This window comes from Diprion similis, chromosome 1 (assembly GCF_021155765.1).
Source record: "Diprion similis isolate iyDipSimi1 chromosome 1, iyDipSimi1.1, whole genome shotgun sequence".
NCBI classification, from domain to species: Eukaryota; Metazoa; Arthropoda; class Insecta; order Hymenoptera; family Diprionidae; genus Diprion; species Diprion similis.
Genome location: NC_060105.1, coordinates 6,161,285 through 6,399,739, shown reverse-complemented (window position 1 = coordinate 6,399,739; position 238,455 = coordinate 6,161,285). Strand labels below are relative to the sequence as shown.

At 38.2% G+C, this 238,455-nt stretch overlaps 16 protein-coding genes and 1 long non-coding RNA gene across 31 annotated transcripts; 9 read left to right on the top strand and 8 right to left on the bottom strand.

The window, feature by feature from the left end:
* The first annotated feature begins 10,630 nt into the window (after window positions 1–10,630).
* Window positions 10,631–110,464, top strand: LOC124404698 (RING finger protein 17). The gene is made up of 28 exons (XM_046879031.1): window positions 10,631–10,824; window positions 11,441–11,716; window positions 12,304–12,386; window positions 12,539–12,742; window positions 13,080–13,160; window positions 100,245–100,478; window positions 100,623–100,750; window positions 100,859–101,013; window positions 101,227–101,343; window positions 101,449–101,598; window positions 101,736–102,015; window positions 102,221–102,380; window positions 102,491–102,604; window positions 102,712–102,814; window positions 102,916–103,088; window positions 103,193–103,422; window positions 106,177–106,774; window positions 106,866–107,008; window positions 107,215–107,561; window positions 107,703–107,878; window positions 108,037–108,156; window positions 108,292–108,402; window positions 108,504–108,800; window positions 108,879–109,091; window positions 109,456–109,549; window positions 109,669–109,804; window positions 109,950–110,112; window positions 110,232–110,464. The coding sequence occupies exons 1-28, from the start codon at window positions 10,752–10,754 to the stop codon at window positions 110,340–110,342; spliced, it is 5,070 nt and encodes a 1,689-aa protein (XP_046734987.1). The 5' UTR covers window positions 10,631–10,751; the 3' UTR covers window positions 110,343–110,464.
* Window positions 13,903–42,735, bottom strand: LOC124404724. Its single transcript, XM_046879062.1, has 3 exons — window positions 42,405–42,735; window positions 14,430–16,075; window positions 13,903–14,332 (listed from the first exon to the last, which is right to left on the bottom strand). Exons 1-3 carry the CDS (start codon window positions 42,700–42,702, stop codon window positions 13,994–13,996), a joined length of 2,283 nt encoding a protein of 760 aa, XP_046735018.1. The 5' UTR covers window positions 42,703–42,735; the 3' UTR covers window positions 13,903–13,993.
* On the bottom strand, window positions 76,871–99,117 carry LOC124404824. The gene is made up of 3 exons (XM_046879251.1): window positions 98,770–99,117; window positions 80,696–80,890; window positions 76,871–77,231 (listed from the first exon to the last, which is right to left on the bottom strand). The coding sequence occupies exons 1-3, from the start codon at window positions 98,828–98,830 to the stop codon at window positions 76,885–76,887; spliced, it is 603 nt and encodes a 200-aa protein (XP_046735207.1). The 5' UTR covers window positions 98,831–99,117; the 3' UTR covers window positions 76,871–76,884.
* An 8,864-nt stretch (window positions 110,465–119,328) lies between the features above and the next one.
* LOC124407304 lies at window positions 119,329–119,522 on the top strand. The gene is made up of 3 exons (XR_006929306.1): window positions 119,329–119,391; window positions 119,454–119,455; window positions 119,512–119,522. It is a non-coding gene; the product is annotated as an uncharacterized LOC124407304 (long non-coding RNA).
* Window positions 119,523–120,219: 697 nt separating this feature from the next.
* Window positions 120,220–123,000, bottom strand: LOC124406453 (cleavage stimulation factor subunit 2). Of its 2 annotated transcripts, XM_046881867.1 has the most exons (8): window positions 122,829–123,000; window positions 122,656–122,734; window positions 121,866–122,437; window positions 121,509–121,680; window positions 121,409–121,435; window positions 121,228–121,334; window positions 120,673–120,863; window positions 120,220–120,460 (listed from the first exon to the last, which is right to left on the bottom strand). In XM_046881867.1, exons 1-8 carry the CDS (start codon window positions 122,887–122,889, stop codon window positions 120,341–120,343), a joined length of 1,329 nt encoding a protein of 442 aa, XP_046737823.1. In that variant the 5' UTR covers window positions 122,890–123,000; the 3' UTR covers window positions 120,220–120,340. The 2 variants fall into 2 exon arrangements, with proteins under 2 accessions (XP_046737823.1, XP_046737833.1); XM_046881877.1 differs by lacking the exon at window positions 121,409–121,435.
* Window positions 123,001–123,162: 162 nt separating this feature from the next.
* On the top strand, window positions 123,163–125,686 carry LOC124406049 (WD40 repeat-containing protein SMU1). The gene is made up of 8 exons (XM_046881387.1): window positions 123,163–123,315; window positions 123,383–123,449; window positions 123,539–123,682; window positions 123,787–123,901; window positions 124,012–124,654; window positions 124,747–124,848; window positions 124,941–125,277; window positions 125,411–125,686. The coding sequence occupies exons 1-8, from the start codon at window positions 123,290–123,292 to the stop codon at window positions 125,507–125,509; spliced, it is 1,533 nt and encodes a 510-aa protein (XP_046737343.1). The 5' UTR covers window positions 123,163–123,289; the 3' UTR covers window positions 125,510–125,686.
* A 33,928-nt stretch (window positions 125,687–159,614) lies between these two features.
* Window positions 159,615–160,325, top strand: LOC124404507 (protein atonal-like). The gene has a single exon (XM_046878684.1). The coding sequence runs from the start codon at window positions 159,615–159,617 to the stop codon at window positions 160,323–160,325; it is 711 nt and encodes a 236-aa protein (XP_046734640.1).
* A 12,723-nt stretch (window positions 160,326–173,048) lies between these two features.
* On the top strand, window positions 173,049–174,917 carry LOC124409458 (guanosine-3',5'-bis(diphosphate) 3'-pyrophosphohydrolase MESH1). The gene is made up of 3 exons (XM_046887108.1): window positions 173,049–173,450; window positions 173,597–173,928; window positions 174,551–174,917. The coding sequence occupies exons 1-3, from the start codon at window positions 173,159–173,161 to the stop codon at window positions 174,707–174,709; spliced, it is 783 nt and encodes a 260-aa protein (XP_046743064.1). The 5' UTR covers window positions 173,049–173,158; the 3' UTR covers window positions 174,710–174,917.
* A 99-nt stretch (window positions 174,918–175,016) lies between these two features.
* LOC124405645 (short neuropeptide F) lies at window positions 175,017–189,312 on the bottom strand. Of its 3 annotated transcripts, none has more exons than XM_046880721.1 (7): window positions 189,189–189,312; window positions 180,235–180,333; window positions 176,691–176,872; window positions 176,464–176,562; window positions 176,273–176,353; window positions 175,649–175,756; window positions 175,017–175,474 (listed from the first exon to the last, which is right to left on the bottom strand). In XM_046880721.1, the coding sequence occupies exons 2-7, from the start codon at window positions 180,323–180,325 to the stop codon at window positions 175,412–175,414; spliced, it is 624 nt and encodes a 207-aa protein (XP_046736677.1). In that variant the 5' UTR covers window positions 180,326–180,333; window positions 189,189–189,312; the 3' UTR covers window positions 175,017–175,411. The 3 variants fall into 3 exon arrangements, with proteins under 3 accessions (XP_046736677.1, XP_046736685.1, XP_046736694.1); XM_046880729.1 differs by lacking the exon at window positions 189,189–189,312 and adding an exon at window positions 186,958–186,968; XM_046880738.1 differs by lacking the exon at window positions 175,649–175,756.
* Window positions 189,313–195,600: 6,288 nt separating this feature from the next.
* On the top strand, window positions 195,601–196,723 carry LOC124405641 (frataxin homolog, mitochondrial). The gene is made up of 3 exons (XM_046880707.1): window positions 195,601–195,909; window positions 196,129–196,249; window positions 196,332–196,723. The coding sequence occupies exons 1-3, from the start codon at window positions 195,668–195,670 to the stop codon at window positions 196,614–196,616; spliced, it is 648 nt and encodes a 215-aa protein (XP_046736663.1). The 5' UTR covers window positions 195,601–195,667; the 3' UTR covers window positions 196,617–196,723.
* Window positions 196,574–200,698, top strand: LOC124405560. 7 transcript variants are annotated; one of them, XM_046880602.1, is made up of 14 exons: window positions 196,574–196,709; window positions 196,945–197,019; window positions 197,099–197,360; window positions 197,426–197,570; window positions 197,661–197,857; window positions 197,924–198,030; window positions 198,108–198,329; window positions 198,401–198,607; window positions 198,691–198,999; window positions 199,071–199,169; window positions 199,246–199,628; window positions 199,784–199,901; window positions 199,971–200,147; window positions 200,234–200,698. In XM_046880602.1, the coding sequence occupies exons 2-14, from the start codon at window positions 196,945–196,947 to the stop codon at window positions 200,429–200,431; spliced, it is 2,499 nt and encodes an 832-aa protein (XP_046736558.1). In that variant the 5' UTR covers window positions 196,574–196,709; the 3' UTR covers window positions 200,432–200,698. The 7 variants fall into 7 exon arrangements, 5 of the variants coding, with proteins under 5 accessions (XP_046736558.1, XP_046736552.1, XP_046736543.1 ...); XM_046880596.1 differs by having other exon boundaries at window positions 197,658–197,857; XM_046880587.1 differs by having other exon boundaries at window positions 197,661–198,030.
* On the bottom strand, window positions 199,726–205,104 carry LOC124405629 (phosphoserine aminotransferase). Of its 3 annotated transcripts, none has more exons than XM_046880695.1 (9): window positions 205,016–205,104; window positions 203,989–204,119; window positions 202,057–202,172; window positions 201,802–201,963; window positions 201,615–201,709; window positions 201,334–201,503; window positions 200,900–201,160; window positions 200,667–200,794; window positions 199,726–199,889 (listed from the first exon to the last, which is right to left on the bottom strand). In XM_046880695.1, the coding sequence occupies exons 1-8, from the start codon at window positions 205,088–205,090 to the stop codon at window positions 200,680–200,682; spliced, it is 1,125 nt and encodes a 374-aa protein (XP_046736651.1). In that variant the 5' UTR covers window positions 205,091–205,104; the 3' UTR covers window positions 199,726–199,889; window positions 200,667–200,679. The 3 variants fall into 3 exon arrangements, with proteins under 3 accessions (XP_046736651.1, XP_046736640.1, XP_046736633.1); XM_046880684.1 differs by lacking the exon at window positions 199,726–199,889 and adding an exon at window positions 200,227–200,363; XM_046880677.1 differs by lacking the exon at window positions 199,726–199,889 and having other exon boundaries at window positions 200,552–200,794.
* A 1,588-nt stretch (window positions 205,105–206,692) lies between these two features.
* Window positions 206,693–211,210, bottom strand: LOC124405593. Its single transcript, XM_046880624.1, has 13 exons — window positions 210,976–211,210; window positions 210,738–210,901; window positions 210,537–210,576; window positions 210,083–210,218; window positions 209,787–209,984; window positions 209,411–209,581; window positions 209,144–209,320; window positions 208,906–209,057; window positions 208,528–208,814; window positions 207,940–208,266; window positions 207,670–207,837; window positions 207,301–207,523; window positions 206,693–207,190 (listed from the first exon to the last, which is right to left on the bottom strand). The coding sequence occupies exons 1-13, from the start codon at window positions 211,168–211,170 to the stop codon at window positions 207,077–207,079; spliced, it is 2,352 nt and encodes a 783-aa protein (XP_046736580.1). The 5' UTR covers window positions 211,171–211,210; the 3' UTR covers window positions 206,693–207,076.
* A 2,344-nt stretch (window positions 211,211–213,554) lies between these two features.
* On the top strand, window positions 213,555–222,016 carry LOC124405615 (pyruvate kinase-like). Of its 3 annotated transcripts, XM_046880655.1 has the most exons (8): window positions 213,575–213,691; window positions 217,706–217,741; window positions 219,026–219,370; window positions 219,467–219,653; window positions 219,741–220,262; window positions 220,393–220,731; window positions 220,887–221,043; window positions 221,667–222,016. In XM_046880655.1, the coding sequence occupies exons 2-8, from the start codon at window positions 217,715–217,717 to the stop codon at window positions 221,677–221,679; spliced, it is 1,590 nt and encodes a 529-aa protein (XP_046736611.1). In that variant the 5' UTR covers window positions 213,575–213,691; window positions 217,706–217,714; the 3' UTR covers window positions 221,680–222,016. The 3 variants fall into 3 exon arrangements, with proteins under 3 accessions (XP_046736620.1, XP_046736611.1, XP_046736605.1); XM_046880664.1 differs by lacking the exon at window positions 217,706–217,741 and having other exon boundaries at window positions 213,555–213,691; XM_046880649.1 differs by lacking the exon at window positions 213,575–213,691 and having other exon boundaries at window positions 217,493–217,741.
* A 254-nt stretch (window positions 222,017–222,270) lies between these two features.
* Window positions 222,271–224,726, bottom strand: LOC124409129 (pyruvate kinase PKM-like). Its single transcript, XM_046886551.1, has 9 exons — window positions 224,664–224,726; window positions 224,448–224,589; window positions 224,126–224,364; window positions 223,832–224,009; window positions 223,527–223,745; window positions 223,266–223,441; window positions 222,936–223,166; window positions 222,577–222,799; window positions 222,271–222,485 (listed from the first exon to the last, which is right to left on the bottom strand). The coding sequence occupies exons 1-9, from the start codon at window positions 224,724–224,726 to the stop codon at window positions 222,271–222,273; spliced, it is 1,686 nt and encodes a 561-aa protein (XP_046742507.1).
* Window positions 224,727–225,086: 360 nt separating this feature from the next.
* On the bottom strand, window positions 225,087–228,519 carry LOC124405602 (double-strand break repair protein MRE11). Of its 2 annotated transcripts, XM_046880633.1 has the most exons (12): window positions 228,356–228,519; window positions 228,006–228,168; window positions 227,745–227,884; window positions 227,466–227,656; window positions 227,161–227,365; window positions 226,802–227,062; window positions 226,633–226,714; window positions 226,379–226,532; window positions 226,138–226,301; window positions 225,828–225,954; window positions 225,389–225,667; window positions 225,087–225,279 (listed from the first exon to the last, which is right to left on the bottom strand). In XM_046880633.1, the coding sequence occupies exons 1-12, from the start codon at window positions 228,459–228,461 to the stop codon at window positions 225,175–225,177; spliced, it is 1,977 nt and encodes a 658-aa protein (XP_046736589.1). In that variant the 5' UTR covers window positions 228,462–228,519; the 3' UTR covers window positions 225,087–225,174. The 2 variants fall into 2 exon arrangements, with proteins under 2 accessions (XP_046736589.1, XP_046736595.1); XM_046880639.1 differs by lacking the exon at window positions 228,006–228,168 and having other exon boundaries at window positions 228,356–228,482.
* Window positions 228,520–231,473: 2,954 nt separating this feature from the next.
* On the top strand, window positions 231,474–237,205 carry LOC124409118 (zinc finger SWIM domain-containing protein 8 homolog; the record flags this gene model as incomplete). The annotated part of the gene is made up of 2 exons (XM_046886541.1): window positions 231,474–231,606; window positions 237,073–237,205. Coding segments are annotated over 2 exons (252 nt in total), but the record flags the coding sequence as incomplete, so codon positions are not given.
* Between the last annotated feature and the right edge of the window lie 1,250 nt (window positions 237,206–238,455).

Below are 238,455 nucleotides of genomic sequence, written 5' to 3'. Positions count from 1 at the left end.
TTTGGCGGCCGATTAAAGCCGCGACCCTTTTATGATGAACGCCGGTCTTGAAATTGGCGGCAACCTGGTCGTCGTAGTGGAAAGCCTCTTCAGCGTTGAATCTTCGGTGATGATTTAATTTTTTTTAATTCTAAAAGAAATCGTTCTCATAGAGAATATTTATTTATAAAAAATTTCGCACTTTGATATCTTCGAGTTCTTTTCACAATTTTACATCATCTAAATATTAATATAACTTATTATCGCGTTATTGTTGTTCCTGTTATGATATCGCTACCATAACTTATATTTGTGTTTTGAAACAACGACGTCATTGGCATTACTGCAACAATTACTAGTTATTATGATTATTAATTGATTATATCACTCGAATAAACCCCGACCCGTACCGCATTTAAATAAACAATATAATCATGAAATTCGGAAACTAGGGGCTGCTCATGCAGCGGCGATCATGAGCCTCGACTCTATGCAATAACGATCGTGAATAAAATTTGAAATTCGGTGCACGTAGACATGGTGATGCACTTGCGGATAAACTTAGTAAAATGAGTGACTGCAAGCTCTGGAAGGCGGCAGGGTGCGTCGGGCAGAGTATATCCGGATATCGGTTGATACGCGACGGACGGGGTTGCGCACGAAGTGCACGCCGCGGAATGATGCAGGGATGTGTTGGCTGCAGTCGCACATCCCCTCTAATGAATGCACCAGGCATGTGCGAAGGATTTTATGTCCACCACCTCCACCGCGGCCGCTACCCTCCGGCCCACCCGGACGATCCAACCCCTACCAGCACCGCGCGTTATATATTTCAAGAATGTCTCATTTGATAAGTCGATCGCACTGTGTATTAGTCGATGGAACGGAAGTATTTCTGCAACATATCAGAAATATAGAAATTATATCAACGTGCTCGAAATATGTTATGAATATGAAATATTTTTTACACTATAAATTTTTTTTTACATTTCAAAAGTGGGAAACAATCTTTTCCCAATATTCCAAAATCCTACGGATATTTTATAAAAATTAACACATGCATTTTTGTTTGCAACTTTTTTCGAATGCTTCAAAAGTTAGCCGCAATTCAAATATTCCATAAATAATATATCTCGAAATTTGTGAAAATTTTACGATATATACAAAATATTTTTCCAATTATTCCAGATCGTTTGAAATACATTTATACAGATGTAGCTACATAGATATATAGTTAAAAAAAACTTGAAAAACTTTTTCCTAAAGCCCTCATGTTCCTGGAATATTTTTAAAAAATATTACGTGCCATGGGAATGATCTGCCGCGCCAAGGCGCTAACAACAATCGGACCCTGGACGGATTGCGCTAGATGTATCCCTACACTTTACGCCCTGCGATCTGAACTCGGGCAGAAAATCTAGCGCCGCCTGTAAACCATCATATAGCACGGTAGACACCCCTCGCAACGCCCTGGGTGCCGCCGTTGCCTTGGTAGTTGCCTTGGAGCTACCCGTGACGTTGCGAGGTGTCCGGCTAAGTGAAGCTTGAATCTCCCGCAAAAGCTCGCGGCGCTCGCGCTGCGCGCAGCTGATCAACACGCCGGCCGCCCTAACCTAAAATCATGAAATTTTGGGCCTCGCGCATCACTTCGCGCATCCGATGGTGTCATTTTTTTTTTTTTTTTTTTTTTTTTCTGTTTGCCGCGTCGTGTTCACGCGGAAGGGGGGGAGAGGTTGTCTAGCAAAAGGGTGAGCGTGCCCATCATTACGCGATATGCAACCCTTCAAACGCACTTTCCTGTTTGAGATCAGGTTTATTATTGATTCATATTGTTCAATATTGAGGCTGGGATAGTTGAAATAAATATTTAACACATCTTTTAAGTTTATTTGTTTTAATAACAAATTATATTCAATCATTCTCATTACAGGACTGCATTTTAGTCTTTAGATAGAATATAGCGCGTGTGTGAGCTCTCTTTCTTACTGTAACTATATATTATATCTCTCACCTGTCACGCTGCGCGCACACCCTCCTCTACTCATACGCACACAACATCACACTGGCATCTGTTTGTATGTATCACATAAAATTACTCGTTTACAATATATATACTGATTACATATTATATTCAACGATAACTTTTAAACGGAGCATCATAGAACGGAATTTCCTTTTTTCAATGAACAATTTTGATGTTTCATAAACGTGTAGATTCTACGTCCTACGATATATTGTTATTATATATTCTGCAAACAACTGTCGATTTTACCATTTTACCCAGAGAGCAGTCATGTTTTTTCACAAAATTTTCATCGATTTTCATAGCAAGCGCCATTTCTTTGCAGGTTGTCAATTATTATCGAACATGAAAAGGAAAATTCATTTTATAACTCTGGTCAGGCGTAATCCGAAAATTCGTTTCAAGGCATTCATCCGGTTGAATACCGCTAAGCATTAAAGGGACGGATTCGAACCCCGCGATCACCTGTATATATCATTTATGTGCATATCCTTCGTCGTACACATCCACATCGGTAGACTTCTACCGAAGCTGATCCTGCAACAGTTGCTCTCCAGCCACGCTTCGAGAGAGTTATATACCTATGTATTGCACAGGAGGTACATACTGTCATGTTCACGTTTACAATGCGTTTCTCGGTACCAATAATTGCGGTACTCCGCCCGACGTGTGCAGGTATATTTGGATCCACTTTCCAATTTAATGGTGGATGTTGCTTTTTTCTTTTATTTTATTTTCTTTTTTTATTTTCACATCCATTTTATAAAAATTTTATCCCTATCATTTGCCTAATAGAACTACGTCGCTGATTGCCCTTTGCGAGCAGATACGAGTAGTATGAAAGAGAATTATGAGGGAGGAAAAAAAGGGTTTTAATTTGTTGCTTGATTGAGTGAAATCTACATCACACGTATGTCGTACAGCCTAGCTTGCTAAAGCTGGTACACATAATAATGCAGGTATACCTGTTTCATCACTTTGACGAGCCGTACGTACATAGGTGTATATACGCTCACGATCAACATCGATTAGGTACCTTTAGAGCTCGCTTTAGAGTTCTAGGGCTGCGAATTGCCGCGGGCGGTACTGCCTGGGCAGAGCTACTGGGTTGACGACAAAAATATTTATTTTGTTTTAGTTCTTACTCCGAAACCTTGAATAATTTCTCAGTAATTTTACAAACGTACATATTAATGGAAAATTTTATAGTTCGGGTGAATTTCGTCAATATACGTACATCGATACCCAATAATATAAACCTAAGCCTCGGATGCTGCTAAGTTTACTGGAAATTTCTGATATTCCTGAAATCTCGATCTCCCCAAATACTCGGAAAAATTATTGCGACCAGCTTTTATCAGGTTTCGTTTCTTATTTTTCCGAGTACGTATTCGATTAACACGTGTAACGTTCTGTCTCAACGCAGGTATAAGTAACTTGGCGCGACGAAAAATCTTACGAGGCAATTTTTGAGAATTTTTGTCCACTGAGCTTCGTAATAAGAGAATTTTAATGAAGATGCTCATCTCGAGGAGAAAATTTCAAGCGGAGCAATGTAAAGAAAACGCGACGTTTGATCTTCTGTTTGAATCGAGGAACAATAATTCAATTCAAGCGCGTTTCCTGGAAAGTTTTTACTGAACAGATTTAAAGAAATTTGATAATAATCTCAGACATACTGGGTACACCATAAATTTTCATAAATAAACAAATAAGATGGGAAAAGTGTACAGGAATTATTTTTTTTAAACAGTCTATTCATTAACCCTTTCAGTCACGAGTTCAGTTATCTGGAAATGCAAAAAAAAAAAAAAAAAAAAAAATTAAGAAATTTTTGCATGCCCGAATGTTTGGCGCCACAGCTTTGATTTAGCATAGAAAATTATGTTTTTTAGTACTATTTGACTATGCATTTTCCATAGAATCGGAAAAACCACGTTCAATGTATAAGTTGATGTTATCATATTATTACCTCCATTTCCGGAAACGTATGCATATAGTGATTGATATGGTAATCAAGTAAAATGTGTTTACTTGTCAAAGTCTAGACGGCTAGAAATGTAATGGTATCTGATTTAAACATGCATGCACATAAACGTGGACGACCCAGCATCCCTTGCTTCCAATTATTAGCGATGATTTGGGATATCTCTAAGCTTACTTCCTATCTCTATAATGTATGTCCATCGGTGATACGGAAAACAGTATTTAACTAGTATTGAATTGATCTCATCCGATTACAGTAGTACTTTTTTGACATAATTTGCGGAAAGAAATATTTTTCCACCATCGCCATCACGATGCACAACGGTTGAAAATATTTTTCATAGTATTTCGAATGGGCACTTTGCCTGGATACAGGAATGTATAATACCTATTTAATTCCCGGTTAAAATTACCGCAGCTCGAATTCCTCTGGTATTCATTACCTTTGACATTTTCCTACTCTGCAAATACGTGCAGGTATATATGTATATAATATATATGCATGTACACGTACATCTGTGTATACCTGCAGCACTCCTGGCTGAGTACAGCCCATCGACTCGATAATTTCTACCGATTGTACGTATGGACGGACGTACAAGGCAACCTGCACCATGTCATTGAAACGATCAGTCCGTAATTAGAGTAATTTTTCATGCCTTGTAACAAAGTGTATAACTTTAAAATCACGGGACTTCAAAGATAAAGTAAAAGACTGAAGTGCTGAAAATGATGTGGTGCTGAAATGAGCCGATTCGCGCAAGGTTTGAACGGTGGACTGACCTCGAGTTACGTCACACGAGTTAGACCAATCAGGGAGCTCGATACTGTCGCCATTGTTATGTCACAGCCAATTGCGTTCTGTGTGAAATTGTCGCTGTGGAAACATGTGACGTCATATTACCGCCTCGAACCGATCAACGCTGTTTTCGAAAACCTGGATGAAAGGGCGTGAATTTGAATTTCAATCCGGGAATGAATGTGTTAAATCAGATTACCTTTCGGAGAGATTCGATGCACGGCTGAAAGTCTTATCCGCTTTTAGAAAAACTAATAATAACGACATGCTTGATTATTGCGTTCTATTTGCGTAATTTCGTAGGTATATACCGAACTCGTTCTAAGATTTTTCTCTCGCAAACACAACCGCAATTCGGATTCAATCTAATGCAATCCGAAAATTGCCACGTGTGTTCTGCATTCGGCCATGATTGTATTGATCGCTGATTGCAAGTGCGAGTGTCAAAACTCTCGCTAAATCGAAATTTGAGAATGTACCTCGTATGTACTTTCTGTTGTATTTATAATTCACATTATATATACTCTTCATATTTATTTTATACATATTCTAATAGAAATGTATTGAACTAAAGGTTTAACTAAATTTCTAACGTATGAATTCATGTTCACATAATATCGGATTTAAAGTTATTACTCAACACTTTCTACATCTAAATAATTCAACCCTGATAAAAAACGAGTCGAAAATCCTATCGATGTGCTAATAAACGAAAAATTTTGCCATTTTTATAGTCGCATTTTTTCTATTTTTAGCTCGTTGTGGTTACGTAAATGATTCCGATTTCGAATTAGCTATTACAAATCAATTCTACCGTTCCCAACCAATTGACCTTTCCACGGCAGCTTTTACACTACGATAAATTCCAAATCATAGTCCCAGTTGTCAGACTTGTAAAATTCAATCTCTAATACATAGAATGGAAAAAACCAATGAGATAATACCGAAGTGATAAGAAGTCGCGGTTGTTTCCCAGTAGAATTTCGTCGCGAAATCTAAGCGAATCAATTCCCGTTCATTCTCTATTTCTTTGTAACATCGGAGACAGAATAAATTCTAGCAATTTATTACCCCAAGTAACCCAGGTTTATTTTGCAATCCGGTTTCCACCGATTTCCATTGTTTCCTCTTACTGTTAGCGACTGTAGTCAGGGCTTGAAACCAAGAGTCGAGGTAGCTCCGAGCGACAGGTAGCTCACGGGAGCTATTAGCAACATGTAGTTCGTTATATCTATGTACTTGTGGATGTTCGGCGGAGGTGGGAACGTGGCAAGGACTTCCGATAGGTGCCAAGGAGAAGGGAGGTGGATACACGTATCGTGAGAAAAGGAGCGTCTCCCTCTTTCCTCCTCCTCCTCCTCTCTCTCTCTCTCTCTCCCTCTCGCTCTTTCTCTCTCTTTCGCTGTTCCTCGTGCAAGAAGCGCGGATCCTCTTTCCATTTCCCTCTTCCTTCCACCGTTCCCAGAATCACCAGGATCAAATGCTGCGGGTGGGGAAATAATTGACCACTTGGTTCGAGGCTCGTGTACAAGGACGAAGATTTTCAAGACCTAATTTCGTATTCTATCTTACTGGAAGATTATCACGGGATTTGTACCTCAAGATTGTCTTCTCAGAAAAATGAACGCTCCTTAAATTTGGTGTGCAAATTTTGTTAGCGGCTGATATAAGTAACTCTTGACTCTTTTCGACCCTTGCAAAAAGGAAAAATCGCTGCAGCTGATGCGTCTCTGATTTTTTCCCCCTTAATACTAAACGTCCATTTGCAACAGGAAGTCATTGCAGCTACATAAAGTACACCTGATACAGCACAGCTAATTCACTTATTTCTACTGTTTCTACTTTCTACTGTGGATGTTGTAGTTCGTTTTAGTTTCTGGATTCACGGGGTGTGCAGTGAGTTTATTTGAACTCCGCAGAATCCCGGTGTCGGGTACATACCTATCTACATAAATAGAATACGTGACTATCTACCTATAGTTACAGACACGTGGGTATGTAAACAAGCATGTACCCACTGTTACAGATCGCACACTTTTCCTTCATTCCATTTCTTCTCCACTGAACCGCTCTCCTACTCCCTCGCGTCCTACATTTGCCACTCTACATCTACATTCAGCAACGTGCAATTTCAGACCCTCTTACGTCACGGCGCATTGTTCGTTGGGCTGCGAAGGTACGCTCACATCACGTTGTTCCTATGGGTACATTATGTATCATACCTACGTATGGAGCATTCCACGCCAACTCAGTAAATGGTTGACCATAGGATTTTTTCAAAATTTTCAAATTTTTTTAACCACTCCTCTTTACCCTATGATTCTTTAAACCCATCTTAAAAGCACCCAACTTGATTTCTTTTAAATATTATAAAGAAGAGAAAACACACGGTTTTCGAAATGAAACATTTTCACGTAAGATTCAGAGTGGGACCTCGTTTTTTTCCACTTTTTTTTCAATCTTTCTTTTTCTATTCACGTACCCGTTAAAAGGGTACTATGATAATAAATACCGCATCTCCGATTTAATTACTGATTTTTTTTGTTGTTTCCCTGCTTCTAAAATACGCTCACGAGATTTTTTTTCAAAAATTTACGATCAATTTTTAACAGGTATAGATAGAAAAAACGATTAAAAAATAGACAAAACCGAGGTCCCACTCTGAATGTTATGTGAAAATGTTTCAATTCAGAAAAAAAATGTTTTTTTTTCTTCTTGTTTCATAAAATTCAATTTGGGTGTTTTTGAGACGGATTTAAAAAATCATAGGGTAAAGACGAGTGGTTGAAGAAAATTCGATAGTTAAAAAAAAATATTTTCAAGGGTCGTACTAACGCAGGAAAAATCCTTGGTGAAATTAAAAAATGTCATTGTCAACCATTTACAGAGTTGGCGTGGAATGGCCCGTACACACTCAGTGTGCAGTGGAAAACTCTGTTTTATACCTAAACGTCGCGCCGAGTCGGGTCACTCCTGCAGCACGAATTGTTCAAACAGCGCAATGTGTCCTTCTCGTACGTCGATCTATGCTTCCTGTCGAGTCCCGTTCGTGTAGTACATAAGTACCTGCAAGAAACTCCTAGGCATATGTTCATACCCTTTTTATTATTATCATTTGCACCGTTTCTATCTGGATCGATGGAAAAAATAAGTGAGGGGGAGAAAAAAGCATTCATTCCATTCGAGAGTTCAGTTCGCAATGAACCTGCAGCACTGCAGCCTTAGTGAAATGAAAAATTGACGAGGTTTATTTTTAAAGTCAAACCACATCTGGCGCGGCTCTAACTTCGCCGTGTTTCCTCAAATTACACAAGCAAGCCCTTCCTTTTATATTCATCCGATGCCGATTCATCGGTAAATATTAAGCTAGAATCCTTAGACCCGTCGAGAGGCGATCGTACAATTTTGGTATAGAAATTTGTCGAACCTGCAGGAAATTAGATAATATCACGCGGTATTTATTGCCACTGATTATACAGTATTCTATATAAAAAAAAGGGTGGAAATGGCGTGCTCCCAGTTATCAACTATCATAATCTGCATGCAGTCGCGGGTATGGGAAATAGGTAATTGTTGAGTAGGTTCAGTTGCATCGACGTAGAGCTCGGATGGAGGAAGGCGGGAGTCGGAGTGATAGGGAAATAATAGATTGAAGCGCACGGTATTTTTATGGATAAATCGATGCTGCAGAGTGCACTGTGCAGAGCGAAATGCAGTAAGGGCCGATAGTCAAGTCGTGCATGGCTGGCGGGGGCGGGGGTCGGAGGCAGGAAGGGAGGGCCGCGCGGATCCGGGCTTTGCGCTCGGCACACACGACCTTGAACGGTGAAAACAGTGTGCAGGACGTACACGGACGTCACCGTCTAGGTGCGCGAATTCGAGCGAACATAGGTATACACCGACGTGCATCCACACCTTTGTACGCACGCGTATACGACGCGGAAATAAAATGCATGCAAGTGCTATAGATTGTGCTTGCATGTAGACGTGGACCTGCACGTTATGCATCGATGCGCATGTAACGATGGCAACCTAGACCTTGTGCCGCAATTGCAATCGGCGATAATATAGCATAATGCGTGCCATATATTCCTGAGATCCGTGGTGAAGTGGAATTATAACGGCTCCAAGCTCCTGCTGCCACGCTTGTTGTTAGACCTACAGGGTAGCGTCGCTGAGGATCGCTGAGGATCGCTGAAAGCCCGATTTGCGCAGCTCGAGTGCCAATGTAATGGTTGCCGGGAAATAGTTGTTCCAGCTAAAGCTGAACTCTGAAGTCGCGCGAGTCTTATCGTCGAGGCGATCGGGCACACTGGATTTTACCGTGTGCAGATCCCGCGATATCGCAACACCTCTTTCAGGCTCGGGTATTTATAGGATATTTATATTATTTAGGCGGACGGATACGTGGACGGCGTAGTTGGCCGGAGCAACGCGTCGAATTTCAACGAGTCTTGCATACAAAGCTCTCGTTCCTGACTTCAGGGCACTTTAGACTCATCTGTATAATCGGCGAACCGCGTACACACGTGCGGGACGGTCGCAGGATGATAGGGAGCGTATAACAGTATTTAAATATGTATATACGGGTACATATACGTTGTATATGAAACGTGGAACGATGGAAGGCGAGGTAAGCGTTCATGGGACGACCAGTTTTGATTCCGCGGAAAAAAAAAGAAAACAAAAACAAAAATGTTATATATCGTCCGGTTCTCGGACTAGTGAATGTAAAGGTCCTCGCAATCTCATCGGCTACGCAGATTCTAGTCTTATTTCATTTATACAAAATGTTTATATCGTAGTAATTGCCATTGTATAAGACCCTCGAGATTCAAATCGACGCGTGTGGTTCTAATTCCATAATGATCACTTATACACGAGGCTGGGCGTGGATAGTGCAGAAACGATTAGTACCAGCTGTGTACTACTAAATAAAAAAATATCGAGAACTGCCGTCCCGTTAGATCTACCGTTTGTCCCTACCTACACTATAATACACGTAAGCTTTTATTTTCCAAACGAAGTCAGTTGCCAACATATGTATGCTGCAGTTACTACGTGGCTATATTATGCCGGGGTATATTTACTTGAAAGCCATATGTCGACCCTTTTGACTGTTCATATCCGTGTATTTTACACCTCTAGAGGTTTTTACCCATCATGAATCAGCCCGTCGAGTTATGATAAAGATTCAGCGTCTCTTCGGGAAAAAGTAATAAATCAGTAGCCTTAGGTAAAAATATTTTTGGTGCGAGCAGCGCGGCAAATCTTTCACTTGGTTTTATAACGAGTTCTAGCAGACTGTCACCTTGAAAATACCATTTAAATTCTTGATACGCGAGATTCTGATAGCAGGAAAAATCTACTTTACCGACACTTGCGACGTCGAAGTCGTGTTTGAACGAGGCACCGCGCTTGGTAAATACCATACCTGTAAAATACGTACTTTCGATTCTTCTCTCGAAGAAACATGTGTGGAAAGCGGAGAACGAATAGATGGTTCAGAAATACCGTTGAGATTCTCTCACCATCAGATAATTGATTTTACTTGCGGTCGGAACGGTCGGTAAAGACGATCAGACTTTCAATTTATTGATTTTACTTCAGCCATGTTTGTCCGGTCTGTTTGGAATTCGAACATCAGCCAATGCCTTCCATGAATTCATCAATTGTTAGCGGTGTGAAGTGTGCGCTTTAAGGCGAAAAGTGCCGCGTATCCGTATAGTTAGGAACATTCCAATCGTGCGTCGGCTTCCGTGAACTGGACAAGTATTTGAAAAGTTTAAGTTCCGGATTCAGAAGGCAGTGCTTCGGCACATACGTCCGTAAGCTGTTGAGTGCGGTAACCCCTAACATTAGATGTTGCGCGAGGCGATGTAGAACCACGAGTGTAAGTGTTTGAATGGGTTATTATACCTCGTGTAAACGCATTTTTTCCAAAGTGTCAATTCGCGAATAAAAATGCATTCGATTCTTCAGACAAAGCTGAAATATTCGACATGTACCAATTGCAAGCACACCTTCTCATTTCGAGGTAAGTCATACAGTCACTTTTCATTTCATTGTTTTCGTTTGAGGATGGTTCCTGCATGCCGGCTTGATTTCGATCCTTTACACAGAAGATTTCAGATTTGGCATAGATTTTCGGATACAGAGAAAGAAGGATGATTAACTGCTGGGCAACGGAAAAGCATGACCTGCTAACAGATTATCTTTATCCATCGTTTTGATCTCACCCGCAGTTTTTGACGTACCCTGCACGAGGATCACGTGTTGACGCATTGTCGTCGTCCACGCTTGTTGCATCTCGTTGCAAATTTCGCTATTCTTTGTTTCCTTCTTCCACAGGCTGCAAGACAATTTATCCTAAACAATTCTCATCAACCAATCTTTAAGGCTTACCTAGTTTGTACAATATCAGTCTTTTCCTCTTCACCTTGTATCAGCCTTTCAGCCGAGACGACAAAGATGAAAAGCACAATTTCTCGCTTTGCGTCTGGTGCTTCGTGAGGCATGGGTCGTGCGCATTGATTTCTTAAATATACCTGATTAGCGCTTGTGCGATAGTACACAGTGCATTGATTGCCTGATTTTTACCTTTTTTAATTTATCTTGTATCAGTTCTTTTATTATTTAATTTTCTATTACAGGATCGCATCAGTTTCGCGGAAAGACTCCGCTGCTGCTACAATGTGGACACGTTATATGCGAGATATGTGTCAAGACCTGTAAGACAAAGATGTGTGGAGTTTGTGGCACAATTTTTCAATCGAATCTCAACGAGCAAGCCAATCTTTCACCTAACTTGTATACCTTAGGATTAATCACTGCGAGTCAATCCACAGGCTTGACTTGCGCGGAGCCGAATGTTACTTTTCAGCAATCGGCAGCGGCTCGACACAAAAAATGTTTGAATGAAAATATAGGTGCGTGGCATGCTCAAGAAACAATGAATTATTAGAATATGAAATTTTGCCGTGCAGTCAGCTTGACTTGTGGCTCATCTAGGCTTTGAATTGATTGTGGAAATTAGCAATATTGAAGAAAACTCAGAGAAACCGTAAATACAGTATTTGATGTAACAAACAATAATCTATTCTGGTTGTGATATAGTCTCAGATGACGTTGGTTAATTCTGAGGTTTGGAATACCCTCACACTGAGTTATCAAGTCACTGTGAATATCATGTGATTTTTAAATTCGACCCTCAGTCTGAATATCACAATGCAAACTGGTTCTTGTAAACTTTGTTGAGGATGTGGAGTTGATATTTTTGCACTAGCATATGTACACACATTTTTAACTTTACTCTTTACTCACATTTAATTTTATTTAAGACAAACTTGAGTGAGTTTGATAAATAATTTCTCAGAGTCGAGTCCATTTTCCTTTACGTTCCACATAGAGAAATCCAGTCACATTTATATTGAAGATTAAGAAAAAATTATTTTTGTATTTCATTGACTAGCTTTTTGACGAGTGTGCTTGATGTAATTTATTTTTGTTTTTAAAGAGCACTGTTCAGAATGCGGTCTCAAGGCAGATTTTCGATGTCGGCAGTGCAACGTTTTTTTCTGCAACTCGTGCTACACAAAGGTTTGTTTCGAAAAATCTTATGGATCAATTTCTTGTTCTCTCTTTCAATCGCTTTCCTTATATAGAATTCAATCTACTATTGATTATATGACCTCGCTTAAGATGGTTGGCATTACGTTTTGAAATCGGATATGCTTGCTTAACTGAAACAGATTCATGGCAGAGCTCTGCAGAGTCATCAGAAAGTATCCTTGATGGAAGACAGTCACGACTTCTGGAAATTACTATCAAATCAATGTGACGTCCATCCCAACGAAACCGTCCAATTCCATTGTGAAAAATGTGACGTATCAGCCTGCACACACTGCCTGCTCCACTCACATCGAGATCACAATATAGTTACTCAGTTGGAGAAGGTTTGTTATTTTTTATTCATATATTATCTCCAATTTGACTGCATTTTGTTTTATGTTACCTGTTGTAAGTTCGAGTGTATCGAATTGTGAATATTAAAGAAAAAAATCTTTCCAAATTTCTAAAAAACATTTACAAATAATTTTTCATATTATATTATAAAAATATATTCAACACTTGAAAAGGTATATGTTTAGAGAAGTAACGCCAATTGATTTCATTCGTTCATTAGTTTTAACCAAATTAGATAGTCTTGACAAAACAATTTGGGTAAACTTTTTTGGTAAAACTCTCAATGCGTATAAATTTAAGTTTATAAAATACGTTTATTTTTTATAGAACCAGGAGTTGAAACCGCAGCTTGAAGATGCAGTCGAGAAATTGAATGAGATGTTGCTGCGGGTGAGACAGACTGAAAAGGTAAGAAAAATGAATCATATTTTCAACATATACTTGTCCTTTTCTGTATTTGCAACTAATTACCAAACAACATACGAGGGATGAGTGTGTGCAAATAATCAGCGCACGGTGTATAGAAAAATGAATAAATATTTTTATTCAATAATTATAATATAACAAAACTAAAAAAAAAACAACATTTAGATACTCTCGTAGAATAAGTTTAATACTATAATCTCATTTTACTTCATATCTCCGATTGACTGTAAAATTTGACGATAGTTTCTTTCGTCTTTCGTAAGAACAAAATATGTTCAGCGTACTTGTGCGTTTACCACAAGAGTTTTTCCTTGAGTTGAACACTATCTAAAGTGAACATTGTTCCGAGCGTTGAATTTGATTAGTACAAAGGTATATATAATATTTAAGTAACCATCACCATAAATACCGTTTCTATGGAAAAAATGACAGCAAGGGAAAAAGACAAATTTACTTCCTGCTTACCCATCGATGATAAAAATCGATCTATAGTCTTGAGAATTCTCTTCTACACGATATGTATAGCACCGAATATATGTAATAATGGGTTTGTCACACAGTCTCGTATAAATATTTATTGCACATACTTATAAAAATTATTATGACTAGAGGAATTGAAGAAAATTCTTACAAAACACCGTACATCACCTCCATACAATGAAGTGGCGAAAATATTTCACTGAAATCCAGGAATGAATCATTTCCTAGTACAAATAAAAATGTTTCGTTGAAGTGTCAGTTGTTACCGGTTATTAGGAAAGGAAAATTAATATTGAAAAATGGAATATCAAATCACTTTCTATCGAATCGTCAATTTACTGCCTAACATTGTCTTCAACCTGCGTGCTGTTCTTTGTCTTATTTTTGTCCATCTGTTGTTTTCTAAGCTTCTTCTCTTTCATTTTTGCCTCCATTTCTTTAAACTTCAATTCCAAGTACCGATCAACCTCCGGCCCGCTAAAATCTTCGGGAAACTTGGGCATCACAGGAAGTATGTACTTGTACAATCGTTCGTTGAGTACGTAAAGCTGTGCCGTTGACTCACACTTGACGTTGAACCACCAGTCGCAAGTCAAAGCTACCTGACTGAAGATCGTACCGTTTGGACACAAGAACGAGGACATTCCACCGTTCAAGTCGCAGTAATGCCAGACCTAACAAACAAACAAACAATGGAGGCCGATGAGTTCCCAATCACTGTAGGGTGAATCTGATCACGGTGAAAATGAATCGTATAAAAAATCAACTTACTTGACACCCCGTGTCAGGGTCTCCGAAGAAGCCTTTATACCGTTGGGTGGCGCAGCTGAATTCCGTTTTTGGTATCGTAGCGTATGCTGGGTAATCGACGTTAGGTTTACCTCTGGTTGCTCCGTATTTCAGTGGCGTCGGTGGAAAGTTTTGGACATGCGACGAGGCTCCGTCAGGTGGTGGATAATTTTGTGCCGCAGGTTCTTCGGTGGTCAGAGGAAAGATCGTCACTGCGACATTGTCGTCCATCGGAGGATCCTCCGGAGTTTCTTCATCTATTTTATACCCTTGCGACGTTGTGGTTTCAACTATTACAGGTCGCTCCGAGAGCCCAGTAGCCTCTTTCTGATCCTCCGCCAACACTGTCGGTAAGTATTTTCTCCCTATGACGTCAATCACATTGACGTGATAAGGTCCGTTGGATGGCCTCGTGTTATCCTGAACTACAATTGGCCTGATTCGAGTCGGTTCGAACGGCCTCTTCGCAGAGGGTTTGGGCCTGGCCTGAGCGCCTTGATAGGCGTCTTGATACTCGTCTTGATACTCCTGAACGTACTTCGAAGATGAGTCGACAACCGGCAAGACGGAGCCTGAGTTTTGCTGAGAGTGCGGCAGCTCGTACTTCCTTCCGTTGTTCAACAGGCTGAGTATTTCTACAAGGGTTTTAATACTCTCGTCGATATTATCCGCGTTCAGCATCTCTGGAAGCTGATTAGTCAGCTGTAGACTTTGTATTATGTGGTTCAGGTTCGCCTGTGTCGACGGATTTCGATGTCTCTGACCAAGCTGATGAGAAGACGAAGAAAAAGATGGAAAAGAAGAAGAAGACTGCAAAGGTGCCGAAACCTGTTCCGGGTGTCTGAATGGCTGCGGTCTGGCGTATCGCTGAGGTTCGAATTCAGCCCCAGAATAATTTATCGTCTCCCCTTGGTCGTACTTGACGTAAGGCTTGGACAGCGGTCTCTGAGTGGGTCGTTTCGGCAGCGATTCCTTCCTCACCAAGATCTCGGCGTACGATCCAGCAGGTGTGAATTTCGTCGTGGTTGGTCTGTGCGTTGTGAAGTACAACTGAAGCGGTCGCTGTTGATGCTGATGTTCGTTGACGCGCAGAGTCGACGAGGATGTCGTTGGCCGTGGCGTCTGGTAGCTGAGCCTCTGGTAGTAGGACGATTGGTAGTCGTCGATATTGGGACTCTGGGTGTATCGCACAGGCGTAAAGTACTCCTCGTTGTCCATGTCTTTCGGGTCATATTGGACAGACGGTATGAATTTTTCATGATGAACTGCCGGCGGACTCACGTAGTATTGTTGGGTCTTTTTTGCGCCGCTTCCGACTCCCGTTGGGTGGTTGTTTCTTGTTCCATAATTGTTGTATTGCAGGTGAGAAGCTGGAGGCACTGGAGGCGCCGGTCTTCTTTGCACATTTGGTGAAATTCTCATCGTTCCCTTGTAAGGAGTCGACGACTGCGACTGCGATTGCTGGTTCACGTTGTTGTTCGACACGTAAAACGTCATGTACGGTATCAGTCTTCGGTACCGATCTTTGAATTCCATATCCTCACCGTCGTCGTCAACCGAAAACATTGTTTCCGTCAGGTTCAAGCTCGTTGTGGAGTTAGCCGTCACATTCTTCATCGGCAATGCCACTGAGGAAGAGAAAACAGAGAATATGAAAATTATTACTGTTCTTTGTTTTATCTATAAATTTAAATATCATACGTAATTCTTGAGACAATGAATAATATTTCGGCAAACTTTTATCTCAAAGATTTATCTCAAGTTTTATAACTCGTTGTTCGAATTGCTATGAATCTCATACAGCAGCCAATACCAGGTTCTAAAAAAAGTTTAGCCACATCAAACAGAATTCCAATGTATGTATATATATATATATATATACCGATATACAGCCGTGAATCTGCAGATTACTGTGGAGGATCTCCTCTCATGCACGTGCGTATGATACCATGAATAATATTGTAAAAACCGCGAGTGCAATAATTTTCTCTTATTGTAAAAATTTATTTCCCGGTTGGGACAAATAAAATCGGTGCTAATTTTTTACTATTGAATATTCTGTATCCGAGAGGCTTAAATCCAGCTGTAAAAAAAAAAAGAAAACTGAAACAAAACAAAACCAATTTTATAAATTTTTGCTGCGAATTTTTAAAGTGCGGATGGAAAAAATGAAAAAAATCCGTTGCTTCTACCTGAATTTTAACGAAATGCTCGCTGCACTGCACCGGTGAAAATTTTCACCACGTGTACTGGTACACACGTTATAGACCTCTCGGTACATTAGACACGTATGTATAGGTCTCTGTACCAGCTGATTAAATTGCTCCGACCCGTCCGGGGGACTAAATTACTACGTTTTACTCCGCAGGGAACAATTCGCGAAGATTCAGTTCGCGCTTTGGTCGGTCTTTACCTGTCGGATCAAATTACTCCGATATATTTAACGTTCGTGCATGTTCGAAATCACGAAACGAGTCACAGAGGAAACGCTTCTTTGCAAAAAAATTCTTCTTCCGTCTTTTTTTCATTTTCATTTGTCATCTTTATCGATTGTGTATTTCCCATTTCCACAAAATGCTTTTCCGCATCGCTGGTTCGATCGACTTTTTCACACCGAGTAGAGACCCTTCCTAAAACGATTCCATCTTTCATATGTATTATATATATATATAATGAGACACAGATTCAAGATTGTGGATTAATTTCACGTCTCTGGCTCTCGTGAAAGGAAATGAGTCGTTTTTAACTTTTGCAGACGAATAGAAAAAACAAGAGTCAAGTTACCTCCAAACTCCCACAAGTATCTTTCATTCCAATTAGCGGATAAATTTATATATACTTGTCCAGTTTGAGAGGAGAAATTCTGGTCGTTTTTCGATTTCAGTCAATTTCTGATCGCATTTTGCGATAATCTATAAACTCGGAAATATTTTGTAATGGCAATTCGACGAGCGGGTGGGGAAAAAATTTGATATCGCTCCTGTAGTAGGTTGCATTTGAATTGTTCGTAGAAATAAACATAGAAACTCGCTTTCTATCTCTCTTTCTTTCTCCCTCGAATTTAGGCCGGATCGAATTTTTTCACTAATGGATTTTTTTAAATAAAGAAAAAACAAATTTCATTTTTAATGAAAAAATTCTGCAGTTTAATTTTATTTTTTTATTTTCTGGGCATATTCGCATCATGTGATAAATTGCGTTGAACCCCGTTTTCTCTCAATCAAATTGAGGGACAAATAGAGCATGACAAATTGAATATAACGTAGAGTTAGATAAATCATAGACTCACTTGAGGTCGCGCTGTGTCTGAGATAATGTATAATATTACCGTATTTGCAAATTGTTTCGTAAGTTTTTAATGGAAAATATTTAAATAATAATTTGTATCGTTACTACAGTATAGCGAAGAGGAGAAAAACGCGCGATGATCGTTTCCGGTACAACCTTTCTTACAATCGGTTCACTTTCACGCAAACGGGTGCAACAAGTAATGTAATAATTTCTGATCGCGATAAAGCGAGAAGTTTAGATTCTGAGTTGATAGATAAAATAAGGCAGAAAATCGCACTCGGAGAAAACTCGTTTGACGCTTGTGCCGAAGAAAAAAATACAAATCAAGCCACGATAATTCGATTATACGTATAATATATAACGCTGCACGCGGAAACGGTTTCCCTAATAATTATACAAATTTCATCTCGAGACAAAAATTCCTTTATAATTTCCTTAATTTTCCTGCTGAAATTCGCGATTCGCGAATGCAGAAACGGCAGCAACCGCAGCAACGGCATGAATTATTCAGGTTGTTATTTTCACATTGGAAAGCTCTCTCGTTCAAGGCATATTACCACGGTCCAATTTTGCGAACCTGCAAATTTCCCCGGTCCTGCAACACCCAGTTCTTGTTTCCGGTTCTTGCCACGGATTTGTTTCCTCGCCTCGCCTCGTCTCGCCGGATTTAATCAATTTCGGACCCAGTTCGTCAGAACGTGTTTTTATAATTTCCCCATGCAGCGAAACTCGCGATTCTTCTTTGTACAACAAGTTTACAATGCGCGAAAACAGGTCGTGTCTTTTGTACGTTACATTATACTTTCAAAGCTGTTTTCTACCGTTCATTAAGCCTTGACTTGACCTTAACCGAGAAAATAGTCGATCCTTAAGTGTTACAACCGACATCTTTTCAGTCCCACTATTTCCGTCACGGTTTTACCAGTCGCCTGATTTTTTTTTTTTTTTCTTGTTTCATCTTTTTACCTCCTCTCTCGAATATTCATGAATATTTGAAGGCGGAAATAATTGAGGGAAAATATATATATATTTTTTTTCTCTACAAAATGTTGTGTTTCAGTATAAATCAAGATAGAAATAGTCTTTATTTTATTTTATTATATTAAAATACGTGAATAAGTACAGATTCAAGATCTTTGGATTAATCGATGTCTTCACCGGAATTTTACATTTTCGCGTATTTTTTAACTTCTTATCTAGGCAAATTGACGATGAATAAGTACTACGGATATTATAATACATACGTGTTATAGACATTTGTATATATAAGTACATGCATATATTTGAGTGAAATTAAACCCGTATTGGGTTAGTTGGTTAGTCGACTTTCTATTTTCTCGCTGTATACCGTTATCCACCTTCTTCAAATATTCGACCATTCAATTTATTCCATTTCTTCCATATACGGTATACGGTTATGTACACTTGCGATTCGATGAGATTTTTTACAATCGTATACGTTTAAACATTTTTATCACCTCTGAAATTTGCACAATAATTCAAGACCCGAAGGTGCGATAGACGCAGAAACCGAATATTTCTGACGATTTCGAACCTACAATTTTCGTTTAGTCGACAACTCTTGAAGTTTGATTATAATAAAAAATATGTACATATTTCAAGAGCCGAAAGTTGATCCTTGATTGCCGGTTGAAAAAAAGTTTCTTTGAAAATGATTTTTGTAAAACAGAATAAATAAATGAATGAAAGAAAAAATTATATCAGTTCGAAAAAATAATTATTCATCATTTAATGATTATCGTATATTTTATTTACACGGTTTAATGATAAAACCGAAATCAGGGTATAAATAAATAAAAATTGAAAGTACCGAATATGCACAAATTATGGCCTTAACAATTATCACAGAATCGCCAGATCGGTGTAATTCAAATATACTGAAAATGATCCAGAAAATAGAATAAAAGAAAAATCAACCTAAAGACCCTCTGATATGCATGCGTTATAAATTCCCACGAAAATATACAGAACCAAGTAAAGTGGCGTTAGAAGTTTTTAGCATCAGCTTACAATCCGCTCTTTCATTTCCACACGCAAGGCAAAACGTGTTTTCTGTTAATACTTATGTACCAAGCAAGCAGTGGTTGGTCTCGATTAACTTGCCGGACTTGCACAGATTAAATGCAGGCATTTACGTGCATGCATACATACATACATATAATATATCTGTAACGCAATGCGTGTCGTGTCTTCGTCGTCGTCGCCGTCGTCGACGTCATCGTCATATAAGCGCAAGAGCTGCAAACTCCCGAGGCAAAGTCTGATTGCAATTCTCACAGCTGCTGGTGCAAGGCTTTTTATTTTTATTCTCAATCGCCTTGTGCGTGACGTTCTATTCCACTATTTCAGTACATAGATGTAAACGCACATCGTGTAACGTGTAAACGCGTGCGTTACATGTGCATATATGCATTGCATAGGTACAAATAATTACACGTGACGTGTATTTACTCGAAAGTGGGAAACTTCAATTCCACGTTACACTGATTGCACCGAACACTTTATTCTCTCTCTCCCTCCCTCTACCTCTCTTTTTCTGTTTTTTTTTCTTTTTCATTTTTAACTTCTTGTTCCGTAAAATCAACGATTGAAGAAAAAAATGAAAACGAATAAATAGAGAAAGAGAAAGAAACGTAGTTACGTTTTAGTTAGTTACATTTCACGTTGTACCTACACGTGAATTATTTTTAGTTCTCTTTTTGGATTCTATTTTGTTAATCTTCTTTTTCACATCGCTGCGGCGATGTTTTTGAATAACAGAATTTAGCTGCGCGTTCCCGTTTTCCCATCGTTATTTTACGAGCATTGGTCGCACAGTTTACGATGTAGGTTATAGGGTACGGTTTTTTCCTCCGCTTTCTACACTATCCGAGTGTAAAAAATTCAATCAATCCAGCATGCGTAATTTTTCCATTTCTTCGTGACGTAGATTTAGTATGAAAAGTATCAATCCTGTATATCCTGTATGTGTTTTTATCAATTTTTATTATGCCAGTAACCAGTAAAGTCAACCGAAACGAAAAATTGGAATTAAATGGAAAAAAATAACCGCGTTGAAATGATTTTTTACGTTTCACAACTGTGGAACTTTCTCTAAAAATTCTTTATATATCTTATCACGTGGAAGAACTTGCGGAAAAGAATTTAAAGAAAAAATCAAAAATCATACGAAGCTCAGTCGTTGCTTAGGTTCGCATATCCGTTTAAAAATAAAAAAATAAACAAAATTCACCATCAACGTACGTATATCGCGCAAATATACGTTGTGTTCAAAATTCAGCGACACGAGGGAGCAGAATAAGGCGGTACGGTAATTTGAAACGAGTAATTTCATCATTCCCATGCAGTTTGCTCTGATATGCGGAAATCCCATATATGTACGTACATAGGAACGAACAAACCATGGGACCCGGGGTGATGTGGGATTTCAAACTGCAGGGAGGGGCGAGGGGGGGGGGGGGAGGAGGAGGATAGATACTAGATACTAGAAATTGAGATACACCTGCGGTAAGGAGTTCTATGAGTACATAGAGACAGACATGCGGAGAAATTCGGTTTGACAGAGCAGGTGTGCGTTTGAGGCTTGTACGTACATACATGCAGACGACACACAGAGTCGTTGGAAATTAGTGGCTGCAGCGGGGTTAGGTGCGTGTGTGGGCAAGGTGCATTCGCTACTTGGGAAAATCGCAAACAGCATGGCAGGTGTGTGCATGTGCGGTAGATCAACGAGGCGAGCGATGTGCTCGCTGCTTCCTTGCAGGAGTTTGAATCGTACAATATTGGCACACAAGGGCTTTGGTCGGTTCTTCCACAGTTAGCCTCGTGGCTCGAACTTGTTATCTTCCACAGTCTATTGTAAATTGTTGCTACAGAGTTTCGCCACCTTCCCATCACCACCACCACCCTATTGGGAATAACTCGCCGCAGCTTCCTTATTGCACTGCAACAATTCTCCGAGGCAGACCTACTTTACGAATTATACGAAACTACAACCGGTTAACAATTTATGGGAAATTTTTTTTTTCTTTTCACGGCTTGCAGGAGGAAATAATTTAGAAAAATACTCTTTTCTGTGATACTTCAATACCCTAGGATTTTAGGTCAGATGGAGGACTTGACCTCTGAAAATTTAAATTATAGGCTCATCTTTGGACAGGATGTTCGTTTGGAGATCTTCTGTGATATTCTGAGCGGAGAGTGATGAAAAAAAATATCGATATTTTTTGACACAACCTAATGTGTATATTATTTATTTTGTATTGTATTATTTATCTATCTATCTATCTATCTATCTATCTATCTATCAACACCTATTACTTTGTTAACTATCTTGATTTTTTTGAGAATTGCATCTTGTTTTTCTTTTTGTGTTTTTTTCTCTTTACTCCTGTTTGACAAACATTTATTTTGTATTTCTGAAGAGTATAATATAATGGATTGCGTCCTTTTTCGTACGACGTAATATTATAACGAGGTTCGTAGAGCTGGTCTCTGTGAATTTCCAGGCATTATTATATCCTGCAGCACCCATACGCACAGCTTACTATAATCTAAACTCGATATGACAATTCAGACGCGGAGATCCCATATCTAATTAGCAATGCCGACAGGTAGTTTGCGGTTAGTTCTATTTGTGCTTAGCGACGTTATATTCCACGGTATAATAATATACGCTATTATATATATATATATATATATATATATATATATATATATATATATATATACATATACATATATATATACAATATATGTATGTACAATATAACGATGTACAAGTTATAACATTATTGTGGAGGAATATTTCACCTCGGTCAGTTTATTTTTCTTCTAGAGGGAAGATTATAAGTCAGTTGAGGTTTTCATTTATTATTTAAGAAAAAAAATTTTTCTTCTCGTTTCGACGAAGTTGAAACCGTTGAAAAGTTATACGGTTAAACGAATATAAAAAACAACGAGATTGTATTTCTGTTTTAAGGAAAAACAGTGTTTAAAATTCGTCGAAAATTCCTACTCTTTTTTTTCTTCGGAATGTCCCAATTACATAATTATTAAAATTACCAGTTCGAATGATGCAATATCATCGTTTTATCATATCTTGTTTCACTGTAATCTACGAATCTGAAAGAGAAAATTCAGAGTCACAAAATATTTCCATTATCGCTTACAATTAGTTAACTAAATTCCTAACGTTACAACGGAGGGTTAAATAAAAACAAGAACGAAAAAAATTTAATATAAATATTTTTTTTAAACTCGAACATATATATATATAAATACGGAAAATAAGTTTCAAAATGTGACAGCAAGCGCGGAAAGACAAGCGTGACGCGAATTGCCGGGCGAGAAATTGCGTTGTATACTATAATGTATGTGTGTGTGTGTGCGTATATATATATGTATAGTATACATGCATAGAGGGTATACGGCAGCAGATCCAATTAGTGGACGTAGTGCAAACATTCAGAATAATATGATGCAGATCCGTGCTTTGGGTCAGGCTGGGTTTACTCGACTCTACCTACTAATTTAGACTAGGTGCGAGAACTCTGCAGGAGTCACGCAGCGTTAGGCAAATAATGCCCGACTTGCAAGTGTAATATACCATATATGGAAGGTGCATGGGTGCATCACTATTGATAACGATCAGAGCTGTGGAATTCTCGCTGTAAGGTTACAACGTCGTATCTTCGATTTATCGAGACTGATCAATAAATTAGTCGATACAATCGCTAGTAGGAATTGTAACAATTAAAGAATAATAATAAAATAAATAAAAAAACGATACAATCAAATTACGAGATGAAACGAAAGCAGTGTTTTATGGAAAAATTCACTATACATATATATCATACTCTTAAACTGCAAGGAATAAAATATTCCAAGACTTTAATCCAGCTGCTGGTGTTTTATTGAACTTGTTAAATTTCTTATAAACTTCTCCTCGAAGCAAGTATAACACAATTTTTTTTTTTTTTTCTTGCACAGTTATTCGTTACAAGTAGTTGCCTGTACAAGGATTGAAAAAAATAAAAAAAAATGAGAACTCGACGAACCGATCTGTTACCTATATCACGCCGAATCGAACAACAATTGCAGCCGTTCGCACCTGCTGCGCGTTATTGCAGACAAACTACATTTGCCGAACGCATAACTTTCTTGGATCACCTTGTTGCACTCTGTTTGCTATCCTGTTATAAACTGGCAACTACCCCGCTACACTTGAATGATTTCTAAACACGGTAGACTGCTCTCCTCATCTCCCTCCCTCCCTCTCTCTCTTTCGTTCGTTTTATATTATCATTTCGTATTTCTGAGATGCTTATTGAGAATATTTTATGGTACGAATATCGTATTGAATACGAATATTGAGTCAGTCGAGTTTATGGGTATTGAGGATTGGAAGCTCTTGAACTGTTCCTGTGGTTCTGCTCTTATTGCGATTACTTCATTATTTTATCGCTTATCTACTTTTATACCTATTATCTATCCTATTTTTGCTTTATATTTTTCATGTACCATTTGTATCTTTCTCTGTACACCGGTCTAGCCATCTTGCTCATTTCAACCTTGACTTATTAAATATTCAGTCAGTCTATCTATCTATCTATCTCTCTCTTCGTAAATGGGACGTCGAATTTACATGATTTTAGCGGTAAATTTCACGTTAATATTAGAAAAGACTTTGAAAAGACTAAGTCTGTTGCATGTATGGTGGTATCTTATTTGTCTATCTATCCATTCAAGTATAATATTTCTAGTATAATTATATAGCTTTTAATTGAAGAAATTTTGTTCAGTGAGTTGTGAAAATTTATGTACATGTATATATATATATATATATATATTATCCGTTATACACAACGTGGACGATTATAAAGTTGATCCACGGAAAAACGTCGAGTGTGAAAATCCACCGTCTAAGGTAAACTTTCCGTATTTCTACTTCGGAGACGCTTGGATAGAATGGATGGATGGATGGATGGATGGATGGATTGGGATGGATTGGGATGGATTGGGATGGTCATAGTTAGTTGCAGTAGCTGGTACTGAAAGGACGTTGAACGTAGCCGAGTGTAAGATGATGTCTCTTCTGCCATGCCTTTGGCCTCCTCCACCTCCTCCTTCTCCTCTTTCTCGTCCTTCTCATCCTTCTCATCCTTCTCATCCTCCTCGTCTTTTCTCGCTCGCTGTATATTAAAAGTTAAGTTCTTCTACTGGAAAATTTTAATTATTCTTATCGCAAGTCTTCTTCTTCTTCTTCCTCTTCTTCTACTTTATTTCTCGAGTCAGCATCTTCATTCACTTCGTCGTCCTTTTGCCACGCAGTTTTAACTCGCAGGCTGCATTTTATCCGGATATAATACCTACACGTAGTAGGTGGTATACCTACACGATACACTGTATTCACCATTTGCGTGCGTGCGTGGCGGTAATTACTGCAGGATACACTTCTCAACTATTTTCATTCTCCATTCGTAACCGAATAACATTGTTATTAATACTATAGCTAGTTCTGGGCAGGACGAAATGAAAATCACAGTTTTCTTAACTGTAACCAGAAAATCTATCGCGTTTTGCCACTATTTGTTTTTTATTTCTTTATTTTATTTATTTATTTATTTTTTTTCAACATCATCGTCAATCTTACTACAATCAACGATAATATAATACATATAATATATTATATTCGAGAAATAAAATAAAAGTTAAACGTGTTATTATTATTATTATTTCTATTTTTCTTTTTCTTTTTCTCTTGCTTTCTTTCATTCTTATATTTCCTTCATTTCGACAGAAACTGTGCCGCTGCCGCATGTTTAATGCGGTGACAGCATCTCCGAGAATGTATAATAATATATATATATATATATATATATATGATGCTACCCGACATATGCACGTACGCATGCATGCATACATACATACATACATACATACACACACACGTACACGTGTTTATGGTGTTTATGACACTGTAGCTGTAGATGTGAACGTAATATAACGCGTCAAGGGTAGTTGGAAAAATAATTTCGCACGATGTTGAAAAAGCGGAGCAATTAACATAACGACTTCGTGTCAAAGTCGGTGGTAGTTTTTCCTACCCTCGAGTTTGAGAAAAAAAAGGAGGGAAAAAAAAACATTTAAATAAACAAAAAAAAGGACGAGAAAAATCTTCCGTCTCTCTATTTCTGTTTCTTTTCCTTCTCTCCTACTTCCAGAACTTGGATAGGTGTACACACGAGAAGTGAAAACGATGAAAACCGGCGTAATCCGCTCGCAAACACCTCAAGTTATATCTGCGGACGCCGTTGGCGATTTTAATTTCTTTAATTATGTACATACATATAACGGGTGTGTTTATTTATATATATATATGTATATATCTGCAATTTTATACACTCTCAGACTTTCGTTTATACATTTATGTAGCTTGTATAAACTCCTCTGCGTATGATGCACGCGTATTACGCGAGCGAACTACAAGTGTATACACGTATTATATCTATACGTATGGATGTACCTATGTATACATATGTGTGTGTGTGTGTGTGTGTGTGTGTATATATGTTTATGTATATTCGGAAACGCAACAGGTTAAGAAGCGTGTAAGTCGTATCTTAACCTACGGAATTGATGCCGCTTCTGCAATACGCCGTGATTAATTCTCTAACAAGCTCTGCAGCTGTTGCAGGCACTTCTTATTGTTATAGTTTAATTTTATATTACATAGTGGAAAATGAAATACCATCCATGCCGGTGGTAATAGCGTCTAATGCTGCAGCAACACGGGAGGCGAATTTCTTCATTATAAAATCGTAAATCTGATCTTTGATATCTCACTTCGCAGAGGCGCGCGTTCCGATTCACATCTACAATATAATACTCTGTGTCTGTGCATACACACACATATATATATATATATATATAGATATATACAGTTGTAGGTTAAAGCTCGTCTTTCTTCTTAGCAGCGAGTTTACGGCGATACTTAATTGTCGAAAGACATCCTGAGTCTGCCGTAAAAGTTAACTGCTTACCGTTTTACCTCTTCCGTGTTCGTTCGTCTTCCTCTTTTTCTTCTTCTTCTTCTTCATCTTCCTCTTGTTCTTCTCCTTCGAGTAGGTAAGTCTGCTGCACCATGACGTATAGACATAAAGGAGGAGAGGAAAGTCCGCTTGGCATCCCTCCGCATTCCAAGAGGGAAATCCTGCATGCACCTTCGCCGTATCTCTTTTACTCTTGATTTACCCCTTTACTATGCCTTGCTGCTTGATGGGTATAAAAGGTGGCGGGAGATGGGAATCGCAGGCTCCACACTCTTCGAACCGTCTTAACGATCCAATCCTAGCTGCTGCTGCTGCTGCCGCCTGCCATGCACGTCTTGCTACTCCGCAAATCGCAAAATGCAATTAGGGTGAACTGACGCAATATCGTGGAATGAAACGTATGACGCAAAAAATACCAAAAGCTTGTCGAGCCAGAGGAAATTGGTTTTAACTCCTTCTCTTTGTTGTCGCGGTATTATTACAGTCAGGTCGTCTCGCTACAGTGTCAGGAAAATATGGAAAACCGCGAATCGTCAGGGGATTCGGGCATATGTCCTAGAATTTTTAGATTTTCTTAGTCAATAGATTGCGATTCTTTGGAATGTAGAAAATTAGTCCCCGTGAGACGGTTGAGGGCTTCGGCGTGAAAGGGTATCAATGACGAAAAATATGGTTTTTGGAGGAATTTTTAAAATTAATAAAATCTCGTTGACCACTGTGTACAATTTATGAAAAATATAAACAAGTACTAGAAACAGTCGATACTCTGAGATCGATATTTCTATCATTCGTGTTTCGCATGAATGGCTAATCCTGGTCTTCCTTTGGTTTTTTTCAAATTAGAATATTCATTAATATATTTGGTAATTGAGTTTAAGCGAAATTGAACTAAAAGAGAAGTCTTACTATTTTAACTTACGATGTAGACACCAGATGACTAATATTTTTAATTAGCTTGCGTGAAAAATGTGAGTCCTTTAGTGACGTTAGCTTGAAACGAGTCCTGGAAAATATCTATTTTCCTTTGCAAAAACCAGGAAATTACAGGGAATTTCATATTTCATTGACGCTATACAGCATGAGTCAGTATTTTTTTCTACAAAAAAAAAAAAAAAAAAAAGAAAAGAAAAACAAGCGAAAGAGTGGAACGTATTTTTCATTGAAACAAAGCTCGCAGTGTAACGTACGAGAGTGTCCAAGGCTGCATGCACCGCAGTCGCAACTTGGAGAATTCGAATTACAGGATTGAAAGGGCACCGGGGGTTTTGTGTTAATTGAGGCTGGTAATGGAGTTGGCAGTTATTTTGGATTTGCTCGCGCTAAGTAAAGCAAGGGACAATTGGATCGTCCTGCAACAGACGGTGCAGCTGCCTAGCAGCAGCTCTACATCCTGCACAGAGTTTCCAATCCGTTCCCGATTTCTCACCCTCTCCAATTCACCCCGCCTCATCCCCACCAACGTCTATACAAATATACATGATACTATGTTGTTATACGAATGGAACGTCGTCGGTGACAATTTACAATACCAGTTGCTGTAAACTTTAGCTCTGACCCCGATTCGTACGGAGTTTCATAAATCCTCTCTTGTCGATCACTTTGGATTCTACCGATAAAACAAGTAATAAATTAAACAGTACAGTTTTGTAATGTCGTTTGAAATTTTATTGTTTTTACACAACTAGCGCTGATGTGGGAGGGAAGTTTTTTTTATTTTTTTTTATTCATTCTTGTTATTTCTAGTTTTTCATCACACGATCTAAGATTTTCTACTGATAATTTTTTTTTTTTTTTTTTTTTAACAAAATTGGCGTTAGGTTTTTCCTCCTGTTGTTTAATTTTAATCTCATGAACATGATTTTTTTTTTCGAACACAAAATTCACAGACATTCGTCGATGTGAAAAGATGATTTTAAGCCCAGAACGGGAGTTTGGATCCGTTTTTTTTTTTGTATTTTTTTTTTTATTTGTATTTTTCCAGATAGATCCAAACATTTTATTTCAACAATTTCAACGCAAGTTCTATCGTTTCTTTTTTGTTTCGGCCCTCCTTCTCGGTATTTCCGAAAGATAATCAACAAATCGACGACAAAGTACCTTCAAGAAAAAATAATTATAAAAAAAAAACAAATAAAAAAAAAGTACAACTTGCGGTGAAATTGTTGAAATAAAATGTTTGGATCCCTTTGGAAGAATAGAAAAAAAAAAAAAAAAAAAACCAGAATCATACTCCCGTTCTGGATTTGAAGTAATCGTTTTCACATCAAGAAATGTCTGTGAATTTTTATCAAAATTGCGATTTTGAGACAGCTTTAATAACGAATGAAGAAAAAAAAAAAATACAAAACACAATCTTACGAAAAAAATTTATTTTGTGGTTTCTGGGGGAAGGTTGATCATATATATAAAAGAAGCAAAAAAAAAAAATCTAAACTGGAGGGGATGACAGGCTCGGTAAGTTCGAATGGAATGCTCCATATATACCTGTATTATTTAATATACCTATACGGCTGTATAATATTGCATTGCGAACGTATATTTTTGTTTCATCCGTTCGTATATTTCCTTTCCATTGCGGTTTTTATATTGCTTATATATATATATATATATATATATATATATATATATATATATATATATATATATATATATGCGAGTTATGACAATAAATATGTATTATATATAAACTTGTATCCGTTGCAGGACATTAATAATCGTTAAAAATGGTCCAGTTGTATAAGAGTATTTAAACAGAGAGAAAAACCGGGCCCGGGGGTGGAGGGGGGAGGGGGGGAGGAGGATATTACACAACACGAACAGCAAGAAAAGATCGATTCTCGAAATGTGAAATATTTCGCGCTACAATTCGCCGGTCGATTTTTGACATATATATCTAGAGATGCGTGAACTTGTAAGAATTTTCGAATTTTCGAAATTCGATTCTTCGTGTGTATAGAGAGAAATTTTCATTTAAATTCAAGCTCGATCCAACTTACGTATAATTATAATCTCATTTCTTTTTCTCGCTGTTTTATATCTCGAAAAAAGAAGAAAATTTTAAACAAATTGTTAGTTAATCGAAAGTGTGACTCTACAACGTATCCGTGTATGTATACTTCTGTATAAATAATCTATAAGTAATACGATTAATTTTAGAAATTCGTTAACAGGACCAACTGTTAATAACATTGTATTTATTCCTTGTTTAATGGTATTCAAAGCGAAAGAAAAACTACCAGTAATGTAGTATCTACATCTATATACATACATATATATATATATATATATATATATAACAGTGTGTATATATATATATATATATCATGTGTACATTATAAAGCCGCAAAAGCGTGAGGGGTTGGGGGTTTGTACGTGCCGTGTTCGCGATACTCGAGCTTTCTATGCCGATCCTAGAACATATAATAGTGCTGCAGGCGTTGCTCGTCGCCTCCCTTGTTGTCCGGCTGCAGGATGCAGAGGTAATTTGCACCCTCCGTAAGGCTGCACCTCTTACGCGAAGGTATTCGCACCTTAGGTAGGTACTCTTGGAAATTACGCGTACAGTCCTAAGTATCGTTAATAAACTGCTTTTCAAACTTGTCTCTTATTATATCGGACGTTGTGTATACAACTATACGTACTATAATTATAAGTTGTGTTATACTCTATACGTAACACGGTGATTGCAGGAAGTGAAATTGTTTCGATGAAAATTAGTCTTTTTAAAATATAGTTTTAATTTGTTTTTGTGTTTTTTAATTAGGTGCGAGATATTTTTATTATAGTTGATATTAGATTTTTTTTGTAATTCGTTTTTTAAAGATGCACTGATGTTCATGATTTTTTTTTTTTTTTTTTCAATCACACTCATCGAACGAATTTGTTGAGAAAAAATTCTATCAGCTTTGTCGCTTGCGTCGTATATCGGAGTCGAATAGCGATGATTAGTAAGTTATAAATAATCGATGCATCGATTAATCGAACCGAAATAAAAAATAATCGAACACGACTCGATTGAAGCGGTAAAAATTAAGCGTTTAATCGATTGTTTCGTATTTTTTTGAAATGGTGCATTTGAAATCAAAATTTCGTCAATTTCAGTACGTAGTCTTAATATCTAGAAAGTTTTTTGATGATTTATAGTTTCATCCGAAATATTTTTCATTTCTAGGTAAAAAATAGTAGTTTATTTTTCATTAATTATATCAAATATGTACTCAGTAAGTAAGACAATGATAATAATTGATTCTTTATTCATATAAATTGATATTACATCGCGTCGTTCGTGGGAGTAAAAAAAAAAAGAATCGAGTTTTAAAAATAATCGATTTAATCGAAAATCAATTATTTTTTATCATTCTTAGGTCGCTTCATAAACGGAATCCGTTAACGAATAATATAATATTCGCGACGCGACGCTTATAAACTATGTATTCAACACGTATATATACATAGGTATAGTGTGTACATAGCTAGCTGCCTGCAGGAGGAGATGAGGTTGTATTTGCGAATTGTTTCCTGTCGCGATCTATACGCGAAACAGGGTTTACACATGCACTTACTTACTTAATCCTACTAATAGCGAGGTATTGAATTCTGCGGGCCGTAACCGCCGCATTTCTCTCTCTGCACGCACGTAGAGCATTTCACACGAATAGAGGTTTCAGATATGCATACTCGGTGTCGAACAATAACCGAAGGTTTTACTCGGAACGATGCATCTGAACTCCAGTCGTCTGTCTCTATGCATCTGCGTTTCCGTTCTTCCGCATTATATATAGCGTATAACATATAACATACATATATGTATATATACACGCACACAAACACCTACCTTATCGAAAATCCGTGATTATATTGTGTACGGAGTGTATGTTAAGGTAGAACCATCACAAACACACGTAGTACATGCAAGAGTGTCTGAATTGGCGAAACCGTAACAGGAATTCAGCTTCGACTGAACGTCGCTGATTCGTAACTGAAATTATTTCTGTCTATGGAATTATGTGTACATGAATGAGAGGCTTTAACAAATTTAATTTTGGACTGATTTTTACACTTTATATATATGTACTTGCATGAAAATTCTTACAATTTGTTCATGTATAAATGTTGTTGTACCTAACGTGAGAAATGCGTAGGTCAAAATCTTCGTGTTTCGGATATTGAGATAGATCCTTAGGATCTGGGGAAAAAAGAAAAAGAAGAACCAAAGTTTAAACTGTGTTTTTACTTCTTTTGCTTTTATCCTTCTACGAGGCAAAGTGAAGGGAATCTAATTTTTGGTGATTCTTTAATAAAAATGTAGAAATATAGTTTTTTTGTTTGTTTTTTTTTTTCTTCTAATTTTTGGAAGTCATTTCTGAAGTTCTAACTCAGAATGGATTTTATATATCGGAACTATCCTCAGAATTTTTGATTAGGTTGAAGTTATAACAGTAACGTTAATGTAAGGAAAACGTTAAGCAATTTTCGAATGACTTTCAAGGAGTTGGATTTTCAAAATAATTGTACATCACATGCTCGTACTGATTTCACTAAATTTTGGACATTCCTGTGAAGGTATGAAGTAGCAATTTTTCCTAAACATTCATCGTTAAATTAACGTTACTAACTTCATCCTCGGAATTTTTTTTTTCCCCCCGACTACGGGACGTCGTGCGTTAAAAATTGGAAAACGTGATAAAAAAAAAAAAAAAAAAAAAAAGTGACTAACTAACTAACTAACTAACTAATTAACTAACGTGTATCCTCGTTAACTGCGAGACTCGAAGGATTTTCGTATACCCACTTGAAATTAGACCGAGTATAAATTTGCGTATATATATATCGCGTGTGCGTGTGTGTGTGCAGTGTAATATAATCTTTTACTACACGGCATGGAGGTATGCATAATAAACCGCATCCTCGTAGCGTACCGAGTTTGCATCGTTGGTTAAACAGGCGAAGTGTGCCCTAATCTCATTACAACCTGTGCAGCGTACTCCTGCAAGAGCGTCAAAAACTTTATAGAAGCGTCGAACCATGCCGGGAGTTGGATGTCTGGATCCCTTTTGCGTCCCTTTTGCACCTTCTCGATCCAAAGTCGACAGCTTTGTGGCGGAAAACAGGCTTTACAGGTCTACGAGGTGTGAGAAGGAGGTGGAGGAGGAGGAGGAGGTTCGGCACATGAGATGGCGCGTGATCATGTAACGACGACACGCAAAGGGTCCAGTGTCCGGAAAAATTACTCTAGTAGGTGTGTACTAGAGTGTTTAAAAAAATTTCGATTATTTTCTTCTTTTTTTCTCCTTAAAAACGTTTCAAAATCGTGTCCCTAAACAAAGATACTGTTCAAAGATGAGCCCTTAATATTATTGTTTCTATTTCCGGTTTATATAACATGAGAAGAATTTTCTTTTGAACTTTAGGATTATATTATTTGTAAACGAATCATTGTATAATAATGAGCAAGATAGATTTTTTTAGGAAATTGAACGCTCCGTAAAACAGGTTTTAATGAAGATTTTTCATGAATTTTTTTCCAAGTCATTTGGATGGAAATCGAAAATTGAGAATCGATACCTTTGAATAATAATATTAAGGGCTCTTATTTTCGCAGAGCCTTTTTTTAGGGATGCTCTGACGATTTTCGAATGTGTTTTTTTGACGAAAAAAAAATGGTAGATTTTTTTTAAACACCCTAGTGTATACCTGTAATAATTTAACGAACACGCACGTTAAACTCGCGAACATCCAAAGTTATAATGAAAACAGAGTTTCCGCAAGGCGACTGACATCGTCTGCTGCTCCTGAAAGTTTACACGAAATCTGCTAATGTCGGGCTAATTTTACGCCGTGGAAAAATAATTTCATGTTGTCACTGTGTGTTAAACGTATTTTACTCGACGTTGTTCATTTTATTTTATTTTTTATTTTTTTTTATATACTTTCTGGTCAGACATTGTTGAGGCGAAGTTGAATACTGCAGGATAAAAGGAAGAAAGGAAAAAAATACATTCGTGATTGAACATGCGGTGTAACAATCTGCCATGCGAGATTAGGGATTTTTTATTTCAGATAAATTGGAATATTTTTAGCAACTTTATGATTTTTTACGAAATTCAGTCGAGCCGGGGCGTCTAGCTGTCAGAAAAGCTGATTCCGAAAACGTCATTTTTAAAAATCTGACATAATTCACACAGATTCTATGATCTGAAATGTGTTTTAAGCACCGCACATGATAATGGAATCTCGATATCTATTCTTTTTTTCGCAAGTTTTTAGTTTTATTTTACATGTCGAAATTTAAGTTTTTTTTTGGGGGGGGGGGGGGGGGGGGGGTTCTTCTATTCCCCGATTTAAACAGATCAGAAAATCATGAAAACAATGTAATTTTGCAATCTTTCTTTTGCAAAAATTCCGCGACCTTTTTTGGTCGGTATAAACATTGTACTAAAAAACGATTAAAATTGAAGAGGGCGAGGGTGGGCTGCTAATTTGACTTGGAATACTCCATATATGTATATATATATGGAGAAGAGCTCGTTTGATACCCGCTCAAGTTTTACCTTATATAGTTTCAAGTTTATCGTAAATTCTGCGTGTTACCCGGGTTACCGAGACGTGATTCTAAACGACTTGCTTTCCACACCCGAAGTCGAAGGGGAGCCGAGCTTGCAGTTCCTGCATCCGTTACGATGGTTGACGTGAGATATGTAACAATGGAATTCATTCGTGCCCGAGGAGAAAGTTAGCCAACGATAAGACAAACGTGGTAAAATTTTTACGTCACGCAGGATTCTATTACAAATTATAAGTTTAATATTATATCGAGATATCTTTTCATTTCGATTCGTTAAATTAAATTTTACATAGATAGAAATTGCAAATTTTCGAATATTTACATTTTTCTTGTCCTCGCCGCAACGATCAAGATAGTCATTCAAGAATTGATAATTTATTTACAATTTTTTTTACATTCAAATTTATGCATAACTAAAAGGTTTGTTTTACGAATCGATCGAGCCACCTAGGAAAAAGAAAAAAACGTGTCGATTGCATACACTTCAGAGTATTGTTTAGAATTTTTTCAGACAAATCTAAACTGACGTACCGATCGAAAAAAATTATTATCGTACATGTTTTTATAAAAATGGTCATTTTTTTTTCCAACTCGAAAAATCACAAAACAGAATTTTTCACAAAGTTTATGTAAAACTGAAACTTTTTTTTGTTTAATAAAATATTTTTTTTTTGTTTAATCCTATGCTTTCAATGTATAACGGTATTTGAAAAAATTTGAAAATTTTGAAAATGTCAAAAAAAAAAAAAAATTGGATCCAATAATTTCGAAAAAATTTATAGATAATACTCTTTTTCATATAATTGAACGATTCGACAAAATTTTAATTTTTTTTGAGAGTGGACAATTTTTTGACCCTTCGAAACCGTATAGAATGCCTCATATGTATACTATATATACATACCTATCCTTGTATATTATGTATATTTGCTGACAAACATATCACCGCCGCATGCAGAAGCTATATTGAAATGTGAAAAATATGTCCACTTTTATACACAAGCGGTTACGTATGTGTAATATATAATATACTCGCTGCATGTATCATATATCTTTATACGAATTCCACCAATGCAATATTTACCGACTGAACGGGTTTATAGTCGAAATTTGATACCAGATGTATACATATACACACACACACAAACACAAACACTTATATATGTATATAATACGAAAGAAACGATCGGTTTATATTACCCCGCAAATATTTCTGCACAGTAGATAGATGACGCGGGTATTTCCATTTAATTTTGTAGCCCGGATGAAACGTCAAACGAATTCGTCGTAGCAATGTTTGATTTTTATATAGTGAGGTATTCGAATTTAAAAAAGATGAACAAGATTTAAAAAAAAAAAAAAAAAAAAAAAAAAGAGCTGAATAAAAAAAAATCCTATTCGTTATATTAATATCACTGAAAGTCACATTTTCCGAATAATATTCAGGGATAAAAGTCTTTCATGTCTATATAAATTAATGATAAACAATTCTACGTATAAATATATATATAAAGTTTTAAGCTGATGTTATTTCGAAAATTTTTAATTTATATGTGTATATTATATGGTAGAATATGAATCGAATTCAATTTGCAATTGAGAAATAATTTATATCGCGATTAATACTCATTGCTTGCAGATTTCTTTATAGTTTTCATTTTATTTCAACTGCGCTCCTCGACGATCTTGGATCTATTATCGCGATCATGATGATCGGGAGAGGTGTAATTTACAATATTATTAATCGTCATCGCCTCGCGTGTCGTTTCCTAATTGCCTTGTATATAGTTTGAAACGATGTGTAAAAAAAGTCGTATAATTTTCGCCACCTGTTCAGCGAGTTAGAACCTGGTGTCCAGTAGGTATTCATGGAAATTACCGATTAAGGGAATTTCATATCCCATAGGAAAAAACCTGGAAATTTTCTGGGAATTTCATGGAGTATCTGGAATATACTAATCATCATCCTAGATTTATAAAAATTTAGCCATTTTGGTGAGGAAAGAAAATTTTTCTTTCAGCTTTCAGGCAATGGTCACGAACGAAGCACTGTTTTCTTAAAAATTGTACATGCGAAAAAATTCTTACAAATTCGTCTCGCAATGAGCTGTGCTTTAATCAAATATAGAATATATTATTATTCGTATGAATAATATATTTGTCATTTATTGTATACATGAGAACAAACTGGATAAATAATGATTCTTGTCTGAAAAACCTGGAATTCTCAGGGAATTACGTTTTCACAAATAACTGGACACCCTGTAGAAACTAATGAAGCGAATGTAATTATTTCTAGTAGGTGCACGTTTTGTTCGTCATGTCGTTCGAAAAAATCGGAAAGGAAAAGGAGAAAAAAAGAAATTTCGCAATTCTCAACATTCGATTTCCGCTAAAAGTTCCGAGTTATCAAATCGACCGATTGATTCTTGCACTATAAAAAAATAAAAATAAAGAGCTTAGATAAACCGCGATGGTACGCCGAGCCTTTTTTCGAGTCAGCATATTTTTCCCCTTTTATTCTTTTCTCCTTATACTTATATCTTCCGCGAAGAAAGCATTTTCCCGACAAACTCGAGGGTGTTGAAAAAAAGCAAAATAATAATTCTCACGCGAGATTCGTTTTGCGGGGTGAATTTTTATTGTCATTTATTTATTTATTCTTTTTTTTTTCACCGTTATTATATTTTTATTTTTATTCGATACTGCAGGTTTTCGATGTCTGTCTCATATATTGATACCTATTTATCATGTTTCGCGAGGAATACATATAAATATATAAATGTATATATATATATATATATATATAATATTGTTGTAATGGCCGCCGACGAATGTTGTGCCGCAGGACGATGAGACGATCAAAATTGATCCAATCTTTTCCCCCGAGGGTTTTCAATATAATCCCCCAACGATTTTCAAACGCGTTATTGTCACGCGTTATATAGATAACGAGATAAAAAAGATACGTATTGGAGTGCCGTTCATTGCGTGATGTGAATTAGTATTTGCCAATTTACACGGTGTAAAATTTCCATGCACGCGGCTGTTACACACATTATCGGTCTCTATTATATATGTAATTGCTGCTTCGAGTATCAAAAGTAAAATTTAATATTACCTACATATTAATTTATTATTTTCAAATTTTTAGCGCATAAATTTATCGACTAATGTTCTTGTTTTTTTTTCTTTCTTTAATTTTGAATTTTCTTCAATAATACATATGTCGATTTTTTAACCTTTGATGTACAATAATTTAACTTTTGTCAACGTAAAGAATTTTCTAGCAAACATTTGAAAATAATAAATGAAGGTAACATTTTATTTTTTATTGTATTATAATACACTTGACATATTTACTTTTGTATCATTTGAATTTTGTATTTCTCTGCACATATGTATACAGTAGATTTTTAATTGAGACAAATATGCACGTACATACATACATATCTACTAAACTTTCGCAAGCCTACAACTTATATGTATGTATGTATGTACATTGTATATACGAGTTTGTCAAATTATCACCAATTAAAAATATATACCTCATGTCTAACGCGACGAGATTACAGCCGTAATGATGCTGCTCCGGAAGCTTTGCTAGTCATTTGAATTTTTTTTTTTTTTTCTTTCCTCTCTCTATGATATTTTCTTCTTTCTCTCTTTATCACTTAGCCGGCTCAAATTCGTGTATATAGTATATATCATATATATATATATATATATATATATATATATATATATATATATATATATACATACATGTGCGGTAGTGCAAAGCGAAATTAACGAAAATAGATGAAGAAAAAAAGGTATAAACGAAAGGAAGAAAGAAGCGAAAAAAACTGAAACGATTGAAGAACGAAGTGGCGAAACGAAAGAATGGAAATAAATGAAAAATAAGATAAATAAATGATGAGAAAAAAAAGGAAGAAAAAAAAAGAAACAACCGGAATCCCACAATTTATTTTCACATTTAAATTTGCATAATATGCAGCTGGCGAAACGAGCGCACGATGCACGTCTCTACTTGGTACTGCATCTGATCTTTTCGGTTCGTTAACCAAAATGCTGTGTAATTAACGACTCTGCAGAACATTTTTTTTTTTTTCTCCCCTCTTTTGTCTCGTTTTTTTCTCACACACTCTGCATGTCAGGTTCAGTACGTTTTATTATATCTTATGCTTCGCTTCGCTTTTAAGAATGTATCGAATAGAACTTTTGAGAAACCCTGCTGTTCTGCATTTTTTTAATTAACAAAAGAAAGAAAGAAAAAAAGAAGAAAAAACAACAACACAGCAATAACGATAAAGCAAAAAATTACGTGCATACAATTCGTGAAAAATCGCAAATTGTTTTTTTTTTCTCAAACACCCTTAACGTATCCATACAATAAATGTATTATATAATGAAAAAAAAAAAAAAAAAAAAAATGATCCACGCAACGAATGAAACACACTTTCATACACATATTTTCATCCGCCGTTATTACGCTGCTTCCAAACGTTCATCTCTATCATCCGACAGACTTTATGGACTTTCTTTATAGGTATTCAATATTTTAGTAACGGACTAGAAAAGCTACAACTGCATACGGTATGGAGATAAACAATGAAACGCACACCGATAGACGTATATATTAATACATACGTGTGTGTGTGTGTGTGTGTGTGTGTGGTTGCACACTCTGGAGCAGAGGATATACGATGATGGAATTTGTTCGCTTACCAAGCGATGGAAATATTTTTATGGTGATCAAGTATATATATATATCGGGGACGTATTGTAGGTACACGTTCACACATGCCGCAGATATATTCGTTCTAAGGTGTGCGTGTGTGTATGTATGTATGCATACATGCATGCATATCCACTCTTTTCGCAACTCTACGTTTTTACCTACGTGGCTGGAATCCCTCAGCTCGGTGGTAAAATCGGCGAGAGGAAAGAGGGAAATAAAGAGAGGAGATGCTCGAAAGCCACGGAAACTCTGAAATGCTGCATCGAGGAAAGCGTTGCGCTAGAATAACGGAAAACCGGGTGAAACACGATTACCGTGCCCGGAAGGGTGCGAGGATTATCGCCAACCTCCGTCTCCGGATACCTCATTGACACCACCGAACAAACGTTTCCGGCTTTATTATCCTGCACGCGCCTAGCTCTTCGCTCTATGACGCGTCTACGTATATTTTTCTCTCTTCAACTATACAAAGTATGCAATATTTTTATGCACTTTATTTGCAGCGCATCGTCAAATTTTGCGCTGATAATCGAATTGTGATTGTATTTTATTTTATTTTTTTTTTATTTTTTTTTTTTATTATCATCTTTATTTTCAACTTCCGCGTGATTTCTTCCACGAGTTTAATAATAAAATTTATTCCGGTCGTTGAGATGCGTCGACGTATTGGTAATCCAATAAACCTGTGCATAGAAAAGGATGCACTATGCATTTATTGAATGCATACTCAATTGGGTTCCGACGGAAAATATATGTGTATACATCATTCGTTTCCTACGATCTTTTGGCGTGGAAAATAGAATCGAAAAATCTATCCAGTGAATCGAATAATAAGGGATAAGGGAAGAGGAAGATTCTGTGCAAAGATGAGCTCGTTTGGTTTTTCACTTTGTTTCACAATTTTTCTTCTTTTTTTTTTCTTTGAATTTGTGTAGAAACACTTTGTAGCACTTCAATTATTATTGTTTCTTTCCTGTCGTTTCTATTCAATTCAAAGATCAGGATCCATAACACAACCGGAATCTTATTCTCCTGATTTAAAAGTTCATATTGAATTATAAATATTTTATGAGATTGAATTAATAATGAAAAATTTGTCAGATTCGCTTCTAAAAACATCAACCGGACAATTGATATTTCAAGTGTGGATCTTCTTAGTGACATAAATTGATTTTCTGATTGATGTAATCGATAAAAGAAAAATTTTTATTTTCGATACTTCATAAATAAAATAAAAATAAATAAATAAAAATAACGCAGAACGCTCGTCTTTTGACAGAACCTTTCTTTTAACCTGAAAAAAACTTTTTATCGTGGAAACCATGGTGGAAAATTGCAAATTAATTTTTTTTCTCAAACACTCTAATCTAACATATTCAAAAATTCATTGCTTCAACCGCTTTTCGATTTCTATTTGGAACTTATCAGCTTTATATATTCTCGTTGTAAATAATAAGGCACAAAACAGCTAAATTTTATAAATTTTCTATCCATCGAAAGCTTACTATTATCCCCAGTATTATTATTATTATTATTATTATTGTTATTATTTCAAATCGTGGCAAAGCTCGACTTATCTCATGCCCAAGCGAATAATCTATACGTATACCTGCCCGTGTGATGATTATATTCGCATAGTCAGACGTCATAGTTTATATGCAGAACATCTGTCGGTCAAACGTGATATATAGCCGCAAGTTCCATCACTTTATGCAAATAAAATCAACGCGGATGCTTGATTTCCCCTGGTGTTGTCTTCTCAGTCCACGATCCTCATCTCGAAATACGCCAGTATTATAATTCCATATACCTTTTTATCTAAAAATTGTCATTTTTATCGCGGAAAGCTTACGCGGAAATATTTGTTTTTTTTTTCGTCATCTTTTTTACTCTTTCTTTGTTTCATATCATGTATTCGTCAGTGACTCGACAGAATTTTTCGTCCGAGAGATTCGCTTTTTAATTTTTTCTTTTTTCTTTACTTCAAATGAATTATTTTTTATATGTATATATATATGGATTTATGTATAAGTATATATGTATAGGTACGGTATTATTATAGTATAATATATACGAACGATCGGACTCCTCGAGAAATGTCATTGATGTCGATTTTACGAGATTGGTGCCGGGTGAGTAAGGATTTCCTTGTTCTCAATTTCGTTCAATTTCCTCGAACCCGGCGTAAAAACGAGATCGCGGAATTTCGATCGCAATCTTCTTTACGCTTCTTTGAATTCAATTTTCATCAAATTCTTACTCGAATATTTATTGTTATTCGCTATGCTAGATCTAACTAGTAAGGATAAGGATATATAGTATAAAGTATTTTATATTTTTCGTTTTACTAGATCAGTGCGGAATTTGCAGTAATTTAGAAAAATTTTTTCGCACACGTTATAAAATAACAAAAGATTTGTCGTAATTTAGCAACAGATAAAATTGTACAAGATTTTGCATGAATAGGATTATAGGTATTCAAGATCGAAGAAGTTATATAACAATGAGACTATAGAACAGTGTTTTGAAACGACGCCAATCTGAATACCAAATTCACAGAATCCAACATCTTCCATAATTATTCAATGAAATATTTTCGAATAACAAGTCCAGTATAGTGATGTAGAAAATTTCATTTCAACATCGTTGATTAAATAATAAAACTGCTGAAATCTTGCACAATAATGCCGAATGGTAGGTATATAAATATATGAAGCTGGATTAGAAATCCATTTTCACATAAAACTAAGTCGTCTTCCTTTCCTTGCTACTTATTCTAAATCACACTCTTTTCTATAGATACTTAAACGCGGTCATAATAATTCTCTTGGAATAACTAATGCGCTGACAGTGACCGTTGATTTCTTATCTATCACTGATTTATCATCTCTAGAACGTCATAAAGTTGCATAAAGAAATTTATTCGCTACTATCGTTATACATATGATAATGATACGATGCGATACGCTGAAGTCTCGTAAAACAATATATTTATCATTAATTATTATAACCAAATTATATAATCAATTATTTTATTTATCTATTTGCCAAGAATACGTTGGTATACTTGTATTTATAAACAATTAGTTTAATATCAAAATGTTTAATTGACGTGAATTTTAGCGTGTGAAAAGACAAAAAATTGGTGATTTGTATTTTTTTTTTTCACGAGATTCGGAGTAAGAAGAGAAAAGAAAAAAATTGAAAAATACGTCTGAACCGAATATATGCGAGTTTGCTTTTTTTATTTCTTAAATAATAGAATTTTCGAGTTTTCGACTCACCTGCAACGACGAAAAGAGCGGCTATTACGATCCTGCGGTTAGATAAACGTGGCATCTTGATTATCAGAGGTGGTAAACGCACTCCTTGGATCATCGATTTTCGCGTAGTCCTCGAATCGCGAACGAACTTACAACTTTCGGCTCGAGTAAACTGTTCAAAGAAGGTCTCGACGAAGAAAGGCGATACGAAGGGAGACGCCGTCTCACTACTACTACCTCCGGCGAAACTTGTCTTTTGCTTTTGCCTTCTCGCAGACGGAGGTAATGTGGGGGAATCAATGTGTAGCCGCTTCTGCATGCTGCTGGTTACTACACTCGTACACCTTTTTACCTTTTTCACCTTTTCGATGCGGCCGGTAGCTAAACGGGGATGCAGGATCTCGGCCGAAGCCTCCGTTCTCTTCTCGATCCCGCGGCAAACGCGATTACTTCGTCAGTTGAAAAAATTATTCCTGAAATTTATCACCAACTTATCTCTGAATTAGGTATCTTCAGGATTCTTAGTGTCACACGTCGAATAAAGACCTTTCGACTCTGAGGGAGATCCTCTTCAGAAAAAATTAATTTATTTATACACAAAAATTTATACATGGAGAAAAAAAAATAAATACGGCAAAAACTTACGATACGATTACTTTAACCTTATCTATATTGAAAACTTATTTTTCGCTTGTCAAAGGTTGGGTGAAAAAAAGAGATCCTACAAAAACGATTGCTTCTACTTCTATTAAAAATTGTTATTATCGGTAGTTTAACATGTGATCAAAACTGCGGTTCAAACGTTTAAAATCTTGAGGAATATATTTTCATCTTAAAGCTTCGTACAGTCTCTGACACGAGAGAGGGAATAAATTATCAATTTCAATCACGTTATTTTATCGCAAAGGCGACCGAGTCTGCATCGGACGTTGAGCTTATACACCGCACCGTCATCGTCAGTTTCTGTTATATACATATTTGTGTTGTATATATATATATGTATTAAACGATATTACCTGATGTTAGATATAAAATTTTCGATAGACTTCACCTCTCCGTGCTTTATGGGGCCGTGATTGCATCCTCCAATCTTCCGGTTACTTCGAACTAATAGCGTACAATATGCAGAATTTAATTTAAGGCATACAAATTTCTGTATCCAGCTTCTTGACGGGAGCAAAAAATTTTCGATCCGTACTTGGAGCAGAAAAGAAATAATATTCCGTATGACACACGCGAGATGAAATATTACGTGAAGTTTTAGAATAAGATTCTGATCTTTGGCGTTGCACAGATTTGTATAATCGAGTCTGTTTGATATAATTTGTCGGGATATAGAGGAATTACCAAGGAAACGTTGTATTATTCTTCCTTTGATTTATGGTTTTTGGATATTTCAATATCTATGTTGGTAAAATGTCAAGTTTTCATTCTAAATCTCTGATATAAGTTGCTACCTGTTGCGTGTCACGCGAACACATTGTTTTCAATTCTTACGAGATCGAAGATCGTAGCGTTAACGTATCGATTAAATTTTAGGAAAAATCGTTATTTCGCGACTATAGAATTATTTTCTGATATTAAGAGTGACGCATATTTTTAAGAGGTAAAACGTACGTTCAGATTTCTTTCGAAACCGAACTCCTTCGAAGTCGTTGCAAATTTTCGAAACACCGATCATCTTCTTCTCGATATTTCGCTCCGATCTGATGAATTTCTAAGGTATCGGTAAGCTGACGTGGACATTTATTTGCAACAAAAGCTTAGATTGAATTATTTATCCGTGTTTCGGATAGGACGTGAAACTAGCGGCGACGACCTTCGCCTCGATGTAAAATAAGGTAAAACGAGACGTGTGAGAAGTAGCATAGAACTGAGCTGGATTGTAACACACTCTTTGTACATTACTGCCGCGTAAAAGAGAATCCAACGTGCGATTTGAAGCGTAAAGCGTTGAGACATGTGATACTTGGTGTAGGCGTCTGTATAATTTTCAAACCGTTGCACAAGCAATTACAGGAGGTTATAATATACGTATTGTACGCAGATAGCACAAGGCATGTGCTTTTCCTTTCTTTTCCTTTCCTTTCCTTTTCTTTTTCTTCTTCGTTCTTATTCTTATTATTTTCTTCAGTTATATACGTATATATTGTATATGTATATATATATATGTATAATTAGGGTGCTTTAAAAAAACGTTTTTTTATTTAGATTTCCCCTTATAAGAGATTCTCGCAGTTTTTCCCCCCAAAAAAAAGAGCTCACGCGAAAGGACTGGGCTGAAATGTTTTTTTTTTTTTTTGCTACTGCCTCAACGACGTTGAAATTTCGAAAAAAAAACGGCTACTTTCGGTGATTTAAAAATTGAGATATCCGTCAATATTTCGGTGACCGTATGTATTGTATGACGAAAGAAAAGTTTTTGTAAAATCTGAGATGCTTGCGATAGTTTTGTATTACGGAAATATCTGTGTTTTTAACTTTTTTAACATTCAAATATTTGGGAGTTTCAGCATAGATTTTTCAGTATTAGGGTGAAAAAAAAAAAAAATTGAAAAAATAAAAAATGGCACGCATTTCAGGTTTTATAAAAACTTTTCTTTCGTCATACAAAACATACAGCCATCGAAGGATTTAAGGATATCTCAATTTTTAAATCCCCGAAAACAGCTTCGAAATTTCAACGTCGTTGAGGCAGTGATAGAAAATTTTTTCGCTCCAACCCTTTGGCGTTAGTTATTTTTTTAGCAAAAAAGTGAACGGCCATCATTATCGTTTTTTTTTTTTTATTTTTCAATTCTACAACCAAAGATAATTTGACGTTGTTGGAACAATAAGGATTATTATTGTTATTATACGGTATTATCTTAGTTGGATAAATATATGGTAAACCGAAGAAACAAATTCAGTCTTACAGTAATCAGAAAATTTATTATCGACAACTGTAATTAGACTAAACACTAAACAATCGTGCTTGTACCACATTAGTTTCTCATAATTTTATCAATTTTAAGCACCGCTATTCTTTACCATATGTATATACATCCAATTGAACAGAATTTTCTACCGACCGTAACGATAATGAAATTTTTCTCTGCATTTAGGGGAAAATAAGAGAGAGAGAGTCCGTTGTGACAAGGAAGAGAGTTTAATTAGTGGCTTCGCGGAATATCACAAACCACCTCCACCTCCACCTCCTCCTCATCCTCAACCACCACCACCACTTTGTTTGACAAATTCTGACGGTCTCGGTATTAGGCCGTGGATGTGGATGTGGATGTGGATGTGGATGTGGATGCTATGGCACCTGGTTAAAAGGAGGAGAGGAGAGGAGAGTAGAGTAGAGTTGAGTTTCGCTCTCTGCACCTCTTATGCACCTTCAGGTCTTGTAGTTCTTGCCGTTTCAACGACCAGCCAACGGAGTCGCCTCTCTCAGCTTGTCGTAAACTGTCTCCTCTCTGTACACTCACACGTTGCAGGATAATTACCGGCTGCAGGGTAGAACCACCGTGGCTCTATTAGCATGGCTCTAGCCGCAGTTGTGTCTCAGTTCGTGGTATCATCCACCTCATTCACGGTTCAAACCCCCCTTTTCCACCGGTGATATCCCTCAATTTGTTGGATGCGATCGCACTTATGGAATGCGATGCCTTCAGTTATAAAACATTTTCAATTCGCTTCTTGTCGTTCATTTAAAATTAATGTTATAAGACACGCTTTTGACATTTTACAATTCGTTTTTGTCGAATGGAACTGATTGTCTTTAGAATACATGACAGTTTTTTTTACACGCGATTGAATAAGAAGACAATATTTATTTGATAATATTGATTTTTTTTTTTTTTTCTTTCTTGCGCACCGATGCTAAAAATTTCTTTTTCTTTTCTTCTTCAGACTAGATAAATTGCAACTTTTCTAGGATATGGTCACACTTTACTTTTTGAAAAAACTAGAATTATGGCCGATTGATAGAAGTACGAAAATATGAAATTTTCAGAAACGCAAAAATTTAATTTAACGTCGAATTGTCAAAATGTAAAAAGTCGAAGTACAGAAAACAAAATATCGAAAGATCAAAACATAGAATGGTAAAATTTTGAATCTGTGTATAATTCTATATTATCGAGACAAATTCTGACCATTTTCTGACTGACTTTCTCCAGTTTTTAATTCTACAAATCAAATTATCGTTTCTTTAAAAATTCTATATTACGGCTCTTCTATTTCTTGATCTTTCTATATTTTTATCTCCACCCCTGAAGCTCAATTCCCTGGCATTACTTTCGGCACTTGTTAATAATAAAAAAACGACTCTACCGCACTCGATGTTCTCAATTTCTCGCCACATCGTCAATTTTCGTATCGAATTAATCGTCGCCATTTAGTCGCCCCGTTTGTTTCGTAATATGCGGCGCTGTTAATTAATATGCACCCCGCGAGGATAAAATATGCGGCAATGCGGCCAAGCGGACTTTCTCCTTATTGCAGCTATACGTATCATATTAGTTCACAATGGACAAAGGTCGTTTCGCAGGGAAGTTCATTGTGTTTGATCTTGGCAATGCTCACGCCGCTTTTTGCACTCCATGTACGACGATTTCCGTTTTCGCCAACCGTACCTACGAATTACGATATCAGCGTGGGATGCATTTAAAAATCTGCCTTCTCTTCGAAGATTGCTTTTTTTATCTTTCTTTATTTCTTTGTATTTTTTTTTTTTTTTTTCCTCAAAGATTTACAAATTTATTGTTCATTTATTGGGGGGAAAAAACAAATAAATTATAACTTATTTCAAATTCCATTGACGAAGAATCTTTTTTTTTTTTTTTTCGTTTATTTTTGCCTCCCCCACGATCGATCGAAGCATCGAATAATTTTCAAATCGTCGGATGGTTTTTTGAGCGTATATTTGTAGAAGTGTTAGAATAAGAAAAAATAGGGGGGGGGGGGGGGGAAGAAAGTATCTATTTTCTCTTTTTTCCGCGACTTTCCTCGAAGAACAATTCCATGCACTCGTCGCACCACCGACTGCATTATTCTCGCATAACGGAGATACTTATCTGTTTTACGGATGTAAATTATCTTCTCCAAGTTCTATATAAAGCGAGAATATTACAACATTTGCGTCGTCGTTGAAACGACTCAGTTACTTTACTTTTTCTCACTCTATCTCTCTCGTTTTCCATCCCGACGACGAAGAAACGAACGAAAAGTATTCTACGAAAAAAAAAAAAAAGAAACGCGGTTAAAAATTTTGAGAATACTTTATACTGCAAACACATTCAAATGCGTTTCCCCATATTTCAGATACTTATAATTATACAGTCATATCGAATTAATCTGATCGAAGAATTTAACGCGCAAAAAAGAAAACGATTTTTTTCTTTTTCTTTCTTTTCTTTTTCTTTTTTTTTTTTTTTGAGAAAAGAGAAAAAAAAGGATACTTGCACGATACAAAAAAATGGTTTACATCGCTTCAGGGAGGTAACGTCGTCTGCTTGCGGTGACATTGTTTCGTTCAAAGACGTTTCGTCACCTCGTAATCGTAATAAATAAAATCCATGACTCGGTGGGCAGGCTGGGCTGGGCGGTCTATAAATTAGCTCAACGAGATGATTCGGATTGTTGGAATCTCGCCCCCGGCTTTATACCGAGGTCTCGTATATTACAGAAATATGCGACGCGTTATTCTCCGATTCTATTTAACGCCGAGCGTCCGACCGAATGGAAAGTACCTAATCGGGATTCGTTATTGGTTACGTAATCGATGATCATGCCGCGTGTGCGGATCTCGTTTTAAACATTTTGCTAAACGATTGCGTATTTTGCATATCGGATAGATCTGAACTCGTTAAAAGTGTAATATATCCGGTAGCAATTAAATATGTATAATAAAAATAACGAGGAATTATTTTTCTAATCTATAAAAATTTCTATACAGATTTAAATTCCAATCGCAACGTAGGAATTTTTAGAATAGTCCGAGAATCAGGATTAATTAAATGTATGTTATTGTTGCATAACTTCCCGGGCCAAGATCATGAGTTCAAGAATTTAAACTTCTTTCGATTTTAACGTCTTTTGCCAGCTGATAATATAATGTTTGTAATAATCGCTTGTGTCAGATATACCGTTACATAATTATTTATTATACCTGAAACGTACGATTCGAGAATATCTGAAACTCATCCTGGGCATAAATAATCGTTGAGTAAATTGCGGGCGCGGCATTCTAAAATGCAACGCTCGGGCTCTAGATCTCTTTTCTCAATCTTCAATATATATATATATATATATATATATATATGTTATATATGTATGTATATATATGTACACGTATATAACGTATATATGGAAAAAGAAATAAAGAAAAAAAGGAAAGTAATATGAAATTTGTGTTTTTTATATTTTTATTCAATTTATTTTTTACACTTGCTTCGCCTGTACCTTCCAAACCAAAAACTGTCCCATTTCCATTCTTTTCTATAAAAAATTACCGTTTTTCAACAAAGAATTCACAAAAAAAAATTGAAGCAAATCGATCGGGATTATTAATTCGAAAGATAGATTTTCGTGTTTTTCGGATTGGTTGAAAATAAATACGGTGGTCCAAGAAATCTGAAAATCGGTCAAAGGTGTTCTTTTTTTACACTCTACAGCATACTTGTGTGAATTTGTGAAGCAGAGATGTCATTAGTTCGACACGAGGCTCATCGTAGCGTGAATCGATTGCATCTTATTCTGCCTATTTGCACGTCGAATCGTTAGTTTCATTATTATTATTATCATCATCATCATCGTTGACGATTTATCTCTGCTCTTGTTCGAGAACCACTTATCCATATATATATACATTCGCAGTAGAATACATAATATAGGCAGCTATTTCGAATGCATGTACAAATTTTCGGATGACGGACGCTTCTGTCAACGCACGATTACTTCTATACTTCTATACAGTATGAATATGCGATATCGTGATGATTAATGACAGTTATGCATCGTTAAGCGTAAAGAAAAAGAAAGAAAGAAAGAAAGAAAAAATACTTACGAGTTGGCCTCATTATTGTTTTTTGACTTCCATTTTATTTGTTTATTTATATATTTATTTATTTTCGTAGAATTTGACGATTTACAGTATGAACATTTTTCGATCAACCTTTTTGTAATAATTTCCAACTCTTTTCATATATTACTCGAATCGCATTGTTTTGAAACGATTTTTCTTTTTATCTTTTCACTCGCAGGAACTTTTTAAATTTGATTTATAATAAACAGGATCAACGTTAGTTTTACTTTTCGAACCTTTGTTTTTAACTTTACTGTTCAACGTAATATCAGAATATTGTTATTATTATTATTATTATTTTTATTTTTATCTTCCAAGAACTTACAAAAACTTTCAAAACCAATCGATTTCCAGCAATTATAATATACGCGCATGCGTAATATATATATATATATATATATATATATATCGATTTGTAATTGGTTCGCAAATGTGCGAACGCTTCGGGTGAAAGCATTGCGGTGCAATAATACTTTAATTATCTTATCTAATTACGGTTATACGTTATTGTTATTATTATTACGCGAATACCACATATATAATATATATAATTTACATCTACTTATACACAATACATGTATATGTGCAATGGCTGCTGCACGACACGGGAAAGAACGTCTTACAGGCTAGATTCCACAGGTTTCACTTGTTCCGCTTACGCTTTCGTCTGCTGTATTTTGTTATATATAAATATAATATAATATATTACTTCTATTTATCTATTCTATTTTCTGTGCATGTTTTTTATTATTAATTAATTTCTTATTTATTTGTTTATTTATTTTAAATCGGTTTTTCCACCTTCGCGTATCGTTACCCTCACAGATGAAAAACAAAATAATTTATTTGATCGAATTGTTAATCAATGAAGAAGTCAAATCAAAGTACTTTGACTGTTAACAAGTTATAAATATACGGTATCGGCTGGATCATCGTATTTTACTTGACGCAATGAATGAGAACTTGCATTTAAATCAATATGAGAATGAATTTTTAGTCATTTTTCTTGTAATACGAGGATTAATATAATTAATGCTTCGATGCTTTCGAAAAACGTTAATTTTTTTTTTACCCACATGTTATTACGTCGTGGAAAGTTTGGCTCAATTTCAATCCTTGGAATGTCTTCATTTTTCTACCGTAGAGGTATAAATTGATGTAGTCTCTTATTTTTATACTCTGTCTTTTACCAGCTTTTTTTCCTCTTCCTTTTCTTCATCCCTTCTCTTTCTTCTCTGGACGTTAACGTTACACCCGCGTCTCTTCCCACAACAATGTTCGTAATATAAGAATAAGTGGGGTACCTACGCATATAACCATTATACCATCGAACTTCACGAGTGAAAGGCGAAACACGTGTGTGTGTCTGTGTGTCTGTGTGTGTGTGTGTGAGTTGAGGCAAAAACATGTCGTATATACCTTTATCTTTTATTATTTCCATGTGTCGTAACTTAGATATATCCGTGCACTCAACTTCTATTCTATTCTATTCTTCACACGCGTGGTTCACGCCTGCATTAATATCGTTGGATTGGCTTAATATCCTTCAATAATTAAGGAGGGCTGGGACTAAAGTGAAATTTTCATAATATTGAGTTTTTGATTTTTTAAACGATTCAAAAAGATGTGATCAAAAAATTCTTTCCAACAAAATTTACGTTACGGTATCCATGTATCCTGAAAAAAAAAAATTCAATTTCCTGCGATGAAAGTGTTTTCTGCCAAAAGTTCCTTGCGCGTATACACTGTCATCGTAGAAAAACAAAAAAACTCGACATCGACGAAATTTCACCGAAATCCCTACCTTAAGTAATTAATCAACCGATCCAAAAACAGCAAACGTACTGATTACTTGACAATAAATAACGTTGCGAACAGTTTTAAACTTTTTCAATAATCTTCTCGATTATATTATATTATATCCATTATCGATTGCGTTTAAATTTTGATTTTAATTTTTTTCAAATACTATTGCAACTTCATTTCACCGGTAAAATTATCGATTTCTATTGGCTGGTTTAAAAAAAAAAAAAAAAAAAAAAAAAAAAGCCATTTTTTTTCTGGGTCCACCCTAATATACATTTATGTTAATTTATATCTTAATACGACGGAGACAAATAATTAACAATATCGCAGTACTGCGTGAGGAAAATTGTAATAACGGACTGGATGTGCAGCGGAACAATCGTAATTCGCGGCTTTTCTGCAGACGACTGCAACCGATGCGCTGCAGCTTGCATCCACTGTATACGGTAATTTGTAACTGTCATTCGCACCTCGACGTCACAGCAGTCTGCTCGTCGACTGTCAACGAAATTGTAACGAGCGTTAATTGAAGTAACGAGGGTTCGGTAAAGGGAGAGGGTGAATCGCAGGAATACTTCCAGCCTTATAAAGGATCAGGTATAATATTCGAATCCTTCGACTTTCCGTAAGAATTGACAAAAATTATTCATCGATTATTTTTTTCTCGTTATCAGTTTTTGGTTTTTATTCCCACGAACGAAGCGATAGAATATCAATTTTCTGTGACTAAAGCATCAATTATTGTTATCATTCTCTTACTTACTGAGTACTTATTTCATGTTGTTAGTAAAAAATAAACGAATATTTTTAACCGAGATTGAAAAGTATTTCGAATGAAACTATAAATTATAAAAAAAACTTTTTCGCTGTTAAGACTGCGGACTGAAATTAACGAGATTTAAAAAAAAAAAAAAAAACGAAATAATCGATTATCTGATTAATTTTTACCGATTCAATCTAGTCGTGTCCGATTTTTTATTCTGATTCAATTAATCGATGCATCGATTATTTTTAGTTTCGTTTTCATTGTATCATTACGTACACGAACGATTTAATTATATCGCACCAGGATTTCCTCCTACATATATTTTGTAAAATATGATAAATAATACAAAAGCATTTCAAAGATAAAATCTATTTTCATTTCCTACATAAAAATTAGGACAGACTGGGAATTTGCAGTATTTCTGGAGATTGCGAAACGTTACTTAAACGGATGACAGAAGCACAAAAGAAAAAAAAAAAAAAAAAAAACTCAAACTGGCAACAAAAGTGATGGGGAAAAAATCAGTGAATACACGTATTTTTTTTATTTTAGGTAAAAACTACGTCAAAACTTTTCCTGCATTTCCCTACTTAAATACTATACAAGTATAATATAACGTGTATAACAACCTGTAACGTGCGTCTGGCCTAGAAACTGCGACACAGCCACGAGGAATGAGCTGAATTTTGTTGGCACAGATTTCTCTCTACGAGCAGCTTAGATTTGCTTCTAGACTTTGGTTACACCTGTTTCCGGATCCGTGACAGCTAATGTTTCCTGTTTTTCTTCGTCTCGGTAACCCGGATTTCCGTAGTGCATTATATATATATATATATACATTGCATTGTTACAAAGGGTGGAATCAGCGGTTAGATCTACCCCTTTCTAAGGATCTAGTAGTCGGCATAGATAAAAGAAGCTTAATAGTTCTTCTGGCACAAAATTAATAAGGTTGCTGCGCTAACCAAAATTATTGTCAAAACAGTTTTCTTTCTGACTTGGATCGAGAAACACGAATCGCTGAACAAAAACCTTTTTCCTAGCTTTATTTTGCCCTGCCTTTTCAGTTCGCTCTTTGTCTCTTAATGAACCCGCATTTTTATTTGTTGTTGATGCATGTAAACCGACGAGTCGGTGGTCGATCATATTTCGATCATGAAATTTTATTTCCATCACTCGCCATCTTGGTACAGGTAGCTGGTAATCGGCTGTGTCAAATGGGAATTTTCGATGATGACCGCAAAATAAATTACATATATATACCAAACCGTCAAATGCCAATAACGCTTTTCGTCATTTAGAAGGAAAATTTTGCGCGTTATCGGTTATCTGCATTTGTTTCCTCGTTGTGTTACATACCTATATGTACGTATATACAAAGGGTATGCAGGAATGTCTGATTCTCATAATTTTTCATTGTGTTCAAAAATTTTTCTGCAATTTTTGTAACTCTGAAACAGCATCTAGCCTGTATTTTTTTCGATTTTTCATTCAACTGCTTAATTATTTGTAAATATTGTGAGCGGTTTTGAAAAGGACCTTTTTTAAAGTCTCAAATTCTCAAAAACTGCATTTTTACATTTCAAATATTTCAAAAACCGATTTTTTTTTAAGACTCAATTTTTTTTTCCAACCAACAAATTGCTTGAACAATCTGAAAATTTCCACAAAATTCTTAAAGTTTTTATTATCATTAACTTGGAACATTTCTAGATCGGTTTCACTGTGAAGCTGAGAAAAAAAATAGTTAAATGTGTCGAAAAATGGACAGAATTCGCTCTGTAATGGAAAATAGACCAGAAATATTCTAAGTAAAAAATTGAAAGTATTGCAAAGAAAAAAAAATGGAAAAAATCGGCCCATCATGAGACCGATCGTGAAATGTTTGGGAAAGAAAATACAATTTTGATAATTTTTTGAGAGTTTTAAAAAAAGCTCCTTTTCAAAATCAATCGAGAAGTTGAATAAAAAATCTGAAAAAATCTGAAAAAATCAGGGCACTGATTTAGAGTTAAGACAATTGCAGAAAAATTTTAAACAGTCAGAAATTGTGAGGGACAGACGTCGGTCGGGTTCGCATGGAATTCACCTTACACACAAGGTATAAAACGATAATATTCCGTCCAATGTGTGCACGATGTGGACGCTCTTCGAAATCAATATATTACGGCAACGGGAACAAGGGTTGTTTATTACGGAATCTCAACGGGTTTAAAGCACCCTTCAATCCATTTAAATCCATTGTACTTTGTATTCGGCTGTTTAACAAATAAATTACTCTCGAGTAGTGTCACATTGATTTTTCTTTTCCGAATATCGTCCAGATTTTGTTTATATTTGACGAAATCAATCGCAATACGACGATTCATTACTTACGAAGTAGTTTCCGGTTTTGCTGCAACTTCTTTTTCCGGTTCTTTGTAACGACGGATAAAAGAATTCACGCGTGTTCAGTCTGAAAATTAACTTCGAGGTCTGACTTAGATAAAACTTGTTCCATTGGATTTACTTCGTTCATTAATTCACCTTTATGAAACTGGTCAGATTTTCAGTAAAATCAGCGGTGCGATCACCGAGTATAATTTGGCGAGAATGAGAAACTCTTTTCTTGAAAATCGTTGTTCTCGCAAATAGCGGACGTACCAGAAAGTTGAACAATTGAACAATCCTTTCCTTTCGATCCATACAATATATATATATATATATATATATATATATAAATAATCGAATCGTCTTCCACCATTCTTTTCCATCCCCTATTTTACTCTCCGTTATTAGTATCGAGTTGTTTGAGCGATTTTTCACCATTTCTCGGGAATACTCGAAAAGTTTGAACACCGCGGAACAACGAAATCCTCGGCAAATCGTAGGTGTATGTACATACGTATAGCCTAGTATATATATACATGTAATAAAGGTACCTCGCATGTTATATGCAGTGTGAAAGAAAAAGGTTCAACCAGCACGCTGCACCAGCATGCACGTAGGTATTATGACGTGGATAGCAGACCAGGTAGGATGAAGCTTAAATTTTATTCCAAGTTGTAAAAGTTATGTTATGCTTTCGTTTAGAAATTCCCCTGGAGATTCTTTAGCACCCCCTCCACCCCCCTCCCGCTACCTTGCTACCCTCGAATTACATCATGCTCTTCGGCTAGGTGTGTACATAAACCCGGTAGCCGCCACGAAGCGACGTATCGGGTGGCGTTAAACCGCCGTTCGTTCGTGTATCCTGAATCCCAACTTAACATCCTCACCGAGAAACGGTGGCGGAAGGGAGGCGGAGGATGAGGAAGAGGAAGAGGAAGCGGGAGGATGGGAGGATGGGAGGACCTCATCCACCCGGAAACCTAGTTACATGGAAAGAAATTACGATTCGCGTTGCTGCAGTCGCGATCTGCAGGTTTTATTTTATAGATATACATATATGTATATGTTTATAATGTTTTATTTTTATCTCCGGTGCAGACAGGGTGAAGTTTGGAATTTTTACACCCTCGTTAAACGTGGTGAAATTTTGAAAGAGACTAATTACGGGGAATTGAGAATAATTTCGATTGTTGCGTATATTGGAATGAAAGATTGTTTTTATTAGATTTTTATGACGAATTTATGTAAGTATTTAGGTATCGATGCGAGTATTTAAACAGAGATTTTATTCCGAGGGATAGTTAAGTTGGTACGTTACGATACGTCCGGAGGAAAAATATCATTATTGGGTAATCTTAGGATTACTTTCAGGGTGTGAAATTTGACGAAGAAGAAACGATAAAAAGAAGATAAACGATGTATAAGTATTCTTGCGTCAAATGCGTGTAACGGTGAATTTCAATGGAGAGGAAAATGCAATACTCGAAGAAATAAAATCGAACACCTACCACACGGAGCAATTCTAAAGTCAGACTAGCTGCCGCGGTAGGTATCTATACGTATAGCTATGAGGCGTAGGTTAGGCATGAGCGAGTATAATATCGCAGACTTGGAAGAAACTTGTTGAAGAAATAAACTGGCTTCCCTACGAAAGTTGGCGGGGTCAAATGAAAACCGGATATACCCTGGAGAATTTCTTTGAGAATATGGTCCGACGCTTATCCCAATTTAACCGAGTAGGTAAATGACCTTAATATTTTGCAAAAAATGTCAGAAGAATCTCACCGTTTCATGTAAACACATGTGCATATAGTAGATATATGTATAGTTGTTAGAACGTATTAATGAAATTTCAACCGCATGCGTTTTTCTATGATTTAAACTTTATTCTCATAACGTATATATTTATATAATTTTTGCATCGATGTAGAAGATTTAGGTAATGCAGGTTATCCCCCGTTCATGCACTTTAAAATGAAAATATTTACGCAAAATGCCTTTAAGTTACCAAAGAAACACTTTTTTCTTGAAATCGAGGTTTCCTAATTTTTTTCTTCTTTTCTTGAAAATTGCGTTTTTCACACGATGGGAGAATAAATTGACAAAATAAATAGCGGCGATAGATTTGTCGGAAAGTTTTCCCCCCTATTCCAGATACTTGACAATAATTCAACCCCTCAGTCTGCGCAATTACCTGAAAAAAAAATCAAAATTTTCCATGGAACGTGAAAAAATGGCAAATTAAAGAAAAGAAAATAAAGTGGGTGGCAATATTAGTGGCTTTTGTGCATGAAATAGTTAACATGCAGTAGATGTTGAGAAAATGTTGAAAAACAAAAATGAAAATCAAGACTGTACACTACAGTCTTGGGGAAAAAAACGAATGAATTATAAGAGATCGCGCGTGGAATTTAAGTAGAATATCGAAGACAGGCGTAACTGACGTGAAGGAATTTTGACACGGATGCGTTGCTCGTGTCTCGGTTGCAGCAACATAATCGAGTGGAGTCTGTTTTTGGAATGTTGGTGAAGATTTCCTTCTCCTTTTCCCTCTTTCTCAAGTTAGAATCTAATACGCAGCTCGCAGGCAAAGATCGTAACGCGAAGCGTTTTCCACTCTCTTGAACAAACTTCTTTTCATCAGAAGTTATGTAATACACGCGCAGAGCGACGGCTTCTTCACCCTCCTCTCTCCCTCCCTCTCTCTCTCTATCTCTCTCTCTTTGCGAATTCACGTCGTTCCGTTCAGTTCCGTGCAATAAGTTTCACGTTACCCTACTGATAAAACAAATTGCCAGCAAGTCGATAGAGCTCGGCTCTGGTGACGTTTGCTGTCTCCAAGTTCCAGGGTATGCAGGTGTAAGGGTAAGGGTGGGTATAGCGTTGCTTACACTCACTGCCAAGGTGCTGCAGCAGCTTCGAAACTCAGCCGGGGCTCGGAATTGCTGCATGCACCCCCTTCTGTTCCGTACCTCTCTCAATTTCAGGTAATCGCATACTTCATACTGCACTCGGGTAATCGTACGGCCACTCGAAACCATGACTGCGGGGGGTGCATCGTGTACAGTCCTTTCGAAAATATTCGCGATTCTGCAACGAGGGAACTTTCGCGAATATTGTAGAAGGTCCGAAATTAACGAACAACTATTTCTGCCTGAGAAAAGTCTGCAGCAATTAAAACTGCACGCCCTGAAATTCTTTTGTTGGTCCCTCAATTTTTTTCCCTCCCTGATAGCGATGGTCACTGAGCTAAAAATAATCGATTTATCGATTAATTTAGCCCGAAAAAATTATCGAACACGACACGATTTAATCGGTAAAAAATTTGCGGTTAACCGATTGTTTCGTGTTTTTTTTTTGAAACGGTGTATTTGAAACCACAATTTCGTCAATTTCAGTATGTGGTCGTGATGGCGGAAAAGTTTTTTTCATAATTTATAGTTTTATTCAAAATATTTTTCAATTTCGGGTGCAAATATTCGTTCATCTTTCACTGATTATGTCAAATAGGTTCTCAGTAAGTAAGACAATGATAATAATTGATTTTTTAATCACATGAATTGATATTCTATCGCTTCGTTCATGGGAGTAAATACCAAAAACCGATCGTGATGAAAAATGATCGAGTCGGTCGATTAACCGAGTTTGAAAAATGATCTATTTAATCATAAATCGATTACTTTTGGTCATTCTTAACTTATATATATCTACATCCTTGTGGAAATTTAATTTTGGGATCATTTACTTCGGCGTGCAGTTAACGTAACACGTATGTACATGCATAATTATGTATGTACATGACGATATTCGTGTTACACCTGACATTTGTTACATGCCTGCAGCGGTTCGAGGTGAAGGTGAACAGTTTGCACGCGATGCAATATCGATTTCTATAATTTATAAAAAAAAGAGAGAGAGAGAGAGAAAGAAGGAAAATATAGACTATTATAGACATATGTATATGGGGCTTTCCATGCCAAATCGACCGATGATTGCTCCTCACAATTTTTTGTATTCGTTCCACTATTTGTTTTATACAATTATCCGATCTTACAAAAGCACTCCTGAATTTTGATTACTTGGACTCATCTCAGAATCAGACTTTTTTGAAAATCCAAAAAATTCTTATTTTTCATTCCGATCATTTTGACACCCGTTCCATGATTCGACGTTTTTTTTTTATTAGCGTTTTAAACATTTCGAACAAACACAGTACGTCACGTTTCAACGTTTCAAAAATTCTCAAAAAATGACCAACAATTTTTTGTTTAATTTAGAATCCTTTGACGCAAGTACACAGAATTTTTGACGAATTTTTGAAACGTCAAAACGAGGTATTTCGTTCGTACAAAATGTTTAAAATACTGAAGAAAAAAAAAAGGAAAAATTATCCCATCCTGGAGACAGGCGTCAAAATTATCGGAATGAAGATTGAGATTTTTAACAGTTGACGGTTAGAGGGAAAAATCTGAAAAAATTCAGAAGTGCTTTTTACAGATCGGAGAATCCTATGTGAAATCGCGAAACGAATCAAAAATTGCGAGGGAAAATCATCGGTGGAATTGACATGGCAAGCCCCATATCAAGGTCTTCTCTGGTTTCCTCTCTGCGGTGCTGCACTCTCCGGAAGTTGCGGAAAATCGACGATACATTCATTCGCCCTGTACACAGTTTGTTTAATTGTTAGCGGTACAAGCTGCAGGCGACAACGTCGTACCGTAAATAAAAAACCGTTTGAAATCAGTGAATTACTTTAACTGATTACATATTCGAGGTCATCTCAAGAGTGTTTGCCAATGTTTTCAGCACAAAATTTGAAATTCAAAAGGAACCAAAACTGTTGTTATACCTGCAATTTTATTCGTTGCAAGTGAATCAGTGAGATACTTTTTGTAACTGCATTAAATTATCTCTAAATGGTATCGCTTTTGTTTTTTTTGTTTTTTTTGTTGTGTCTTTCGCGCAAATCCAATCTTTCACCGAAATCAAGGACACGCATTCGAGAGTCGCAGAGAATGTCAATCAGAAAAGGAAGACGCGGTCATTTCACGGTATATATATATATATATATATATATATATATATATATATACACATATATATGTATATTGTATTTTTATGCGCCCAAATTGACCAACCGGTTGTAGCGTTAGCTAAATTTTTTTCTTCTTTTTTCAAATCTTTCGTGGCGCTAAATGATTGAACGTGTTAACGATGTTTTTTTTTTTTTTTGTTTTTTTTTTGTCCTGGAAGATGACCGTGATATACAAGATATTCAAGCGATCGGTGTCTTCGGTTCCTTGACTCTTTTCTTCCGTTAGTTTTTTAACTACCTGCATCCGTCTCCCAGCAATGAATATATTTCGAGGCTGGTTAATCGATCGCGCTAAAAATTATGTATCAAGGTGAATCCTCGATCATATTTCAAGATATGTAGGTAGATCTGGTTTGAAATTTACGACGAGGAGAAAGAGAAGGAGAAGGACAAGGAGAAGGACGCGATCATCATTCGATCCATCGAAAAGGTGGGACTTTGCACGCTGCAACGCAGGTACGATCGACCAGAGATAAAATTTTGCCAAATAATGCAGAGCCCGGTGTCGCCGCTCGGTTCAAGTGCTGAAAGGATTTTACGATCGAGTTGTTTGACGGACGTGTGCGGAGTGCTGATAGCGCGGGTGGCTGCAGCACCGCCGGTGTATAATCAACGCGATCCTCTATTTATGAACCAGCTATGCCCGACTCTTTGCTGCGGTCCAAACCCCGCAGCCTCCCTTGCTTGCATCGGCCATCCGACACCCATTAAATTTTGGAAACGCGCATCTCGCTCTCGCTCTTGCTCTCTTTCGCCATCCCGTGTTCATCCAGAACTTCCATTTCACACCCTCGCATTGAATTTGGTCTTTGCGATTGCGTCGTGTCAAAGCTGCCAGCGATGTGTTACTAAGCTGAAAATAATAATCGATTCATCGATTTATCGAGCTTGTTTAAATAATCGAACGCTATACGTGATTGAATCGGTAAAAATTTATCGATTAATCGATTGTTTCGTATTTTTTTTTTTACGGTTTTATTTATATTTTGGTTTGAAAATATTTATTTATCTTGAAATCATTGTATCAAGTAGGTACTTGGTAAGTAAAAAAAATGATAATATTTGATGCTTTAATCACATAAATTGATATTACAATGCGTCGTTCATGGGAGTAAAAAACAAAAAACGATTATAAGGAAAATAATCGAATCTATCGATTAACCGAGTTTGAAAGTAATCGATTATATTCAAGTAATCGGGGAGAAATAATGGATTATTGAAACTTCAAGCTCGTCTTGCTTTTTATTTTCGAAAAATGCTGGCTCCCAATTTTTTCATATAATTTGCTAAAAACGCGTATGCCTGACTAGCTATAGCTATACAACTTACCTAATTTTGATTCTTTGCATTTACTGGAATATTATATAATATCGATCTATGAACCAGGCAGATACGTGTATTATAATATACCTGCTAGTCCTGTTGTTGTCAGAATTGTGCCGCAAGCCCCACATTGCACGCATAAAATGTTCGCTATTCAAAAACTACCATCAGCTGTAGCTGAAACTGGGCGCGATCATAATACTCGCTGTTTTATTCGGCTTTTATTAGAGGAGCGTGGTATTTGATTTTGGTTTTCACGAGCTTCTCTACATGGCGGATATATACGTGGCTATACGTATTCACGTATGATATTCCGACCTCGTAAATTCCCGTCGTCGAATCAGCAGTGCCGATTATAGGCAGGTGTAAAATGTGTGTAATAACGCACGAGCCGCGTAGAATCATTAAACAAAAAAAAAAAAAAAAAATTCATTTACGACGAAAGCGTCAAATCCAATTTTTCGCTCGGTCAATGTCCTCGTATAGTTATAGCTATGAAAAAAGTAATAAGAAATTGACTTCGTTTCATTTGATATTTTTCTTTTTAATTAAATTATTTATCAACCTCATTATTATATTATACCCAAATACGACTCAGTCTTCATAATATATATTTATAACGCGTTCCACTTACAATTATTAGTTCAGATTCCTTGACTCGCGTGAAATTTTCTTTTACTTCGATTCTAGATTTTTACTATGATGAAAGATTATTATAAGATATTACGAAGATTCAAAGACGAATATTAGAACAGAATATCAGAATTTGTAGCACGGATTTTTAATTACATATATGCATACCGAAATTCCAGCTTCCGCATTTATACAGCAATAAATATATGCTCGTATCACTATTGTTGGAAAAAAAGGAGAACAAAAAGTAAATCAATTTTTTACACCAAAACGAAGGCGACATGTATGTATGTGCAGGAAAAAAGAGAGACAAGAATGAATAATTGAAAATCAAATGTAACTTCACCGAGCCAATTTAGAGATGTCAATCCGTTCGGTTGGTCCGTTAGATTTCGTCCGATGTATGAAAATATTTTCCATACTAAGTAGTTTTCAACTTGGCATCCAGTTTTACGGTTTCAGGTCGAATTTGAAAATTTTATTTTACTCAGTATAAATGCTAATCTAATATTTACCAAAAACTTGACATGCGGTTCAGTCGATGATTGAATTCGGTTGTTTCAACCCTTTATATGTATATATGTTTACCCTCACCAGGAAAACTCAGGAAAACTTCAGGGAATTTTGAAAATAATACTGGAATTTTGAGCTTGTCGAAGAAATAAACTCGTTCTTGTACACAAAGTGCCGTTGATCCTAATAATGAAAAAATTGCACTTAAAATTTTCTTCGTCGCACTTCTTCTCACATTCTATGTATAATAACTTAATACCAAAATTTCTTTCGTTATTTTCTTACAGAAAATCGCGGGCTGTTGTTTGGAAATTGATGTAGTCGAACAGTAAGTTAGTTACTAGATAATACTAAACGTATTAGTATTGAATGTATAAAAAAAAAAAAAAAAAAAGAAAAACAAATTATCATCAATCGACGACATATTTCATGAAATGTTACTACAAAAATTCTATTTTTAGACTTGAATACCTGCAAGTCGAGAAATTTCAGATTTGAAACAGTGTACAAACCTTGAATGAGATCCTCTATCTTTTACACCCACACACACACACACACACACATAAATATATACACATAGAGTTGATTACGTGCAACGATCAACCGCAGAGTCTTTTCTAGTTATAATTATGTTAAAAAGTGTAAATAATTTATGCGGATGGAAAAAATTCTCCCTTTTTTTCCATTCCTTTTCTCTCTCGCTCATCTCGTTCCACTTTCGATCCGGCACGCATGATTTCTGCATATGATTCCTTGGGCTGTTCGTTCCGCTGTACAATTACGGCATGCCTACCTACCTACCTACCTACCTATCGGATATTCAATATCGTGTATGCCTAGCCCGTTACATCACTCAAGGGACGTTCTCCACGTTCTCCGTGCATCGCTGTTGGTGCAGGTAAAAGGCGAGATTCCAGGTCGAATCGCGCGGACGGACGTCGCGAACCGAAATCGGACGGCCTCGACATCTCCTTGGTACTAGGTATAAACTACTTCAAGCGGTGACTGTCAACAGCAGTTTAGTTTCCACGCATTCGCGATGTTCTGTTTAAACGGGCAAGATGTGAAAAAAAAAGTCATAAATCTTCATGCCGTTCTCTGGTCACGGTGATCAACGATTAGTTACGGATGACGATTGGCCTCCACCCCCCTCTCCGTCCCTCATGCAACTCCCTCTTAGTGCAAACTCGTCTCGATGCGTAAAGTTGAAAGAAAAATTATGAAATCACAGATTGACAAGATGCCGGTGAAGTGAAGCAAGACGAATTGAATCTAGACCGTAGTACACGAGACATACATCCTCGTTCTTTACCCGAAGCTGTTTTTTTTTTCTTTTTTACTTGTCAGGTTAGGTCATTGAAGATATTCTGTAAAAGGTATTGAATGAGTAAATGTAGAGACAAACTCGATTCATCCAGTAGTTTACATTTCATTCCGATTTGTCTTATATAATTGCGACGCGATAATTATATACGTAAAATTGCGCGATCAAGTTCTTTGACTTTTTTTTTTTTTTTTTGATTTGTTGGTCAGACTTTACGATTCGAAGTTTCGTATGGTTTTTCACACGAAATCGATGCACCAGTTTCGAGTTTCCTTCGCTAGGCTCGGATCAAGACTAGGCGGATATACGAAACCGATTACATGATGGAAAAACGTAGGCAGAGAAGTAAAGAGAGAAAAAAAATTGTGTGAACCGTAAATCGGAAAATGTTGTAAAAATCTCTACTTTATTGTAAAACAATGTCGTTGCTTTTATTGGCGTTTTTTTCTTACAAGTCAGTACCCACTACAATGAAATTTTGGAAACAGTCTCGTTCGAAATATGAAACAAATCTAACGTTTTCCAAAATTTTGAACCTGATACAAAGCTGAAGCTGGTAGCCAAAATAAATTAGCAGCCAAAAGTTCTAACGTTCATTCTAAAAATACTTTCATAACATTAAGAGGATAAGCATCCCGAACTGCATTTTTATATTTCCAAAAAAAGTTTGACACTTTTCGTTACTAGTTACAGCTTCACGATGATTCACCAAGATTCAAGATTACATGTAACTTGCTCGAATCACTCAGCGGTTACAAAGTTTCCCAACATTCGAAGTCGACTGCAGCATCGCCCATACATTACGTCCTGCATTATACGCAGGTATAAGCAATCCATTGCGAAATTTACTTGCACTACCGATTCGCAATTCGAATGTCTCGGCTTCGGCCCGTGGGAAAGGGACACTGTTTCACCGCCTTGCGCTGTTTCCACTGTGTTCCCAGATAGAGAGCAGGTATCTATCTATCTACCTATAGTCGAAGCCCCGCGTTAAGAACGATCTGCTCGTATTTGCTAATAAGCTTATGGCGAGCATGTCCCACTGCATAACCATTGTTCGTGCAAAAACCCCGCTTGCTTCGACCAACGCGATGAGTAGGTACGAGTCGGGGAAATTTCAACATTCAATGGGACATTGACGTGGTGTCTGCTGCATTGGACATTCCGAGCGTTTCGTTTGTTTCCTGCAGTTTCGCGACTTGTTTAAATAATAATACAGACTTGACTGTGAGAAATTTCTAAATTTGCTCGTGATAATATATCATAGAATGCTTGTAGAGGAATATAATTAATTAATTATTCACCGCAGAGAGCGAATTACTTTTTAACATTCTGATTCGTCATGTGTTATGATTCAAGTTTTGCTAATTAAATAAAATTTTTCTTTTATAATAACAATTATCCAAGGTCATAATACGCGTCGGCTAGCCGCTATTTGTATAACTAATGAAACTCTACTAATAAGGGATATATGTATATAAACTTTTGCTATGTTAAAACGTACGGATTTGCACAGTGAGTTAACAATGTTTCAACGTTTCGCTTTGTCTTCTTGTTTCGAATATTTTCCATCCTTATCATTGTTGTTGTATTAGCAATTTTATTACTATATACGATTCTCAGTTTACTGAATATTCATTTTTACACACTCTACGGTGCAGCAAAATATTCGATTTAGATCTTCAATTTATATACCGATTTATTTGTACTTGTATTATTTACATGTAATTATAATTTCGTATCACGGACGTTTTACTATTTGATTAAGGGAAAAAAAGGAGGAAAAAAAATGCTTTGATACACACACACACACACATATATTATATATCCGACTGTGTAAAATCTCAATTTCGTATAATTTGTCAATTTTGCATCTCATTTCGTGTCCAAAATGTCTACAACCCGCGTCTATAATATATCGACGTATCGGATTGTATATAGGAGAGAAACGTTGACGTTGCTTAAGGTAAAGGTTGGCTATTATGTATGTATGAATTTAGTTTAGACGAAAATTTCACAATTTATACATACACCTACTGTAGCAAATAGTTTTCAACGACAGAATTTGCATAAAGTGGTTTCACTTTTCTCACGTAGTTTTCATCGTGCAAATGTAACAACCGAATGTGGACACCGTATCGAGAGTCTCGAAACGCATTCACCGTTGCCATAATTATTCGGTGAATTTTTTCTTTTTGTTTTTTTATTTTTTCATCCGAGTATTACTTGGTAATATCCTTTACACACCTTACAATATTGTAACGATTCTCGACGGTGAAAGTCTATAGTTCTTTGCTATACATGATACTCGTTCATATCGTAAAATCATGGTTTAATTTTGTCGGTAATTTGCACGAGCCAATGAAGAATTTACATAAGCGATTCGTTTTTTCCACTCATATATATATATATATATATATATATATATATATATATATATACAAGTTTTATCACCGCTGTACCAGTTAATCTTTCATACTCAAGGAGCTTTTACTCAATACTAATATCAAAGTAGTCGAGGATTTAATGACTTTTTTATATGCCTGCGGACGACAGAAACAGATTTAACGCTCAGAAAAATTGGCAAATTGAAGAGAAACGAAGCATATTTGATTATTGTTGATGAAAAAAAATTTGTATGTATATGTAGCTATGTATATACACATATCTATATACATATTGCCGGTAAAAATATTCATTTACAAATATCGTTAAGAATTGTTTCAGTGACAAGCAAATGCTTGTCGTGAAAAATGACTGGAAGGTCAAAGAGAAGTGAATAGAGAAACGTTTTCTCGATGTTTTCTTAACGCTGATGCAATCTTGTACGTAAAAATGTAACGTTACTTTTATTAACAATTTATACAATTCGTGCAGGCTGTTGATAGCCGATTTGTAATCGGTAAGCTGGGTTTATGCTATTTCGCCAAAGCCGAATATCCACCGGCTAGCCGATGTTTTACGTGCCCGTAGGTGCTACAGTATTTGCCTGTATATGTATGTATATATATAATATATATATATATATATATATATACCTTAATGCATATATTTACATTCTCTGTACATCGGATGCGAGTTCCGAGTCACTTTGCTAGCGTTTTCAGTCTAATGCTGTTCATTTCGATTTGGTGTTTACGCATTCAGCAGCCGTATGTGCCTACACACTATATTACATGTAGGATATACATACATATGCACATACGTATATTGGTGGTATAAATGGCAATCAGGATCAAAGAACGTTTTCCTATATTCCCCCTTTTGCACTTTTTTAGAAAGTTTTTTTGTTCGTTTGCTGCATGCGGTGAAAACTTTGCGGCTGCAGTTGTGGAAAAAAAATGTTTTTTTTTTTCCTCAAATAAAATAAAATGAAGTAATAAACAGAATTCTTTTCGATGAAATTTTTTTTTTTTTTTTTATATATAATACGTATAATATTTTGGTATATATTCATGTAGAGCTGATATGTTTTTAAGCCCTCGTTTATTGCTTTTCACCAAATCTCGCGTGTAGTTTGGCCAATGTTGTTAAATTTTACGTTTCACATCTTTCATCCGTATTTCATCGTCTTTGTATCCACTCGTCGCGGTATAACTCACGATTAACGTATGTTACTTTTGAAGAAAACTCTTCGAGTGTCAAGTACAACATTATAACCGAATATTGTCAATTATGAATTTTGAACGCGTGTATTTGGAGGTAAATAAAATTTCTAAAGTGAAAATATTTAACAGCTCTGTAATATTCGATAATTTGTCGAATATAAGAGGGACGAGAGTAACCGCACGTTCATTATACTTATACTTATTTACTTTCGAATTTTTATTTGTACAGATCGTGAGTCATGAGTATACGTATACTGGTATGTGTGTAATCGAACGATATCCGTCGTTTCATTTTCATTGGTGCATGTAACTAGGGGTGGGGGTGACGCAACTTGGAAGGATCAATATTTCGAATGGGCGATACATCGATATTTAAAAAATGCGAAAATATAATAACGAGAGATGAATTGTTGGAAATCTTGATCCTCGTTATTTTACTTTTACATGTTTGAAATTTCTATATACCGAACCTTCCAAGTTTTGAATCCCACCCGTAACTGGAATAAAATACCAAATGTGCAACGAAAGCTGCTGAATTAATTCCTGTACGAAAAATTTAATCCTTACACGATCTTAGCCAAAAACACGTCATCTGATGATCCCAACGATTCTTTCCGATTACATTTTAATTATACACGATTATTTCTAACTGATTGTATAATTATTGAATTATTTCTATAGGTATATATACGTAGCATGTATTTGCAAGAAAAAACACAAAAAAAAAAAAAAAAAAAACAAGAACAACAAGAACCAAAAAAACATCAAAAAATCAAGACAGAAAAAAGTCCTCACTCGCACGAAGTACAAAGCAAACGTTGTGTGCATATATTGTTATAGATATTATTCATGCATGTCAAAGCCGTATGCACAGCTTCGTGCATGCGGAGAAAATTGTGAGCCGATATTTACGTTCAATGCTTCACGTACGTCTCGTTGCCTTTGTACTTTATAATTGAAACAAATTTCTAATACCCCAGGATTCGTTTTGCTCACATCTTCCTCTTCTCTTCTCTTCTCTTCTCTCCTCTTTTCCTCTCTCTAATCTCTCTCTCCGATCGAAAACACACCCTGTGTTGTTGGTAAATAGGTACACACGTACATTATATGTACTACATATGTATGCATATATACATAACAAGTCGATAAAGCGCGTCAGGGCATTTCACGCTCAAGTGTTAAGTTCAACCGGCTCCGCAATTTCCAGGTTTGCAGTTGGTACCTAGGCACACACACACACACACACACACACATATATATATGCAAATTATCTCAGTTGCGACCATCTCTTAGCTGATTGGGGTTCTACCCCAAAGTTTGACGAGCTTCTCATTTGGAAATGCACACCTAACAGGTGTCGTGATGGTGCAACACGTTGAAAGTATCCAGCTCTGTCGTTCTTGGCTATACCTACAGTTATTTATTCGTTTCACTTACTGGCGCTACTTTCTTAAAAACATTTTTCTTTTTTTTCTGTCTTTTTTCTTTTTATCGTTTCTTTTCACTTTTTCCTTTTCCTTTTTTCTTCCCTTCCTCGGGTCGGGTAATTGAGTTGCCAATTTCCGTGGAATCGAAGCGGGGGAGAAAAGCGGCGGTGGAATGGGGGGGGTTAAGGGCTGCGCGTACGTACCTAATTGCGGAAATCGCTGAATACGAGCTATCGATTATTTTATACGCTACGCGTTACAGGTATGTATGTATGTATGTATGTATGCATTTATGCATGTATGTAACGTACGTATTTGCGAGTGCAATAATTCGTGCGCGGAGGATTTATTGAGAGGATAGAAAAGGGTTTTATATTTGGTTTTACTTTTCTTCAAAGCTACTCACGGCACTGATGCTACCGCAGGTCCTTCATATTTAATTATTATACTTTATTTTTGTTTGCTTCATCTCCTTGCTTGTCTGTCTTCGAATCTTTTTCAACCTCATTCACTGTAGAGATATAGATGAGTGCGGTTATGAAAAAATCAACTTCGCGATATGAGAAGGCAGGTACATGCCTGTGCAATGAGGTTCCATTTATAACTCGAGTTTTGCAAAGTAATGCTGGGTGAGACGATGCTTGATCCGAGATTATGTAATACACGAAGTGTGTAAATGAAAGCCGTTTGTTTATTAAGAAAAATAAATAGAATGTACCTACGTATAATCGAAGGCATTAAAGACGATATGTATATGTATATATTTTTTTTTCCCCTCAATGCACTTATAATATTCAGAGCTCTGTTCTGAATGACGATGTTATTCGAAAGTTATTGAATATCTATGTGTAATCGAAATCTTTGCCAGTATAACGTTTATCGTTTTTCATCGCGTTCTAACTTGTAAGATATTGTGAAAAATGATAAAACAGAGAGGAAAAATTGTTGAATGTGATTTACAAAAGTGAAAGACAAAAATGTGACGTATGTACAACAACATACGTCGTGTTGTGGAAGTTGGTTGAATAGGTTATATGCGCCAACTCGTATGTTTTTCCTAGAACGCCTGCAGGATGATTGTAAATTGACCTAAATACGTATAGAAATAATCTGAATAGGTTCGTTATACTCGCTGACTACAGCCTCGTAATTGCTAATGTAACGCTTTTTCAATTCTTGTAAACAATGCACAATCACCGACGCACAATTAATACAATTTCATGACCGTAATTTTGAAGCGTTGAATAATCATTCAATGAAATTGGAACGCGCTTTGAACTCTCGTCTCTCTCTCTCTCTCTCTCTCTATCTCGAAATTCTACCTATCAATGGGTATTATGTTACTAGACGATTTCAGGATATAAATATCGTGAAAAGAACTACTTCTGGAAATAATTATTCGTCGGATAAGGGAAAAGTTTGCACTGAAAAATTGACCACAGTTTTAAACCGTCGATGAAAATGGTTGACGCGATATATATCGTTGCTTAGTACAGTTCAAAAGTTGATGCTTGCTCAACGACGGCGAGCACTACGTGCTGGAAAGCGTCTTCCCTGGGCTTATACTGCGATAGATTGATGGCAAACAGCATTATGACCAAGGAACAAGTACAAACATGTGTGCTTTTGATGCAAGACGTAAAGTGGCTGGTGCACATGAAACAGCAACAGCAACAGTAACAGCTTCAGCTTCGTCAGTTTAGCGGAAAGAAAAATTAGAAGGTTAAATGACGATCGGTACTGCAGTTTACGGTGCGTGAAAGGCTTTCGAAATAAAAGGATTCAATTGTTCGAACCAGGATGTAGAGGATCTGTTTTTTTTTTTTGTTCATTTCTCTCGCCGTTTCACGGACCATACAATCATTCTTCGTTATCTAATTCATCCGTTTTACGGGTACAATAAGAAAGCCTGGGAAGCTAAAATTGAAAGAAACTGTTACTCAGTCGTTTCAGGTCTATTATTCGATTCGATTTTTAGTCAAATCTTGCCGCCGAGTTGTGGATTAGAAAAGAAAGTCTCGTGAAACTAACGAAGGTTATATTATACCTTCACACCTCAAGATCGCACGTTTCTGTATAACACACGTGGGAAATAACTCGATCTGTATCATATCTCTATCTATCATCAGACAAACGCGATAGAATAATTTCAGCTATGGAAATACTCGACGTTTTTAACAAAATCTAGGCTCACGATCACTTCAACTTCCTGCTCATTATTAACAATCCAGTCTCATTTCTCCATCAAGTGGCAACGAGTAGGTATTGCCGTAATTGTAATCATCTCACGACGAGGCTCCGACAGGATGCACAAAAAAAGAGTGACAGAGTTCTTCCAAAGATGGATCCTGCGAATATCTTTCCTCTCAATCGCTGCAGTAACAAGTTGGTTAACGGACACAAAGTAGAGGAGAGAAGGAAGGCGCAGACGTCAAATCGTCGCAGCGAAAACGCACGATAAAACAATCTTTTGCTCCGTCGGATGCTGCAGGAATGGCAGAGAATTGCGGAGGAGGTGCATCTCCTGGTTGTCAAACGATCTCACCTGCGTGCCTTGACGACGTTCATCCTCCAACCCATCAACTTCCTTCCTTCCTTCCTTCCTCTGCATCTTCGTCCATTTCTACCTGCATGCAGAGTCGGATCTATGCGAATGGATTCTTACCGCTTCAGTATAATATGACGCTACCATGCTACTCCATCATATGCGTAGATGCATTTAACTATTCTGCACCCACCCATCCACGCCTCTCCGACTCTCTCGTTTCGCCGGAATGCTCCAAAGCGGATTCAATGCTACGTACAATAATGAGCACCCGGTTGACTTCAGCTTTTGATGCAGATGCTTCAACTCCTTGGCTCTGGAATAACAAGTCTCTTCATCGTTGTCTTATCACCGAATTTCGATACTACGCAGTCCTTGTTGTCTCTTGTTTCTTCGCTGTTGTTTATACTTGTATGTATGTATGTATGTATGTACCTACAAGCTCGCTCCAAAGTACCACCATGAAAGATGTGCTCACGATTAATTTCCAGGACGATTCCCAGACGCTGGTATAAAGTCCGCGTTGCATGGTCACGACGGTTAAACTCTAGGGAAGAAAATCGTCGACGTATTACTGAAGGAAGTCGTTGGTCCCTGAGATACGGAACGCTTTCTCAACCAATTACACTCAGATCTATAATAGTTGAAAAGACGATGCTCGTACTGACGGACAATTACATTCGCATTACGCGTTACTCACGATATTTAGAGATTACGCTGCTATTTGTGGAAGTGACGGGTATACACCTCTTACATTATAACACACAAGACGTGCCCAGTTGCTCAAAAACCCCGATCTCATACCTTTCCTTCGACTTTCGTTGTGTCGGATAACGGTTGAGAAAAAAAGCTGATCTTTCTTCGTCACGGAATATTTCCATCATTTTCTATAATTCAACGAATGATCGTCGTTGAGTCGAAACTTTCGGAAATGGATCTAGGCAGGTATCGATTAATCTTTACAGATTGTGAAGGTGTATCTCGATTATAAGCTAAAGCTGATGAAACGGCCTTGACGGCGTGCCAACCGCAGACGAACCGGACGTCTTACGTCCTTGTCCGTGAAGGAGAAGCAAGTTGATGAGGCCAAAGCCATGCGGGAGGCAGGCAGGTGCCTTCGATACCTCAGGGGATCGCGATATACAGTAACGGTGGACGTTGTTCTGTGGACGAGGTGAAAGCTGGCCGAACCGGACCCAAAGTCGATCGTCGTGTCGCATCTCGGTTATACGCGCCGTTGTTATTCCGATTTCTATATTTAAATCGAGCAAATACAGCTAGGTCTGAAAAGATTGAAAGAAATCACGATTCTCAAGATTCTTGAATATGAAGTCAAGTATTATATTCTGGATTTCGACAGTTTATTGCCGTAATTTATTATATATATATATATGTCGGGTCAGATGCCGGGACGGAATGGAAACTGAAAGACAATAACATAACACGCGATACAGGAGATTTCAACTCGCGGATTCAAATCCACTTTTCGCAAATCGACGACCGTGCGCAAACAACTGTGAAACGTATTTATAAAGGGAAACTCTCGCCCCCACTTGTTGGGCAGAACACGGTGGAGGGACTCTGATGCAGCGGAAAGCATACAATGCGAGGAAAGCGTCGGTCGTATCCAGCCTCTCTTTCATCTTTCCTTATTCTTCTATTACGTATATATATATATATATGTCCGCAATATGCATCCTATACTTACGTAAACTCTTTCAAGTACACTGGAACTGCAAATCCTTCAAAGATTCGAAAACACGCGCTCGTGTTTTCTACACACAAATCCGATAAGCGTTTTCCTTGTTTGATTTTTCCCTCGCGCGATAACTTTTTCTTTATATTTCTTTATATATATATACTTACTTACGTATAACTTTGTATTCCACTCCCTATGCAGGGGTGGAGAAGGATTTTTTACATACGGATCTGCGCACAGGAATAATCCTTTCTCTTTTTATTCCTTTTATTTATTTGTTTGCTTTTTTTTTTCATTGGTCTTTCGGTTTTTTTTTTTTTTATTTTTTGTTTCCTCCACATTTGTTGGTACTGATTCGATCAGATCGAGTCACTGGCTCGAAGCTTCATTTTGCTTTTCACGGTTTCATATCGGTTGCAGAACGAATTATTTTCGTTTGTATAAACAAAGCCAAAACTTGAAAGGGATATTTTAATTATTCATATACTAGTTTACACGCCTCGGGCATCGCGTTTGCGTCTGTCAGGAAAGATGATTTTGCCGCCGCGGTAGCTTCGAGCGATTCATTGATTAACTCTTGTCCGATACATTCTCGCTTGGCTAAGGGCAACAACGGATTCTCCAATGAAAAACTATCCACCTTTGTCACGCTTCGCCGTTTCACAATCGTTGCATTAACAGAGCGTATAACTCTGAGGGCTTTTTTATTCGATTTATAGGATTATACGCGGATATTCATATTAAACATGCAATTATAAATAAACTAAATACCACATCCTTTGTAAATTCGACATTCTTTTATAAATCCGTTCAACAATCTCTGATTCAAATATATTAGGAAAGATTAAACAATCATTAGGGATGAAAATAAAAACGTTTTAACGTCGATAAAAAAGTTTTAAGCCTGAACGCTTAAGAAGAGGCGTTTTGGGCGCTTTATATCCTGCGACGGTTCCAACCAGCAACTAAAAGGATTACTTTCCAACTTTTTTACACCCGCTGTACCGGGAGCCGATTGAACAGATTTCTTCAAACTAAGAAGCCTTTGCGGCGAGCAACGATATACACGCCTATACGGACTAACGCTTGTGCATCTCTGGCCAGTAGATTAAATAGCTTCGAGTAACTGCTGCACCGCTATAAGTGCATCGGCTCTTGCCTCATCTAAATACACTTTGGGGATTACTTAGAGGTACCTACAGTAGAAGCTGGTTTCGTCCCGCTGAACTCGAGTTTATCCCTTGATTAGCCGAGGGTTTGAACTGTAGGAGGCTTTCTTTATATATATATTTTTTAGAGGTATCACGACTATTTCTTTTAGCTTGAAAAAACTTTTTGTAGGCTTTTGTAGAGTCGATGATGGGAAATCGCGGATGATTTTTTTTTTTATGAAACATCCTAATGTGTACCTGTAAACCTGGAAGAATGAAATCCATTTTGAAACTCGTGGCAGTAATAGCGGAACGTGAAGTACGAAAAATATACCTCTTGTTGAAAGTTTTATATAAAGGAACGGAAAAAACTCACGTCTACGTGTATCGCTTGTATGACATTTAACGTGAAAAATATGTAAAACAATTTTAAAAGCCGAGGGTAGGTCGGTTGACGCCTAAGTACTAGACGAGTGCCTCGCTCAAATTGTTTCTCATTTATGCCCGGCGCGGTTACACTTCCGAGCAATTGTACCTACACCTACAAGTCTGGATATGTGCATATACCCTCCTCGAGTACCTACCTACCTACCTACCTACCTACATACCTACCTACTACTTCTTCCCCAACGATGAAATTATCATGCTCGACCTAATTTCGCAATTCCAACGTTTCTGTTGCAAGGAAGAAAAAGAATGAATATATGAAAAGCATAATATAAACAATTCCGAGAATATATGGTTGTACTGATGTGTTATCAAATGGAAAGCTCTCTCGAAATACATGTAATTTTCCAATCGATGACATTACGAACAACGCGACAATAGGATTCGATCAATTATGCGAGATCCTTTGTTCCGATCTTGGTGATCAGCTTGACGATATTTCTTCAAGCATGAATCTGTCGGATCATTTCAACCTTGAGTGGGAACAACAAAGAAAAAAGAAAGAAATCTTAAACAGTGTTATTTGTGGAAATTAGTGAACACGTACGAAACAACATACCAACATATATGTTGAAAATTAGATAATCAGAGAAAATTCGACTAACACAAGCTAAGGTGTGAATAGTTTGAAAGAATGTTTTATCACTGGTGCGTTAAAAATAATAAAAAACTAGTTTTTTCGATGTAATTTCAATATTTTGAGATTAATAGTTATCTCAAGTGTGGATATAAATAGTCTTGTGTAAATACGGTGCAACAGATGTTCGTAAACAATTATATTTATACCTTATAATAATGCATAAAAATTTCTCGAATATTTTTTAGACTATCTGTGAAAATCTGATGAGCCAGTAAAATGTTCCCAAAAACATTAGCATCGGTTGAAAAATCGCAGAATTTAATCAGTATGAAGATTTTAATTATAAAAACTTTTTCCAAATCGTCGATATCTTTATTTTGCGCTATTCAAAGTTTTTAATCTGATTCGATTACGAACACAAAATACAGGTATTGTTTTAACGGCTATCTTTTTTCCAAAGTTTTGAATCAGACGATAGTTGAAAACAATAATTGAATCTTATAGCCTGTTGCTGAGCCTCAGATCGCCGTGGCGATATTGGATCGGTAACATCGAGCTCTGCCTCGAATTCGAGGCGCAATGCACCCGAGATTACCCAACTACTCCCTCATGGATTCTCCCCTTTTGAGGTAAACGTTTTTGTCACCCTTCGTTGGTACGAAAGTAGCCTCCGTAAATTCGTTTTGTGGAAAACAGCCACCTGGTGCGCATCGTCTTTCGAATAACGCAAGACGATTCTGTAACGTGTATTGTTAGGTGTATAAATTTTCGTCGAATTGTGATCAGATCTCGTCAAATCACGGTATGAAATGTGAGAAAAAAATAACGAATAACGTAAGCATAAAGAAGAGGAAAAGTAAAATGAAACTACGTGTAAACTCAAACCGGTGAGATTCATTTTAATTAATCAATATATCAATAAATTCTTCTTCTGCAAAGTATAGTTATGCGAGTTGACAGAATTTTTTATGTACAAAATAATGATTGACAATCATAATTATTATAATATATGTTATACGAAGTTAACTATACGCCGCAAATAACTATAACTATCCACATACCAGGATAACAGACTTTTACTTTTTCCTCGTCTTTTTTTTTTTTTTTTTTTTAAACCTCCTTCACTTCAACTTTATGTGTAACGTATTGACAATACAAAATATGTTTTAGATTAACCGTTAGTTAGTTTTTATAGCTATTGTAACTATACCGTATCCGTGTATTTACATTTCTCGTCATTCGACGCTCAACGATCGATGTCGTGAAGAATTGCAAAGATTCGTGACGTATCACAAAAGTTTAATGCCCTGGGTTTTTTTACAACAACATGAGGGCAGAACAATAATTTTATGTTGAAATGAAGTAACTCACTTTAAATTCTATGGATGTTTGTATGGGGTAGTCTAAATGAATGTGAACAAGCTTTGACTCCGACTTATTTCCTATTTTTACTCCACCAAGTATACATTTTCTACTTTGTTCACATTTTTTCAGATTTTAGATCGCATCTTGCATTACTCGAAAACTATGCATTTAAAAAAAATTGCAAAGGGGTAAAAAGTTTTTTATTTTCTGAATTGGGCGGAAATAATAATTTTTTTTTTAGATTTTTCTGGAAATCGTGAGTCATCGCTTGGTTACGGGGCGGATGAAAAATGGATTGAAGAAAAGTTGCGGCAAAATTTTACAATCTCATACGTCAAATGTAAAAAAGTTTTCTTTTCGGTCAAAGAAAATTGAGAAAAGGAGTTTCGAATTTTTCGAGTTCGCAGTTTTTGAGAAAAATTAATTTTTATCAATTTTTCGTTGAAAACGATGACTGGCGATTTTCAGAAAATACTAAAAAAAAACTATCTTCTACCAATTCAGAAAAGAATACAATTTTTTACTCCTCTTCCTTAAACGCAAAAATGAAAAGTAGTAGAAGCAAGAAATGAATCAACGACCATTTCACGGGGTCAGGATTCATACACGATTTAAGTACTAAGGGTGTTACGCGTCTCTGACTAATTAAGTATAACAATTCACTGCAACAATCGAACCCTAATTTGTCCATTTTGAATTTTCTATCTTTCACCCTCTCGTAAAAAGCGCTCTGCGTTATTCCGAAGTATTTTCATAAAAATTATCCTCTTCATCTTCCTCTCATTTTCGCTTGACAAAGATGTTTTCCAGCAACTCCTTGGTTATGACACGATGTGGCCTCGTCGGGCTTTCCGTCGGCCTTTGGTAAAGGCGACTGTTTATGGCGTAGAGCTTGGGGCTGAGTTCGCACCTCACGTTGAACCACCAATCGCACACGAACACCGCCTGGCTGAATTGAGTCCCATTTGGACAGAGAAAGCTCGCCTGCCTTCCGTCAATGTCGCAGTAATGCCACCCTTGGCACCTTGTCTCAACGTCGGCGAAAAAACCGGGGTAGGCCTGATCGTCGCAGTAGAAATTCGTGTATGGCACTGTTCCTAAGACTGGGTAATCCGTTCCTGGCCTTCCTGCAACAACATTCATCCTTATTATTCGGTTCGATATATACGAAACAGTATCCTTACTATCCTTAGACGATTTCTGGCAAATTAATGTACACGCGACGAAGTCCTTCTTGCTTACTTATGTAATTTGAAAATTGGGATTATTATGGCTACGAATGCTGTGGTGAATACCGAGTTAGTGGTAATCAGACCTCGAGTGTTGTACTCTAATCAGATTCGTTCTCGACTTTTTGGGACAACAGATTTTCAGGGAAGTTTCATTCAATCTTTTATTTAACGTGCCAGAAGTTAGGATTAAAAGAAGGGACGATTGCGTCGTGTAATTTGATGATAGCGTTTCAAGTCGATATAGATAGAACTAGATTAGATTAACCGGAAGGATTCGATCTCTGTCAGCGACCGCAGGATGTGCATGGTATTGGTGAAGGATGTAGCGTAGGGAAGCAGTGCTGTGCACCGTCTGTTTCCGTTCTTCCCGCTAGTCGAAGAGCCTTGAAATTAGCGGAGTTTGATTCGGTAATCAAGGTGCTTCTCGGTGTACACACCCAGGGTATAGGTACATGTATAATACGCATACAGGCGAAGTACTTCAGAATCTTCGCAAGTTAGCTCCAAGTAATTATATCTTGGATCCACGAAGGGTAAATTCAGTTCGCTGCTGTACTTCAGGCTGGTCGGTGGGAGGAAAGTTTGCAATTTTGTATAAACCTGTCAACAAAATTTATTTTCCCTGCGGAGTGACGGCTCTCCGTATATATTTAGTTTGTATGTATATGTATGTATATTACATACACATCCATCGCACACAGCAATCGTGACATCGAGGTTGCAGATACTGCTCTGCTTGATGCAGTCGAAATAGAAACGTTTGCAGCATAGGTACAGTAGAAGAGGATGAAGAAAAAAATTGGAAGGCAAATAGAACAAAGTAAAAATAGAGTACAAAACTGAACAGGAAAACTACTCGATGTTATTTTACATACACAAGTTTTAGAATGTATTAAAAGTTAAATTACACCTTGAGTAGGGTAAGCAATACTTAGAAAAAAAAATTTGTTATTATTATTACACGTATAGGCAAGTACTTTTGTACATGCAGCGCGTGATGCAATTATAAGTACAGGTACGACTGTAAAGTGAATAATTAACATCGTTTCGTAAAAGTGAAACTTTTTGTAATCTGTAATTATTGCAAGAGAGAGAGAGAGAGAGAGAAGGAGAGGAATAAAACACTTTTTATCAATAAGGCCAAACAACGTTTTTTACTCGCGTTAATTTGTATATATATAAAATTTATTCATTTTATTCACGTGGTGCGGAATGTTTGTTATTTTCGTAATCGAAAATAACTCCCGCGGCACATTCGTTTTATCTTTGTCAATAATCCGCACTAATTTTTCAATGTACAAACGTGTGTATATACATATACATGTATATATAGTATAACGTTAATTTGTCAAAACTTCACGTAAACTCGGTTTCATTATTCCGTGAATTTTATTTATTCGAATGCGCGTTGTTCGAATTGTTATCATTTCAACCTTTTATTCAGCCGCAGTGGGCAGGCTGCAGGATATGTATTAAACAAAGAGTCGAGAATGCAGACAAATATCTAGCAATTAGTACATGCACACACCCTAATTGGAGTTATGTGTTCTAATTTTTATAAAATGAACTCCAGCAGAGATTTCGAGTCAACGAGGTATGTATGTACCTAAATTCCTCCGCAGTTTGGCGCAGGAAAACCTATCTGTTCATTTGAAAACTCAAATTTTACTCTACATGCTTGCGATTTTGTTTCAATTCTTCCTTTCCTTTTCTCTCTCTCTTTCTCTCTCTCTCTCTCTCTCTCTCTCTCTCTCTCTCGTGGTACCTTACATCTCTGTTTCTGCTCGAGATTGAGGATTGTTTGTAAAATAAAAGAAAGAAAATATGAAAAAAAAAAAAAAAAAAAATAATAATGAAACACAGCTGTTGTCAACGTTTTCGAGAGACGTCATCAACGTTGCAAAACTCTTAAGACATCGCTTTCCAATCGCTAGGATAGGTGTATTATTCGAAATGGTGAATGAAGGTTGAAGAGCCGAAGTAGAAATAGAAAAGCAAGGAAAAAAAGAAAAAGAAAAAGAAAAAAACTTCCCCTCCTTCATCCGCACCTGCAGCTGTAAAACATTGTGGGATAGAGCGGTGATCCCGTTCAATACCGCGACGTTTGACGTTACCACCGGTTACTATGACAACCAAAACAAAAGAGCACTAGGTGAATGGCAGTAGGTATGCATCACCACCACCACAACTACAACCGCCACGACGACCACCACCACCATCACAATCACCACCGCTAACCATACCATCGGCATCGACGTGTATGTACTACAGGCGTGCCCGGACAGGATGAAAATGCTGCGTGAAGAGGAGGAACGCCTGCACGACTACGGGGACATGACATGATGGAGCCATTCCCGTCTAGTTATAGAAAGCTTGGAGAGATACTAGAGATACTCCTTCTTGAGCAACGGGGATTGCGAAATTGTTTCGATTTTTACGCTCGAGGAGCCAGGTTTATCCGTCATGGACTGTCCACGGTACTGCAGGTGAGAAAACGTGGAGGAAGAGGAAGAGGAAAAGGAAAAGGAAAAGGAAAAGGAAGATGCAGCAGCAAGGGTAAATGGGAAGTAGGAAGGCGGGAAAGGTTATCTCGCATGAAAATCTACTTCTCATGTTTGGCAAATGAAGGACCGTAGTTGAGCTTTAGAGCTTCTCTTTTACATTTCCGCTCGCCCATCATCGTAAAATCAGTGAAGCGGATGAAACTGCCGCTGCTGCCGCTGCTGGTGATGGTAGTGGTAGCAGTGGTGGTGGTGGTAGTAGTGGTGGTGGTGCACCCTGCAAGGCCGCACACACGTCGCAGGCTGCAGCGCTGCATCGCGTTGATGCATCCGTGAGACTTGTGGGCGGTAACAGGGGTGTGTGCATGTGCATGTGCATGTTTGTGTATGTTTCCGCGTGTGTCCCGGCGTGACGCGAACCCAGAATCTCCTCGACGTTGATCTAGTCTGGAGGGAGAGGTATTTCATTATCCTATACCAGACTGCCAGGAATAGCATAACCCTTCAGGAGATTGAGAATCGCCAGGTCAATGAGATAACTTTAGACATGCCGGCTGCTATATTGATTCAATCGGCCATCCGTTACTGCCGACCGAGACTATTGATATGACTCTTTTTCAATCAAATCCATACGGCATTCCGAAACTCGTTCAACATTTCACATTAGTCTAGTTTCTATATCGATGTCCGGTAAAAATTAATGAACTCTAGAGGATTAAACCTATGTAATGATGGTTCTCCTCGTCGACGGTATCAAATTGCTGAACACCTAATCAGGCTTTGCGTCGTGATGGTTAAATTATTTGGATACTATTGGGGGAGGCTTTTTAAGCTGTTACCAAAATTTTCCTCACGTACCGGGAATAGATTTACCAAGGTCCAGGTACTCCCTCACCGAAGGACTCAGAAATCCTGGGGGCGCGACTGGCGCTCCATTCGTTGGATTGTTCCGCTCGTCTACATCGTCGTAATAATAATCATCCTCCTCCGGGTCGAGAGGCTTAGTCCTTTTAGCGATCTTCGATCCGTCCTCGCCTCGATCTTCGACTCCGTCTGGAATAATTGCGTCAAGTCATATGTATGTATGTACATGTAAATATCTAGGTTATGAATTTCTAAGCAAATATTTGAGTAAACTGTTTTTAATGATCGAGAAAAATTGTTTGATATATAAATTTTGTTCATATTATGCGTATTATAGGTATGTATGATGTATTGTATGCCATACAAATTATTATTATTATGCCTGGCTAAATTTAGTATGTGGACCTATTGCATATATACAGAGCGATGAAAAGTTCTCTGAAGCTTTGCAAATAATTATCTTCGTTATACAGACGACGTAACGAGGGGAAGTGTCCCTGGATTTTCCTCGATTGATCACTGGAAGTCGTTTTTTTTTCTTCTTTTTTTGCTCTTACCACTTCTTTTTCTTCTTCTTCCTTTACCTTTCCTCTTTTTGCCCCGGAAAGCCATCTAACATTGATTACTTATCCTCGTTACCAATGAACTAATTATTAATTCGTATTGAAATACCTTTTTTGCTTTCTTCCAGCTATGCGTGTACGATATAAATTCCAAGTTTTTATCAAACAGTTACGTGATTATGAAGTTTTCTTTTCCTGTCCATCCGTGATATAAAAGCAAATCCTTTTAATCTCGTTAACTTTCATATTATTACAGAAAAACTGCTCTTATTTTTCTAATTATTTTTGATTAATAACCGAGTATTATATCGTAAAAGATGATATAAATAATTCATGCTTTTCAAAGTTGCACATGCAGATACGAATATGCATATATACGTATGATGAAAACTGTGACGATCGTGAATTGGGTGTCTGCAGACTGCTAAAAATGCAAGAGACAAAGGCATCCTTATATACGATAGTTCACATCGCATTGGCGGTAAATGCAAAATAAAATTTCGTCATAATGTATATATCGCTGATTATGTCGACAGATTATGAATCTGTTACGCACGTACCGAGTGGCAAATTTCAAGTCGAGAGTCTCGCATTTACAATCTACATACGCATCCATTGTCTGCAAAATGATCAAGACGATGCAATCGATTTGACGTAATTTCATGGGCGGTGTTCCAGATGAATTATGGCCAGGTGCCAATGCGCTTCTCGACGCTACTCACGCGTGAAAAATAATCGAATTCAATAAGACATACAGCATGCTGTAAGCCTGGTTTCGAACGTTTTAACAATAAGTGCGAACCTCACGCTACGTATTAGGTGAAAGGTGTTACTCTTGTAAGAAGGGATTATCCCACGTGGCATCCTCGCGTTTTATATATCAGGTTCGTATTTGTCGCTACGAAGCATGCAGAGTGGAGAGGTTCATTGTAAACGAAATAGTTCATTTTCATGGACACCGCTGAAAAAAAGTAAAGTTAAAGTCAAGTTTAGGGTGTGTAACAACGACGTTGTTATGATTTTTAATTCAATACGCTGCAGTTTTTGCAGAAATACGTTTGTTTAATATTGGAGAAGGAACAAAACGAGACGAGTAAAGAACCAAATAAACAGATGAAATCTGACGATATTGATGAATAATAATTTGATCGTAATGTGGGAATGCACGTGACGAATTCCCGGGATAAGGGATCACTAAATAATTCAAATTTATTCGCCCGCAAATATATGCATACGGTTATATAAACGGTGAACTCAAATCGTTCATTTATGCCTACGGCGAAAATTTGATATAACATATAGCTATGTGTCCGCATACGCGTAATACACAAAAAATATTACTCGTTCATTCATTCGATTATTTATTTATTTATCTATTCATTTATTTATTATTATACGGAACATACTCCGATTATGCACTGCTGAACAATAATTATCACTCACGTTATGAACGCCTGTACAGCGTGTAGTTTAATATCCCACATACGCTGCAGGGAAATACACACACGGCAGAGTCACGCGTGACCCGTCCCTCCTTTGGGGTCGTTAATACCCCTCGTGGTCACGCATTCTGCAAACGATAATACGTTCGGACCTGTACGTTTGCGTTCAGAACGTGCCGCGGTTCGCGTCCCAGGAATCCTCTTCTGTTTTCGAACGTCCAGGTATCATGCATACATCCTCATCCTCCTCATCCTCTTCATCCTCCTCGTACTCCATCCCCTCCAGGACTCGGACACGCGTTCGGTACAGTGTCGTTGAAAAAGTGTTCGGAACTCGTCCTAACGAATCGCTGTATCATCGGCATTCCGATATGCAAGAGGAATTCAGTTTTCCTTGCTTATCACGCGTCACGCGTTAACAGAAGTTTGTGTAATTGAACGAGGAAAATTGCTTCCCCATTGGTGCAATTCAATTTATTTCTTCTAAAGTCCTTTCAATTTTATAGACTGAAAAGCAGCGTTAAACTGGGTGATTGAATTCCCTCGGTTTTCTCAGCGAGTTTCCTTTTTCAAATCTGTTTTTGTAACCTAGTCGAGCCTCTAACTTCGTGTCACGCCCTACCTCGTCCTTCGAAAGTAAAACGACACCGTTGATATTACTTTTGTGGATCACGTTCGCTTCTTATTTTTATACTCGTGTTACGTGCTTGTTGTTGTTGTTGTTTTTTTTTATTTTATTTTTCTTTATTCTTTCACGCTGAACGGTTGTTGTGCTCTTCTCAGCAGCTAGTAAATTCACCGACACACTAGCACTGCTAGCTAGAATCCTCGGTACCGTTTCACACCATCTTCAATCTCAGGTCCAATTATTTCACACCTAAGAAGGCTTCGACTTCGAAGTCACGGTCTCATTAGCAATTCCAATTCAAACGGCTTTGCGTATACACTTATATATATATATATATACATTATAAATCCACAATTTTTCTCTTCGGTCATCTTTCCGTATAAATTGAACGGCTTTTCCGTAACTTGACGCCAACGATTTAATTGATTATTTCCCGGTTTGACCGACGTCGTTTTTCGAATTCACAATGGCAGACCGTTTCTCTTAACGCAGTCCTTTCAGTCCATCAAGACCGGATAATCTTGTTGTACAGTTGAACAATTGATACTAAATTATAACGACGACAGCTTTATTATTATATATATACTGGGAATAAGATTGTTGCTAGAAAGTGCGGACTGAAAGGACTACCGCACGAAGGTATATACATATAGTACTTGAGAATAGATGTCACGATTCAATTTGCGGCAAAACTTTTCATACAACTTTTTACCTCATCTCGCATCTTTTCATTCACATACCAAACACGATCACGACCAGACCTGCACGAGTAGATGGTATATTCATTTCACGATCAATCCCAACTTTCCGGGTAGTCAAATTGAAAGAGAATAAGTACGAATGAAAAATAAAGAAAACTGAGTACCTATTGAGAAGGCGGTTTTTTTTTTTTTTTTTTTTTTTTTTTTTTTTTTTTTTTTAAGAAGGAAAAAGAAAGAAAGAAAAAAAAATCCCGGGAGTAAAGACTCCGCATCGTTGCTACGATAGAAGCTCGGCTGTATCCTAAGTCGGTACCTGCAGAATTGGAAAACTTTCCTTCTCTGTGGATTTGCCTATAAAACTCGTATGTCAGGTACGCGAGGTACCTGCAACCTGTTTCATTAACCTTTAGCTGGTACCTTGGGTCGGTACATCGTTTGTGACTTATGGGGTTTTAATCGTGATTTTCGTAGCTTGAAAGTTTTTGCGTTTAGGAAAAAAAAGAAAAAAAAAAAAAGATGTCAGTTAAAAGTTAAAAGCGTTTCAAGGTAGCCTTGAAACGTCTCCGGCGTTCGGTTCACGTCGCTTCGTGGCTGCTGCGTATATTTACTGACATTGGTCAAGATATGGAAATTCGTCGAGGCGTTATCAACGCGGCGGAGGCTGTTGGAGGCGATACTCTAAACTCGGACGGTGTCACGGCCGTCGCGTGGTGTCAACTACGTAACGACGTTCCTGCAGGACCGCTGGTGGAAAACGTGATTAGAAGTGGAATCTCATTCCATCCTCGACTAACGCCACGCGGTCCAGGTACAGCTTATGAGAGAAGATGAGGAGAGCGGCGAGGAGAGGAGAGGAGGGGGGAGGGAGGAGAGGAGAGGAGAGGAGAGGAACATGCGGGGAACCGTCAAGCTGGTTTCCCTATTTTCCAATAGGTTGCCTCGACAAAGTGCAGTCCCCCGGGCGTACGAGGTGGCGAACTCCGTGTCGAAGGAAAACAGTAATCAGGACGCGAAAGGCGGTTGGTGCTGGCTGCTGTTGCTGCTTCTGCTTCTGCTGGCTCCTTCCGCAGGTATCGTCGCCGATACTTCGGAAGGAGGAGAAACGACGTTCGGAGCTGTCGAGAGAGTTGGCCGAGGGTTGGAACGGTTCGAGCTCACCACCGACTCAGGAAATACTGCACTCGATGCAATGCATACAAATGTCGTCACCTAGTCCTGTTTGCGTCCAACTCGTCATCGTTCGTTTCCGTTCGTCGAGAGACGGAACAGTGAGAGAAACGGAGCCTCAACTTGAGGATCAATCGGCTGGACGGATCGTGTAAATCGAAAGTTGGTTGGAGAGAAAAAAACTGTTTAGAAAATCTTCATCAACCTTCCATCATCATTGGATCAAGGACACCAGAGTCCAATCATCTAGTTATGAATGAGGTTGAAGTTGGTAACGTTGGCTTTATCGATGCACGTTCAGGAAAATCATTGCTTCGCAGCCTTAAGATTGTCTGAAGCTGTTTAGCTGGTGAAACTTTACAAAGAAAATATGTTTATATTCTGAACAGAATTCCACTCCTTGAAAGTCGTTTTGAAATTGTACAACGATTTATTTCATGATGTTTCGTTAAGTTATGTGTTGACGTTAATAACTTTTAAATAGCAGTTATAAAAGGTCTTCCTAAATTGTCCATTTTTAGCTTACGTTGTTCGACTTTGTTCAGATTCATTTCTACTACATATATTAGCTGGCAGGTCGTTTCATTCGCTTTTGCTGTCACTGGCGCAAACAACATTGATTAAGATGTTGTCAGGGGTTGTATATCTGTTTCTAACTTTTATTTCGGCGCCGATTCATCCTTGAAGTTTGTATCAAGTTTTCAAACCAAAAATTGTAGGTCTTTCATGATTTACATAAGAATGCATCAATTTTCACGTTTATTCGTCGCAGAATTGACAATATTGCGAGCGAAAAAATGGACTCGAGAAACTTAACACAAAATATTTTTGTTCACGTCGCTGCAGTTTTCATCTTATATTGTAAATTTATTTTGTCATATATATGTAATTAAAAAAAAAATATCATTTTAAAGATTATGCCATGAACTGAACGCGGTTTAATTAATTGTTCGAGTTTACCGATGCAAGTATCTTGAGGCGAGTTTTTGTTACGCTGCAGAGGTTGATTCATTTCGGCAATTTCTTTCCTAATTGTGACCAATTAACGAATTAAGCTGCTGCTTATAAGCTGGCTTGTGAAACTCTAACGAGGTGTTTAAACTAGCTCTACCACGAGACTTGTGGAAAGATGACCATTTTCAGGATTGCCATTTATACTTTTTCTCTTACAAATTCAGTTCATACAGACATTAACTACCTTTATAGAAATGTATACAACACTTATCACTTTGTGATACGAAAATACTCCATGACTGAAGCAATCTTCGTCTCATACGATGGTTAGGAATTCGTTAATTAATCCTGATTATTTTTTTGCGTAACTTAATTCATTTTTTTTTCTTTTCCCCTTCACGTAAATATTTTCGAATGAAACGTTTACTTCAGGGAAACTCTATAGCTACACACAACGGAATAATCAACGTTTACGTGTAGCTAGATAGATATTTGAAAATTTGAGTTGATTAATTATACCCCGAGTTACAATAACTCAGTTTTTGTCTCCTGACTCGATTCACCTAGCAATTGTTTCCGATCTTAAATTTTTCGCTGATTCATTAGAAATTGAAACTTATCATCCAAACCATACTTCACTACTTTCTGATGTACCGGTTCAGTTAACCGGCTTGCCCAACGCAATTTATCAGTGAATATACATGTATATTATACGTACATTTCGATCCAATGTTTGCCACTTTTTATCCCATTCCGCATGCGGGCGATGGAAAAATTGTTGCAGAGAATCATTCCGGCGCTGCGGTTAATTCTATATATATATATATATATATATATATATATATGAAGTGGACGTGTTTATACGAAGAGAAATTCGTGTTTATACGGTATAGATAGATCAGCCAAGGCTCTGTACTTGCTGAATGTCCGGTGAAGAAGGAGAGAAGAAGGAAGGAAAAAATTAGAACAACTTCCTGAACAAGGTCATCGTCTATACGTGCCCATTTAAGTTTGTAATATATATACAACTTCGAGTAGAATTTTTCACTACAGAATCCTGGTGATGTTTTGCCATATTTAAAAAAAAGGGAGTTCTTGCAATCCTGAATCGCGCTCACGTCGATTAAATAAAAAAAATTATAAAACGACTAATAACAAAGAAACAAATCGTTGGAAAAATCCTTTGATTCATTCATGTGCGTCAGACTCTTCACTGAGTCGAAACCTTTTGAGTAACATTTTTGAACAGTTTGAATACTGAAACTTTTATAACCCCGAGGCTTACACGTGCCGTGAAGAGCGAATAAAAAAATCACCCCAAAGCAAACACCTCACCCCGAGAAAAAGAGGCTCAAGCAATTTGTCTCTGCGGCAGGTTTCCTCTAACCTGTTGCATCGCTTCACATTCACCCTTGAAATTCCCGTCGCGTCTTAGGAACGACGAAATTATTCATAGGCGTAAATTTACGCTACTATGGATATGAATCACGCGTTTCAATCGCGTTCGATACTCGAAAAGCTTTCTTACTTGAACATGATTATTTTATTAATAATAAAATCGCGAATATTTCAATTTTTCATAATCTGTTCAAATCAGACGTTCAATTTTTCTCTCTCTCAGATTAGAACCGAAAAGTTTCGAAAACGGAAAGAGAAGCGACGAAAGATAATGCGAAAGAAAATAGAGAGAGTTACATTCAAACCTAGGCATAGTTTCCACGTAATTTTTTTCTCCCCCCCATTGTGTATGAATGTATATAACTTTCCTACTGTAGTAATGGCGGGTCGGCTGTGATTTGTAAAACTAATCTCATCGCGTTCTCACGCCTTCTGTGTCCGTGTATTTTTGACGGGCATGCATACACACGTCTGTCTGTTCCACACGAGTTTTTTTTCCCTCCTTTTATCTCCCTTTCCTCTGTACAACGTGTCGCCCTGACAATTTTAACCTGCAGGGAAATAAAAAGAACGTATAACACCGCGATGGGAGAAAGAAAAAAAATCATCCATACAATCCGCAGAACTCTGGTGAAACTTGCTTCGGAATAAAATGAGTGAATAATTTTTTTTTTTTTCTTCTCATTTTCGTTAATATTCGTTTATTTCGTATAATTTTTTTACTCCCTGTGTTTTTATAGAAGCTAGATCCGCACGTCTGATAAACATCGATAAACATTATATTTTGCATATATTTACTGTATATATATATATATATATATACCCGGTTCTTCAAGTATAAATAAGAAAGGCGTTAAGCGCAGAATTTACTCATGAATGAACGAATGAATGAATGAATGGACATACGAATATTACAGCGGTACTGCGATATCCCGAATATTTATTTATATATATATATATATATATATATATATATATATATATATATATATATATACAATATATTGAGCAAGCAGGTCAATGCCAGGCGTGGCGAATTCTTTTTGCTCATTTCATATACTCGAAGAGGTCTCTTTTCATCTCCCTCCACGATGCCGCGTCAAGCAACCTTTCTTCTTTCCTTACTTATATATCTCTCTCTCTCTCTTTCTCTCTCTCTCTTTCATCCGTATAGTACAAGGATTATGCAACAAGTAGACGCTTCGCAGCTATAACGGAACCGCGAAACTGTCAAGTCTTAGCAGGTTTTTTTTTTTTTTTCCTTTTGATCTCAGGAAATTCGCACGAAACGTGAAAAACATTGCGAAAACGAAAAATAGCCACACAGGCCAAGTTCGAGATCCCATAATCCTGCGTACGATGTACTCGAGGCTGCTTTGAACATTCCACATACACACCTACATACACGCTTCTTATTTAATTGGCTGGGAATTTTTCTACGTGCCAACAGCATTGTCACGATGTCAGACTAGCTCGTCTAACTCCAGCCTACTCTAGGCTCGAGCTAGTGCTGCTGCTGCTGCTGCTGCTGCTGCTGCTTTCTCTTTCGTGTGTCAAAGCTGTCTGTCCTGCACTGCAAGGATGGAAACCCCATTGGAAAACACGTTGTTAAGTCTAATCGTTGTGCAGCGAAATGACGAAAGACGCGTTAATAATTCGCAAGAAATCTCATGATGTCGGATATATCGTGAGAGTATAGATATCGGCGTGATGATGATACGGTACGTTGAAAACTAATTGATACAGGGATCACGGAAGTTGACCGGTTAATTAAATCGGCGAATGTAACTGGATATAGTTTATTACACTTATTTCGTTATGTCGGAGCACGAAGGGAATATTCTTTTCATAGTATTTCATTTTGCCTTAAAAATTCTCATTTTCTTACCCTTTTTTTTTTTTTTTTTTTTTTTTTTTTGTCTTTTTACTTTGTTCAGTAATATCGTTGAAATTGCAACTACGAAGCGTTCGCATACATGACCTTCCGCGTCAAAGGTCTACAATCGAACAAAATTAACGCATATTTAATTGATCAGTCAGTCGCGTATTATTGTCTCATATTTGAATATCATTGTTATAATTTAGCGATTGTTAACGCATATGTATGTAGGTAGGTATGTCATATGTATATTATATGAATATGTAGGTACTTGACGTATATGAATTTGACGTAGGAATTAAACAAATAGCCATTAATATAATTTATTGCCTATGCACAATACAGTTTATGTTATGTAATTTATTTACATTCGTACGTATAGTCAATTTTGCAACGAAGTAGCAAATAACGTGATAATAAAAAAACGTTTTACCATTCAATTTTTTTTTTTTTTTCATCCAACAATATACATCGTTCCACTTTGCACGAATCTGTACCTACCGATAAATTTTTTGAATTTTTTCTTTCACTTTTATTTTCTAAACCGAGACAAACGGAAAAATTTATTTTACATCTCATTGTGTATAACTTAACTTTCCTTCGGTGCCTACGACGCAAATGTAAGGTTTCTTTGTTTTTTTGCTTTTCTTTCTAAGCGGTCTGATCGTTAATATTAAAAAAGTTCAACGAACGGGATAAACCTTCTTATATCCTATCGCTTGCCTGTAAATTTAATTAAATTGCGTCTAAATTGTGTAGAATCATAGTAATAACGATAACAACAATGAACGAATATTATTATAGCCGGAAGATATAAAAGTTCAATAAATCTTATACAGATGGATGAGAATATAATATCTTATAGAAAGCTCTTTCGAGTTGGAAGGAAATGATTATAATTGTCGAAGAAGCTGTATGAATTCAACTTTTTCCAACTTTTCTCCAATACCTGTCCTACTTATTATATATATATATATACCTACATACTTCCTTATACCGTTCATTCCTTATCTCTCTCTCTCTTTTTTCCTCTCGTCTTTGCACCGTCTTCAAAGACTCGACGATTTTTCTATAACACGTTTAAGACGAAAATAACTTTCCTCGAAAAAAAAAAAAAAACATAAATAAAAATAAATAAATAAATATTATATCAGAGGTCGTTAGCTCGTTTCATTTCCCGGAAATCTCCCGTACAAATGCATTTGTTGTTGGCTCTCTTTCGTCTGCTGCTTTTGTCGATCTAGACATGTGTTATACATACATATACGATTATTGTACCTATTTAATGTCCTATAGACGGTGCCACACGTGTCCTATACGTTTCAACATCATCACACGGCGTAAGTGCGAGTACTTTGCCGTGACGATATAACAGGAGATCGAGTAATACACACTGACATCCTGCAGACCGTCATTTTTGCAGAGATCTGCAGGCAGTTGTGTCAAACCGGATCTCAATCTTTGCTGTGTAACGTATAATTACTCATCGAAATCTCTGCCCCTCCGTCTGTATCAAGTCATGAATTTCTCTCATCGTCGGCACGATTTCGGCAGCGTAAAGTAGACCAATTTTCATTATAAACGATTAAGTGATCTTATACCTGGTATAGCTGCAGCGATACCGTGTAATCGATAGATTTTTCCGAATCGTTGGAAATTGTTTTAACATCGCGTTGCAAAAATTTGCGAAACTAATTGCGATGATTTTTAGGGTTTTTTTTTTTTTTTTTTTTTTTTAGATAAAGTGACGTTTCATTTGTCATTAACAATGTCGTTAACGCGTTCAGCCTGCTGGATTTAATTCGGTTCACGAATGCATTGCAGAAAAAAATTTACAGGGAACAAGTAATCAAAACGACGAAAGCGAAAAAGAAAAAAAAGAAAGAAAAAGAAGAAGAAGAAGAAGAAATTGTTAGAAAAGTTCGCGTCGTAAATCCGACGCTAAAACTAAACCGGGGGTTGTAACAATTTCCGATTTTACTACCGCATTCGTATAACTGAGCGCAGTAGCTGCAGGCTGCCCTCGCCTTTCTTATCCTCTTGCACACTGCAGACGCATTAGGAGTTAAGGATCCTTATTTTACGGCAATTCTTCTTATATACGTGTACATTTCCCGTATGTGCAATAGTAAAACGTTCGTAAATTATGTAGCGCTGTACGAAGAAGAGAAAGAGCTAAAGAAGGAACAGAAGAAAAAGGAAAAAAAAATGAATCGAAAAACTTGACGGTATAAGAAATCCGAACCGTATTTTAACACCACCGATAACACAAGTTAATTCAACGCCTACGATCTAAACATCTTTGTGTTTAGAATTAGTGCTTCGAGTTATCGACGATTATATAATATCAGGCTTCGCACTGACAAGGCTGCTCTGCAGCTTCCGGATACGAGGCGAATAATCACGATTTGTCGGTACGTAGGTACGCGAGTATATGGAAAATGAATGCTGCGGCTTAGCCTTTGCATGCCTCGATGCGTAAATACGATTACAGTTGTGTACGGGTCAATCGATTTGATCAAATTAAGTAGGAAAATCAACTCCATTTCGTGCCAACGCTGTTCAACCAGGAGGCTGAATTGACGCTCATTTTGAGTGTTTTTTTGATGATTTTTTTTTCTTTTTGTTGTTTTGTTGTTCAGATTTTCTCTCCGTTTGTTCATCGTTTCAAATTCTCTTCGCCCCGAAAAAGCTTCAATTTAATTGGATTTATATTTATACAAGCAAGTGCGTGGATTGAATTTCTAACTCGTCGTAGACAAACAACTACGTGTCTGTGTACACGCGTGTACGGGTAATAGGCAAACGTCGAATCCTCACGAATCATCAAGGATTCGGTATCAAAGATACGTTGATACGAAATTACATTGCAGTTTATCCGACGGAGCGAAAACAAAAAAAAACATAACAAATTCATTCGAACGACATGCAGTGTGAGAATGACGTGCATGAGTAATATTAAATTGTTAAACATTGCGATGAATCAAAGACACGACGCGTTGTCGAATTCGCGTTTCACGATATGTGGTACAAGGCAAGGGACACGCTTGTGAGAATTCAACTGCCTTAATGGGAGGTTGAATAATATTAGTCTAGTCGTGAACGAGTGAATATTGCGCAAAGTGCCGCCGCCATTGCTGCTGCTGCTGCTGCTGCTGCTGCTGTCTAATAATAATAAAATGCGGTCCAAATTTGTAACGTTACACAATGAAACGCCGTGCGTTTTGAATAATGTTTGCAGTCTTTATTGTTATAGTTTATATAGGCCTGCGGCACGTGGATGGAGAGGGAGAACCCCTTCGTCTTTATCGACTTTTGGTAATCCCCCGCAATGCGAATGGCTGTGGTGAATATTAAAGCGGAGACATTAATGGTTGGCTAAGAAATAAACAATAGTGAAAGTGCGCACGTTTTGCGGCTCGTAAGTATTAGGCGCAGGCGTTTACGCTATGTTGCCGGGCTTCACCTTGAACCATCGTTCCGTGGGATTTCTGGGTTAAGGTGGTGCATCTTTTTAATTCGTTTCCACAAGGGGACCCGCAACTCAAATTCTAGAACTACGACTCGTCTATGTTAAAAAGCCGATGATTTTTTTATTTTATATTATTTATTTATTTATTTATTTATTTATTGTTGTGTACACGGTTTTGGATAAGAAATAATTTTGCATGTCGAAAAACGCGATTCTGGCAAAATTGTTGTTATTTTCGAAATTGATATTTTTTAACGACGAAGAATGAAATTTCTTTCAATATAATACTAACACCGTTACTGTAGATGTTTATTTTTGACTTTTTTTTTTCACTTTCTCGTCTCACTTCTGCCACTTCCGTTACTTCTAGGTCTATATCTCACGCGACAGTAGAAGTCGTAAAACATGAAATCGAGGAGCTTGCTAGTACGAAAAACAAAATTTTAGTGGTTTTTATTTATTTAGAAACGGATCTCCTCCTTCAACACTTAATATCACGATTCGCCGATTTTTTCACATGACCTGTCGACTCTTTCGAACAATTTCACGCATGGATTTTGCGACATTATTCTTCGACGATTCGATCTCTGACAGATGCATAGCTAAGTTTTTCTCATTGCTCACTTTGTATTTGATGGTTGATAGTTTGCGCATCAATTATAGGTATAAGTATTTTTTTTTCTTTTTGCCGATTTTATTTTCACTGTATTGAAAAATCAAAACGCTACTTTTTCGCACATAATATCACTAATCGATCAAGATCTCGATTGTAGTATATAATACGAAGATATTGAACCATTTTTTTTTCATACAGCTTCTTTTGACTTGCCAATTACGAGACCTGGCTACGTGATTGTCTGTATTGAAAAATTTCCACGCCAATTTTGAGACTAGAATCTAAATTTCTACCTGAAAAGAGAAGAAAAAAAAAAATAGGAAAAAAAGCTTGTAATATTTTACTTACAATTGAGTCTCAAGTGAGTAAATGGCATGCGGTTACTTTTCGTTTTTCGTTCGTACATGATGGGGATAGAATGACTTAATGACTCATTCTTGGAGGCCGCAGGTCCGTGTTCGCATTGTTTATTGTTCCGGTGTACCTACTTGCACGATTTCCTTTTTTTTTTCATTTTACGATTTGTTTTTTACATCATTTTTTACCCCCTGCTCCTCGAATCGTCGTCGTTGTTAAGCCTGCAGAACTGTTGTAACAGCGTTTCTCACTTTTACATGCTTCCGCAAAAAAATTGTACGATTGTAAATCGCTCGGTTGGTCTACGTCACGCAAAATATCACCAAACATGACAAAAAAAATTTCTTCCTTTCGACGATCAAACATGCCGCAAGGAGCAGACCGCGTTTTTTTTTTCTTTCTTTTCTTTCCTTTTTTCAATCCTTTCGGTACTTTCTTTCCCCTTCTAGAAATAATAGAATCCAATCACATCGTCTCTCAGTCTCCTGAAACTCGAGGAACGTCGAGTACTTATACCTTATACAACAACTCGATAATTATTATACGTGAGTCAAATCAGTCGTTCCCACGACTTTTTTTTTCTCTTTTTACCCCCTTTCCGTTTTGGGCCTTCGTATAACAATGCTGGTGAACATGCCGCTGCTTTAGCCTTGGCTCTTTTGATCAGAGATCAGAGATCCGAGATATCGTCGTCAGTATTTGTAATCACTTGTAAATATTATTCGGCTGTCGAGAATCATTCGGTTTCATTGTTGAACGATTAACTGTGATTATCGTAGTTTGAAGTGCTCTTACGTAACGAGTAAATAAAATTGTCCACGTAAAATTATAAAAAAAAAACAATCTCTCATTTCTACCCATGTACGTGTAATAATATAATATTTACAAGATGCAGGCTGCAGCTTTACTTAACGAAACTGCAGTTCCATGTCTTACTGCAAATTATCTAATGAGGTAACAACTCCGTCGTCAACCCAGTGCTAAACTTCTCGGTTCTACGTACGTCTCGCAACGAATTTCATACCGTACGACAACGTTCTATTCTATTCACTGTAACCTGCCGAATGACATACGAGGTCTATGCGTGAATCTGCGTGGGTATCCGTTTAAACTTTAACGCAAAGTGTACGGAACTTTGCCAAGAAGCATGCGCAAGCAAGCATAATGTGTGAGCGTTGTGTCGAAGCGTTAATTGCCTTTCGTTACGAGTAATTGTTGGTTACACACGCACGGTATGAACGTGTCAAGTATTACGGATATACATTATTCTGACGACAGTCGATAGAGGGAGGCTGTAAGTTATTTGTTATAGAGACGTGTTATGCAAGACGTAAGTATCGTGGACGCTAAGAATCAGAGGCTAAAAACCGAATTCAAGGTTGGCAAATTCTTCTTCATCGTCGTCATCAGCATCATTAGAGAACTCTCGATAGTTCCGCGTTCTTTTAATAATACACATTTCTTATCGCTAGAGTCTGACGTAATGGTTTGAGTAAGGAAAGAAAAACACAATCAACAAAAAAAAAAAAAAAATGGGTATTGACGAAGAGGAAACGTTCGTATCGATCAAAATCGATCTCTCGGGGTAAAACTTGTACATTTTGTAAGATGTTAGATAACAGGTTTAATTTCATGAACGTTAAATTATCTCTTAAATCCTTCGCTCGTTATCGAGAGCTTGCGATAATTTAATTATAAAACGGATGTGTTTCTATACCTATATTCGTAATGAAACTGCATTCCCGTTATTTCAATCTGTTAAAGCAATTCCAGCTTAAGGAACAGGCCAAGGTGATGAACTGTAGTGAATTAAATTAGGAAATGCCTCGCTATCGCAAAGTTTTGCGAATCTACGAGTCACTCGATATATATATATATATATATATATATATATATATAATACAGTATTATACACGTAACGAGCTTAACGTCGTACATGATAATCCCTGTTTCTCACAGATCATGAGATTAATATCTCAAACGTCGTTGTTCCGAGTGAGTCATGCGGTCTTCTCAGTTTCCAAGCATCTGTTCAGCTTGTCTACGAGTCTATGTACAGTACAGCGATCAAAACGGCGCCTTGAAACGTGCGCATAACTAGCCTAGATCATAAAATTAATAAATAGTGCACTTTATAGTCGAGTTTCAAAGCCGGAATGGTATTTCCACGTTTGCCATAATCAGCGAGGAACTGTCTCAAAGGGTTCCACTTCGCTTTACTCGAAACCAAAGACGTCGCAGATTTGTCTGATGTTGTTTGTTGCGTTATTATGGAGAACTAGGACGTATCTTTACTACCATACAAAAGTACCGAGAAGCTCACCGGAAGTCGTGATAATACTTCAGGGTCCTTTACAGACATTCATAAAAAAGAGTCGTCGTTTGAAATTCTGATACAAATCTCTGTGAAGGAGTCGCGAATTACGGTATTATTAGCACGATGCTGTACACATTCACTTGAAATTATCGTAATATCGAAAACCGCTGAGTTGTAAAGCTCTGCTGCTGTATCCGAAGTGCTGAGACACCAACGCCAATCTCACGAGGCTGTTTTATGGACGTTTATTATACTCCTAAACGTTTACGTCTGTCTCTAATGCTCCGTACTACTTGAGGTTTACCAACAATTTATTGTCTATTATAATTCCTGCCTGATCATCAATGGCGCAATTTAAAGTCACCAGGTAATCACCACCTAGTCAACTGTTTTACACCGGCTAACAGATTGTATCTCTTAGTCAACTAAGGACCAATTTCATCCAGCATGATACTTTTCAGTGTTGATAATCTCGGCAAGCATCGTGAAACGCGTTAATTGAGTAACTAATGCTTTTTGTTTATTTGTCACTCCGGACGTATGTATCAGACAGTTTTATCATTCCATTAAGATATATGCGGCATAGCATAACGCCTTTGGCTGGTATAAGTTCTTGGAGTCCTTGTCATTCGAACAACCTCGCCCTCCTTCGAAATCCCTTCCTCTCTGCGTCTTGTTTGTCCTTTAAATCAACAACGCTTAGCCGCGTAACCCTGACCGATGCACTGTACTTTATGCTCGCAAAGTGCAACTTACTCCTGCAGTGTTATCATACCTGATATTTCGTCCTTTTATAAGTCTTTTAACACACACGTACCTACTGCATTAATATACCTACTTGGTAGACACTGACAGGCCGCAGGCGTTTTGTTGAACACCGAGAGAGGAGAGAAGGCGGAAGGTTCCGAGGATTCTTTTCTCTTTCGAGAATTTGATTTGGAATCTGTACACTCTCGTACGGTAAAGAAATAGATTCAAGCTCGCCTAGGATTTTTGTGTGTGTGTGTTTTTTTTCTTGATGTTCGAATATGGGATTAAACCGAATGAGTTCGACACTTTTTTCTCTGATCTTTATATTGTCGATTCATTCGAATAACTGTATAACCGAGATCTCTATCTTACTGACAATGAATCATCGAAACTGGATTTGCAATCAAAAAACACGTGCTGCAATATCTACACTTTCGCAGCTAGATACGGTCGAAGATCGAATTACGCAATTTTTACAACGCTGTGACAGGTATTCGAATTTAATATTGAAGAACATAGAAAAAAATATCCGCATGTAATCTAAAAACGTTGAAATTGTTGGCTGTCCAACCGATTTCAGAATCCAATTCAATCAAATTAAGGATTAATTGCGGTGATAATTAAATTTCGCGTTTCGCACATTTCTCATTTTAAGACCCGCTTGTAGAGTCTACGAATTGATGCATTGATTATTTACATATTTTTGTTTTTTGCAAAACGAATTCCGCTGAGAAAATATGTGGAACACCATAGTTACGGATTGGATAACCCATTCTATCTCTTTTGACACAATCTTTTGTCAAAATTGCCAGCACAAGTTCAAATCGCAAATATGTGATATTCATTATTCGATGCAGTGTAGAAGCTTTAAATTGAAATACCACACCCAGTGTTAATAACTTTTGCTTTCTTACCCTGAGGCGCGGCCCGAAGACAAGGATTTTAAGAGACACGACACGATCCCCATGTCATTTCTACGATCACCGCCCATGGTTCCTTATTATACCTCCATACATACATATGTGTGAATCGGTAACAAAGTTCATTAGCCTGTGTAAAAATATGAAAGAGCATTGAACGCCCATAAAACTGCGCCGAGTGCAGGGACGACGATCCTTTAAATTTCAACGCATTTTATGTTTTTCGATTACTAGTTTTTATTTAATTTTTTTATATAATTTTAATTGTTTTTTTTTCGTTTGTCTGGATTCATGGAAATAAATTTACAGTTCCAAAACGGGCTACTGCAAAGTACCGTGTTATTTCTTGCCGGGTAGAGAAATCCGGTAATTCGGTTGCCATGGTAACACTATTCCGCGACGCGCTCGTCGAGCTTTACCCGTTGTTTACCTCGTTGCCGAGTAAATCTGTGAGCTTTTTTTCTCTCTTCATTCTATACCGTACACATGGTAGGAAATACGTGGAAGCTTCGCGAACTAATAATTACATTTTATTAACTCTTTCCTACAAATATTTTCATATCGTTAACATACAGTTTTCCGATCTTGTGTTTGGATAACTCTGGAATTTCCCGCATGATTCGTATGTATAATTAAAGTAGAATGACAACTAACTTCGTGCAGCGAAATTTATACTGCTGTAAATGACACAATGGCATCAGTCGCAAGAAGAGACAAATGCCTGGTGTTGAACAATCTATGAAACTATTCGAACTCTGTTTCATGCGGAAGTTGGAATTTTGTGTTTCATGTTACTTAAGTGGAATTGAACACCTGAGGTAGCGGAGGACTGGGAAAACTTGAACGTTGTCGAAAGAAAATTTTGAAATTGTTTCACGTTGACGAATTGTTATACCAAACTCACCTGTCGCAGGTAGAAGAATATCGATACTGATGAAAATTATTACGGTGCTTAAAACCCTCATGATCACTGGAATTCTCCTACGTTGAGACGACGGTCTTCTCTCTATCCACTTCAAGAAAGAATTATATAAAATTCGCGCGATTCTCACGATTTTCGCGACCCGATCGGACGCTGCATCATTCCTCGAGAATCGAAGCAACTCTACTCACGAACTCGGTTCGACGTTAGGGCGAATGCTCACGTCGTTAAATAATATCTACGAGAAATATTTTTCAGAACCTCTTCTCGGCTTGATTCGTTTTAAAACCGCGTCTTGGCTGTCTGTAGGAACGAGAAAGACTGAAGCTGAACGCTCATCGGTCGGCAGAATGCATTGGAGGGAGTGCTGTTGGCCTCCGAGTTCCTCTTCCATCGTTAGGTAGACACAACGATGTGCGGTTCGTTCCATTCTACCTTACCGAGGCATTCCAATGGCAGCCTCGTCGCCTCGGTCTTGATCAACGATTTAAAGCATCCACTGTGCGTAGCGTGCAGGCCCCTTGAGAGAGGATTCGATACAAATCACGATTTACTCTTATCATTATAATTGCCTTGGAAATTAAACGCGGCTTTGCTGTTCAACCGGCTTTCACGAATGTCACTTTCTGTTAACGACGATCCTTACACTCGTTATTTTACCTTTTTCCTTTACCTACCACACTCGTAAACATCTAAACCGTACACTCGATTCTCCTATTATCACGAAGTTCAATTTCGTAACGTTTTTTCAACTTTTTGTTTTATAAATAACTCGATACTTTACAAGTATTTACAAGTTCTCACTGTAGGGATTTTTCTTTCAACGTTACGATACTTTTAGCTTACTTAGTAGACTTCAATCCCAGCCAATATTAGTCTATTCATTGATTTCATCAACAGAAGAAAATCTTTGAGCAATTTTCTTTGACTAACGTTTTATTCGCCGTATTTGGTGGAAAAGAAATGTTTTCCTCATTGCAAGGTAAACGGTTGTGCGAGGAGGCTGTGGCGTTAGAAATAATTTACGTCTGTTCATAGTACCGTTAAGAACGAGATAGTTTTTTTAACTAGATTTAATTGCTAGCGCGACTTGACCCAGTTGAAAAGAAGGTACCAACTCACCTGCTGCTCTCTGCGACTTTCTTTTACGTTTCCTCAGATGCGTGTCTGAGTTTATATCTACCCATCTTCTTTTTTCGTCCACCCATTTTCGCAAGTTTCAGGATTCTCATTATTCCCAGAAGTTTGGTCAACGAAACTTTACTTTGTAAATTGGTAAAAAATAAAATGGCTAATAAAATATGTATTATTATACATGAATTGCAGTTCTCGATTTGTGCAGCAGCTCTTTTTAATCACTTTTGGACACACTTGTTCCCAGAATTTTTTTTTCATCCCCATGTTTTAGTGAAGAAAACCGCAAAATTATTTACATGGTCCTTCTTTTTCTGTTTCAGAAATTGTCGAAACCTCTCGCCGTCCTAGACACATCATACGGCAGTGATACGGATAGAGAAAAAGTCGAAGCCGCACTTATCCAACATTTTACTTACCTTCACGGCGTTCTGCAAAATATTGAAAACCGTATCATCAACCAGCTACAGGAACAGCAGAATTCTGTTGGAAATAATATTGCCTCTATAAAGGAACGACTAAAAGAACAGAAAAATGAAATCGAAAACGGAATAAATGTACGCTTTTACGTTTAGGTTTTACTCGGAATTGATTATTTTCGTCGTTATTGAAGAAATTTTTATTTCCTTTCTCTCTTTACGCTAGTCAAGCTATCCTTGTCATTATTGTCATTACAACCTTGTTAATTACTTTTTTTACAGGCAGGAACCGTAGCATTACAAGAAAGTGATTCTGCGGTAAATATGACGGCAATTATCGATAAACTAGAGCAGATTTTAAACCTGCCTTGTCATCTTGTTCATAAATCTGTTTCCGACGAGAAATTTGCGTAAGATTGAAATTTTACCTCAACATCATACGTTCTTGATCAGTTTTCTTTTTTATTGCTTATCTTGTTTATATGCTGTGAACTTCGACTTTCTTTCTTATTTTCTAGACTGAATATCGACGAAACGATAACTGAGGCTCTCGAGGAACATTGCTTTGTTGATATCCCACCTATTCCGAGTTATTGTTTAGTGAAGACTGAAGAATTGCCAGAAGACTACGAAATAGAGCCAATTAATCGCGAGGAAATCATGTTACCAAAAAGTAAACTGTTCAAAAATTGTCTGCAGTACATTTTCAAAATATTCGCCTTTGAACATGACAGTGAAATTGACATCATTCGGTTTTTCTCATATATTGAGAACTGTATACTAAATCTAGTGATATAGTTCACAGCTATTTATTTCAACAATTCTGATTTATAGTTATACGTGCCTTTGTAAATATTGATTATTGTTTTCCTCTTCTTTGTTACAGAGCCTGTGATACCTACTATGAAAATGGCTCCCTTAAGTTTGAATAAAAGCTTAACGGCCGTCAGTACTTCTTCACTACTTGCATCTGATCAAAACATAAACAACGGTCTTATGGAAGGTATCGTGTATAATATCCAGTATATTTTGAAAGAATTATTTCATGAGTCGTTACTTCTAATATTTATATAATCATTGGATAAGATAAAATAATAATATATTTCAGGCATCAGTGAGAATGTTACAATTCCATACATCAAGGATCCATCGTATTTTTATACTCAACCATTATCCCGCAGCTCAGAATTGGTTCAACTACACAAAGCATTCGCAAAACAAGCAGCTACTTCGGCCGTACCTACAGAGTTAGAATTGAGTGAGCATTAATCAAGCTTAATTTTGAAAAGAATTGGAAACGATATTATAATGATAATATGATAATAATAATAATCGATAGCTTGTTCGGGTCGAACGAGGGAGGGGTTGGTGACTGTTATTATGCTTCTGTTGCAGATAAACTGTACCTGGTTCAGTACGGAAATGACATGAAATGGTATCGGGGACGTATAATAAAGCAGTATGTGGATAAAAAAGATTGTCAAGTCGGTGACGTCTTTTACATAGACTACGGGAATACCGAAATTTCAGTCCCTCTCTCTAGAATGAGAAATATGACGTTACAAAGTTCTCTTGTACCTGTTATGGCCAGACTGTGCACTCTGTACGACATTGTCCCGAAAGATGGTCAGTGGTCAATTGATGCTAACAAAGCTATGTACGAAATGGTCGGCGGGTAGGTTTTCAATGTTTCTGTTTTATGTCGTCAATTTCAGCCCTTAATTTAGTTAATTGTTGAACCGTAATAAGATCCAACTGTAAACAACTCTGCGTGTACTGAAAATATAAGTGAACATTTGCTGCTATTAGAAAATATCTTTAAAATTGTGTGCGTCCTTTAAGATTTTGCTATTTTGTAAAACTTTTTAATTTTGTTTCAGTAAATCGCATACAGTCATGCACGTGTATAAAGTGTCAAACGGTATTTGTCATGTCGATATTACAAAAATATCGGCAGGTGATGGGGATCGTCCTGTTTCGATTCGGGATGCTCTTATCTTTCTGGAATATGGCTGTTTCATAACAAACGAAAGATTGAAGGTAAATCTTTAAGTATTCATTTCACAATATTCGTTAGATGGGAGAAAATAAACAAATCATAAAATAATACCATTCATAAAATTAATACGTATTGTGTTTTCAATTTACAGAGAACCAATCCCGAATCATTGAGGAAATTCTTTGAAGAAGAAATATCGATTGAAAATTCCTATGACGTTAATGCGACTTATGTAGAGTCACCAGACTGTATATACGTACAAAAGGTTTGTTTTTGATCGATATTTGTGTAATTAAATCGAGTTTTCAATCAGCTTTTGTAAACATTTATATTAGTTATGATACTTTTTCAACTTTAAGTTGTATTTTACAGATCGGTGATGGTCAGATTCATTTGACAAAACTGACAAACGACATGATGATCGAATATGGAAAGGTCGGAATGAATAAAGGAATAATTTATACACCACAAATAGGTAGAAATAAACTTTATTGTTTAAATTAATTAATAATCTCTGTAACATTTCGATTCGATAGTATTTCGACATAAGTGTCAAGTTGTGTTGACATTTTGTAGGTATGCCTTGTGCTGTGAAGTCCGATGATGGCATGTGGTATCGAGGAAGAGTCACTAACTTACTTGGAAATCGGCAAGTGGAAGTCTTCCTTGTTGATTTTGGATATAAACATGAATATGAGTATGACCAAATCAGAAGGCTCCACAATCAATTTATGTCTCTCACTGCTTTGGTAACTGAACCTACATCAATGTCATTTGTTACGCAATTTCTGGCAATTCGAGTATTTCCTTTCTGCTATTTGCTCTGCAGGAATTGAGAAATTTTATGTCCTAGGCATTTAAAATATCACTGAAGGATGTCATACCTGTGAAAAACAGCGAAACAATCTTGGCCACACGGGGATTTATGACCGCAGCCTTGGAATCTCGAATGTTAAAAATATTTGTCTTCTCAAAGGAAAGTGATTGCTATAAAGTTACTCTTTACATCCCAGGGGAGGATAAAGATATCAACTTCAACGCTATGTTAGCTAAAGGAGGATACGCCATCAGCACTGGGTCAAGGTACGTTTTTAATACACCTATCATCAAAAGATAAAACCAGTGGTCTTCCAAAGATAAAACAACATCGACTATCGAACTCATCTTAGAAGAGCCCATTCTCAGACATATATTTAATTGGTTCCTTGTGTTGTGTAATGCTACTAGGTAAATAAGTGCACGCCGATTATTTATTCAATAACAATGATAATTATAGTTTATTGGTGATTCAGTTGTAATACAAATATACTTTACGGGCTTTGCCCGGAGCGCGAGATAGGCCGACCTTACCCAGCCGTCGCTCAATTAGCACAAGCCTGTGTCGCGTAGACGCTACGCGTTTGGTACGCTCGCACACGCACACACTCATACGCTAACGCGATACATCACAATTCTCCGCCTCTTTAAAGATTTGGATTCAAGCGAGGCGACCTTCTCGGTACAGTGGTCTGCTTCTTCTTGTCGACTATTTGATCGATGTGCCTTTTGTGTGTACTGCCCTGATCGTCGCGTACAATAAAAGTCGAGGGCGATACTTTCTTAATGACTTTACCTGGCACACGTTTTTTACTCCTAACCCTGTGAGAGTCCATCAAGACATCGTCTCCGGCTTTTACATCTACCTTCCTATTTCCTCGCCTAGCTACTATCTGTGCTCTTTGTTGCCTGTCAACGGTCATCGAAACATCTGGTCTTAATACATCAAAACGAGTTCTCAGTTCTCGCCCAAACATTAAGAACGCCGGGCTGCGTCCTGTTGTACAGTGTGGTATGCTACGGTAATCAAGAAGAAATTTATTAATCGCGTCTTCGAGTCTCTCTCCCCCTTTAACGATTTTTTTCACTTTATCTTTGAAAGTATGAACAAAATTTTCAGCCGCGCCGTTCGTGGCCGGATGATAGGGGGGGGAGAAACTCACGTGGACTCCGTTTTGTTCTAGCCAATCTTTCAATCCGTATTTGAACTGGGGCCCGTTGTCTAAATGAACGTGTAAAGGTAAACCGTAATTAGCAAATAGTGTCTTGAATTTTTCGATGACCTTCGACGTTTTTGTATTATTTTTGAAATTTATTACTTCAGGCCATTTAGAGTGTGCGTCTATCACAATGAGGTACATATTATTAAAAAATGGACCTGCAAAATCGCAATGAATGCGACTCCACGCCTTTGGTGGCCAAGGCCAAGTAGTTAACGGTGTTTTTGCCGGGGTTTTTCGAAGTACTGAGCAAATGTTGCAATCATTAATTAAATTTTCAATAGCAGAATCAATGCCTGGCCACCAGACGTAAGATCTCGCAAACGTTTTAATTTTGACAATTCCCATGTGAGAAGAATGTAATTCTTTTAGTATGATTGCCCGCATGCTGTCGGGAATGCACGCTCTCATTCCCCAAAATAAACAATTGGTATCTACTGTTAATTCGTACCTTTTATGAAAGTAAATTTTCTCTTCTTCTGACAGGTTTTTCGTGCTGGGCCATTCTGCCTTGACAAATTTAATTACATTATTAATAGTTTTATCTTTTCTACTTTCAATTTCTAACATTTTACTACTAAATGACGTTGTTCCTTCTTCAAAAAAATTAATGTACGAGAATTCATTCGTAATTATTTCTGTTTGGTCGTCTATCGGCAACCTCGACAGCGCATCGCAATTTGCATTTTCTTTTGATTTGACATGTTGTTACTGTTGGGATCTTCCTCTTCACTGTCGGTGTTTACAACGCGATTCTGTGTATTCTCACCCGTGAGGGTTTCATTGGCATTAGCTATACCTGCTGTTTCAGTATTTACTTCATCGTAATAATCTCTTAATTTCTTCCGGAGTGACTCGAAATTTTCGCTTTCAGAAAATTCTATATTTGCTTTATTCAGTTCATCTATAATTGCTGCTTTTGTCACTCCACTTTTATAAAGCCAGTTTTTATCTGCCTTTTGCATTGGCTTAGCACTTTTTAACACATTTAGCCCTATGCCCACACACGTAGAATTCAATAATCCTCGTCGCCAGTTGTTGTGTAATGCTACTAGGTAAATAAGTGCACGCCGATTATTTATTCAATAACAATGATAATTATAGTTTATTGGTGATTCAGTTGTAATACAAATATACTTTACGGGCTTTGCCCGGAGCGCGAGATAGGCCGACCTTACCCAGCCGTCGCTCAATTAGCACAAGCCTGTGTCGCGTAGACGCTACGCGTTTGGTACGCTCGCACACGCACACACTCATACGCTAACGCGATACATCACACCTTGCTGGGCTACATTTGTCGCGTGCTACGAATATTTTCATGAGCAATGACTAAAGTGATTAATACGAACAAGCTTACTACTTTAAGTTATATAGATAGAACATTTTTATCCCAGTTTCCTATTCATGGCAGGCTGGCGGCATCGTGACAATTTTTGTGAATGTATATTCGGGGTGTCGAAATAATATTCAAAACTACAGGACTCACCTATTCCGATGTTGCTATTCCAGGACACCCGATCCTGATTCAAAGTGACTAGCTTAGCCGCTCAGTTTCGCATCTCATATCGTGTACATATTGCAGTTTGCACTACATCCTACTCTTGAACTCTCCACCATCTGGGTGTGACATCACAGCATACTGTCCTTACAAACGGAGTGGGGATAGCATTGCTAAGAATGTTTCTGGTATACTTTGTCTCGAAGCAGTTTATCTCTGGAACGTCACTGAATTACAAAAACATGTGTTTTTGGCACTAGTTAGATACCTATATTACTTATTTTTTCGTATATTTGTAAATAGCTCACAGTTTCTGAATATGCCAAAAGCTGTAACCAAAAAGCGAAAGAAAAAAGGTAATAAGGCTAAGAAATGCAGCAAAGTTTCTGACAATGTTGACAATGACTATTTGGCAAATGATCTGGACGAATCAGATGATCCATTCAGAATGCATGTAAACGTATTACATGTAGTATCTCCGGATTGCATTTATGTTGGTGACGTGAGCTGTACAAAAGTTATAAAAAACATGACTGAACAATTGCAACAGTTTTACAATGCATATAAATCTGGAGAAAGCGAAGAATGGAAGCAAAACGACGTTTGTGTAGCTTATTCTGCTAAGGACAAATTTTATCATCGTGCAAAAATCATCGAAATTGTTTCACCAACAAAAGTCGTAGTGTTCTTATATGATATCGGCATCACAGAAACAGTGGGGATGCAAGATTTGCAAACCTTACGCCCGGACTATGCAAATATACCAGCACGGGTATTTAAAGTTAAATTGGCTGGAATTCTTCCCTGTGGTGGATCGGCAACATGGCTTTCTTCGTCTTGCCAAGCGCTGACCGATATCATACACGAAAATCAGCATTCGCGATTTTATATATCCAAAGTGGTATGTAAAAAACTTGCCACTCGAAGTGTAATAAAAAAAAATTAAATTATTCTGAAACTATGTAATAAAATTTATTTTAATCATTCTTCAGGCAGGCATAGAAAATGATGCTATATGCGTTGTGCTTTGGGTTCGAGAAACCAGACTGGAAGGGGCATTGGCACCAACTATTGTTGAAATCAATTCAGTCAATCAAATGCTGATTAAGAAAGGTGTTGCTCTGCCAATCAGAGGGTGAGTATGGCATACGAGTAAAAACGTGTCTAAAGAAGTAATTGTAAACTTAGATATTTTATACTTCAAATACAGATACTATTGACAAACGACAAATATGAATTTATTAATTCGATTTATTTTTTAGCTTTTTCTTCCCAATCTATTGATATGCATGTTTTGTGTTCAAGATAATTGAAGTTTTTTTTTTCTTTTGAAATTCTTAGATACAAAGATGAAGCTGACAAAATTTTGGCTGTTGACTTGAGACAGCAGTTGCAACAAAATGATGAAAAACAACTTTTCACAGATGTTGAATGGGTGGCAAAAAACAAAATGCACAGTTCTCATTCAGATGTGATGAGTGACGCATCAGTAGCCCCTTACTCAATCAATATGTCAGAGTCTGATACTGCAAGCAGAGAAGAAAATGATGAATCTGAAGATGAATCCCCAATACCTCCTCCCCTTTCAGCCTGGATACCAGCAGTTCCGATTACAGATGATAAATTCTGTGCATTTCCCACTTATGTGGATTCCAACGCCACCATATATCTACACTCACCGAAGCAAAGTATGTTGCTGTTTCCATTAAAGTAACGACTGTAGTTCTGCTGAAAGACGTATCTGACTAACACATGTTTACATCTCCAATTGATGTAATCCAGTTATTAAACCTATACGCTTTCATTTCTAATTTCTAATTCCTCATTAGATAGCGATACATTGGTACATATCGATGCTGCGCTACAAGCCCACTTCACAGGTTCAAAACCACAGGCATGCGACATGTTTTGGGCACCAAATGACCTTTGTATTGCTCAATATCATGCTGACAATAAGTGGTACAGAGCTCGAGTTCTCGAACTCTTAGAGAATGAAGAAGTCAAGGTATTCCGTTAATTTCTTCATCATAGTTGAATGATTTCTTTGATATTTTTTCAGTTTCTGGATATCCTTATCCAGAAGTGATCTCAATATGGTATATAGTTCACTATCCAGAATTGAACACTCCACAAAATATTACTACATTTATCTAATTTTCACAGGTAGTCTTTGTAGATTATGGAAATGTAGATGAGTGCAAACTTGGTACTTTGAGAAAACGGGTTGTCATGGGACACATTCCAATTCAAGCAACAAAATGTGTGGTACACGGACTAATCCCAGTAAGTTTTATTTCGCAATCATGACATATATCAATTCATAGCCTTAGCCAACATTTTAATGCATTCAAATTTCTTTGAAAAATATGATATGCATCTTTAAACTCAATACACTTTATTCAAATATTTTATTTTCAGGATACACCAGACGATAAATGGAGCCTATCAAGTTTAGATACAATCCACGCACTTGTAGTCGACAAACAGGCGGACGTTACGATTTTGGAAAGAAAACCGGAACACCTTGTTGTGAGCTGATGAACATTTATCCATAATATTATATAATGAATTAAAAAAATGCAGTTCTTCTTGATTCAATTATTTTCACTGCATTATTATTTACATTCCAGATATCAATAAACCTTAGAGAATTCGGAGGTGTGGATTTAGTTACTTACTTACGAAACACTCTGAATTTCCGTCTCCGTGAATTGGACCTAGATTCTCATCACGAGAGTTCGGATGATGCGGATGTCATTGTTGAAGGAAGCATTGAAGGCTACGATCTCAGGAGTACTTCAGAGCCGATGTTTCGACTGTCTACGAGTCTTGAATCCAAATCTCCAGAAACAAAAATTGAGAATTTCGATAAAAAAATTTCACGTTCGCTTGATATCTCTGGAATACAGGAACATACTACCACGGATGTTAGTTCAGAGATGACTCTTCATTCTGATATAATGCCAATTTTAGATGAAGATAATTCAATGTGTCTACGTTCACAGGACTTTGAAAAATCAATTACCATATCTTCTACTCCACAAAATGAAGTCGATGATGGCGGTCGTGACGAAGAATCTGAAGATAATAACGTTTGCCCTCAAAATTATCATATGTTCAAAATTCCGAATCATGTAGAAATGATAAATCTTGACCCATGCCATATGATAAGCGCCACTGAGTTCTGTGCAAACCTCGACCCTTCCTCAGAACTTGAGGTATCTAAGTATACTAATTGCATATTTTCTGTTAGTCAAAGTGGCATCTTATTCAAATTCAATTTCTTCCACTTTTTTTTCTTGGTACACTCACTCGTACTATGATGTTTTACAGAAAATTAATTTTAAAAAATTAGTTATCACGAAAATTGTTGGAACGGTGAGATTCTTGCAAAGCTCTCTTTGTGAATACCACATTCTTCCTCATGAAAAGTTGTCTCTAAAATCACAATTAATGATCATTTACCTCACATGTCACGTTTTTCGACATTGTTTCGCCCCACTCTGATGAAGACCTTGAATATACTCTGTGCAAATTATACCTTAATAATAGTTTACCAAATACTATATAAATCATTTACAGTTTCTAAGTATGTGGCACCAAGAACTCAAACGTGTTGAAAATGATATGCAAGAAGAAGCATGTCATCAACCAATCCTCGAAGAAGTAAGATCAGGTAATTACGTTTGTAATTATTACGTTTATTTTTGGAATGTGGGACAGAACAATTATTACTTTTTTTTATTCCATCTCAATCCTGAACTGCAACAAGAGTTACTCTGTTATTTTCGATAGGTGCTCCATGCTGCGCCAAGTACGGAAGTAATGGTATATGGTACAGAGCTTCTATAACTGAAATAGAACCTGATGCTGAACGCGTCAAAGTCATGTACGTTGATTACGGAGACGAGGAACATCAAAACATTGGAACGTTAGTTCATCAATTTTTTCATTGGTCGTTGAATAATTTTATAATTTTACCTTATTATTGTAATTCAAAGATCGGATGACATTTTGCGAGAAACTCTTTTGAATTACACAGTTAAATAATCGTTACAATTTTTTTTTCACTTCAGAATACATTTGTTGAAGAAAGACTGGCTGGCCGTACCTGTAATGACTTATCGGTGTAAATTATGGAAAATTCAGCAGGGTAAAAATTCGGAAATATCTCTGCCGATGATGGTCCAGAAGCTTGAACATATATTTTATAGCGGAGTTGTAAAGGCTAAAATCAAGGTACGTAGGGTAATCGAGAATTTCATTGACTGCCGAATAAACTATGTTTATTTTTTAAACAGCCACTTCTTCAAACAATAACTATTGTTGCAACTACTATTTTCTCATCGATGTTCCAGAATCGTTTTTCTGACAAATTGGATGTGGAGCTGTACTCTGATGATGAATGCAATACACTTCTCTACGGGAACCTTATAGAAGACGGACTATTTAAAATACTGGATGAGTAAATCAGAAGTTCTGATAGTACAAGCAAATTCGTGATTTTTTAATTTTCTTTTCTAAGCAATAGCATAGTTTTATTTCTAGACATAATGTCAAATACACATTGACTGAATTTTTAGTTTAATTCCACGCCAAAGTAAAAACATACTGCGAAATGTTTACTCCAATGAATCTGACTTGTATAAGTGTAATTACTTGTTGATTTATAATCCATACTCGTATTACTTTCTTTCTATAATATTATGTGTTTAATTATATATATTATTATATAAAATATTGAGTATTATTTTTTCCCTCGATACTTGAACCAAATCTGAAATAAAAATTAAATCCGCAAAGAAGGCTAAAAGAGACGTCAACCATTCTGGTTTTACTTCACTCACTTTGAGAAGTGTTGAAATAACAATACTACTGATCTGCACTGTTCATTAAATCTATCAGAAAAAATGAACCCCTTTAGATTTTTGGTGAAAATTGTGACGGTTTAAAAAAAATGCTGGAATCAATTCTTTGATTAACCATACCGACGTAATTTTGCAAGAAAGATCGTACTCATCGATAAATCTAGGAAAACCATACAAATGTAGTCTAAGATAGGCAATACGAAGGAGATAACCCGGAGCCTGTGCAAAGATCTGGAAAGCAGGCGGAGAGAGACAGAAAGCTGACGAATCGTGCCGTACACTCGGTTGGGCATCTCGAAAACTTTTCGTCTTGTCAGAATTGCCTTGTAGGACTCTTTTTCCACCAATTGGACCCTCAGCAATAATATCTTCAGTCAACGTATTTTATTCTGCTGGAAGTCGACAGAAAATTTTGATCCTCGCCTGACGCCGCGTGCAACGGCAATTTTTCAAACATCTGACCGGGTTGTAACAGCTCGCATGGCGCTGCCGACCGGTCGAGAATCGCTCCCGAGCGCAGCACGGCGTTAGTCGCTTCCGAGCAGCCGCAGTGAAACTACGCAAGTCGTAAGTTGAGAATTCAAATCGGCATGTGCAGGCTTTGACTATTCGGGATATGGCCAAGCACCGATACTTTACGGTTAAAAAAAGGCTGTGTATCGTGATTCGATCAGTGTATAGTGCCAACGAAACTCACTGTGAATAATATACTAACGGCATGCAGCGTATGACCCATAAAAGAGCCGAGTTAGTGAAACAAAAACAGCCGAGGACATCGAAGGTGAGTTACCGTGTCTCAAATGTTTTTTCTTTTGTGCAACTTCAGCTTGTAGCGATTTCGATTCTCGACTCTCTGCGTCGCGTATCATTTGTTATTGTTTGTGCGGCTGGTTCTCGGTAAGTGCGTAGATGCATTGTTCGCAAGTTTAATTCATTGTCAGTCTGTTTTGGCAGATAACTACAACGCAAAAAGTGTAAATAGGCTTCGAATCGAGTGTACTTATTACGCTGCATAATCACAAGCGTTTTGTGAATGTAAATGCTCTGATAATCGTACGTTGTTGGTTGCTTTCTGAGATTTTGAATAATCGGGCCCTGCGGAAGGTGACCTCCGTGCGAGTTGTGTCTCAGATTTTGGTTCGCGGATTGCGTCTCTCGCGTGGACACACGTTTGTAAAGTGAAAATAATGTTATTGCGTGATTGATTATTGCGTTGTTTTCTAATCCTTTATTACGGTTGAACAAAAGTTCATGCATCATGGCGTTATTAATCGTTCGAAATTTCGAGTGAGAATCGAGGATCGTCAACTGTTATTGATTTCTGATACATATTATGTCTTGGATAACTATGGTGAATTTTGAATTCCGTTCAAATCATTCTCGAAGATACATTAAGTACTGACAAAATATTGTGTTATCTTACTTGATTGCAGAAAGATACCGCAACAACGTTGATTGGCATTAGTGATTACCTAGATTGAAAGGACCTGTCAATAAATTTTGGAAGACATCACTCGGTAGCGGAACTGATGAATTTATTACATATAAAAAACAGGTATAAAACAATTCCAATAATTTTTCACCGATTCATGTAATCGGTAAAATTTACCAAAAATTGACATAACGCATTACCTACAAACCTGAGTATATGGATGTTGAATTAGATAAGATGTTAAAAAAATTTACGGTTTTGTTCTTCCCCTGGTTACAGAATTGAACTACTGCAGGAATAAACAAAGTTAGCAAGTATCCGCATTGAGTGACCCCTGAAATATATGTTGGAAAACAAAATACACAAGCTGAACAGCTTGCATAATTCGGGAAGACTGGAAAACAGGTACATACACATTTGAGATCATTCTTGATTATACCTTTGAGCTACTTGCAATCGGCGGAATTTGTCAGTTAGTTAAACTTGATTGGTATTCACTTCTTCGTTATATTCACAAGAAATAACGGTTCAACGTTTGTATATTAATTTTGCAAAACAAATACTAATAAAATGTTTTCTTGTTTCTGGACTGTTAACAGGAGCACACTATATTGTAGCACTGTCGACCACATTTAGCAATGATCCAAACGACGTAATCCAATTAATCGACCCCTGATAACAAACTAAAAACTAAACCACCCGCTATGCAGTGAATAAAACTGAAAGGTATGCATTCGATATGATTTTTAATCACTATGTCCCTTTTGATCGTACATGATTTTAGCTGCTTAATCATTTTATGCATTTATTCAATATGTTTTGTTCTTATTTTATTAGCTTGTTATTATTTTATTATGTTCTCATTGCAGTGTGAAAAGTGTGAAAAGTGTGAAAAGTGTGTGACCACCGTGCAACCTGAAAAGCCAAGAGGACTACTACATATACATGTAAAGTGTGGAGCAACCCAGAGGAGGTAAGAAAACTTATTTCAATTATTGTTTTATGATTCAACGTGCTGCATGTGAAACCTAATTTTTGTCATTGCGTAACACGCTGTAAACAAATATGGAAGTAGACAACAGTAATAATGGAAAATCCAGCTTACTAAATTAATTCGAGCTTCCTCTTTCGTTTTTTCAGAGTTAAGCAGAGACATCCGAGTAACTTCTCCATTACTCGGCAACGTTGGTGAGTTTGCACGTATTTAGGTTACGGGTATTAATTCCCTGGGACTCCTTTGTCACGTGGCGTGACGGTAAAAATTGTTACACAAATCTTCGATTTCTTAGCTGCATGGATAGGCTCATTCGCGATCTCAACGGTGCTTGACTTTCGGTCGATGCATTTTCTTCTTTTCCTTTCTCATCAGAGTTGACCTATTTTACCACAGTCACTCAAAGTTAGAAATTTTGCACGTTGCTGAAAGTGAAATGAGCATCGCGACAGGTTACCATCGCTTACTCGACATTCGCGAAAAAAAATTGTGTTTAGCTACAGATATAATTACCTACCTATGTTTGAATATTTCTATGATGTCGTTTAAGTGGTGGATAAACCTGAGGTTCAAATATATTCCAACGATTCTTTAATAGATAACGTTTCAAAGTCTGGCATAACGTAACGTAATCAGCTTGCATGATATATCTTGAATCATTTTCAATTTTTTAATGCCCAGCAACTATCGAACAACTACAGGCTTAGCTCGCTTAGAAAAATGCTGATAAGCATGCAGGATGTTTTTAATCCATCTTACAAAAGGTTGATGTACCGATAGTCCGCCAGCAATCACTAAAACAATACTCTCGCTGACTATGGTACAAAAACGTTTTGCTCCCCACAGGTAAACAATGAAAAAGTAAGTCACAGTGACCACGGCGCAAATGAGGAAGAATGATGTGTGTTGGAAAGAATGGAGAATCGTTTAGAGCGAATATAGGTAATCGGGTAGGTAGGTGGTCGTTGTGGGATCCGTCGCGGCGTTTGATGTGGATGTGCGTGTGAATGTCTTTCCAACGTTTCCGTTGGGTGGTTCCGTTGGGAATCAGGCGAGGGTAGGAAGGTCGCGATGCACCGCGATGTTATTAATTTTGTAATTCACAGCGTCAAATGATCACAGTGATTTTCATTCAGAAACACGCGACAGACTGAATATAAGAGTCTCCAAACTATTCATTAGTAAGCTTTCAAATTTCAACGAGGTTCAATTTCCCATTTTTTGTTACTTTGCTATCATTTTCCAGTCGTTATTGAATTCAATTGTTTAATCATTGTCTATCATTATTATATTCAATTGATCTCTGTGATCGTCTGAATGGGCAAAACGCATCTCTGGACCATCTATCGCGTTCCGTGGTACGCTAGATGGGGAGAGATGCTGCGCTCGAAGACTTCGCGTCGAAGAGGACCGCCGACCGTCACGCCACACAATAATGCATGCCCTCCAACCTCCCTCCCGGACTTGACTCGCATCTCGGAACAACAATTCGCATCGCAATGTGTCGGATTCAAAAAGACGCAGATGCGGATTGGTTTTCTACAGAATTTTGCGACAAGTCCTAGTCGTTTAAGATTTTTTGACTGATTAATCAGCCACGCCTTTTTGCGCGTAGATTAATCACGGGAATCAGACGCGCCATTTGCGCGACGATTGATAATCAGGGTGGCGACTGACCGGGATAGTCGGGAGCAGTTGGGGAATATTTTCTACCGCGAAAAGTTAGGGAATTATGATGGAACATGGGAAAAAATTGGCTTTTTGATAAATATTTTTTAATCTTCATCTATACTTCGTTAAGTCAGTTAAGCTAACTTTGGGAAATGGAATCGTTCAATTTCTAATTATTCGTGCGAAATGAAGCAATACTACGTGTTTCTTAGATCCAAATTTATATATTGAAGCTGCACAAGTTCTGAAGCCTTTGATCATAAAAACTGCCCAACATTGCCTAATTTTCATGGGAAAACGTCAGGGACTTGTAATTTTTTTACGGGAAGATTCGGGAATTTTATTTGAGTAAAATTGACGCCATCCTGCACCTGATCGAGTGGTCGAGTGATCCAGTGATCGAGTGATCGAGTGCTCGAGTGATCCAGTGATCGGGAGATCGAGTGATCCAGGGATCCTGTGACCGAGAGTTCGAGGGGTCGATGGGTCGAGTGATTTAGTCCGGGAGGTAACGACATATTTCATTACACCATTTCCGTAGGCTTCATTTTTTTGTACTAGTTATCCGTGTATCACAAAACAGTAATATACACGCCTTAAAAACGCACCCCCACGACGGGGGGTTGCAGGAGGGTTACGATTTACAGCAGGAAATTGACTAAATAATGTATAGCCGCATACGCGAAACTTATCGAAGGGATTAATTCAAATATAAGAAGCCTAGAAAATATCGTCTTCTGCCTAAATTCCACGACGAAATTCGATTTCTGCCGACATAAGTAAGCGTAAAAAAATATTTTTAAAATTCATGCCTGCGGGGATAAAATTGATTAGAATGCTATTTTTCATAGTGAGAAACACAAAAATAATAGTCTTCCACCTGGAGGATACATTTCATGGGATCGTTCAAAAAAAGGCCTTTCTTTTGGTTTTCGGTATTCTCCGAGATTCTTGCACTTTTTTACCAAAAAATAGATAAGATAGATAGATAGATAGATAGATAGATAGATAGATAATGCTTTTTATTAAGCGCTTTGGGAAAACCCCCTTACAGCGCGACAGTGTAGTACACAGGTGACAAAAAATAAATGAATAGAAATTATAGGTAGTGTTTGGAAAACGTAGTACCGAGCTCCTTTATAGTTAGACTTAAAATAAAATAAAATAAAATGGGACGAAATAAAAAAAATGAAATGACTAGAGTAAAATAAGATAGAGAAAGAAGTAAAATAAAAATAGGATGAAATAAAAATAAAATGACTAGAGTAAAATAAGATAGAGAAAGAAGTAGAATAAAAATAGGATGAAATAAAAAATAAAATGACTAGAGTAAAATAAGATAGAGAAAGAAGTAAAATAAAAATAGGATGAAATAAAGTAAAATAAGTAAAATGAAATAGAGTAAGATGAAGTGAGGTATGATTAAATAAAATGAGACGAGTGCATGTGTCGTGGAGATATAATATGTGGGTTGACTGATGACATTGAGAAAGATATAGATATAGATAGATAACGCTAAATGGCTGAGATGAGATTTCTTTTTTTACTTCCGTCTCAACGACGATGGAATTTCGAAAAAAGACTATTTTCGGGAACTTCAAAATTGAGATATTCCTTGAATCCTTTGGTGGATATGTTTTGTGTGACGAAACAGAAGTTTTTACGAGTCCTGAGAGGCGTGCGATTTTTTTGAGTACTGAAACATCTATCTTGAAATTCTTAGATGAAGAACTTTTTTAACTTCTAAACATTGCAATGAACTTCGATGCAGATTTTTCGGCACTATAAAAAATCGCACGCATGCCAGGTCTTGCAGTAACTTTTGTTTCGTCATACAAATTCAACATAGCCGCCGAAGGATTCAAGGATATCTGAATTTTGAAATTCTCCAAGATAGCGTTTTTTCGAAATTTTAATGTGGTTGAGGCGGTAGTAAAACATTTTTATCAGCCTAACCTATTTACGTGAGCTATTCTTTGGTGAAAAGTACAAAAATTTTAGTGAAGAGCGAAATCTTAAATAATTCCCTATTTGAACCGCTCTAAGATTCAACGAAGGTCGTCTTCGAAGCCTATATAAAGCTGCATCTTTACGTCCTGCCTGAAAGACGATCGTTGTTGTCCGAAATAGTCGAATGACTATCATGAAATTTTTTTCTTTTTTTTTTATGTTACATGTTTGTTTAGTATATTAATTTATACTTTGGTGGATAGTTGTACTAAATCTTCTGTCGTTAAAATCGAGACTCAAATATATCGATGAAATTCGATAAAATGATTTACGATAAGAAAAACAATCTTTTACAATGACATTAAGGATTAATTCCGAGAAAATCCACACTAATATTCGGAAATCTCAAAACCGAGGTGATATTATAACGTCTTTTCACAAAATTTCAGTCTATTCTTCTATTGAATAGTCGTAAGTTAAGGTAAAAATATTACTTATTGATTTTCACTTTGAAGAATTCTATATTCAAAATGTGCATGCTGTATAACGTGTGCTCATCTTGCTTGACAAAGGTAATTCTATGAACATTCATCCATTATTGCATTGAAATCTTCAATATCAGAATTATTGATTTCAGCATTGTCGTCTTTGTCTTGTTCTGTATTTATTTCTTCATCTGTAAATATATAAATATAAAAATTTAGTAATGATTAAATAATTATCTATGTATAATTTTTGATGTTTTATTTATAATACCTAGATTTCTTTCTGACTTGATTGCTATGTCATCGGTGGATTCAATTGAGAAACAAATTTATTATCTGACTTTTCCCAACCACAGGCAGCGGGAGAAAATTTTGTTTAAATCAAAATTTACAAAATCTTTGGAGGCATGCTTGTCTCCTGCAACCGAAGGAATTTTATCCTACTGACTATGGTTGGGATGAATCAGATAATAAACTTGTTCAATTAAATCCATCGATGACATAACAATTAATTCAGCAGAAAGTCTACGTATTGTAAATGAAGAAAAAAACTTAAAAAGTTATATAAAAATTATTATCTAGGCATTAACAAAGTATTATATTCACATATTTACAAGTAAAAAAACAAGTACAGAGCGAGACCAAGATCAATCAGACGAAGAAGACGGTGGTGAAATCAATAATTCTGATATTGAAGATCAATGTCATACTAAAACATTGTTGTTTTAATTTGAAGCATTTTGTAGAATTTCATTAATATATCTAACTCTCGATTTTTATGGCAAAAGATCTAGTATAACTATCCGCCAAAGTTCAAATTGATTTACTGAACAAATGTACAACATAAAAAAAAAACTTCATGACAATCGTTCAACATGTAGAACAGCAACGATCGTCTTTCAGGCAGCTCGTAAAGATGCAGCATCGTAGCCGCGTGCCTGCAGCAGCTTCATGGACTTGGAAGACTACTTTCGATGTATAGTATAGGTGGTTGACTATTATTTTTGTGTTCCTTACTATAAAAAGAAGCATTGTCATCAATTTCATCCTTGAAGGAATGAGCTTTTTAAATATTTTATCGCACTTACTTATGTGGGTGGAAGACAAGTTTTGTCGTGGAATTTAGACGGCAGACGATACCTTGTAGGCTTCTTATGTTTCAATTAATGCGTACAATAAGTTTCGCGTGAGCGACTGTACACTTTTTTGTCAATTTTTTGCTGCAATTGTAACCCTCCTGTAGCCCCCCCGTCGTGGGGGTGGGTTGGAAGGCGTTTACTACTATTATACGATACACGGATAACTAGTAGAAAAACAATGAAGATTGTGGATGTGGGCCGGAAATTACTGACGTTCCCTTGCGGACTGATCGAGGGATCGGACGTATCGAGGGTTCCAGTGGCTCAGAGATCGTGTGATCCAGTGATAGTAACCCCGTATCCGAGTGATCCAGTGACCCAGTGGTCGAGTGGTCGAGAGGTCGAGTGATCCAGTGATCGAGTCAGGATGGCGACGGAGCGGGAAAACCGGGAGTTCACTATTTCGGGAAAAGTCAGGAAAACGTCAGAGGATATGATTGGGCATAGAGAAGAAAATCGTGCTGTTTTTAAAGAATCGTTTTCAAATTTCAGCTAACCTTCGTAAATTCAGTTAAGCTAACTTACGGAAATGGGATCGTTCAATTTCCAATTATTCTTGTGAAACGAATACAATACTATGTGTTTTGAAATCCAAATTTATATATTCAAGGTGCACAACTTGTGGAGCTTTTAGTCGTGAAAACTGCCCAGCATTACCTTACTTAAGTGTCGTGGGAAAATGTCGGAGAATTCTGAATGTTTTGACGGGAAAAGTCAGGGAAATAGTCAAGGAATTATATTTGAGCGAAATTGTCGCCACCCTGGTGATGCAAATCGATCGATTGCCCCTTTTGATTGAGGATTTCGTAAACGGTATATGAAAAAGTTAATCACGCTCGATGTGCTAATAGCTCGAGTGATAAGCCTTCGGCTTTTTAATCAATCTTGTTACGAACAACTGGGTTTTCGAGTTCAGATTGACCGCGCCTTTTGCGCGTTGACTTGATACTCTTTGGTTCTGAGAGAAAGCGCGCCATTTGTAAGCCCGCGGTCAATTCAGTTCGTATTTCCGACGTAACTTTTATTACCAACATTTGTTAGGCGTTTTGAGTATTATTGTCTAAGAATGATGTAACAGGTTTATTCATCGCGTAAGGAGAAGTGCTTGCACAATGATAACCAACGAAAATTTTACAGTCAATTTTGTTCTCATTCAAGCTTGCTGCAACAACATCATTTGTTAATATATTTGTGATTTATTTCGTTACGACTACTACGGTGGTCTGTTCGATATTTTTTTTCTTTCTGGCTTCGAAAATCGCAAAGAAGCCAGACTGACCCCTTTGAATTTTTTTGGTCGGTATTTGGTAGATTTCAACTACTACTAGAATTACTTCTTAGATGCACCATTTTGACGTAATTTTGCGAGAACATAATTGCATTAGTCGATGCTACGATATGCTACAATTAATGGTTTTCAAGTTTCGTTAGATCAGGGCAACAATCGTAAAGCTCAAGGTCTAAGACGTCGAAGACGGTGGCTGAGATCAGATTGATTAATCAAAGATATCGTGAACAAAAAAATTTTTTGATTCTTGTTCTCTTTTGAAGAAAAATCCGAAGTGTTTTGAATCCATCCACAGGAGTCACGTCATATTTCGTTGAGAAAACATTCACGTTTGATTCAAAGATATTCGGAACCATGGACAAAACCTGGAAATTATCGGCCTCTGCGCATTATATTATCTATAAAATATTATTATATATAAAATATTATAATATCTACAAAAAAATTTCACATCAGTTAATCAAGTTTTCATTTTTACTCCCTCGGTTTATACAAGTCAAGTAACACAATGAAACACATCGAATCTTAAAACAATCTGCAGTTAATACACATAACATGTTCCGTGACGTACTTAAATATTGAAATTGGCGAGTTTTTTTCGGATAAAATATAATTATCATGATTTGATGAAAAAATGTTGTTAACGTTGAGTGCTTTTCGCGATTTGTTCCTTGAGCACTAAAATACTCTGCCTTTGTTCCGGAGGAAGCATAGCAATCTGTTCATCTGATAACTGTAGCACTTGCATGATTAATGCCGCCTGTAACATAGGATGAAAACAATTTCAATAAATATAATATAAATATAAAAACACAACAAGTTGTAATATGCTCACATCTTTCATTTCTGATATGAAGTTAGGTAAAAAGTAGAGTCTTAAAGACAAATTATGGTCAGTGTAGAGAAGGCTTACATAAAAGAAACCTTTTATAATATCACATATTTCACACTGTTATGGAAAGTCTTTCGTACCTTTTCCTGGTCAGAAGCACCACTTGGAATGTTACCGGCAGGCGACATCCCCGCCATTAACCTTGAGGTAGCAGTACTGGGTGTAGAGAGACTGAGCGGATTAGTAGGGTTAATACCACTTGTTGTAGGTGGTGGCACTGGTGTTGCCACAATGGGTCTGGGTGGGACAGATGTTGCCCCAGGAGCCGGTGCTATAATATCGCAAACCAAAATTAAACTTAAAAATTAACGACCTGTTTAAAGGAACGCAAAACTAAATCGCAGTCAGAGTTAAATGTATCTCATGAACCGTGGGGAGGGTAAGTCAACAGCATAGCGTAATGAACTACCGGAATAGTAAGCGTTACGATACGAGCAAATCTCAAAATCTTCTCTGAGGATCAAATAAAATATACATCTCTAAACGTTTGATTTTTCATCATAATCCACAAACTATGCGAAAAAACGTTTGAAAATAAAATTTATATGAATGAGGAGAGTATATAGGTAATACTGCTAGTATTGAGTTTTGATAAGTTAGTAACTGGAAGTTGAAACTCTTAATTCAATGCTTACGATTAATTTTGGGAATGCGGGGATCAACTGGCATCCTAGGGTCACGTGGGTCTCGTGGTTCTCGTGGTTCTCGTCCGAATCTGTCAGCTCTCGGATCACGACCAAAACTAGAATGAATAGTGAAGTTACCGAACAATGATAAGGTATTGGGCTACATTCACTACAAGTATAATAGTAACACCTCTCTATACCCTCCGCTGGAAGAGTGCTGTAAAAGAACGCAAATTGCTCATTATTTAATATCCCATTGAAAATTGAACCCAATTTATAATTATACTAACGGTTCGGGAAGAGCAAAGCTCTGTGGTACAGCTCGTGGATCTGATGGAGGAGCTATAACCGGAGCACTGACAGGAACAGGTGGGACCTGGGGTGGCCCTCGTAAGTCTTGATCCATTCTAGCCAGCCTTGGATCAATTTGTCTATCTAAAGTACGCAGATCCACGTCCTGCCCTGTATGAAAATAATGAAAAATTTAATGAAAAATTAGATATGATAGAAATGCACTTTCAACTACATAACTCAAACTCGTTGGGGAAATTATAGAAGTAAGGTTCCAATAAAATTTGGTTACTGAAGATTAGTTTCTGAGAGAACAATTATTTGAAACAAGTATCAGGAAATCTGGCAATATTCACCAGCAAAAATTGGAGCAGGTGGATTGATCGGTGTTGGTGTAGGTCGAGGAGTCCAGGGTTCTTCGATTCTTGGAACGATAGGATGCAGCGATGGCTTATCATTTGGTAAAATAACACCAGGAATTGGGTTGGCTTTGTGTAGCATATTGACTGCAGTTTGAGGATCAACGATTCTCATTACAACTTGGGCTTGAAGTAAGGCATAAGCAAGCTGTGGGTTCTGTAGTAGCATTTGCCTGGCTTCGTTTGGATTATTTTGCACACATAGCTTCATCTGTTTCATTAATTCAAACATCTGTTCAGGAGGTAAAGATGCAACTGCTTTGCTTATGGCCTCTGGCGCCTTGTCTGCTTGAACTGCTTCGCCGTAAGGATTTTCAGTGTTCTGTCCTTGAAGCAGGCTTTGCATTTCCATCCGACTTTTTTCCGTGCAAGCATTGTCCACTCTCAGTGTTCTTCCGCCTATTTCATAGCCATTCAAGTTACGCATTGCGCTAAGCGCAGTCTCTTGATCTTTATACTCGCAAAATCCATATCCTTTAGGCTTTCCAGTTTCTCTGTCAAAAACTAGCCTAAGAAAAATAGAAACGAGAAGATATAGACAAATTTTTAAATAAATCTATAATGAATGTTTTTCATGATGGAAATAATTAGACGATAATCAGTGTGAATTGGCCTAAAACGTTTTGATGGATATTTGTGCCAATTCCTGTAAGGCAATTGTATTTTTTTTTTAAATAATCAAAGACTGTTTGAGGTTAGGGTAAAAAGCGTTGCGAAGCATAGTTACTTGAACGAGAGAACTGGTCCAACCTCGCTGAATATGTCCTTTAAATTCTCCTCTGTTGCTTCGTACGGAATATTTCCGACTGAAAATTAATAGCAATTATAATTTTGGGCGATTGAATTATCCGGTTAACGATTTGTTCCGCTACGAAATAAAACATTCTAATTAATAATTACCAAAGACACTTCGCATTGATTTATCCATCAGGGATTGATCCGAAATAGTTGAATTACTCATTTTTGCTGTTTTTATTTACGAATTTACAGATTTTGTTTATTGCTCGAATTCGAACGATGCATCAACTTTTTTGTCACCCAAAGACAAAAGACAGATGTTTTCATTAAGAACACCGTGGGTCATACAAAACAAAACTGATGATAGACTTCATAAGAATATTTTCACAGAACGAAGTCATTGACTAGCTATCTAGATAGATAATGACGATTGCTTCCCTGGCGGAATTTTCATTAACTACTGAAACGTTGGTCTACATTGTTTCGCAGTTAATGCCGCGATTTGACTGCCTACTGCCTGCCATTCTGTTAACGACTGCTATTTTTGGTTAGGATGGTATTAAACTTTTGACCGAAGTAAACATTGTGACAGCAAGTAAATAAATAGTCGTTCGCTGGTCAAAATGTCAATCGAAATTGAATCCGCTGAGTACGTATTTACTCCTTATATAATTATTCATTTGCCTCAATCACACTACAATATTCTCTAATTTCAGTGTTATACGACTGATTCAACAGTACTTGAAAGAGTCTAATCTCGTAAAAACACTACAAACCTTGCAGGTAATATTACATTTACTAATAATCCTACGAGGAAATACTCCTTGTTTATTAATCAAACTGTTAATTTATTACTCTAAATAATTAACTAGGAGGAAACAGGTGTCTCGTTGAATACAGTTGACAGTGTTGATGGATTTGTTACGGATATTAACAATGGACATTGGGATACCGTGCTTAAAGCGACACAGTCCCTCAAATTACCTGATAAAAAACTCATCGATCTGTACGAACAGGTATTCAATAACTTTCATTGTTTACGTGTATATAAACATGTAGGAAGTCAGGTGAACTGCGAACCCTATAATATAAATCCGATATCACGAATGTTTATTCACAGGTTGTATTAGAACTAATTGAACTAAGAGAATTGGGTGCAGCTAGATCCTTGCTGAGGCAAACCGATCCAATGATAATGATGAAGCAGCAGGAACCTGAAAGATATATTCATCTTGGTAAAACAGAATAATTAATACAAATTTAATAACATGCTTTTATCTGACAAGATACAGACGTTTATTTACTTTTTTCTTATATAATTTTTATCACCTCTACTTTTCTCCAGAAAATCTTTTGGCACGTTCCTACTTTGACCCAAGGGAAGCGTACCCTGATGGAAGTACAAAGGAAAAGCGAAGGGCTCATATAGCAACTGCTTTGGCGGGTGAAGTATCAGTCGTACCATCCAGCAGGCTGCTAGCTTTGCTCGGTCAAGCTTTGAAATGGCAACAGCACCAAGGGCTCTTACCTCCTGGTACAACCATAGATTTGTTTAGAGGCAAAGCAGCTGTTCGAGATCAGGAAGATGAAAAATACCCAACTCAGTTATCCAAGCAAATTAAGTTCGGGCAAAAGTCACATGTCGAGTGTGCGAGATTCTCACCAGATGGACAGTATTTGGTAACAGGCTCAGTCGACGGGTTTATAGAGGTCTGGAATTTTACCACTGGAAAAATAAGAAAGGACTTGAAATATCAGGCACAAGATAACTTCATGATGATGGAACAAGCCGTTTTATCAATGTCATTTAGCCGCGATAGCGAAATGCTTGCCGGCGGTGGGCAAGATGGAAAAATGAAAGTTTGGCGTGTTCAAAGTGGCCAATGTCTCCGCAGATTCGAAAAAGCACATGCCAAAGGTGTCACTTGTCTTCAGTTCAGTAGAGACAACAGTCAGATATTATCAGCATCATTCGACACCACTATAAGGTACGATGTTTTGTAAAAATAGAAATAATGAACTGTGGCACAAGTTTTTTCGCAAAATCATTACATAAACGGTTGACAATTTTTCGTTGCAGGATACATGGGTTAAAGTCTGGAAAGACGTTGAAAGAATTCAGAGGCCATATCTCATTTGTCAATGAAGTAGTTTTCACCCCAGACGGTCACAGCATAATAAGGTGAAAAATTTATGCTGCAAAATAATTTTTTTTTTCTCAACAGTCTGCTTCTTCAAACTGATTCAAGATTAATAAATATTTTTTATCTGCAGTGCTTCGTCAGATGGAACAGTTAAGCTCTGGAGCTTGAAAACAACTGAGTGCGTAGGCACGTACAAATCTTTGGGAGCTGCAGATCTTACTGTCAACAGTATCCATCCGTTACCTCGCAATCCCGAACATTTTGTCGTTTGTAATCGATCGAACACTGTGGTAATAATGAACATGCAAGGACAAATAGTCAGATCTTTCTCCAGTGGAAAACGAGAAGGTGGAGATTTCGTTTGCGCCTGTGTCAGCCCGCGTGGAGAATTCATATACTGTGTTGGAGAGGATCTCGTTTTGTATTGTTTCTCCACTTCGTCAGGAAAACTTGAGCGAACCCTCAACGTGAGTACAACTAATGTCGTTGATTTTTTTAAACGAATACCCAGTTTTCGAGAAATTTTAATCATAAGCTCTATTATTCGATTTATTTTTTAAATTAAGCTCGCAAGAATACTGTCAATACTGTTCTTCACAGATCCATGAAAAAGATGTAATCGGATTAGCTCACCATCCGCATCAAAACTTGCTCTGCTCGTACAGTGAAGATGGACTTCTCAAACTGTGGAAACCGTAAATTTTTATACAAAGATAAGCATTCTTGAATTGTACGATTACCCTTCTTACGCCAAAGTCAAATAGGCATATTCCTGACACGATATAGGTAAACTAACGAGCCAACTCCCCATTAAGCATATTACATATATCGACCACATATTCTACGATTAAGTCATTAAATCATATGCTCATAAATGTAATGAACAACTGTGTCATAATTCGTTGCGGCAAACTTAGAATTAGAGAAAACGAGAAGTTGAAGCTTGTTTGAAATTATAAAAATGAAAATATTCCCCAGACTTGTTGAACGGAATTCAACTCTATGGCTTGCAAAGACTAAAATGGCAGGTCGATTCCAATATTTCTTCATCTGACACGAACCTATTGATTTTTCAAAGCTACTACATGTTTCGCTTTTTATAAGACTGAAGTGGATGTTCTTTCAACAATGGTACATACCATGCGTTTTCGTGAATGCCCATCAGTGGACCCCTAATTATAGGCGATTCAATTCAGAATGATCACACACCTGGAAAATCTAGAAAACCTGGAAATGTCAGGTATCTTAAAAGGGACCATGAAAAACCTAGAATTACCAGGGGATTTTCAATTTGGTCATGGGAAAAATCTGAAAATGTCACTTTTCTATCATGGAAATTATAAACGATTTTTCGAAGTCATAAGATTACTTTTTTTGTCGAGAAAACAAATTGGCTTAAACTGACTTTTTTTACGTTATATTTTTCCTCAATTCGAATTGAATTTTAACAGAATATGGAGTTAGTAAGCTCAATGACTTAGGTTTTACTAACTTACTAGAACTGGGAAAATGTCAGGGAAAACTAGGTTTTAAGTCCTGGAAAAACTGGAAATGTCATTGAATTTTTTTTTTTTCCAAAAATTTGTGGTACGCATTCACGAAAACACACATTATAGCATAAGTGCGTTTCATGGCGCTTAAAATTGTCTGTAATCAAAGAAAATATCCGAGCAATTTTTCCGATTGTTTTGGTGACACTCCCAACAAACAAGACCGTGAGATCGGTCGGCTTGTTAAGAAGCGGAAGTCGACAGGGCGCTTTCTTATATTCTGCTCGAATCATTGGGGGTACCATTAACCGTTCGTGTTTTTTTCATGATTACAAAGTAAAGAAAGGCAGTAAAAACTGAAAGGTCTGGTTAGTCGAAACCAGAAAATTATACAGTTTATAAATTGAAGGTAAAGGTGAAATACCGCAATCTTTTAATGTATTGTATGATAATTGATTCATGAAAGTTGAATAACCGAATGGAATTTGCGGCGGGCAGGTATTAGACTCCTCGTGAAAGAATAATTAATAATTTTTCATTATAAATGAGAGAGTGTCGAAGAATCTTTGAAAAATCGATTAAATCTGATGTGCCCGACCTGCCGAACGAAATTTGAAATTACCTGGCTCGTTACTCGGATCTTCACGGTTCATTGCGAAAGAATATTGAAAGAATTCGTTCAGGAAAACTTTAAAAGAAATCGCGAACGTTGGATGTTTACGTCAGCGTTGCTAATTTCCAATTACAATAGAAAGAATATAAAAACGAGGCATGGTCAAGCCTGGAAAACAATTGGAATAATGAAATCCAGCCGACGGGACAATGGGAAAAGAGGCGCACCGCGTCGGAACCCCGACAGCGCGTCCAAACAGTTCTCAATGAAACCGCGGCACGCCGAAATACTATTCTATTCTCTTATTGTTTCAATTGATGTGGGATGCAGGTATCTGCGAGATGTTGGATTCGAAAATTGTACGAGGGAAGAAAGCGCGAAAAATGAGATCGAAGAGAAGGATGCGTGTGCAGGCGACCTGGAATCGCGCAAGCATAATTCCCATTAGAATTTCGTTGGGTAAAAATAAGTCGCATCTTTTGAAGCGACTTTCTCCGTCGGATAAGTACGTGGGTACCATGATCGCCGTGTCTAAGGCGTAGCTGATCGTATCGAAGAGAATTTGGCCCCCATATAAATTACATGGTGCCACTGTAGAGGTACACGCCACGTGACGTTGCCAAATTCTGACCGCTTGACCCACGCTCCCCAATAATTATCCACTTAAATGCCTCCAGAGCTGCAAGTAATTGTGTGGGAGTGTGAGAGTTAATTTGATAATTATATTATTCTGTAGATAGTTAATTGCTACCTTTCTATAAATGCAAATTCCCGAACCAAGTTCAAAGGTCGACGCGAATCAGTTCCCAAATTTTCTACTCCGACGCAACGAACATGGCGGAACTTTTGCATATATACGTACACATATACTTTTTTTAACAGTTGTAAGTATGGGGTTGAAAAATCTGCAACTAAGATCTCGTCCGTTAACGTACTTGAATTTTATTTTGCGACAAAGTTTTTGTTTCTCGTTAAATTTTTATACAGATATTTCAAACATTCGATTTCCAAACACGTACGTCAAAAGTACGTACGTACGTACGTATCACATCGTTCCTTTATACCATTTTGCGTGACAAATCTTCCGTATCTCGATTCTCTTCACCCCTCGTCATCGTCTTTGACCTTTGCAAGGTCACATCACATCGGTTGTTCGCGTCTTCTTCGAAGACTTATTGCCATGCGGAGAACACGGTGTGTAGCTGGTGGTTTTCGCGTTACTTTGAGGCGAGCCTGAGGCAGGCGAGGCGGCGAAGAAGGAGACGCAGAATCAAAAACCAAAGAGCCAAACTCCAACGAGACCCAAAGTGTGGCCCAAGCCACGCCACGCGTCGGCCACGCTTCTCGAGCGCACACCTGGGCCAGTTGGGGCCAGTTGGCTAGCGAGGGAGCCAACGAGCTAATGCACAATTATTAACAAATTATGACCGCGAAATTGAGGATATTCCGGAAATCCGGAAACCAAAATTTGCCATCAATAAAAGACCGCGAATAAGCGTTCAAGACAAGCTTGCCTTGTACGCACCGGCCCCTCTGGCTTTTCGCAAAGTACTTGCCATACTTTGTACGTTAGACCTGCGTAACTCTCGCTATCGAAAAGTCACTGTCTTGTGCAATATTTCTTGCTTATAGATTCATGCTGAAAAAATATGGATTCTTAATATACGGGTATTATCCTGGCGTGTATATGTGTTTTTTACTACAAACTTTGGGATAGAAGAGGCGTCGAAGAGGAAGCCTTACTAGATCGCGAAGACTGCAATAGCTATAAGTTCATGACGATATGGTGAAATAAAACTTGTACGTCATCTTAGGAAATGAATTTAATCGAGCGGATGTCCTTAGAAGACTCAGCTGAGACCAGCGACACGCAGTTCCTTTAATAAGCGGGCTTCGCGAAACACTTTCGAAACGTAATTTCATATTTTTCATTGCAAAACATTGCGAACTATTATATCATTTGTACCCGCAAACGGAGAATAATTTCCAAACGTAGGTGCAATAAGTGCAATAATATGTGTAAAGAATAATTTAATTTTGAGAACGATTTTGGATTGCGAAATATCGAATTCTCTATCAAATGAAATTATTATAGCGATGAGAATTTCAGCTTAGGACGAAGTAATAGGAGACCGAAATTTGTTGAAATTAACCGGGACACCGAACCGAAGGGTTGAGAGAATAGAAATTGAAAGTTGATCTTCGACAGAGACCTGCAGCTTTGCAGCCGCCGTGAAGAAATGAAAGCCGGCTTATTTCACGGGGATATTGAGACGGGTACCGTTCATTTAATAACAGTGTCTGCAGGTATAACGTCGGAAGCTGCGGTAGGTCATGGCAGCAATCAGTGACCGCGACACAGCGATGCAATCACCTTCCATTTCAATATATCCGCTTACCCCGGCCCTTCGTCCCGCAACCGTAATACGAGTATACAGCTTACAGGTATAATAATCAATTTGATTACATTCGTTCAATTGACACGTATGAAACTAATTTTCTCACTTTGTAAAAGATTCTTTTCCATTCTATCAAATTTCAATACAATATTTCTATTGATTCCTTATAAATTTTTCTCGCTCCAAGAAAATTTCTGGAAAACTTGATCAGGAAAAAAAAAACAGTTTTCATCTTTTTTCTTCTCTTTGTTTTTTTCTGTATTCACCGGTAGGTACGAGGATGTGAAATAATTTCTAAGATTTATCGAAGGCTATTCAGGAAACGGTACCTACGTCAAATCAAATCTAACTCAATTATAACCTGACGGTTCAGCGAAAGGCTCCGAAGCCTATTTTCTAGTGAATGACACTGCAGCAAAAGGACACGGCAAAGTCAGGGGGGGTGGGTTACATAATTGAGCACCAAACAAACGAAAATGCCCCCAGGAATGTTGGGAAATTGAAAAAGGACAAATGACATTAAAGTCGCATTAGATATATGGGAGGAAGTGAGTTTTCCCCGGGCTCATTCATCCTCCGCAGGAACTCGACGTGGGAATTGTGAGGTTCACGAAAAAGAACCCGCCGGTCCAGCCCAGCATCTCTCGGAAATACGTGCGTTCGAACAACCACAACCCCAACCCCCCCCCTCCCCTCCACCCCCTCCCCTCACCGCCACTCTTTTCAAAAGAAAAAAGAAAAAAATCTTGAAGATGCTACCACTTTTTTCCTGATTTATTTGATAATAGCGTCATTATTTCCGCACCGTCGATTACAGGTCGCGGAAGATGTCGAAAAATTGTGTGAAAAAAAAAAACAAAACAAAAATAAAACTAATAAAACTGCAGGGGCTACGTCATGCTTTTGCAATTAGGGTAATTTAAGAGGTGAGAGTTGCGTATATAGAGGTATGTATATGAGCAAACGCGTTTAAACGTACCGCCGTTTTTGGTAAAATTACGAGCTTAGAGGCGGTGAGTATGTATATATATATGAGTAAGCAAGATGAGGGCAGCAAGTCAGCTTAGAGGTAGGTAAGATATTAGTAATATAGGAGAAATGGTGATCGTTTTAGCGCTGTTCAAGGCGCCAGGACCGTCGATCGCGGGCCTGATAAAACCGGTAAACCCTCACAGCCCGTTATTATAATATTTGCCGAACCAAAATATAGTAATTGCTTATTTCTCGTGTCCAATTACTGTACGCTGCGTGCTCAGCTTATCCAGATACTAACAAATGCTTTTATACAACACGTGTTAAAGTATAGATGAGGATAGTAGGAGGCACCGATGTATACCGAAGGTTATGATTAGGCTGAAAAAAAAAGAGCGGATGCAATTGGGCGCCGGAGTGTTTAAATTTGTTGTATAGATATAGGTTTATTATAATTGACATGCAGCGTGAAAATCATCCTGATTGACAAATTTTGTTTCTTATTTCTCAATTTTAAATTGAACGTAAATCGTATCCTGTAGAGATTAATGTTATTTTATCAGGAGAAGTATATTACGTCACAAGGCTTATTGACAATTATCTTTTCTTTTGCAATGGTATTATACCGGAAGCGGTGGGAAATTTCTTGCATGCTGGAAAGAAAAAACTGCGGTGAAAAATTGTTTGTGGGGGTCCCGCTGTCTGCCACCTATACTACAATGAAACCGAATTGAAATTGATGAATTTTTTTTACCGACTTGCTCTACGTGGGGATCGATAATTTTTATGCCTAGAAATAGAAATTTTGCGGAAACAGTTTCGAAGATCCAATTTCCGAAGCTTTATAAATCGCATACTAAATTGATAAGTGCGCGTCGAACAGAAGCGGTGATCCTTGAATTTTTACTCAACGATTCGTCAAGGATCATCCGCAGCTGTGTACGTTATGTTTCGGTGCTAAAGAAAAAAAAAAAAAAAAAGGAAAAAAAAAGTTCCATGCGGCCAAACAAAAGCATTGTTCATAATTTTCTTTCCCCGTTTTGAAGTACGAAAGAAATACAATTTTCTTAAAAATAATAGCAGGTATACGTATGTATAAAAATTATTTACAGTGCGGAGCATTGAACGACGGAAAAAATTAAACTACGCAGGGAATTCAGGACGAATAATGATCTCTACGGGAATTTTGAGGGAAGTTGGGAGCGCGACTAAAAGGAATGTAAATCTATGCCTGTCTCGTACGATATTCGTACGCGTTCTTCTGCCTCGAGTCCGAGAGACAGAGAAGACTAGGAAAATTGATTACCTACTCTTAAAATTTACTTCTTTTCGTCGTAACTAGCAAGCGACTTCCTGTGAACATCTGTAACTGTCATGGCGCTCCGAGGGAAGGTCCCACCCCCTCGTTTCGAGCTGCACTTTACCAACCCTAATCACTACCCCAACGCTAATTCGAACTTCGACTAGTGATTTCTCAAAGGGTAGCTCCCAGTTTCAAAAATCTCGCTTTCTGGGGCGGATTTCCTCCCTGCCGTGCCGTCTTCCCTCGTTGCTGTGTTATAAATTTTGGGCGTACCTTTGAAAATTTTCACACAAATCTACACTCGGATTTCGTCAATTAATATTACCCGCATAATTCGCCTGAGTCAATGCTGCGGGGATTCAACGATCACGTATCGAGCGGGTTCATTAATATTTCATTAATCTGATCGGCGCTCACTCTGCCCGTCAGCTTGTTATTATCTCTATCTTCGATTTGCATGTTGCCAAACATTTGCTCGGATAATATTGGCACGATGCATTGCCACGTTTTATATGCAGTTTCATATTAATAACGAGATTGAAATGCTGCAACTCAGATATATTAAAATACGTCAAATTGCATTGCGAAATGTATAATAAAAGCGGTGAATAATTTTACAGGCAAAAGTTTGTAGGCACAACAGGATCACCCACGACGAGTGGAAATTAATAGTATTTGGTGGTAAGATTTGAGCTGGTCCTTCCCACAAAATCTGGGGTCTCCACCCCTTCGGTCCTTTGTGCGTTTCTACCCTTCCAAAGATTTCGCACGCAACTTTTATTTATAGTCGACGGACACTCCCACGAAGCTTCACGCAGTGATCGAGTTTTAGTGCGGCCGGTCCCCATTTCCCTCTCTCTCTTTCTCTCTCTTTCTCTCATTCGTCGTTTTTACCTATTCTTTTTTCTCTTCATATTTTTTTGAGGAAGTAAAAGCCGTCCTCTTCCCTGCTGCAGCCTCTTCTCTCTTCCAGGGTAACATCAAGCACGAACTTGAGCCAACGATTCCCATGGACCGGTGCAATTTAAGATGAACAGATAATCCTGCACTGCGTTCAATGTACCCTGGTAAAATCTAGAATATAAAGTACCTGAAGCAGTTGACGGGAGATGCTGCAGAAAAAATTGAAAATTTTTAAAAATAAATGAGATAAATTTCACCGAAGACTTGTGGAGTTTTTTTTTTTTTTTTTTTTTGTGCATCCTAAACTGACGTAGAGGAAGGGGTGAAGTCGGCATCCCAACTCGTTCCAAGCTGTTCGCTCGCACGGAAAGGTCCCCCTGGTCCTCTTATTAATCACTGTCCGGCTACCGAGGTGACATTAAATAAGACATCGCCTTCCGACGTAAGTCACCGCCGCCACACTGTGAGATTAATTTGAGAAACTTTCATAGGTTGCAGTGGGGTCCGTAACGTCGATGCCGCGAGATAAAAACAGCTATGCTGATGATTATGTCTCCGTTATGGTCAAACCCACCGATGATAAGTCTCTTCGAGTCTCCTGGTTTCCCAGCAGTCGCCTTGAATTTTTTTTCTAGATTTTCTTCGCACACACATACGGTTACACACGTGTATACACGTATTCGTTTTTCTACAGGCGAGGTGAAGAGCGAGGTTTTCAATTCCCTTCCTGCAGGGTGTTATAATTATCACCCTGAGGTCCGGAGGGTTAATTTCACCCCTTGAGACCGAGTGCGTTATTATATCCTGAATCCTCGCTGCTTCTATTCGTTTTTCACCAAAAATTTCTCTCTATTTATTAATAAATCGCGCTCATTATTTGATGAAGTGCGGTGGGTCGATCTATCAAAGGTCGCTTGCCGCTGACTTATGTGGGGGCAGCCAGGCGCACCTTCTGATAAATGGTTCCCTAATGCCCACTGGTTCGGATCTTGTAATATATATCTGTTCGTGCGGCCAGCAGTCCAACGTACGGGCCAACAGAGAAGCAGATATATTGCCACTGGCCAACCCTTATTTATAACTTATTCTCTCATCTCTGTGGACCGCGCGATACAGATACGTTAGTGTCCTTCTGCGGTCGGTTGAAAATTTTACAAAATTAACGTCTTTCCTTTTATTTCGCGGGACCGCGTTTTTCACGTCGCAAAACAATTTTCAATCCGTGTAGATCACGTGTGTCTGTTTAATTCAATCAAACATGTTATATCGGAGAAGGAGTAATCATGGTTATTATTCTTTTTCTTCCAGGTAGCCAAAGACGCGCTCGTTTCTTTTTCCCTCTTCTTCGTCGCTTCTTATTCTTCTTATTCTTATTCTGCATAGTTCCATGCGGTTGGATTCTTTACGCATCGACCATCGCCCGGTTCCCCGTGTATTTTTTGCAGGTATCTATAGAAGAGAGTTTTGAGGGTGGCTATACACGCGGGATCGCTGACTACCTCATAATGGCGCTTGCTTATTATTTGTTGTTGAAATAACACGCTGTCAGTTATGGGATGTGCTAAATATACACCGCATTTCGAATGAGGATCGATCAAACTCTGTATATTGTGAATTGTAGAAGCTACGCGAGTTCAGGCTGCAACCGGTGCTGAAAGGTTGTCCAGTGTGCACCCCTTATGAACTTCTCACATCACGTTAGACCCATACCTAGAAGTCGTTTGACCATCTGATTCTCCTTTCTCTCGCAGTGATGATTTTTAACATTTTAGAATCGAGCATCGAACCGAGGTTACGGGGTGTTCAGGACTCACCGCGTCACGAGCAGACATGAACTTCCAACAAAAAAGCCCTGACAAGAACTCTTCTTTTTAGTTCTGTCGTTGAATTTGATTCAGTGGCGTTAAGACGTGCGAAGAATTTGGCATGAGAATTTTTTGTTCCTTGTACCGTCTTCTTCCCTCTCGGTCACACCTTCGTCAGCTATTGTGTGGTTCTCTTTCTCTCTCTCTCTCTCTCTTCTCTCATCTCTCGACGAGACGATTATTTGGTCCAGCGAGTAAGTCAGTAACACTATGCGACCGCCGGTGTCAGCTTCTAAACTACACGACGAGAGAGTTTGTTTCAAGTTCGGACATTCCTTGATCAGAGGGACACCCAACACCCTCCAGTGTCGACACACCACCCGTAGCCGAGCCGATCGATGCCCAAAATATCGCGGGTGGTCCTCGGGTGGTCGACAACCGTGAGATCGTATCTCAATGAGAAGTAAGTCAACCCAGGTCATCCTGGTCCAGAAACCGAGCGAACATGACCCCAAAAACCTATAACTCCAGAACACATCGTCCACCGCTGCGGGGTGGTAAATAAATTTCAGATAAAATCAGTACGTTGTTCGGGCTTAGTCTTGGATTCGAATGAGTCGATCGCCTTGACGGTGATGTCCTTTGCCATTTCTTTCTACATATAGCGGTTACCGTGTCCTGTGCACCTTGCAGTCAACCACCTTTACAAACGCACCTCCAACTATCCATGGGTGAGAAAATTCTTCGCTTTACCCATCAAACTTGGTCCGAGTTCATTAACACCGTGCTTGCACCGTAAGTGGCGTTCCTTGCTCAACGCGATATGGTTAACGCCCGATTGATCATCGCTGGGAAAATACCTGAGACTCGACTAGTACCTGCGAGGAGGGATTGTTGAGTTTCAAGAAGCTCGTTCGCACGTAAAACTCGCAGGCATATTGGGTTATATGTAGGTACCTACTACCTGTACGCGCGACTCGATTACTTGTACAAAGTGTTCAACGAACCAGTACGCATACCGTGCAAGTAGCTACTGGAGATACATGCACGAGCACAAGGGAGCCAACAATATCACGAACGTGTTACGAAAAATTGGACCATTAAGGTGAGTGCCTGTGTTGAGTGAATCATGGCACGATGTATGTATGTGCACGGTTGGAAGTAACGACCTACCACCTTCTCGTCGGTTGTACAAACAATGGCCGCAGTGTTGAGTGGTGTAATTGCCGGTACTCGATAAACGGAGAGAAATAAAGAGAGACATCATCGTTTTGCCAATAGACTGTCAACTATGTTCGAGAACAAAAACACATATTTGCACAGGTATTGGTGTGGTACCTACACAAAAATTTCTACCAAAGGTACTCACTCGATCGATGACGAGATTTCTTATTCGACCCTTGATCAACAATGCCTTCGCAAATATTATTCGCTGCCCGTTGTTTAGCCTGGGAACAATGGTACGAAGGGGTGTCGATCGGAGGGGATGCTTTGGTGTACCACGTGACGAGGGTGTAAAGCGGTAAAAGATGTTGAGCCCCGGTAACGGGGATGATCCGGTTTTTTTTATTCTTACCAATTGTAATCGTCAGATTCTCCCGAATTTCATATTTCGGTTTTATTTTGCAACTTGTGTATGTGTACCTTGATTAAATGATCTGAAGGAAAGTTGACCGGAGATTAGAACCCCTGACTTTTTTTTTTATTTTTATCTTTCACTCTTTAGCCGACAGACCGCAGTTGTATGGGTGAATATTAACTCGTTCTTACCGGATAATCAGACAGTGTTGTAAAGGTATAATTCTTGACGACAACTGTAGCGTAAGTTCTTTGTCCAGGAAGAGAGAAAAAGAGAGAGAGAGAGAGAGTGAGGGGGGGGGGGGGGGTGGAGAAGGGGTCAGCGGTGGGACATAAGAAGAACCGGCTTAGGGTGCAGGAGAGAAGCTGAACCGTGTGAACGGATTATTAGTTGCATCTGCATAAATCATAGGACTTATAAGGATCCGGATCCAACAATATGCGAGTCTCGAAGTCAGTGGCGCTCCGATCAAAGGGCTGGTTTTTTTTCTTGCGGCAAAGGTAATAATTCAGGAAGCAACCTGAATGCGATATTAACGAAATAGAAGAACGTTATAAAGATGGAAGCGATATAATATACTGTAATAATTTTCACCACACGTTTGTCATCGAGCCGCGTGTTATAAATTTGTACAATTTAATGGATTTTATCAGAATTTAACGTGACTAATGCACCAAATCGGTCCGTGTTATCCTTGTTTTTGTAATATCGGTGCCTTTATTATACGTATGCATAGCATACATCGAAGTAACTGAGTTACGTGCGTTACGCGGGTTCCGACGTGACAATTAGTCACATATTAGAAACATAACATATTTGATAAATAATCAGGAGCAAAGACGCATTGGAGATTCCGGAAGGTTCGAAAATATAATGTAGTCAGTTTCTCATAATTATATGTATAATTTTTTAATGTAACTCGAGCACTGCACAGCTTCGGTATACATATATAATAATAGCAGGTGGATGCGAGGCATTGTATTTTAATTCAGCGATGAAAGCTTGCGCGTATGATGCAAAATTATGCTAAAATATTCTCTTATCTTTTGATACATTTGTCAGAAACAGCAGGTGAGGTTTTATACTACCTACCGTTGTTCTATATACCTCGCGGTGACAAATCAACCCGATGTTTCTCAGCGATTCGCAATCCTGCAATTTAGGGTAATTTTACTTACCATGTTTTGCTATACTTCGCAAAAAATCAACCCACAATATACCGATTCAAAAATTAATAATTAATCGGGTCGGCAGTTGAGGAGTGAAAACAATTTTGCGTTGATTCGTTTGATTTGGTTGCAGTATCCACTGTCGCGATTTTCGATCGTCGATATAACGACACGGTCAACGATCATTTATCAGGTAATAATCAAGCAGAAATTCTGAGTGATTCTTAAAAGTTTTCTTCCTTTCCTTGAGCGTGGCCCACCCATGTGGTATTTAATAATTCATAAGCATGCACGCTATAACATCTCTATTTGCAAACTGAAATCTTAACTGGCAGCCGCCTCCGGAATCCTCTACGAGTTTTTGGCCTATCTCATAAATAACGTCGAGTTTCGGTCGGAAACCGGCTATTTTTTGGTTTAGAAGATGTTTATGCTCTATTTTTAATTACACCGAAAACCCGCCCAAACGCAGAACTAATTTTGCCCGAAATTCTCTGCGATCAGACACGTAGTTTCTTTCCACGATCTCGCATTCAAATTAGCTCCCATTTTCCAACCTTCATAATCCTGAAGGCATAGCTCTGAAAACTATTATCAATTATCGGAGAACACGGTGTAATTATCATCCATTGACGTGAGATTTCACCTATTTGACAAGTTAATATCGCGGTGTATCCTTTTTAGGATATTAAACGCGTTCGATTCTTTGGTTATGCGCGTATAATAACAGGCCGCAGTCAAAGCGTATACATAGCCACAGATCCAAGGGTTACCAGCTTCTTCACACGATGAAAAGCAAAAAACTGTTTTTTAAGAAAATTTAATTGCTTCGTTATATCTGGTGCGTGTGTGTACATTATATTAATAACGTAATAAACAGCTGCTCGTTGCCCAGTTTAATCTTATTATATGTATAAATATATTCTCTTTGACACGCAATGGAACAAAGTTAGGTATATGGGCAAAATGGGTTCGGAATTAGGCAGAATTAAACAAGAACTCTTCTTGAGCATGAGGAAGTTGTTCAATCACCTAGTAATCAGCGTACGATATGCATTCGCCCATATAATTCGTGGGCTGCAAAGTATCGGATTTCGAAGTACGAACTGCATCTTCGGTTGCAAGAGGATTTCGGAATTTCCCCATGAGTTTGCAATGCGCAACGGTTTAACTCAAAACGCGTTTACGAGGCTCTTCGTAATCCGGAAGGGTGGAGAGAGATGCGAAAGTAATTAGGTCGTTCCTTCGAGACTTCTGATATTTCCCGTTCGTTCTATGCTCTGAAATAATTCAGACACGTGTTCGGGTCTCGGGGTTTCACCGCTGCACGTGGTCTAGGAAAGCATTCTTGTCATCGTGCGCAGTTTGCATGTAGGTACGATGATCAGCGAACAATTAAACCCGCAGGCGTGTGTATAAACACGTGCCGAAATAACAGGGTGCGTTTATTATAAATGCATTAAATTATATCGTTGGAAAATTTGATGATTTTTCATCGAACGCGAATGCTGCTTCGCGCATATATATCAGGCACGAAATGCACCATAGAAAAGACAATTCTAATCATATAATACAATGTGTTATACATATATGTATAAGAGAACGGGTTTTGGCGACGCCTTAGGCGGTTTATAATCAGGGTTAACAACCGGCTGAAAAACAAATAACTCGTAGGGACTACACGGGGAGAAATCTGTAATGCTAATACAAACACTGCACCCCAATTTACTAAACCAACGCCATGGATGCACCGGCATATCGTTTCATTCTGCAGTCGGGCCAATTCTTAAACGGTATTATACACCAGTTATAGCTATCATCAAATATTTATTCAATTATCCACTGTAATCTTATATGCTCAGGCCGATTAGCTCTTTTATTGATTCGTAAATTATCGATCCTCGCATTTTTAATCCCGACGTCAACTTTCGGTGAAATTTAGAGAAGAGAGGAAAATACTTGAACGAATTATTCATCGAGACAGTTTGTCGAGGGGAATTATTATTATTCGTGCGAAATTCTTTTTCCCTCTTATTTTACGCCCAGGCCGTGCCGCCGAAAATAAATGCAAATTCATCAGATCCAAGGTTAAAGAGTAAAAGGGAATTAAAAAGCATAATGAAACGCCCCTTTGTTGGTTTATAAGCGCTTTATCGGACTATCAAATAACACTGATGCCGACTCGATCTAGCTTCGTATAATTAGAGGGAATATATAATAACAGCCTTCTCCCAACAACTTAACCTTAATTGCTTTATTAGATTAGCCGATCACCTCTCCGCGAACCAAACCCAGAGTCGTCTTGCACCGTCTGCCTAAAATTCTACCTGATGCATTATATAATAATGCATCAAGCTCGCGTGACCCTGTATATATAGTCTTTTGAACAATATAATGAATTCATAATACGCAGCAGTAATCCCAATCTTATATAGAATTTAGGCTGGTCCTTATTTAGGATGTTGATGAATTTTTACCGCCTCACCCCCCAAATGAACTTCAAATAATTCGAAAACAATTGCTTAATTTTTTCAGATTTCTAAAATCGATAAATTTTTCGTCTTACCAATTTTACCGATACAGCATAGTTCGAAAAAAGAATCAGTTTATTCAATCGCGGGATACAAAAATGAATTTCAAAAAATTCAAGCATCGACAAATAATCGCCAAATATTAGAATACAGTTGAGAAATCTTCAACGATCATCACTTTACGAGCTGTACTCAAACTTGAACGTCCTCTACGTACGTATAATGTACCGACCAACTATACTGCGAACCGTAAAAATATGTCGTAAACTACGTAGGCGTTTTGCCTTGTGCGATATTTCATTTTATTTCCACTACCTTTGAAATATAACGTGCATTAATACTGTATGTATACACGAGTTGCTCAAACCTCGGCTCAAACTCACCACCCAGCTGTGAGTTCGCGTGATTTGTGACCAGAAACAAATTGCCCTGGGATATGAATTTTACACCGCTTCTCATTCGCAGCTAATTGTACTTGGGTGTCTTCATTTTCTCACCTCGCACGGCACCGCACGCGCTGTTGTTGCTCGCACCCCAAGAGGCACATCGTGAAACGGCGAAATAGGATAAAAGATATTATATGCAAAATTTTCTTTAGAAAAAAAAAAAAAAAATGATCAAATTTTTCGTTGCCGTTAATCTTGTTTTGTTATATACATATATTGTTAATTTAATTTAATGAAAAATTATGCCTCACATATATAGGCGAGATCGAGGCGCTGATGACGAGATAAAGTTACAGCAGGTGAATAAGCCTGAATAACGGAGAGTAACCGAGTAGAAAAATGTTAATTTGAATAACCGCAAGATATGGTGTCGAGTTTTTATTATAATACCTAACACCGAAAGTCAATCGAGTGTGTCGTTGATAATGGGGTGTGTATGTGCGTTTGGGTGCGCGGCATGCCGAGGTTAACGTTTGCTTTTTTAACCCATTTTCAAAGTTTTTTCTTACTCTCTTTCGTCTTCATGTTCTCCTCCCACCCCTACGTGAACGAAAGTCGAAACTGGACTTTGGCCATAATTCGGAGCGTTTGGTCCATATGGGACAGGAAGCCGTATAACATAGCGCCGCGACAAAAGGCTTTTGGGCACCTGCTGGATCGCCGGATCGCACAGATGCTGCTTGCCGCTTGATTATACAAATGAGTTGCTCACCGGAACCACCCGCCGCTCTTATAGGTAGGTATATACACCGACCTTCCGTAAGACGCAAGGCTTAAGACCATCAGACATTGCGGAACCCAAGGATCATCATTTGGCCAGAGTCTGCTCGAAGGGATTCGGAGAAGCATCCGAGGACGATTTCAGCTCCTCTCAAATACCTGAGAGCTTCGTGCTAATTGGTAAAACCGCAATTATTTTTGTTCATTTTACAGTGCCAGTTCGTGTCGCTTAATTTTTCACACAAGCATCTTTCTTCGGTGTTTGTAGCGTGAAAATTTCTTTTCGCTTTAATCGATTCTGTCCGAATTTCCTCCCCCCACCCCTTTCTCTTAATTTCCGCCATCAAGTCCCTAATTCGGATCTTTGGCCGTAAATCAAACTGGGTCTAATAGCCGAAAGGGCTAATCTAATGACCGAGGCGCTAGGTGATAGGTTGCAGTGTGAATTTTTCACTTCGGTATAACGTTCGTGTGTATATATTTATGAGAGAAACGAACAAGCGAAATATCACGTCTGTGTTGGGTTAACAACGCGCCACGTTCGACGTCGTCTAGGTGTTTCATTTTATATAGACGCGTCGAAAGGATCTGACAATACGAGTCTAGCTTCAGCTATATTTATGAGTTGTGTCAGCCAAAAGTGGGGAAAACCTTTGTCGGCTTTTCGCCGGCGGACTGACCGTGACGTTTCGGGTCATCGGTTTTGTCACATTTTCCAAAAAATTTTACCCCAAGATCGGTTCTACTTTTCAGTCGCGGATCGAATCAGCCTTTGTCTTTAATAGACTGTGGCTAATACCTCAAAGGACCGTTTTAGGATCGGCTCCTAATAACCGAAGAGAACTTGTACCTTGGCAATGACCTTTCGGACTTGTTTCAACCAATTACGTGCTCTTTTGAAAAATAGCGAAACCGCAATTTTTGTCTCTTGTCTCCGCGGGATGTATAATCACCACGTTTTAGGTACCTACCTTTGCCAATAATCGGACCAATTACTTCCTCGATCCTCTTTCCCGCATTTCTCTTCGAGCCTACAGAGACTTTTTTCGCACAGACCAATTAATAAAAGATGCCGTCAAACGACCGATACTTTCGCATGATTTTTTCATTTCTTGTTCGTCATACTCTACATTGCGTTTTGGCCAAAGATATCAGCCAATAAAATTCCGAGATCGTGCAACGAGGCTATTTTCACAACCTCGAAAACCCGAAGAGCATGATCATTATTATACTGGAAGCAAAATAGCCGTTGGCGAGCTCGTGTGTCTTATTTTTGTGGAAAGCAGCCGGAGAATGGGAAGAATTGAGTTCTGCCCGAAGCTGGCGAAGTTCAGAAACGCTTTTCCGTTCGTTCTTAATTACCCCAAGCACGTGGGTTAATGATTTTAGCGGACATCCCGGTTCTAAATTAACCTGTAAAACGTCACACCGCATTTACTTTCGCATTAGCTCCTCCTAATCGTTAGAAAACCACATCCATTGTTTTCCACCGAGAGAGAGAGAGGAGGGCATAAATTTTCCTCGCGTTAATTCGTGTATACAGACTAAGGTTGCTTATATCTATGAATTTTTCTCTCTTTCTGGACGCATAAATAAGCCCACCCATGAAGTCCAGCCCCGTGCGTCGTTAGCTGTCTCCTCTTGAACGGAACTTACGTGCTCCGATTCGGGGTGAATTCTGAACAACAGCTTTCGTAGACTCGTGACTTTTTACCACTTTACCCCGACTTAAACCAGCCGCCGAATTCCTGCGATTATGGCTCCTTGAAACAAGCTTCTGGTACAGAGATCGACTCTCGGTCTGAGATCGTGTGCAGCGGATAAGGAGGTTGGTGTAAGGAAGTTGGGACCACCCTGATGCTATTTGGAGGTACGTAGGTATAAACCTTCGGTGATTGGAAGGACGCCGCGACTACGGTGTCCAGTGTCGAAGGAGGAATGTTAACACCTGTAAGCATTAATGGTACACACGCTCTGTTTAGGCAGTGCTGCTGTTGCTGTCGAAGGAGACTGCACCTGATTCAAGCGTGCCTCAGCCTATCCAAAATGCCGTATTATTTACCCAGAGAATTAAGAAACAACAGATTACACGACGCACGGCCTGCTTAGGAAGCTGTAGCGCTACTTTACCACCCAGACCTCGATTCACTCGACGCGTAACTCTGGAGCATTCGTTAATCGATCGATGACGTGTGTGAAAATTTTCGGAGTTTCTTGGATCGATGATTGACTGTATGTTTTCGTAGGAATCGAGAACCCTGAAAGAGGTGCGACTGTATATCTACGACGATGGTGAATCCATTCGGTATCTCAAGATTTAGTGACAGTTTGTTAAACTAATGCATATTCAGTGCCCAATTCCACTTTTGTACACGGGGCTGAGGAAAGGAAAGGAAAGGAAAGGAAGAAGTTGAGGGTGGAAATGGTAAATCTCTTTTTAGTCCTAGCTGGCTGCACCCTGACTGTAGTCGAACATTATGCGCTGGTAATCTGATCACGTTAATCAGGTTTAAAAACACTGTGGAAACACCATAGAAACACGATGGGTAAACACCGTAGTCGGCCCAAACTATCATTCGGTCGCCTCGTCTTCGCACCTATTTCAACACGGCTTTATCGAGGATCGAATCAGCCGATATTTGTCTCCTAAACGAGGATTTTAGGCACCATTTCACCCGCCATCCTCTCGGGCCGAACGGTCTAACCGTGATCTGGATCTTGGACCATTAATTGTTTTACTACAGGACCCGTCCGTGTTTTACACGGTGCAATAGATGCTTCCACAATATCGCGGCGACATTCCTCCTAGAAGTTTCAACATATGTACACTGTGGGAGAAGGATGCTATCCGAAAATCCGACTCGCGTCAAATTGGACGTGATAATTTTTTTTCTCCCCCCCATTGCTCCTTCAATCTTTTTTACCTCAAGTTTCCCGACGAGCGAATTCTACAACGCAACCTCAACTCGCCATCGGGAATTCCCACGAAACCAGTTTTCGGTTCACACAACGCTTTGGCCGGTAATTGATATTTACGGGGGGCATATTGTAAGAGGAGGAAAAACGACGAGACTCTTTTACAGCGCTCAAGTACCTCTCGGAACCGAGAGGGCAGCAGCAGTGAATTTGTAAAAGTTCACAAGTGCTTCCGAATTTCTTGAGCAAACAGTAACCGCGGTGTTTTCATCCCCGAATGAGATGGCAATATTTGCGCGAAGACAATTATCCCGAACGAGGCTCTTTTCAACACCGTAGAAAATCGCTCCGCCGACGCTGCTGCTCTGCGGTCAGTTTTTTCCGACCCTCGTCGTGCTAAAAATTAGCCGCAATACGGTGCGACTTCTGACCGCTTTACGGAAAATTCGCGAAGGTTCTCAACGGAGATTAGATGAACGGAAAATATACGATATTATTTCGGACCAGGCTGATCGGGTCAGAGGCAGGGTGAGTTCGATCGTAATAACTGTGTAACAAAAAAAAAGAAAAGAAAGAAAAATAAGGTAAAAAAGAAATCATCCCGCACCGTTCCCGAAAAATTTGGCGCCGAGTATACATCGAGATAATGGCTTAATCGAGGGTAAACTGTCGAATTCGGGGTTGCTCCGGATTCGAGGGACGCCCACATCCGCCAGTCGGGCGTCAGCTATATATCGGTAAATGTTTGTTGGTTTTACTGACGTAATTAACTCCGTTTACCCCCGCGTGATCCGGCCCATGATCCGTTCGCTATCATAATTGGGCTGCAATAAATCTCCGATCGTCTGCGGAGCCAATTTTCTGTTATAGGAATAACCCTGCTCCAAAAACCACGCGGCTGCGGTAACGGATTTCTCTGAGAGTCGTAAGCCTCGGAACCCGCCGCATTTATCCGCACTAAAATCTCTCCGTCTTACAGCCTCTTCCCGTACTATACTACACACAATGTGTATACCACGCTCCTCTTCCCAAGGGTCCACGTTTCCATTACGTAACTCGACCCCCCTCCCCGTAACTTTCATTCATGCAAGTTCATTCAGCCCTTCTCTGTCGCATGCCGATCATCTTTGTAGTATTTGACTCGTTCGATTTACCCAACGATTTTCGCCTAATTTCATGTTTTGCTCAACACCTATACCATCCGAATATGATCGATTTATCGGTGAACGGTTGGCATTGGTATGTCTGACAGGATCGAAAGCGATAGTCTCATTCTCCACGAATGAACTAACCGATCTATGAAACAGGTATACTACACATTATACGCATCGTGAAAACAGAAACGATCGAAAGATCTTTTTTACGATATCCTAACTTCCGGTAGAAAATTTCTTGAAATATTGTCATAATATACTGTATCCCTTTGTTTCTTTTTTTTTTTTTTTCAACCTCTCCCAGAGATCGTTTCGACGCGGGTTTCGTGGAAGGGTTGTACGGGGTCGATTCACCACGGTGAAAAAATTAACTTTTTGGAAAGTCACGCGTCACATGGGATCTCGTCATTGGGTTCGGGCAGGCATCCGATGCTCTCAGAAGGATCATCCAGCGGCAGGGATGAAATCTTGAAGCTGTCAGTCTGATTGCGCGCCAACTGGCATCGGTACCGTTGTCCATTCATCCTGGCTGAATAGAGGCGAAGGCTACGCGTTCGGTGCTCCTCGAACCTACCGTGTAGAAAATCCTTGGCGATTCATTAATCCACAAGAAAGCCATTACGAAAAGAGAAACTTGGTCGAATTTTTTCCCCGCACCCGATACGGGTTCACATCAAAGAAACAAACAAACAAACAAACAAACCGATCTCCTTATATATGTGCAAATCCTGATAGTTCACCAAGTTTCATACGACAAGACGTTGGTTTTCCTACTTATACTCCTCCTTGAAGGTGTGTTTTGGGGTGGTTTTGTCGGGGGTTGGCGGGAGCCGAGATGAGCGCAATAGAAGGAGGGCGAGTCCGAGGTGAGGAGATAAAAGAAGAAGGAAGAAGGAGGCAGAAAGTGGGTAATAGTCGAGGGCGCGCGCGGGCCGCTTCAGAGGGAGGCCGCCATATGGGGAGCATACGGCGAGCAGACTCCCTCTCCCTCAAGGGTTTAATCTACTGACAAACTACTGTCGAAAAAATCAGGTGGCTATTTGCGTCTTATACCACTCAGGCTTTTCGACGGGGGTGTCCCTGTCTCTCTTCTCCCCCCCCCCCCCCCTCCCCCTTAACTTCTCTCTTCGATCCATTGTCCAAGTCGCCTCCAACCACGGAGGACAATTGTTTCCTTTTGTTACCAGAAATCTGCTCCAATTACGGTAATTGTAAGACCTTAGACTGTACAAGGGATACTCGCTTTACTTGACTGTATAGTATCGGATACGAAAATACACGTACATTGGTAACAACTTACCTATATGTATGCATGGTGGTTGTTTCTCGAGGTGAGATTCGATGCTGACGTAATATTAGATCAATCGCTATTCGAGACGACTTGAGGATGGATACTTAACATCGCTCACAGGGTTGGAGGTTGGAGGAATTATATATAGTTTTTGCATCGTCGTTGCAGGTATACACGCATGGACGTCGGGTGAGTTTTTAGATAGAAAGAAGGTTAGACACCGTTTTTTTTTTTTTTCATGCTTATCGAAGCTTACGCGAACGGCTGTATACCGATGTAATAGTGACCTGATTAATAGGACGGAAACAAAGATGGTTATACTCTCATTCAAATTCAAATTAATCGTTTAATTTATCACTCACTTTTACTTTCTTCCTCCGCTGCATGCGTTAGTGTTCGGTTAAGCTACTACAGCATCACAAATCACCGCTGGGTAACAGGAAGTTAGTCCTCGTGGAACAAAAAAGTGTTCAAAAAGTGTAGTCTGTTTTTTACAATTCACGCTGGAGTTATGTGTTTAAAAAGCATTTTGTAAAGAGCCTCGCATCGATTTACATCTGAATACTGCAAAATTCTACCGCTCTTTGAACTTTGCTGTTTCATGCATCCGTACAATTTGAAAATGTATTATTGACGTTGGGAACTTCTTTGAAACTATTCCACGTTTGATATTAGTCAGGAACAGATGGTGTAAAAGGAAAAGGTATCAAAGCAGCTCGAGAATTTGTTCAATCTGTTTGTGTTGACGTATTAGCACGTGGCAAAAGTCGACGACTCGCTTCCAGCAGAATAAAATTCAGATTTAGTTGATATATTACCGCACCATTATTGTTCAAAACAGCTCGACTCAACGATACATCAATTCCCGATAAAAGCATTACATTTCTGCTGATATGACCTAGAATTTTCAAGTCCGACTTCCGGACATCCATCAATTATAATAGTTTTAATGGTTAGTCGCGCCTTTACGAGCACCGTATACTTTCATTAATGTTATACTTATTTCGTATCCATCAAGCGTTAGTCACGCTCGACTGAGACTAGCGTTTCACAACTGTATAAAAATCCACCACTATAACGGCCTGCAACCAGCGGTAGAGTATAAAAAGTTAGATTTCATCACCGTCTACGTGCATTCTAATCAACGTTTCACGATAGCCTCGGCCAATCGATTCGTAAGTCCAGATCATCACTGGAGGGCGAAAGAATGAGCTGACAGAAAAATCTGCTGGTACCAGTGGTCCGATTTCCTTATTCGTGGTATTGTAAAACCAAAGGGGGGGGGGGGGGGGATTTTAATCGCTTGTTTGACGAGAAACGGAAGGATAGTCGCCGTTGCAGAAGCGGAAAACAGGGGAAAAAGGGAAAAAGGGAAAAAGGAAAAGAGAGAGATATGCGTAGAAAGAGCGACGTCGACGCCGAAGAAGCGGAGGAACCGAGGGTCCCTCGCTTGCCAACTGTCCCAGGTGCGCATGAGGAGTGAAGCGTGGAGTGTGGAGTGTGGAGTGTGGAGTGTGGAACGTGGAGTGTGGCCGGCGCGTGCTGTCTTCCCCCTGGTCCTCTCTGGCCCTTCCGTCGCCCTGGCACTGCCACCGATCATTGGTTCGGCTTGGTTACGCTTTGTAAACATGCGAGCCTAAGCCCTACGCCCCGCGTTTCGCCTCTCCTTCGAGACTCCACTTTGCGTGACCCGTGTGCACGCATTTACCCTCACACGCGTCACGGCCCGATACGCGACAGGTACTCGTGCCTATCTGGAACAGTCGAGATGGTCTGATTCCTGCTTTTCTACGTCTCGTTGTTAGCTGTTTTGGAATCTCGAATCGCGTAGAGTTTATACAGTGCCAATTGGGTAAGGTAAGGGTAACAGTTGCTGACATGCTTAGACACAATTGTTGACACGTTTGTTTTACAAAATTATAAAGTTACGGTGGAAATTGTGAATTTATTTGTTACGGAAAATAATTGTTACAGAAGGTTGGACACTGCAGACTTATTTCTTGCGGTTTTAGAACTAAGGATCAAACAGATATAACAAACAAAGGTCGATAACTGGTACACTTACTTTTGTTGGATTTTATCTATTCACAGGAAAGCAAGGAGTTTGGATGTTCCTTTATCTCTTCAGTTTTTCATCCGACATTGTCGAATCGTTGTAGTGAAATTTTTACACCTGCACTGCCCGTGATGGACAAGCAGGAAATTTAAGGTGCGGATATATGCTCGTTTTTATTTGTGACGTTATGACGAGGGTCAGAGGATAAAACTGGTTTTATTTATCGAATTTTATTCAGAGTTCGATAATGTAAATCTGTACACTTGAGGCATTGCGAAAACATACGATTCATACTAATGACGTCGTGTTGATTAGCTATTCTTACTCGTCTGTTTGAGATAATTTTAAAAAGACCAATTTCACGATTATTCATCCCTTCGTGAAGCAATTTATGTGAATGAGAATTCAAGAGTTCCGAACCGGTCTACTTACACGAAGACACAAATTTCTCTGCATGGGAAATCGGAGTAGGTCAGGTTCGTTTTAGTCTACGCTCGTTTTCGTGGGTAAAAACTAGTTGATACAAGAGGGTAAAGATGCAGGGGTAGGTATATATTAATTATCGATTTTTAGGGCATGCGTGTTGACCCAGGGCGATATTTAAATATATACCTGCATCGCCGAGTAACCGGACGAAGTAGGAAACCCGGGTTATAAATCAGGTCGCATTACGAGGTAAACTAATTATGTAAATTTCACCTCCGGATCGAGCATATTTCATCCTAGTTAAAGAACCTGGACGGTTATTAAAGCGGGGTAATTTCGCCCTTGGTATCTATTTAGGAAAAATTCACCGACCCAAGGAGGTCGGAGGTGCAGGTTACGAGGTGTGAACCAGTAATTGGTAAGGTATGAACCTCCACTCGTATTATATGCATATTGATTCCACCTACGTTGGCGGGGCGCAGTTGGGGTTGAATTTTCCCACCGATCTCCAGATCCACGCACCCCTCACAACCCTTCAAGCGGTGATCGTCATGGGGGAGCGAACCTCGTCAAATTATCTATCGACTAGAAGAATACCGCGTATTTCAAACTGCCAACGCCTCAATTTAACGACCCAAAATCCCCCAGCGTAGCGGCACCGCGCTTGAAAGGTTTCAGCGGTAAACTGCAACGCCACAACCAAAACGATACACTTCACAACTGCACACTCCCGACAAAGTCAACCTTGCAGAAATAATCCCCGCCTAAAAGGCAGTGGCAAGGTTTCACCCGATCTTTAACGCCCCTCAAAACGGCTGGACGAGGGGTTGACCAATCTTAAGATCCCATGATCTCGGAAGATCTTGTGTGATTTCAAGGACCTCATAGAACACGAATGATTTCATGGAATTCCATGATTTTTTTACAGATTTCAAACGATCTTATCCGATTTCGTGAATAGCAAAGACCAGATTTCTGCAACCTATATGATTTCGCATATTCTCTTCTCTCAATGTAGAGAGGTGATATCGAATAACGGAGATCCTTGACTTGCGAAGGATTCTTACAGGATACATCCGCCTTGAAAAGTCATACGTGCGGCAAAAGATTATACAATAACGTCCCGTTACCATGCGGCGGGAAACGGTGATCATAAATGCTGATCTAAACGTTACCTGAAGATGGGTGTATAATACGTGCCTACCTGTCGCAGTAAACCGCTTTAAGTCTATTCAACCGCAGGTTCGTTGTTCTCCGTTCAAAGTACAAGCGTAATTGCGTAATTTGCCAAGAGCCAAGGATTATGCGCACATGATAAGGCAAACCTGCTTTCTGAACTTGCTTTTGCAGCTAAGTGGCCCTGCGATTCGTCGATACTACTCACTGAGAATAGTCCTTTTCTCATTCCCTTCATTCGATACGGTGATCAACTAACCCTGCTTTGTTGACTCTGCTTCGAAGCAGTTACTATCGTTGAACAGGTCCTGATACACGACGATGATTCTTGCAAATCTACTTCAGGGTATGTATCGACTACTCATGTGCGTCCGATGGATACGAGGTGCCGTAATATGATGTGCAATTTAGTACCGCAAGTAACACACTGGCCATCGTTTGCTAACCGTACGGTTTACCGGTCAGCCATCTATTACAAGCACAGTTTATCCAATTGCATTGTGCACTCCCATTACGGTACTATATCTACTCTCTTACAAACGAAACTTTCAACTTAAAAATTCTATGACATTTCCTCGACTATGAAAATGCGACGAAATCATCCCGGTATTGGATTTGAATGTAACAATCGTTGGTGTACGAGCTTCTCTTGGTTCATTTCACGTGATCTGTAATGATGATCAGTGTTAACCTCCGCCATATTCACTGTAAAAATGGCGGTATTAAAATTGATCAATAGTGGTCGGTGTGCACTACTATAAAACAATTTTTGTGGTCCATTCATAATTTGAACGTCAGATAGTTAGATTGACACCAAAAAATATTGTATAGAAGTCTAGACCAATTTTTTTGTTTAACAGTGTTCGCTTGGGCTCAATTACACCGTCGGCTCCAATTAAATCCCGTACAGTTTTGACGATTTTACAATGATCTATGAGAAATTCCACTGTTTGTCGACGACGAGTCAGGCGGATATGTAGTATATAGGTACGTTTGTACAGTATAAGGTAATATAAATTACAGGTAGTTATGCAGAGAGACGGTCGGTTTCTTTGATGAATCCCCAAACGAGTGTGTCAGTTATTGTCTGCGGTATTGTGTTTCTTTTATTGTGGCAAACGCCTTGAGTGAAAATTGGTCGGTCCTTAGTCAAGTTTTCGCGGTATATATAGACACACATTGTAGCTATATTATACCATGGTGCACGTGGCCATGGAAGGGAATTCTATCCCGCCGTGTCAGCCATTGTGTTTTGTCTATGTATATACGGCATGGCATCGCTGCACCTTATATACGGAGGCTGCATTTAAAAGTTTCAATGGATCGATTGTTCTATCGGGATACTCGATGATTGTTTCATATAGGTGAAAAGCCATTCGAAAATGAGAATAGAACTAGTAAATATACTATATAACTTACGTTGGATTTTCTATTTGAGAAAAACGGACTATAAAATTTAATTATCTTTCAGCTTTCCACAAAACGCGAAAGCGGTCTCGTTATAACTACGTGTATAGATAAATATGAAGAGAAAGAGAGAGAGAAAAAGAGAGATATTATATTCCTCGGGATTCCTTTAAGCTCGGGGTTAATTTCGAAGCGGTGCCGTTTTATGGTTTTCGGTAAAACAGAAACGGCGAGTTTCGAGAGATATACTTTTCCTGGTATTATGGGATACCTACGCGCCGACCATCCCGAGGGTCCTAGTCCAGAACCCTCGGGACACGACGAACCTTTCCACATTTTCAATCAAAACTGGGTCACACTCCGTTTCGATTCGGCTCGATGAGAATAACAATAAAAATTGATAGCGCCGCACGATCGTTAAGAGAGAGTTCAAAATTCTTTGGAATGGAGGATGAAATGAAAAACGTAATGTCAAACTATAAATCATTCGGACCTGCATCTGACTCCGAGCATGAATTAAATTGGCGGAAGTTGGTAATGAAATCGCCGTAATTACTTTCGAATTACAATATCTGTTATCATCTGATCGAAAACGAATTAACGTGAAATTGAAAAGTAAAAGCGTATCGCAAAGCGCGTCTCTTGATTTTTTCTTTTTTCTATATAGGTAAACCGTTTATGTTGGTATTATAGGACGTTTTACATACAAGACGCGGATATACCGAAGCCTGGTATACATCAACGATGCATATAATATATGTGTACGTATATATAACGTCTATGGACATCGTATTGTTTCTTATGGGAATTTTCGAGACCACACAAGACGTCGATCATCGTATTATATTTTTGCATAAGAACTACCCTCGCCGTACATTGCCATCATTGGTAACATCATATTCAATTTCTCGATCGAATATCAAACAGCGCGTATCCATGTGTAAATTCACTGCATGCATCGATCACCGGACGATCATACATCGCAATATGCGCGCTACAGTTTTTGCATTTTTATAAGTACGTATCGAGGAACAAAGTCGATTAAACAATAATTCGTGTAGTAAGCCGTGCGTTTGCATAACATATAGTTGACGCGATGACCTATAAACCACTTAATATTTCCTCTAGATGGCATGATGAACTGCATCTCATTACCGTAGGTAGGAGGTATACCCGAAACTCTTGGCCACTTTGATTTATGCTAATGTAACTGACCTGCTCAAAACGCTACACGCTAAACGCTCTATTAGCCTTAAGTTAATTATAACGAGATATCTACGGTGTGGTCCAGGATAATAGCGCATAATGATCAGGGAGTGATATACACGTCATTGTGTATAAAACGTATTACTTGGATAAGATCGTCTACCTGTTCTTTGCGCTGTTGACAATGCTGTGAAAATTCATTTCTCAATCTTCTTTGGTAGGCATGTTTTTACATACGTGGAACGTAACAGAGCTCGTGTACGTAGAGAATAAAAACTTTAAACGATTACTCTAACTGAAACTGACCAACCGCTCGTAAAACCTTCCCTCTGTCAAACCGCGCGGTTCTTTCGGCCTACACCAACGCACATCCGCTCGAATACGATTTACTAATTTAAAACCCCGACGAAACGGTTTCGTCTCAAATGTATTCTACTAAGGAAGTTATAACGATCTCGAAGAGGATTAAAATTTATTTTTTCGAATACCATTATCTGCTACGATTTAGCCTTAGATACAAAAGTTGAACCCGAATGGACGTCACGATCAAAGTTCCTCGAGCGAAATTTATACATAGTCTTAATCCTTAACGCTTTCCTGATCCTCAACTCGGCACTCGGATGTCGTTTGTTGGATTTGAGAAGGTAAAGAGAAGCAAAAAGTCTTCGAGGTAAGGAAAAATACAATTATTGTCTGTCAATTATTATCTAACACTACACTCTATCGACTACAAAAATGGCTTCAAGAAGACTTTGGTGAATTTAAACGCCACCATTTATTACGGTGCAAAGCCTTTGAAGTACCCAACGCGATAGCTGACATCGAAATTGCATCTGCATCGCGATGCTTAAATGCTCGTCTTCATTACCCGTCAGCATGCGAAATTGGTATCCACGCGTGCGGCAGTGACCGACCACCACGAGGACGCGCCGCCGACCAGAACCAAAGGATCCGATTACACGAGAAGTGGAAAGCGGAAGAAAAGTAAAAGTGGGAATGACCAGAGCTCCGTTTCGGCTTGCGGCCAGTCTGGCCCAGGGTGGAAGGTAATCGTTTAACTACCCACGGAGCTTTTTAAGCTCGCCGCGCGTGGACCAGTGGACCAGCATAATAATACACCGGTTGCGACAAGGCCATAACGGGGGAGCCATTTTGCCGACCCTTACAACACCACCTTCGCTAACTAGACCTCCTCAATTTTGAAAACCAACCTTCAGATCTGCCATGGTTTAGCCTGCACTTCTGCAAGGCTTCTTTCGCTCACTTGCAGTTTTATAAAGTTTTCCAATTCTTCCGGATCTTGTTCACTGACGTTGGTATGACTATTTTTCAAATAGTAAATACATACAGATTACCTAGTCACGGAACACAGTCACCCAATTATAACACCGTCAATTCAGGGATGATATTTTGGTACGCAGTGTCTGCTATTGAAGGGGGAGAGTAAAAAAAGGCCGGGAAATGAAAAAAGTGAAGAAAAAATGGCGTCAGGTAGGTGAAAAAAGCATTGGAAAAAAAGTGTCGGAAAGTCAGAGAGCAGTAATAACAAGGCTTGATTTTCTCACACCGTCTCGCATATCACATCCGTTCCTCGAGGCGATATATCGCGGCAGTTAACTTCGTTTCTCATCTTTCCAGTCTTGTTTTCTCCGGTCTTTCATCTACACCAATATTCGTACACTGACGCAGTGCCGCCAACTCGCTACGGTTGAACAATCAAATCACTACACTTACATAAAAAACTAGAGCGTCAAACATTTATAATACCATCAACCCTGCGGACCCGACTATTAGAGGAACTCGGCAGCGACCCATTTCTTTTCGGATGGTTTTTTGTTTTTGCAAGCTTCTGGTTTCCCGAACCGTCTAATCAATGACCGATTCGAGTTCACCGATATTTATTCTAAGCTTTCGGCCCGTGTCTTAAACCAAAATGACAATTTCATCGCGCTGCTGTGTGAACGCACAAAAAGAATGGAATGGAATGGACAGCAACTCTAATTCCATGTAAGCTGTCGAAATTTCCAATAAGGTTTGTTATTTTTTTGAACCAGCAAGGGAACGCGATGAGATGATAATTCCACGTTTCAGTCTCACTATTTTTTGGTTCAATCGAGATCAAAAAGAGATCACGATTTTTCTGGGTCAGGGGAATTCCGCCGTGGCTAATGAGGGTTGTTACTGTCGAGGTGTCGCTGCTCGGAAATTCGGGAGATTAGAAACTGAAAAAACCACGCGGCAAATGTTGAAAGGGTTTTTTTTTCCTCACAGGACATAAAACTCGCACCTCATAGTCCAAGGAAAATGACTAACGGGATCGACATTGAAACCCCGGTGAATGCGTCGTGACTATAAAAAAGAATTATCGCAGATTTCAGTATAACGAAACAGCGCTAGGTAGGTACCTATTGCTAAATGAAAAAAATATCGGTACTATCGGTGAATCCTGAAACGAATTTTGAGTCATAGAAAATACATGGTACCTATAAACTCGCCGGTGTGACAATTTAAAAGTGATTAGAAACGGTGAAACGGAAACTGCGATGGACCTACTTTCGGCGGGCATAAAGTATCTTAGAATTTTAGACTGAAACTTCAACTAATACCATCCCCAAAGAATATTAGACCTCGGAGTCCTTCGGTATAAAGGTTGGAACTGCAGGTATATAAAACCCTGTTGAAAAACTGTTGCTTTCCGAAGTTCAGTAATTTGTTCGAAATATCAAAAACGTTCAACTTCCGTGTGAATGAACAAAGCGAAGAAATCGTCGATTGGACATAAAGACATCTCTGTATTAAAACTCTTTTCTAATCTCAGCACCGTTTCACTCCGTCGCGTAATAGCTGTCAATTAAAAACTGTATGATTCGTAATATTTAACGGAAACAGGTCGGTATAATGGATTAGAAAAACAACCCCATGCCGAGATCCCCCATCGAGCCGTGTGTGTGGTATACGTAGCCACCCTAGGCAAGATCAGTTCTTATTTTCGATTCGATCACGGATTTGAACTTCTACATCATGCCTATAGACACTCTTCATATAATTAGGATCCTCGTCGGATTTCTCATTTCAAGGTATTCAATTAACCTGCGGGAGAAAGACCGTCTCCCCTATTCCCTGTTTATCCCGAAGGTTACGAACGGCCTCATCTTTATACCCGCGTTTCTTCCTTTGGTAGGTATAAATGAGTCGTCGCAGGACGACGTGAATAATATAAACCGCGGCGTTGCACTCGGTATAATAAATAACGAATCGTTGGCAAGTACTGTGTTATTTGCCACCGTGTTTCACGAATGAGTTCACATTCTATTTAATTACTCAACTCACGCCCAGTAGGGCGTGTCCTGCACGGACCTTCGAAGACCGCCGCGATGCTCCGACCTGCGGTCAAAGAGAAGCTTAAGGGCGTATAAGAAGCCTCGTTTCTCATAGGGATGTAGTACCTAACTATAGATGGAACAAGAGTTTAGTGAAACAGCCCGGCACTCTGACCACTTCGCAAACCGCGGCGTATTATACATGTAGACTATAACGCAGCTTAAACCCTTATAGACAGCCTATAGATATTCGTGTGCCATAGTGGCTTCAGTCCGTGAACGAGGTGGGCCGGATCAGAGAGCTGCGGGTTATAATTGCCGGTTTCCTACGGGAATAATCCTGTATCCTTTTTGGGATAAACTTAACTGATGAAGCTAATAAATTCGTAAGTCGAGCGAGGCTTAATCATCCTAAAATGTACGCGTTACGGAAAACAACAGAGTTCAGGTATCCGTTTCGTCCTCAACGTTTCCGACTCCCGAACCCAAGAGCATTGATTCTTCCTTGATCCTGTGAGCTAATTGATCTAAACACGGCTTACTTTGCACGAGTTATTCGCTTTGGAACAGGACGAAGCGATCGCGAAACCCAAGACGAGCCCTTGGAGAGGGAGGAAGATATTCGGGAATGACAGAGATCGGGTTCCCTGGTACAGGAGGAGGAGGAGGAGGAGGAGGAAGGACCACCGTATAAGCGTAGCGTCGCGACGTTTAAACGGGGAGAGCCTTAGCCCTTATACCTTTACCTGTTTTCGCTAATTGAGCGAGTAAGGATGTAACTGGACCTTGGTTCTGCTCAGGTATTTGCACCCTTTTTACAGATATGGTCGATTTACTTGGATTGTCTTGAGCCGCACGGAGAGTGCACCTCCTCTATTATCTCTCCAAAGGACGAAGGATTAAACCAGGTTAATCCGTTCGCTCGTAGCCAGAGTGTATTTTTTCTCTCGCTTCAAATAACCTTCTGTATCTCAACGTGGATTTCAACGCAGATCTTTTATTTTTATCCTTTTGTTAGAACCGGGTGTTTACTCGGTTTATACAGGTATAGGTATAAATTTGCCTTTACTCTGGAGGCTCCTTTTCCCCTGTCTTAGCCTCCGCAGGACCAATTACCCGCGGACTCCATTAGGGACCGAAAGAAGGGTCTTGGGTATAACAATTTGCGGAGAAGGCTGGATATATAGGTACACGTGCCCGCGGGATCGGGCTTAGAATCGCGGGAAATACGCCGAGCGCTACGGCTAAGCCAAGCTTGCGGCCGAAACACGCGGGCAAAGTCGATAAGTATATAAACGCAGCACGGCGGAGCGAGCGCATGCCGTAAATTTGAAGCCTTTCAGGAGCTCGTTAGCAGAAATTGAAATTCGCGCGTGCCGCGGAAGGCAAATTGAATACTATACGAATATACGTGTGGAATTTCAGTATTTTTCGAAATCAAAGATACCCGTGTCACGGAAAATACATGTCTAATATATGTGTGTGTGTGTGTGTGTGTGTGTGTGTATATATATTTATATGATATAATGCCGGGCAGAAATACCCTCGGAGATTGATCTAAATCACAATAGACCTAATAAGATGCCTACGGGAAGAGCGGCGAACTCGGGCCTCTCGTCATTTCGCGGCGAGATGTGCATTGTGTTGTGTAGCTATTATTTTATACCACAAAGGACCGACGCGCAAGCTCGCATGACGGAATTTTGAGAAATTCCTCTTGATCTTTGGCGTCGCGTATATGCTAATGACAGATGGCTCGTTATTGGTCTCTCATGCACTATTTTCTTACGCCCCTGGGATCATCTTGATTTCACCTACAGATTTTAATTCGTCATTTACCAACCAAAACACAAGTACGGTCTCACAATAGCTCACCTTCAAACACACTCCCGAAAATCTTTTCACGTAGGTACGTAATTTAAGGTGAAACATAAAATTTCACAAAATTTGCCGTCTGGCCCAAAGCCATATCCAACTACTGTCCACACAAAAGATTCTCGAATGATTAAGTCAGCGCGGTTCATCCGTCTTTGGAAATTCGTCTTTCTCGGTAACATCAAACCTGCTTCGATGGTACGTGTGGAACTGAAAAATTACAACGAATCGAACAGCTAAATATTGGGAACCGTCTGGTGCGGTAATGTAATTTGAAAAAGAATCATATTTGCACGTTTATTACAAGACCAGAGAATCTACTTGCGACAGGTATACCTAGTTCTTGTCGCATTGTCCTCAGATGACTTTGGCTACCTTCCGATATTTTCGGTATAAAAACAAGCAAAACGCCTGCAAGGGCATTGGAAATACCTAACCGTGAGAAAAATCTCGAAACTTAAACCGGTCACGGATCACAATGCATGGAAGTAACATCATGATACTGCTAAGAATTGCTGTTTTTTAAATCAATATTTCGATTGTCGATTTGGGCTCAGGTTTGAAGAGTGGATAATATTTTTATAGGTGGATGATTCAAAATGCATACCTCAAAAGAGTCTACATAGCTGTATAACCACGCCTCACGCAGTTTTCTACGTCAAAGTGGTATTCGCGAAAATAATGATTCGCGGGATGTTATCAGGCGACAATGCATCGGATCTTTCCTGATCGTAGTAAAAAAAAAATTATTTTTTTTCAAGTGCAGAGGAACGCCTACGAGTTAATTCAAAAATTGATATTCGGCTGGAATGTACCTATGATTCGAATTCTTTCCTCCTGCAAGGCCCGAAAGATAGTCAATTTTATTTTTTTTCCCTCCTTTTAACTGCAGGTTAAAGTAGACCCACGTCTACACAGCCGCATAATACACACCTTCGCAGTCACTCTCAAGTGTTATTCCGCGCCTCGATCTTCTCTCTAATAACGCATCGCGATTGACCCGAGAAGATACCTGCGACCGCGTCGTGTAAGCACTTGGAAAACGAGGTTCAAACACGTGCTGCGCACCTATGACTATGACAATGGATATGCGTAAACGAAAGGTTATCGAAGAAATGTTCAACCTCATATCCTCCGACACTCGAACCCCTCGCAGTCAATGGCCTGCGAAAATAAAGTTGTTCGGCACTCGATCAGAAAACATCAGAATATACGTGGACGATGATTCAAGATTTGAAAACTCACTTTATTGATTATTCGTTTTGTCGGCACTGAAAGTCAGTCGTCAAAGTTGATCATTGCTCCGCAGTATCGGTCACAAGATCCCTTCCAAAGAATAAATTTTAATGCGAATCTCACAAGGTGGACGGGGTGCTCATAAATAAATTGATGACGAAAGCACGGGGAGGAAGGTAAGGGTAAAAAACAAGGGGCGCCCTGAGTAGGTAGTGAAGTCTCGAGCTTTGAATGAGCTCCTCAGTGTACCTGCCGACACTTTCACCGACGATCGAGTTCCTCGCGCAAGTGCACATAGATGCCATGGGTGTAGGTATGGATAGAAATGGGCGTTGTAAGGTGGCCGTAGTACCTGCAGTGAAGATCAAGGCGCGAGAGGATCGAGGCGCCAGACCACCTGTTGCATTACCTCTGGGCGTCCCCAAACTCGATGGAACACGAAGTGGGGAAAATCCTGGTATCCCATTGGTCCTGCGGCACGTGCTGCGTAAGGGTGCCTCGTCCTGGGATCGCATAAATCCTGGCGAGACTCCCGAGGCCGCTCAGAATCCCTTCGTTAGTCGAGCTGCAGTGTTGAGTATATAGTAGTTGTTGGTACCTCGTTGATCTCGATCCTTTTTTCGCTGTATCGAAATCAGAGATAAACAAGGGCGTGAGATATTTTTTTCGTCACGTCCTTAGAGTCCTTAGTGCGCGGAGTTGGAGTTTCCATCGAATAATATATCGTACATTAAAGACACTACGAGAATATAAAGACCAGGAACGACAAGCGTGAACAACACGATAGTCGAGACAAGTGCGAGTGGTTATCATGGAATTGCAAGAAATGTTCCGATACGGATACCTGTTTCCACCCCAGGAAGACGTGCTCCCGACATACCTCGAGCTTCCCAGCTACACGTACATCAAGGAGAAGAACGGACTGCCGCCAGTGAGCACCCTTAGCGCCTTATCGACGTCGCAGTGTCTCGCCTACGACCATAACAGCGACGGTTGGCACACACCGAGTCCAGCGGCAAGTTTGAGGTCCATAAGCCCAGCGACGACATCGGTTTCGTCGGAATCTGAGACCTGTGCTTCGCAGCAGGACAAGAAGTACAAGACGTTGTTGGTTGCGGCTAAGAATACAACGATTATTACGAATGATCTGCACGAGAGATCCGGGACGAGAATTGAACAGGATAAAATGTCGTCATCGAGGCAGAGCGTCGTGAGCAATAGCAGTGGCGGTCTTTCGGACAGGATGGACCTCGAGGAGAGCGACGCCGAGGACAGCGACATGGAACAGGACACCTGCAGTGAGCCTGCAAGGAGAGGAAAGGACGTCAGTACGACGGTTGTTCGTAAAAGAAGACTCGCGGCGAATGCCAGGGAACGACGACGCATGCAGAACCTGAACAAGGCTTTCGACAGACTTCGCACCTATCTTCCGTCGCTCGGTAATGACAGACAACTGTCCAAGTACGAGACTCTGCAGATGGCTCAATCCTACATAACGGCGTTGTACGACTTGCTTCAATAGCACGATACGCGATTCGACGATTGGCGAGAGTTTGTTGTTGTTCTTGTTGTTGGTTTCCTTTTTTTTTTTTTTTCTTTTCTTTTCTTTTTACTGTTCACGTGTACGTCCGACGTACGTTTATATTATACGCATTGCATAGTGCCAGTATATACAAATTCTTACTTTAAGTCTCCTGTGATACGCCAAAAACTGCACCTGACAATTATTCAGCCATTAGTATTGTATGTACGTTATTGTACTACATGTATGTAATTTGTTTAGAGTGTAAGAAGGATGAAGTGAAAAGAGACACGCGGAATTTAAAATTAACGATGACACACTGAAAATCGATGTATAAATATATATATTTATATACATATATTTTTTATATAAGCTATTTATGTAAATAGAATACCTGATCTGTGGAGTATAAATATAGGGTGTAAATATTGTATCATATTGTTTTTACGTATACGCGTATTATTTTGGTAAAGTAGTTTGTAAGGAAAAATCTCAAGTGCTTATGTATAATATACTGATTACGAGAAACGAAAATATGAAATAAGCGACTTAGGCTAGATTTATATTTATATAACGTGACGAAGGTTACTTTAACATTCCGTACGAGACTGAGAGAAATAAAACAAGTAATTTGAATGCAAAGGTGAAATTCGTAGCTTTATAATCCCGAAAAATGACACTATGGACATTTCCATGGACATTTTTCAATCGCAATTTAAACTTTCCTCGCAGGCGAAAATTGGGGAAGCTGTCGTAATTCCTTGTCTCGGAAGGGAGGGAAAAAAGGACCCGAAGAGAATCGTGGATACCTGGAGTTCTCCATTGTTGGAGCGGATCTTTTGACCGGGAAGACTGTAATTAGGCTTTCGTACCACAGAGGTAATATGCCATTTCCGACTTTTGCCAATCAAGAACTATAACAGGACAGAACGACGACACGGATTATTCTTAATTCTGGATAATCAATCTCTGGAACAATTCACGCGGTGATAAAGTGGTACTTGAATTTTCTGTAGGGACAGGGTATATACTTCCAGCGTAGCTCGCCGGCAGTTTGAGTTAAGAAGGAAGGATATTTGAAAGACAAGCAGCAACATCGGTGGTCCCGTTGTCACCCGAAACCCGGTGAGACACTTTGGTGCCAGGTTTCATCGCAATTTGAGAGCCTCCACAAGTCTCCCGCACCCCGGTTCGTCCCGCGGGTTATAAACCCCCCCCCCCCCCCCCCCCCCCCCCTGGCAGTGAGTATTTTTCGAGTAGGAACCCGTGCCTCGTACACGCGGCGTGGCAGGAGAAGCAGTATTTATCGAAAGTCAAGTAACACCCCGCGTCCAGGTTAGATATTATAATTAAGAACTCTCCTGCCCGCTTCCTGTCGAGGTGCTACAGGTTCCTCGTGTAGGAAGGACTCTCCGGTTCTTACCACAAGCAGACCGCCGCGGCGCTTCCTCGAGTTCGTCGGCGAAGACCTTGAGCACCGCACGTCGATTCGTCCCACTCTTTGACACAAATTCGAGACGACTGCCAACCGAGATCATCGGTGTCCGGATCCTCTTGACCGCACAAACCTTTACAAATTTTGACACGTGACTAAACGAGCCGGAAAAACTTCCTCGGATGTGTCTCTTTTTATATACTCGTTGCCGAGTGTCTTGAAGAGTCCTGTAAGAGTTCCCACTTCCAGTCGGGAAACCATAGACCACCTCCCGCGGCAACTTTTGTTCACATTTCTCTTTTTCCCTTACGAGCATGTACCGTTTCCGTTTTGCATTACTTTAGTTACGTGTGAAGGATTCTCGAATGCATTACGATACGCGGAGTACCGAAAACTTGGATTTGAATTTTTCGCTGATTGGTTTGAAGTTTTTTGAATTTTAGTCAGTTCTAAGATATCATCCTCAAATTCGATGCACCGAGCATTTTCAAGCCCGAACTTGGTGAGTCATTTTCCTGTGAATATTCAATCTTCTCTTCAATCACGAATTTGTTTTTCTCTTTTCTCGAGCCGCATTGTACATATTCCCTACTGATAATAAAAGTGAACCTGTAAATTGGTTACATTTTTGTTCGAAAACCTTGGAAATTTGTGGAGTGGAATAAAATTTTTTCAAAATTCGACTAAAAACATCCCGACGTTCGATGTAAAGGATAATTCGTTGAAAACATCTATGACCGTGAGATGTAATCTCGGTAGTGGAAAAATGATCCTTTTAAGGAGTAGGTAAAATATCGTCCCAAGAGAAGAGGGACGCGTATACAATATACATACACATAGTATGTATAACGCGTGGAGAATCGTTACCTCGAGTGTAAAGTAATACGAGGTTTAATACGGCTGTGCAGGGTGCGAAACATTTACGATTCATCGTGAAACTGCATCTTTACGAGTTCCGTGTAGTAGCTAATTGAATGGAACTCCTAAGAGCGGAAGGAAGAGTCTCTGGGCGTGAAGAGCCGCGTTGCATCAGCTAGAGCTGCGGCGATTTGCAGATTTACACGTGAATACGCACCGCGCTAATGCCGAGGATTAGGAGAGAAATTAAGCTTTACTACTCGCTAATTCAACCTTGCGTAATAAAGGAAACCTTCGTCGTTACAATGTCCGTACCTATCCGACTATAATCTAGATTCCAGAGCTGGAATATACGCAACGCCGAGTTGTTCGGGGAAAATTTCTCAACGAAGCAAATTCATTCTGAGAATCGACTATATAACGTGACTTTGGAAATCCGCTTGGATAGATATCATGCAAATTTTCAGAGTATAAAGCTGGGTCGCGTAATTGACTCATTCTGTCCACAACTTGGACAAACACGAGTTACATGTAACTGTTGTTTAAGAGTCTAACCTTGCAAGTAGAAATTTGTCAAGTTGAAAAATAGTCTGAAACAAAGCGAAAAATTATTTGGAAATTGGATAAAAACTAAAGTGGGAACCAGTGGCATAGAAAATATTTCATATATTATCTATCAGGGAATTGAAATCGGTGTTAATTCGTTTATATGGCGCCACGTATCAGTATCGCGGCCATGGTTATAGCTGCCGCAAACAGCGATCTTCACCTCGAGGAGTTATTAGTAAATTTACGAGTGAAGTTACGGCCCAAGAAATCGTTGAGATACACGTTCACGTTGGGTCGCAAAGTGGTTCAAGCTTTACCCGTAACGCGTTATTCGTGAACCGAATAATAGTTATAGTCGAGTTTCTAAGCTCCTCCGACACTTCTGCAGCACATACTTCAACACCAAGTTCTCGGTTCTTTACCTTTTTTTACCGACCTTTTTTGTACGTTTGCTTCTGGGCTATTACTGTTTTACTATCTCATCTACAGGCTCAATATCCCTGCTACTCGTGGTAAGGTCGAGTGAAATTCACCACTCGCTTATTATTTCATGTCTGGTTTAAAGTGTGCAAGTATTGTACGTCTATTTCGTCACGCATCAATAGATTCCGCAACTATAATCATATCATAGATATTCACACTCTAAATGCGCATCTTCTCAAATTATACTAATTTCCTCGTTCGGAGAGGGATGTTTTTTTTTTTTTTCCTTTTTTCTTTTTTCTTTTTTCTTCTTCTTTCCACCACGATTCCCGAATAAGACTATATGGGCGTTCGTTCTCTCAAGTCTTCGTCCACAAATCGTTTTACCGGTACTCGGAGTGACTTTAACGTCTTGACCCTTGAACCCGAATGACCCCCATCGGTCTCCACGCGATGTACTAACCCTGATCTGCACAGCGATTTCTCACAGGCAGGTAATTCTCACAATGTGATTTCTCAAGGATTATATAGTCAAGTCGGTTATAGCTATACTCCTGCGACGTGATTTTTTTTTTTTATCCATAATTTGATTAATACAAAATAAGCGACGAGAAGGGAACTAAATTTTGAAAACGAAAGGATATAATCGCCTGTAAACGACGCTTCTTTTATTCCGTTTTTCAACGGCTTGACATGGCGCATTCTCAATACTCCAGGTACCTAAGTTTTGCCGTGGTTAATGAGATGCGAATAAGTATAACCGCCGCTCTAAAGATCCCCACCGAAACCGCGGATGCGCTCAGGTAAGGCGAGCACGATGGGTCGGCTATTACCTTAGACAAGGGTACAAAAAAGTCGGTCCGAGATGCTGGGAAGAAGCTCTCAGCGAGAGGCTTCAACCGGCCAATCCTTTCCCCGATTTCCGATTTTTTCTCTTAAAAAGACTCGCGGTATAACCGAGCGTTGGCGGAATTACTACAGCTTCTGCGATTCAGAGCGAAGACAATAATTAATATCCTATCGACTTGACAAACTGTAAAACATCCGTAAATAATTGTAAACGAAATGGGGGGGGGGGGGAGGTGAAGTGACTTGCAGCGAGCTTTTTAAAATGGGCCGAAAACGGCGCGTCGGAATACCTGCAGCCAGGTCGATACGAGCCATAAACAGGCAGCTTTTAATCACCGATAATTATAAACCGCGAGCAGAAAACCCTAATCCGTCTGATCCACTTAATAGCAGAGGCTTCGAGGAGGACGGGGATGATCGGCCGGTTCTTTCTAAGCGTGCCTATTGATATTTTGACGAGCTAAGCGTTGCTTCATCCTCCTCCCATCTCTCAGAGGCATTAACTCGGTCCTATCATCGCGCGAAGGAGTCAAACTCGGGAATTTTATTATATGGATCTGTCAGACACGTCTTTGCCCTAATTGATGACGAAATGGTATTTAAGCGTGTTACAAACCGGATGGAGTGGAATCAGTTACCCTGCGCTCAAACTCAATTCATCGACAATGAGGTATTTTAATGAAAATTTCATTAGGTTCGTCAGATAGAATGTCGAAAAATAATTGACACGTATTTTTTCTTTCTTAAATTCAATGTTCGTTGACAAAGATACATACAGCAGTTTAAAATTGACGTGTGACGTCAAAATCTGCATAGATATTTATATACTACAACGTGGACATTACGACGTCACGAGGAATTCAATTCAATTTGCTATATCTTTGTTAATAGGGATTGAATTGAAAAAAGAAAAGATACGTGTTAATTATTCTTCGACATCCTAACGGAATATTGCCAAATTTTTCATTCGAATACCTAATTAGCCAGACACTACAATCTAGTATACCTGCCGGAAACTACAACGCAGCTGCCGATTCTAAGCCTACGACGATCTGCACCGTCACAAAACTATTGTCACTGAAGTCAAACTGTTCGCTGTCAATATTCGACTAAAGAAAGGAAGAAAAGAAATGAAGAAAATATTCTGGTGTGGAATAGTATAAAATTTAAATTTCTAGATTGACCCTAAAAATTGTTCCATGTAAGTCCGGCTAATTTTGACACAAAACCTTTGAAGTATCATTAGCGAGTAATTAGAAAGTAATGCTTCCTGAATCCTTGTACACTTGTTTGTACGAGTTTGTGGTGTTTTTTTTTTTTTCCAAAATTCCACGTCGGAACTCACACGAAGCTTTGATGTACTCGACGACGGCAACACACAGAGATTGGACAATGACTGGAGAGGCGGGATGCGCCGACGGGGGTCCCTGTCCTCCCGTGGGATCTGCAGGATCTCGAGCGAAAAACGAACCGTGGATCGGGAGTCCCGCGGGCAGCCGAGGAAGAGGAAACGGTTCGCACGTGGTTCGGGGTGATAGTGACGAGCGTGCGTGAATTCGGTTCGCAAGATTTTGAAAGCGCCACGCAGCAGGAAGCTAATTCCTTGTAACCAGTTCCAATTTGACGATACATATATCACCGCTCACTCCCCAAATCGAAATAATTTCTCTTCCACCTGGCCGCGCGCGTTATTTCGTCGCTTTCACGGGGATTCCAATGAAAAACTCGTTCCCTTTATCTTTCCATATTGGTTTCCATTCACCTAGTATTTTGTTGGCAAAGGGTATGAATTTAGTTTTTTTTTCCCTTCTTTTTCCTTGTCGATCTTAGTTCCGAATTCTTTTTTCCCTCCGAAAACCGTTCGCAAATGTATGTCATATTTTTACTCCGACTTTTTGGAAGATGATCGTTTCGCCGATAAGCGACGCGATGAAAATTCCGAATCTTGATAACCCTAAAGAGATATAATCGGATTACCTGTTCGTCGGGAACGGCGCTGCCCGCCCTGACGGCTTTTAACGACGATCGGAGATAAAGCGAAGAAAAGCCCGCTGAGCGCGCGATCTTTGATTTTCTTTCATTTAATTAGTACGGATTTAAATCACCTGTAAAACGGCCAGCAACGTATTTACACTCGAAACCGTGAGGCTCGGTTTGAGTTAAAGAAAATATGCTCCTACAACGAGCGTTGCCTTGAGATAAACAATATCATCAATTCACAAACTCACAATACTCCTTTGAAATCAAATTGCGGAAAGCTATAATAAGACGTATGTACGTCATACAATTGATCAAACACCTAACGAGCAAAAAATTTTACAGTCTATACGCCTGCACTAGGAGATGAAAAAAATTCCTTACGATAGGTTGGTAGAAAACTTTGAGATGGATGGAAAAAACAAGAGGAAAAAAACCGGGAATGCAAATGGCGTTCAATAAACTCCCGCCTTTACGAGGGTTCAGAATCGAGATCTGCAGTTTGTTAAGTACGTAGTCATCACCCTTCAAAACAAACCGCGGGAGGTGACGTGGCATAGCAGCCATTATGTCACAAACGCATGTACACATATATTTATACACGCATACCGGCATCTCAGATATTACTGCAGTCTATAAAATATGTTTCCTAGCTGCGTTAGGGGACAGATTCTTATAAGGAGACGGAGAAACTGTGGGTGGTTGGTTACCGGTAGCTGCGTGCATGGCTTTAACCCTCAGGACACACCGCAGGGGGCTGCTGCTCCCTGCATTCTCCTCTATTCGTGACACGTAATGTTTCAACCTGTGGTTCCGTTGTTCCTCGAATGTATTCAGACTGTTTGTAAATATAGGTAGAGGTGAAGATTGATCGTGAAAAAAGAAGTCAATTTTTTAAATCGATAATTATAGTTTAGTATAGCATATCTAGAATATTGTTTAATTATTTCAATAATTTACAGATCTGATTTGCTGAATATAATAGAATATTTTTCGTACATATCGAATAATTGTGATAACGATTAAAAATTAATCACTTGTTGAGTAGATATATTCCAATTAATTTTTACTCCAGGAAGTACTAGTTTATTATTCATTTTATTAGGGGAGGAATTGAGGTCAATATACCGAGATATGATAGAACGAAAAGCAGTTGGTTAAACTCTAGAAAAGAAAAACTTGCAAAACAAAACAATGTACACTATTTAAAAAAAATATTCACTTCCTCAGTTACAAAATTTAAATTCATCTTCCGTCGTCTTCCCGTCTTCCTCGCATTTTCGTAAAAAGTCCAGATCGTTGTTATACATAAGAGGGAAACGCCGTGACCAAAGACGTGCAGCAGGGGTCTGGGACAGTGCAGTTCGGTGGTCAGAGCCGAGGGACCAGGGGCGCCAACCATAAATTTAGTAGCGCACGATCCGTCCGAGGTAGTCTCGTAGAAGTGCGGGAAGGTCCCTGAAATCTCTCGGGCATCTGCCGTTGATTATCTGTACCCGTAGGTATACGTATCTGGTCGAAGAACAAAAGGACGGATTGCGAAAATGCTAATACGCGGTGAGAAGAGACACAAGAGGAACACGGGACGCGATGACAAACCTCGTGTTCCCGAGGTCCAAAATCCGACGGTCCCTGATCCTCGTCTTCCCTCCGGGATGGACCACCGTCTTCCTCGCCGCCCGTTCAGCCGCGGATCCCTCACCCTTTGCTCGTTTTATGGATTGTTTAGGGCAAATTACGTCTCGAGTAAATTTACGGACAAGTTGCGGTGTAAATCTTCGGACGGAGCGCTTTAAACGCTAATAACACCTGAACGGGCCTCAGGTACGTGTACGGCACCCTCTTACCTCCGCAGTGTATGTGTGCACCTACAAAGGCAGGCGCAATGCCCTCTCCTAGGATGGATTTTCATTTTATTACGACTACCTAACTTGCTCGACACACGCTGTACCCCAGAGCACTTGTTGTCTAGTCGTCTTCGAAACTGCGTCTTTACTCGCTATTGCGGATATACATTCACTTTGGCTTCCAATCTGCGATCTTCAGAGCCCATTAATCGTGTTATAGACTGCCTATTTTACCACATGCTTTTCTATTATCCTACTTTGTATCCGCCGACTTTCAAATTCTTTGAGTCAGGGTGTGCAGTAGAAATCAACAACCACGGGCTGGTAAACTTCCGCTGCAGTATTTAGGTGCTGAAAGGTTCCACTCTGGGAAGTGCAAACCTACAGGGTCCACAAAACTAGGATATAACGAGGTGCTGATTTAGGCATTGGCTGCAACCTTTGCAACCTAGGAATTCGAGGTGGCTAATATCGTTGAAAATTATACGAAAGACTACGTACGATTGTCGTTATATTAAAGAGAATATTTTTAAAGAGTTTTAAAACAATATATCTTGCGTACACTGGCTTAGATGACTAGATGACTGTTGTTGTTTTTTTTTGTTTTTTTTTTCATCTTCAATTGACGTTTCAATCCGAATATCGCTTTTCGGCGAAGTCTCTGAATTGTGAAAAGGTTTCTTCACTCATGTTTTCAAAGATGTTTCGAATTTTATGGGTAATAAGCTCGAGAGTATGAGATAAGAAAAGAATTACTGTCTCCGGCAGTCGCAGTTCCAGCCTGGGAAGAGGTAGGCATGCAGAACCTGCGATCAAGGCGGAAAGATAAGGGACAATTGGTTGTTTCTTGTTCATTTTTCGATCGCGAAACAAGGGAGAGGGAGAAAGAGAGGTCTTTACGCGTGCCTAGTGCGCCGAAGTAACAGCAGCACTGTCAAAATACGTGGAATGAAGTATACCTACCGGTGGTATAAGGAGGTGTAGGTGAGAGGCAGGTAAAGATCGTGGAGATTGGTCGTTTATTTAAATTCGTTAAACACACGCGGCAAATATTTCGGCGTCTTTCTTTACCCCGATGAAACAAGGCTCCGGATAGCGCGAAGCTCGAAATAATCCTATCTCCAAAGCCGCATCAACCGATAAATACAATCGCTCCTTCGAAATTTGTCAGGCACACATTCAACACGTGCACTTTCAGCCCCTGCGCCAACGATGCACCTGTAACTCCCCCTTCTCGATATAATAGCTATAACGTACACGCAACCCTGTGTTGCAACACACATGCCGATGATCAGACGTCCGAAAGACGCCTGTGACTGATTCGATGACAGTGGAAAATCCGAAGCTCCGATAATACCTGTCATTTTAAATGCTCGTCATCCAGATTGTTAGTATAAACGTGGAACTTCCAGTTTATTCCATTCATTGAAATATTAATTGTACGGTGCACTTCTTTTTTGGAAAACTTTGATGCCTGATATGGACGAATGTTCACAGTTCTTCGTGTCGTTCTCAAAACTGTACAATAAAGCGAAAATTTGGACTTTTAACTCTGGTGAATATTCTCAATTATATGCTCTTCCGGGTGTCGTATAAGCTAACGGATTTTACCTGCGTTTATATTATTATATCTATAAATTCAATCACACCGAGTCATCATCTACGAACAGGTGTCCGGCAATTAATGGCGAGCTGTCGATAAACTTCTATCACAAGAATGGCTGGCAGAAGGATAGTTAAAAAATGTGTATTTATATATATATATGTATATAATAATCTAGAAGTGAAATACTTTAAATTTCTTTCGTTCTGTGAAATACCCATTTCTGTATGATAATCTTGTGTAAAAATTCGTCCAGCATTTGATAAACTTCCGTTTAATTCAGAGTTCGCGAAGGTGCGAGTGTATAAATTTGTCCGATTTCGTGTTACAACCCCAAGTCAAAAAGCGCCCCGCGTAAATCCTTTACCATACATGACAATGGGGTTGTTTGCAACGTCTCGAGTCGTTTATTTATGGTGGATTTAGATCCGTTGTTTAGGGAAGGGCGCACGCGGCTAGAGAGGAAGAAACCACGCCGGGGACAGAATAGCCAGCGGGATTTTAGGGAAGACCTTTCCCGACGGCGGCCTGGAAGCGGGGCAGAATGGGTCTGTTTGATCGGCGACCGGGGTGGTCTTGCGGAAGTCTATTGAGCCTGACGGGGCCAAATCGACTCCTCGATTCAAGAGTAAGAATAGCTCGCCGAGGAGCCAGACCCGAAACACCAGACCCCTAAACTCCGGCTCGACGAGAACTTCGAGTTAATAGCACGGGCTGCATGTCCTCGCGAAAACACCCGGATTACGCCCAGGTAAAAACCACTCACAACGTGCGCCTCTGATCCCGGGGGATATTATTAGAAACATGGACTCCCTGTTCCGACTTCTTAAGCTCGGTTCTCTTTTCAATCTTCGTCGTCTGCGGGGAAGTCGCGTTTGCGATGGCAGCATTTTTATTCGACTTTGCATGCCGGAATTAATACGCGGTGCGTCAAATTTTTGGTAAAAATTAAAATCTCCGAGTAGAAGCTGCCGATTAAATGAATTGAAGTGGTTTTAAAATTGGAAAATCAATATTGGTATCGAATTTGCACTTTCGTAAGTTTATGATCAAAATCGTATTAATTTTCAGCTGACGAATCTATAATACTACATTTATTTTACTTTGATTAATTTACCCGATTTGATAAATTTCGTTTTATTGAAATAACACTTTTTAAAAGATGTATGAAAATTTCGTGGTCATTAAAGAAAATATCTACAGACACTAATTCGACGGAATTTAAAATAATTCCAATCAATCCGCCTTCTGTTTTAAGATAATTCACAACAATTCGCGATTGTTGTGAATAATTGAACTGGACACCGACACGCGAATTCGCCAAGTAGTCCCCCCACCCCCTACAATTACACTTATACGTTACACGGCATTTACAACGAAAGCGAACAAGACCGTTTGTGCAGTCAGACATGATCGTCGAGGGAATCGAGTCGTATATTATAATGTACGCCGACTATCGACGACGCGTTTCTGTTTGTTCGAAATCAAGAATGCATGGATTAATTTGACATGAATTATAATAAAGAGCAGTCGAGTCGAATAATAAGCCGGTCTTTCGACAAAGCGAATCGCGCGCGTGCCGCGGCCTCTAAATCGATTTGCTTGTTTACCACGAGCGAAATCCGCTCAACTGAATAATAGAAACGTTTCATCGCATCTCTCTCTCTCTCTCTCTCTCTCTCTCTCCCTCTATTCTCCCTCTATTTCTCTTTTTGGCACGGCACCAAAGAAGCGAAATGCACTCGAGATCGGGGCACGCGACATGCGGCGATCCACGCTCGACACTCGAGACGCCCCCCTGATAGAATGAATTAAGCCTATTTAATCAGTCCAGTAGTGAGTACGCTAGGGATTTTGGCACTGCATTATCCTCATCACCTATAATTGATCGCGTTCGTCTGCAGGGTGGGAACTTTCTACCGCCTATGTAAAATTATGCAATTTAATATACCTCAGTGTAATAATCCACTTCGGTTTTCATAAATTATCACATCAAATTAGTATATATATCATAGACTAATTAATTATTGCTTGTTACATAAATTTCAGAACAAATCAGTAAAGTATAAGATCATTTTCTTTTAACGATAAGAAATTTTCTCTAATTTCTATATGCAGAAAATTTCTACAACGATTACACAGTTGTCTTTTATTTTCTTTTTTTTTTCTTGTGATTACCGATGATTATGCGTGACGCCAATTATTCCGTCTCCACCTCCTGGTTGTTGTTTTTTTTTTTTTTTTTTTTTTTGTTTTTTTACGCTCCCCTTCTTCGCCAGCTTTTTCCCGTTAGCTCTCTGCATCTCCCTATAGGGAATTGCAATGTACAACGAAGTCGGTTCGTTGAACGTGGAGAGCAGGAACGATGATCGAAAACGTGCAGGTCTTCAGCATTTTATTGACACTGGTGATTAGTTTCAAATTCATCGGAGCGAAGGTTAATTTCTTCCCCTCGTATCATGATTTTCAGAAACATGACACGCGTCATGAGTCATGACGCGTTACGAATATTATACATTTTCCCGCATCCCGAATCGTCTACGAGTTATTACATTAATTCACATGTTTCGCAATAATAATGTCATTCGCCAATAATTTGCCGTAGGTATTTATTTATTTTTTTAATCAAATTCATGCCGAATCAAAAATACCTGCGACAATAAAACTATCAGGAAATCGATTATATGATTTTGTTCGATTCCTTTTTATATCAAACAACAAATTCAATTGCTGATCACAGCGGTTGATCGAAAACAAAACGATAAAAAAAAGTGAAGTATTCGACCGTTGGTTAGTTGCCGGTAGAGTAGATTATCAATACCAGATTGTTCGCAAGGTACAGCTGTAACCGTCCGTAGGAAGATTTGAACACGATAAAAAAGATAAATGATAGGTAAAATTTTTCCGATAGCCTACAAATATCAATTTATTCTTTGATAATTATAGTTTATTGTATTGGCGGTTTATTCTGGGCTTCCCAGCAATTATAAATATTCGTTGCTAACGAAAGCTCTGCAGTTTTCACCGAGGGTAAAAAGATCTGACAGTTTATCTTGAATCGCTAATCCGATATTTCGTTGGTAAGATGACGCTGCGAGTTATGCGTATATTGTCGTCTTAAATTCTTGACAGAGTCTTCGCTCTTGGTGTGAAAAACGCGCAATTCGTAACACGCGGTTCAAGCTTAGTCTCGCGTGACATTTGCACGGAGCAGTGTATTCATATTTATGAAGTTTGGTAATATCCCTCACGGATAGCGAATTGCGACATTTCTCTCTTTTAATATCAACCGATGGATTTCCGCGTTGACAAAGGATCGTTTCTGAGCCGATACGCTGACAAGGAATTAGCCGCGGATCGTGCGGAAGAGGAGTCCAAAAAATCCGAAGATTGCTGCAACGCCGACAGAGACGCGATCAACGATCCGTTGGTAATACCCGGCGAGTGTGGATCCTGCTTGAAACCTATAACGAAAGAGGAACTTCTTTCGATGGTGTTGAAGTGCGCGAACTTTGCTGCCGAGAAGCACAGTAACCAAAGGAGAAAAGACGCCGCTGAAACACCCTACATAAATCATCCCTTGGGTGAGAAAAAACCTGAATTTGAATGAGCCAACGTTCTTGCAGCGTTCAAAGAGCTGCTCGTTTTATCCACGTTAGATTCCTTCTTTACCTTCTTATTTACCAATCGCCAGGAGTAATCGTCCATTTCCTTAATCCCGCCGTTTCAGGGGTTGCCAATATTCTGGCGAACGAGGGAAGCGTCCACGATCCGGTCACGATACTTGCAGCCTTGCTCCACGACACGGTCGAAGACACGGACACTTCCTTCGAGGAGATAGAGAAAGAGTTCGGCGAAACGGTGATGAAAGTTGTCGCCGAGGTGACGGACGACAAAAGTCTCCCCAAGGCGGAGAGGAAACGTTTGCAAATTGAAAATGCAAGGAACCGAAGCGACCGAGCTAAACTGGTCACCTTGGCCGATAAGATTTACAACTTACGCGATATTCAGAAGAGTCCACCGCTAGGATGGAGCGATATAAGAATCAGGGAATACTTTCAGGTGCAGCCTGAAATCCACTTGGAATTGTAATTTTTGATACGACTGTCTTCTCTTTCGAATTCGATGGGAGAGAAGGGTAATTGGTAGTTGAAATCTGGACTTTCGACCAGATTCTACGATAGCTTCGTCCGCCATCTTCAATTTATGAGAGAATTTCTTTTCGCCAAATAACTCACTCACTTTCAACGTTTGACTAACGATAAAACTTATTGGAACTAAACTTGTAGGAAATTTAATTCTCTACAACTTTGGTGATAAAAAATTTATCCCCTACGATCGATATTTTCCTACTTAAACCATAAATTCAAGATGGCGGCCGAAGTTACTGAAGAATCTGGTTGAAATTTTCAACTCCGACTATGAATGACCCCCCCCCCTCCCCCCAACAATTAGAAAAAGGAAATAGTGTTATCAAGAAATTACAATTTCAAGTTTTCTTCTTATACATAGCGGCTGGACTACGACACATTTTATAAATGTGGGAAACAGCACCGCTTGCCTTACATAAATATTGCCCTACTGGTCCCATCCGTTCTGTAACAATCATTCTCTCGAGTGCATGTTTTTTTTTTTTTAATTATGGTCTCGTGATCTGATTATAAGTATTTTTTTTTATTTCCAGTGGGCAAAAAAAGTCGTGGACAATTGTCGTGGAACAAATTTAGCCTTGGAGAATACGCTTGATAGTATATTTGCGAAACAGTGCAAGGAGGCGAAGAAAAATTGTAATTGCACAAAAAGACTATCTCCCGTCTGCGATGAATCCTATTTGTGCATTTAACGTGATAAATTGTCAAGGTACAGCTATTATAATACATTTCTTCAAAGCAAGTTCCTCGTATGTATCAAAAATACTTTTCTACTAAATTATAATACACAATATAATGTGAAATCAATTCTATGTGGTTTAAATCGCGTGGAGCGTTATATATAATTCATACTGACAATGAATGATTTACACAAAAATTTATATTTGGATTAATTTGGCACAATTTAATTTGTTCAATTCATACTTTTAGGTGCAGAAATAATAATTGCACAGGCAGAAAAAAAAAAAAAAAAAAACAAACAAACAAATAAGTTAAAAAATTAGTGTTAAAAAAGACATTCCCAGGAATAACTTAAATGAATGAAGAAATAAAAAAATTAAATAAACTTTACATTGATCTGTATAGTTTGGTTTTCTCTGAATTACAAACAAATTGAATTCATTAACATTATATGCACTGCACACAGGTAATAGATGTGTTTGTATATATTAGTATTATTGTTCTTATTATTATCATTACTATCCTTATTATTATTATTATTATTATTATTATTATAAATTTTCGGCTGAAAAATATGCAGATCAGAAAGAAGACAAGTATATCGTTAATAGCAAACTTTTGCAACTGCATCATAATGTTTATGTGTAGGTATATAATATATAATGATAACGTTAGAAGACGGAGATAATTTTCTTTCCTTACGTCGCGCGCAATTAATTCTCTTCAACCACCGCTGCTGATTCCTTTTCTGATGTCGTTCCAGGTTGAACTTCCGTCTAAACAAATATCGAACGATCGATACTTTATAAAACAATCGTCACTTACAAAAGTCAAGAAGAACTAAAATACCGAAATATATCCGAAATAAGCAATCAAATTCGAAGCGAAACGAACGTGCAAAAAAATAAAGGCAATCGAAATGAAAAAAACTAATTCGAATTCTCACGTACCAAACCAACCGAGCCACTCTGCCTGCCGAAACGAAGTCTGTAGGACGGCGATCTGACTATCTTTCTGTCTAAGTAGTCCTCGCCGGAAAACGAACTCGCAAGATCATGCTGCAATCGATCACACAAATTTTAGTGCCCCGCGGTTAGGAAATTACATGAGACTTTGAGGGGCGTTGGATAAATTTTTCGAAGTTTTTCTCACGAGAAATGGAATCAGTGGTTGAAATTAACTTTGCATGAACTTTTCGAACATAAATATTTTCCTCTAATTTCTAAGTTGATTTTACATTGTAAATGTAGGTACTCCAAGATCTTTTCGAGTGAACGACTGATCACTCTCAGTAACTATTCTCAACTTGTTCTTAGTGAATTTTTTATGAATAAATTTAATTCAACAGGTCTGCACGTAGTTTTTTGTAAATTTTATATTTCACGTTGTTACTCGAGTTTCAGTAATATTAGTGGACATTGAAAAACTGTTAAAAATTCTCCGTGTGAAGTTATCTATGAATAGTTTTTTGCACGCCGAATGGTAAAAATTTTCGGGGGATTCTACAGATACATACAATAAACTCACGCACCGATGAAAAATATTAATAATCAAATCAATGACGTTTCACTTACATTCATAAGGGGATCGCTGCGACGTCCAAATCGCAGTCTAAAAGATGGCGACCTGCTCGCCTTTCTCACCATGAAATCCTCCTGGAAAAACGTTCGTCAGTGTAAAATATTCCAATGAATTTCCAGATAATTATTGCAATAAGTAAAACGTGCTTCGTGCAAATATTTTCAATATTCACGTGAACAGTTACCGAAAGTTCAGGATCGCTGCGCCGACCAAATCGTAACCTGTAAGAAGGCGATCTCACGGATTTTCTCTCAACGGAATTATCTTGGCCCGAAATATCATTCTGCGAAGAGAAAGAAGTTTTCAAACGAATGACGTGTAGTTACAAAAAAGAGAAAAAAAATTACCTACCAAGAATTTAAATATGTCCTGGTTGAATTTTTTACTTTAAAAAATTTCAATTCGACTTACCGACATCAGAGGGTCGGAACGGCGGCCAAATCGAAGTCGGAACGAAGGTGAACGCTGAGATTTGCGAACCATCAAATGCTGGATGGGAATATTCCATAATTTGACGCCGTTGGGGTCTTCCTGTTGCTGGAGTGCGTTGTACAAATCACGAGCATCGTGCCCATCCGAATCCGACGAAATACCTGCAACGAATAACAACGGTTTATAAATTTTTCACGTCAGAATTTCCTCTCCTGCACGCATTAATAATTCCTTGCGGACGCTTTCGCCTTGAATTTTTCCAACCATCGATCGGTTTGACCAGCTACACGTGTATAGTGTCGAATGAAATAAAAATTGAAGGAAAGTTTGATAGAAAGAAGCAGAATCGATTCACCGTCAGTGGTAAAAAAAAGGAAAAGGTAGTAAAGAAAAATTCTTTCCGTTCCAATCATTTAAGAAGAATAACGCGAGGAGAGAAAAATATTCAACAAGATGAGGTGATAAGGGAGAGATAATTGAATTATATCTTTATCGAGCCTAATGAGACGGAAGAGCTGGGGAAAAAGAAAAAGGAAGAATCTGGACGAGAAACACTCTAATTCCTCGTTGAACCTACACTCCGTTCTCGCCCCGTGATAATTATAAGCCCAATTTTCTCCCAGGGTGAAGGGCGAATTGAATCACTCTGTCACCCCTTAGGGACAGTTTCGAAATCAAATCTAATGAAAGTGCTAAACAATTGAACGCAGTGAGTAGGAATCGAGTGAAGCTACTATATTCTCCGATAATCGTTTCGACCATGCGAAAACGAAAAGGGGGTGAACATTATTTAATTGCCGGATTAATACTGTTGGAAGAACAAAAGAAAATCTAACAGAGCCCCGAGTATAATAATCATTATCAAATAGGCTGAGGCGAAACTTCATTGCAATAATAATTACCATAAAAAAATTAACCAACCCGCAAAAATAAAAATAAAAATAAAACAGCGATTTGCGTATGAACAAACTCCGATCATCTTCTAAACGTTCACATTTCCAAACTCCTCGTGAATTTAGGGTGTAAGCTGTGTAACAGGTTTCAAACTTGTATATGTATGCTTACGTATGTACATAGGTGGATGTGTAACATATAACGTAGGTACACTGTAGGGATGGCGCAGAGCACAGTGGAGGGTTAAGAGGGGTTAAGAGACCCGCGTCCAAGGGAACACACGCTCCACCGGTTTTGCATAAGCAAGTTAGGCTGGGATGGGATGGATAGCTCGTAGACACCCTACAGACCCTCAGCCATCGCCATATGCCGAGCTGCGAGAGACCTTCGGGCTCTTGTTATTTTTTTCTTGCTTTTTCTGCTTTTCTTTCTTTTTTTTTTTTTTTTGCCATCCCCATTTGGAGACGTCATTGATACCGAAGTAACTCACGTTTTGACACCGGGAGGGCATTTGTACGAATTTTTTTATAGAGCGAGTCACCTTTTCGCAAGTGGAAAATGGCCTCATGACGTCAGGGCCTGGGTGTCGGTGCCATTTTATCCCATTACCCCATAATCCAAATTTTCAATTTCAATGAAGGGAAATCGTAATTCTTGAGGTTTCAAATTATTTATGTCACGCGAATTAATTGAAGGTAATCGATAATGCACTTGTGCTACTTTACTGCGTACATGCGAAAAAATACGGTCAACGGTCAGCTGGCAGTCTGGTTGCATTAGTTTGATTTTTTTTAACGGATGACACATTGCAAGATCGTTTTACTTGACGACATTGGTATGAATTACGATCGTGAGAAGGTGGAGCGTTTTCGTGAAAGCGAGTCGATAAATTTAATCGAGGCCATAATATATTTGGGACGTTTCCTTTGGGAGGAAAAGCTTCGTTGGTTTTACTTCTACTCGGAAAAAACTCGCTGTGGATACAGGAATAGAAATTTTCACGAAAGGATATATCTTTCATCCAATTTTAAAAGGTCGATGTCAAAATTTTCAAGTTTTCATACTTAAGTAATACCTGAGAGGAGAATCGTTAGTTTTTGTTTTTTAAATCGTTAGTGTTAAGTTCCATTCAATTTTAAACCAACTTGATCCTCGAATCATTTAACAGAGAATTAGACTATTTTACATAAATGTGTCCGTTCAGTGAAACTGGAGCTCAGACGCGGTTCAATGAAAGTTCATATACAACGTAACCCAAAAAGTCATCCTTTAGATATCTTTAGTGGCTAAAGTTTTGGCTTACAGCAAAAATTAATTAATAATCACTAAAAGCGGGCGAGTGAAAACAGTTTGAAAAAAAAAAAAAAATTCGAACTCTTCCCCGCGTCACTTAAACGTAAAAAAATATCGAATTTAAGGAAGATTCTTAAAAATTGAATTTGAGATCAGATATCCTTCCGCGGGGAGAATCTTTTTAATAATTACAAAAAAAAACTCGCAAGCCAAAAATAAGTATAAAATTGCTTCCAAGCATACAGCCTACAGATTTTTACAGCCTAAGCAAAAAACTTTCCTCCCATCTAGAATCTATATGCGAATTTCCCCTACCGCAGGAGCCTCGCCTCGCAGAAAAGGGAGCGATCCTTGCAACGAGTTGAACAATTCCAGTCGTAGGCTTAGGCACTTGAAACTCAAGTGTACTGGGCACTCAGCCACGGTCCTAATTTTGCTTATTATACTTGTTAGCCAAGGTTCGTCGCGTCGCGAACCCTAATATTATAATACACGGAATGCCTAGACGACTTGAGAGGGAAAGAGAGAGAGAGAGTTAATGTTGTTGAATTGACGTTGCCTAAAGGTAACGTAACTCTGCAGGACGCGGCTGGAAAGGACATCAGCACAGTGGTATGTAAGGACAACCGAAACGATTAATGAAATAGCCGCTGGGGAAATCGCTGCCCTGCCTGCTGAGCGATTGCTCTTATGAAATTTCGTGCAGGGCTGTTGAAGGAAGACGAATTTCATGAGAAATAGATTGATGGAATGGGATATAACGAAGAAAAAAGACTTTCCGTGTGTACGAGGAGAATCTGTACCTATATACACGCTTAATATTAATTAGTTATCAAAACTTCTCGTCCCTGCAGGAACGATATATTTGACAAAGAAAAAACGATTGTGGAGAAAGGAACTTGAAGGATAAACTCACTTTTTTGTTTATTAAAAAGAAAGAGTCAAAAAAAATATATGATTTTCGAAAAAGTATAACAATTTTCAAAATCACCCCCTTTTAATATTCAGCAATGATAAAAAGCGAGGCTTGAAATTAATGGACGAGATTCTTATCGGAATAAGAAATTTTTCAGGTATCGTATTATACATCGCATGTATACACGTGAAATAAATGCTCTAATTAAGGAGTATACGGGCCGTGATCGTAAAAACGTAAAACCCAATGTAAATTTGATCGGGAGTAAACGAAGGAAAGTCGATATAAAAAAGAAAAAAGAAAACCTGTTCCGTTGGGGTGCAAAAAGTAAAAAAAAAAAAGAAAAAGACAAAACCGAGTGTAAAAAAAAAAATAAAAAATGGGATTATGGGAAGAATCGAAGCGTATGGGTCAGCTTACCGTCGTAATCGGCGTATTCGGCTGTATGAACATCCGAGGCGATAACAACGACGAGTAACATCGCGGCAACGTAGCTTTTCGGGGCTGTCATAATTGGCACTGTAATTAAATGAAGAAATGGAGAATTGTTAGTAAGACATTGAGAGACGAGGTCGTGAATCCTGAAACAATGTTTATTAATTAAACTTGGGTCAAGAACACACTGTAAATAAATTGTTTTAAAATGATTATACGCTTGGAAAAATAATTGTTGTATATAACCTCGAGTCTTCCTCGGACTTCACTCGCACATTTTCACGCACGTTTACGCGATTTTCCGTATGGCCGTAGCGTACGGCGTGTTATCTTTAAAAATCGATCAGCGATATTATACCTACTAGTCGGGATTTCAGCCTTCATACGTTCACGGATTGTCTATGCCGTGGCGTATGTGTTGTGCAAATTTTACTGATATTTTATGGTGTATTCATGGGCATGAGGTACGTAGGACACCCGTTTATATGAACATAAGTGAATTTATCAACTGACCCGGTGATGATGAACGAGGTGCTAACGCGTATAAAGATTGCGAATAATGGCCCAGGTGGGTATACAAAAGGTACTTGTCAAATTGCACAAATTGAAATTCGTATCTTTGACGTATTTTAATATTGGTAATCTATTTTATTATTAAATAACTGTATTTACAGTGTAGTTATTAGGGCCCGTAAAAAAATATATATATAATAATAATAATAATAATAATAATTCACGATATTCCATCATGGCAACCCCTAAAAAAATTATTTAGGTTAAAAGAAAGATATATTTTGCGAAAATATGAGCGATCTAGGTTACATGGACAGTCGGACTTATTTGGTTCTTCATTTTTGTTCGCATTTTTTTTTTTTGTATATATTTGTGAAGAAACACGTTGTAGCACTTCAATTATTATTTCTTCCCTGACATTAAAATTCAACCCAAACATCAAGATCCACAACACAACGATGCATCATCCGGGAATCTCATTCTCCTAATTTAAAGGTTCCCATTAAATTATAAATATTTCACGAGATTGAATTGATAATGAAAAAGTCGTCAGATATACTTTTCAAACATCAACTGAAGCCTCGATCTCCTTAGTGACGTAAATTGATGTTATATGATTGATGTAAGCAATAAAAGAAAAAAATTCTGTTCGCGATACTCCATAAATTGAAAAAAAAAAAAAAAAAACGTTTAAAAGTAAAACGTAGAACAATCATCTTTTCACAGAACCTTTTTTCTTAACCCAAACAAATTTTTCAGGGGTTGCCATGGTAGAAAATCGCAAATTACTTTTTTCTGAAAAAACATAGTAATTATAGTTGTCAATACCATCAATTTTCTACTTTATATTGCAACATTGAATATATTTTTCTGATTTGCTAGTTTTTTAACAGTCAAGTTAGACCTCAAAACCAATTTATCACAATTCAAGTACAAGTGACCGCATGCAGATTTTTTTGCTAGATTTTTTTGACACAATTGTACAATATTTTATTTCTCTTCGTACACCCGTATTGTAGAATCATATTTTTCGATTATGATAAAGGATGAAAGTAATTTATGCGGACTGAATAGTACATCCATTGCGACTAGAAATTTCTCTTGACACAAATTCGGATCCACGTTGCTAGTGATTATTATTGTATACGCGACTTCCCTGCGATTGATAATCTAATTCCTTATACCTACTGTGGGTCTGACGTCAGTCAGTCAAAGGAGAATTTCTGCCAGTATAATCTACGATTCGCGCGTGATTATGCCTACGGAGATATTTCACGGGGAGGTGGAATGATGAAAGTTCAGTGGCGTAGCTAATTCTGACATATTTTGGAAACTAACGATCACTCTTTGTACGCGGGCTTAGGCACAACTGATAGTGTACAAAATTACCAAATCAAACTGATCAAACGGTGCTGAAAAAAACATGTAGAACTTGACAGAGGTGAAAATTTTCACCTTTTCGTAAATTGAGGGGGAAAAAGAACGATGTGAAAAAAAAAATTCAATGACACGTGTAGTGATAATAATAATGATAATAATATTTAAAAGTGTATATTATACACTGTATAGGTATATATGCAGGCAGTCACAAAAGGCTGAAAAATTAGAGAGGGAATTTCGAAGCATACGAAATTATACGTTCCCAGAATAAGCTTGTCATTTTTATTTTATTCGCAAACCCTTTCGAACTCGAAACGAATTCTTTCAACGAAATTACACCTCATGTGAATAGCATAGTACGCGTATCGTTGTGAACTAGATGATCTATATGGTTGAAAATTATACCGATTCCGAAACACTTGTTCCATTGGTTGGTACATTACAGATACATGCTCAATGGTATATAGGATATAGATTGGAATAAAAGGGTTCGGAGCAAATTGCATTAGGTACGTGGGTACACACGACACATATGTCATTATCTTATATACATATACATATATATAAATGAAGATGTACGTGATAGCTGCAGAATAAAGAAGAAGGAAAAACAAAAGAAAAACGTGACTAGCTCATATTTCACGTATATATATATACATGTATATGTATAACATTTCTTACGCCTAGACTAGATTCGAATTTCCATTAGGCAGGTAAATATTATCACCCTGTAAACCCAATTTCCGTTTACGCGCGAGTAATGTTATTTGAAGAATAATAAGAACGTCTACCTTGCACCGCAGAACGGCTTATTTACCTACCGGAAATTACTCTTCCGCCATTCTCGATGCGGAAGGTACGTACGTAGGTAACTATAGGTACCTGGTGATAAAAGGACTCTTTGAAATCACATTACACCGCGTAATCGTACAAGAATATAAAAAAATAATCTGACACATCGTACCTGGTTCGTTGGATGAGTGATAAAAAGTTTCTTTCTTTTTTTTTTTTTTTTTCATTGCTTCTCTCGCCAAATTCTATAAATTGCAACTTCGGTGCCTGAATAAGCGGTAAAATATTATACCTATTTACGATAACAGTAAATATTACAGGTAAATATGTGGCACAATGCATACATTATTATTCAATAACACAAGGTTCCACTTTCGTCCCTTTGCCCCGATATATGGGTGAGTAAAAAAGTACCCACAATATTTTATTTTACAGCCTAATAGTGCTGTGCCTCTACGTTACACGCTTTTGGCTTTTACCGAATTTTAGGACCATGAATACTTTGCGTTATGGGCAACTGCCGAACTGTATTACCGAAAATTGTGGAGCACAGTTATTACGAGTATTTATTACTAATCTCAAATCTCCATTCGCCCCTTCAGAAGCATAGACTGTATAACTGATGGAATTGGTATACATTTGTGAATGATAAAACGAGACGTTTGAGCGAGGGAACCCATTACACCGACACAACACATTTACAAACAGTTGGAAAATGATGACGAATAGAACCTGACGTCGCAGGGTTGACGCTGTAGTTGAATTTTTTTAAATTCCTGATATCTCCAGGTTTTTTAAGCGCAAGGCTGCATTCCTCCGGATAACTTGTTTATTTATGAAAATTAAAATAACGAACAAGAAAATTCAATCCTGTGTTAAAAATTATTCATTTTCTTTATATCAAACTCTTTGTATTTTATAGACATCAAAGTTTTTCATTTGGTTAAAATTTTAATTTTCGTCTGATTATCGAAAAAATTCCAAAAAATATTTTCATCATTTTTTTATGTAAAACAGAAAATCCCATACAAATTTAAAGTTACATCGATTTTCAGAATGATTGGCATAGAATGTTTATTATATATAGTTTTCCGAATGTTATGTAATTCAGGCTGAAAATAAATCAATCTCGTTACGTGTACGTAAGATGAATTTGATCGATTCACGGGCGAGGTGGTTCGTTTTTTTGTTTGGTTTTATTTTCTTTTTATTTTCTCTCTTTGTGATAAATTTTCAAATATTTAACCGCGCGTTGTCGCGAAATTTCATACACGCAATACGTATCGGATTGATGGCCCCCCATGAATCTTCTTTGACAGGCCTTAGTCTTCAATGAATATAATTATTATTGTTTAAAGAAACGGGGTGAAGAAGGATTTACTTCAATTTCCAAACAGCGGTGTTTTTTTTTCTTTCTTTTGTTTTTGTTTTTATCTTTCCTCGTCTTTCTTTTCTTCGACGATAATGGCGTGAAAAAGTTTAAGAAATGGATCAAATCCGAATTGAACGAAGGCGATGCTAATAATTGTTTGCGAGGAACCCCCCCTCAATAGATACGTATAAAATCGTAAACGCTATTAATATCCACGCACATAAGCTTCACCTATTTTCTCGAAAACCTGGACATTCAATATTAATCAAATGATAGGAATCTACGGCCACGGTTTTTATTACCTACGCGTGCATAATACAAGGGGAATTACACACATACCGGCAGAAAAATGAGTGTAAATTTTCAAGCATATCGAAGCCTTAACATCGCACGGAGACGCGTATACGTATATATATATTATTATACAGTCATAGATAAGAATATGACGCACCGATCAATCGATAGACACGCACAACGCGTTTGCTAATGAGAAATATAACAGGAATTGGAAGCAAAATGTATTAAAAAAAAACAAGAAGAAATCATTTTAATCAACGGATTTTCATTCTCGTCTGCTTTAATTAATTTTATGACACGTGTACGGTTGCTAGGTATCGTGTGTTTATACGTTCCATTTATTTTTTTTTTCTACATTTCTTTTCTTTGGTTGTTTTAATATTATGTTACAATAATATCTGTTAAATGAATTGAAGTAAAAAACTACGTGTATAATAATTAAAAATTTATATACGTTTGCAGGAGTCGAACGATAAAATAGGTGGAAAAATTTCTTCAAAAATTCGTTGAATTTAGTTTCATTATATAACATAATTGAATAATTAATTTCAGCGGGATTATTAGGGCATATTGTATACCCTAATAACCTGCGGAGCCTGTCTCTGTCTGTATGTATGTATTAATTCACGCCTCACAGCGACTGCTCGACAAGTCTTTCCACCTTCTAAAATACGACGAAAATAGGTTAACCGTCGCTTTCAAGCAGCCTTCGGACGGGGCGCAAATTTTCCGTCCCCCTTAACAAACCGAACTGTGTTCCAATCTTGGTCCAAGGATCTCTCAACACCGCGGCTAAGTAGGCAATCGGCGGAGATTTCATCCCGGATATGAAACGACGCTCGACAAGTAGTAAGAGCGTTTCTAAGGCCAGACACGTCCTTCTTCCTATGCTTGTACACACATGTGCATAAGTCAGGATTCAATGGGGTATTTATTACATGGAGGCGAAGGTGTACATACGTAGGCACACCTCACACATGACGACATGCATATAATGTATCTACACACCGCGTGAAAACGCTTGCGGAATATTAGTTGTGCGAATTTTGAAAAGTGACGTCACGTATACGCGGAATTAATAATTACGTCTGAATAGCAATTTAGATATCCGAGAATCTGAGAGAGTGAAAGAAAATGAAAAAGGTATAAAGTCTGAAAGGAGAAAAGAAATAAACCGCGTTTGATTAGCTCGTTAGGTACTATCTCCGCAATTTGCAAAGAAAGAAAGAAGACGGAGACAAAAAAACAACAACAAAAAACAAACAAAAACAAAATTTACAATAATATTAAACAAATTTTCTCTCCATCGCTGATTGAGGATCTTCTACGGAATACATGAATAACGAATCGAATTGGTAAATTACGAGGTTTGTTTATCTCTTTTCTGTCTTTGTCAAATTTTTCATTTAGTTTAGTTTTATTTTTGTTTTTGTCTTTCTATTTTGCGAAAGGTATTAGACGCAAAAGACATTTGCGGAATGAGACCCTTGGGATTCTTCCTTTCATACTCTGCAGGTTCGTTATCCTGCAGAAACACCCCCTTCTATATACCTATATACATATGTATATACATATATATATATATATATGTATATATATACAACGCGTTTCGAACCGTGAAGTCTTTCAATCAGGGAATTTCTACATCGTGTTTGTATATATATATATATATATATATATATGTATATGTACATAGATAGAATGTAACATGGCAATTCGCGCAGGCTTTACGTACATATATATACCTACTTTGAACAGACGTATTACACTCGCAACTCTTTGGGCATTTGCATCTATGTATATCAATCGGTGGATCAAAGCGTGTGACTAATTGAAACGCAGTTGAATTACTTGTATAATTACTTTTTTTCACCTTATCCTTTCATTTCGTTTCTCTCTTTATCCTATATATTTTCTCTTTAATTCAGGGGTGAAATATGTCACACGCAACCGGAAACATACGTGAATAAATCATATATTATAATATATATACATACATGTTTTTCAAACAAAAATTATACTCGATCCTCGCACGTATTGTGGCTCGCAATACCTACACAGGGTGAATTTACAAATTTACATTTATATACATGTATATATCCGACTGTTCAAAAGATAATGTATAGAAATATTCAAAACTGTGAGACCGTGCCTAAGTACACCTAAGCTCGTTCGGCATTAACAAATAAAGCCCGACTGAATTCGAAAACCACTGGCTAATCCTCGTGTAACTTTGTTTATTCGCTTGCGGCGAAATTCGGCATGTTTGCAAATTGCCTCGCGGTTTACGCGTATTGTTTCCATCAATTGTCATTTTTACCTACCGTTTTTCAAAGATACCTCAATTTTCTCACCTTACTGCAATGCCTGGAAAGAATCGTCATATATATGTATTACCTGTGCTATAATATTAGAATTTTGTTTGAATTGTTACATTTTTTTCATTTCAACCCCCCTCCTCCCACTCCCTTCAATGTCGGTATACGTATAATAAACTTCCGTATTATTTTTTTTCCCGTTACTTTTTTCCACACGGATCTTTCATCGTTAGTCACGGCTGATTTTGTCACGTGATAAAATTCGGAAACTCGAGCGGAATAAATAAATACGACATCGTAAAACGGCCGTTATTATCATTACAATAATAATGATAATTATTATTATTATCGTTATTTCTTATCGTTGTACTTTACTTTGCGGAATATATAATTATGATTTTACTTAATTTTTTTTCCTCATTATATCACCGAGCGTATAATTCCTGGCGTGCGTTAAAGTATATGTATACGCTGTACGAAACGAGATTATGTACATAGGTATAATGTATAATGCATGGATTGCGATGGAAATTCATTGACACAAAGTGTTAAAACGTGTATATCAAGTTTCAGCTTGGCACCTACCGAAAAGTGAACCTGTTGTAAAATTAAACCGAGCCGGAAATTGCTCGCCTTACCCTTAGAAATAAGAAAAGAATCTCGTACAAATTGAAGAGGGTTGAATGCTGCATGGAGTGTATAGATTCAATAGTTTGAACGAAAGCTCCTGACATCGGGATTCGTAGAAATATTTTAGCGCAAGATTGTTCAATCTAAAGAACATTGTTTAGCACCGAACAATATACAGGAAAGAAACAGAGAAAGAGAGAGAGAGAGAGAGAGAGAGAGAGGAAAACGAAGAAACGGAAGAAAGGCTGAAGAAATATTAAACCTGCAAAGGTCGACGCTGAATAATTAATCTCGAGTATAAAAAATTAACTAGGGATTCGCTTAAATAATTTGTACACCATGTTTCGTTCTTCTTCTTCTTCTTCTTCTTCTTGTTCTTACCGGGGGTGTTTTTTTTTCCTATTTTTTTTTTTTTTTCCCCTCTTTTCCTTTCCTATTCTTATTTCGCGCCAGTGAAATTACGGCACTTTCATTTCGCCTCTGTAACGTGAACAGCGAGCAAATAAAAGCATTTGAAAAAAAGTTGGCACTTTAATTTTTACCGTTGTTTTTTGTCGGCCCACTTGCTGATAATTAATTAGACAAACATTTTTCGGAGGGTAATGTCGTCCTGAAATTTTTCGAAACTATCGAAGACCAATTCGAATCTCGCAGCATATAAATTAGTCGCTGAATAGCTGTGACGGAATTTATATACGATCGAACGCATGCCGTATTTAACCGAAAATTAAATCTCAGCTGTAGTTTACATGCCTGTTAATATTTCATCGCGATTTCACCTCATCCCTATTCCCGTCGATCGTACGCGTAATTATTTCAAATGTGCAGCGTGTATTCTGCGAACTTTACCCAAACCGCAGGCTCGCCTCTCTCTTGTAGCATATAATTTGATTATAATCTCGTTATTCGCGGTTCAACCCGACGCGCGACGCAACGTTGTACGTTTGATAAATTTCCTCTTCCAATCTTTGACAGATCGACGCGTTAAAAATACAAAGATTGAAGTAGTACGAAAAGTAAAAATTTAACGAGCAAAGAGCCGGAGGCTGAAACACATCCCTCGACATATCTCTCATGATTCTTTGAAAAATCGACGCTATTTGTAAGAAACGTGGAAGAATTTGAAGAAAGAAAAAAACTTACCGCCTATATTGTGTTGTTATATAGGAAAGGGTGAGGAAAAGTGGACCCCTTAAGATAATAACGCCTACAATTAGAATAAAATATTTACTTTTCATATGAACAATTATGTTAAATTATTATCTAGCTTTTTTGAGAAAAAGTAATCATAAATTCAAACGAAGAAAATTATTTTACTTTGAAGGTGTGTGAGTAAAGCACGATTTCAGACGTTTCGCGTTATGAGGTGTGCAATTACTCGCGTAAATGACTTTCGAATAATTCGTATTTAATTCAAAGTTCAGCAGGTTAATTTCATCCCTTGTTTTTTTAAAAAATTTTAAGATGCCCACTTTGCACCACCCGTTCCTAATATAACACAAGTCTCGGTGATATTTTTTGATACGATGAAGAAATTTGTAAATTTCATTAACAACAATCACAATTATATATATATATACAGTACGGATTGAAATATCGTTCCAGTAGCAAAAGAATTATCGAAGGCTTAGGATTACCTGACTGCAATAATTTGTAACCGGGATTTATAGGTCCTTCTACTTCTCGACGGATGTCAGCTAGGTCTGGGGGTTGCACACAGTCACCGGGATGGTATTATTATGGACTGTGGCGAAGGCTCGGCTCCCTTTATATAAATAGGAGGCACACGGCTTAGGGGATGAGGGCGCACAGGTGGCTGTTGGACGCACGTTTTCACTACGCGCACGCGTTCTTCTTCGTCCTCTCTGCAAACTTAAATCTCGAGAGCTGCGAGCACCGCAGATACACTCGATTTCCGCAAGTAACATTCTCGTTTATAATTTTTTATTTATTCCTATTTTTTTATCTTTCGTTTTTTAGATGCGTATGTTCTTTTACATGCAGTATATAAGCTACGAATCGAAATACTGGGAAACATTTTTTACCTAATTTTTAATTTTTATTAAGTAAAAAAAAAGGTGGGGGGGAATTATTTGATTTAAGGTAACCATAGTTTTCTTCTTTTTCCTCTTATTCCAGGTCCGCGGTGTCGACAGAAACGAAAAAAAGTACTTAGGTGAAATTAGCCGCAAGCATGGGTGCGCTCTTAGCCTGATTAGTGCAGAATTTTGTTTTTCTAGTTAATGAATAAATAAACGGTATCCTCGAGTTTCTCTTTGTTCGTCTGAGGCCTTTCATATTACGTATTACATGCACAAGTGAATCGATTGTAATGTGACACATGATGTAACGTAGGTATTTCATACACATGCGTGGATTAATTTTACATAATTGAACGAAGTAAACGATGACCTAAAAAGAAAAAAAAATAAAAAAAAAACTGTTCTTCCGCCGTGCCAAGCTTTGCAGTTTACAAGTGAATTTTAACTCCAGCATAAAAAATTTTAATTTGCTAAATAAAAGTTAAAGTTTCAACTGGCTTCTAGGAATCCGTTTTAACTTCTGAAAATTACTATTATTCAACAGTCGAAAGAAACTCTACAGAAAATTTAATATTTATCCCTCGAGTTCTGATCAACTATATATATTTAAGGTAAAATTTGAATTAGGAATCTGAAGTTCAGATTCAGGTTGTAACTACATATTAATAAGAAAAAATCAGACATTTAAGAATTGTAATATGTGGGAGTTTGGCTTAATTCGAGTTTGTATATAATACGAGTAATCGTGAACAAAACCGGCGTAAAATTGTGTTTGGACAATATAAATAACGTCCACTCGACTCGGTGGCCCTAGTTATCCCTAATGCTCCTATAAACATCCGTATATGCGTTGTACCCATAATGGTTGTAGGTACGAGACTCGAGTGACGGCTGACGGCTGTGTTAATTGCCATATAACACGTATATCATTGGATTGGATAAATATAGACAAAGAGTTAATGGCGGTGCGCGTTATATATATTGAGTTATACCGGCCGGCGACCACAGAGAAGACATTACCGTCGTATATAATACGCATATGTAATTGTTTGCCTGGAGTTTAGAGCGTTTTCTTGGTTAACCAAATTATACATATTATGTATTACCGGGTAAAAGTAATTGTGCGTGCAGGAAGGATTAAAGGGAAAAGAATTAGGAACTTCCAATTATAATTATTGTATAACGAAAAAAACGAAGCTCTATCGTTGTGAGTAGAACGTATGATTCGTCGATGAATACGTGATTGATTTTTTTCTACTCATTTCTTTTCATCTAATTTTTTTTCAGTTTTTATATTTCGATTAATATCTGTACGAGTTTCTCTGCTGATAAGATGAAAGATGAAGAGTGATCTATACGTGATCAGTTGATCGAGAAAGTTGTACATACATACATGGCCATACATGGCAACATGTAAGAAATAATATCGAGCAGTATGATGGATGTCAATGAAAAAGTTTACGTTTCAGTTACAGAATGCAAGGTGGAAAATATCGCAATTTATATACCCTTGATAAACTGCAATTTTCCCAACTCTACAACTGAAACGGTAGCCTGATTTTTTTCAGATTAAACAATTGCAGAAAAATTTTGAACAAAATCAAAAACGGTGAGGGTCAGACGTTGTTCGAATTTCCATGGAATCCCCCATATATACATACTGTATATAGGTACACAAGTAACGTTGTAACTTCGGTTTTAATGAACGGCAATAATCATGTCGTGACGTCAGATGCGTAATTATAATTAACACAGGTCGCGGTAGATTGCATTGCATAGATGCATAACGTCGCCTAACCGGACTCCAGAATTGGGAAGAACGGACGTCGTCTTAATTGGAGTGTCAAGGATTCAGAATGTTCATGACTATTTGCTGAGCTGCATGCAGGCTCCGAGTCCTGCATGGTCAAGACGTACGTCGCGATTGCGCGGAAGTTTAAACATTCAGGAGCTGTTTTATGCTGTATTAGGCGGGTCGACGCGCGTTAGAACCGCGCCTTTAATTGCCTCCAATCCGATGATTGGACCCAGTGTATCAGATAAGGACACGTATATATTGCCTCCACCCGGCGGAAGTGATGAATGATTGTTTTGTTCGTAAAATGGCAAAATGTTGTTCCGCTCGATGAGTATAATTAGAAAATATTAAATGATGAAGCGGGGAAAAAATAAGGGCGATATCGTCATAGAGCAATCGAAACGCGGACACGCCTTTGACGATATCTACATGCGTTTATCAAATTCTGACGTAGATTCGACGGATCGGAACGGAGTTCAATAATTTGATATTCATGATACGGTTGTTTTTTCATCTTTAATTTGTGGATATTTCGACGCGTCCGTTGCATCAGGAGAATATTATCCCTGTTGCAAAATCTGATCTTCTCTTTGGCAAACGTTTTCCCTGTACTTTCTTAAGTCAATAACTTCTAGGCAGCGCGCGGCTCGTTTTATATATCGAACTGTTTACCGTCTCGTAGTTGAATTGTGATCACAGCACTCAATCAGCTCTTTTCATCAATTCTTACATAACTATACGAGTATAATAGCAAAGTCGACAAAAAAAAGAAAGAAAGAAATAAATAAATAAATAAAAACTCGGATGAATTTGAAGAACATTTCAACCCCATTTTTAATTTTAAACTACGAAATCTTCGCTACACGGAAAAATTTCGGTGTGTAGACTTTTACATAGACTACAAATTGGCGTCGATTTAACACTAACCGGTACTAAATTTCCAAACAGAAGAAAAAAATTCTATTGTACAAATATTTACTTCAGCCATTTTCAACACCAAATTTTTGCTCCGCTCGTGCACGTGTTGAGGATTTTTTTCGCTCAGGGATTATTTTTTGCGAACAAGGGTGGAAGGATCGGAGTTATGGATTCTGCATAAATTGTGCTCGGCACGCCCTCGCAGATATAAAAAATATACGTTAAATTGCACCATGTGGAGGTGAATTGATCAGTATGCGGGATTTTGCGGGTTGTAATATTGCGGCTGCATGCGTTGTAAAGTAAAGTGCACACATGCCGCGAAACATCGAGAGCCAAGCGTGCAAGCAGGAACTACGACGGATTATCCGCACGAGCCATCCACGGAGAAAAAATCAGATTAACACTAATCAGCGATCAACCGGGCGTATCAGTCACCCTGTTCGAGTGTTTAACGAATGGCTTAAGCCATATATTAGAGGATTAGGTGAAACTGAACGGACAACATTATCGCCATGTCTGCTGCCGCTGGTGTCTAGTGTTTTCTGTAATTCCTTATGGTTTATCTGCAGGACGACGTATTAAAATTATGTTTGATAATTATGCAGATATTTCGGACTCAGAAGATTCAGGGAATACTGTTGCGGTTATTTTGAACTAACAAACGTTTGAAAATTTCTTCTTATATAATAGACACTTGTAATTCTCTTTTGCTTGCGAAGCGGCGGATCGACTAATTGCTAATATATTCCATCAGCCACGCGGATAATTGGAGATGAGGTATATAACGTTATACTTTCTCAATCACGACCGCTTGTATTTTCATTCAAAGATTATACAAACGGAATGCTTTTTCACGGCATTGCTTTTGTTATCATATCATTAAATCGTCGCAAACGTCGAAGAGGATTGAATGAAGGGAGGATAAAAGGAAAGGCGCGCCCGCAAGGACGGTTTTATACATATAAGCCAATTTTACGGAGAGTTTCGGGATCGGGTTTTGAAAAGCGTATATTCGCATTATAACGACACGACATATTTGTACGGACACATTTTATTGACACGTCAAACAAGATGACCAGGACGATTTTATCCCACTCCAGCATTCGCGTTGAGAGAGAGGAATTAGTTTTTGATTTCTGAAAATTAATAATCAAATTTCAATCACAGCCTGATTGCTGCGGAAATATTACCGACTAACTATTACTAACGCGTAACAATGATCTCAAAATGAAGATGAAAGTGAAATATCGTCGGCTTGGATTGAACGTAGATTTTGCGTCGAGTTTGTAACCGAGTTACGATATGAAAATCATGTGATTTTGCCTTCTTTCGGCGGAAAAAACACGCTTTCATCCGATACGCATGCTAATGACCGAATCCTGATTTATACTTATTTAGTCTATATACGAAAGGACAGACATTTTATACACTTTTCATAACGATGCTGAACATCAATTAAGCGCCACAGGGTTGTCAGAAACGTGCAAGGAACAAAAAAGTGATGGAAATTAATTCACCCGCGGGATGAAACGTGACACGCCGATCAGTTGATGGAATGAAAGTATTTGCAAATTCATTTCAGCAATATATAAGCTACGCAGGTATTATACTGAAAAGCCAGACATAATTGCAAACTGTGTCCCGCCGAATGAAGCGCTGCTCTCTAAAATCAATCATTTACTCGATGCTTCCGAAAAGTCACATCTATAATCATACCTGCTGACAAAGGAAATCGTCGAAATTTCTCCCCCACATGCGTGCCGGTATGATTTGTGATAATAAAGATGTGTGGGTATAGGGTAGGTACTTGAAATTCACAGCCATGCAAGAACTTGCACGATGCCTACTTGAATAATAATTGATCTCACTAATTTCGGGTCAGAGTTTGAGCGAGGAACCGAAGACACAAATTCAGAACTCATCGTCAGGTTGCGAAAATTTCAGCGTAATTGCCAAAGATTTTCGCACAATGGTTTCAAGCTCGCCTACAACGAACCGACGGGTTTGTTATGTATGCCAGTGGAATTTCGCAAAATTGTGCTATAATGCATCACGCGTCGAGAACTCTGATCCTTTATACGGATAGGGTCACACAAGATCACGTATCGTGATTGAGGTGAAAAATTACTTGTATATAATGCAGATGCGTGGGTAAGATATTATGAGGATTTTTGTGAAACGAATGTGTTAAAGATGAAAGAAAGAATGCTATTGCAGAAATTCGAAATTCGCGACGAAAGTTATAAACGTGATTGAGTGAGTTGGTCTTTCAGATTTTTACTGTTGAACTGATTGTGAGTAAGGGAAAAAGTAATATATCGATGTTAACGGTATTTAGCAGAAAATCTCCGGAACCTTCGCCTTTAAAAAATGTATAGGGATTAAATTTTTGCCGTAACAACAGCACGGCGATTTCCACTCGATTATACCTCATGGTTTACATAGCCGTATATCCGCGCTATATTATCTATACAATCGGGCCGCCGGTCGAATCCTCTGAAAAAATAATGGACACGTTTTTTACCGCTACAGTCTTACGTTAAAGAATACGGATGAGACTATATTTCCGGCTTTAATATAATGAATTGATAAACGAAACTATACCCTACAGTGGAACCGTTATTCGGGGATTTTCAACCATAAATAGTATGAGTTGAGGAATTCAATCGGATCAAGACAGGAAAATCATTTTATCTCGTTTATCCTATATTGTGCACGAAATTGAATTCGAAACCTATGGAAAAATGGCTGCATGGAACAACGATAGCTGTAGTATGCATAATCTCACGAACGCGGCAAGGTAAAAAAATCGTTTTTCAGCGTTCAGCTGTAAATGCCACAAAGCCAAGAAGCCCGATTTTTTATGCTACGTGCAAAATATCTAATTCGTTTTCGTTTGAAATTCACTGCGCGCCGCGGCGGAAATTTTTGGCCGAATTCTACGCCCGAAGTCACGCCCGTAGCAATGCGGAAATAGAAACAACATATGCCTTCACGCTCGGTGAAACAATTCCAATGTGGGTATTGTATAAGTATTTGTTCTTCGAAATTTCGATATTTCGAAACATGTTGGGGAAACGTTCTCGTATCCGTTGTTTTACGTAATGATGACATTCAGGAAATTCAAATCACATCGTAGATTAGATGAATTCGGCAGTCTTTCACTCCTCAGATTCAGTGTTAGCACTTTAGTTACCGGCCGCGCATAGATTGGTTGTTGAAGTTATCAATCGTAGATAAAACAGAGATCGCTCAATCCGTGAACGATATTATGATTATCAATTATAATTTACAGACGACGCAGAGTCCGGAAGAATTGTTTGATCAATAAACAGAAAATCAGGTCAAATTTACAATGATATCGCGAATAGTGCGAAGCAAACCAATTCTCAAGACACTAATCAAGACTGCGTCAGATATAACGCATCGTAGATGCGTAAGAGAGGTTTCAAATTTTCAAAAGAGTTTCTGCACGTTTGAAGGTTATGTGAAACAAACTGTTGGAAGATGGTCTAGTTTTCAATACAAGAGTTTGGGACTGAGATCAACTAACGCTCATTATTCCTCGCAAACACCTCCAGCCTACGAACCTGAACTGTAAGTTGAAACTGCAATTTTTTTCCCCAAAAATATTACAACATTTCTACAATTCTAATAAGTTGAATCTAAGCGTCAGACACCAGATACCACATGTAATTTATTGGGACAACAAATCAACGTTCGATTAAATCTTATGTTACCCCTCTTCACCGCACTAGTTAACAATTTATATCTAAAATATGTACTGTCAGGGCCTTAGAATCGTAACTATTATAGGGAACTCAATTCTGTGCAGTTTGATAAGATAAGCAACGACACATTGGAATCGCTTACTGAGTACTTCGATGAACTGATAGAAAAGGCGGGTCATTTGGAAGATGCCGATGTTTCGTTTGGAGTGAGTTTAGTCTCTTGATATTTTTAGCTTTGAGCGAGCAATAATTTTCATTCGTATGCTTAAGTAAGTTAAAATTTTTCAGGACGGTGTGCTGACTGTGAAATTCGGAAAGAAGGATGGCACCTATGTCATAAATCGTCAAACTCCCAATAAACAGATTTGGCTATCTTCTCCGAAGTCTGGACCGAAACGATATGATTTTGTCGATGGGAAATGGGTGTATAAGCACGACGGAAAAACCTTGCACGATCTCCTAAACAAGGAAATACCAGCAATTATAAGAAACCAGGCATCATTTGACCGATGTTCTTACAGCGGAAAGGAACAATATTCTGATAAAGGCTTACCCAGTTCTATTCCTGACTAATCTTCATTCTTGAACTTCTCGGGAATAGCAGTTTTTGTTGAGAATGATATTTGTATACACATAGTTGAAATCGATATTTATATTGCAATAAACGTACGTTGGCTGCCGTTATACTTTTAAATTACTTGTCCACACATAATTTGTTTCCATGTAAATTTACAAAATGATAATCGAGTAAAAAAGTATTCTATAAGCTGATTGTTCTTTTTTCCACTGCACGTATTTTGATAGTAACAATTTCTACACTTTCAAATTACTTTATTTACTAATCTAGGATTTTCAAACAATACAATTATCTCATTCCAATACCTCGACTATTGTATTGCAGATGGAGATTATGGAAGATGGAAATTTAGTAGATAGAGTTCGAATATTGCTCCAAAGAGACATGAAATACTATCAGGTACATGACTGGATGTATTCAAAGATTACAAATTACTGACCAAATCCCTTCAGAAACTGATTAAAAAATTGTGTGTCAGGAAAAGCAGATGGTGTTGAGCGAATCTATATGCGTAGGAATAAGTGGTGGAAAACTGGACTTTCCAAGACACGCTTCCTTTGCGTCAACTAAGATTGTCGCTTGGTGGGAAGCAGAATTCACCACAACATTTAAAGAGTCATCGGGGCTCAGTTTTACATCTAAAGAATACACGGAAGCAGCTGATTGCGCGGAAGTAGTCAAGCATTCAGAGCCGTCCGAGTTTGTTGCCATGATAGTTGACACATCGGAACAACTTTTAGGTGACTCCACCATAATTTATCTATCTGATTTACAACAATGCAACGATTTTTTCTATACATTGCAGCACACTTGCACACCTTGACTCAGGAAGCTTTAGATCATGCTGATTTAACTGTCTTAACAGCTACGCTGGGGGCTGCAGCTCTAGTACGAAACTGTTTATGGAATTACGATAAAAAAGTAAAAACAGTGGTTTCTGCGCAGGCATGGTAAAATAGACTTAGCGTGAAAATTTTTCCGAGTAAATTAATTCGAAAACGTCCTGACTTAGTAGATCTATTTGATTTAATTTATAGCAGCAAAATACACAAATGGTTTAAGTCATATCAAGAAATGGCCGAAGCACTAGCTGAGAGACTTCTCGACCTGCACTGTCGACTGATTTCATTGTATATTTTAACTGAAGCCAATTCCCTCGACTGGCAATCCAATCAACCATTTTTCGAAAAAGAGCGCTGTTCTTATGTGATTCAAATGTGGTGGCTGTATATGCAAGGTACACATAATACTCAGCATAAAGCTAGAGTCCTTGTTATGACTTTCTGTATATCCATTGTTTTAGGCACAAAAGAAGACCTGTGGAACACAGTCCCTCCAAAAATGGCGCAGCGTGTTTTTTCAGGAATGTTGGACGAGTCCCTGACTATTCTTACCGTTCGCTTTGTTCACGTAATAATGAAAATTCTATTAAATTATGAATCAATCTTCCATTCAAGTTCACAAGAACACCTAATTACGCTATTTAGGGTCATCCCAGTCTTGCTCGGTGCCAACAATTATGGGCAGATGTTTTCAACGTTTTGTGTTGCACGGCAAACTTGTCGCCAGCCACATTTGTCAGTGCAAATGAAATGGTCGGGTTCAATGTGAATAGATTGTCAATTATTTCAAGAGATATACACTCTAAGTGCGGGGAATTGCTGGTTTCTCTGTTACTAAGAGGAACGCCATTAAACATACTATATCAGGTATAAATTAAAAACACATTGCACGACTATTCCTTAAAGTAACGAATTTTAAAAACTTCATGCCGATCCAGGTTCTCCGTGATGGTTTAGAAAACTTGAACATGTTGTTGCCACGTCGAGGACCTGCCCCATGGCTCATCATAAGTAGTCCACATCTACTGCCACCTTCGTCGGAAAATATCGATAATTTAAAGCAACTAGCCGATGGTCCTGCAATAGCGCTTGAGATAAAAATACTCGGAGCACAACCACAGCCTGATTGGGGTCAGTTGATGAAGGTAATGCTAAAGCCTGTGAATCCATATATTGTTACTACAGAGTGCGGTACGACTTTTACAAAAGCAAAACCTCTGTTATGCAGATCTTACTGATGCGGAAACATAAAATATCAGCACTTCTATTTCAAGAGTTTGTCAAACAGAGCAATGGCTATAAATCTGATGACAGGTTTACTAGAAAAGAGAAGAGCAAAGTTGATCCAAAAGAACAGGAGGGTTGCGGAGGTTTTTTGTGCTCCGGACAAACGTGCTCTCGCCCTGCTTCCAGCCCAGCTTTATGGGCTTACAGTCTTACATATATTTCGATAATTGGAGACATGGATGCAATGATTGTCATTATTCCAGCATTGCTACAAGTTTCTGACTGGTCCAACTGCTTAGACAGACATCAGGTAATGTTTCTGACGAATTAACCGATAGTATCCTGCTTGCAGGGAATCAAACATTTTTTGTTTCATTCAAGGTTTGGAATCAAATCAGACCGCCATGGCTACACGCTCTTGTTACACCCCTATATCCCATGATGGCACCCATTGTCACAACTCTGCTGGACGCAATAAAGGTAAGTGTGCTCTGCATGGTTTACCCATCCAAAGTGCCGTATCACGACCTAAACCATACTCTACTATACTTGATAGACAGGAGCGAGTATTTACCAAACAATGTCACTGGCCCTCGCCTGCTTCAGTGAATTGTACATTTGCGCACCGGCAGGCTTACTGCGAACAGCTTCAAGGATAAACAATAATATTCCTGCCAACTGCCACCCCATAGGCGGTTCAGTGCTTCTCCAAATCATGTGCGCAGCTCTGTACACTAGTTTCTCAAAAGTGAAAGCTGACACCAATACTAATTCTTCTTCATCTACTTCATCGAATGAACCTCAGCTGGTTGCCGGTGGGCTTGATTGTAACGATACTGTTTCCTTGGCCATTGCTTTGGGTGAAGCCATCTGCAGCATCGACGAAGATGATAAGCATACTCTGCAAATAGATTCACTTCTCAGTGTAATCAACGAGAGGTGAAATTCACTCACATCTGTTCAATATCAGCATCGTTGCTGTTGAATTATCAAATCATAACACTAGTGCTTTATATTGGTTTTTTTAGTTATCTTCTTAACTTTCAGTCAACTTATCATTTCGGTTACAACATTATACGCTCTTTTATCTACAGGCTGGAGTCTGATGATTTAAGATGGCCTGGGATAGATCCTGAAGGTCTGCCATGTGCTGTAGCTCAAGCTTACGCCGATGAGCTATTACTCACTTCAGAAGGCCGGCTTGCAATAAAGGTAATCGAGCCATGATATGTTCCCCATAAATGATTATTATAATATTATGATTAATATCACAATTTGCAGGTGATACATGAATACGTGGTCCATAGCTCGGATTGGATATTAAATTGTTTGGGAATTGAAGAAATGGCGACAATGGCTGAGGCTCCAAGATGCATTCCCAATTCACCTGGGAAACCCCCACCAGCAAAGCCGCTCTTACATATGATGTTTCATATTGGATCTAACCCATTCGACCAGGTACATACGGGTTTTTTTGACTTTGTTGTTGGTTGTTTTTCTGTGTAGTATTACAGAACTTCATGGTGTACAAATTTTACTTACAGCTCTTGGTTGATTATATGCAGGCTGATTGGTTGAGAGTTTTAAAAATACCGCAGGCCATTACCATTGAGCGTCTTCGCAGTCAAATTTTAAAGCGACCCGAGTTTAAAGATACTGTAAATCTTCCACAATCTGACAAAGAAGTTACAGAAGCTCTGAAACTGTTATGCAGCACCAGAAAATCTAGCCATCTAATTTAACGGTTAATATTAAACTGAAATAGGGAAGACAGAGACTGTAGTTTATAGAATTCGTTTGCAAAACTGCACTGAAGTGGGAATATAAACTATATCACAAGGAAACTTTCGTAATCAAAGCGATTATTTAAATTTCGTAAATTTAATTTCCATTATGAAAAATTGTCGAGAAATGATACATATAATTTATAACATAAAGAGATTTTGGGAATGAATTTATGTAATCATGAGATCGTACCTAATCTTTTTTTCTAGTCTTTCTGTTTACGATGTAGACGGTAAAAATAATTCATGTAGGTTACTAATGCTTGAACATCCTCCATAGTCACTGCGTTGTACAAAGAGGCACGTATACCACCAACAGACCTGTAACAAACGAATCGTAATGCAGTTTGTTACCTTTCACTAGACGTTCCCTATGTTTTTTCGTTTTTGCTCAATTTTTTCTCTGTACTTTAGACGACGGCTAACCTGTGACCCTTGAGCTGAAGCATTCCACGAGCTGAAGCCCCAGTTAAGAAAGTATTTTCCAAGTCTTCGTCATCGCCACCAATTCTGAACGGAATATTCATTCGGCTACGCGCATCACGTCTGATCGGGCAGTGGTAAAATCCATTTGAGTTATCGATCACATCATATATAGCTTTGCTCTTTGCTATCGCCAGTTTCTCCATGCCTTCAACTCCACCATTTTCCTTAATCCAGTCGAAAACTCGGCCAACGACGTATATTCTGTAATGAGTCGTTGGAATTCATGATCTAGATTCTGACTCACAGTTGGCGGGGAAATATTTTTGTAACAAGTGATGAAAGAAGTTAAATTATAATATATTCTGATCTCATCATCCGTTGTTTATCAAACTGCAAGGAGATGTGATCGCTTTTGTTACATTGTGAATACTAACTGGAATGTTGGTGGTGTATTATGGACAGAATTATCCGTTGCCATGATAGAGAAATCCAATACTGATGGGCAGATTGACTTAGGATGTCCAAGCACGTCATCGCGGACTATTACAAGAGTAACACCTGCTGGTCCGATGTTCTTCTGAGCTCCAGCAAATATGACTGCAAACTTTAATGAGAAGGTTGAATTTAAATCAATATACTAATAATGTTTACAATAAGAAAAAGTTTTGAGCAATTTTCGTAGCATTAGTTTGCTTGAATTCCCTATTTTTTTCACCTTTGAAATGTCAATCGGACGCGACAACATATTTGAGGACATATCAGCTACCAAAGGAACATCCCCGACTTCAGGGACGTAGTTAAATTCAATGCCTGGATAACAGGAATAAAGAATTATGTGTATGAAGTTCGTAAGTGTCTAAAATTCGGTGGAGAAAAATAATTTCCATCAAATTTTTCACTACCATGAACAGTCTCGTTGGCACAGTAATAAACATAAGAAGCTTCTGGATTTAAATTCCAAGTTGATGGATCTGGAATATCTGTGTACTTGTTGGCCTTGGGAAGTACCAAGTTCACTTTAGCATATTTTGCTGCTTCTTTGGCTGCCTTAGCGGACCATGAGCCTGAAATTAAGTTTGTAGGATATATATCCTGGTGCTTGTCTTTAAAATATTTTTTTTCATCTCACAAACAATGTTGAAACACAGATAATTTACCTGTAACAATGTAGTCAGCTGTTCCCGCTTCGTTTAGAAGATTCAAAGGTACAGCTGCGAACATACCGGTGCCACCTCCTTGAAGAAATAAGACCTTGTAATTATCCGGAATTTTTCTGTGAAAATAAGTTTCATTGATGTAGGATCAATTGTGCATTGTTATAAGATATTATCAATAGTTCCAACCAAAATCTTCCGATTTGTGCAACGTTACAGCACTTGAGTTTATAGTTATCAGTTTATCTCGTGAATTGATGATTTTGTGATGACTGGTTTCAACATTCATTCAGAGAAACCATTTTTAACAAACATAAAGATATTTGGTCAAAGGTAATTAATGCTTGTAAATTTGGCATAATCTAATTTCAATAATGAAAGTATCAGGTGATCGCCACACAAATAGAATAGCGAGTTATCATTTCACCAAAGTTGAACTCGACTCAAAGATTATCAAACCAAGGTCATTTTCGCTCCGAATTTAGTGCAATCTAACTTCGTTAATGAATGTATCAGCCAACTGCCACTTGCTTAAAGAGCAAGTTATTTTTTCACCATGGCATACTTGTTGGCCGTATGAATTTTGGCTGTAGTATTTATCTAATAACTGATAACCTTATTGATATTGACTACAGACTAGACAGGAAATGTGAATAATAAAATTTAAAAAAAATAAAATAAAAATCTGGTGAAGTGTAGCTCTGACTATTATCCTCATAACACAGATAACCAAGTATGTCAAAAGTCTATTCCACTTGCTCTAATTCTTGTTTTTTTGCCAAATACTTATCGTGAATCATTTTTCCCCAAAAAATGTACAGCAATAATCGTTATTTTATTGTATAGCTCATCAAGGCTTGCTTACTTTTAGCAAATAATTTATTCTAATTTTGATGGGAATATTTTGCAAGCATTACTGTCATTTTACTGCAAAATTTGTACACATTATTTAGAAAAGTGTTCAAACCTTCATCACTCCTTGTCTGAAAATTGTTAAGTCATGCAATCGACTCGCGTTTGATATAATTTGGAGCTTTTATCATGAATTTACCAAAGCATCAATACTGTGAGTGTCACAATAAAAACATTGTTGATATGGATAAAGTATTTCAGTCTTGCATGATCAACGAATCCAGTTTCAACTGGTTGTTAATGTGACTTCTGATTGCAGCTGGTTACATAAATGATATCTACGCGATAAGTTTTACTAGCTAAAAGTTTATTTTTTACATCTACGATAATGAAATCAAATAAGATGAGTCAACTTGCTTTGTACGTAAATCTCAATGACTGTTAACAAACAATTGAGCAGTGTATAGCTGCTTATCTGGGTGCGAATGCTAAGAAATAAGCCTCTTTGTCAATAATCAAATGGCGAATTGAAATTTTTGGGAAATAAAAATTTTTGTTGGGGAAAATTTGAGTTACGTTAAACTTTAGGTATATAACATAGCTTCTGTACAAATATGTTATTCTACAGTATTTATATTCCAGCTATTTCCATCTTGTTTTGCAATTACAGCTGTGTTGTTCGATTTCAAAAAATCATATTTGCACATCGCGTCTGCATCATATGCTCAAGTACATCAACAATATTATTAAATATGTTTCCACGGTAAAATAATGCATTGCGAATGACGCCAACTGCAGCTTGGAGACAAGCCACAACTTTCAATTACAAGTTAACAAGGTCGAATTGGAAATGTTAACTAACCAGTTAAGTCCTTTAGAGGAGCTCACGTTGTGCGTTCGAAAATTTTGATTTCAATAATAGCAGCGGTAACAAGTGAATAAAATCTTTGTATGTACAGTGATATAAAATTTTAGTTACATTTGTTTAATTTCTAAATATATCAGGAAAATTTACACCTCTTTAAAGAAATGCATATGACAAACAATTGCAATTTACATATCAAAGAATTTTTTACTACTTACAAGAGATCCCGTACACTTGCTTGAGCATCTTCAATGATTTTTTTGAAATCACCGGACCTATGGCTGAGCTCGAGAACGCTGATTTTAGTGTTGGCATAGCTAAGGAGTTCGTCTTGCACATCTTTCAGTACCTATAAAAAATGCAACTGCATAAAGACTTACACGACTATTGCTATCAGTCTTCAGCAGTAATTGAAACTAAATTTAATGCCTCCTCTATAAATTGTTGGCAACGCTGGATGGTATCAGGTTATTTCCTGTTGCATGCATTTTAATCATACAGCCTTTGACTTACATAATCATGTAATACTGCTCAACGCAAGATTTGAATAAAACATAACGCCAGCTATTCAAAGAACTGGTTTCACTTATTTGCATCAAACATTGACCCAGCTCGACTTAGCTTTACACATAATCGAAAACTGAAGCTGAAAAGTTAAAACAAAAAAATTTTCAGTTGAGCCTGAAGATGATATAATGTTATGATTATTTTTTCACTCATATTGAAAAAGTAAATAAAGGCACACAATGCATTGGTGTACAAAATATAGCAGGTAAAAAAAATCATGAATAAAACGCGATAGTTTATTCCATTGGGAACCTTGCTTGGATTGTTCCAAAGTCAGATGAATTACAATATTACAATATTCAGCACGCTATGCACAGCCTGCATATCGAGTTTCTCTTGAAGCATATAACATAGGTATACATATGTATAATGAATATAGTTATTTATTATTTTCGCTTAGCTTGCTGATTGCCTATGTAAGTTTGGTTTTCTGATCCATTTTTTTTCTCATGATCGAACAGGTTGAAGATTGAAAAGTAAATATCCTAGCACGGATTCCACCGTGAATAATAAATATGTATTCTAAATTGTACGTCATCCATCCATCGTTAAATTGGCTCCTCCGTCAGCGCGAAATAACTATTCCGGAGAGGCGGAAAAAAAGGAGCCTTGCAAATCTCTCGGAAAGCAAACAATTTCCTCGAACCACTATATTCGCAATGATTGAATAAATGGTACCTTTCGCGGAAGTTTTGCTGGGCCTGCGCCGAAGTTGATGACACCGGAGGTCGAGTTGTTCGCCATGTCCGTCATCGTTGGCTGCCGTGCTCTGGTGCTCTGGTGCTTTGGTGCTCTGGGTGAGCTGACGATATCTAGTGACTGGTCTCGACTAGCTCGACACGCTGCACAAATGAAACCGAAGAGGTAAGCGTTCTACTAAATTCGCGCAAGCGATCTGACCGACGTTTATCCACCCCCCGGGAGTTCTTCGTTACGAAAAATAAAACGCGATTAGCTCATCAAAGTATTTCGCAGGCGATACGAGGCCGATCAAAGCCGAAAGGCGACGCTTGAATTCTGACGTTTTGCGTGCGTCTCGTCACTTTTCTCGATGCTATTCTTTTTATTCTTCACATTAAAGCGACGCAGCAACGCCGGAGGGGGGAGAGAATGCAGTTGCAACAATCAGCTGCAGTCGTATAGTATATCCGTATATCCAGGGGACTCCCATAGGCACACACCGGTAATACGAATAATAATCGCAACGGAGACTTGACTCAATTTGTCATATTATTGTTAATCTTACACTGAACAGCAATGAACAGATGATTGGCTCTACCAAACTTGTGATAACACTGAAAAGAAAAACAGTAGAAAAAAATGTCACTCAGCGATATGCCGGAGAATAACAACCTAACGTTAAACCTGATAAGCCAATTTTATTTGGTTCAGGCGATATTGTTGTCGTGTTATACAGATACGTGTACACGTAACTACTTACCATCTGCATATGTAAATGGTATACAAAAAGGTATACATAATACCGCGGGTTGAACGAGACGAACAAAAACAGCTGCTTAGAAAATTATTTCTGCGCATAGAATGACATTAAAATAATTTTTGATCATGCATTCTGCAGCCGAAATCCCGTGAGATTCAATTAATTTATTTATTTAACTAGTTTGAATAATTAAACTTGAGATTTTTAAACGGTCGGATAGCTACGGGATATTAAAATATGTAGGGCATTTCAGCTGAACTCGACCCAGTTTTGACCTCATGTTTTCGGATTCGGTTGTCAATTTTTTTAGAAATTCTATTAGCCCACAAAAAAACCCTCAATTTTTTGCATGTTTTATAAATCAAATGCTTTCGAGTTATGTGTATTTTTCAAATCGCCTCTTTTAAAAAAGCCAACATTTTTCAAGAGGACGTAGCGCGAAAACTTGAGGACCAACAATAAAATTTCATGGAAATAAAATATTCAATTCGATTCAGTTTCATGAACAGAAAAAAAATCGGTGTACAAATCTACAACCTCCTCAAAGGTGATTTTTTGATCTTCGTGAAGTAAAAAAGTTAATTTTTCGTCAACTATGCCATAATTATTTTGGTTTTTGATGATGATGATTTTACGATTTACGTAAAAATTTCAAACGTGTAAACACGTGATCGCCTAAAAGTGCCTGATTGGTGGCCTGTGGTAATGACTTTGCGGTTATACACTTGTGCGCCTAGGGACGAGAGACCTCGGTAGGAAATTTTATCAACTACTGATTTCAAACTGGAAGAGTTTACTTGTGCCTCAACGTTGTGCTACTGCGATATGTTACGGTTCAATTTATATCGCTTATGATGAGTAAAAAATAATGGTCAACAATTCAGCACTACACAATATTATTTTATTACAAAAAATTGGTATAAATATACTTTATTGTAGGTGAATATATATACATATATGGGTTGACTTCATACCTCCTATATCGAACAAACTTTGACTGAAGAATATATGGTTCAACCAATCTCTTTCAGTGTAAATACTCATTCTTCAACATCAAAATATTCAAAACTTAACAGTCATATAAAACACAAATTATAGTAAAACTCACAATTATAATTATAATTTTCCAGGCATAATTTGAGTGTGCGAATTTGAAAAGCTACATTGGAAGAAATTAATGAATAAAAATAAGAACTGCTGAATAAATACCATTTCATATACATATGTTAAACGAAAATTGTAGCGGAGGCTGCAGGGAAACAGAGTGTTGGATGAAACAAAAAATCGAACAGATAGCGCTACCTTCGACTCATTATTAAATCATAAATTTCTTTTCTTTTATGAACAACAGCACTTTCGTCAAACCACTCTTCCAGCCCTTTTATTGGTAAGTTGTAGTCCTTAATGGGATCCTGAAAAAAATTTCTTCTTTTAAATGGTGAATGCAAATCTTCTCTATGCGATTGGCACTGCTCTTTCGATCGTTTCAAGCTATTTGATGCAAAACATAGCAACTACTTACTTGAAAGAAGCGTTCAACATAATGCAGCAGGTAGATACCACAATCACTGCAATTAGACTGCTGTGGAACCTTAGGACATGCTCCATTTATCGTGTTTGCAGAGAAAATTTTCTTCATACCAGTTTTAGCAAAGTATTCACAACGCAAGTAGTCTCGCAGTGTCACTATAACTTTGTTGTGCCTTACGAATCCGGGCAATGAATCAAAAACCAATATGCAAGGCCTGAAAGATATTTTCAACATATATTAACAGGTGACTCTCAGTTAAACCTTCATATTATTACAATCGAATAATAAAACATGACGCTGTTATTTCTTAAAAATCAAGATTTCTGTGCAGATACTGAAAAGAACGCCCTGAAAACCTACGATTTCCGGACTTCTTGCGTTGATGTACGAGCTCTTTGTAACTTGATTTTCATTGAATTTTCAGTATTAGACCTTGTTTCCACCTTACCATAACCTGCTGTTGATCGACAAACATCCACCTTGCCAACAAGGCCAGGAAAGCAGATTATGGCCAGAAACCAATGTGAGCTGAAATATTAATTTTCAGCCTCAATATTCCAGTTCAATCGACCCGTCCATTAAAATACTTGGTGTATATTACGTTACGGACAAACTCGAATCATACCATACCTTTTATTAATTGGAATAATGATAAAGTCTTTTTCAAATATGTTCACATCTTTGGTCCACTTTTGAACACCGGCATATCGTTTAGTAGCTAGCGGAAGTCGTTTGTTTACATCTGAGACATACGGATGTGTCAATCTTTTATAGAAATAGGAAGAAAACGTATAAATCCTATTCTTATCATCCTCTGACAGAACCTCCAGAGAGAGGTATTTCAGATAGAAGTCAATGATAACGTCATTTAGACATTTATCTTGGCCGAGGCAAGCACAATCCTGTTCATTTATTGTAATTGCATTTCTAGCTGGTGTGGAAGGGTAAATTAATATTCTGGAAAAACAGACTTCTTGTCAGAGACCGTAAATCTATTCAACTATTAAATGCTCCGAACCATTGCCCATGCATCCAGTTAGCCATCATATCAGTTTATCACTTAGCTACATAATTAAAAAATTAAGTGAAAGAAGCCGGCATGCTTGAGTATTTTTTTTTCACGTATTTTTTATCAATCAAGAATAACTCATTTCCGCAACTGTAAAGGCTTTAAATTTTAAAACTATCATCACAAAAATGTATATAGGCACTATTTACATCTGTGCAGAACTATGTGCAGAATCGTCACTCTCAGAATGTTCGTTGGCAGAATTTTCGATTACTGTTATTGTCTTTATGGATTCATTTGCATAACTTCGAGGTCGTTTAGATGTTTCAATCTCATTAGTTATTGATTTCTCATCTGATGATCGTGTCTCTAGAGACGATGTCATAGGATTTTGCAACTCTTTGAACGATGATTGCATTTTACTATTCACAGAATTTTTTACTCTTGATGCAGATCTTTTCCTCGTTTCCATTGATTTTTTCATCGGCTTCCAAAGCTGTGTAGATTACAAAAGTTACACTGAATCATGGTATTCATAGGCAGATTGGATAAATTTTGAATAGGTGGGAAACATTGAAATTAATTACCTCTGGAGGTAATGAATATCCAAGAATGGTTTTGGTTTCCGAAAAATCCACTATAGTTAAGGAATTATTTGGTGTGAATAACGACTTCAACTTCAATTTTGTTTCCTCAGTTACTTTATCAAGTAGGAGTATTATCCGTCGACATCTGTTATCTGGAACAATGGAAAGAATTTAATAAGTCGTTATTGACGATGAGACGGAGACACGCTTTCATTGTCAGACTTTAAACAAAATCTACCTCTGCCCACTGAATCGTAATAAGGACCTTTTGGATCTTCCATCCCCAACCCTTCACGAACGACATGCCCTGCTTTTGATGCTGCCCAGAAAATCAGAGTCGGAATAGTTTCTCCCGAATGAAAAAGTACTCTTAAAAGGTGTTTAAATTCTATATTCAGACTCACAATGGTTGTATCTGTTAAATGAAGAGTCATCTTGATTAATTTACTGAAAATACAGCCAATTGTGTTCACTTGAATTAAAGTGATATGCAAGGTGCACTCACTGTTATTGGGAAGTGGAACTTGCATATCCATCCCTTTTGGCGATATAATTACCGCTTCATTGGGAATATAATGGTACGATCCTATGATCACTATTTTACACACCAGAGTTACGCAAGGTGCCTGAATTGAATCATCTGCCATGTTTTCAATTTGAGACTCCACGCATCCATCTGTACATGAATGAGAGAAATGAAATTATTCTAGTTCTCCAATTTTATTACCTATTATGCACGAATTTAAAGGGGAAAATAAAATAAAGAATATTGACCGTGTAAAATTTGATCAACTTCGTTGCCCACTTTTCTTTTTACTGATGTCAGTGAACTTAAAATTGAACCTCCTGTACGTTTTTTAGTATAAACTCATATTAAGTACCTGCAACGTCTATATTGTGGCCAAACTCATGGTCGCTACCATTAGAAATGAAATCACATGTACTGTCCAATTCTTGTATTGGCATTAATTTTAGTTTAGCATTTTCTTTGGCATTCCTAACTTTGAGTGCTGAGAAATTACTTTTACGTAGATTGTGAGTTGGAAATATCTCGTCATCCGATGAATCTGTTGAGGTACCTGAAAAAAATGTTCATCATAGATTAAATGAGGCTTAATTAACGTGTATCAGAGTTGATATCATTTTGACATATTTTCATCTGACTTCACGACTCTACCTGGCTCATCGATAAGATTTGTGTTAGCTGTGAACTGATGACGATAATGTTGTTCCCTGTCTCTCTTGTAGGCTTTTGATTCATTTTCTTCAGATTTCAGAGACTGGTTGTCTTTGATATCGTTTGAATAAAATTGCTGCAGAAATGTTGAAGTCATAAGAAAGATACATCGCTATACTTTATTGATTAGCATCAGTAAGTTCAGTTCATTTTTAAAACTATAAATAATATGCAATATCCTGTTATTAGCATATAGAAAAGTGTCAGTATCTAGGTATAGACATTGATGTGAATACAACTTTTTTTCAATGATTAGTTAAAAGAAAGTATTTTTTTTAATTCCTTTTGATTTTCTAGATTAAAATTGGTAACAAAATTATAAAACACTGTTCATGTCATTAGTTAAGCTTGTAAGATATTTTCTCTTAATTGTCAAACCACTGTTTCAGCTTACCTCATGCCTTTTCTTCAAATAGTTGCTTCCTTCAAACTGACTGTAAAACACAAATGAATTAAATAAGCATTTTTCTCAGACAACTTTTATCCTGTCGCTGCCCTGTGTTATTAACTAAAAGAGTATATGATTATCGAACCATTGAGTACCACAAAAATATTATAGATTACAAAAAATAAAATTTGCCAACAATATACTCGCCTAGAAACATGAGAAGAGAAACCTCGATTTTCGTTTTCTTGATTACACCCTTGATCAGAGTTTGAGTAGTTTCCTGGCTTTGAATCTCGAACTACGTAGTTCAGATCGACTGACTTGTCTTTTACAAGATAAATTTTCAGATGCCTATTCCGTGCTATATCCATCTGAATAAGTGATGAAAGATACGATTAGAGAATTAAAAAATTTGAAACACTGTTTCCACAGTGAAATAAGCTACCTTAATTATCAGATCCAGCATAGTACAATTTTCATCGGGTATACTAAGAGTAACTAATCTTTGCGTTTTGCTTCTTGAAACCAGTAAAACTCTGACTGTATTATTGTCAACTTCATGATTGACGATATGTGAAGCGGGATTGGATACTTCTTGCACTTCTTCGACTGACCCACAGTTATTGGAATCGATTTCCATTTCATTTTTTAGTGAGATTTTGGCTGTTGACCTGGTTCAATTTTGATTTTCTCGATACCGACAGTCGTGTGAACACTACCTTTCGGTCAGTCTCATGCACGGTGTTTACATCGTGGAAACGGTTCAGGAATCAGGATTTGTTTACTTCTACCTATGGAGGCTAGAAGGAGGAGACCGAACTCCGTATGAAAGAAACGTTACCACTTGTGTCGCTTTATATACATATACATATTTGCGACTACGGATCGCCGTGCCTCTCCCGGCAGCACTCGGAAGCGTTCTACCTGTCAAGACCGGCGAGCAGTCGAATCGAAATAATAACCTATTTTGAAGATTACGGAAACATGCCGTCTGAACACGGTAATGGTGCGTAAATTTGGACGCAAATTCCGTAAACGACTCTTTATCAAGTAACGTTTCTTGAATAAGTATAAGTACTTGCGTCGTGTAAGGTGCGTCTTTTGTGAGAAACCGATGTCGGCAAATGAAGTTATATTCCAAATAAATGAAATTGTAAACGATACTCCTTCACACCCGAAGGTTCTTCAACATTTCAATAATCTATTTTGACGATAAAGGATAGCCTCCATAATTTCAACCACTGGAAAAATGACGGTCAAATGTGTTGCTAGTGAAGAAAGAAATCATAGTTAACGAAATGATAGTCAAATAATTTATCGTCAAAAACGCAGATTTCAAAAAAAAATTTCACAGACAATTGATAATTTTGAAGTAGAGTAGAATAGACCTACACAAAATATCTTCTAGAAAGTACTATTATAATTATTTATAATTATTAATCTATTGTTGATATTCGAGTATGATCGTATGATCCGCGTCTATTCGCATCTGAAAATATCGCGGTTACCGGTTTTGGTTAGTTGGTAACTAATGTTAGGGAATAGTCATAAGCATTAAAACATACGGACGTTCCGGTCGGATGTTACTATACGGATCCGTATACGTTATATACGGACACGAAAAACTGTAAAGGAGGTTATGCTCAGTCGGTATAAAAGGCTTGTACTCAACTCGCTGCACGTGCCTCTCGAGATGAGCGTAAAGCGTGTATGAACAACGCCATTTGCTAGATAAACAAACTGTTGCGTTGTGCGATATTTGAACTTTATTACTCAATTTGTTAGGTTTGGATTAAACCTTATTTGTAGCTGAACGCTAGGTTTGCGTAATCAGATCGTGAAGAGACAGCCCTGAAGAGGTTTTTTACTCGTCACCGCCAGTGAACTTTCCGACCGCATTTCATACGTTTTGACGTATGTATATTACATGCCATATACGTAGTTTGACGTAATAGATAGCTTGATTCAATTCGCGTCTAGTAACTCCTCGCCAAGGCTTGACCCTCGGCAGTCCCGTGCCAGTATAATTCTTATCAGGGCGATATTGGATCTGACCGATCGTTAACGTCACTATATCCTCACGTCGTGAGGTCGTGAGAAAAAAACGCCCGCCATGTCTTGTTACGTAAGACTGTACGACCTTCCGTTTCTATCAAGTCTGTGTACACAGTGACCACCTATGCGCACATGTAATTCAATTATACGATTCGTGTGTAATGAGTTGAAACGATATATATACATATATGCGGCGTAAGACATAGAAAAGGTTCTTCTCAAACACTAGACGCAAATTTTTTCTACAAGTTAGCTTTCGCTCGCAAAACAACTGCTATCGACGACGAAAAATGACTCAAATCGCACGATAGACTAACGTGAAAGATCAGTGATACATATAGATATACTTGATCGGAGAAGCCGTATATATCATGTGCACTCCTAATAAATCGTCGTGTGAGGCGTCTATTTTATTACCCATTACACGCACACACGAATGATTTACAGTCGGTCGTTGCCACCCGCCAAGTATTGTAGTTTTCAAATCAGCGATCTGTCGTCCTGCGAATTCAAACAAACTTCTAAAAATTTTTGGGCTGCAGATATATCGAATATAGAGATCGGCAGTAATAGATAAGATTCCGACTCCGATAAAAGAAAACATGCCTAAAGTTGCGAAAAGGAAATTAAGTAATAAATCATGCTGATAAAGTTAAATCTGATGTAACGTGTTGAATAAAAGAAAAAAATAAGAAAATGTGCCATTACGAGAAATCGGAAAAATCTAATCAGATAGCGGGTCTTTCGAAATTTTTTGTAAAATCCCGGCCGACGAAGGTGCGTCTTATCTGTGAGCTTTCACGCTAGGCTTTTTGTAAATATACGACATGTTGGTGAAGCAAATATCCAAATTCCAACTGCCAAATTTCTTATCGCCACCTTCCTCCCTATCCTCCCTATCGATCGAAGCTGCAAAGAGTCACCGTGTAGGAGAGGGCGCTGTCAGTTGTCACGCTGAACGCGGAACGGTGTCGGTAGAAGTAGAAGTGGTAGTGACCTTCCTTGTCCTCAGCTTCAGTCTGACACGAGCCACGGCCCCGTGAGACCGTCGATTTTCTCATTCCCGCTTCAAGTTCCAAGTTTCAACGTACCCGAAGAAATCCAAGGTAATCCTCCGCTTCTAATCATTGTCGAGGAAATGATCCCCATTCCCCTCGCAATTACAACTCTATTCATAGTAACGCACAGATTCATTTCTCGACCGCAGTGTCAGAGGAGAAGAGGAACGCCTAAATATTCATACCGCCGTGATTTTTAACTTACCGTGTATCACCTCTCATTTATTTACCGGTGTTTTACAAAATTATTTATTCGAAACGTTATTCAACGTGTTGGGCTGCTACGAAAAGCGACGGGTTTGCCGTCGGACACGCCGCCGATTCACTTTTTATCAAACACACACACGCACGTAGGAACAGGAATTCAGATGTCCACGGAAAGTATCGTTGCCTTCCTGAACTATTCGGCTACCTTATCCGGCTGACGAAACTGACGGTCAATGCACGTTGTCATATCAGTTTCGAAAGGATTTACCTGTTATTGCGATCCTCGAATCTAGAATTCGTTTACGATTAGCAGGCACCTGCTTTTTGGTGATATTCAAGGTTTCCATCGATAATCAAGGTAGCCGCTTGTGTAACCGTTAAAATATTCTTTGAAACGAAAATACTTCTGGCTAAATAATACCAGTCACTAAACATATTACAATATCTTCAGTCAAAGAAATTAGTTTACATTATGCTGTGTATACACGAAAATTAGCAGTAGTAATTATATTGTTGAAGCATTTTGTTATAGGTAATTCGTTATGTAAAGTCTGATTCGCCACGTGCGGATTGAAAACAAAGAAAATGGGAACAGTTGCTAATTTACACGTTATTGTTTCCTCTTTCTATAGATGTACCACAAAGTTGTGCCACACAGACATATAGAACTGTGACAGCTGAATGGGGTTTCACTTATCACAGCCTCCATTTCGTGGTGTCCGGTGACCTTAGCCAATTGTTGCCAAGGTCAACATCACTTAGAATTCAATATCAACTCTCGATAGTAATATCTATGATGTATTTTTTCTTTTCACCACAGGCTTTTCTTATATCTATAATAAGATTAGCTGCCAACAGTTTCTTATACGCGACACTGAACGCCTTTAGCTCTTTATCCCATTTGTAATAATCTATGTTGTTTTTTTGTCTTCATTTTCCAAGACATTGAAGAGTAACTGTCTCCTCGATATGCCCTTAATGGCCCTGTAATCTATCAACACCAATATCAAGTCAAGTGTCAAGACTCATGCAAGTTCGTCTTATTTACACGTAAGGGAAACGCAATGGTTTCTCGGTGTTAGTGAGATACATATTAAATATACTGTAGGCATAGACTTGTGTTAACAATAATTTATTAATATGCAGGTTGAGGAAGAAATTTTCCTTAACGGCACGCATTATGTTGTAGTTTACACTCATTCAGTACATAGCAATGAATTTCTATGCATCGATAACACAGTTTAACAACCAATTTATACTATATTTCAAATCTGGAGATAGATGTTTGGAAAATAATAGGCTTAAATTGCCACGGTAATAAATATGCAGACAAATTAAATGATTTAATTTGGGAATGAATTAGTGTAAGGAAAACGGTATTCAAGATCAAATGACGTAAATTATGAAGTGTATATAAACGAAATTTGACGAGGCGTATAACAAACGTGCTACACTGTTAATAGAAGAGGTAATCTTGTTAACCCTGTTAACCCAAAAGTCTTCTTCTGTGCTGAAGTCTATTCAAGAATACAAATCTGTCGAGGGTTCAAACGACTTGAACCTGTACAGATGTGATAGGCAATAAAATCAGTATAACACGACACACAAAGGTGCAATATTGATGAGAGTGTTGCATACAGTTATAGTTACATTATCTTTTTTCTCTACAAAGTGGGAAAAAAATTACACTGACATTATTACGATCGAGGAAATCATGCGTATCATACTTTTATCGTGAATTACCCGGACAAAAATGCTCCTATCAATTCCGCGTGCAACTGATACGTCAGTATTTAAAAGTAATAACTGATAATCTCAAAGTTGCTTGCGGGAAGCTGAATAGCTCACGCGTTTAATGGAAAGATTGATAAAACTTATCTTGGTCACATATATATGTATAATACTCCAACTCAGTTTTTACTTCTCTTGCAAGACTTGCATTCGACTTATGAGTACTTGGGCAAAAATCAAGCAAATCCAAAATTCCAACAAAGCTAGATGCATTTTGACAATGATCAGCGATTGATGTGCGGCTTTTCTATAACCTTGCAAATTCCAGCGGTGAATCTTTTGGGATAGTTTTTGACCTAGCTCAGGTCGTGACGATGTTTACTGCAAAGAATCAAGTTCTCCGACTGCTTTACCGTTGTATTAGACATTAATTTGAGATCCAACTTACAGTAAAATAATTGTGTTAGAATTTACTACATCCGATGAGCACTTTTATGAAAATTAACTTTTCGCAGTGCAAGCTATAACCTCTATTTGCGGATTCCGGGTCAGCTGCAATCGGTCCCATGGTTACCAACGGACCAAAAATTAGATACACCTCTGTTTTCTTTCAAGGAATCCACTCGGCATAATAATCACTATCAGCCCAAAGCTTGTAAAGGTTATTCTTTTATTCCCCGCCAACGTAATGTAACGAGTCTGACATTAGACAGTTACCAGCCTCTTCCTGTACCGTTATTACAATCCACAACACACCGGTGAAATCCAGTAAATTTGCTATTTGCATAAACAGAGATTCAGTCGTGGGCTAAAGTCTATAGTGCAAAATCCTGACGACGCACTAGTATTTTACGGTATATATACATAGTTACAATTAATTCTTATCACATAGGGTTTATAGGCACACCGCTATAATCAAGGTCAGTTTCCACCGGCTGTGTGCTCTCATGTGAATGCCATTGCCTCTTCGCTGTGGCTGTGGAAGCTAAATTTAAACTGGCATGGTTCATTTCAAGATCACCAATTCATATCTATCAACTATACTCTGAATTTCGGGTTGATATTAAGATTCTCCGTTAATTAAGAATGGGTATTTACAAGGCAATAATTATCGGTTATTCGGAGTGGTTTGACATTTTTCTCTTTATCTAGGTATGCCGATTTTCTTAATTCTAGTAAAAGACGCGATGTTGCCAAAACAAATAATGCTCACATACCGAGCACGTGAACGCGAAATGCACGAACCCTATTTCACCTTAGGTTTTGGATTGAGAAAATTGAATATAAAAGCATATTGAAGCTAGTAGCGTTATCGCGAGGATTCATGCAGAGGGAAAACCGTTATTTCGCGATTTTTGAACTGTCTGGAATTCAGTAAACCGTAACAAAACAAAACACATTTCGAAATCATAGTTCCCCGATGTATCGTTACGATAACGTTACTAATTGCAACCTTGTAAAATTAAAAACCACCGAACAAACGTACAGATTTGTTTTAGTCTTTGGCGAATTTGTCAATTTCAACATTTGTTTTGTATTTTGAAGTAAAAATCCTGACAGGACATTCCGCTCACCGTTATCATTTCAATCGATTATAAATAAGCGATATCAAAAAGGATGGTCGTGTGCCGCACGCGATCCTATCCTTTATGCACGATCGCCGAAGACTGCGTGCGTCGTGAGCAGATCAGTTGAAAATTCGCAATGAAAATACAGAAAAACAAGCTGTTTCCGAATGACAGAGGTGTTCAAAGTGGCGACAGCTCAATGCCTGCACGTGCGGTTGCGACGGGGTAGACCTCCGGCCAAATTTCGGTGATGCTGATCGGTTATTTTTGCCATCCGAGCACCAGCTACGGCTCGTGTATATCGCACCCTGATCGACCAGCGCCGACGACTCTCCGTGCGAACTTAGTACGACCCTCCTTTTGAAGATCGATGCGTCTCTTGTTGCGTTGCAAGAAAAGCTTCCGGTCTGCGTTCGCGCAATTGTCGTTGATCACCTGTGTTCGGAACACACCGCTAGTCCGTCAGCGCGTTACATTCGCCGCACACTTCTCGCTTACTCGATATCCGAAGACCAATAGTTTATCATTAATTCGTGCTTCTACTTTGTTCACGCAGCACACCGATATGGTCTGGAGTACTGACGACGATAAGGTATAATTTTTGCATACCGTCTCCCTGGATTTATCATGGATAGTTTATTCTTACAGAGATGAACGCTTATGTATATATACATATATATATATATATATATAATTTTTTTCTTTTCATAACAATCATTCAATTACTCGGTTTTGAGTATATAGTATATGTGTATGTAGATCAGAGCATGAAAGAAATTAACTTTGCGATTCAAATTTATACATATATTATACACGTACCTTGTATTTAAAGGCAGAGTGGAAAGTTTTTTTTTCTTCTTTCGTACAAAATCTTTTCTTTACGCTTGTTTGTGCGAATCGATATGCTGATTAAAATTTTTTTAATTACTTTATATATTAGAAGTATATAGAAGCTTAGTATGCATTTATATACACAGTGTCACCTACTTTGTGTAATCGGCTGTCCTGTGATGCTTTTCATCCAACTTTTAGCAGACCCACTCTAACAATGAGTCTTGGCGTCATTGTGATGCTCTTGGTCCATCGATTTATTGCTAGATCAACGACAGCTCATTGTGAGTTAGGATGTATGTTTATATACATTTGCATGTGTAAAGATAAAACTTTCATATAATCGTAACAGCACTGGTGTTATGCACTAGCCTTGGGCAACGAGCCAATTAGATCGAACTATCCGCACTGTTGTAGTAGATGTTTTGCTTTGATACACGGTACAAGCCCACATTGATGTTTCTCATTGTGTAGTTTTTTTTTTTCTTTTTCCGTCCCGGAATTTTCATGAATCTGTAGGGGGGTTTAAAAAGTCTGAAAGGAAAAATTCAGATGTATCTATGTGTTGTAAAGTCGGACGATGTGTATATTTAGCGTTTATATCTATCATTGGACAAAAATTTTTGGTTTTCAAAACAATCTGGTATTTATATAAATATGCCGGAGATAAAAAAGATGCTGCAAATTGAAAACTTTGTTACCTAATTCACAACAGAGGTCATCTCAGTTTTATTAAAAAGATGAATTATGAAATCTGAATTCATATGGCTTCTCGTACGAGAAGCACAATCGCATGATCGTTACATGGAAGCTGCTTAAAAATTCATCCAAAAAGCAATAATCAGCGATAGGTGCATTCGTTAGCACTGCCAGCTTGACCTGATTGTACACTCACTATTATCTCATGTAGATAAGATGGCTAATTGCTACAGCACGTTGTTGCAGCAAAATTATTATTATCACGCGTAAACACTATTTTTGAATTTTGCTACAATAAAAGTAGTGTAAATTTTTTTTCTAAACAAATTTCCTTTTTCACACTTAGATGGCAGGAAAGCCAAATACCACTGCACTCAATGCGCAAAGTCATTTAGAGCACATGTGTGCCCTTGACATCGAGCCCCATGCTTCCTTCGTTCGTTTGTCTGGCATCATTTGTACCATCGGACCAGCATCCCGGTCTGTTGAGACTCTTGAGAAGATGATTGAAACTGGAATGAACATTGCTCGTATGAACTTCTCTCATGGATCCCATGAGTACCATGCTGAAACCATTGCTAATGTGAGACAGGCTCAGAAAAATGTTTCGGAACGCACCAAGACAAGTGTGCCAGTAGGCATTGCTCTGGACACAAAGGGACCAGAAATACGTACTGGACTTTTGGAGGGTGTAAGTTGAGCAGATTTTACACAACCGTATGATTCAGACTTGAGTACCATTTTACTTGTAATTTTTACTCTAATTTTTGTATCCTTCCTTCTTTAGGGCGGTTCTGCAGAAGTGGAACTGCAGAAAGGACAGACTTTCAAATTTACAACCGACAAAGCTTACTTGGAAAAAGGGAATGCACAGATTGTGTGGGTTGACTACGAAAATATATCAAAAGTAGTCAAAGTTGGAAACCGCATCTTTGTTGACGATGGCTTGATCTCTCTCATTGCCACCCAAGTTGGTAAGTAATTGTGAAATTACATCATTTTCTTGCTAACCACATGAAGGCGAAAAAGATTCATCATTTTACGATGACCTATTCTTTCAGCCTCTACCCAGATTACATGCACTGTTGAAAATGGCGGCAGTTTGGGTTCTCGCAAGGGAGTCAATTTGCCAGGAGTTCCCGTTGACTTACCAGCTGTCTCAGAGAAGGATAAGTCCGATCTTCAGTTTGGTGTTGACCAAGGAGTAGACATGATTTTTGCTTCATTCATCCGTGACGGAGCTGCACTAACAGAGATCCGTGGTATCCTTGGTGAAGCAGGAAAGAACATAAAGATTATTTCAAAAATTGAGAACCAGCAAGGCATGGTCAATCTGGATGAGATCATAGAAGCCTCTGACGGTATCATGGTGGCACGTGGTGACCTTGGTATTGAAATACCACCAGAGAAAGTATTCCTAGCACAGAAAAGCATGATCAGCAGGTGTAACAGGCACGGAAAACCAGTAATTTGCGCCACCCAGATGTTGGAATCAATGATCAAAAAGCCTAGAGCAACTCGCGCTGAAACTTCAGATGTTGCAAATGCCATTCTGGATGGAGCAGACTGTGTCATGCTTTCAGGTAAAAGACATTCTCTCCACTCTTGTGTAATAAATAGTACAAATAGCAAAGAAGTCTCGCCCTACACGTTAAATTGATTCATTGTATCGAGCCACTTATGAATTTCAGAACATGTTATTTTGGGTTTCAGGGGAGACAGCCAAGGGAGACTATCCTCTTGAATGTGTCCGGACCATGGCCAATATCTGTAAAGAGGCCGAAGCTGCAATCTGGCATAACCAGATCTTTGCTGATCTCTGCAGAAATGTATTACCTCCTATCGACGCTACTCACTCGGTCGCAATTGCTTCTGTTGAGGCGTCCATCAAATGTCTAGCTGCTGCAATCATCGTCATCACTACTTCGGGACGCTCGGCACATTTAATTTCCAAGTACAGACCAAGGTGTCCAATTATTACTGTCACCAGGTTCGAACAAGTCGCGCGGCAAGGCCATCTGTATCGTGGTATTCTGCCACTTCACTACTCGGGTAAGCAATTTCGTAAAGTTTATTTGAAATTCGGTTTGACAAGTGAAATGTGTCAAAATGCTAAAAATATTTTGTGATATTCTTAGATCAGTTGCAACATGACTCATCCAAATTATATTGTGATTTTTTATTTACACACAGTAATGATTTTGCAGAATCCCCGCTTCCTGACTGGTTGAAGGATGTCGATGTGCGTGTACAGTACGGTCTAAACTTTGGCAAAAATCGTGGATTTATTCAGACCGGTGACACTGTCGTTGTTGTCACTGGATGGAAACAGGGATCTGGTTTCACAAATACCCTTCGTGTCGTGTACGTAGAACCGGAATTTACCCGCGAGAAACCAATTTGTGCCATTGAGAGTGACTCCGACTCCTATGAAGATATCACAATTTGATCCTCTGCATGCAATTTACCTTTAATGAATGTTGTTCCTTTGTGATTGGTTCTAGAATTTTGATGTTACGTGATTCACATGTTGCTAATGATTATTCGTGTTCAATTGATTTACTCAGTCTTACCATTGAACTTATATGTTACGATTGATTTTCTTATCCAACAGTATTCAGTGACCAATTTATCCCGATTTATCAAAGTGTACCTCATAAATTTAAATGAGTCAATTGAAGTAGTTTGACCGTATTTCTTTGTAAATTACGAGTACTTTTCATATTAACTCAGTTTCAAGTCTACCAGGAAGTGATGCCACTGATCGGGCAGTTATGCAGAGTCCTTACTATTATAGCTGTATTATTATACTTAACTATTTTACTGGATCCACTACGCTGCATGTAAATTTATCCTACTTATTATCATTTCCTTACTTTCCAGCTTTACCTATATCTGGTCCTGTTGTCACTTTAATGGTTTCTCTGCCTCTCAATTTCGCAATTCTAATTTCAGCTAGTATTTTTTTTTTAACTTTTGCCTTACAGGAAGGTGGACTAAGCATTTGATCATCGCAGAATTGGTCACTAGGTATCCTGTTGCTACGATCCGCGTTGGAGTTGAGATCTGTCTACTCCAGGAAGTTTTTTACTTCAATTGCGTGCATCTGTCCGCATATGAGCGAATAATGGTGTCTTTGCACTTTGGATACCTGCTGCTACTTTGACTACCACTACTACTTCTATTACTACCAGTGTTTATTTCGCGTACGCTAGATTTTGTAGTGAAAATCCGTACGGTTGTGAAGCTACAAAAGTGACACGCAACTAGAATGTATGTAACCAACTGTGAACATAGAACTAATATTACAATTATAGTCTATGAATAAATTATTGCAGTAAATCTACGATGAATGTCGTATATATGATGAATATATGATAAATAGATATGAGAAAACTAAAGTTTTTACTTTTAATATCTTCTTCTTTGTGAACATTTATTTCATTTTATTTTTTGTTATAACGTACATGCTTCCAAAACGTGAGTCGTTCAAGTTCATTAAATTCGTAATTGGTTAGTATGATTTGGATCAGAATATTATGAAGACTAGTTGCTAACAATGACATTTGACGGTACATAAAAGCAATGTTATCACCAAGACTCCTCAAAGTCTTCGGACAAGTTTGGAATATTTCCTGGCGAAGCATAAACTATACGTATGCAATTTGTAAATCCTGAGCCTTGACGCCATCCGCTAACTATGACAACTGCATTTCCAACTTCCACAAATTTATGACTACGAGAGTAATTCATTGCATGTTGTATTCGGTAATCCATATCCTTACTCCAATCTGGATATGGTGGATCTGAAATATTAATGTCATGTAAATACTATCAGCATGAATTATTGGATGATCAATGAGTGTTTTGGGAAAAGTGGAATACACATTAACTCACTTCTGTAATGGATTGGGTGAACCGCAAAATACACTTGCAGCCAGCGTGCCACAATACCGTACCTAGTGACAGCAATGATGGGACAGCGAGGACGATAAATAGACAACATCATTGCCGAACGTCCAGTTGTTGTGGTAACAATTATAGCAGCTGCATTGCACTTCATAGATGTCTCGATGGCAGCAACAGCAATAGAATGCGTTGGATCGAGGGGTATTAGAGCCTTTTTTCATGAAATTAGAAGCATAAACGATAACAAAACTCTGAAGCATTCAATGAATGGAAAAATAGAAAGCAAACTTATGATCACAGATTCAAGATTTCAATGTGCTGAATTTTCTGGACGAAAGAAGACTAACTTTGTAACTAAGTTCTTCAAAAGTCTGTCTCTGCCATCGGGCGCACTCGGCTTCTCTACAAGCGATATCAACGTTCTTAACAACTTTCACAGTTTCGTCAACACTCAGTGCTCCTGTTGCAAGAAATATGGAATCAACACCATCAAGAACTGCACAGGAAATATCGTTCATATCTGTGTACGATGGTTCAGTTCCTTTTATGCGAACGGCTATGATAACTGGTTTGCCAACCTGGAGATGCAAACGTTAATGATGAACTGAGAAGACAAGGAATATGTATCTACTAATTACAAGGGTGTTTGGCGATCAAACATAGTTGCTTCAGCTTACTCTGTTACATTTTGAAATTATACATTTTTGTGCTAAAAACACTTTCTCGGGTCGGATATCTACTTCAATTCCAGCTCTATCAATCATGATTGCATCTGCTACTTTTAGGATATCATCGAAAGCCTCAAGACCTTGATTACATGAAATTTTCGCCACAACGCAAATTGGCCGTGTTCCTGATAGAAGAAAATCCAGTCAGCAGATAAGGTACATATTGCGATTCCTAACGAATAAATTATGACATAGTAAAAATTGATCTACCAATTTGTTTTATTCTATCTTTGACAGCGCATATCATTTGCCCATTTCGCACATGAGACACTATCAAAAGATCACATTCAAAGTCCAGGGCCAGGCCAATGTCGGCATCATCTTTCCCAGACACTTGAGGTAGCTCAGGAATTCCATCCACTAATTGCACTAGCTTCTCATTCCTGACAATTCCACCTTTCACTACTTTGCAGGTCACAGTGCACTCCGCTGCAATAATAAATATTAATGTAACGTGATTATTATGAATCATTAGATCTTTAATCGACACTGAATTCATTTGTAAGATTACAAACCTACACAAGTAGTCTCTAAGATAACTGCCCCTCGATCGATGTAAATTTTATCACCAACCTTACAAAATCTAGGCAAATCAGGATAAGACACCCAAAAACACTTATCACAACCAGTTCGTTTCATATTATCCTCGACTAGTAATTTCACAGAATTGCCTTCTTTGAACTCTGCATATCCCTGTAATAGTCAATGCTCCTCTAATTGTAGGTATAATCATAACCCGTTAGAGAGATCGAGTACTGTGTGTGCACTACGCATGCTTTGAAAATATCAAAAGATATACAAATATTAACCATCGAGTCTTCCGCTCCATTGAAAAGCCCTGTACGTATTTCAGGTCCACGTAAATCCATTGCAACAGCCAAGGGAAATACTTCGCGACGACACCGATGAATTCTGTTTCCAGCTTCTCTGATAGATTGTACACTTATAGCGTGCCACTTAGGTTCTTTGTGTGACATGTTCATTCTCACCATGTCAGCCCCCGACAAAACAATATCAGTTATTCCCATCGGATGGGAATTTTTCTCTCCTGACGCAAGTAGAGTGATATAACGGCACCGGTAAGAGTTGGAACTGTTACAAGTGTTTTGACTACAGACTTATGAAAATTACCTAGAGTTACCATTATTCCTGTCAGTCTGGCGATCTTTGGATCACTGTTCACATTCAGAAGCATTTCATGGTCTATTCGTGTTTTCTGATAAGCTGCGCCAAGTTGGTTGTCAGGGATTAAGTGATCTTCGAGACGCATCATCTGTGCGCATAGCAAGTGCATACATAAAATGGAACTGTTGTGCATTTTATAAGAGAATACTTGTAACACATTACCCATGGCATGCGTTTGCACAAGCTCTTTGCTTTGAGAGCTACGTTCCTGTCACTTGAACACATTCTGAGAAATTATTTATGCACAACTTTCGTTCCCGAATTATGATACGTTGATTTTTTTTTTTTGTTGAATTATTTTTAATGACAAAACGATTGACTTGAAAATTTTGGGTTTTAAGATCGTGTCAGAAAAATTTTGTATATGAAATTACCTACTAATCGTAGCTCTTTTGTTTTGCTTTGACATTGCGATTCCAGGCTGACTCTGATGGCTATTTTTTGACTTTACCTAAAATGCATATTCAAAAAATACTTCTTAGTTCCAAAATTCAAGACACGCAAAATTAATACCAAATTTTTACGACGAAGGATTTGTGCAAACGAGGAGAGTAGTTTTTATATAATATTTTTTATTATGTTGGTGATAAGTATACAGTGCCAATAACTTGAAACTATTTCCAGTAAGTTTAACAAATATTAATACATAAAATTAAACAACTTGAATGGAAGCTTAGCTGGAGTTGGAATCTGAATCCGAAATGTATATCGGTTTACTTGGAGCTTTCTGACTTTTTGGAAAATGAGCAGCTATGCTCGTCTGCTTCACGGACTGCATCTGTTGAAAAGACTCGTGTTATAAGAGATGTGTAATTCATGTTAATTCGCGTTTTAAAATTGCAGTTCTTAAGGACTAAATGAAATCCTTCATGAATAATAAAACTCACTTTACTCTCTGTCAGCTGCTTTGTTGCTCTAGTAGATTTTTTCGGACTATCAATAAGTACTACATTCTTACTGGCAGAGGTACTTGCAGTAGCTCTTGCCCTGCCCCTACCAGAAGCAGCACCTCCAGTGCCCCTTGCTCGTCTACCCCTACCTCTTCCTCTGACTGCATTTTCTTCATTACTTTTGGTAGGACTGTCATCTTCTACTGCAATATCGGCATCTAAATCATCAGCTGGCTGATGAACCCGACGAGTTGAAGAATTTAGGAAGTCACGTACCTATCATCAGGTACATTGTATTAAAAATGAGTCAACGTAATCCTTATGATTTGTTACTCCAACCCCGTATGATACATTTGATTACATTTAATAGGAAATTATTTACAGATAATGGGCACAATCTTTTCGCAAATTTAAAATCAGTAATTGAAAAGTCAACCTGAATTTCTTCATCTTCTTTAATGTCGTCCCTTTCATTTCGAAATTCTTCAATTACATCCGCTATTTCGTCAGGGTTTTCTAACGTTTTGCTGTTTATATATTCAAGAGTTTGTTTCATTTGATGCCTGTAAAAGAGGTTCATGCATGAGTTTAACAACGTTGAATGTGGATAACAAAGAACCCCACAACTTTTCCTCTTATTTCTGTAATGTGCAGAAATAGTTCTTTTTCTACCTGACTCGATACAAAGATAGTCTTCTTGTTTTACAAAAGTATGTGATCATTACCACTTCTTCTTCTCAACTCACTCAATTATATCATCAAATGCATTCGAGTCTCCTTTATCTACAAATTGGGACAAGGCTTCATTGAGACCAGTTAGAGACAATATAGTTAACTTGTTTTTTTTGTTTCCTGATGCAAAATACTTTCGAATTCCTCCTTGAACTGTTTTATTCCACTCAGGCTCATCCTGAAATTTTTTTTTTTCCAATTAGGAATTGGTCGGTTATTTCATTTGTACTTATTTGATATTATTTTAATACTCACCTCATCATATCCCAAAGCTTCTTCAATAACAGCATCAGTATCATCAACATTATAGTCGTCAAGATCTTCTCTCTTGGCCAAGCCACTTTTTTTTTTACGCAGAAGAATAATCTCACCTGAATTAGCGACTTGATCAACATATTTCTGCTCTAATCTATGTGCAAAAAAAAAATAAGCGATATCTTATGCTTAGTAATTCAAAGTTTGAATACTGCCAGGAATATCCCAGCAAATTGTATGCAAAGTGACTTCACCTAAACGTATCGAACTTCTGCTTCTCGTCCGTATAAAATACACGAAGTCGCAGTAGAGGTAGCGTTGGTTGATGTGGATCTCCTGTGACAAGGAAAATTTGAAATTAAACTTATTATAACTTCTAATGTAAGCTTGATAGACATTTAATAAAAAGTATGTTTCACTTACCCGACAGCTGGTCTGCTGCCTTTGGCATCATAATATTTTCGATATAATTATCAACGTACTTTTCAATTGAATCACTAATTTTCTCCGATGACTGAATTTTTATGTCATTGTTGTCATCAACATTTAGTGTATCAAAGACAAATGGCCTCACTGTTTTCAATTTTAGTTTCTGTAGCTTGAAACCTGTTTTGTAAACTTTCAAAATACCTGCGTGTTTGGGAACAGCTTCACCTTGGCATAGTGACGTTGCAACAGGACTTCCTACAATTATATTTTCAATTATTAAATGCAAATAATGAAAGAAAATAATGATATTATTTTCAAGTTTATTTTCTTTAATACAATGACAACAAACATACCCGGCTGACAAATGTGATAGTGTTTTTTTCCAACTTGCTCTGTTTCAATACGACATTCGTGCTCGTGTCCCCATAATACAAAGTCAAAAAAATTTGGCAAATCTTCCTCTGGGACAAATGCGTTTTCTGCATGCTTAGCACGATTTTGATGGAGTACAAATATGTTGAAGCAATCATTGATTTCTTTGGTACGAAGCGTGTGCACCTGATAATGAATTCAGTGATTAAATTCAGAGTACATGAATGAAGTTGGACAAAAGTAGCTGTGGAAGAGAATTTTGACACCAATTACGGCCGTTACTCACTTTTCCATCTCTCATGAGTCTTGAAAGCCTTTGATCCTTGATGTAGCTGAGGCCATACAAAGCGAGATTGGTACATCCTTTTCTGAATAATAGAGGGGCTAGTTGGATTTCGTTTAGATTTGTCCATTTACCAAAATAGTTGACCAGTCCAGTGACCGATAGCAAGTCCAAACTCCCTATTTGACCAGGTCCTGTTGAAGATTAGTTCAGAAGTTACGTACGATGGTGCAAATTGTTGGTCAAGCGATTCTAGGTATGTAATTCTTAGTTGATTCTTACCACTTGGATCGTCGTGATTGCCATGTATAGAAAACACGGGTATTTCAACATTCAGATTAGCATCCTCAAAATTAACTGTTTTGTTTAAACAGTGTTTAAAAATCATCTTAGGGTCACTCAAAAATTGAAACTTGTTTGGCCTGAAAGAAGAAAGATTCTGTGATTGAAACTACGTACTCATTGACTATTGGTCTCTGTTTTTACATTGATCAACCTTTTTATCAAGGCAGTGGAAAGGATTATGAGTAGTTGATTACGTACTTTGTGCCAAGGCAATATTTACGCAGTAGATTCATACATTTCATCACTGTGGCTTGAGAGGGTTTATTATCGTGGAATAAATCTCCACCAAGTAAAATGAAATCTACACTGTGTAGTTTTCCATACTTCAAAATCTCCTCAAAAGTCGTAAAACTGTCTTCACCTATAGAATTAAGAAAATAAATTACACTAGTGCATTGTACTTATAAAATATATTTTCAGTCTGTATAAACATGAATACATATCACCGCAACGCACACAAATGTTAGTTTCTATAATTTGTAAGCTTGTGACGAAGTAATTCATGCTTATAACAATGAATGCTAAATGCATGTAAATTACGTGCAAACCTCTGTTGGATTTTTCGTCATAACCCAGATGACAATCGGTTGCAATTAGAATTTTGAAGACGTCTTCCTCGGGTCTATCATCCCCGTGATTCTTTGAACCAGACATATTCCTGGATCGTTAGTGTTCGCCTCTGATTACCCCTAGACTGTTGTTAAAAAAAAATGTAAAACAATTCCAGACGTGCAAGGTTACCGATTTGACACCTGTTGCGCGGGAATCTCGAACCACCAAAAATCGAGGTTTGATTTGAAACAATTGTTGTATCAATCGATATTATCTTTAGTCAACGGATATTACGTTCGCTTGTAGTTGGGTGAAGACTCACCAGAGCTGCGCTTCTGCGTGCGATCCGTAGGTGGCGCCATCTGCTAAGCGTAAGGGATAATTGCTCTTCTGGCAGGAGGTTCGCTCCTCGGCTCACTTCACTCGCCATATTTGTTGTTGTCGCTGATGGGGCAGGCAGGCGAGAAGAGATTTCGTCCGTTTAGTACTGGGGTGTAATTTAGTATTAAATATCGCCGAACGTGTCCGCGTGTGATCGCACGTCATATCGAATCTCAATTGATAAATATAACCAAAAATGTGTCTTACATAAATAATCAGCAGTCGCTCAGCTGCTGTCTACAACTCCTTGTATATTAATAATAATATATGAGTGGTGCGCGCACGCGTGTCTGTGACTGTGTGTATGTGCGTGCGTACGTGCGTGCATGCCCGTCTCCTGCCTGCCTGCCTGCCACCCGCGAGTGAGTGAAGAACGCACGCACACATATACTTAGATACGTGAGCAAGTGTGAGAGAGAGTTCCCCTGTGTGTTGTTGGGTGTGTAGTGAATTTGTGACACCGTGACTTGTAGGGGGTGAGAGGTAAGCGAGGATTTTTTCTAATTAGTTTATTAATTCCGATGGAAAAACTTGACGAGGTTTAAACCGCTAGGCGGTACGAGGATTTTCTTTTTTCAATAATTTTCAACGAGGTTACGTTTATTAGAGATATTTCAACAAAGAAACGCGTCAGTAAAACATAACATCGGCCGATCCGTACAGCTAGCTGCTCCTCTGTCATTGTCGATATAGACTTTTTTTCTCGCCCTCTTTCCGAACTATAACGATTATAAACGTCGCTATTTTTATTTAACAAAACAATACTTATTCGCCGCTTTCTCTCACAAATTGGACGACAATATTTTCCACCATTCAATAAACATCGCCTCGAATATTTACCCTCCGTTCGAGAGCGTATCTCGGTGTGTTTCGTATGCTTTGTGCTTCGCCTACCTTCCATTTTGATAACAGTTTTATATTCTCGTTATACGTGAAAGAAATTTTTTTATTCTTTAAGGGGTGATCAGTGCTCGCTCGGGTCGCGTTAAGCCTCTTGCTTCGTTGTGTTACACATTGTTTTGACAAAACAAACGGTTTTGTAATAGGTAGGTAAACGAGATAGATGGGGAAAATGAAAATCGATATTGTATACTTTACGTTGAGATTTGACGGATGACGTTTTATCAGCTGTTCCTCCTTTGTATACATCTACTTACGGGATACGCACAAAGAAAACTCGGACGTGCTCTCGGGCTGCTGTTAAATCTCTTTGCGCGAATTGAGCACGATATTTAGGAGAAAAAAAATGTTCATATCTTCGTTACTTATCCATGGCTTACCTCGCTCTGACAAACAAGCCTTTGTCTTACTCGGCGGTAGGCGTTCAATTTTCCTACACGAAAGCAAAATATTCGATTGAAAGAGATTTAGACTGCTCAAAGAACTTCTTGCCATTCATCTCATGTTAGAACATTATTAAATAGCCGAAAAATTAAATCGAACAAATTCATTTGTCAGTAATTTTTTTTTTTTTTTTTTTCCCCCATTATAATTATTTACCACAATTTAACGCACAGCAATTTCTTGCCATTGTACATTCAACGTCGTTTCTTTCTCATGATGAATTGATAAAAATGAGGTATGATTTAATACCTACTTACATCGTGACTAATCGCCATCAAATTAATTGTTATTTGCATTTTCTGACAAGTTTTGGATAACAGACAGAAAAAACGTATGCATTATTGTATTCATTTCGTGGCGACTCCACACAATGGCAGTAACTCAACATTGAAATAGATAACAAAATAGAGTTTACTGTCTTATGGCCAATTCTGCACTTTGATTTTGCTGCGTATGCTAATTATGTTCGTGAAATCTGGCCTACATTTTCCTTACATTCAAGCAAGAAATATTCCAAATAAGACGCATAATCGGTACCTTCTCAAAGCTGTAAAGCTGTTAGGACTACTTTGAAAAAAAAAATATTTTGGATTTCACACACTCATATGTTGACGACAATTGTATTCTATTAAAATCAAACCGCTTGTATCTCTTGAAACAGTTTACTTTTATCAAAGAAATTTTCTTACGTTGCTGTCAATTTCAAACCGTTATCAGTCGACAAAGTAGAGCAAGTCGATGTTACGTTGGCATGTCAGAGTTGTTGATTTGAAAAGTTTTGCAAACAACTTTTGCAAGGCATCCTCTCAAGTTATTAGGCTCTTATTATCTGCCATTAATTAATTTGCATAAAAATAAACAAACAAACAAGGGTTTTGCTTCTTCAATTACAGTTCATTTCATTTAGACTTCTCTGAAATTCAAAATAACTTGAGTAAGATTACAAAACAGATATTAAGGAAATGTGTAATTTATTTTTTGGCAGGTAAGCGAAGGCGTCGAAACACCTTCAAGATGATGCTACTCGGGGCGAATTGGTAGTCGTCGGAGCACATGGGTGGTGGTGGGTGCAGTTAAGAAAGCTGGCGCCGCTGGTGTTGTTTGGTAAGGAGGGGGTTATTATTCAACGAGTCTATCGCCCCTTGATAATCTTCGCATAGCGGGGTCTTCGCTAAACCAGCGTCTTGCGCTAAATTCGCTTGATAATTAAAACTGGCGGGCAACCTGGCTCGATCCCCCGTTGTGGTGGGTGGTAGTGGCGGTGGTGCTGGCGCTGGCGGTGGAGGAGGAGGAGGCGGAGGCGGAGCAGGAGGTGGCGGAGGAGCTGCAGGTGAAGATGGAGGACCGGGAGGGCCGATTCTTGATTGGGAAGAGACGGACCGTTTTTCATTTGAGGATTCAGACCGCTTCGAAGAGGATTCCTTATGCAGCTGGAGCAGCGAGCCAGAGTCGCTCTGCAACAACTGGCGAGGCTGGCGAAGACCCACCGTTGGATTTGGAAGTTCCAAAAAATCTTCAGATGGTGAGTCAACTTTTTAGTAATTTTATTTCATTTTATATACTTATCAGAAAAGGTTTATGAAAAATTTTTTGTTAGTTCTCTAGTATCGACGAATTAAAAGAAACTACCTTTTTTCGTTTTTCAGTTTCCCATGTACACTTAAAATTTGTTTAATGTTTTCGTGGTGCTGAAGTGCAGGATTTTATTATTTTACATAAAATTTTCATTGTTACGCATAAGGTTGCAAAAATAATCGGGACGTAAAATAGAGTGTGTATTTTTACGTGTGGTCCTCGACATGCTGCACGAGGCGATCACTATAGATGTATGTACAAGAATGCTCCATCTGGAGGTTCTTAAGAATATTTTTACGAGCATACCAGTTGATACTAAAATACAAAAGCACATGGGGACGTTGGTTGTTCAGGGAAAAAAGAGCAGCGTAAGAGGAACGTGAAAAAAAAGTACTGAATAATGAAAATAGTAAAATGTTGACCGGAAAAGTGCTGGAAATTGGCACGAGATTATCCGTGTTACTTGAAAACATTCTTACAGACTTAATCGAACCACAAAACCGGGCTGCTGAGGATAAAGTTTAAATCGAGCGTGTAGGTCGTACAGCCGTTTCGTACGCGCTCAGCTCAATCGCCAGGCAATGAAACGTGCTTGACTCAACTCGATTACCGCTGTACAGAAAGGGTTTAGTATCTTTTCCATTATCATCTTTTCCTCGGACGAGTTTTGTCCGACTGCAATCGCAGCATCCCTATAAGAAAGAAAATGGAGAAAACGTACCTCGCCCCTCGCAGATAACGAGTCTTCGAGTTGCTCAACTCGTAATCAGTCCATTAGCCCATTTCCATCCTAATTTTAATGATCACGTAATCGGCATCAAGGGTCGTTAAATTTTCACAATACGTTCTGCGTATGGATGTGGAGTGAGATTTCAGTAATTACGATCGGTATAATACCATTTAAGCTTACGCGTTTTGTACGACGAAATTCTCTTCAATTGTTCGACGCTAGAAGGAATGTGGAGCCCCGTAATTAAACGGAAACGGTGTTATTGTTTTAATTACGTCTGTTTTGCAGCTGCTCATTGTCAGTGGTACGGTAATTCTGCATATATTATTCAGGCATAACACAAAATTTTACTACACACTTAATTTCACGGTTCGTTGGTTGGTGCAGGTGCATTTCAACAGGATGCATTGGCAGTTGAAGATACAAGTTTGTGATATTTGATAAAATGTAGCGTCGTGTTTGAGGAAGAAATAAAACTGGAAATCGTACGTTTTGATGATTTAAAGCTGGCGTCTCAGCAATGGTGAACGTTCCTCTTTACAAAGCATCCTGCTTATCATACGCGATGCAGAAGTAAAAGTAGGAAAAATACCTGATAGGAAGAACCAACGAATCGGAAAGAAGATCAAGGAATCTGATACCTCATTTTTTCACCGTTTGTATCGTGGATTTCGAAATAACCGTGCAAAGTCTAGGGATTATTGTGTCCCGTGTAAAGGCGTGATCAGAGGCATCACCTCTGGGTTTCAATTAGACTAATGCATCGTAAACGGAGATGGATGATTTTAATTACTTGACAACCAGCGCGACGCCATTTTCACCATTTACTTCCTCACCCTTAGCTCGTATGCGGTACAGGAAGCCATGTTGTTGCACATCGGAAGTGCAAAAACAAGTCCAACTTATACACTTTCGTGCAATTTCTTTATTTCGAAAATCGACCGTGGTACAAAAATATCTATTTATAGAAGGATGTACATTTTTTTTTATATAAACTTTAAGAGTGCGGACGATGTTTCTTTGTCGAATTCTTTTCGGACCTTACTGACCTTGACGTATATATATTTCCAAATATCGAAACCCACGTATCTGAAACGCGAAAAAGGGCATAACAGCCCCATTCTATACACAATTCTGAACAAAAACACTTAGACATATTTTCATTTGACACTGAGGTCAAGAAAGGGCACGAATTTTACGAAATCGCAATAGTAAATTCGTATAATTCATGCTGTTTCTTCATTTCTGCGCCAAATAAAAATGTATAGGAATGTTGTTGTTCAGAATTTTGTATAGAATGGGGCTGTTGAGCCGTTTTTTGCGTTTGAGATACGTGAGCTTTGATATTTAGAGATACATACGGCAACGTCGAAATCGACTATTATAGGACACCCCCATAAATAACAAAATACACTCTTACGGCGAACCGTCGCCGGGCTGAGAAAAGTGGTCAAGTTACCCTGAACTGCACTCGCGCAGCTCCTCGCTCGAGTTAATCCTTTGTCCTCGGTTGTACGTACGTGTATCGCGTATACGCACGGATTATAAATTCGTATACAAGCAGTTGTTACGCGATACTCTAGGTGCCCCTATTCACCGCCTCTACGGGTGTTTACATTTTATCTATAAAAGTGCAATTTCCATTTCTCCGCAGACTCGTGCTGAAAATGCAAGTTAATGCTTTACAGCCTGTTGTAACAATCGACCGACGTTATTATACAACCTTCATATCTAGAGCAATTTGCAAACTAAACGATGATATGCTGATGAGAAGTAGTAGTAGTAGTAAACGCTTTCTGAACCTGCAATTTCTCATTCTGACAATAAATACAGTTTCGCATCACCTTAATTATTGACAGGCTCTTAATTACTCTACTCATTAGTCATTCCAGTATCCTTAGATTGGAATTATTTTTTATTTCCTGCTGACAGTCATTCCTCTCATGCATAGTAGAATAAAAATATACCAACGATATACATTTTTCTGTATAATTCTCGATTTCGCCGGGTATAATACCTGACCTTACACAATTATGAAAATCAACCGGTGTACATATACAACTGCAGGGATCTAGCCGACGACTGACAATGAGATGCGGATTGGAAATTATTCGAATCTTTACTCCTTCCTCGATTTTATACAGCGAAACGCGTGAAACCAGCCGGGCGTATTACTCCCGGTTACACAGATGCGGTTTTTAAAGAGATACCTATCGGGTGTCGTTTCTTTGCTCTCTCTGCCCACATCCAGTCAGAATAATGCACTTTGTGTGTCGTATACATACATAAATATACATACATACATATATAGGTATATACGCATAGACGTATGTATGTGTTTATGTACCAACACACACACGCCGCCACCGCGGCGGCTGCAACCGTTGCAGCCTTGCAAGAGACCAGCGACCGACGTTGATGGTTGTAACGAAAAGTTAGGAGGGGGATAACCGGGACAAAGGGCGGCCGCTGACTTCGGTCGATGCGACTCGTTGCGCCTGGGCTGCTGTCGTCACAGCCTGGCCCGTGGAAATATTCTCCAATACTCACGTATTATCGTCATCATCCTCTGTCGGATTCAGTTCCCGACCATTGCCCTCATTTTTCCCTTTCTTTTCCTTCGCTCTTGTACACAACACCTTTTACCCACCTGCGGTTATATCGTTCGCCCTTTGTGTATTGATATGTTACGTCTTTTTCAAGGATGAACAAGTCAGTTCCGTTTGTTATGACTTTCGTAGTCAATTTCACTGTACAACAAAGAAGTTTGTACTGCTGTTTTCAAATTTTTTAAAATCGATTCACGCGGTGACACTATACTCGTACGTTGATGCACGAATCATCGATCGAAACTTTATTGCATACGAAGTTACATCTCTGTTTGGTTAAAGTCCCGAATCCGTACAAATTAAGTATATTGATGTAGTTTCTATGGTTTGGCATTTTAATCATTCCTGACATTGACGTGGACCATTTTGTTGGGTACACCACAGGCGAACGAAGATTCGTGTGGAGAAAAGCTTGGAAAAGTATATCATATATGAACGACGAAGGATGTTTACAAGTTCGAAAAGATGTTTTTGCCTTCGTCGACGCGGTGAAAAAATATATGAAAGCTGGCATTTCAATCTATGATTGAATATACGGTAAAAACAACCCAAAAGAAATAGTCGACTCTCCTTTGAATGAAATCACCGTGGCAAATAGAAGAATTTCACGTTTTGTGATTGACTATATGTATAGACTTTTCTTGCAACGGTGTGTGAATATTAAAATCTCGATTTTTCTTGGAAACGACGTTTCATCAAATATCTTCTGGACAAACAATTTATTAACGAATTGACCGGGAACGGTACTTTTCACGTATCTCATTTGCATCGTTTCGCAATGTGTTCATGTTTGACAAAATTCGTCACTATGGTCTAAGAACTTACAATTCCGTGATATTTGATTGCCAAGTTATAAACTGATTCGTAATTTTCCAGGAATCCTCTATTGACTCACGATTCTGAGCTATTATAACTAGTTGCGAATCTCCTTTTTGCGTTATATACGCATGTACACCTATCACGAATAAAGATTAATGAATCAACGTACGAACGCAAATTTTCAGCAGTCATCTCGTTGGCAGTGAACTACTGGATAGATATCCTTACCCTATCTCTGAATCTCGCAACTGTTTAATCATCCGGTTAGTAGTCGTGACTCGTTATTTACTCTCTCGTCGAACTGCCTCCTCCTTGTCGCAGCTTTATACGTATACCAGTATTGCTTGTTCGATTCACCAAGGACAAGACACAAAGGAGTCGTTGAAAACTTTACTGAACAAAATATATCGCGTTGTATATAGCAGAGATCATTCTCTGTGCTCTGTTCCCTCCTCACAAATCTCCGTTAATGAAGACAGATTCGTATAACATACGCGAGATGCTGTCATAACAAAATCATTCGTTTCAATTAAAAGTTTCGACTCAGTCTCAGCAAGTTAAATTCTGTGCCTCAATTTTTCTTCGTTATACTATATTGTATTCCGAAAAAGCACAGTCAGGTGTAAAAACCCTGCGTCAAATACATTGAAATGGATATTACTAAGTAGGTCGTAATCGCGAAGATATTCGCCGTTTTTTTCCCTAAAGTAGGCACTTGGCGCGAGATTCTACCGAAATTTGTCTGTACGAAAAAATTGTATCCATTTAAAATTAGATTTTGTTCTTATGCACGTTTTCAATTCCTTGCTCCGTTTATTGTCTCCATCGGTCTGCAGATAGAACAATAGCCATCTTATAATGAACGAGCGTTTATTCTTTAGTCATCCTCTGTCCAATAACGAGTGGTATCGGTTTCTACATAGAGATCGTCTCATACGGTATCTCAAGTATAATCCTGATACCATGTGGTAGCCTAATGTGGCCAGAGTTCCTACAAATAGAAGGAAGGCTTGAAAAATTCCAGTTTTACCGATGAGAATTTTTACTCGATAGATTCATAACTGATTGTCAGAGTTTGATTAACGTAGTATACATGTGTTGATATTCATCAACTAAACAAGTACATAGAACATCAACTTTCTTTTCTCTTCCTCTTCTTTTTCTTTTTCTTTTTCTTCTTCTTCTTCTTCTTCTTCTTTATCGCCCATAACACAACGAACCGGTGTGTTATTGTTGTTTCTCGGCGTTCGTATAGCAATGCCCGAGGTTCACGTTGAGAGATGGACAACGACCCGTGCGATACGACGAAACGATGCATCGTCAGAGGTAGAGGTGATGGTGGTGGAGGTGGAGGCCGTGGCCGAGGAGAAGTAAAGGAGTAAGGAGGGTACATCGCGCAAGCTCGTGGGTTTCCACTTCTCCTGGCGTAGCTGCCGCTGCTCCTGCTGATGCTGATGCCGATGCTGATGCTGATGCCGGTGCCGATGCTGATGTCGACTGACTCCTACCCCCACCGCGTTTGTTTCCACTTTCCAGTAGTTCTTAGTGGTTCAGGGTCGGCTGTTGCTCTTTACTGCAACAGATACTATATTCACAAGAAAGGCGACAGACGTACTGGCTGCGCCAGACTGTTCACAGTTTCCTTCTTTCCATTCCTATTCTCGTTTCTACCGTATTCTAAACACCGATATTACAGTCGAGACGACGTGGATCCTCCTCTTGGTCCGTTGCGGATGCCGGCAATCTGATCTCCGCTTTGTGAGATTATACTGTCAAACTTCGACGACTGCATGAACTTTACTTCCTGTAAAGATATTCTGTTATTCATACTGCCGCATGTAATTGTTTAGGATGATTCAAGATAATGAATGAATAATGATTTGTCAAGTTAGTAGAAGACATGATTCAACGAACTTGACGATGCGTTTAACCATAAAATTTAGAATTCAGAATTTACTGCTTGCTTAATTGAACAACGGTGCAACTGCTTCGACAAAGATCAAAAATTTTTGTTTACTGGTCAGCAATGACTTGCTCTTGATTAAGATTCTATTTGCCCATCATTTTGGACTTTGCGGTTCTCATAAAAAATGACAAAGATAAAGTACTGCAAAATGATTATACTTTCAAAATGTACAATACCTGTAAAACACTTGAAGAAGTTAATTTTTAGTTTTCAAAAATATGACAGAGCCGGAAAAAGTTATGAGAATCAAAATTTACGACCATAGATTTGTATCCTCTTGGATCGAACTACCCTGCCGATGGATCGCACCACACACTGCATAGACATTCGTATTCAAATCAGTTGTCTGTATTTTCTTGCTCACCTTTTTTTTTGTTTGTTCTGTATTATTTTCCTCTTTTTCATACTAGCACGTTTCACTAGCGAGGCATACAAAGAGGCTAGTGTTATTTTACGACCGGGCTGCTTGCTCCAGCAGCAGCTTCCAGCCTTCAGCCAAACAACCGACCCGCATCTCTTTGTGAAATAAATTATTACTTTTAGCTTATAGGTGCGCACCTACCAACTGCATGCCGCTTCGCAACGCGTTTGTAAATTCAATCGCATATGCATGACGTATACGAGGATGTATAAATTAAGGTATATACGCGTACATACGAAGAGTCACCGGTT

What these genes read in the sequence shown, in the direction of transcription:
- LOC124409129 (XM_046886551.1), bottom strand. Translation starts at nt 224,726, where the DNA reads ATGTGTTCAAGTGACAGGAACGTAGCTCTCAAAGCAAAGAGCTTGTGC. An exon ending in AGGAATAATGGTAACTCTAG is followed by an intron (nt 224,365 to 224,447) that starts GTAATTTTCATA and finishes TACTTGCGTCAG; the next exon opens with GAGAGAAAAATTCCCATCCG. An exon ending in CTTAGAGACTACTTGTGTAG is followed by an intron (nt 223,746 to 223,831) that starts GTTTGTAATCTT and finishes TTATTATTGCAG; the next exon opens with CGGAGTGCACTGTGACCTGC.
- LOC124405615 (XM_046880649.1), top strand. Translation starts at nt 217,520, where the DNA reads ATGCGTCTCTTGTTGCGTTGCAAGAAAAGCTTCCGGTCTGCGTTCGCG. An exon ending in TCTCATTGCCACCCAAGTTG is followed by an intron (nt 219,654 to 219,740) that starts GTAAGTAATTGT and finishes CTATTCTTTCAG; the next exon opens with CCTCTACCCAGATTACATGC. An exon ending in TCTGCCACTTCACTACTCGG is followed by an intron (nt 220,732 to 220,886) that starts GTAAGCAATTTC and finishes ATGATTTTGCAG; the next exon opens with AATCCCCGCTTCCTGACTGG.
- LOC124405602 (XM_046880633.1), bottom strand. Translation starts at nt 228,461, where the DNA reads ATGTCTGGTTCAAAGAATCACGGGGATGATAGACCCGAGGAAGACGTC. An exon ending in AAATATTGCCTTGGCACAAA is followed by an intron (nt 227,885 to 228,005) that starts GTACGTAATCAA and finishes TTCTTCTTTCAG; the next exon opens with GCCAAACAAGTTTCAATTTT. An exon ending in AAGCTTTGGGATATGATGAG is followed by an intron (nt 226,302 to 226,378) that starts GTGAGTATTAAA and finishes AAAAAATTTCAG; the next exon opens with GATGAGCCTGAGTGGAATAA.
- LOC124406049 (XM_046881387.1), top strand. Translation starts at nt 123,290, where the DNA reads ATGTCAATCGAAATTGAATCCGCTGA. An exon ending in TCATCGATCTGTACGAACAG is followed by an intron (nt 123,683 to 123,786) that starts GTATTCAATAAC and finishes GTTTATTCACAG; the next exon opens with GTTGTATTAGAACTAATTGA. An exon ending in AACTTGAGCGAACCCTCAAC is followed by an intron (nt 125,278 to 125,410) that starts GTGAGTACAACT and finishes TGTTCTTCACAG; the next exon opens with ATCCATGAAAAAGATGTAAT.
- LOC124409458 (XM_046887108.1), top strand. Translation starts at nt 173,159, where the DNA reads ATGGATTTCCGCGTTGACAAAGGATCGTTTCTGAGCCGATACGCTGAC. An exon ending in CTACATAAATCATCCCTTGG is followed by an intron (nt 173,451 to 173,596) that starts GTGAGAAAAAAC and finishes CCGCCGTTTCAG; the next exon opens with GGGTTGCCAATATTCTGGCG. An exon ending in GAATCAGGGAATACTTTCAG is followed by an intron (nt 173,929 to 174,550) that starts GTGCAGCCTGAA and finishes TTTTATTTCCAG; the next exon opens with TGGGCAAAAAAAGTCGTGGA.
- LOC124404698 (XM_046879031.1), top strand. Translation starts at nt 10,752, where the DNA reads ATGCATTCGATTCTTCAGACAAAGCTGAAATATTCGACATGTACCAAT. An exon ending in TTATGTCTCTCACTGCTTTG is followed by an intron (nt 103,089 to 103,192) that starts GTAACTGAACCT and finishes TTTATGTCCTAG; the next exon opens with GCATTTAAAATATCACTGAA. An exon ending in GAACATCAAAACATTGGAAC is followed by an intron (nt 109,805 to 109,949) that starts GTTAGTTCATCA and finishes TTTTCACTTCAG; the next exon opens with AATACATTTGTTGAAGAAAG.
- LOC124404824 (XM_046879251.1), bottom strand. Translation starts at nt 98,830, where the DNA reads ATGAGGGTTTTAAGCACCGTAATAATTTTCATCAGTATCGATATTCTT. An exon ending in TATTCTTCTACCTGCGACAG is followed by an intron (nt 80,891 to 98,769) that starts GTGAGTTTGGTA and finishes CAATTATTCCAG; the next exon opens with ACGGAGTCGAAGATCGAGGC. An exon ending in CCTTGGTAAATCTATTCCCG is followed by an intron (nt 77,232 to 80,695) that starts GTACGTGAGGAA and finishes ATGTTGTTGCAG; the next exon opens with GAAGGCCAGGAACGGATTAC.
- LOC124405641 (XM_046880707.1), top strand. Translation starts at nt 195,668, where the DNA reads ATGATATCGCGAATAGTGCGAAGCAAACCAATTCTCAAGACACTAATC. An exon ending in CCAGCCTACGAACCTGAACT is followed by an intron (nt 195,910 to 196,128) that starts GTAAGTTGAAAC and finishes TAACTATTATAG; the next exon opens with GGAACTCAATTCTGTGCAGT. An exon ending in ATGCCGATGTTTCGTTTGGA is followed by an intron (nt 196,250 to 196,331) that starts GTGAGTTTAGTC and finishes AAAATTTTTCAG; the next exon opens with GACGGTGTGCTGACTGTGAA.
- LOC124405560 (XM_046880580.1), top strand. Translation starts at nt 196,945, where the DNA reads ATGGAGATTATGGAAGATGGAAATTTAGTAGATAGAGTTCGAATATTG. An exon ending in GAGACATGAAATACTATCAG is followed by an intron (nt 197,020 to 197,098) that starts GTACATGACTGG and finishes ATTGTGTGTCAG; the next exon opens with GAAAAGCAGATGGTGTTGAG. An exon ending in CTCTGCTGGACGCAATAAAG is followed by an intron (nt 199,170 to 199,245) that starts GTAAGTGTGCTC and finishes TATACTTGATAG; the next exon opens with ACAGGAGCGAGTATTTACCA.
- LOC124406453 (XM_046881867.1), bottom strand. Translation starts at nt 122,889, where the DNA reads ATGAGTAATTCAACTATTTCGGATCAATCCCTGATGGATAAATCAATG. An exon ending in ATCAATGCGAAGTGTCTTTG is followed by an intron (nt 122,735 to 122,828) that starts GTAATTATTAAT and finishes ATTAATTTTCAG; the next exon opens with TCGGAAATATTCCGTACGAA. An exon ending in GTGCTTCTGACCAGGAAAAG is followed by an intron (nt 120,461 to 120,672) that starts GTACGAAAGACT and finishes CCTATGTTACAG; the next exon opens with GCGGCATTAATCATGCAAGT.
- LOC124404724 (XM_046879062.1), bottom strand. Translation starts at nt 42,702, where the DNA reads ATGCAGAAGCGGCTACACATTGATTCCCCCACATTACCTCCGTCTGCG. An exon ending in CGCTCTTTTCGTCGTTGCAG is followed by an intron (nt 16,076 to 42,404) that starts GTGAGTCGAAAA and finishes TCTCTTCCTCAG; the next exon opens with TGGCATTGCCGATGAAGAAT. An exon ending in ACCCTGACACGGGGTGTCAA is followed by an intron (nt 14,333 to 14,429) that starts GTAAGTTGATTT and finishes TTTGTTTGTTAG; the next exon opens with GTCTGGCATTACTGCGACTT.
- LOC124404507 (XM_046878684.1), top strand. Translation starts at nt 159,615, where the DNA reads ATGGAATTGCAAGAAATGTTCCGATACGGATACCTGTTTCCACCCCAG.
- LOC124405629 (XM_046880695.1), bottom strand. Translation starts at nt 205,090, where the DNA reads ATGACGGACATGGCGAACAACTCGACCTCCGGTGTCATCAACTTCGGC. An exon ending in GCAAGTGTACGGGATCTCTT is followed by an intron (nt 202,173 to 203,988) that starts GTAAGTAGTAAA and finishes TTATTTTCACAG; the next exon opens with AAAAATTCCGGATAATTACA. An exon ending in GTCCGATTGACATTTCAAAG is followed by an intron (nt 201,504 to 201,614) that starts GTGAAAAAAATA and finishes TTCTCATTAAAG; the next exon opens with TTTGCAGTCATATTTGCTGG.
- LOC124405593 (XM_046880624.1), bottom strand. Translation starts at nt 211,170, where the DNA reads ATGGAAATCGATTCCAATAACTGTGGGTCAGTCGAAGAAGTGCAAGAA. An exon ending in AGTTCCACTTCCCAATAACA is followed by an intron (nt 209,321 to 209,410) that starts GTGAGTGCACCT and finishes TTCATTTAACAG; the next exon opens with ATACAACCATTGTGAGTCTG. An exon ending in ACGCAAGAAGTCCGGAAATC is followed by an intron (nt 207,524 to 207,669) that starts GTAGGTTTTCAG and finishes AATATCTTTCAG; the next exon opens with GCCTTGCATATTGGTTTTTG.
- LOC124405645 (XM_046880721.1), bottom strand. Translation starts at nt 180,325, where the DNA reads ATGACAGCCCCGAAAAGCTACGTTGCCGCGATGTTACTCGTCGTTGTT. An exon ending in GTTCCGACCCTCTGATGTCG is followed by an intron (nt 176,563 to 176,690) that starts GTAAGTCGAATT and finishes TTCTCTTCGCAG; the next exon opens with AATGATATTTCGGGCCAAGA. An exon ending in GCAGCGATCCTGAACTTTCG is followed by an intron (nt 176,354 to 176,463) that starts GTAACTGTTCAC and finishes ACGTTTTTCCAG; the next exon opens with GAGGATTTCATGGTGAGAAA.